This window comes from Aethalodelphis obliquidens, unplaced genomic scaffold (assembly GCF_003676395.1).
Source record: "Aethalodelphis obliquidens isolate GAN/ISIS:26980383/991018 unplaced genomic scaffold, ASM367639v1 scaffold52, whole genome shotgun sequence".
NCBI lineage: Eukaryota > Metazoa > Chordata > Mammalia > Artiodactyla > Delphinidae > Aethalodelphis > Aethalodelphis obliquidens.
The window spans coordinates 2,968,111-3,215,639 of record NW_020837996.1 but is presented as its reverse complement, the minus strand read 5'-3'; the positions used below and the strand labels follow the sequence as shown (position 1 = coordinate 3,215,639).

Here is a 247,529-nt window from a genome sequence, read left to right as displayed (position 1 = left end):
TATATATATATATATATATATATATATATATATATATATATATATATTTACCACTAAAACAAATGAACAAAAAAAGCAACATCAGCTCTCCTGTTAATGGTGTTAAGATAAATTCTGTTGGTTTTGTAGTTGTGTGTCTAACCTCGAAAAGTGTTCAATTTTATTTGTGTCCTCGCTACAAAAGGAACATGTTTATGCCTGGTTTGTGTTAGGTAACATTATACTTAAACTCATTTAAGTCTAAACACTGGGAGCCTATAAGAATTTTATTATCTTTAAAATGAGTGGGTACAAACTCAACTTTGAAAAGTCATTTTTAAACATAAGGAACTCTATCTCAAAAATGTGTTCCAGGGACTTCCCTGGTTGTCCAGTGGTAAAGAATCTGCCTTATAACGCAGGGGACACAGGTTCGATCCCTGGTTGGGGATAAGATCCCACATGCTATGAGGCAACTAATCCCACGCGCCACAACTACTGAGCCCGTGCGCTCTGGAGCTCACATGCCACAACTAGAGAGAAGCCCGCATGCCGCAACAAAAGATCCCACATGCCTCAACTAAGACCTGACGTAGCCAAATAATAAAAATAAAAATAAAAATGTTCCATGTTCACCCTCACCACTTTTATTCAACATAGTATTGGAAGTCCTAGCCAGAGCAATTTAAGCAAGAAAGAGAAATAAAAGGCATCCAAATCAGAAAGGAAGAAATAAAACTGTCACTACTTGCAGATGACATAATACTATATATAGGAAACCCTAAAGACTTCACCAAAACAAAAAAAAACAAAAAGCCCCCCAAAAACCCACCACCACCACCAACAAAAACTGTTAGAACTAATAACAAATGCAGTAAAGTTGCAGGATACAAAATCAATACACAAAAATATGTTGCATTTCTATACACTAATAACAAACTATCAGAAAGAGAAATTAAGAAAAATAATCCCATTTATAATTATAGCAAAGAGAATAAAATACCTTAGGAACAAGTTTAATCAAGGAGGTGAAAGACCTGTACACTGAAGACTATAAGATGTTGAGGAAAGAAATTGAAGAAGACACAGATAAATGGAAAGATACTCCATGCTCATGGATTGGAAGAATTAATATTGTTAAAATGTCCATACTACCCAAAGCAGTCTACAGATGCAATGCAATCCCTATAAAAGTTCCAATGGTATTTTTCACAAAAAGAGAGCAAACAATCCTAAAATTTGTATGGAACCACAGAAGATGTTGAATAGCTAAAACAATCTTGAGAAAGGAGAACAAAGCTAGAGGCGTCACATGCCTTGATTTCAAACTATATTACAAAGCTATAGTAATAAAGGTAGTATGGTATTGGTCCCGAGATAAACATAGGGAGAAAAATCAGCAAACCTGCAGCTCTTGCAAACTGAAGACCAAGTTGGCCTGTTTACTCTGAGAAGATAGTAACTAACACACAGCATCCAAGCCACATTTCTCAGGTGGATGCATCATGATGGAGCACAAACTCAATTTAATACAGTAATAATAAAATTCTGCATAGCCATCAAATTTTAGGATCTACAGCAGCATCTTCCAAAGTATGTTCTGTGGGATGTTCATAAATGTTACGTGAAAAAAAAAATTCTGTTGTGAAATACATTTTGGCACATAGGATTAAACAGGTTAAACAGCTTCTTTACTGCAGGATTCTCAGAGCCGTGCTAGTGTGTGACACGGATTCCAAGTGGGGAGGCTTGGAGAATACTCAGGCAAGTGGTTGCCAAATGGATCTGACCACACAATGCTTTTTCAGGATCATGTGAGGGACTGATGTTCCATAAACACACTTTGGGGAAACTTTCATTTAGAGAAAAGTAATAAAATAGGAGATGGATAGACACCTGACCAGGGTGTCAGCAAACTATAGCCCTTGGGCCTAATCCATCAAACTGCTTGTTTTTTCAGAGAACTGAGAATGGTTTTTACATGTTCAAATGGTTACATTTTAAATAGTTATGTAAGTTCTTGCATAATATTCTGGTTTTGCCTCTTGGCTCCCAGAGCCCCAAATATTTACTATCTGACTCTTTAAGAAAAAGTTTGCCAACTCCTGTACTAGGCCGTGAAAATTTGAAGACTGTTCATTCTTCTTGACTCTTCACAGAAGCAATAATAATTATGATGTCCTGTTAGAAGTGCCTACTGTGCACTAGGCATGTATTATTTCCATTAATCGTCACAACAGCTCTGTGAGAAAGGTGTTATGGTCCCCATTTTATTTTATGGATGAGAACACTGAGTATCAGAGAAGTAAGGTGTGTATCAGAGTCAGAACTCAAACCCAGGTCTAACCCCAAAGTCGGTCATGGTTCCTTTGTCAGTGGTTTACAAAGTAGGGTCCATGAATCCCGGGGGCGGGCAGATAAGACAAGCCATTGGAGCTCAGTGAAAAATTAGATCTTTTCATTACATGTATTTTTAGCTTATCCTTCACTTTAAATTTTGCATATGTATTTTATTATAATATATAATAATTATAATAATAATAAATCAGCTAAAATTAGCCTAAATCAGTAGCCAATAGACAGTTTTTTAGGAGCCTCATAAATTGCTCCCCTTTCACCTCACCTCAATTCCCAAGTAACTGAGAGAGACAGAGGGATCTGGGGACTGGAGAACGAAATGCCACCTTTATTCTTGAGAGAGCCGTGGGAGAATCTGTCTTAGGTGAGGTGTGCGGCAGTTATGGGCTTCCTAAGGCTGAATTCCAGAAATAGTCATGTTCTTTGATCCAGTCACAGATGCCCCTGAAAAGCACAGGATGCTTTTTGTGGGGTCCTCTTTACCACTAAGCCTCCCACTGTCAGGGACAGAGGGGAAGGTGTGCTTCCTGAGGACATCTGTTGCCATAGAAGAGAGAGGGAGGGGCTGAGCTATGCATGCCTGGCTCCTGCCTCCCTAAATATCAATCATCTAGATAATTCCCCCTTCTCCCCTGGGGAGAGGGAGGAAGGGCTGGAGCATTATGCTAATGGAGCTCTTCCTTTAGGTGGAAGGGAAACCCATGCATTGGGTGTGAGAATTTTCCACCTAACAATATTGTACATGATGTATCTATTTAGTAATATATGTATTTTATATAGTTATTACTGCATATATGCTAAGCATTTTTCTATCAATAAACCATCAGGTACACAATGAAAACCATCTGAAGACCACTATTCTATACTATGCTGTACAAGTATGTGGCCAAGTTCCCTGTAGTTGAAAAAGAATAGGAGAACACAGTTTATTGTAGGATCTGGGCCTCCTGGGTCTTAAGAGGAGATGAACCTTGGCTTTACTAACTTGCATCTAAATGTTCTGAACACCACCACTAACTTACAGGCCTCTAAAGGAAAACTTGTTTTTGAGCCAGAAAACAAATTCCATTCCCGGCAGCTATTTTCTGAACAGTTTCCTACTTGAGTGGCGATCTTACTATGGGGAAATCCACTGAGAGAGCTCCAAGTTAGACCAATGGCAAATAGGAAACCTTGAAGTTCACGTGTCCATTCAAAGAAGTATTTTGTACTCACCATGCTGTGAATGTTAGCATTGAAGCCTGGGCTGCAGTGAGGGTTGGAGTTACAGCTGGAATTAGGAGGAATCGGCTAAGGATTGTGGTTCAGAACTCAAGGTAGGGCTTCCCTGGTGGCGCAGTGGTTAAGAATCCACCTGCCAATGCAGGGCACACGGGTTCGAGCCCTGGTCCGGCAAGATCTCACATGCCGCGGAGCAACTAAGCCCGTATGCCACAACTACTGAGCCTGGGCTCTAGAGCCCGTAAGCCACAGCTACTCAGTCCGTGTGCCACATCTACTGAAGTCCCCGCGCTCTAGAGCCCGTGCTCCGCAACAAGAGAAGCCACGACAATGAGAAGCCCACGCACCCCAACAAAGAGTAGCACCCACTCGCCGCAACTAGAGAAAGCCTGCGCGCAGCAACAAAGACCCAACACAGCCAAAAATAATAAATAAATAAAAATAAATAAATTTTAAAAAGAGAACTCAAGGTAAAGTTGAAATGTAAAATTCGACATTTTCCAGAATTTATGACATGAAATACTGCCCTTGCTAGATGCTCTGTGAATGGCTTCACAGTCAAGTACAGCTGAAGAACCCGATATTGATAACGCCCCTCTCAGATAATCACACTGAATGCTCTTATGCAAGGAGCTTCAAGAAGTTCTGCAAAAAACCCCCCCAAAACAAAAAACTGTTTAACTTAATTTTACGAAGCATTGCTCAAACGAATGTGTCCACAGAACACTTTCTTTTTAAAAAAAAAAAAATTAATTAATTAATTTTTTTGCTGCACTGGGTCTTCGTTGCTACGTGCAGGCTTTCTCTAGTTGCGGCGAGTGGGTGTTGCTCTTCATTGCGGTGTGCAGGCCTCTCATTGCGGTGGCTTCTCTTGTTGCAGAGCACGGGCTCTAGGCATGCAAACTTTGGTAGTTGTGGCTCACAGGTTCTAGAGCGCAGGCTCAGTAGTTGTGGCGCACGGGCTTATTTGCTCCACGGCATGTGGGATCTTCCCGGACCAGGGCTCGAACCCGGGTCTTAACCACTTAACCATTGTGCCACCGGGGAAGTCCCCCACAGAACACTTATTTCAGACGTTATGTGTTGACATTTGTTCTGGAAAACACTAAAAAATGCTGAATGGAAAGATTATAGATTTGGGAACTGTGATGGTCTATTCAGGAGTTACAGGTCCAAGGTCATCTTCATACTAGCTGTGACAACGTGTAAACAATCTCTCAGACTATTAATTTCCTTATCCATAAAATGGGTATAACAACTCTTACCTAGAAGAATTGTAGTGAAGATTAAAGAGATAATATCTATAAGGTAACCAGCCCATAGCATGTACTCAAAAAAATTAGAATTTCCCCCCTTAATTACAGCGTTAGGTTTTGGAAAGAGAAAGTAGCTCTTGAATATGATGAATCCAGGAAAGAATTACATCAGGATGAGATATGTGCCTTGATTAGCATTTGGGAGGGGGCATAGTACGGGTTAAAAAAGCCAGTTTTAGGACCAGACACGCCACACACTGGCCATGCGAGACCTTGGGCCAGTGTCTTCACCTGAAACTTAGCAACTTCATAGGTAAAATGCAGATATCTACTTCAGGGAGCATTCTGAGGATGAAATAAAATTGTAGGTAAAGTGCCCCATAGGCCTGGAACACAGCAAATGCCCAGAAAAATAATGGTGCCATTGATCATAATAGCATGAGGCACCATTTTTGGACACATACTATGCCAGGTAAGGAAGGGGCGGAGTTTGGCCATCTCTTCAGAGTGGAGCATGCAGACCATTTCCTCACAATGTACTTTTTAAGGATGCAGATTCCTGCTGATTCTGACTTTTGGGGGACGCAGCCCAGGAATGTGCACTTTGGCGAGCTCCCTGACTGAACCTTCTGGTCACTGAAATTTGAGAACCAATGATTGGGAGGCATGGGTTGCCAGATGGTGAAGCGGCACACCTGGACCAGATAGACACGAACTAGAGAAGGAGTGGACATTAAACGCTCTGGACTGGGAGAAGAGTGGCCCCTCGATATGAGTTTTGGACCCCCAGATTCACCATGACCCCTTAGAGAAGAGCGTTTGCAGGTGTGTGAGCCGGTACGTGCTTGGTGTGTCATTCCTGGAACAGGAGAGCAGTGGTGAGTGCGCCAGTTCCAAGTCAGAACTGAAGGAAGATAGTGGGTAAGAGACCCCAGAGACACAAAGTCAGGTTGATTGCTGACCGCGGTCCAGTTCCCATCCCATCCCACGAGGCTCAGGGGCCCCTGCACGCCTGCCCCGGGAAGCCCATGCCATGGTCATTACCAGATGTATTCTTGAGACTAAGCACTCCTGGTTTAGGAGATTTGGGACAAAATGCTCCCGGGGTGTGTGGGGTATGGGTGGTGGTGTTAAACCACAGAATCACTTTCCTTTCTTATGGGAACAGAGCTTAACATATGAAGGAAGATTATTCCTAAGTAAGGTGCACCAGAAGATCATTGCTTTATACTGTTTCCTCTAAGGTGGGATGAATATTGTATCGAAATCCTTCCCTTTGAACTTCTGCGCTGGGATTCTGCTGGTTCTACTCTTCTCTTCCTAGGAAGGTGGGGTGGTGGTGTCCTTTTGGATTCAGCTGGGACCAAGGAGGCTCCGCACCGGTGGTTGGTTTTGCCTTGGCGCTGCCTTTGGGAAAGTAATAAAACATCAGGCAATGCTCTCCACGTCCTGGGAGCAGGCGGCTTGGGCAGTCCCTGTGGCCCAAACGTGGCTGCACCCTCCTACTTCCCTGCCCATCAGGCAATGCCAGCGAGAGGTTCAAACTCCCTGGACATGTAAAGTTTTCCACCTTTCGGCACAGAGCCGAGATGTGGGAGATACCCAGTGAATACAAGGAAGCTTTCTCTTGGTTTCTGGATATTGTAGTTAAAAGAATCAAAGTACACTAAGGTCCAGAGGAGTCATCCCTATTTCTGAGCAATGCCCAAACCTAGCTCACACAGGCTTCTGTTTTTTGATCCCCAAATCCAGGCCAAGATGCCAGGGCACAAAGCTACTCACCCTTTCTTCAGCCAAATAAAATCCATAGACACATCTTCACAATGAAGCTTGAAACCAGTCAAGCACTTTTTTTTATTAAAAAAAAAAAAAGAAAAGTCTAATGGTAAAGTATATAGTCTATACATGCTACAGCTAATTCATTGTTCATCACCCCTCCCCCCTCACATTATATATCCTCATGTGTTTTTCGTGTGTGTTAAAAGGAAACAAAGACACCACCAGAATGTGTCAGCTTGCCAAGGGTATGAGGAGTGCTGAGATGTCCAGAGATCTCCAGCATCATCCTGTGAGCAGACGCGAGGTGGTGGGGCAATGCTGTCAGAGCCCACTGCTCCTGGAGGGATGCAAGAAATGGCCTAGTTACTTGGTGGCTCCCTGAAGCAGGAAATGTGGGTTGTAGCCAAGGTGACCAGTTTGTTATCACCCCGTGAGTGGAAGGGGTGCTGCTACTAACAATTACATGGGCACAATGTCACAGACGGGCGTACACTGGGGTAAAATATGGACACCTTAGTTGTGTTAGGATTGCTTATTGCCATCATAAGCCTGGTGGGTGCACCTCCTCTTGTACGTTTATAGAAGACCTGAAAGTGAAGGCTACTGGCTGTGGCACTGGGCTTGGCCTCTTCAAGGACAACAGAAGTTGAGTCCCTTGTTCCTGACTGGAGCCAAGAAGGCCTATTTGGGAGCAGACGATAAAAACGGGAAAGGTGGAATGTTGAAACACAATGGGTGGCTTGAAAACTCCACAAGGTAGCACCAGAAAGCAGACGTTACCCCATGGGGCTGGACGGTCAAGTCTGTGAGAAGGGTCCTCAGCAGGTGGTCCACGAGCAGACAAAGACTCTGGAGTCTCCTGGTTTAAACTCTGCAACTCCACAACTCTGTCTGTGACCTTCACGGGCTAAGGTCCATCTAGACGTTACTTGGCCAAGTTAGGAGCAATTCCTCCAGGCTAACGGAGGGCCTGCCGCACCCTCAGGCCTCAACGCAAGCCAGTTTCCTACTCATTCAGGCCACACTGTTTGGCAATAGGGAATCTTTGTCTATGGTCTGGTATGGTTGTTTGCAGCAGAAGCCCTGAAGGACGGGCCTGACAACCAAGGAGGGGACAAGACTGCCACGTGACTCAGGCTGTTACATGTACATTATCACAGCCCAAAGTGAAGGGCAAGACCTGACCCGACACTTAAAAACTCAGAAACAATGAAAGGACGGGAGCCAAGCCGAGGCACGAATGTTCTCGTTCTTGATGATGTTGAGTTGCCAGCTACCTGAGGCCAGGAGCGATTTCTACTTCATCCCACTCAGTGCCATGCACTCGGTACAAACGAAATAAATACTAGACTGTCCATCCCTCAGCCTAAGAGTAGGGTCTTCCAACCTTGGGGAGATTTGGCATCTGTCCTTTAATGTGGCAAGTTTGTTTTCCTACATTCTACCTGGTAAGGAAATCCTCTGTGGGCCCAGAAATGTTTTAAGGCCAAGAACTTTGTCTAAGAAATCAATCACGTGGCGAGGCTTTGGGGAGGACATGTAACATGACTACTGGAAGCCTGGTGAGGCTCTAGCAATCTCCCGGCAGGGCAGGGCATTAAAAATGGTTTGAGCTGCAGCCCAGCTCCCCAAGTCTCATCCTGGGACAAGGACATAAACCCACCAAATGGCAAAGAAATTCTGAGTAAAAAACTTGAGTAAAGGCCTGTTTTATCAAGGGGTGGTCCTAAAACGCAGATTTTCCAAAGATTTGGCGTTATGACTACAAGCTGTAGTTTTGCCCTAGGGTGTAAGATAAAACAGCCATCCCGAGAAAGTATGCGGGGGTGAGGAAAGGAATAAAATCCATCCTTGCCTGCCTTTCTGGGCTGGCATTTGGCCTGTGACCTACTGACATGTGTGATGGTGGGGTCAGGAGAGGAAAAACCTAAATTGGGAGGGAGGGTCACCTGCTTCCCTGGAAGCACCATGAACATTTCATTGTTGATGGCAGAGGAAACGTCACGGGCACTGGGGAGAAAAAACGGGATTCAAGTCTCAGCTTGGTCAATATTTGGATGACGCTGACTTCAACCTCTGAACCTCAGTGCTCTCATGACAGATTGGGGCTGATCCTAGGCACCTCACAGGGTTGAAGTGAGGATGAGATTAAAGGACGGAGCACGCGTAGGCACCGGTAACCTGCCCGGAGGCTGGCACAAAAGTTATTCCTATGGCCCTGGACATTTGCCACGGTGGTGACTCCAGGGGATTTTGCATCTGCTCTATCAAATGCGCATAGAATGGTGGCTACAGTCCTGGATGGTATCAACCTAAGCCCCCAGGTGAGGACAGCTAGGGAGAGCCGTTGGCCATCAAGACCGTCCCTTGCAGCTGCCTGGGGAAGTACCCTCACCGTGGTAGGAGGAGCTGGAGAGAGGAGTCCTCAGGCCACACATGTGTCCTGAGGAAAGAACAGTGAACAGAGAGAAATGTGGCTTTAGTACCTTCAGTTCACGCCAGAATAATAACAATAAAAAGGCTGATTACTTTTTCATGTGCAGGGAAAATTTTCTATCCAGAAAAAGGCGGAATTAGTCCATTCCCACCCAGCTGACCCCTGGGAAGAGGAAATGAAGCCAAAGACAAACGCCTTCAGTGGAATCTGCACACAAAAATCAAAGCTCTTCACAGCCAGGCGCGGAGCCACTCGCAGCCTGGTCTACACCCAGCGCCTAGTACATAGCAGGCACTCGCAAAATACTAGAAAAGGTCAATGAAAGCTGAGAGATAATCAGAAAAAAAAAATTTAGAGTTTTGTCTTTTGAAATGTGGTCAAATCCTGCATAACAGCTTCACGAATGGTGTTTAAACCAAAATGGGTCAAAAACTCAGGAAAACGTGCTGTGGGGCCTCCTCCCGAGTGAGGGGACCTTGGAGGGTGGATGGCCCTCTCCCATTCTCCCTTCTGCCCCTGGCTGCCATCTTCCCCCCAAGGTTCTGGGAACAGGGCTGGGGGCAAGTGGGCGCGGCAGGGCACCTCAGGGCCCTGTCCCAAGACTCTCGGGGTGTGGGATTTACAGACCTACTGAAGGAAGGAATAAAGATGCGATTGTGGATCAGGGAAGGATCCAGAGCCCATGTGGCAGTGAGGAGGGGAGGGGAGGGGAGGGGAGAGTGGAAGAGAGCTGTCTGCACATAAATTTTGGCACTGCAGGTAGACGGCGAGCATCCCTGGGAAAGCTGCTCTGTGGTCCCAAAAGCATGGCAGCAGATGACTACTCTGCATCAGAGATCTCTGGGGGCAGGGCCAGAGGGCCGCTTCCTCTTGTCCTGCAGAGTAGGGTGGGATGAGGAGGGGTGCTGCATTCTCACCCCCCAAGGCAGCCTGGACCCCAGGCAAGAGCTCTGGGCTGGAAGCCAGAAACCCTGGGTCCTGATTCTCGTTCTGCAGTGTAGCTGTGTCTCTACGTGACTCAGTGAAGCACATCAGTCAAAACGGGTGCAAGGGCTGCCCCGGGTTCCTTCCAGTGAGACCACAGAGAGGGAGAGTGCATGGAAAAAAAAAAAAAGAAAACTACTCTTCGAGTGCCAGAGAGGAGCAGGAAGCAGCAGCAGAGAGGAGGTTCTGCCTGGCCCTCGGGTCCCCGTCTCCTTATGGGACTACTGCCTACTCTGCCCAGTTTGCTGGAGACTCCGCTGCTGGCCCTTGAGCCACCAGGGTCCCTCAAGGCTGGCATGTGAGACCACCTTGGCTCCCTTTGCTCCATAAGTTCTATCCCCTGGGGTGGGCACCAGCACAGGAGCAGGAAACAGGGCTCTGTGGCAGCACCGGGGCCGTGGGCAGCCTCTGTGTGGAGCAACCATATGGGGTCCAGGGCAGCCTTCAGTAGATGCTACAATGGGTTGGAGGGGTGTTGGGTGTGGGAGCAGCCACCCGGCCCCCACATGCACAGCCCAGGGCAGCCAGCTGGCGTCTCCCTCTCCCCGCCTGGTTTGCCTCTTACAGGGGCAGGGCACAGGCATGGAAGTCAGGCCAGCCTGGATGCAAATCCCCTTTGCTCCTCTTCCCAGCTAGTGTGCCCTTGGGCCCATTGAACCCGTTTCCTCATCTATAAAACAGGAGTAATAGTATCAGAGAGGGCTGCTGTGAGGGTTCAGCATGAAGGTAAAGTGCCAAGTACAGCGTTTGGCACCTACTAGCTACTCAGCAAAGAGGAGCTCCCAAGGGGCGTGGCTTGTGAACGGTCCCCTTATTCAAACAAACCTTGAGATTCTTGCTCTAGGTAGGCAGAAGTGAAAGGCCCCCCCAAAAGCGGGCTGGGGATTCTTGTTTAAAAGCCCTGGGTTGGACCCCAGCCTGCAGCAGGAAAAGGGGAGCATGCTCGGAGCTGGAAGCACTCCTTTAGAACTGATCAGGGTCCCAGCACAGAAGGGAGGCAGCGTGGCTGGGAGGACCTCCAGGCCCACTCCTGGGGCAGCTGCATCTGCTTGAACCTGAGAGGCCCGTGGACCTGAGGCCTCGGGGAAGACACCACCTCCCTGGAACTGGCAACGGAGCTGACTTCTACGGGATGAAGTTCTTTCTGGGACCAGGCATTTTGGAAACTGAGTGAATCAAGTTGCTTGACATGAATGAACTGGGTGGGGTGCTGGGTTGGCAGAGGGCTACCCACACTCTGCCTGATCCGATCAACAAGAGACTCTTGCTGTAGTTTCTCCAGATGATGGATTCCGGTCCTAGAGACCTCCGAGAGTCATGGTCCAGCTGTTGGGTGGGCAGGGAAGCTGGGTGGCAAATGCCACTGGCCTTAAGGCAGGGACGCTGAGTAGAGAGAAAGGGGTGTGGCCTCTGAGCCTCCAGGGGACGCTGTGATGGGAGGGATCCCTCTCCACCCAGAGAAGGGAAGAAACCACAGTATTCCAGTCTTCCTTCCTTTGAAGCTGCGTGGAGGTTGATAAATTAAGAGGCATATTAAATATGTAGGTAAAGCCGGCAGGGTCGTGCAGGACTTCCAGGCAGGAAGGGAGCAGGCTAGGGCTTCTTTCTGAGATAGTTGGAAGGAATCCACCCTTCCCAGGAGGGGGCCCCGCTTTGCACCTGGCAGAACCACCAGCCGCTGCTGTTCTTTTCCCGGACCTCGAACACCGTCCCCTCCTGGAAGCCGCTGGTACCTTCGTCTCCTTCAAAGTTGGCCACGGCCACGTACAAGTCCTTGGGGCCGTCTGCATTGGGGAAGGGGGCTGCAGCCACTTTCTCCTTGTTTTCTCCCATCTTGCCCATCATCCGTGGCCCCAGCCCACCTTTGCCTCGCATGTCATCCTGCCCCCCTGAGGAGTTGGAGAGAAAAGGTTTGGCTTTTGGGGGGACAAGCAGGGCCCGGCCTGGGACAGGAGCTGCCTTGCCTTCGGTGGGCTCCTGCTGCGGCCCTCTGACCTCTGGAAGGGGCCCTCTGACCTCTGGAAGGGGCCTGGACGACGAGGAGGTTTTCTTGGGGGGTGGTGGTCTTCGAGGAGGGACCACAGGTCTCTGCTGGGAAGCCTCTTGGAGGGGGACTGGCACATTCTTAGGCACAGGATCTGCGGCCTTGGCCGGCCTTGGAGGGGCTCTGCAGGACATCTCCTTTGGGCTGAGCCCATCCTGTTTGCTCGTCCTGTCCTGGGCACGGCCAGGCCCCTCCCCTGGGAGGAAGCCGCGGCTGATGGCCACGTCCTGGCCTCCCCCAGCCTGGGGGCTGCTCTCTCCGTCCAACGAGGGTTTCTCTTGGGACTTGGCAGGCCTGAGCTTGCTCCTGAGGTTACAGATGTCCACTTGGTCTTCGCCCTGAGGTGGCTCTGTCCTGGGGGAAGGAGCTGGTTTTGGCCTAACCTGAGGTTTGGACTTTAAGAAGGGATTCTGGGGAACAGCTTCCGGCCTCTCCTCCGGTGGGTCAGCTTTGGATTTGGAGACAGGTCGGAGGTTGGGCTTCTTCACTTCCTTGGCCAATACTTTATGGCCACACTCCAGCCCCATCTCATTTTTCAGCTGGAACAACTTGCTTTTGTCAGGTTTGGACTCTGGTCTCCTGCTGTCCCGGGCTGGAGGCGTGTGTTTGGTTGGGATCATTGGCAAGATCATGCCAGGAGGCTTGGGTGAAGAACCTCTGAGCTGCTCCATCCTCTGTCGCTCCTGCAGCTCCCCTTCCGACTTGATGATGGATTCTTTCCGGGGAGGGAGGCTGGGCTTCTCTTCCAGGTCGGGGTCTGAGATCTCCTCGTAGCCTGCACACGAGGACGTGTCTGAAGATGCCTTCCTTGGGACCTCCTTACCACCCTTCCAGTCTTTGGACCATGGCATGGCGGAGTCCACAGCCCCATGTGGTGCATCGGGTAGGGGCCGGGACGGGCCGACGGCTTCACTGCCCGTGCAGTTCTCCATTGCTGCTGCATCTCCCAACCGGAGCTGCGTCACCTCATTGGGCAAGGGAGCCAGAAAGTTGGGTCTTGAGGCATTGCTGGTTTTCTTATACTTATCGATGAAAGTCGCTGGGGCCCACCCTTCCTTATCTTCAATCTGAATGTACCACCAGCCGCTCAAGTTCTTCTCGATCACCTGGAAGGGAGGCCAGAGGAAAGCACTGAGTAGGTATGGTGTCAGGGCCAGTGGGCCAGCATGGTCTGGGAGAACCCACATGCAGCTGGGGTTCTGGAATCAGGGATTTTACATTCGTCAGATTCCCAGACAATATCTCTGGGGGACCATCTATGAGACTGCTGTGTATCAGAAACATCTTACATGGGGGTAGGTGCTCGTGTAATTTTGGATTTCCTCAAAATCAGTCCTTGAGATATGAACTGGGGTGTAGGTAGTTAATCTGAGAGATGATTCCAGGAAGCCCAAGTGAGGAACTGAGGAAAGGGAGAGCCAGTTAGGAGCAGGGCCAGTGGGGCTTAATTTAACAGGGACCCTCTGAGAGACTGTGCCGAGTCAGACATTGGGGGTGGGGACACTTATCTCCTGACCCCCTCCCCAAGACATTAACCCTCCCCCTTTCTGGGTGATGCCCTTAGGTGGGCATAGGAGGTAGGAAGCAGTTGCGGGGTTGGGATAGAGGGCAGGCCACCAGCGGTGTCTGCTAAAATTCTGAAGAAGTTCAAGGCGAACCCCCGATACAGCCCAAACTAGCCTTGATCGCTGCTCCTTTGGTTGAGCATCAGACAGAGCAGTTGGCTGGTGTTTATATGCCATGCCGTATGAAAAATGTGCATCCTGAAATGTGGGGAGCACACCTAGCTCATGTTTAGGAACAGGGGAACTGATGCTGATGGAGGTACAACAAACTCATCTCATCTCCCTCTCCCTCTGGGATACACACCCATTGACTGGAACGGTGGGTGGAATCACTCATGTTATTTAATACCTTATGTTTCCTGTCTCCTTTTTGTTTAGTACCACGTGGCTAAATTCACACGGGTGAAAGGTGCACACGCTGCATGTTACGGGCTGAACTGAGTCCCCCCCAGATTATATGTTGAAGCCCTAACCTCTGTACCTTAGATTGTGACTGTGTTCGAAGACAGAGCCTTTTAAGAGGTAATTAGGTTAAAATGGGGTCATTAGGGTGGGCCCTAGTCCACTATGACTGTTGTCCTTATAAGAGGAGATGAGGACACACAGAACATCCAGAATGAGGGCCGACCACGGGTGAACACAGAGAGAAGGTGGCCAGGTGTGAGGCAAGGAGAGAGGCCTCAGGAAAAGCCAAACCTGCTGACACCTTGATCTTGGACATCCAGCCTATAGAACATGAGAAAATCCATCTCTGTTGTTTAAACCACCCAGTCCTCTGTGATGGCAGCCTGAGCAAACTAATAAACAGCAATACCACAGCAGGCTCTGTGCACAGGAGAGCTGGTTAATGATTACAACCACCTGATGAGATGGGGATTGTCATCCCATTGTACAGATGCAGAACCAAGCCTCAGGAGAGCTGAGGAGCTCGCAGAGGGTCACGCAGAAAGTCAGTGGTGGAGGCGGGAGTCAAAGGCAGCCTGGTGGGCTCCAGAGCCTGAGGCTTTACTACCCAGCCCTGGCCTGGAAAGTGGACCTTGCTTGGCGGGGGAGCCGTGCCTGAGGTGAGAAAGCGCTAGGGGCTGAGGGCTGTGGGTATGGTTCTGCTGTTGCGCTCTGCCACCCAGATCAGAGAGAAAGGCAGCCACAGACCCAGTGCAGGAGCAGAGGCTGGCCTCTGGCTGCAGTCCTGGGTTCTGGTTCTGGCTGCCTCAACAGCCCTGGGTAAGCCACAGGCCTGAGATGCTACATCACAAAACAGAGAGGATGGTAAGAACAGTAATGCCTGCTTGTAGGGTTTCCATGATGACCACATAAGCTAATGCGTGCAATAGCACTTGGTAAAGGCTGAAAGGAAAATGTTACCTATTAGTATTAAATTACAGGGGAGAGCACTGAGAACGCAGCAGGCATGTGGCAGGCATATACTTAACACGTCCCACTGGAGTCTCTCCAGGAAAGGGTACTGATAAATGGAAGCCCTTTACGTGCTGGTGACCAGCATCTTATCAACACTTGGTAGCTCTGGTAATGACTAAAGGTGATTCTGGGCATACAAGTCATTGTCAGCACATCCGTGAATTCAACAACTGTAAGACTAAGTATGTACGTGAGCAAATGAAAATAGAACAATTAATCAAAATGAAATCTATCAATGAGGATTTGCTAAGCTTACACTCTACCATGTACTATGGCAGAAGCTCTCAACATTTGTGTCCTTAATTTCGATGTATGGGAGTTTTCATTTACTAGATAGAAGCTAAGAGCTATTACGAATACAGTCAGTCATACCTAATTAAAAAATTTTTTTTAATTAATTAATTTCTGGCTGCGTTGGGTCTTCGTTGCTGCACGAGGGCTTTTTCTAGTTGCAGTGAGCGGGGGCTACCCTTCGTCATGGTGCACAGGCTTCTCATTGTGGTGGCTTCTCTTGTGGAGCACGGGCTCTAGGCACGTGGGCTTCAGTAGTTGTGGTATGCAGGCTCAGTAGTTGTGGCGCATGGGCTCAGTTGATCCACGGCTCGTGGGATCTTCCCGGACCAGGGTTCGAACCTGTGTCCCCTGCATTGGCAGGTGGATTCTTAACCACTGCACCATGAGGGAAGTCCCCAGTCAAACCTCATTTTATTGCACTTCACTTTATTGCACTTTGCAGATACTGCATTGCTTTTTTTTTGCTGTTGTTACAAATTGCTCATTTTCACAATATTTCAAACTTTTTCATTGTTATTATATGTGTAATGGTGATCTGTGGTCAGTGATCTTCGATGTTAGTACTGCAAAAAGATTATGACTTGCTGAAGGCTCAGATGATGGTTTGCATTTTTTAGCAATTAAGTTTTTTCTTTTTTTGCGGTACGCGGGCCTCTCACTGTTGTGGCCTCTCCCGTTGAGGAGCACAGGCTCCGGATGCGCAGGCTCAGTGGCCATGGCTCACGGGCCTAGCCGCTCCACGGCACGTGGGATCTTCCCAGACCGGGGCATGAACCCATGTCCCCTGCATCGGCAGGCAGACTCTCAACCACTGCGCCACCAGGGAAGCCCCGCAATCAAGTATTTTTTAATTAAGGTCTGCACTTTTTTTTAAAAATAAATTTATTTATTTTATTTGTTTATCTTTGGCTATGTTGGGTCTTCGTTGCTGTGCGCGGGCTTTCTCTAGTTGCGGCTTTCTCTAGTTTCTCTCCTCTTCAGTGAGGTGCTCAGGCTTCTCACTGGGGTGGCTTCTCCCGTTGCGGAGCACAGGCTCCAGGTGCGCGAACTTCAGTAGTCGTGGCACACGGGCTGTGCCACAGGGAAGGCGGGTCTGCACATTTTTTTAGACATAATGCTATTGCACACTTAATAGATTATAATAGAATGTAAACACACTTTGATATGCACTGGAAAACCAAAACATTCATGTGACTTGCTTTATTGTGATACTGGCTTCATAGGGGTGGTTTGGAACCAAACCTACAATAGCTCCAAGGTTGGCCTGTAAAAGCAAATGCAAAGTCACAAGAATGGAGATGAAAAAATGTAGCCTGGGCTTTAAAACCAGAGAGATTTGGGATCAAATCCCAGCTGTGTAACCTTGGACATTTACCTAATCTGTAAAATGGGCTGGGGACTTCCCTGGTGCTGCAGTGGTTAAGGATCTGCCTGCCAAGGCAGGGGATATGGGTTTGAGCCCTGGTCCGGGAAGATCCCACATGCCGCGGAGCCACAGATCCACTAAGCCCGTGCGCCACAACTACTGAGTCCGCGTGCCTAGAGCCCGTGCTCCACAACAAGGGAAGCCACCGCAACGAGAAGCCTGCGCACCACAACGAAGAGGAGCCCCTGCTCGCCGCAACTAAAGGAAGCCCACGCGCAGCAACGAAGACCCGACGCAGCCAAAAATAAATAAATATTAAAAAATAAATAAATAAAGATAAAATGGGCTGAAGGTGTCGACCTCTTGGGACTTCTGTGAAGATCAGTTATGAAGGATGTAAGGTACTCGGCACGGATAAGTGTCTGTATCGACATTTAAAAAAAAATAAAATGGGCTCAATGTATCGACCTCTTGGGACTTCTGTGAAGATCAGTTATGAAGGACGTAAGGTACTCGGCACAGATAAGTGTCTGTATCATCATTATCATCGTATCATCCTTAGTAAAACATGTTTTGAAGATACATGGACCAAGCAAGGAACTAAGGTATTCCTTGTAGCTCCACTGCTAGAATACTGTGGTTCCATTCATGAATCCTGAACACTAAGATGATGTTGAATTGAACCAGGAAGCAAAACTGGAGGAGAAGAAAACAAAGGATACAGTGTTTATCATAAGAACTCTCGGTTAAACCAAAAACTGTAGGGTCAGCTATTTCTCACTCAAGTCCTTCAAGTCATCACTAGCAGAACCTATGCTGACATCACAGAACAATAGGAAAGCAGAGAAGTTTCAAGGATGGGTTACATTTGTGCTTCCTGGGAAAGAATGCTGGGTATGTGAGCTATTTATTGGCTCAGCTTTAGCAAAAACAGACAGAATAAAAGCCAGAAATGAGACAGGGAATGGTTCTGGTTGAAGTGCGGACGCAGCCTTGGAGGGAGACTCCCCAGCATCTCCAGAAGACCCCAGGGATCCATTTACTCCCTACTGCACACAGCGTCAGCCCTCAGCTTCACTGCATCGTCCGGAACACCTTGAGCTGCCCTAGGTGGATTTCCGAATGCTCTGAGCCAGGGAGTGCTGGTGCGTATTGGCAAATGCCCTGTTTGCCAGCACGCTCAAACAATGGTGTGTGTTTGTACAAAATGCTGGAAACTCATTGTCTTAAAGGAGAAGAAGGTTTTATCATGTTCTTCAATGCTCTTGGGAAAAAACAAACAAACAAAAAAACTTTTATAATATGCAAGCCAGACTTCTGGTTTCAAGATGGGAGACGGAATGAACAGCAGTTTCCCCTTAATGCAATAAAGCCAGGAAACAAATGAATATCAGTAGAAAGCCAAGTGCAGAAAGAGGAAGGGGAGAAGTTAGTGGACTAGGAATTGTGAGGAATCACGGATGGGCAGAAGCTGCAAAGGGGGGCTGTGGCCCAGGACTGCTGCAGGGGGTTTTGTTGCAAAAGGTAGTAGCAGTGTGAGGTCTGCCAGACTTTGAGGGGGTAGGATCTGAGACTAGGAAGGCCCAGGGGCAAGTGACAGGGGATTAACTGGGATACCACGGCAGAAGCAACAAGGCTGGTTGACCCCTCTATGCCCTTTGTTCCATTCCTGTAGGGGAGGTGGTATGAAGGAGGTGATTGCTCATGAGTGGAACAGCGAAAGAATGAGCTTGGGTCAGAGACAAGACACTGCTCAGTGGCTGGCTCAGAAGTCCCCGATCTGGCACTGAAGCCGGTGGAAGTCAACCAGCCCCTTGTGTACACTCCCCAACTGGGCTGTTTGACTGCTGCCTCTTCTTGTACTGCCCAAGACAAGTCCTAACACCATGAAAAGAACTGAAATAACTAATACCAACACCACTGCAAAGGATTTACAACCGAGGAGAGAGATCATGAACAATAACATATTTAATATCCTTATACAGATATAGAAGGGCATCGACATCGTGAAAGAACAGGCTATTATGAAATGAGAACACGTAACTAGGAAAAAGAATCAATAAGTGCTCTTGGAAATAAAAATGATAGTTGCTGAAATAAAATAAGAAACAGACTGAATTCTTAAAGAGCAAATTAATGGACTAAAAGATGAAGCAGAATGCTCTAGGAATGCAGTACAAAGGGATGAAGGTGGAAAATATGAAAGAAACGTTAAGAGACATGGAAAATAGGGGCAGAAGCTCCCATACTGTTTCATAACCATTCCAAAAGGAAAGAATAAAAAGAGTGAAGAGAGTCATTATTTAAAGAAGTAAAAGTGATGGACTTCCCTGGAGGTCCAGTGGTTAAGACTCTGTGCTTCCACTGCAGGGGGCAAGGGTTTGATCCCTTATCAGGGAACTAAGATCCTGCATGCCATGCGGTGGGGCTCCCCTACCACCCCCCCCCCCAAAAAAAAAAGAAGTAAAAGTGGGAAAATTTCTCGGAAGATCTCCTGAGTCCTTAGATTGAAAAGACCCACCACATGCTGAGCAGGATATAAAAATAAAGAAACATACCTAGACATGCTTTAGTGAAACGTTGGCATTTTAAAGACAGTGAGGAGCTCCTGAGAAAATCAGAGAAATGACAGCTAATGAAAAAGAGAACAAGGACCAGGTGGAGAGTAGCTGCTTCCTAGCAACACTAGATGCAGGAAAAGAATGGGACAATCTATTCAAAGTGCCAAGGGAAGATGACTGGAATTCAAAACTCAGTCACTGAAGAATGAGGGGAGAATATTTTTCATAATGTCAAGAAAGCATTATGTACACAAATGAGGGCCTGTCCTTAGTTAAGGATTGAGATGTATGGTCCCATAGAAGCTAACGGAAGGGTAGGAAGGGACCCCAGTGTGAACCTGGGAAGGCTTCCCAGAGGAGGCAGGGATTTGAAGAATGAGGTGGATTTTGATATGCCAAGTTCAGTTCTAAGAATGGCCTTGAGAGCCTTCTATAAGAAAACACGTAGTGGGCTAGGAGCTGGGTTAAAGGAAGGTTAAAGGCAGAGAGAGCAAGAGAGGTGGGGAAGGGCCAGCTGAACCAGTGGGGTTCAGAGGAAAGCAGTGAAAATAAGGCTGAATAGCAATGGGAGGAAGAACAGCCCTTGATGTGGAAAGATGTTAAGAGACAGGCATATGTTTCATGTCAGAATAACATACATGTTTTAAACAGCAAAATGGGGGAACTGGGCACAGAATTATCTTAAAGCACAAGCAAGATGCCTTGTGAGTTCTCTCTGTGGATTTGAAATTAGAAAGAACAGATTGGGAGGAAAAAAAAGGAGCAGATAAAAAGCCTTTTAGAGCCTTGGAGGTATTTCCACCGTCCCCTCAGTTTCTCTGGGAGGATTGGGATTTGCATTTTAAAAAATTAGTTTGACAGGCTTCAACCCAGGTTCTTTAAACACCCCTGCAGACAGCCCTCCTGCTGTCTGCATGGATTAAAGGACACTTGGCTTGAGGAGAACTTTCTAGAGAGGCTTGGGCAGAATCAGTGGTGGTGAGACCCAGGATGCACCTTTGGGAAGTCGCCTCCTCCCGGGCTCACTGGGCAGCTGCCCTGGGACTCGAGGGGGAGAGAGGGCGGGGGCAGGAGGTGTCAGAGCGGGAGGGAAAATGGTGGGTTCTTTGGAGGCCTAGAGAAGTGACTAAAGACCCTTAGGGCATGTGCCACACTTATGCACTGGCTCAGTAATCATTTGTTCACTCTTTATTTCCTCCGTTCATTCAAACATTCATTCATAAAGGAATGGCTCTCTGAGCACCTACTGTGGACCAGCCCCAAGGCCAGGGTTAGGGACGAGAATGAAGAAGAAAACACTCCCTGGTTTTCTGGGTGTTAGCAGGAGGCTAGTGGGGAGATGGATTTTCATTGATTCAACATTTATTGCAAATCTATCACGTGCCAGGCACTGTGCTAGCTGTGGGGATAGAGAAGTAAAAAACAGATACGGTCTCCATCCTCCTGAGATCCCCAAATACTGGGCAGATAAACAGCAGGCTGTCAATAGCCCTGGTTCTAATCTGGAGACAGACATGGGTTCAAATCCTGACTCTGCCACCTTTTGGCTGTGTGACCTTGGACAGCACCTTTTTTCTGAGCCACAGCTTCCTCCTCTGAAAAATGGGAATTGTAATAGTCCTGCCTCACATGAGTAACTGACGATATGATTAGGCAAGATACGGCATGTGAGGTGCTTAGTGCAGTGGCCGGCACCTAACTGCTATCCCATTACTTACGGGCTTTCCTGGAAACATGGGAAACACCTTCAAGCTCTAACCCCAGGAGAAAGAAAAGAGAAATGGGAGGGGAGAAAAGATTTATGATGGCCTTTACGCAGGGAACGGAGTAGACAAGCAAAGAAGTGGGAAGTAAAGGGGAGAGGAGGGGCAATCAAGGAGGCAGGAGGTGATGAAAAGAGGCAAATCTATAGACACAGGAAATAGATCAGTGGTTGCCTAGGGCTGGGGCAGGGGCACTGAGAGGGATTGAGGGGACGTGGGGAGGGACTGCTAATGTGTACAGGGTTTCTTACTTGGGTGATGAAATGTTCTAATGTTGATGGTGGTGATGGTTGCACAACTCTGTAATTAAACTAAAAACCACTGAATTTTATACCTTAAATCACTGAGTCATATGTTATGTGAATTATATCTCAGTAAAGCTGCTACTAAAAAAAAAAGAACACAGGAATAGGAGATGGTGCCTAGAATCAAAAATCACAAGTAGTACAAGCCTTTGTACAGCAAAGGAAACCACAAACAAAACGAAAAGACAACCCATGGACTGAAAAAAATTATTTGCAAATGATACGACCGACACGGGCTTAATCTCCAAAATATACAAACAGCTCATGTAACTCAACAACAAAAAACCAAACAACCCAATTGAAAAATGGGCAGAAGATGTAAACAGACATTTCTCCAAAGAAGACATACAGATGGCCAACAGGCACAAGAAAAGATGTTCAACATCGCTAATTATTAGAGAAATGCAAGTCAAAATTACAATGAGGTATCACCTCACGTGGGTCAGAATGGTCATCATTAAAAAATCTACAAATAAATGCTGGAGAGGGTGTGGAGAAAAGGGAACCCTCCTGCACTGTTGGTAGGAATGTGAGTTAGTGCAGCCACTATGGAGCACAGTGTGGAGGTTCCTCAAAAAACTAAAAATAGAGTTGACATATGACAATGGCATATATCTGGACAGAACTCTAATTCAAAAAGATACATGCACCCCAATGTCCACTGCAGCACTATTTACAATAGCCAAGACATGGAAACAACCTAAGTGTCCACTGACAGAGGAATGGATAAAAGTGTGGTGTGTACACACACACACACACACACACACACACACACACACACACACACACAATGGAATACTAGTCAGCCAGAAAAAAGAATGAAATAATGTCATTTGCAGCAACATGAATGGACCCAGAGATTATCATCCTAAGTGAAGTAAGTCGGAAAGAGAAAGATAAACATCATACGATATCACTTATATGTGGAATCTAAAATATGACACAAATGAACTTACCTATGAAACAGAAACAGACTCATAGATAGACAGAATAGACTTGTGGTTGTCAAGGGGGAGGTAGGTGGGGAGGGACAGACTGGGAATTTGGGATTAGCAGATGCAAACTATTATATATAGGATGGATAAACAACAACGTCCTACTGTATAGTACAGGCAATGATATTCAATATCCTGGGATAAACCATGATGGAAAAGAATATGAAAAAGAATGCATATATACGTATAACTGAATCACTCTGCTGTACAGCGGAAATTAACACAACACTGTAAATCACCTATACTTCAAAAAAAATAAATTAAAAAAAAAAAAAGGGAATCACAGGTAGACAAAGTGAGACCACGTCCACTCACCTCGACCTTCAGGCCCGCCTGGAAGCTGATGCCATCAGGGATGGTGGTCTGGAATTCAGCAATGGTGTAATATTCTTCCTCCACTTGGGGTGGGATGGGAGGCTTGGGCAGACCTCGAGGCTGGTACAATTAAACACAGTGTTAAAACCACTGTAAGTCCATTCCCATGGCGCTGAATGGGAGGCGCTAAGGGATTGGGGCACACAATCACCCTCAAGGGGGCGCTGGCGGACCCATTTGGATGCTAGGACACAACAAAGGGGACCACTCAGATCATCGTCTTCTAGATAGGTCACTGGCCTTTCAGCTTTAGGGCAATGAGAAAAAACATGGGACATTTGCCTATAATCATGAAAATTTGGGGCAAGACAATATTCTCTGAACTTAAGAGGCGACAAGTGTTGTGAAATGAACACAGGTTTGCAAGTTAGACCCATTGGTGTGACTTTGGGCAAATCCCTTCCCCTCCTGGAGGCCTGAGTTTTATCTCCTGTAAAATGTGGGTAATAACAGGATCTACCTGGTGGGGTCACGGAGCGCATTCAACGAGTTCACGTAGTGAAACACCGGCATACTGCCTGGCACCCAAAAGGTGCTCGATAAATGGCAGACATTAAAAGAAGAAAGCCCATTTTCAAAGTACTGCTTACAGAGTTAAAAATGGAGTATGAAAGTAAGAGATCAGAACGGCACCACAAGCGAAACGTGTGCCTTATCCCATTTTGGTTTCAAGTTACGTTATTCAAGGAGACTTATCTAAGATAAAGCGGAGTCGGCTCAGGAAGCAGAAAGTACATCCTGAGACCTAACTGTCACAAAGCCATGGGCGAACTGTTTGATCTCCCTGGACCTCAGTCTTTCCACCTGTCAGTGGGATTAGCTTCACAAGGCTGCTGTGTGGGCAGGAAAGAGTGCATCCTTGGAGAAGGCGAGGTGAGTGTCAGGGGGCTAATCTCAGGTCAGGGTCTGGCTCCCCAGTTGCAAGGGTCCACTTACTATGGTCATATCCCGGCGAGGAGGGGGTCTCTGTCTCATCTTGGGTGATCCTATAAAGAGACGACAGATAAAATTCCTGAGGTGGACACCACGAGAGATCTATTCTCTCCTGCAGGAGATGAGGCATCACATTCAGCACAGGCATCAGCGAGCGACTGCGACGCTTCCTATGGGAGAGCCCAACTAGAAAGGGGACACTCAGACTGGGTTCAGGACTCTCCGTCAACAAGGGGATGGTGCCCAGTCCTGGAGCAATGGAAAGCCTTCCAGCAAAGGCAACAAGTGCAGGCTTCAGAGTAACGCAGAGGTGGGAGGCTACAAGTTATGTGACTTTGAGCTGCATGGTCCTCTTCTGGAGAGGGGGTGATAATGCCTGCCTCCTGGAAGCAGTGGTGGAGATGAAAGTCAACAATACAGGTGAGGCTCTTGGCATGTGGCAAGCACGCATTAATGGTACTGCCCCTGGCTTCGTGCTCTGGAACACACCCAAATTAAACAATGCATAAACAGAGCCAAACAAACTTGGACTGAGGACTTCAGGGGTTTTTACTCTGGAGTTGGGCTGCCCCTGCTCTGGGTCTCAGGATCAAGAAGAGGACGACTCTGCAGTGGTCCAAGGCTCCTGGCTAAGGGCAGAACATTGAGGAAGGCACCCCATATGCTGTCAGAGCTGGTTTAGCATGGGTCTACACAGAGGTGTAGTTTGGTAGTTGGCGTGTAGAGGAGACTGCAAAACTCTTAAATACCCATTTTTCCTGTCTTCTATTAGAAAAAAAATCACAACAGAGTTTTAGCCAGACACTTGACTGCCTACATAAAGACTACATTTCCCAGACTCCCTTGCAGCTAGGTACTGCCATGTGACTAAGTTCTGGCTGATGGGATGTGAAAGAGTAACAAGTCTGTAGCTTCTGAGTCCAGCCTTCCACTTCTCCCTGCCTCATTTTCCTTGGCCGGACTGGCGGTGAGCCCTCCTGGACCAGGAGGATGAGGGCAACACAAGATAGATACAGCATAACAAGACTCGTGACTGGATAGAGTTGCCACAGCAGCTCTGGACATATACCTGACTGCTCGGTGAGAAAGAAATAAACATCTAAATTACTTGAGCCATTGTTATTGGGTGTATGTGTGTGATAGTATTGGGGAGTCTTTGCTTGAGCATCTGAACCTATATATCCTAACAGAGACACGGGCTTTCAGATTTTCACTCGCTCCTCTAGTGTTAATGGGAATCCTCCTATGCTCTTGGCCACGCATGATAGGATCCTGCCACGGCATGTCAGTGTTTTCTCAGAGTGGCTGAGAACAACTGAGAGACTCAAGAAGTTCACTGACCATAAGAGTCACTTTAAACAGCTGGAGAAGCCCAGCGAGGGGCAAGTGACTGCATCCTTGTGGCTAGTTTTTAGTCCTTTCCCAACAGACAGACTCCTTCTGCCCTGTACAGGGTCACATGCTTGAGGCTGGCATCCTGGGTATGCAGCAGACAACAATAATGAACCTACTCTCAGGTGTGCTGGGAACATTAAATGGTAAAATAGCTTTGAAAAGCAATATGAGTAAAGAACTATCTTCGGAATAAACCCAACACAGGGTCCGCTTTTTCTTCCCCTGGCTCAGAAATGAGGCCCTGCAGACAGACCACTGGCACTTGAGTCAGAGGGACCTGGGTTCAAGTCCTGGCTCCACTGTTCACTAGCTGGGTAGCCTTGGACAAATCCTTTCATCTCTGTTTCCTAACCTGTAAAATAAAAGGAGTAGGTCCTTCAAAGGTTGTTACAAGGAGTCAGTGAGACTGATTATAAGATTCCTGGCACCTAGTAGGGGCTTGAGAAACAGGAGCTCTGGTGATATGAGACGGTGGAAAAAACATGGCTTGAGTAGGAAAGCCACGTCTCTCCACTCAGGTTCTGCAACTTGCTGGCTGAATGAACTGGAACGAGTGACCTGGGGTTTGTGAGCCTGTTTTCTTATCTACAGGACGGTGGGCAGCAGGGCTGCCGTGAGGATGAGGGACAACGTGTGAGGACCTCTGGGCACAGAGCCTGGCACGTAGTAGGTGCCCAGCTGCCGGGAGCTCGGGTGGGCGGCACTTACTCTGCTTGACGTCACTGTCGGGTGCCGGGCGGCCTTCAAACCGGCCATCCCTCTGGTTGTTGAGCAGCTCCTTCTCCCGGCCCACCGAGTTCTGCTGCCGGGAGACGCCGTCCAGCTCGAGGACGCCCGCGTGGGCGGGTGAGCCGGGGCCCAACTTTGGGGGTACAGGCTCCCCGCTGCTCTTCTTTAGGTAGGAGGCTGGGGCCCAGCCCTCTTTGCCCTGGTACCTGGGAGGAGGGGGAAGGATGCCCGTCAGGCTGCCCTGCCAGGCCCATGGGAAGAAGTTGCACTCCTACTGTGAATCCCACTTTGGGTCCCAGATGGCAGGAACACTGGACCACGACCTGCCCAGGGCCAGGGGCTGGTACACCGCTTGCTGCCTCCTGATGAAGCCTAAGCCCTCAGCTGGGCCTCCCCAATCTGGCCTCTCCTTACCTCCCCAGCCTTGGCTCTCACGGCAACCCCCAGGTCCCGCCCACCCCACACAGCTTGCGCTCTCCCAAAAGTTCCACCATCTCTCACCCCCCTGCCCCTGCTCTTAGAGACCCTCTGCCTGGAAAGCCCATTCTCTCTCTCTCTTTTTTTTTTTTTGCGGTACGCGGGCCTCTCACTGCTGTGGCCTCTCCCGCTGCGGAGCACAGGCTCCGGACGCGCAGGCTCAGCGGCCATGGCTCACGGGCCCAGCCGCTCCACGGCATGTGGGATCTTCCCGGACCGGGGCACGAACCCGTGTCCCCTGCATCGGCAGGCGGACTCTCAACCACTGCGCCATCAGGGAAGCCCAAGCCCATTCTCTTTTGTGCTCCTCTTTCCCAGCTCTGCTTAATACCATGCCCCCTCTCAAGCCTTTCCCGAGCCTCCCTCCACGGTGCCCCCCACTGTCTCCTGCACACCCCACAATCCCAACACCTATAACACCCAGTGACACTTGGCTGTGACGGTCCTGTCTCCCCACTTAGAACTCGAGCTCCTGGGGGCGAGGATCATGGATGATTCGTCTGTGTGTGTGACGGCCCTCGCTCCCAGTGAGTTGAGTGAAGAAAAAAGGGGACACGTGGACAAACTGCCAGTGGACCTGGCAAGGGTGAGCAGCCACAAAGCTCCGCTACAGCCACTGTCCCCGTACAGTCGTCACTACTGGGACCATGATGATAACGGTAAATGACACTTGGTGAGCACCTACTCCATGTCCTTCCTGTTCCAAGCACTTGATAGCTATTGCTATAGTTCATCCATCCAACCTGAGGGTTGGCAGAAATGGATCCAGACCTAGAAAGCTGGCACCAGAGTCTGTGCTGCTTTGCTGCCTCTTCCCAGAAGCCCCAGCTCCCGGCACAAAGCCTGGCATAGGCAGGGTGGGCCTCCAGTCATATTGCTTAACAAGTAGATTAAACACGCGTTCAGATGAGAACAAAGCAGGTCGGGGGTTGGTTCCAGGGTTACCACAGGTCACTGAGCTTCAGAGTGACTGAGACCCTGACAGACCAGCTCACTGAATTCCAAAGGGGACTGAACGAGTGTAACAATCATTTAATTCTCTGCACTATGGAAGTCGGTTGAATAGCATGACCAGAGGGGTTGATTGGGACCAGAGGTGTGCTGGAGTCAGCTCACAGCACTTGTGAGAGCCAGCTGTTCATATCTCTTCCCAACTCGGCATTTAGTGCCATCACACTGGGAGCTTAAAATCTGCCACGGTGGCAGTATTTACACCACAGAAATTGGCAAACACGGCAACTCAAGAGCATTTTCCCCTGGAGAGCTGGCTGTTAAAATTGCCAGCATCCCACTGGTCTGAACCACAAAACAGGTGCCCACACCTTTGGGGACGACATCTAACAGACTGGAGATGATATATGGCAGGGTCACATCTCGTCAAGAATCACCTTAAGAACTAAATAGCACTGCGTTTCAATAAAAAAAAAAAAAGTCCTTTATAACAAGAAGCATACTTAAAAGGAGGCAGAAATCTTCAGTTTGGTGTCTATCAATCTTAAAATATCCCCTGAGAAGGACTAAATCTTGTGCTAATTGGAAAACGTCAGACTACACACAATCCGGGCATCACTATGAGATAGTTCATCACTTGGGACACAAAGCCATAAGCAGAGAGGCAACACATGCAATGCTGAGGGGGCTTTGGGGTCAGAAAGGTAGGGGTTCAAAACCTGGTTCGGTCACTTTCTAGCTTCAGTCGAAGCTGCTGATGACCGTGGCAACATCCACTGCAACCTCATGAGGGACCCTGAGCCCAGTCGAGCCACCAGAATTCCAGAGTCACTAAGTTTTGGGATAATTTGTTACACAGCAAGGTAACACCTATAATCCAGATATGTGAGTTACTGTTGTCATTACTCCGGCTTCAAACCTCAGTTCTGAGGAAGCCTTCCTGACTCCCGGGCTGAGGAGCCCTCTTCTGTGCTCCAAAGTCCCCTGTGCAGCCCTCCTACGCCCCACGCGCCTCCCTGCCCTGTACTTGTGTCTGAGTCTGCCTTCTACGCCTGTGGGTCTGAACTACTGTCTCTTTCTCACTGTTACTCACCAGCTTTCAGCAGACAGCTTGGCCCAAAATAGATTTTGGTGTAGGTTTGCTGAATGAATTAAGGGTTACACACTCAGCCCCATGTGAGTGGTCCCAGTGTCCTGCCTCATGTCCGGCTTACATCACGGCACAGACACCAGGTGGCAGGGACCTCAGGCTTCTTCTCTTGCCCTAATTTCCTGAGGCTGCACCCTGCCCGCCCGGGTAACCAAAGAGGGAGTTCCCCGGACTTTCATTACTAAAACTGGGAAAGTCCCAAGTAGAGCACGATGAGTTGGCCACCTTTACCTATGAGCTTTCAATTCCATCACATGAGTGAAAGAGCAAACTGTTTGGAAAGCCGGTCTCCACTGGACTCTGAGAGATGACGGCAAATGATCAGCTTTAGGACGGGCTACTGTCCATGTGGTGTTTAGCATCCTGTTGCTCTCAGAGCGGGGCTGGAGTGGGAAATCACTCACGCAGGGCAGCTTCAGCCTCCACTTACTCATTATGAGACACATCTGGAGGTGGAGACCAGTCTTGCTCAATTGGGTTACTGCTATCGGTGGTTCAGTGTGTTTAGAGACGGTTTTGCTTATTATGCATTTTTAGAGAAGGATATGGGTAGGGAAGGAAGCCAAACAGCACAGAGGAGAAGCGTCCTTTTATAGCTCAGGCTGAAACCTCACCTCCTCTGCAACTGCTTACAGATATCTGTGCAGCTGGAGCCTCTATGACCTGAAACCCACCCAGCTGCAGAGGGTACCTGATCTTCCACCAGCCTTCCAGGTTTTTCTGGATGACCTCCACCACAGCTCCTCTCTCCAGGTTCATTTCATCTTGGTCACGAGCTGTGTATGGGTAGATGACTGTGTACTTCTCCTCTGTGGGGACAAACAGATGTTGGGGTAAGTCAAAGACACTATATAAGCCCCGGGACGTTGATGGCCAAGGCTGTGATCTGAGAGATGCCCTCGTAAGGAGGGATTTCCTCCAAAGACTTCTGTGCACCATCTCTGTTCCCACCCCCCCACCCCCGCCCCTGGCCCCAATAAGCGACCCTCACTTAGTGCTGGATGACCCTGTGCAAGCAGCAACAGGACACAGGACAAATGGCAGGTCAGTTCCTCTGAAATCCCTCAGCATCACACATTTGCACTCACCTTCCTCAAATCTGTGCCTCAAGGTCACCTTCCTTGACCTTGCCTTAGGTAATACCCAGACCCATGGCACCCTCATCCCCCTTACCCGGGTTTATTTTCCCCCCTTACCAGGAATTACCTTCTAACATACCAGATAATTTACTTATATTATGTTCCATGTCTGTTTCCCCTGCTAGAGTAAGCGCTCCAGGAAGGCAGGGGTTTGAGTCTGTCTTGTTCATTCCTCTGTCTCTAGCACTGGGCACGGTACTGGGAATATTTAGGAACTATTTAGTAAAATAGTCAATGTTTAGTAAATGAACAAGTCCCGAAGGCCTGGTGGGAGGCACCCTGCTCATGCTGCAGCAGGGGCGGGGTGGACGTTAAACCCTCTGTGGCTCCTCTGCAGTTCTTAGTGGTGGAGGGTCAGGGACAAGCTAGATCTGGCAGCATATATATGGTTTGGGGTGGAATCACTACCAGGGAGGAGACAGCTAGCAGTGCTCATTACCTAGCTGGTAGCTGATCTCCATTTTTCATTGTTTTCAAGCCCCTGGATCCAACCACGCCTGAAGCTTCAATTTTATTTTTTTAAATTTATTTTTTTAATTGAGATATAATCGACTTCTGGGTGTACAACATAATGATTTGAGATATATATCATGAAATGATTGCCTGCTTCTGTTTTCATTAACACCACTGGGGTGCTTTCCATCCCACTCTCAGTGGTTTCCTGCTCCTACCCCCAAAGCCAAGAGAGCTGCCTCGGGCTGTGTCCCTCCCACAGCAGGACCTCACCCCCGACCCCCTGCAGGGCCCCGCTGGCAGGGTCGTTCATTGCCACACTCAGGCAGGGCCCTCCAGAGAGCAAGAGAATAGCTCCCATCCCCAACACTGTCAGCAGTGACTGCTGAGACAGATAACAGATGAGTGTCCCAGGGGAGCCAGTGAGGCTAGGAGCCGGCTTTCCTGTTTTGGTTACATTGCAGCCCGCAGGAAGGGACTGAGCCAGCTGTGGGCTGACGTTGATAGTTAGTGTGTCCGGGCTGCCTCTCTCTCTCTCTCTCTCTCTCTCGCTGGGAAAACACCACAGGCTGTCTGTGGCCTTCCCAGCTGGTGCAGAGGGAGGCGGAAAACACACAGGGCGTTTATTTATTTATTGATCTAGCCCCCTGACCTGCGCTGTGGGGGCTGAGCTGACTCAAGCTGCACACATTCTGTATACAGCGCAGTCAGCTGTTCTCCTCACTCACAGATGCAGGCTGGGGTGTGGGTGATGTGAAGGGTGCTGGGGGCAACTCAACCCCGCGGATGCACAGAAGTTTTGTCTGGCCAGGTGAGAAGGGGCACTGCCTGGGTCCCGGACTAAGTACTGTTGGTACTACAGGCCCTGGACTCCTGGGGATTCGCTAGCAACCAGAGACCCTCTCTGGGCTCCGTAGGATGCTCAGGGTTCCCTAACAAAGGGAAGTGGGAGAACTTGTAGACTGCGTGGTGGGTAACACTGCCTGCTTGCCATCCATCTGCCCTTCCTCTGGTGGCACTGCCAGCCTCCAGCCACATGTTTGGGTGAGGGTGACCTCGCCACCACCCAGAGGGATGGGGAGGGTGCATAACGCTGGCCTGGCCAAAGTGACTGGCCACTGTGATTAGTTCAGGGATGGCATATGACCCAACTGGGTCCGTTGGAACCAACTGATCGTGTTGAAGGAGAAGCATTTTCTTTGGTGGGTGCCCCTGAAGGGTGCCTGGAACTACTGTCACCATGAGACAATGGTTCCAGCAAGGTAGAGAATGGGAGCTGAAGGTGGCGAGAATAAGCCTCAGGTGCCAAGGACAGGTAGAAAGGGAACGTTGTCTGCCATGCCAGTAAACAAAGAATGTTGCCTGCCATCAAGCCACGAGCCACTGCAGTCACCCCCAACAGTGCACCCTGAGGGGCATTTGGGAGGGATAAAAACAGGAAGCATTCTGTGCTCTGGATACTGGCCTTAGATAGTTCAGATGCATATCTAAGGAATCATTTCAATGAGACCAGATTCTTGCATCTTTCCATTCATAGAAAAGCACTAAAATCATTAACTTAAGATATCTGGGGCTTCCCTGGTGGCGCAGTGGTTAAGAATCCGCCTGCCAATGCAGGGGACACGGGTTCAAGCCCTGGTCTGGGAAGATCCCACATGCCATGGAGCAACTAAGCCCGTGCACCACAACTACTGAGCCTGTGCTCTAGAGCCCACGAGCCACAACTACTGAAGCCTGCATGCCTAGAGCCTGTGCTCTGCAACAAAGAGAAGCCACTGCAATGAGAAGCCCACGCACCGCAACGAACAGTAGCCCCCGCTCACTGCAACTAGAGAAAGCCCGTGCGCAGCAACGAAGGCCCAATGTAGCCAAAAATAAAAACAAATAAAATAAATAAATTTATATTAAAAAAAAGATATCTGTTTTTTGTGATTAGCAGTAATCTTTTGATGTTAGACTACATGTTTTGTTTTGTTTTTCCAGCCAAAAACTCCTATGCATCCTGCTTCCTCCCTTACCTCATAGGAGCAGTTCCTCAGAGCTATCTGAGAGGCTGTCTCCCAGGCTAGAGTCCTCAGTAAGGTGCCTGTATAAAACTTAACTCACAACTTCTAGGTTGGGCATTTTTCTTCAGTTGGCAGACATTTTCAAGCTCCCGGATCCAGCCATGCTAGACGCTGACCCTACCCGAGGGTTTTCAATGACATGAGTCAATACACTTCCCTTTTGCTTAAGCTGGTTTGACGTGGGTTTCTTTTCCCTGGCCACTCAAATGCACCTGATGAAGGGAACAGGTCACTGGCTCAGCATTACAGGGGCCCCCAGGCATCATTTTTTACCCTGGGAAACTTTAGGGTCCCAGGCTGACAAACGCCCTAAGCTCCCTCCTCCCAAACCTACATGCCAACACACAGGGTACAGACCAGATCACCGTCTCTCACATGCAACAGGCACGGGCAGTCCCAGAGCATGCAGATGCAGGGACCCAGTTCCGAATACCGAGCGGGGAGGAAAACTCTGAGGTAGGCACCTTGACGCCAGCTGATGGCATACAGGTCCCCCAGAGTCCGGCGGCGGCCCATGGGCTGGGGCAGAGACCAGTATCTCCATGAGACTGGACGGGCAGCATGTGGAGGCGAAGGGCAGAAGGCAGAGGTAAGAAGAAAGCAGTCCCAGTGTCTTGAGGCAAAGGCGGCACCAAGCACGTGCTCCCTCTCAGGAGCAATTATTTCCGCGTCTATGCCACGCCCCAGGTGTCTCAGAAGGACCAAATTCCTGAGTACGAACCTTGAACTTGAGTGAAGAGCCACCCAATAGACACGATGCTATTCCTAGCATGATTATAGAGGCACTAAGAGAAGCCCTCACGGCAGGGGGAAGAAATGTACAAACCCTTAGGAAAATGTGGTCTCTCTCCCATCTTCTAGCTGTGTGACCCCGGGCAAGTGTCTCTACTTTCTGAGCTTCTTTTCTCATCTGTAAAATGGGGACAATAATCAGTCCCTTACAGAGACACGCCCCGTGGTAGGAATCATTAACTGTCTAAGGGAGCTATAGTTTCCACGCAGCACATGACCACCCCTTAATCTGAGTTGACTTTTGCACTTTCTCCTCATGAGCGCCGCCCCTAGAGCCTGGTGGGCCCCACAAACGCAGAGCAAAACAAAAGGCATTTTACTCTGCGGGTGCTGGCTGCAATAAAACTAAACGCAAACCACATATGCATTTTTTTTTTTTTTTGCTAACCTTTGAGCATAGAAATATCCCTTCTCCTTACCCTCTTTTCTGTTAAATACATACTCAAGTGGCTTTGTGTTTTCTAAACAGTCAACTAAAAGCCCCAAATATTCAACCCTAGGTAAGGCATAGCTCTATGATAATAACTGTTCCTAGTTATTCATTGTTTTAGGTTCTTTGCCAAGTGCTTTGCATGTGGGATCTCATTTAATTAAAAAAAAAAATCCCATGACATAGATACCATCATTTCCATTTTCAGAGGAAGCAGCTGAAGCATAGAAAGGTTAAGTTGCTGGCCCAAGACCACTCAGCCAGTAAGTGGTACCAATTCAAATTCGGTGGTGAGAGTCAAGTTCAGGTCTGATTCCAAAACCCTCCCGTTTATTAGCTAAAGTGAACTCATACTCTAGATTGAGGAATGCTCCTGGGGGGAAAGGGGGGTTGGCTGAGCCTTAAGATTTCTGACACAGCGGGAACCACTCTTTAGGAGGGTCAGCTCTGATCCTGACACCCAGTCAGGGCCGTTAAACCAACACAGAAAGCAGACAAAGCAGAGATCTTTACGGATGGCTTCAGATGTCTTGTAAATGAGCTTGGAGCAGCCCCAGCACCTTGGCCATCAGGATAATTCAAGGGAGGAAGAGTGAGGTGTTGACAGCGATCTGACTGGGGGCCGTTGAGGTCCCATGGAGGTATCAGGGCCCCAGCTCCAGCCAGGCTCACCTGGGTTGGCTCCCCAAGGCCCCTAAGAAAGGGCGGGCTTGCTCTGCCCCAAACCCAGGGCCTGGCTTCATGTCCACAGGCTCTAGTCTAGGAGGCTGGGAGGCAGAGGCTGAAGGGAAGGGATTGGGTGCCGCCGGCCCTCACGGCCTCCCCAGCGAGCCCGAGGCCCCGGCTGCTTCCTACCTTCTTCAGGCTGTAGGGAAAACTCATCCTGCACACCATCCTGTCCTTCGAGGCAGGTTGCGGGGACCCAGCCTTGCTCTTCAGCCGTGCTGACGAACCACCAACCTGGGAAAATGAGAGTGCAGACTGATATCAGTTGGGTCAGGTGTGAGGGCCGGGCGTCAGAATACAATATTAGATTCAGCCGCTGCAGGAACCAACGCTCAGCGTCAGGCTCAAAAGTCTCCATTTTATGAGTAGAACACAACTACCCATGTGAGCTGACTGCTAACTGCTAGAGACAGGCTAACAGGAAACCTGCTCTTGAGCCTGGGACGGGGCTGTGGAGGGGAGTCGGGGATGGGGGTGGGGAGAAAGGTTGTCCTAAAGGAGGAGAGCAAAGAACGTAGCTCCCTTCGCTAAGGTGTGCAAGGCACTCATCGTTTTACTTGCATTATCTTTTTTTTTTTTTTTTTTAATTTTATTTATTTTTTAATTCATTTTTGACTGTGTTGGGTCTTCGTTTCTGCGCGAGGGCTTTCTCTAGTTGCGGCAAGTGGGGGCCACTCCTCATCGCGGTGCGTGGGCCTCTCACTATCGCGGCCTCTCTTGTTGCGGAGCACAGGCTCCAGACGCACAGGCTCAGTAATTGTGGCTCATGGGGCCAGCTGCTCCGCGGCATGTGGGATATTCCCAGACCAGGGCTCGAACCCGTGTCCCCTGCATTGGCAGGTAGATTCTCGACCACTGCACCACCAGGGAAGCCCCTTGCATTATCTTATATCATCTTCACATTATCATCCCTACTGCACAGACGAGGAAACTGAGGCTCCAAGAGGCAAGGCTCGTGCAAGTTCACACGGCTTACGGCCGAGCTGTGACTTGCACCCAGCGCTCTCTGATACTGAAACCACTGCCCTCATAACTTATCTGAGACACGGATTTTGCATCTGTTCATGTCAAGGTAAATCTGGCCGCAGATATAACAGTTTGAGAGGCCGTTCACTGAGACTCAGGCCCTCCCATTTTAGAGAAAGGGCTCTCATGGAGCCTGTGGTAGGCAGAATAACAATGCACATGGCAAAGGGTTTGAATTAAGGTCGCAGATGGGGTTAAGGTTGCTAATCAGCTGAACTCCCAAATAGGAGGTTATCCTGGCTTATCTGGGTGGGCGCAGTTTAATCACAAGGCAGGCAGAAGGAGGGTCAGGGGGAGATGTGGCTGAGGAAGGAAGGTACAGAGAGGGGCAACACTGCTGGTTCTGAAGGTGGAGGAAGGGGTCACGAGCCATGGGGTGTGGCTGGCCTCTAGAGAATGGAAAAGGCAAAGCAGCAGATGCTCCCCAGGCCTGCAGAAGGGAACACAGCCCCAGCACTGCCTTTTTTTCTCGTCCACTGGGGCCCATTTTGGGCTTCTAACCTCTAGAACCATATGATGATAAATTGGTGTTGGTGTAAGTCACTGAATTTGTGGTAATTCGTCATAGCAGCCACAGGAAGTTAATACAGGGCCCAGCTGGCTCTGCACTGCATAAATGGAAAAATAGGATCTGCTCCCCAAGATCACAAACCTCCAGGCCCCGGAGACCCCAAAGGAGAAGAGAAGGAAGGGGCAGACTCTGGACTAGCTTCCTGGTCTTACAGGGAGGCCTTTGCTTTTGAGCTCCCTGAGGTAGAAGCCACTTTCTGCTTTACTTGACTGGGTGCACCTTTTAAAATACACGTTTTGGTGGCTGGGAAGTGTGTGTGTGTGTGTGCGCGTGCGTGTGCTCACGCGCGTGTGTGTGTGCGTGTGTCTGTGTGTGTGTGCGCGTGTGTCTGTGTGAATGAATGGGGTTGATAAACCTGTGAAAAACCAGAAATCAGAAATATGCCATATATGCCTTCCTAAGGACTCCTATTTGTAGGTATCCGCGCGGGGTTAAGGAACGTGTCACAACAGCAATGACAGTAAAGATACGCCAGACTGTCTCAGTGCTTCGCATCTACTACTGACTGGCTGAGTCCTCACAGCAGCCTGTGAGCTGCATTCTGTTACTGCCCCATTTTACAGATGGAGAAGCCAAGCTCAGAGACGGGCAGTGACTTGACCAAGGTCACAAAGAAATTGGCAGAGCCGGGATTCGACCCAGGCCATCTGGCTTCACAGCCTCAGCTCTTAACTACTGGCACAAATGCCTCACACATTGCTGGAAGGAGAGTAAATTGGTATGGCCGCAGTTTGGAAGCAGGTCATTTGGCTGTATCTTAACATTTAAAGTATGCGTATCTTATGGTCCAGCAGTCTTCTGCATATCTAACCTGAAGAAACACTCACCAATGTGCACACAGATATACTGTTCATACTTAAGGAAGATATGACTTATAGTATGCCATATTTTCACATAGTATGCAGATGTTAAAAGAATAAGAGCTAAATGTTGACTTAAGAAAAAGCATGTTGCAGGTCAAAATATATAGAATGATACACCACTGGGCTTAAAAAACCTACAAAATTATATATAGAGGCATGAAATACGATGTGTATGTATGTGTGTACATAGTTATATATATGTACGCATGTGCACATATATGTATACACACATGTGTACAAATGTGTACACTGTGTACATACATATACACCTGTATAGAGTTTTTTAAAAAATAAATTTATTTATTTCTTTATTTATTTATGGACGCGCTGGGTCTTCGTTGCTGCGCATGGGCTTTCTCTAGTTGCGACGAGCGGGGTCTACTCTTTGTTGCGGTGCGCGGGCTTCTCATTGCGGTGGCTTCTCTTGTTGCAGAGAACGGGCTCTAGGTGTGCAGGCTTCAGTAGTTGCAGCACGCGGGCTCAGTAGTTGTGGTGCAAGGGCTTAGTTGCTCCGTGGCCTGTGGGATCTTCCTGGACCAGGGCTCGAACCCGTGTACCCTGCATTGGCAGGCGGATTCTTAACCACTGCACCACCAGGGAAGTCCTATCCCTGTACACATATTTATACACATGCGTGTATACAGTTATCAAGAAGCATTCACCCCAAACTGATAGAAGGGCAGTCTGGGTTTGGAAAGGGGACTAGGCCTGAAGCTAGCGGAAAAAAATAGGTTTTAACTTTATCATTAATGTTTCAAGAAGAACATATCCATATATTACTTGGGTAAGTAAAAGGTAATTGAAAACAAATGTTGAGTTTGTTGGCCACTTGAAGATCTGGACATATGCCTTTTCCCTGCTGTCCTCTGGACACACCAGGCTTGGCCCCCACCCCATCCTGCCTCCTCCCCTTCTCCCAGCAACGTGTTCTTCCTGACGTCGCTCAAGCTGGCAAAGCAAAGCGGGGTGGGGGTGGGTGGGTGCTCCCTTCTTCCATCCCCACAGAGCATCCCAGTCATACCCACAGACTGCCTGTACTCATTTCTAGGAACTAGAACGTCACATGGCCTCGGGGCCAGCTGGAATTGGTTAGGAACTCCAGCTCGGCAACCTGTCACAAGATCTGGGGTGAGTGACTGAGTCACTTGGAGTCTTGGTGTCTTCAGCTGTGAAGCAGGGATAACAACTGCTGTACTGTGTAATCAAGAAGTTTTGGTTGGCTACTGCTCATCTCCTGACTAATGGGAACATGCTCCAGAGGCTGCCGGAAACAGTCTTTCCCTGTTTGTTGGACCTTAACTAGCCACTGGGGTATCACAGAGATTGGCCCACTAATATTGCTAGTCAATGGCACATTTTAGCTACAACAAAGCCAGTGGGGGTTTAATGCCACTTTTTCCTGGAGAGGATCCACTCATCCCCTGCTCCTTGCTCTCTGTCTTCAATGGTACCAATGCCCTACTGCGGCTAAAGAAGGCAAAAGGGAAGGAAACGCATTTTTGAGTACCTATGTGCCAAACACAGGCTTAGGCACTCTCTATGTACTGCCTCATTTAATCCTGGAAGCAGCCTCCTCAACGAAGTGACCTGGATGGCTGTGAAATGCGGAGTTCAGGTGGAAACCCAGGCTAAGTGTCTCAGTCACATCACATTCTGTCCCGGCCAGTGTACAGGCAGACCTCGTTTTACTGTGCTTTGCTTTATCGCACTTCACGGATAATGTGTTTTTTACAGATTGGAGGTTTGCGGCAACCCTGCATCAAGCAGGTCTATTGGTGTCATTTTTCCTATAGCATTTGCTCACTTCGTGTCTCTGTGTCACATTTCAGTAATTCTCCCGATTTCAAACTTCTTCATTCTTATTATATTTGTTACGTGATCTGTGGTCAGTGATCTTTGATGTTACTATTGCAAAAAGATTACGACTTGCTGGAGGTTCAGATGATGGTTAGCATTTTTTAGCAATAAAGTATTTTTAAGTTAAGGTATGTATATTGTTTTTTGGACATAAGACTACTGCACGCTGAATAGGCTACAGTATAGTATAAATGTAACTTTTTTTTGCACTGGGAAACCAAAAAATTCACGTGACTCACTTTATCGCAGCGGTCTGGAACCAAACCCACAATATCTCTGAGGTCTGCCTGTATGTGACCAGCGGTCCCTCTGAGGGCAGGTGGGCTGAGGCAGTGTGTCCATCCCACCAGAGCCCACAGCTGACAGAACCTTCATGAGGACTCCCATGGTAGCCAAAGGCAAATCAACAGAGCAAATCTCCAGTGGAATGCTGGACTCCGTGTCTCCGAGTACTCTGAAACCAGAAGGAAGGTTCCTAAAATGTGAACCTCAGGACAAGTCGATAACCCCTGACCCAATAGGATGCTGGTGAGCTGTGACCAAGTGGAGTACTCAAGCACTGTGATCAAACAAGGCCAGCTTTCTAGGAGGCCATCAACCAGATCCGTGGGAACGGAGCAGCCTGGATTGGCCATTGCAGCGTTTGCACTCCCAAGCGTTTCCTGTCCCAGAGGCTTGGTGAGAGTGTAGGGTGGAAGGAAGGTGGTCTAGGTCTCCTACCTGACTCGTTCTTCTCGATGATGTCTACCACTTGCCCCACGCTGAGGCTGATCTCCGAGCTCTCCTGCTTCTGGTAGTCTGCCACCACTACATACTGCTCCAGGACCATGGGGTCCACCGAGGTCAGGTCGCCCCCTGGGGATACAAAATGCCAACACACAACCCATGTGTGAAGGAACAGGAGCCAGGGGGTGGGGTGGGTCAGGAGGACATTCCAAATAGAGAACGAAGCTGTGACAGGACTTGTCTCAGGGTCACCTCATCCATTTATTCTTTCATTCATTTGCTCACTCAACCACCAAAATTTACCAAGTGCCTGTTCTTGTGCAGGCACTGTGCTGGGCACTAAGGATTCAGAGTTGATGCGGTACTTGCCCTGAAGAAGCTGACAGCGTAGTGGGAAAGTTCATTCATTCCTATCCATCCATCCATTCATCCATCTGCCATTATTCACCCATCATCGTCCACCCAACTAAACATCCATTCATCATTCATCCAACCAAACATCCATCTGTCTAGCTATCCACTGCCATCCATCCATCCCAAATCACTCATCTATTAATTCACGAAGTCACCAGTGATGTTCCAAACACTCCTTTAGATGCTGGGCATACTAAAGTGAATGAAACAGACATGACTCCTAGCCTCAAGGAGCTCAGTCTAGCTGGGGAGAGAGACACGTACACAAGTATATATGATCGCTAAGTATACAGGATAATACTAGTTTTTGACTGATGCATTGCTGGAAACAACCAGGTTGCCAGACAGAGAATGAGTGGGAAAAGGATGCTACATTAAATGGAGTGGTCAGCAAGACCCCTCCAGGGAGGTGACATAAAGCAAAGACCTCGGAGGCAAGGAGGCATGAGGAGAATGGGGACAGAGTGGTGCAGGCAGACTGTGGGATGGGAAAGGGCCTGGAGCCTTCTAGGAACTGGCTGAAGTCCAGGAGTGAGCAGAGGGCGGTCCTGTATGAGCTCACCCTGGCAGGCATGGGTCAGAGCAGGCAGGACATGCTGGGCCAAGGCAAGAAGTTCGGATTTTTTGAAACCCTCAAGTAGAAAGCCACTGAAGGGCTTTAAGAAGGGAATGACAAGATTTACATCTTTAAAAAGACAGTTCTGGCTGCCACATGGAGACTGGATTACAGCCTGGCAAGAAAAAAAGCAGGAGACCAGATGGAGGACATGGTGTTTGCAGACAAGAGATGATGGTACCTTTGGACCAGGGCAGGGGCAGCTGGGCAGAGGAGCCCCTGGGGAGGCCATTTCCACAGGATGTAGTGCTGTGTGGCCCTGGTTAAATACTAAGACATATCTGATAAGTAAATGAAAAGATATCACAGAATATGGATGATGTAAAGGGACATCTGAGTTCAGACACTCCAGAGAGAGGGGGCAGCACTTTTAGAGCAGCAGCTGAATGTGATGGGAAGGCAGACTGGCTTTTGTGGTCACTGGGCCCTGGTTTTCTGAAAGTCCTGATTCAAAGGATTCCCTTCTATTGTTTCCATAAACCACTGAAATATCCATTTATACATTTCTGTGTCCAAATACACCCATCATGAGCCAATTTTGTGCATCTGTTCCCAACTCTGTTGGGTAGTATCTTATTGAAATTGGCCATGGTGGGAGTATTTACACCATGGAAAATGGCAAATGCCACAAAGCAGGGCTTCCCATCAGAGAGCTGGTCGTGAAGTATTTACCAGCACGCCGTTGCACCCCAGCCTCTGGCATCTAGAAGCGGCACAAAAGCCCTCTGTTAGAACCACGCGTTCTCCATGTCTGATGCGGAAAATCAGAGCAGGGCGTTGCAGCCGGGTGAAGAAGGGTCACCGCTTCTTGGCTCTGTGACCATGTTCTAGCCATTCACCCTCCCAGGCTGAGGGTAACGGAGGGAAATGGGAGGGCCCCGAGGCAACACTGCCCCTTGCACCCTGAGTGGAGAAAGCATGAGAAGAGAGAAAGAGAGGAGAAAAAAGAGACGGCAGATGTGGGATGAAGGCTCAGAAGTAGATTGGGAGGGAAGTAGCCCCACATGAATGCCTATCACAGACTATACACTGTACATAAACCACCTCGACACAACTGCCCTGGAAGGTGGGTATTACCACCCCCATGTTATAGACAAGAAAACAGAGGCTCAGACATATCAGGTGACTTGCCTTAGATCTCACTACTACCTGGTGACAAGGCCAGATCTGAACCAGGTCCACCTGGTGGCAGTAGGTGAGGAAAGGAAAGATGATAGGAAGGAAGGCTAGTCTGAGATCTTGCTCTCCTACCCCACAGGTCCCCATGACCGCCCCCCAAGTCTTATGTCTTTGCAGCTCTCAGGGTTATCTTCACTACTGCCAGCCTTCTCCTCCTCTGTCACCTCCCACCCAGGTCAGGCCGCAGAGCTGATCTCCTTCCAGCCTCAAGCATGACAGACCGCCCAAGACAGCCCGGCTACTTCAGCGGTTCCATCTTTTAGTGGCCCCAGAGCAGGCTGGTCACTGCCCCCTTTCTGCTGTCCCTCTAGACAGTGACCTCCTGACTCTCTCCTCAACCCCGCGGCACTGTGCTTCTAAGAGGTGCTCTTGTGTGAATGAGCGCAGGCAGACGCGCTCCTGGTCACTTGTCCTGGTCATTGTGAGCTTGGGACACATTCCCCAGTGAATGCAATACGTAGAGACTGGGGTCCACAGTTTTTATCCCAGAATATAATCTGCCTCAGGGCTCAGAACCCCAGGAAGGCATCTGCCCTTCTGTTTTAACCTCACGCGGGCTGCATCCAGGTAGCCATGCTTCCCTGTGCCTCAACTGGAGACAAAGAACTGGAGAGTGGAGAGAAGCACCCACTTCACAGTCAGGCTGGAAGCTGAGCCTGCTGCCCGGGTTAGTGGCCAGAGACAGCCCAGGTCTCCCAGGCAGGCGGGCCACTAGTGGGCTGGAGGGGCCAGGACGTGTCTGTGTTCACGTGTGGGGAATCTCTGCTGCCCCTTGTGGCAGCCGTCAGGATTCCCTCCCGCAGAGCCATGGGTCTGATGTGGGAGGACCTTCTTGCTAGCACTCCATCACCTCGCTTCACCCACATCCTCACTACGCCACATCCTTTTCATCAGGGTCTGAGAAAGGCTTCTTGTGACCAGGGGTGTGCAGGTGGGACACCCCGTGATGGGTCTCCATCCTGCCCCTCCAGTCCGTCCTTCATACTGCAGCCAGAGAGCTTGCTCAGAAGTCACAAAAATGGTCCATTTTTGTGCAAGGGGAGCTAAGAATGTGTTTTTATACTTTTAAAGATTTGTAAAGAATAAGAAGGAGAATGAAAGGAAGAGGAAACAAAAAATTATTATTACTGACAGAGTCTGCATGGGGCTTGCAAAGCCTAAAATATTTACTATCTGGACCTTTAGAGAAAAAACATTTGCCAACCCCTGGGCTAGAGCTTGAATAGCATCTACAAAGGCTCAATAAATATTTGAATGAAAGAATGAATATTTTAAAACAGCTTTAAATGACTTCCAACCTCAGGGAGACATTCAAATGCCTTCTCTCACAGCACTTACAACATTTAATTTTGTTTACGTATCTGTCTTTTCTACCAGACTGTGAGGTTACTTCCCACATGGTATTCCCGTGGTGGAAACGCCTTTTGCATTTCCTGGGGACCTAGAACACTGTCAGGCACACAGTAGGTGCTTAATAAGCATTGAATGAATAACTGTGTCTTGTTCACTCAGCACAGAGACTCAGTGAACATTTGTGGCGTGAATGAACAACGGATGAATGGAGACACCTAGAAACCCTTCCCGCCCTACATTGCTCAGGCCTCCTCCTGAGAACACACAGTGCTGAGTTACTGGCAGGCACCTGTCTATCTTACAAGCGACCAAAGACTACTTGTTGCCTGTAAGAAGGGACAGAGACTTTGGATAAGTCAAGGTCCACTTAAGCCAGGTTACTCTGTCCAAAAAGTTCAATTGTTGCTACCCGGTTTTAACAACTGATGGTGGCCCAGTTGTACTACATACAATTCCCAGGATTCTGATCCATGGGTTGATCTATTCATTTCTGCACCAGCTCTCCTAACCAAGCTGCCAACTGACTTGGGTTAACTATGAGCAGGGAAAGGAACTGGGGGTCTCACTGCGAACAAGACATGAAGCCAGGAAACGAGGAGGGCAGGGAACAGGGTTGAGGACTCTAGGCTGGCACGAGCACATAGTGTGCTGGCACAGGGCTCAGGGCTGGTACTTCTTCCAAGACTTGCTCAGGGGCCAGGTCTGAGCCTTACATATCCTTCCTGTTCTTCTATGACAGTAGCTTTTATTTCTATTAATTTACTTTTTATAAGAATGCGTTAGCACTGGGTTTTTTTAAAAAAAATATTGATTTATTTTGTTGAGCCAGGTCTTAGTTGTGGCAGGTGGCCTCCTTAGTTGTGGCTCGTGGGCTCCTTAGTTGCAGCTTGCTGGCTCCGTAGTTGTGGCATGCAAACTCTTAGTTGCAGCATGCATGTGGGATCTAGTTCCCTGACCAGGGATGGAACCCAGGCCACCTGCATTGAGAGGGCGGAGTCTTAACCACTGAGCCACCAGGGAAGTCCAACAGTAGCTTTTAGACTAGTTTCCTGCCATTAAGTGGCTCAGAAAAGAGTGCATGGAGTTGCTTTTTCAGGACCAGTTCTTCCAGGGCAGGTTGCCTTCATTTTATCCAGAGCACTCAACTTATCAAAACACCATTCATTTGATCTACTAGGAGTCTCAAACTAGGCTACATAGACCATTTAGGTGTTAGGTGGAGACATCTACTGGTGGAGTGTGATACTGCAACCAGGCTCTATAATGCATAGTAATTGCAGTAGCTAAAAGTCGACGCAGATAGAACTAAGTTCTAGGAGCTACAAGTGTGAAATCAAAGTATTCCTAGATGAGAAATGTCACTCTTGTGGTCCAGCAGGGAATAAGAGGGAAGGAAAAGTCCAGGAGAAAGGAGGAGCTTTGACAGTGTAAGTGTGATTTTATCATTAAGGAAGTGCTATGAAATATTCGTGGGACTTCCCTGGTGGTCCAGTGGTTAAAACTCTGCACTTCCACTGCCGGGGTCTCAGGTTCGATCACTGGTCGGGGAAATAAGATCCCGCATTCCATGCAGCGTGGCCAAAAACAAAAAAAACCCAAACAAACATAAAATATTCGCCAAAGGTAAAGTGCCTCATCTACCACAGAATTTTTAAAATGATGAGTAATGGTAAGATAGGCCTTTCTTCCTAGAAATTCACTATACTGCCAGTCTTGCTGAAAGAGCCAGTAAACAAGAGAATATTCCAATAAGTAAACGGTAGAAAAATCAGGAAGAAAAGGTGCTCCTTAAATAATCACATGATCTGTGAAATTTTGGTGGGAAGATTTTTTTCCTGCAGAATGAGCAGGATTTGAGAGCACGTTAGCCAAAGCCTGCAGGAACCAGCCAGGCAGTCAGCCACAACAGGGAAATTCTGGAGCGAGATAAGCCTTCGTCAACTCAGAATTCTCACACAGAAATTTCAGGGCTTGGGCTGTCAACCTTAAATCCTTTTTCAATTTAATCAACGAGCCTTGTTCTAACATAAAGGAAGTGTTCAAAGGTCAGATAAAAAAATAAGGCAAGTCCCAGCATGGGTTCTCAGTCTGAATGAAGAAAGATGCTATTTTCCACCCAGTCGAACTATAAATAAATCCATCCCCCATCATTGCAGGTGAACGATGTAACAGTGGTCACCACAAATTAGAGCTTCTTCTCTCTTTTCCAGACCAGTCCCCTCATCAAGCCCGTCCTGACTGAATGCTTTTGTTTTCACAAACCAGAGCTGTCTGTTTCCTCTCTCCCTCCCACCCGTCCCCTCCGGGAAAGTCTCTGCACACTCAAAGCCAGAAACTCTGTGACCAGACGAAGACTGTCTGCTTCTCTTCTCCTCTCTGCTCTTTTCTAAGAAACACATCATTATCCCCAGGGCTCAAGGGCTATTTGTAGCTTTAGCAGGATGCCACGGCTCCGGCCAGTACCTATTAAGCTAGAAAGCAGAGCTGTAAACAGACTGGTTGGGAAAAGACCGGAGTTCACTCCAGATGCCATACCTTGAGGCGAAGAAATCCAATTCCTCTCCACTCTTCCTTGCAGGAATGGCCTTGGGGCCCATAAAGCTGACCACAGGCCTTGTACCCAGGGAGCAGTAAAGGGACCAGAGTTGTTGACTTTGGAATTGTTGCTGATGCTGGACAAGAACACCTGGGTGTTCTGAATTAATAGCAGTAGCATAAAAACAGCACAAACACGTGTCTCTTACAACATGCCAGGCACTGTTCTAAGTGCTTTATACATATTATTATGAATCCTATAATACTCCTGCAAGGTAGATTACTATCCTTATGCCCATTTTACAGATGATGAAACTGAGGCCCACGAGAGAAGGCATCCTTTTCCACTTTTGGAATCTCTGCTTGGCCTCCCCTCCACCCATCCTTATCAACCTCCTCAAACTTCCTGGAGTTCTAGATAAAGAATTTAGAATTCCAGAAAGCTCTGAAGACCACATTGGCTCCAGATGTGGTATGGGCTAGGGCCTTTGCAGATGTGCAGGATGTTCTTGGGTTGCAGGAGGACAAAGCTGGGCGATTGTGAATCTAAGCTTATCAACCCCAGGCCTGTGGGAACTCAAATCTTTCCTCTGTGCATATTCAAATTCTCACCTTCTCTTTTTTGACATAAGGGTCCTGCTGTCCAGAGAATGGAAAGGGTGTTAGGAAGGAAGAGAATTGACTGTGGGGAGAGTGAAGTGAGTATGGGAGCTGCCTGCAAGAGCAGTTGTCACCGCCCAGATCAGTGGCTGATGGAAGGAAGCACAGAGCCAGGCCTGGTGCCGAGGCTGGCAAATGGATCAGGCCCAGATGGACTGTATGCTTGCACCTCCCAGCCTGCAGGCCGTCCCCTCAGCCCCGAATGTCTTTCAGAATCCATCCATCCATCCATCCATCCATCCATCCATCCATCCATCCACATCACTGTATCCCCCATGTAGTGCCCAGGGCCTGGACATCGCTCAGTAAGGGTATGCTAAACATCAAATGAGTAGGAGAAAATGGAAAATATTCTTACCAGATTTCTTTTTCCCAACATGTTCCCTGTACAGGAAAGAAAAGGGGTGGGAAAGAGTAATGAGTCAATATCTTTTCTGTATTGCTATGAGTTATTCCGTTAGAAAACTGAGATTTTCCATCCCACAACATCTCCAGTGAATGAGTGTAAAAGCCAAGCCAGTCCCAGGGACCTAGACTCTTTAAAATAAAAAAAAAAGAATTCCTTTTAATTTTCTCCCTTTGCCTGATAAGTGCTCTGGTGCCCTGGGGACCAGCATCTCCACTCTATTTGTAGAGTAGGGGGCTCTGGGGAGGAGCTGATAGGCAGGGGGTAGAGGTGGGTATGCAGTCTGAAAACAGGAGTTAGGACCTCACACTGCACTGAGGCTGACGCCCACCTCATCAGGCACGGTGGAGGCCTTGCTGCACTTACGAGCCGTGCCCTGAGCTGTACAAGTGGAGCAGGAAGCGCTCGGTGGTGAGTGGAATACACTAAAACCGGGGAGACATCTGGCTAGCAGTGAACCCTGCACATCTCCCTCACGGTGACACAGAGGACACTATTATGGGCTAGAATCCATACAGAATGAGTAATCGCTCCCATACACTTGTCAACCACGTCAAGAGTTTATACACACAACTGCATTATGAACAAAATGTTACAAATCAGGTTTTACAACATACTTTTAAGTAAATTAGCCCGTTAGTAAAAAGCTTTCCGATGTTATAAAAAGTAAAGGGAGGTGATAGGGAGGTGATAGGATGGTTGGGTTGAGATAGATATTGTGGCAGCAGTAACATTAGCTAATACTACAAAATTCCTAATAAATGTTATTACCCTGTGCTAGGGCCCTGCTAGGCACTTTTAGTTCACTCATTTAATACTCACAATAACCACAGGAAATAAGTACTCTCTTCGTGCCCATTTTACAGATGAGGAAAATGAGGCACAGAGAAGTTAAGTAACGTGCCGGAGGTCACACAGCTTGCAAGAAGCACAGCCAAGGTCTGAACCCAGGCCTATCTCCATTTTAAAAAATTGAAATATAATTCACATACCATAAATTTCATCCTTTTAAAGTGTAGAATTAACTGTTTTTTAGTATATTCACAAAGTTGTGCAACCACTGCCATCAGCAAATTCCAGAAAATTTTCATCACTCTCAAAAGAGACCCTGTACCCCTTAGCAGTTCCTCTCCATTTCCATTCCTTCCAGCTCTGGACAACTATTAATATGCTTGCTATCTCTAAGGATTTGTCTATTCTGGACATTTAATATGAATGGAGCCATATAATAGGTGGCTTCTTGTGACTGGTTCCTTTCATGTGACATGTTTTCAAGGGTCGTCCACGTTGTAGCACATATCAGTGTTCATTCCATTTTATGGCTGAATAATATCCCACTGTGTGGATAAACCACGCTTTATCTGTTCATCAACCAACGGGCATTTGGGTTGTTTCCACTTTTCGGCTATTATGAATAATGCTTTTATGAACTTTGTACACAAGTTTTTGTATGGACATATATTTTTATTTCTCTTGATTACAGATGTAGGAATGGAATTGTTAGGTAATATGGTAACTCTAAGCTTAACTTTTTTTTTTAAGATTTTTTTTTTTTTGATGTGGACCATTTTAAAAGTCTTTATTGAATTTGCTACAATATTGCTTCTGCTTTAATGTTTTGGCTTCTTGGCCCCGAGGCACGTGGGATCTTAGCTCCCCGACCAAGGATCGAACCTGCATCCCCTGCCTTGGAAGGTCAAGTCCTAACCACTGGACTGCCAGGGGAGTCCCTAGGCTTAACTTCTTGAGGAATTGCCAGGCTGTCTTCCACAGTGGCTGCACCATTGTAGACTCCCACCAGCAACATAGGAAGGTTCCAGTTCCTGCACATCCTCAACACTTGTTGCTATCTGTCTTTTTGATTCTACCCGTGCTAGTGGGTGTGAAGTGGTATCTCACTGTGGTTGGAACTTGCATTTCCTGATGGCTAAGGATGCTACACTGAGCATCTTTTCATATGCTTCTTGGCCATTTTTGTATTTTCTTTGAAGCAATGTCTATTCAGTGTCTGATTTTAGAGTCTGGGTTTTTAACCACCATGTAATAATGCTTTCAATGTAACCTCGAAAGTGGGGGAGCAGGGAGCTAAGCCAAGCCCTGGAGCTTGGGGCTGCCCTCCTGTGTGTCTGGAAGGAGGGGCTGGGCTGGGCCAGTCAGTAGTGATGTCCTCTGGCCAGCCATTACCCAGTGACACTCAGTGTCACTCTCCTGTGCAGGGGAGGGGGAGGGTGACAGTGGAATATCCCAGCTCACACTTCCTGCCACTCATTGTGGACAGCGTCCCGGTCAGAATGCTACCTGGACTGGCCCGCAGAACCCTCACATCAACCCTTAAGGGTCACTCCCTTTCGTACGTGGAGACACTGAGGGCCAGAGAGGTGAGGCATCTCTCCCAGGATTGGAACCCGGGAAGCCTGGCTGGAGCCGGCTCTCCTGACCACACCCTGGACTGTCCTGTGGGGCAAGTTGCCTCTTAGCTGCTGGCTCCAGGACACACCAGCAAAGGTCTCTTAAGTCTACTTCCACGTAAAGCCCTCTTCCCTCGTTGCCATCCAGGCTGCGGCCTGAGCCATGGTCTGGGATACCTGAAATCCCAGCTCCCACACTACCGCATACCCCTGCTAGCTGTCTCGCTGTCCTAGCTGGAGCACGGGGGTGAGGGGCAGCAGGGGGCTCTCGGTTTCAAGCAGCAGCTTGTGTGAGCTCAAGCAGGCACGTTATTTTCTGTGCGACATGCTTAGGGTGACCTCAAGTTTACCCAGGAACGGTAGCGAAAATGGTGCTCCTCTAAGAGCACCATTCATTTCTTTCCTTAGAAACCGCTAGGAAAGACTCCCAGTCTCCATCACAAGCCCTAACTCAGGTCTGAGCATCAGAATCCTGACCAAGGGACCAACCTCACTGAGCACCTGCCCTCACCATTCATTACTGCCTAAACCACCGAGACCCAGCTGAAGCTGCCTGCTGTGGCCCCAAAGCCACCCTTGGGATTCTCAGCACCCTCCTTCTCTCCCTCCCTCCCTCCCTCCTTCCCTCCTTCCTCCCTCCCTCCCCTCCCCCCTTCCTCCCTCCCTTCCTTCCTCCCTCCCTCCCTTCCTTCCTCCCTCCCTCCCTCTTTCCCTCCCTCCCTCCCTCCCTCTCTTCCTCCCTCTCTCCTTCCTTCCCTCCTCCCTCCCTCCCCCCTTCCTTCCTTCCCTCCCTCCCTTTTCTTTCAAAGTCCGGCTTAAGGTCAGGAAGGCATCACTAGGTAAGCACCTGCCATGTGCCTGACACTATCACTACCCTTTATGAGCAGGATATTGCCTAACCAAGATGAGAGCAAGGTTAGCCATGCCCACTTTACTGATGAGGAAAGAGAAGCTCAGAGAAGTCAAGTCACTTGTCCAAGGTCACACAGAGGGGAACACACAAAGAGATTGAAAACTTCCCTTTCCTTCCAGGAAGCCTCTTGGAACTAAATACATCTATTTCAGCAGGATGCTGGTTAGCTTATCTCAGCTGTTACTTTGTGCTTTCTTGGGGTATACAGCCTAGGCTGTGTTTTGTATTTTTAGTGGATGTTCTATTTGTGCATGTGTTTGTGTGCGCACAGGCCACACGTATCCACATGCTCACATGGCCTTTCCCACCAGTATAGAAGCCCCTCTGAGGGCAGGTGCTGTTTTTCTCTTGTATTATTCCTGAAGGAAGAAAGGGAAGTGATCATTAAACACTACAGATTGTGGTCTTTTTTGTTTTTAAATAAATGGAGCAATAAGATTTCTTCTAGCCGGTCAAAAGGTTCTAACCAGAGGAAAAAACTTTAGATTCTCACCACATGCCAAATGTTGAAATGAATTCTAATCGATTTAATGAGTATATATTAAAAGAAAACACAAAGCATAAATCAACTAGAAAAAAATTAAGGGAACTATCTTGTGTCTGAATGTTGACTGTCCTTCTTAGACTGAAAGCAAATGAAAGAAATCACAACTAAAAAATTGGTTACTGGATTTGACTTCACAAAAATATAAAACTTATGTACATCATAAAATCCAGGAACAAGATATAAATGCACAATAAAAGGGACAAATATTTACCACAAATATGGAAAAGGCTAACTCCTTACTATATAAACAGCCTGTACATATCAATAATAAAAATAGCTCAGGGCTTCCCTGGTGGCGCAGTGGTTGAGAGTCCGCCTGCCGATGCAGGGGACGCGGGTTCATGCCCCGGTCCGGGAGGATCCCACATGCCGCAGAGCGGCTGGGCCCGTGAGCCATGGCCGCTGAGCCTGCGCGTCTGGAGCCTGTGCTCCGCAACAGGAGAGGCCACAAGAGTGAGGGGCCCACATACCAAAAAAAAAAAAAAAAAAAAAAAAAGCTCAAAATATGTCCACTGGCCCCTAAGGCCCCAAAGGCAGGAACTAGGCTTGTTTTTCTGGACTTTCAGTGTGGGTGGCAGTTGTGGGAAATGTTTGGGGAGTTAACACACTTGAATGGTTGACCCTGTCTTTGCTGGTTTTCGCCCAGAGATGTGGGGGAAGGGAGAGCCATCTGGAAGGCCTGAGATGAAAGATTCTGGTCCTCCCATATGAGAAGAAGCATCTCCACATGGTACCCACTTCTTCCAGTGATGTACAACAATCAAATGGACCAATTAGCTTCTCTCTTACCATCTCATAAAAGATCGCAGAACCCAAGCATCTTGGCCCTGGCAGCCAAGGAGATGTGAAAACTGTGTACCTACTATGTGCCAGGCACTGTGCTCAGCACTTCACACACATAGATGCAAGCCTCACAGTGATTGTGGGTCCCACATCCATGGATTCAACCAACCTCGGATTGAAAATGTTCAGGAAAAAAATTCCAGAAAGTTCCAAAAAACACAACTTAAATTTGCTGTGTGCCTGGCAACTATAGAGCATTTATACTGTATCAGGTATTATAAGTAATGTAGAGATGATTTTAAGTATATGGGATGATGTGCGTAGGTTATATGCAAACACTATGCCATTTTATATAAGGGACTTGAGCATCTGTGGATTTTGGTACCCATGGGGGGTCCTGGAACCATCCCCCCTGCTGGTAATGAGGGATGACTGTATTACTATTCCCATTGAAGAAGTGAGGAAACGGATTTACCTTAAAAGTGTAAGAACAAAACTCTAACTCCAGGAAACTGGGGAACAGGTCTATCTTTTGAATTATCAAGCATAATACCCAGGGGGGCTCACCACGATTTCAGCCCCCAAACTCCAGAAAACTAGCTGCTGAGCATGTCTTAATTTTCCCACCATTATTTCATTTCAGTCTCCCAATAACCCCATAATGTGGGTGGGGCAGGTGATGTGGTCTCATTTCACAGATGAGGTAAGCGAGGCAGAAGGGGAGGGGAAGGGATTGCTCTGCCCGGATGGAAGAGCTGGCTGTCTGGCCAGCAGACCGGAAGCTCCCTGTGGGCACAGACTGCATCTGCCATGTCATCTCTTTGTCCCCCCGTGCCCAGCCCGTGGGCTTAGCATTCAGCAGGTCCTCGATACCTATTTCCTGAATGGATAAACAACGCTGGTGCTCCGGACCGGGAACAGTGCCAGGTCTAGAATTCCCAGTCCTATGTTCCTTCTGCAAGCCCAAGCCAGCCAACAAGTGGGGAACGTGGGGCTGTGGGCACCAGAGAGCATGACGAAGCCCCCAAACAGCCTCCCTGACATGCCGGCTCCTCTAGAAGGCTGGCTCCCACCCTATGTTCCCCAGTGTCCTTCCTTCCTGCACGGAGGTGCCTGGACTCTTCTCAAGCACAGCGGGCTGCCCCTGGCCTGGCTCTCTCCCATCTCTGTCGAAAAGTTGGGCTGATGCCTGCTCGGAGCTGGGGACCCACTCACCTCCCTCGCCAGGCAGGAGGCCAAAGACATCTGAGCATTAACATTCAGAAGGGGCGCCTGGGCGGCGATTCTTAACCTCAAGTCCCTGAATGGGGTTTGGCACAATTGAGGACCTCCTGAAACAGGGGGCATTTTTCTCGGGAGAAGGAAGAAAGCTTTTATTGGATTCTCCAAATGGTCCATGATCCTCCCCAAAGTTAAGATCTCTGGGAGGCTGAGACAAGGTAGAAGAAAATCTAGATGTCACCACGAGACAGGAGACAGGCGCAGGGGTGGGGAACAGGCTGCCCAGAACCACTCGGCTTAACAGTGGCCAAGCAACCTTCCTTGTGAAGGTCCATCAACTGGACGTCTTGAACAACGCTGGGAGTAAAAACACCTACAGTTGGGTATCCAGAGAGGGAAAAATACCATGGGCCACCGCTTTTCGAGCACTTGGCAGGTTCCTGGAAGTTTTACGTGTGGCAGCCATTCCATCATCACTGTAATTGTAAGGCTCACTGCTATTCCCATTTCACAAGGGGTGAAATCCAGGCCTGAGGCTACACAGCCCATGAGTGGAAGAGGCGAGATTTGCACCTGGATGTATCCAAATGCAAACCCAGACTCACCCAGACTCTGTCTCTTAAGCCCAGCTGTCCCTTCTGTGGGAGGCACACACACACAGAGCTTACGTGAAGACTCAGGCAGACCTGGGGAAGATCCACCTCGCCTCTTCCAACCCTGGGCAAGTCTCTTTCCTTATTCTGAACCTCAACTTCCTCATCTGTAAAATGGGAACGACAGCTCCTACCTGGCAGTTTTGTGATAGAATGAAGTAGAAACTGAATATGTTAAGCTCCATATTCTTTGATTCACTTCACCTAGAAATTAAAATCAAAGCCAGGGGCTACCAGCCTGAGTTAGCAGTTTAACCCTGACTGCCTGGGAGCACTGTAGACAAAGGTCCCTTGAGAATATATCACCATGTCTTGTTATGTCCATAAAAGCTGGGGACTGTTTACCAGGCACAAATGCTAAAGACACCAAGAACAGAAATATTAGCCAGGATGGGCTGCAGGCCCATTAGCAGATTTACACTTATTCTGTATCTTTTCAAAAAAAATTCATGTGTTGGCAAGACGTTCCCTTGCAATGTTTTGATTCAAAAGATTTACTGTGGTCCCTTACGGAATGTCATTCCCATGCTTCTGTGTGCTGGCTCTGAGAAGCTGCATTCACTTACTCCGTGCTTGTCACAGGAAATGGTATTTATTGCAATATGTTGACTGTAGAAAGTTTCATCTGTGTGGTAGTTAAACCATTAGTCCTGAGCGATCAGCTCACCCTCTGTGATCTCCGAACTTGATTCTGCATGTAGCCACGTGTATATATATAAATGGCCTGATTTCATGTGTTAAAGCTCTTTGCTGCTTTCCTTACAGGTCTATTTAAAAAGTAAGCTTTGTGAGTTCACCAGATTCCCTTCTAGAAAGCAACATGAGTTTTTCTAGCTCAACCTACATAAAGTGCGTAGCACGTGAACGCTGAACCGACGTAAGCCTGGGTCATCACTGCTGTCCTGGGCAGTGAGTCACACTCAGAACTCAGAGGACCAGTTCCCACTTCTCCCGTCACAGCGCCTGGCTGGTACTTCTCGGCCCTTCCTGACGGGGCCCCAGTGGACCCCTAACCCTGCCAGCTCTTGCTCCTGTGACTCAGGACAGCCCAGCACCTGTGGTCTGTGTCCTCCTCCCCCACTGCGATTTCTCCATTAGACAGATCCTTTCTTTCTGCAGACGTCTATGATGCCTTTCCCCGAAAAGGGCTTTTAAAAAAGCATCATGCATCAGTCAGTGTTTCACGCTGGCACAGCTGTTGGTGCCGTCAGCTCTTGGCGTGTAAAGGCCAGCAGGCGGCTGGTATTGAGATTCTGTGCGATGTGCACTGGGGGGCTGGGGAGATGCACCGCCTGGCATCTGGGAGCGCAGCCTGTCCGCTGCGGGGAGAAGTGAGATCAAACCCTGGCCCCGTCATTCACTAGCGATGGGACCTGGAGCAGGTCTCAGTCAGTCACTCACTCACATCCCTGATGGTCCTGGGCACATCTACCTTTGAGGACAGGGCACACAGTCTCTGCCTCGAGGGCTCACCGTCTCCCCTGTTCAGGTATGGTGGGTAAACGCAGGGCATTAGGGAATTCAGTAGTGCACTCAGCCAGCTTCCTTCACCTGTAAAACTCAGCTATGGCTACCTGCAGTCACTACGAAGGCTACATGAAGTGAGGCCCGGCAGGGGCTTCACTGATGTAATCTAGGTTAATTTTTACTTAGCTTTCCTCCCATTCCTCCTGGGGCTGGCCGGCCCAGCAGGAAGGAGGGCTGTGAGAGTATGCTCTAAGGAGATCCACAAACCAACTTACTCTTTGGGGGGATTCAGGTCCTCGGGTCTTGTTTCAAAGAACTGCAGCACCTCATCACACTGAGAAATGTAGGGGGGCAGCTGGATCAGGGCCTGGAGAAGAGACACACAGGTGAGCCCAAAGGAAGGGAAGGGGTGTCAGGAATGCCATTAAGTCAGGAGTCCTCAGACTTGGGCAGGCATCAGGATCACCTGGGGGGCTGGGCCCTACTCCCAGAGTTTCAGATTCAGTAGGTCTGGCGTGGGGCCTGAGAATGTGCCTTTCTAGCAAGTTCCCTGGTGATGTTGCCACGCTGGTTTGGGGACCACACACACACACACACACACACACACAGTATATATACACACATATATATTACAGGCATATTTGGACAAATAATATGTACATATTTAGACAAAGCAATAAATTGTGAACAAGGTCCTACTGTAGGGCACAGGGAACTATATTCAATATCTTGTAATAAACCATAATGGAAAAGAATATGAAAAAGAATATATAGATGTATAACTGAATCACTTTGCTGTACACCAGAAACTAATATAACATTGTAAATCAACTACACTTCAATAAAAATAAAAATTGTGAACTTCATGCCATGTCATTATTCTTCTACACCACCATCTCTACTGGATACTGGTGTCTATTAGATAAATACCTCATGTTTTATTCAACTAGCTGCTTACCGGTGAACATTTAGGTTATTTCCAACATGTCTGTATGTCCCAACTCATGGATCTGACGTGTGAAAGTGAAGGGACTATTTTATGATTTGGGTAGAAGTTACAAGTTCCCAGATTAACAAAAGGTTGAAACACCCGGGACGTCCCAACGCCCAAGTCCATGTTAATCTGCCCCCTCGGCTCATCAGTTACAGAAGCCTCATCTGTCCTTGGCCAATGGGCTGGAGGAGGTGGTGAGGGGCGTGAAGTGGGCCCAGGCATTTATTATGCTGGTTTCTCTACTAACAGGTATTCATTCAGTGATTCAATAGACATTTTCTTTATGCCCAGCACTGCACTGATTTCTGTGGACACAGGACAGAATTATAGGGTACATCCCATTATGAAAGGATTTGAAACAAAGACATGGCTCAAAATGAATAAAGAGCTTAGTTTAACAAATGTTTACGTAAGCCCCCCTCTGGCACAGGTTCTGAGGATGCAAATCTGAGCGTAGTAGGGTTGTTTCGTGCACACACTCTATTATAAACTTCTGTGCAGGGAGAGGGCTAGTGCAGAGGCATGAATTTAAACAACACAGGCGTGCTGTGGAGGGAGGCGGGACCCTGCTCTCTCTGCAGATAGGGCTCAGTTCCCTGGTGCCTCACATATGCCTTCTTGCCATGCTGAGTGTTGAGTCTGGAGTGGAAGAGACATGTCTTGTATCTTCTGTAGAAGAAGCTTCTAAAAGCTATCCCCTCACAAAGTGATTTTCCAACCCTAGCATTGGGTTATGAGGGACTAATGGAAAGATAGATGGGGGTCTCCAATGTGGTACCTTCTACAACGCTTTCAGAGGTATTTTGACCTGGATGACCTATTTTTCCAAGTTTTAAAAAGTTTTAATTTTTAAATTAAATTTTACCACAAATTTTATTGTGGTAAAATACACATAGATCATTACTGTCTTCACCTTTTCAAAAAAATATTTATTTATTTATTATTGGCTGCGTTGGGTCTTCATTGCTGCGCACGGGCTTTCTCTAGTTGCGGTGAGTGGGGGCTACTCTTTGTTGCGGTGCACAGGCTTCTCGCTGTGGTGGCTTCTCTTGTTGTGAAGCATGGGCTCTAGGTACATGGGCTTCAGTAGTTGTGGTTCACGGGCTCTAGAGTGTAGGCTCAGTAGTTGTGGCGCACGGGCTTAGTTGCTCCGCGGCATGTGGGATCTTCCTGGACCAGGGCTCGAACCCATGTTCCCTGCATTGGCAGGCGGATTCTTAACCACTGCGCCACCAGGGAAGCTGCAGGTCTTCACCATTTTTAAGTGTACAATTCAGTGGCATTAAGTATGTTCACACTGTTGTGGAACCATCACCACTACCCATCCATCCAAGAACTCTTTTCACCTTGTAAGACTGAAACCCTGTACCCATCAAACAACAACTTTGCACTCCCCCTCCCCAGCCCCTGGCCACCACCATTCCACTTTCTGTGTGTATGAATTTGCCTACTCCAGGTACCTCATATAAGTGCAATCATACAGTATTTACCCTCTAAGTGACTGGTTGATTCACTTAGCATTATGTCCTCAAGGTTCATCCACATTGTATCATGTGTCAGAATGTCTTTCCTTTTCAAGGCTGAATAGCATTCCATCCCATGTCTACAACACATTTGGATTATTCATTCACCCCTTGGTAGTCACTTGGGTTGCTGACCTGACATGACCTTTGAGTCAGGCTCTGACTTTAAGCCACTTCCCCTCTCCTGATGTATGACCTGGCCCAATACTAAGGTGGGGAAATCCGTAAGGTAAGTGGACATGTTTTAGTAGGGTGCCTTCCCTGGTCACTGTCTACTTTCTATGCTGTATAAAGATAGGATGAAGGATGCTGACCTAAGGGCCTGGTATTTGTGGCTCACTGATTTTTTTTTTATTAGCCTTGAAGTATCTCCTGCTCTGTAGCAAACCCCCAGGGACCAGCCTTTTCCAGGCCAGAGGCAGAGAGCCCAAGAGGGAGAGAGTGGATACATCCCACTTCCCATTTCTGACCCCCTTCTCTTTCTGGTTTGGAGCAGTGAGTATTCATTTTCCTGCTGTCTTGGGGCTCCCTGTGGGTCGCTCTTTCCTCTGAAATCCTGCAGCTCTTGCAGTTGGAACCACATAATGAAGGGGCTGATTATATGCTGGACCGTGGTGTGTCCTGGCTGCTTCGTGGGCAGAAATCTTGCGGCTCCCCCCAGACTGCAAACACGACATTCCCTTATGTTGGCTCAGCACTTGATGGCTCCCAAAATGTGTTCGTCTGCATCATGTCATGTCACCCTGAAAGGGCTGGCCCACTTTACAGATGGTGAAACAGAGGTTCTGGGGAAGTGACTAGGACTTGAGCCCCCCAGCGACTCCAGCTCCTCTACCCCAAATCCAGAGGATTTCCTCCTGCACCTTCCCACATGCCTTGACAGTGCTGGGAGGACCCTGACGCCTGGTTGAAAGTATCTGCTGGATAAATGATGTGAGGAAGAGGCTTGGCCGTGGCCACGTGGCCCTGGGTAAGCCCTGAGGTGGCCATGGTTTCTGCCTACAGGGGGCCTCTCTGCTGAAATGGGCAGAGACCCCGAATGGACCAGTGCGGAAGGGACAACGAGGCCCATGGAAACCTCCCGACAGTGCCAAGTTCTCTTTAGGTTTTGAGCAAATCCTAGGAGGTAAAAGCCAAACCAAACCCCCAAAGCATAATACAAAGCCAAGCTACTCAAAAAAGGCAGCACCGAATGCTTTGATATTTGCCCCTTTCATTTTGGAACGACAGGCTAACAGCAAAAACATGACCTGGGGCACAGCAATAGTTCTGCTTCTGAAATACCCCAGAATTGTCTCGTGTTTGGTCAGTATGACAAAGAACCGCAGTTCCAAGAAAACTCTGGTTCTGTTCCGCATGGAATCCTGGCCCTTTGGACAGTTGTGCTGCTCGATGCAGAGGTAAGAGGAGAGGTGAGGAGGGCAAGTCCTGCTTGCCTGTGTAATAATGAAGGGTCAGACAGATCCAGCTCCTGGTTCTGGCTCTAGCCATGTCCTATCACCTCTGAGCCTCAGTCTGCTCATCTGTAAAATGGAAATAACTAACACCCATCCTGGAGGGTTGTGCTACAGAACAAGTGAGCAAGTGGCTGTAAGGTTTCCATCATATACTAGCTGCTTGATAAACATCCAGTTAACCCCCTGGCTCTCTGAACTGTACCAAGTACAATAGGGTGCTGTGGGACTTCCCTGGTGGCACAGTGGTTAAGAATCCGCCTGCCAATGCAGGGGACACAGGTTCGAGCCCTGGTCTGGGAAGATCCCAAATGCCACGGAGCAGCTAAACCCGTGTGCCACAACTACTGAGCCTGCGCTCTAGAGCCCGCGAGCCACAACTGCTGAGCCCGCACGCCTAGAGCCTGTGCTCTGCAACAAGAGAAGCCACCACAGTGAGAAGCCCAGCGCACTGCAACAAAGTAGCCCCCGCTCACCGCAACTAGAGAAAGCCCACGTGCAACAACGAAGACTCAGCACAGCCAAAAATAAATAAATAAATAAATAAATAAATAAATAAATAAATAAATAAATATATATATATATATATATATATATATTTAAAAAATAGTGTGCTGCTTCCAGGGACGACTTTAGAGTCAGCAAGGTGATTCAGTTCAATCACAACGCCTCGGCTAGAGAGAGAGAGTTTGTGTCTTCAACAGAATTTTAAGTGCATAGCACAGTACTGTTGGCCATTTTACAGCAGACCTCTAGAGCTGATTCCTTCTGCTTGACTGAAACTTCATGCCTGTTGATTAGTAACTCCTCATTTTCCCCTCCCCCCAGCCCCTGGCAACCACCATTTCACTCTCTGATTCTATGAATTTGACGATTTTAGATAACTCATGTCAGTGGAATCATACAGTATTTGATCTTTCTGTGACCGGCCTATTTCACTTAGCATAATGTCCTTAAGGTTTATCCATGTTGTTGCGTATTGCCGAATTTCTTCTTTTTAAAGGCTGAATAGTATGCTATTGTATGTACAGGCCACATTTAGGTTGATTCTACATCTTGGCTATTGTAAATAGTGCTGCAGTGAACGTGGGAGTGCTAATATCTCTTCCAAATCCTGATTGCAATTCCTTTGGACAAATATCCAGAAATAGGATTGCTTGACTATATGGTAGTTCTAGTTTTAATTTTTTGAGGAACCTGCATACTGTGTTTCATAGTGGCTGCATTTTGCATTCCCACAGTGTGCAAGACTTCCAGTTTCTCTATATCCTCACCAACACTTGTTGTCTTGTTTTGTTTTTTTTTTACATCTTTATTGGAGTATAATTGCTTTCCAACACTGTATTAGTTTCTGCTGTATAACAAAGTGAATCAGTTATATGTATACATATATCCCCATACCCCCTCCCTCCCACCTTCCCTCTGCCACCCCTCTAGGTGGTCACAAAGCACCGAGCTGATCTCCCTGTGCTATGCGGCTACTTCCCACTAGCTATCTATTTTACGTTTGGTAGTGTATATATGCCCATGCCACTCTCTCACTTCATCCCAGCTTAACCTTCCCCCTCCCCGTGTCCTCAAGTCCATTCTCTACGTCTGAGTCTTTATTCCTATCCTGCCCCTAGGTCCATCAGAACCACTTTTTTTTAGATTCCATATATATGTGTCAGCATACAGTATTTGTTTTTCTCTTTCTGACTTACTTCATGTTATTGTTTTTGATACTAGCCATGCTGACAGATGTGAGGTGATATCATATTGTGGGTTTGGTTTGCATTTCCCTATTGATTCGAGACACTGAGCAACTTTTCATATACCGGTTGGTCATTTGTGTATCTTCTCTGGAGAAAGGTCTATTCAAGCCTTTGGCCCATTTAAAAATTGGGGTATTAGCTCTTTTTGCTATTGAGATGCATAAGTTCCTTACATATTGATATTTTGGGGATTAACCCCTTATCAGATATGTGATTTGCAAATATTTGCTCCCATTTTGTAGTTTGCCTTTTCACTCTATAGATTATTTATTTTGCTGTGCAGAAGCTTTTTAGTTTGATGTATTCCCACTTATTTATTTTTGTTTTTGTTGCCTATGATTTTCGTGTCATATCCATGAGATCATTGCCAAGAGCCCTGAAATAAATCCATGCATATGGTTAATTGATCCTCAACAAAGGTGCCAAGAATACACGGCGGGGAGAGGACAGCTTCTTCAACAAATGGTGCTGGGAAAACTGGATATCCATATGCAAAAGAATGAAATTGGACCCTTATCTTATACCATACACAAAAATCAACTCAAAATGGATTAAAGCCTTAAACATAAGACCTGAAACTATAAAATTCCTAGAAGAAAGAACTTCCCCAACTTGCTTCCCGTGAGCGTGACCAGGCTCTGCAGAGCTTCCTCTGGGAGTAAGCAACAGAAGCTGGCTAGATTTAAAGACAGTTTTTGTTGCTGTTGCACCACTGTTTTTATTTTTACTTTTAGGGTATGTGATACCAGTTTCACATTATGGTTGTGATATAAAATTTTCTCTAAAATATATATTTTTAAAGAGGTTAAAAAAGTGAATTAATATAAAGAAAAATATTAATAATAATATAGGTAGTAGAATATGGTAAAAATCTTCAGGGGAGGTCTCAAGGGACTGGAGTCTGGTAAACACTACTGTTTACTGCCTACAGAGTTTACTTTAAAACATTAGCGTTGGCCAAAATGTTTGTTTGGGGTTTTCGTAAGATGTTATGGAAAAACTCAAATGAACTTTTTGGTCAACCCATTACTACAGCACAGTAGAGGGGGTGGGGGAGGGAAGTATTGGGAATTGGGGATTAGCAGATGCAAGCTATTATATATAGGATGGATAAACAACAAGGTCCTACTGTATAGCACAGGGAACTATATGCAATATCCTATGATAAACCATAATGGAAAAGAATATGAAAAAATATATATATATAACTGAGTCACTTTGCTGTACAGCAGAAATTAACACAACATTGTAAATCAACTATACTTCAATAAAATAAAAAATAAAAATAAAATACTACAGCATGGGCATACACACTCACACGTTCATAGGTGTGTGTGTGTGTGTGTGTGTGTGTGTGTGTGTGTGTGTTAGATTTAACCTACACTCTAATAATGGTGAGTTAATATCTGAAGTACCCTCATCGGGAATGATCACTTCAGCAAGTAGGAGACTCTAATCACAAGTTCTCATTTGAGAAAAGGCTACTTTGGGGCTTCAGCTATCTTCACCTCTGACCAACACTATAGCCTCTATTTACTAGCATAACAGGTGTCAGAAATAATTTTCTTCACTGGTGAAATGAGGGGTGGCCCTTGCATGAACAGAACACGGCGAGCCCAGCATTATACATCCTTCTTCATGGTACCCTGGTTCTAGGATTCTGAACCCTCTGTGTTCTACCTCTTCGTGAAGATTTTACTGTCAGACCATGGTTAGGATTAGCTGATCCTGCCACTAGGATACCATTGCATCTGTCTTAAGGAAACTTTCATGCAAAGCGGTGTCAGACAAGACAGCTGGTATTTCACTGAGTTTACAGAACAACTTGAGAGTCTGTTTAGGGAGCTGCTTGATAACAAATGCTTGTATGTGTGGCAGGATTTGGCTGAGTCTCATTTTCTTTTTTTTTTTTTTTGCGGTACGCGGGCCTCTCACTGTTGTGGTCTCTCCCATTGCGGAGCACAGGCTCCGGGCGCGCAGGCTCAGTGGCCGTGGCTCACGGGCCCAGCCGCTCCACGGCATGTGGGATCCTCCCGGACCGGGGCACGAACCCGCGTCCCCTGCATCGGCAGGCGGACTCTCAACCACTGCGCCACCAGGGAAGCCCGAGTCTCGTTTTCATTGTGTCTTTTGATGAACAGAAGTCCTTAAATTTACTGTAGTCAAATAAATGAATCTTTTTATGCTTGGTACTTTTTGTGTCTTTAGAAGTCCCTCTATACCTAGAGATTATGAAGATATTTCCTATTTTTATCTTCTAAAACCTTTTATAATTACCTCTTACATTTAGGTCTTCAATGTACTTGGAAATGATTCCATGTGTGTGCAAGGCAGGGGTTAGTTACCTTTTTTGTTTTTTCCAATACGGATACCCATTTACTGAGGAATCCTACCTTTCCTCAATGATCTACAAAGCTGCTTTTGTTAGTATCAAAGTGTCTAAATACACATAGGTCTGTTTCTGTGTTCTCTATTTTGTTCCAATAGTTGTCTATCGTTGTGCCAACACCATACTATGTTAAATACTGTAACTTTATGATAGGTCTGGTAGAGCAGAAAGTTTCTTCCTAGCTGGTAGCTAGGTTTGGGGACATCTACAGCCTTCCTCTATCTTTACCTATTGGAAACTACCAATTTCTACCAAGATAAGGCTGACAGTGATAGATCAGATCGGCTTAAGTCAGCTCACAACAATGTCAATAACAGAGACCGAATGTTACATAAAGGTCTATGCAGTCTCTAAAAGACTTCACAGGCCTTGTAACAAAAGGGATGGTTTCATCTCCTTCCAGGAGGGCAGTACCCTTGAAGCTAAGCCCAGGGAATCTGGCCAACTAAAACCCCCAAATAACTGCTCTGCTTCTTATGATGCATTAATAGCAGGGGTGGTAACTTGCATGCGGCTCATGTAACATAAGGTAACATAAGCAGTTTCTTCCCTGTGGTTAATCCAGGTCAATTCATGATCTCTGGACCATTCCAAGCATAGCCAGATACAGGCAGCTGCTGCTGTCCCTTATCCCTCCAAGATTTTATATTTCCTTTTCCAAATCAAATGTCCAGGGGTTCGGGAAGCCCTGCGTGAGAGGAGGGTGTGACTGGAGAGAAGTTGGGTGGGCTGGGGAAGAAGCAGGAGAGCACACTTGGGCTGAGGTTTCTGGGAAGGTACCAGGTGGAACTTGCCAGCTGGCTAAGGTGACCGCAAGGGTTCAAAGTTCTTGCCAGCAGGGCCTGGACAAAGGAATTTTAGGCTCTAGAGGTTTGGAAAAGGACAAAGAGCAAAGATCTGAACTTTCCTCTGAGATCTGGGAGGCAGCAGTGGTGTCTTTGTGCCTGAGTGACGAGCCCCGCCCCTCACCGCCATCCCTTTTTTTTTTTTTTTTTTTTTTTTGGTGGTACGCGGGCCTCTCACTGTTGTGGCCTCTCCCGCTGCGGAGCACAGGCTCCGGACGTGCAGGCCCAGCGGCCATGGCTCACGGGCCCAGCCGCTCCGTGGCATGTGGGATCTTCCCGGACCGGGGCACGAACCCGTGTCCCCAGCATCGGCAGGCGGACTCCCAACCACTGCGCCACCAGGGAAGCCCGCCATCCCTTTTTTAAGGGTATCCTTAGGAGAGAGAAGAGCCTGAGTCTAACTGCTTCTAGGAAACACATGCTTAACTATTTTGGCCTCTTGAATTTGTACTTTCATAGAGAGGCCGTAAGTGGTATGCGAGTGCCAAGTCCTAAAAGGGTTGGGTTCATCTCTCAAAGTCTCGAATACTATTATTGTGAGTAACCTTGTTGGACCTCCATTTCCTCATCAACACAAAGGGAAAAAGAACACGTCCTCCATGTTATCAGAGGGATGAAATGTGGTCATGTCTGGTAAAGAGAAGATGCTCAATCAGGAGTGATTTTCTGCCCTTCCATGACATTTCCTGCCAAGAGAGGGGCGTCTATCCCCACACTTTCCCCCTTCAAACTTTTTCTACAGACTTACTGAAGTATAATTTATGCACCATAAAATCCACCCATTAGAAGTACACAATTCAATGATTCAAATTCAAATTATAGAGTTGGGCAACCATCACCACATTCTAGTTTTAGAACTTTTCCATCACCTCAAAAATGTCCCCAACCTCATTTGCAGTCCATCTCCATTTCCACTGCCCCAAGGCCCAGGAAACCACTGACCTGCTTTCTCTAGATTTGCCTTTTCTGCACATTTCACGTAAATGGAATCATACAACATACAGTCTTTTGCATCTGGCATCATGTTTCTGAGATTCATTCATCTTGCGGCCTTAATCAGTATTTCACTGTTGAACAGTATTCTATCATATGCCTGTTCCACATTTTCTTTATCTATTCTCCAGATGCTAGACATATGGATTGCTTCCAATTTGGGGCTATTTCGAATTAATGCCGCCATGAACAATTGCATCCAATTCTTTGTGTGGACAGTTTTCACTTCTTGTGAGTATGTACCTGAGAGTAATCGTATGATACATTTCACTTTTGAAGAAACTGCCATACTGTCTTCCCAAAGTGGTTTCCATCATATGTCTCCAGCAGAATGAAGAGCTCCGCTTTCTCTCACATCCCCACCCCTTGTGTGTCTTGTTGATTACAGCCATTCTGGAGGCTGTGTAGGCATCTCAGCAATATCTTTCATTGCCCTGATGATTAATGATGTTGAACAACTTTTTGTGTGCTTATTAAGCATTGTGTGTCTTCATGGGTGAAGTTTCTATTCAATCTTTTGTCTATTTTTATTTTTTTAATTATTATTATTTTTTGCAGTACGCGGGTCTCTCACTGCTGTGGCCTCTCCCGTTGCGGAGCACAGGCTCCGGACGCGCAGGCTCAGCGGCCACGGCTCACGGGCCCAGCCGCTCCGCGGCATGTGGGATCTTCCCGGACCGGGGCATGAACCCGTGTCCCCTGCATCGGCAGGCGGACTCTCAACCACTGCGCCACCAGGGAAGCCCTCTTTTGTCTATTTTTAAACTGGGGTTGTCTTTCTATTTTTGAGTTGTAAGAGTTGTTTATATAGTCTCAACACAAGTCCTTTCTCAGATATATGACTTACAAATATTTTCTCCTAATCTGTGGCATGTCTTCATTTTCTTCATGACATCTTTTGAAGCACAGAAATGTGTAAGCTTATTGAAGTCGAACATACCAATTTTTCTCTTTTGGTGTTATATCTAAGACTCTTTGCCTAAACCAAGGTCATGAAGATTCTTTTATGTTTTCTTCTAGAAGTTTTATAGTTTTAGCTTTTATATTTAGGTCTATGATCTATTTTGAGTTGAGCTGATTTTTTATGCATGGTGTGAGGTCACAGTCCAATTTTAAAAATTTATTCTTTATTTTTTGGCATATGGATATCCCATGATCCCATCATTTGTTAAAAAGACTACCCTTTCCCATTGAATTTCTTGGCACCTTTGTTGAAAATCAGTTGAGTATAAATCTGAAGAGTTTACTTCTAGACTCTCAGTTCTCTTCAAGTGGTCCATCTGCCTATCCTTACACCAGTACCACAGTCTTTTCTTTCTCCCCCCAATAAATAAATAAATAATTTACTTATTTATTTTTGTCTGTGTCAGGTCTTCATTGCTGTGCACGGGCTTTCTCTAGTTGCAGTGAGGGGGGATACTCTTTGTTGCGGTGCACAGGCTTCTTATTGCGGTGGCTTCTCTTGCGCGGAGCATGGGCTCTAGGTGCGCAGGCTTCAGTAGTTGTGGCACGTGGGCTCAGCAGTTGTGGCTCGCAGGCTCAGTAGTTGTGGCACATGCGTTTAGTTGCTCTGCAGCATGTGGGATCTTCCCGACCAGGAATCTAACCCATGTCCCCTGCATTGGCAGGTGGATTCTTTTTTTTTTTTAAAGAAGATGTTGGGGGTAGGAGTTTATTAATTAATTTATTTATTTTTGCTGTGTTGGGTCTTCGTTTCTGTGCGAGGGCTTTCTCTAGTTGTGGCAAGCGGGGGCCACTCTTCATCGCGGTGCGCGGGCCTCTCACTATCGCGGCCTCTCTTGTTGCGGAGCACAGGCTCCAGACGCGCAGGCTCAGTAGTTGTGGCTCACGGGCCTAGTTGCTCCGCGGCATGTGGGATCCTCCCAGACCAGGGCTCGAACCCGTGTCCCCTGCATTAGCAGGCAGATTCTCAACCACTGCGCCACCAGGGAAGCCCCTGGCAGGTGGATTCTTAACCACTGCACCACCAGGGAAGTGCTACACCAGTACTACAGTCTTGATTACTGTAGCTTCAGAAGAAGTTTGGAAAATGGGTAGTACAATTTTGTTCTCTAATTTTGTTCTTTTTCCAAATTGTTTTGGCTATTCTGAGCCCATACACTTTAGGATCAGCTCGTTCATTTCTACGAAAAAGCCTACTAAGATTTTGGCAGAGATTGCATTGACTCTGTGTCAACTGGGGGTGAATTGCCAATTTAACACTATTGAGTCTCCTAATCCATGAGTATGGAATGTCTCTCCATTCATTTAGAGTTTCTTTAACGTCCCTCAACCACGTTTTGTAGTTTCAGTGTATAAACTTTGTACTTCTTTTATTAAATTTATTCCTAATTATTTTATTCTTTTTGATGCTATTGTGAGTGGAATTATTTTCTTAATTTCATTTTTGGGTTGTTCCCTACTAGTAGATAGAAATACAATTGATTTTTTAATATTTGTCTTGAATCCTGTAATCTCACGAAGCTCATTTATAAGTTCTAGCAGGTTTTTTTGTGGACTCCTCATGCTTTTCTACAGTAGAGTCAGGTCATCTGTGAATCAAGGCAGTCCCTTCTAATCTGTGTGCCTTTTATTCCTTTTTCTTGCCTGCTTACACCAGCTAGAATCTCCAGTAAAATGTAGATCAGAGGTGGAGAGAGCAAATATACTTTGCTTTTGCTCCTGATCTTAGGGGGAGAAAGCATTCACTGCTCCATTGTTAAGGCATTTTTTCTATTCCTACCCTTCTCCAATCAAACTGCTAGTGATTTTAAGTTAGAGGAATAAATACTAAAGAGTAGGGAAGCTAAACAAAAGAAAAATATGCTTCTTTCTTGATCTCAGCCTCAAATCAAACAAAACATAACCAAAAGGCAGGGAGGCCCCTTGTGGTTGAGAACATTTAAGGGATTGGAAGCCAGCTGCACTGTCCAACAGGGGTTGGCTGAATAACTTCTAGAACATTCATGCACAATGGAATACTATGCAACCATTAAAAGCAGGTTCAAGAAGTTTTTTTTAATAGCATGGGGAAATTCTTTTAATATGAGAGAAAAGAGAAAGAGCAACAAAAATAACACATATGGGATGATCTCAATACCATAAAGAAATGCATGCAGAGAGAAAGGAGAGAAAGGAAATATGCAAAAACCTTCACAGTTGTTGCCTCTGAGTTGAAGGATCACGGGTGATTGGTTTTTCTAATTTCTTTATATTTTTTTCACCCGTACAGATCTTTCACAATGGGCATCCTGTAGTCAGAAAAGGAAAACAAACAAACAAACAAACAAAAAAACCCCAAAACTACCCACGGGGAAGACACGAGACACAGGGAAGTGTTGGCATTTCTCAGACTTACCTTACAGTATTCATCGATTGGTATCAAGCGTTTGACAGCCACGTCCCGAATGTGGCTCCGTCGGAAGAGAATTTTGCCTGCAGGAGATGAGAGCGCATACAGCGTTGTAAGGGAGCATTGACAAGCTCTCAGCAACCTGGGAGAATGAGGATGTGGCCGCCTCTGGTAGGCCTGAGTGGTACCTAAATTCCTGGCTGCCGGACATCCACAGGGCCTGGATGACCCCATGCTTGGTCCTCCAAAGCCCTCCCTGTTCACAGCTCTAGTGCAAGGGCTTGAGGGAGTGGGGCTCAGTGGGTAAGTTTTGGTGAGATAAGGGAGGCTGAAATCAAACCAAGGAAGGAAGACCTGATGATCGGAGGCCCCCTGTCCAACCTTAAGATTATCAGATGCGGTGAGCAGTTCAGCGAACACTCAGATATGCCCTCACCCAACAGCTCAGTCCCCCTCCCTCCTATTTCTTTGTATACCTTCTGCTCTAGTCTGATGTTTTCCCAATACTCCATGCTCTCTCCTAATTCTGTGCCTTTCCCTCTGCCTGGAATACCTTCCCCACCCACTACCCCTGCTGGGAAACTCTTACACACTTCAAATGGGTTAAGAGTTCCTATCTCTTTCAGAACAGACTTGCGGTTGCCAAAGGGTGGGGGGGGGGCGGTAAATATTGGGAGTTTAGGATTAGCAGAGGCAAACTAGTATATATAGGATGGATAAACAATAGGGTCCTATTATATAGCACAGGGAACTACATTCGATATCCTGTGATAAACCATAACGGAAAAGAATATGAAAAAGAATATATATATGTATAACTGAGTCACTTTGCTGTACAGCAGAAATTAACACAACATTGTAAATCAACTATACTTCAATAAAATCAAAAAAAAAAAAAAAAAGAGTTCCTGTCTCTGATTGTACACATCACATTGTCGATTTACATGTCCTCTTCCTTCCTACTAGTCATGGGGCTCCGCCCAAATAGGGACTAACTCGGCTTTAGTCAACTTTTTGCCCCTGCCACATGGCACTCACGTCGGATCAATGCATGAAGGTGGATTCTACCTGCCAGGGCGACAAATCCCTTCAATTCCTTCGCCAATAAGTGTTTGTAACAGAGGGCTCCAAGCCCTCCTACCACACCGAATGCTAACAGCCCATTCACTACTTGCCGGGTGACATCTGAGCCCTGGGGTGTGGTACCAGAACCTCCAGTGTGACGTATGGGCAGAGGACATGGGTCACAGGCAAAGACAAGTATATAAATGATGCCACCGAGGGTCTCAGGAAATACCCAAGATGCTGAAACATTATGGGTGAGGTTTGTTTCAAGCAAATCAGCGGGTTCCCGAGAGTCTTAAAGGAGGTCCTCTCATGGGGAGATGGTGGCCAAGCTCGTGCACTGAGGATCCAGACAGCATGGCCACACCATTCTGGATCTGTCACAGAGGCAGGGGCTGGAAAATCAGAAATAAGACATCAAGGAGCGACAAAGAGGTGGGGGATGGAGACAAGCCCCCCTGCCATGCTCATGCGGGGCGACCAGGAGGTCTCTAGGGGTCAAAAAGGAATGCACAGGGAGACCACAGCTCTCCAGACTGCAGAGCATGGAGACCTACTAAGAACTTCACCTACTTCTGGTCCAAGGAGGTAGGTCCTGGAGAAGAATTTGGGTTACGAGGCTGGCAGGGTGAGGAGAGGTTAACCACTCATCTGAGATGGTGCTGGTGAGACTGCTGTCTCCATGGGTCAACCTTGGGTGAGCAGGGACAAGACGGTAGGAAAGGCCCATAAAGAGTTTTCATCATAGGACAGAATCGAAAGGGATGATGGGAAACAGCCTATTGACTTTTAAAGATTTGCAATGCAAGGTGGTCAGGGAGATTTGTACCCAAAAAGACCATATGGTTAAGATCACATTTAAAATAATCTGACAACGTGCTCTTGGGCAAAAAGGCACAATCAGGAAATGAAGTAGATATGGTCAACCTAAATAGAAATCCTTTTTTTGTTCATTTCCATTTAATTAAAAAAGAACCCACAATGAGATGAAATACATATTCCTTATATTCCTTAATAACAAGGATCTCCTTTCTTTATAATGGTGATGGGTTTAATTCTGATGAGTGAGTCAAATTTCTGATACACCGCACTTGTTAGAAGAGAAAAAAATCTAGAAGAAAATGCTTCACAGGGTTCATAGTGCTTGTCTCCGAGGGTAGAAGACAAAGCCTTTTTGTGTTCTTCTTTATACTTTCTGCAAAGTGCCTACTATAAATATTGATTGCTTTGGGAATCAGAAAATGTTCATGTCATTTAAAACGAAAAAAGCAAATTATGCAGCGAAGTGGGAAGGAGTTTACAACCTGGCCTCCCTAGAGCCGATGATATTCCCTCATTCACTCCCTAGGTGCAGGCTCTGTGTGAGCCCTCTGTGCACAGGCCCTGGGGGCCTGCCTTCCTGGCACTAGTGCTTTCCAACAGGGAGGGCCCCTGCTGACATTCTGGGTGGGGCAGTCCTTCCCTGGGTGGGAGTAATAATCACCACCCTCATGGGTGGGACCACTTGAAGATGAGAATTCCTAGGAGAATCCTGAACCTTCAGGAAAAATAAGAAGTGTGTGCCTGTGAAGAGAAATCCTACATAGCAAACGCTTCCTGCCCTCTAATCTATTTCTCAAAATGGGAGAAGGGGTGCCTACCAACAACATTTTGGTGCCTACCAAAAACATTTTGGTCCCACTTTGGTATAATTTTCCCTTCTATAAAATCAGAGGAAGGGTGCAGAGAGGGGTCTACAGGTCTCTTACTGAGAAGGCTGTGACCTGACGCGAAAAATTTACAAAGGGCATGGTGCTAGCACCGCCCTGGCACAGGGCCACCTCAGAGCCACCACGGCCCAAGAGAATTTGCCCGAGGCCCGGCCTGCAGGGGCTAGGAGAGGACCAAGAACTCAGGCATGGGAATAAAGACACAGACCTACTAGAGAATGGACTTGAGGATATGGGGAAGGGGAAGGGTAAGCTGGGACAAAGTGAGAGTGGCATGGACATATATACACTACCAAATGTAAAATAGATAGCTGGTGGGAAGCAGCCGCATAGCACAGGGAGATCAGCTCGGTGCTTTCTGACCACCTAGAGGGGTGGGATAGGGAGGGTGGGAGGGAGGGAGACGCAAGAGGCAAGAGATATGGGAGCATATGTATATGTATAACTGATTCACTTCGTTATAAAGCAGAAACTAACACACCATTGTAAAGCAATTATACTCCAATAAAGACGTTAAAAAAACAAAACAAAAAAAGAACTCAGGCGCCTTCAACGTCTCCTGGGGGTGTGGCACAATAATGTCACTCCTCTTCCTGTGTGGCCTCAGTGAGTCTCTGGGCACATGTCAGGTGCCCTGCCAGCAGTGGGGACAGGAAGTCCCCTCGGCAGGAGTAGCACGTGCCGGGGAGGCCACAGGCTCCACAGGGTCAGTGAGGCCCCAAGCCAATCCCAGGGGGTCTATTCCTTCCTGTGCTGCCTTGGGAAATGCATTTACCTGGCAGAGCCTCAGTCTCCTCATCTGTAAAATGGGAGAGCAGCCCCTATCTCTTAGTCGTCATCTCCGTGATACACCAGTACAGGGCTTGGCCCTCCCTAGGTGCTTAAAAAAGGGTAATTACTTTGTTTAAAAAATAGGTTACATGATACTGCCTTATATTCTACAAGGAAGAGCACCTCTCCTGTCCTCAACCCCTAACTTGGTTTCTTAAGACCTGCTTCTGACAGGCTAATTCATCATTTATCCACAGCACAGCGGAGTGGAGTTACCGCTCAGGCCCTGGGCTGTGGGGCAGAACAGAGCGGCCAGCGTCCCCCTGGTCGGTGCCTCCAGGTGAAATGCGGATCTGCTGCTTGCTGTGAAGCTTCTGTGTGAGTCACGGAGAAGGAGGGCTAGGGAGCCCGCACCCAGCCCTCCCCTCAGGCCAGCCTTCCTGGAATGGGAAGGGTGATCAGAGGAGAGAACAGCCTTTGGTGGGAACGAGCAGGCTTTTGTTTTCCACAGTGGAGGAAGGCCAAACTGTAATTCTTATTTTTCAAGCCGCATCCTTTGCCAAGTTGGCTTCCCCAGCTCTTGCTGGGATGGAAAATTGCACAGGGCTGCTCTCCCCGCACCCGCCCCCCTCTCGGCCTTTGTGCTAACATGAAACTCGCTTTTGTTCTGCTGACGTGGCAGTCTTGGCAGAAAACTGACCCCTAGGAGAGGGGACGTTTCTCCCACCCGTCCCTGCCCTTGGTCTCGGCCTCAAGGAAAAGCTAAGAGGTGGGCTGGGAAGGGATGCTCCAGGGGTCTTAGGGCCCAAGGGGGCCTCTCCAAGCTACAAGTGGGTGTCCTGAGCAGGGACAACGGAGCCAAGTCCCTGAGAACAGCATTTTCATGAATTCGTGGGTGGAAAAGGATTACGTAACCATGAAAGCTTTCAGGGGCTGGGGAGAGGGTCGGCTCAAGTTCTTCCCTGTCCTGGGAAGTTTTTCCACAGCTGGTTTTGCCTTTCACCAGCAAAGAGTTATAACTCACTGCTTTCCTTTTTTTCCTTGAAGAAAAATATACATTTAGAGCCCATTTCAACTTAAATCTCCAGATTGATCATTTAAGTAGGACTCCAAGACATGAAAGGCCCCAAAATTCCAAAGGAATGTCCCAGGACCCTGTTTCTGCCTTTACTGAGAACCTTCCATGTGCCAGGGAGAGAAGCTTGTGAAGCAGGGGGTCACTGTCCCATGTTACACATGAGAAACTGAGGCTCAAAGGTGGGGGGGAGATGTCGTATGCTGGAGGTCACAGGACTGGGCCTGTTGAACTCCAAAGCACATGCTTCAGGTGCTGAGATGTGGCTACTGCAGCTGGCATACCGGCTCTCCTCCAATAAGGAAAAAAATTCCAGTGTTCTCTCCCCGTGGAAGAACTAAAAACATGAGGTTTTTTTAGGCCAATGATCTCCCGGTAAATGGGGGCCTGGCAAATACATCTACCCTGTCTCTAAGCTCACTCAATGATGACACGAAGTGCTGATTGCAGAATCCTGCAGTGGGGGAGGGGAGAATGGGCCCCTGGGTGATCCATCTCAGTGCCTGCCCCCTTGTCTGCATTACGAAAAAGATTTAAAGGGCTGGCCAGCTCTAAATATTTGTAATTTAGGGTGATTGCCAATTTGCCGATTACCTGTACATAAAGATACTAGGAAGTGCTTAATTGCTGCTAGTTACATACCAGGCACTTACCTAATCCCCCTAACAACTCTATCATTTAAGAACAACTATGATCTCCAATGTGCAAATGTAGAAATGAAACTCCATGTGCTTAAGTAATTTACCCAAGGGAACAGAGTAGATGATTAGGGGCACTGGGATTTGAACCTGGGCTGTCTGACTTTGGGCATGAATTCTGAGCCTGCCATACCTGTGACTGAATCCCAGCTCTGCCATTTATGCAAGTGATGATAATTTCTTGGAGCCTCAATTTCCTCACCTGTGAAATGGGCATAGTAATGGCTGCCCTTCAGGATTGTTCTAAGGATTAAACAAGCTAATGAATGTAAAGCACTTAGCCCAGTGACTGGCCCACAACAGAGATCTAATAAATGGTAGCTATTATTAGTTGAAGCTATAACATTGGTTTGGGTAACCCAGTTTTTTGAGTTGAAGCCTTGACATTATTCCTTTGGTAAGAATTTTTTTTGGGGGGAAGGGGACACTGAATGTCTTGAGAGCAGGGACCAGCCATGGTTGCATTAACTCCTCCACAGTGCCTGACACTCAGAAGGTGCTTGGCCCACTCAGGCAGGTATGCAGGCAGGCAGAATTTCTTAAATGGCCCCCCAAAGATGTCCCACCTTAATCTCAGAGCCTGTGAATACAATGGAATCTCACTCCATGTTATATGATATGCCTCAGTTCATTTCAAGAGAGGGAGATTATCCTGGATTAGCCAAGTGGGTACAAGGTAATCACATGAGCCTTTAAAAGCAGACAGCTTTCTCCAGCTGGTGGCAGGAGGGGAGGTCAGAGATTCCAAGCACGGGAGAGAGATTCAGTGCCCTGTTGCCAGATTGAAGATGGATGAGGAATACAGGTAGCCTCTGGAAGCTGAGGGGGTTCCCAACAGACAGCCAGGAAGGAAAGAGGTATCTGGGTTCTAGAGCTGCAATGAGCTGAATTCTGTCCACAGCCTGAATGAGGTTGGAAGTAGACTCTTCCCCAGAACCTCCAGGTAAGTGCCCAGTCCATTCAAGATCTTGACTTTGGTCTTTTAAGACCCTAAACAAAGAACCCAGCTGAGCCTGCCTGGACTTCCGACCAACAGAGCTGTGAGATAATAAATGGGTATCCTTTTAAGCTGCTAACTGGGTGGTAATTTGTTAAACAAATACAGGAGGTGGGGGGTGGCTGGGATGAACTGGGAGATTGGGATTGACAAGTATGCACTAATATGTATAAAATAGATAACTAATAACCTGCTGTATAGCACAGGGAACTCCACTTTGTTGTATGGTAGAAACTAACACAACATTGTAAAACAACTATACCCCAATTAAAAAAAAAGAAAGAAAGAAAACAAATACAGTAGCCATTATAATAGATGCCACTCACTATACAAACTGTATGACCTTGAATTATTCTCATTTTAGAGATGGGAGAAACCGAGGATCCCAGAAGTGAAGTGTCTTGCCTAAGGTCAAGCAGCTGGTAAATAGCATAGCCTCTAACTCCAAAGCCCATATCCTTAGGCACTGATTTCAACAAATGACTAAGGTCTGGTCACTGGGACAATGCCTCAAGGAGGAGGAGGGGAGAGACCTGAGAGCTGTGTTGGGAGCCCAGAGGCCCCATCTGAGAGCATGTGTCTCACTTACCTGGAAGAAAGGGAATGATCCGCTGTTTGGGGTCCTTCTGTCCTCCTTCCATGGGAAATTTGTCCAACATCTGCATCTAAATGGGGAGAATAACAAAAAAAACCCTGATAAATGCATCTCTGACATTTTAAAGGAATTGTGTGAACTGTGTGATTCGATATATAAAAGTTCACTTTGTTCAGCTTTCCAAACTAATGGGGAAGGCAGTGTCAACTGGACCTAGGATATCCATGCAAACAATCCTCTAGGTCCACAGCTGCCAGACTAGTGAAGGCTCAGAGCTGGGAGAGACCATTCTCAGTTCCCCCGGGCGCTCCAGCCACAGGACCTGAAGCGTGAACAACAGCCCCAGAGCCCCCAGAATTCCACAGACGGCAGGTCATCCTGTTTCCTAAGAACTGCCAGGCTGTGTTCAGGAACAAACTATGGAGACTCAATTAATCATTACCTGCGAGATCATGACACGCCCCTGCCCCACTAAGAATTCCCCAGGCTGGCTCAGCTCCATGCCTGGTTCTGTGTCAGGCACATGGGGTGCAGCGATGAAAAGATTCAGTGTCTAGAGAGAGACTGAAAAGTAGAATGGTCATTGCAGGGTGGTGTAGGAAGCATCTAGAGAGGTAGGTGCAGGCTTGCTGTGAGGCTAGAGGAAGCACAGGGATGGGGCACCCAAAACGAAAACCTTTCATGTTTTCTGATAACGTTAAATGCCTCTCTGACATTTTAAGGAATAAATGTGAAGTATCTGACTGGATATACAAAGCCACCAGGATCTGCTACTTGCGGTCGGGGGAAGTGACATACCTCGGGCCTCATCCTTAGTTGGCCATAATGATACCAACTGCCAACATGGCTTTACAGATTAAAGCTGGGCTGTGTGGTCATAAATGCTGTCACCAGATTTCTGGTTCTTCTCCTGAGCGCTTGGTAGATTTGTACATCCCCACCCCCTTGAAGTGGGACGTGGCCAATTAACTGTGAGCAGGAGAGACGTGGCTCACTTTGGGGTGGAAGACTTAGGACTGGTGCTTGTTTCACCACTCTTCATTTCCATCTGCCACGTGATGGCCATGCTCCAGAGTGTTGCTTCTCTGCCAGCAAGGGTCCAGAGCCCCCAACAACCTCTGATGGACATGTAGCCCTAGTGAGAAATAAACCCTGTGTACAGTGAGGCTAGTTGTCATAGCAGCATATCGTAACCCATCCTGATTAGTATATGGGCCCAGGATTCAAGCAGAAGAAAAGGGAGTCCTGAGCCTCCTGAAGTGATGGCTGAATGTGAGAGGCCCGCCCATCATTTTACCTCAAGGAGAAAGTCATTCTGGCACTCAAGATGTGTCCCTCTGGATGTGGAGAAAACGGAACCCTTGTGCACTGTTGGTGGGAAAGTAAATTGATGCAGCCACTATGGAGAACAGTATGGAGGTTCCTCAAGAATCTAAAAATAGAACTACCATATGATCCAGCAATCCCACTCCTGGGTATATACTGAAGAAGATACGTGCACCCCAACGTTCATAGCAGCACTATTTACAATAGCGAAGACATGGAAGCAATCCAAATGCCCATCAATAGACAACTGGATTAAGAAGCAACAAAAACAAATTCACGAGAGGAAAAAAAACAAAGATGTGGGGTGTGTGTGTGTGTGTGTATACACATAGACATATACACACACACATACATACATACAATGGAATATTAGCCATAAAGAATGAAATTCTGCCATCTGCAGCAACACGGATGCACCTAGAGAATATTATGCTTAGTGAAATAAGTCATAGAAAGACAAATACTATACGGTATCACTTATATGTGGAATCTAAAAAATAATACAAATGAATGTTTATGCAAAACAGAAACAGACTCACAGACATAGAAAACAAACTTGTAGCTACCAAAGGCGAAAGGGAAGGCAGGAGGGACAAATTAGGGGTATAGGATTAACAGATAGTAACTACTATGTATAAAATAGATAAGTAATGAGGATATATTGTACAGCACAGGGAATTATAGCCATTACCTTGTAATAACCTATAGTGGAGTACAATCTACAAAAATACTGAATCACTATGTTATACACCTAAAACTAACATAACATTGTAAATCAGCTATACTTCAATTAAAAAAAAAAAGATGTATCCCTCTGATAGCATAAAAGCAGCTTCGAATAGCCTGGAGAAGTAAGCACAGCTATAGTGTAGGGGGAGGGAGGAGAGACCTGAAGTGGGAGAGAAGAGAAACAAGTTTACATGCCAAGCACAGGTTAGATTCTTTAGACATATCCTCTCACCAAATCTGCAGAATACCCCATTCAAGGTGGACATTACTATCCAGGGAACTGAAGTCCAGAGGAGTGAAGAAATCTGCCATGGGCCTGCAGCCAGCAAGGGGCAGGGCCAGAGACAGAAGCCCACAGCTTCTCTGCCATTGCCTCACCCGCCTCTGAGATGCTACTAAGGCAATTAAAAAGGATTGCTCCCCAGCGCTCAGGAAACAGGGCCATTTATCCAGGCTGGAGCTCCCTGCCTCCTTAGCACTGTTTTATGTGACACCCCTGCGTAGGAGGGTCAGACTCTGCTTGGCTGGCAACCCTAAAGGGCTGCCCATGAGGCTGTGGTTTTATTTGTGATTTCCAACTGGCCCCTATTCTGTGCTGTGCGGTGATGGGGAAATGCTTGGTTCAACATCATTCAGCAGCTGGTGAGGCCACAGTGGGCCTTGCTGGAAAGGGAGGCTTCCCTTTTTGAATCCAGGAGCTTTTCAATGCTGGCACATAGTAGGCACTCAATAAAAATTGGCTAGACCAATGAACGCATCTGAGTGAAACTTGGGAGTGGGGGCAGCTTCAGATGTTTGCTGAGTACCTCCGATTAATAATATTCACATTACTAATATTAAATAATAATTAGTAACCACTGCTAACTGGTTTGACTGTTTACAGTTAATCCTTTTCAGACGTATGATTTTATCTGTCCTTCATAATAATCCTGTGAAAGCAATGGACAACCCCCATGTCACAGATGGAGAAACTGGGGAGCAGGACACAATGAACTGTTTGAGGTCACACAGCTAAGTGGTGGTCCAGCCAGTTCAGGTATCTTAATCTAAATCCCATTCTTTTCCCCTAAGATCACTCTCTTAGGCAGCTTCGGAGTGTCACATGAACATGAAAAATCAGCCTGGGACCAGGTAAGTTTCATATTCCATGCACAGGCAAACAGCATGCTTCTTTTTTAAAGGCAGGGTGATTAATCAATCTTAGCTGCAGCATCTTTTTAGAGATTTATAGGTTTGACCTAACACTATCTTTTTTTTTCCTTCTCAATTTTATTTGTGAAGACAGTGTTGGAACACCATTCAGGGGAACTATTTTTTTTTAAAGGTAATCTGTCCACTGTACCCCACTTATATGCGCTCTCCCAGGTTCCTGCTGAGCCCCTATCTGAATGTGTACACACTGGCTAAAGAGGCCCTGCCCAGCACTGTATTTCCCCGTGGTCTTCACAGCTCTGTCTTAGAGAGTTACTCTCTCACCCTGTGTCCTCAGTTGCTTCTATCCAAATAAGTGGAGCTCAAAGAGCTGAAGTGTCTCCCCAAGTGTTATTAATTTGAGGCAGCGGACCTGGGTTTAATGTTGCAAACTCTAACCACAGACATTATCCCCGGGGACCAGACAGCCCTGGGGTTTAATCCTAATGATTCCTCAGGCCGGCTGTGTGTCCTTGGCGAGAGACCTCGCCTGATGAGTCTGATTCACCACCTGCAGAATGACAGACACAGTCTGCCGGGCAGGGGGGTTGTGTAAATGAATGTTGTATGTGAACTGTTAAGTGGGGATGCACTGGGGGCTCAACAAGAAATGCCCCCTCCTTGCACTCTGCCCACAATGAATGTTATTCTGAGAATTATTTGGGAAAAATGTTCATTATTTACTGACACTGTGTGTGTGTTTTTGTGTTGAGTACACATAACATAAAATCGATCATTTCAACTATTTTAAGTGTATAATTTAGCGGCATTAAGTACACTGTTGTGCAACCATCACCACCCTCCATCTCCAGAACCTCTACATCATCCCACACTGAAACTCTATATCCATTAAACACTAACTCCCCATTCCTCTCCTCCAGCCCTTGGCAACCACCATCCTACTTTCTATCTCTATAAATCTGACTATGCTTGGCACTGCATATAAGTATCTGTCCTTCGTGTATGGCTTCTTTCACTCAGAATAATGTCTTCAAGGTTCATCCGTTTCATAATATGTGCTGGAATTTCCTTCCTTTTTAAGGCTGAATAATATTCCACAATGAGGCTGTGTTTTGAGGTTGGTAAAATTCCTCCGACTACCCAGGTCTCCTCAGTGGCCAGAGCTGGGCTTTCCAATAGAACTTTCTACGATGATGGAGATGTTCTATATCTCTGCTGTCCCTTATGGCAGCCACCAGCCCTTGGAGGGCTAGCTACTGAGCACTTGAAATGTGGCTCCCGCGACTGAGAAGCTGACGTTTTAATTTTATTTAATTTTAATTAACTTAAATTTACATTAAAATAGCCTCACGTGACTAGTGGCACAGGGCTGGACTCATTCTCCTCTTTTAGCCGTATCTAGCTTTATTTCATTTTATCCTCCCGTCAACGGTAACTGCAATCTGTATGACTGCTATTCGCGAGGACAGGTGATCAGAGGCCTGCGAGCTGTTTTGTTTTTGGTCTTAGTGTGTCTGGGTTCACAGGCCACAGGCTGCTTCTATCCAGGGAACTGTCACACTTGGCACTCACAGGCTTTGAAACAGACATGGGTGGCATTCCAGACCCTCTGTAGGGACCCCCCAGACCTGGGATGTCTGCAGCGGCAGGACCAGAGGCATGCCGCGCAAAGTCCAACTGCAGACGGTATCCTTGGAAACTGGCAAGTCCACACCCCTCCCCCCAGATAATAAAAGGAAGTTGGGCTGAGGGTGCAGGGGACTGAAAATTGAGGAGGAAAGTGAGTCAGTCTTGGGGGGTAGGAAGGGAGGGGGAGCCACGTCAAGCTGCCACATCACAAGGGGAACGAGAGAACACTCCATCAGCAGTTTTTAAGACACAGCTTGTGGTGGAGGGAGAGGAGACAGGCTGTCCAAGGAAAATACCGTGGAGGCTGGCGTGGAGGTCCACACGTGGTTTGTGTTAGCGGCAGACTGGACTTGGGAGGGGTTTACTCCCTCACTATGACAAAGGCCTCGCGTCCCAGAAGAGCAAGAGCAGGCAGTGCAGAAGGGCCGCGGTGACCATCGTGGGCAGCTGCAGGCTGGCGGGGAGTCGTGTGGTTCTCAGAGCAGGACGCTACAACATAGCTGGACCTGCTCTACAGCACGTGGTTGGCTGTCTTTGGGGACTCTGTCCCCTCGATGAGCTGCTTTGTCTAAATGTCGGCATGCCCCTGGACATGCCCCTTGGAGCCTGCCGCCCCTCCTTGTCCGTCCACTTCTTTCCTCCTTGCTGTCCCTCCCAGTCAGGGCAGCATGTTCTCAGCCCGACCCCCTTACTAGGCTGCCCTGTGTCCTGCCCCGCCCCCCTCACTGGTACGTGGTAGGCACTTGGGATATATTTATGCAAAGAATGAATGAATCAATGGATGAACAAATGAATGAAAAAGTGGTTAACTGGTTTGGTCAGCCACTGTCTAGGAGAGGAGAAATTATGTTCCAGGTGGCGGCAACAGAACCTGCATTGGGCCTTAGACGCAATTGACCAACACACCTTGCCTCTTTCTGTTTTCCAAATTAAGAATTGCAGTTGGTCCCTCCATATCCTTGGGTTCCATATCTGCAGATTCAACCAATGGCAGATCGAAAATATTCGGGGGGGGGGAACTTCCAGAAAGTTCCAAAAAAGCAAAACTTGATTCTACCATGGCTGGCAACAATTTACATAGCATTTACCTTGTATTTACATAGCATTTACATCGTATTAGGTATTATAAGTAATCTAGAGATGATTTAAAGTATACGGGAGGATGATATAAGCAAATGCTAGGCCATTTAACATGAGGGACCTGAGCATCGTCAGATTTTGGTATCTGTTGGGCGAGGGGCATGAAGGGAGTGGTGCTGGAGCCAATTCCCCCAGGGATACCAAGGGATGACTGTGCTGTATGAAGAAAAGGCAGCTACCGTATTTTCTCAGCTCTATACCATCAATATGGCAACGGCTTTTCAGATGGAAGGGAACAAATATTCCATTAAGCATATAAAACATGTGGGAGGCACACCCCAATTTCAGAAGACAATGTCTGGGGAAAGAGTGTGTCTCAGGGTTCAGCAAAGGCAGTATCTGGGTATAGATGGTTGGTGGAATCCTAGGCCAGGTGTTGACTAGGAGCTCGCTGGGATGTCTTCCCAGCTGGGCAAGGCCCGCCTAGGGAGCGAGAACCTCAGCCCTGCCCCTCCTACATCTGCTCCCAGAAAAGACAGGAGAAAAACACTCCCTTCCCCTTGGCTTCTGCGGTGGAGCCTGGGGGCTTCTGGGCAGACAGTCCCCAAAGCTCATTAAGTGCATCTGGGGCTACAAAACTCTCAGAAGGGGGACAGGCCAGTTCTATCTCAACAGAAACTGGAAACAAACGATGTTTGCTGTGTGACCTGGGACAGCCTCTCCTGTCTCCGGTTCCCTTCTCTGGGGAAAAACAAAGGCACAGATCAAGATGCCGCCTCCGGCTTGCCTTCAGCTCTGTGATGTGCTGCATTTGGGAAACGGATCCCCCGGAAAGCCCCCGTGCCTGGAAGCAGTCCCCTAAGCATGGAGCGTTCCTGCTTCCAGGACACATGTCATTGGTGCTTCTCTCGAGAACTCCCTGCCGGGCAGGGTGAGCCAGCTGGCTCTGTGCATCCCCCTGGCGCCACCTCCGCTGTCAGAATTCTGCAAGATGCCCAGCTCACAGTCCTGCTCTCTCACACTTCTGCACCTTTGCACACATGGTTTCCTCTGTGTGGGATGCCCTCCCCCATCCTGTCAGTGGGGCAACTCCTTACTCATTATCAAGACCCTGCTCAGATGTCACCTCCTCCAGGAAGCAAGCCCTGCCTGAGTTCCCTGGCTGGCACAGAGGACACTGTTTGAACACTTGCAAACATTTCACTGTGCCCTCTGTGAGGGAAGACCTGGCTCCAGGGATGACCATGACCCTCGGCCTGGGGGATGCAATGAACTAGTGGGAAAACTCAGAGGGCAAAGGTCACATGGCACAGGGTAAAGTGTACCCGTCACACATCCGAGGCGTGTCTGTGCAGGGCTCGTGCTCTGCTCAGAGCAGTCCTCTGCAGGACAGACTATGCCTGCATCTCACAGGGAGGTACCGAACGGGCCTTCAGAGGGCTGCTGTCTTCAGAAGACAGAACTCTTAAGAGCAGACAGATTCGAAGGCAATCCTGGACCTTCGGGAGGCAGGAGCACAGGCTTCAGACTCAACCACACCTGGGCCTGAGTCCAGCCATGCTCCTCTTTAGGCACGTGACTCTGCCTCTCTGAGCTTCCCTTCCCCCATCTGTGACGTGGACACAACACTGACTTCAGGCCTCTAAGTGAGGACTACATGAGATGGCGTATATATGGACATCTAGTGCCTTGTAGTAAACAGTTGCCGATATTGTTATGACGTCACTCAACCAACCACATTTCCGCTAGGCGCTGCCCTCAGCTCTCCAGGCATTCCTGTCCCCACCCAGTGCCCTGTTCGGAGGCCAGCTCCCTCTGTTACACTCTGATAGACTCTCCAGAGTGTGCCCAGATGAGGGCAGAAAGAGAGATTCAGAGAGGCTGAGGGCCCTGCCCAAGGCCACACAGCCAGTCAGACAGAGGGCTGGGACCTGACACCAGGTCTTCCCACTCCAAGCCCAGGGCTCTACCGCCTGCGCCCTCACGTGAGTGAGACACGTTGCCAGAGCGCCCTCACATGAGTGAGACACGTTGCCAGATGTTAACCAGTAGTGGTAGGCATGACTATCAGAGTCCAGCTTTCCTAAGACAAGGGAGTTGGGAAATCATATCAGAAGGTGATCTGTCAGAAAGGGGACTTTCTTGCTGGTTGACTGTGAGTTTCTTTTCCCATGTAGGAGCCTGAGTCATGCTCCTTTCTTCTACCCCAGCGGCCTCTCTGCAGACTGTTTCCTCTGCCTGAGTGTCCTGCCCCCACCAGAGGGGACATTTACTTTTTTGTCATCTACAGGTTATTTTCCCTTCTTTGGCAGCAGGTCTCTGATCTCCTCTGGGGAATCTTCTACTCCTCTATTAGTCAGCATGGATTGATGCTGATTCTACTCCAGTTCCTGGGCTGGCCCTGACTGGCCTGGCCATTACCCAAGAGGAACCAATGAGACTTGTGCTGAAACCGTTGGGGTGTTCTCTTTTTCCCTGAAGTCACTGAGCTGACCGCTGGATACAGCTGGGAGCTGTGGCTGCCACCATACCAGACAACACCCTGCCTGGACACAGAGGAGACCAAGAAGTGGAGAAAGGCAGGTCCTGGTTCACCCTGTGGCACCTAGATCCAGCCATACCTGAAGCCAAGTACCCTTAGTCTTCTCAGTTCCATTTAGCTAATCAATGTAATTTTTGAATAATCCATATGGACTGGGTTTCTGTCATCTGCAACTAAAACACTTCTGACTAAAACAAGGTCTCATGGCCAGGAAGTGGCAGCATTTGGATAAAAGCCCAGGGTCTTAACCACTCTATTAAACTGGCATCACCGCCTACTCTAATCTTCATGCCAATTCCTAGCAGCAACCCACGCCTATCAATAATCCCAACAGCTGACACTAGCTCAGGGCTCGACAGCCCAGAAACTGCTCTCACACACATCATCACTTTTTTACAAAAAGAAATTGAGATATACTTCACATACCATAAAATGCACCCTTTTCAAGTGTTCAATGCAGTGGGTTTTAGAATATTCCCAAGGTTGTGCAACCATGACCACTATCTAATTCCAGAACATTTTCATCACCCTAAAAAGACACCCAGTTCCCATTAACAGTCTCTCCTCCTTTCTCCCTCCCCCCAGCTCCCGGCAACCACTAATCTGCTTTCTGTCTCTATGGATTTGCCTCTTCCGGACACACATCATCACTTTTAACTCCAAAGGAGCCTCGTGAAGTAGCCACTGGTAAGAGCAGAGTGACCAAGACTGTGGACCCCGGTATTGCCTGCCCAGCTTCAAAGCCGAGTTCTAATGCTCATTGGCTGTGTGACCTCGGGCAAATGACTTAACCTTTCTGAGCCTGGGTTTCTTCATCTGTATCATTTGATAGGCTTGACATGAGGATTAAATGAGTCACTACATCCTGATGCTGAGCAGGCAGTACCTCAGGAATGCCAGCTGTTTCCCTAGCATCAGCCCCATGCTACTGATGAAGAAATCACCATCAGGCACAGAGGGGTTAAGGGGTGTGCCCGTGGCCACACAGAACAGGTGGCTGGGCCCCAAGTCTCCTGACTGAGTCGCCTGCTGTTTCCATTACGCCACACTGGCCGAGCTGCTCCTCCACGAAAGCTTGACCCTCCCCATGCTCTCAGCCAAGTTACTGCTGCAAAAGCCCAGGCTACTCGCCAGACAGGGAGGGAGGAATCATGAAACCATCCAACTTCAGGGTGTCGCAGCCCCATGCAGGCCGGCCTCCTTGCCTGGTCCCTGGGATCAGTCCCTTCTTCCAGCTTCCCTCTCTCAGGTGCGGGGCTCGGGGGCAGGGCAGGCCATTTCCAGGACAGCAGGACCCTCTGGAATTCCAGGACTCTCCCACTCCAGTTGCCCATCTGGGACTCTTTAAAGCTGGCTTAAGCCCCGTCTTTAGAAGACTTTGTTACGGGAGGAGACTCTAAGGCAGCTATTTATGTTGCAGCAAACCTCCAATTCTTACTAATTATGCTGGGGTTGGAGGGGAGGAAACCTCACTTTTAAGTTCTGGTAGAAATAAGAAAGTTGAGTTAGAACAGGAGAGTGGAGGGAATGCAGGCTTCAGACCAGGTTGCCTTGGGATCCAACCCTGGCTCGAAAACGTTCCCAAACAATGTCACCTTGGGCAAATCCCATGTGAGCAGAGCGACAGCAGATGACAGATAACGCTTACCGAGCAAAGCACAACTGACTGAACTGTCACGGCAGATGTGAGCAAAGTGCTTTCATTCTTAATACAGTGTGTGGATGGGGAAACTGAGGCTCAGAAACATACGGCGGTGACACTGGGCTGAGACCTGAAAAGGCAAAGCTGAGATGTGAATGAACCCAGGTTTGCCTAACCCCAGAAGTCAAGGTCTGAAGCCCTGGGCGAGGCTGGAATAGGGAACTCGGTAACACAGTCAAGTTCCCCACACACTGCCTGGCCCATAGGCTGCCAAAGGGCAGCAGTGAGCATTTCTGTCCGCGCCACCAGGGCCTCTTCCCCACCCTCTTCTCATTGAATCTCCTCCTCTAGATGATGCTGTCCCACCCGCCCCACCCCTCTGGCCACAGCTAGCAGGCTCGGGGGGTGGGGGGTGGGGGTGGACTCTGACCCAGGAGGCTGACACTCAGATGCTCTCTCCCAGAGACTGGAGCCGAACCCACCAACTCCAGTGCCTTGACTCAGGGAAGGGCACTTCAACTTGGGGACTGAAGGTGCTGTTTGGTGGAAGAAGCTGGTCCAGAGGGGCTGGCGGGAAAGGGAGCAGGTTCGATGGGAGAGCTTGTGGCCACGGGACACACGGCCCGGGAGCTGCCAGGCTTCCAGTGGGTCATTCTGTTGCTGGTTCCGGGCCCCTGTGAGGCCGGCTGTACTCCCGGCTCTGGTTTCCGTGGGGGCACACTGGCCTCCTCTCATCAGTCCACCCCCACTTCTCTCTGCCTAAGCTAGCTGAGTGGGTGTCTGCTCTGTGGGTGCCAATAAGCCCTAGGCTAGCAATCACCCATGTCACTCATCTCTGCCCCCTCTGTTCCTTCTTGGAAGCATCAGGCAGGCGAGAGGCCTCTGAAAGCAAAAATATAGGTAGCACTGCTGCCCCTGTAACACGGACCCTCGGTGCATGAAAAATCAGTCTAGCGACTTGCAAAATATCTACCCGACACCCACACTCTAAAGACCTGCCGAAATGGATCACATCAATCACTCTTGCGTCTGAGCAAGGGGGTGTGGATCTGTCTTTCTCACGCAGGACCACTTTCGGAGGTGTGGGGCATTACTGCTATCGTCTTTCCTGCCTTTCCTCCAGGGTCAGCCCTTCCCCCGCCCATGCCCGTGTCTGCTCCTGCCAAGTCCCTTTTAGATGGTATCTTAACGTCTTTAACATAGAGCCTCTTTGGGTACTGACATTTGGTACATGTTTGCTGCGGACCAGAAGAAAAATATCATTTGTATATGATACTGTTTGGTTTGTTGCATAGTGAACACAAAACATCACTTATGAGTTCATTACATATTAAGTAATTAGGTAACTGGTGTCAACTTCTGTCCAGTATGCAATGACTCTTGGCAATTTATAACGTAGATTGTTTGGTGATACTGGGGAAACAGGTTAGGGGCACATTATTATCTCCCCTCCCCCTTTTAAAATATTGGAGCACAGGCTCTGAAAATTCTCTCTTTGACATTTTTAGGAACAGATTAGGTCTGTTCAACCACGGATGACGGTGGTTAATATCACCTCCAGAGAGAACATGGAAGGCAGAAAGACAGGCTGGTGTGTGGAGGACCCGGGCTGTCTCCTGACGTCCCCACAATGCCTTCTCTACATCGGATCACAGCTGTTCTCTCCAGGTCTCAGTCCCCACCTCCCTGACTGAGAGGCAGAGCAGGGACTGGATAAGCCCACTGGCCATCACATTCCTCAACCATACCGACTGGCTTCGAGATGAGCCTATGAAACACAACACTGTGTTTGCTGGGACTTCTGCAAAGTGACCTTTCACTCTTTCCTGCTAAGTGTGAGCCCAGAGCATTGTGCAACCATGTGGGATCTGAGGATAAAGCAACATCAGGAAACTGGGAATTCAGAACAAGAGGAAGAAGCTGGGTGAGAGGACACAGAGGAGAACCCTGTATCAAGCTTCACCTGAAGCCTGCCAGTTTCCTTCTCCCAGGACATTCTGTCACACCAGCCCCCTAAATCCCCCCATCTACTTAGGCCAGTTTGAGTTGGGTTTCTGTCCCTTGTAACCAAAGGATCCTAACTGGTACACAGAGGGAAAGAAGACAGTCATCTCGATGAGGCCTTACGTTGGCCTGTGAGCTATGTGAGCCCCTCACCAAGTGGCAGGGAACACTCATGGAGTCAGGAAGCCAGGCAAGTTCCCATCTCCTCCTGAGGTCTGTGTTTTCTAAAGAACTTTGTTCCATCATATCAGGCACTGTGACTTTTCATGACACACTTGCTTTGAGTTGCTGGCCTTTGGTGCTGACCCATGGATTAGAGATCGTCTACCCTCCTGGGGAGGGGCTTACACAGAGCTGTCCACATAGGCTTCCTGTGAGACTGGTGGCGCTCATGGGGGTTATAGTTCATTCCTTCGTTTGTTCATTCATTCATTCACCAAACATTCACTGGATACATACAGTGTCCTTGAATAAAACATGAAGGAAAGAGAGGATAATGAAGATGTGGTTCCTGCCCATGAGAGTCCTAGTTTAGAGGGGGACGGGCAGACAACTTCAATAGAGTCAGGAGAGAGGGATGCAGAACTGTGGGGTGCAGAGGAGGTGGCCTTTGCTGGCCAGGGAATGAAGTCAGACCAGGTTTCCCAGAGGATGAGACAACGAGGGGGCTGGAGGGGGCAGGAGGTGTTCCAGGTGAGGAAGAGCTAATGCAAAGGCCTCGGAGGAGAGGAGAAGGCGAGCACGGTGCCCTGAGAGCACGGCAGGCATTTTAGGAGCCGAGCAAGGAGGCTGATGGGGAGAGGAGGCCAAGGTGAGGCAACAGACGTGGGTCCGTCTTGAGAGCAGAAAAGGTCCACGAGGTCTGAACGCACTCAACATGACTACACCAGTTCAAGATCTGCACTTCAAGGCCAACAGAAACGGTCTCCAGGTCAGCCTCCGTCTGGAGCACTCAACAGGAGCCTTTATTTGGAAAATACTGAATATCAAAGCATAAGGCAATACAGCCCATTACTTATGTCCCCAGCGTGTCCCCAGACACGCTCCTCAAATTTGCGTGTCACCCCTGCACAGGGGCCAGGCTAATCTTCTCTACATCATTCCAATTTTAGTATATGTGCTGCTGAGGTGAGTGCATAGACATCATTTTAAACAAGAACACTGTGGCTGTGAAGTCAAAGTGGAAAGTAAGTCCAAATAAACTCTTCCCCACCTTGCAGCTCACCGGAGACCCCAAATCCTTACCTGGAGATCAAAGAATTTGCTGTAGCGCCGGTAAATGGCCTCCGTGGAGCCGCTGGACCACGTGACACGGATGATGTAGACCTGCAGAGAGGGATGGAGACAGGCGTGAACACCAAGGGCGTCTTTCCATCTCCAGGACTCAAGACCAAAGCAGTTCAGAGTCAGAAAGACCTGGGTTTGAATCTCAGCTCTGCCCCTGACCAGCGGTATGACTTGGACGGGTTACTTGCTCTCTCTGAGCCCCAGCTTCCTCTTCAATAAAATAGGTCTAAATACCCCCATCTCTGGGAGTTGTGCAAAGGATTCCATGAAATCAGGTATAGGAAAGCATAAGCACCCTGCTCATCTCAGGAGACGCTGTTACTCTCACGATCTCTTACTCCCCACTCAATTCAGAGAGCCCCAGGGCTGGCTCCTTTGTCAGTATCATTCTTAAAACTTGGACTTGTCAGAAGGCACAGCAACCTGCGGCTCTTAGCTCTCTTGTATTTCTCATAAGCTACGCCATCAAGCCATTTTCTCCAGTTAGGGCCTGGGCTGACTCATCTTTTCCCTCTGCATGACAGTTTCTCCATCTGTAAACTGGGTTAACAGCATCTGTTTCCGCTGCCTCCCGGGAGAGTGTGAGGACTCAATTAAGACGGAGGATGGAGACAGCCACTTTATAAACCACAGGGCCATGTTTTCAATCTCTGTCACAAGTCACAGCACACACAGAAAATAATGCATTGACGACAAATTCGGGCAAACCACGGTGGCAGCAGGAGGTCACAGCATCTGGCTGGGGGCTCTGGCGGCCCTGGACACCACCTGGATACTCAAGGGAGAAGGGATCAGCACATCCATTCCTGGCTTGCACAAATTATCTGTGGTTACAGGGTAATTTTGACACTTAAAACATACATATGTGAAAGCTATCTGGAAACAGAGAAATGCTGTATAAACACGAGGGGCTAGGTGTTGTTAAAGAGGCCAGGGGGGTACACAGGCAGGGCCCCTGCCTCTGTGAGTGGAGGGTAAGCTGCGGAGACAGCACGTGCATAAGCGAAGATAAGTAACATGTACGCAGGGGACGTCTGTTATTTTTTGCCCAGTACTGATTAACCTTTCCTTCAACCAGAGTGCCTTGACTTTCCTCCTGGGAGCCTCCTTCCCTACCTCAACACAGTCCCTTAGACACCAAGGTGGGTACCACTGTCCACAGTGATTGGTTGAGGAGTGAGCACATGACCCCACGCCGGGCCAATCACAGCCAGTAAGAATCAGCCCTGGGACTTCTGCTCTGACCCCTGAGAAAGATAAGCTCTCTTTCTTTGAGGTTGCTAGGCTGTTAGGATGCAACATGGAGATGCCAGGGGGCCATCTCATCATCGTTTGGGAGGAGCCTGCCTGAGAATGAGGCCAGTATCAGTGGAATCCTGATGACACAGTCTGACCCTTAGGTCCAGCTTTGCCTGTAGCTCTATCTACTCCTTGTCTGTTCAGTTTCCTGAGCCAGTAAATCCTGGGCAACACCCACACTCTGGGATTATTTCTGAAGCCAGTTTAAGCTGGGTTTCTGACACATGTAATTTAGTCCTGACGGATGCAGGAAGGGGGGCGGGAGAGATCTCTGAAGCTTGAAGTCATCATGGTGTACCTTGAAGGACATGTAGATCTAGATAGCGGGAGAGGAAAGAAGAGACCGTCGGTGGTAAGGGATGATGGTGGAGCAAAGACGAGCTCAGGGAGTATGGGGGACCATGCCTAGCAGTGGTTTCCAAAGCGGTTTTAGACAAAGTCTCTTCCCAAATGAGTTCTTGCTAGGATACCTTCATTCAAAACAGGAAAAGGAGGAGCTATGGGGGGCCAGAGCCAGAGCCCATTTTGAACACCAGGGACTTATGGGAGAAGATTTGCCAGGTGAGAAGAGATGAAAAATGTAAAGACAAATCAGGACAAGATGGGAGGTGCCCTTGAATGCCCAGCCAAGGGGTTCACCAGGAACAACCACTCTAAATCCAACATCTATTTCATTTCAGCGAAGCAAGGCAGGAAGGAAGGCATTTGGACTCTAGACTCACGCAATTTCCTAACCCCCAGGGCCTCAGTTTCCATCTGTAAAATGGGGTCATCGAGCCCATCTTACATAGAATTGTGATGATTATCAGAGGTAAAGCTCTGAGCTCCTTGCAGAGAGGAAAAGTTCAAGAAATCTTAGTACCCTTCACTCTGAGTCCCCAGTGTCTACCCGGCCCCAGTTCAGAAAGACAGACTATTTCAACACCAGGGATTCAGGTATCCCACCTCCCCCGGCCTTGTTTGTGTCCACTAGTCCTGGGTACCTCATAGAGCCAAAAGACAGGGCAGGGCATCCTTTGGGAGGCAGAGTCACCCTGGAAAAGTGATTTTACGACAAAAAGAGCTGTCTCCAAAGCCACCTGAATAGTCATTAGTCTTATTAAAAAGAAAACAGGGGAATCCCTGGTGGTGCAGTGGTTAAAAATCCGCCTGCCAATGCAGGGGACATGAGTTTGAGCCCTCGTCCAAGAAGATCCCACATGCCGTGGAGCAACTAAGCCCGTGCACCACAACTACTGAGCCCGCGTGCGACAACTACTGAAGCCCACGCGCCTAGAGCCCGTGCTCCGCAACAAGAGAAGCCACCGCAATGAGAAGCCCGCGCACCGCAACGAAGAGCAGCCTCCACTAGCCGCAACTAGAGAAAAGCCCATGCGCAGCAACGAAGAGAAAGAAAGAGAGAGAGAGAAAAAGAAAGAAAACATCAATGCTGCTTAAGCAAGCCTCCAGCGTGTCGATTTAGAGTGGCTCCCATTCATTCATTCACTCTACAACATTTATTAAACACCTCTTGTGTACCAGGCCCTCTGCCAGGTGCTGGGTTACAATGAGCAGCAGGACAGCCTCGGACCCTGCCCTTGGACAGTGGGAAGATGGGCAATAAACCATCAGATGAGGAAATATGTATATAATTTAAGTTACAGTAAGTGCTAGGAAGGACCCCAAAGCCTGCTGTGGTAGCGCAGGATGGGGATGGTGGTGGAGGGTGTTCTTGGAAGGGAACTGCTCTGAGGGAGCAGCCTTTGAACTGAGACCTGAAGGCTGAGGAACTGGCTTGGGGAAGAGCTGAGGAAAGTGTATTCCAGACAGAATGCAAAGTACAAATGAAGACACGCAGGCTGGAAAATGCTTGGAATGTTTGAGGAACCAGAAGACCATTATGGCAGGACAGAGCTGTCAGGGAAGGGGATGTGGCCAGGAGGGGCAGCAGCTGTATCACAAGGGTCTTATAGGGCTTATAGGCCACGGTGAGGGATTTTTATTCTATTGAAGTTCTGAGGGGTGCAGGGGGCTGGGGAGGAGGCGTTTGACATAATTTAATGTATGTTTTAAAAAAATATCCATCTATATGCCTCTGGCCGCTGTGCAGAAAATGGTTTTGAAAAAGGGCAGGGAAACTAGCAAGGGGGCTTTTCCATATCTGAAAGGGACCATGGAACTCAGCCAACCCAATGGCCCCACCTTCCAGATGGGTAAATGGAGTCCCAGAAAATACCCTACCAAAGGTCCCCATCCTGGGGGATGTATAAACAAAGTCTGTATGACTATCTGTGAAGGACAATGCCAATGTGGATTAAAAACAAGAAAAAAATAAAATAAAATATCATCAAAGATTTTAAAACCAACCCAAAACATACACCCATAAACAGAAAAAACAAATTCTGCTTACATAATTCATTCTTGATCTCTTGTTTAAAATTTTTTAAAAATTTATTTATTTAGTTATATTTATTTTTTTTTAGGTGTGTCACTCTATTTAGGTGTTTTTTCATTTCTGTCAGTAATATTTTCTAGTTTTCTTTTAATTTTTATAAAATTTTATTTATCCAGCATTTTAGAATTTTATTTATTTTTTTATACAGCAGGTTCTTATTAGTTATCCATTTTATACATATTAGTATATACATGTCAATCCCAATCTCCCAATATTTATTTATTTATTTTTGGCTGAGTTGGGTCTTTGTTGCTGTACGTGGGCTTTCTCTAGTTGCAGCAAGCGGGGGTTACTCTTTGTTGCGGTGTGTGGGCTTCTTGTTGCAGTGGCTTCTCTTGCTGTGGAGCACGGGCTCTAGGCGTGCTTCAGTAGTTGTGGCACACGTGCTCAGTAGCTGTGGCTCGCAGGCTCTAGAGCACAGGCTCAGTAGTTGTGGTGCATGGGCTTAGTTGCTCTGTGGCATGTGGGATCTTCCTGGACCAGGGCTCGACCCCATGTCCCCTGCATTGGCAGGCGGATTCTTAACCACTGTGCCACCAAGGAAGCCCTTGTTTACAATTGTTTTTTTTGCGGTACGCGGGCCTCTTACTGTTGTGGCCTCTCCCGTTGCGGAGCACAGGCTCCGGACACACAGGCTCAGCGGCCACGGCTCACGGGCCCAGCCGCTCCACGGCATGTGGGATCTTCCCAGACCGGGGCACGAACCCGCGTCCCCTGCATCGGCAGGCGGACTCTCAACCACTGCGCCACCAGGGAAGCCCTGTTTACAATTTTTAAAGTCTGTCCCTGTGGTACAAGAACTCTGTAGCAGATCTAACTGGTTTATTGGAATCAACCTCTGAGCACAATGTCTGCATTTTTAGGCACAGATCTAACTTTTTGATGAGAATTGTCCCAATGTAGGGCTTTGGCCTTGCCCACGGTCTGGGGGCTGGTGAAAGAGCCCATGCACTGGGTTCTAATGCCAGCCCTGCTGTTTGGTGAAACTCACAAGGTACCAATCTCTCTGGCCACAGTGTCCTTCTCTCTAAAATGAGGACAGCAATCTCCCCGGAGGACTCACTGCAATAACTAAGGTACATATAGGGCTTTGCCAATGCCCGGCACACATGAGCTGTGCAGTTCGCTTTTCCCTCATGGCAGGTATCCGGTATTCCTCCTTATCTGGTACCTCCTCTCTCCTTTTGGTAATAGCCCCTGATTTCCCTTGGAGGGTCACCTTTCTCCCGCCCCTAGTCTTTGTGATAGGGAGTATCATGTGTCCCAAGCCCGGCCAACCAGAATCTACCAGTTCCTGATCCCAACAATGGTTCAGGGGTGGGCACGTCACCCAAGCCAGGCTGATGAGACTCAATTCTGGGACTTCTGATGGCATGATCAGGAAAGAGACCCTTTTTGCCACTGCAGTGGCAAGCTGGGAGAACTCTACACCGTGATTTAAGATGTAGAAAGCACAGAAACAAGCAGAGCTCAGAGGGAGAGAAAAGTGGCATGTCCTGTGACACTGCTTGAACCCCCGGACCTGGCATCCCGGACATTCCACACACACAAGCCCAAACCTTTTTTCTTATTTAAAGTCAGTATGAGTTAGTTTTTGTTACTTGCAACCAAAGCATTCCTAACACATCTGACCTTGGCTTTTGGATTATATCCCAAACCCAGTTAATACTCAGTGGCCTGGTGTTAAGCAATTAAAAGCAGACTTTTTCGTAGCAGCATTAGTCACAATAGCCAAAAGGTAGAAACAACCCAAGCGTCCACTGAGAGACGAATGGATAAGCAAAATGTGTAATATTATATTCAGCCTTAAAAAAGGAAATTCTGACATATGCTATAACATGGATGAACCTTGAGGACATTATGCTAAATGAAAAAGACCAGTCACAAAAAGACACATACTGTGTGATTCCACTTATACTAGGTAGTTAGAGTTTTCAAATTCATAGAGACAGAAAGTAGAATGGTGGTTGCCAGAGGCTGGGGAAAGCGGAATGGGGAGTTAGTGCTTAATGGGTTTGGGAAGATGAAGAGTCGTGGAGATGGATGGTGGTGACGGCTGCACAACAATGTGAATGTACTTAACGCTACTGAACTGTGCACTTAAAAATGGTTGAAATGGTAACATTTATGTTATGTATATTTTATCACAATTTAAATAAATAAGTAAATAAATAAATAAGCAGATTTCCTTCAGAGATTTACATAGTGCATGTCATGCTGCCTGGAAGTGACACTTATAACTTTCTCCCTGGTGTAGCCCTCAAAACACGTGCTGCATACCTGAAGAAGAACTTATATCCAGAATATATTAAAAAAAAAAAAAAACACAACTCAACAGTAAGGAAACAACCAACCCAATTAATTACACGATAGACAAAAGATCGGAACAGACACTTCATCAAAGAGGATATATGGGGACCTCCCTGGTGGCGCAGTGGTTAAGAATCCGCCTGCCAATGCAGGGGACACGGGTTCAAGCCCTGGTCCGGGAGGATCCCACATGCCGCGCAGCAACTAAGCCTGTGTGCCACAACTACTGAGCCTGCGCTCTAGAGCCTGCGAGCCACAACTACTGAAGCCTGCAAACCTAGAGCCCGCACACTGCAACGAAGAGTAGCCCACACTCGCCACAACTAGAGAAACGCTGCGTGCAGCAATGAAGACCCAACGCAGTCAAAAATAAAATAAATAAATTTATTAAAAAAAAAAGAGAGAGAGGGTTTCCCTGGTGGCGCAGTGCTTGGGAGTCCGCCTGCCGAGGTGGGGGACGCGGGTTCGTGCCCCGATCCAGGAGGATCCCACATGCCGCGGAGCGGTTGGGCCCGTGAGCCATGGCCGCTGGGCCTGCACGTCCGGAGCCTGTGCTCCGCAACGGGAGAGGCCACAACAGTGAGAGGCCCGCGTACCGCAAAAAAAAAAAAAAAAAAAAAAAGAGGATATATGGATGGCAAGTAAGTGCATGAGAAGATATTCAACACCATTAGCCATTAGAGAAAGGCAAATTAAAACCATGATGAAGGATCACCACGCATCCATTAGAATGGCTAAGATAGAAAAAAATACTGACAAAAACAAGTGCTGACCAAAATGTGGGACCACCTGAACTCTCAGACATTGCTGGGGGGATAAAAAGACGGCACAGCCACTCTGGAAAGATCCTTGATGGAGGCTGAACCATGGGGTGAAAGGTTGTTGGAGAAAAGGAGAGTCATACGGGGTGAAGATATCACCCCAGGGATTAGTCTCGTAGCAAAGGGAAAAATGTCCCTTTTCAAGGGAGAGATCTGGCGACCACAACTGTAATAGGGGATCAAACCTAGCGTGACCAATAAGAGGGATAATTAGACTCTGAGGTGGTGCAATAGGAAGTATACAAAACCTTCTGTCAAGTATCGTCACCAAAATATTTAACCTGAATCTCAAGTCTCTTGACCTAAGTTTCACTTCATAGGAAGTACAGGAGGGAGAGGAGCAAGCTAAATGACACGTCAGGAAACAATCAGATAAATCCAGAATGTGGGATGGTCTACAAGTCTACTCCTAGGGCACAGCTCAAGTGCTACCTCCTCCAGAAAACCCTCCCTGACTGCTCCCGCCCCACCAATATCAGGTTGGGTCTCCCTGGTGCATGCCCCTTGGCACCTACTGTCCCATCACAAAGTCGACTACACTTTACAGCAACAGCTGACAGCAGGAACCATGCTTGTCTTGTACATACACCGAATGCTGTATGCCCAGCTCTGAGCACAATGGAAAGTCTGTACTTTGTGGAAAAAAAATGAAGAAGACACGAAGATGCCAAGAAGTCAAGCCCTCTCTGGCTCCTGTCCTGCTTCACCACAACCCCTCCCTCTGGGAATGAGCAAGCACAGAGACCACACTGGTGTCCGAGGGCCACGGAGGAGGCCTTAAACCGGAATTAGCCACCAGCAAAATCCCTTCTTACACAACCTCAGCATCAGGGCCTGCGTGATTTGCAAATTCTAGACTCCCCAGGTCCGGGTTTCTCACAGGGCCTCTGCGTCACCAGGGCCAGAAGTCCTGGGTTTCTAAACTTCCTCTAAGTCAGCCACGCCAGGGTGCTTGGGGTTGAGGTGGGTAGATGACTGGGTCTTGGTCTCCGCCAAATCCTCGTGAGCTTGCAGGCCAGGCTAATAGCTCCCATGTTGTCCTAGAGAGGGATAGAGGCGCAGAAGTGCAGTGACTTGCCTGAGGTCACAGGCTACACAGTGCAGAGCAAGGACTCTGACCCAGGTTACCTCTAACCCTGACGGCCTTGCTGCACCAGGGAATCACGCCCCCACCCAGTAGCTGGGCCACCGTTGGACCAACGAGATGGCTGCTCATTTTTCTACCTCTTCCTCAGAGCCTGCTGGGAGGCTTTTGAGTTCAGGGCTTAAGAGGGCCTGGATTCACCCTCTGCCTCCATCTCAACTAGCTGCATGGTATTGGGAAAGCAGCTTTACCTCTCTGCGACACAGCTTCCTGCTCCGTAAAAAACGGGGATCGTTACAGTGTGATGATTAAATGAGAAAATGCATGGAGAGTGCTGGGCTTGGGGCCTGGCACACGGTAAATGTTCCATGAAGAGAAGCTATCATCCTCCTCCTCACTTTGAGCTAAACACAGGGACATAAAGCTGAGGGGACCTCGCCCCTGCTCGTTGTCTCTACAGGTGAGCCCCTCCTGCAGCCCACCCTCCAGTCCCCATCTGTCCCCATCTCCCCCCCGGCGCTGCCTCTTCCACTGTCTTCTCCAGGCCCCAGGGGGGTGCAGAGGGACTGTCCCTCCAGGGCCTGGGAACACAGGTCCAGCTCACCTGAGTCTGGGGCACAGGTCTCCCAGCTGCTGGGTGAGTCAGGGCCCTGATCCCTCCCCGTTGGTGTCTGGGGGGGAGACCCTGCCACCTCCCACCCCAACCCTTGGGCCTCAGCCTGAGTGCAGGGGAGCAAATGTTGGGCCACCACACATGTGAGCCTGCTTGGTGCCGGGGCTCTAGCAGCCCTGGCCCTCCCTCCTCTACCTCGGGGTGAGGACCATCCCAGGGAATCCCAGGTCAGTCTGACTTGCCAGGAGCTGCCATAAAGAGGGTCAAAAATCCCACCTGTTCATAGATGGAATTAGGTGTCATGTAGCCTGGGCCACAGTGACCCCTGTCCTCTGAGGACCACCCTGTCCCAGGGCCTCCAGAGGCCACTTTTCTTCAACTTAGACTGCTTTTGGAAGACAGAAAAGAAAAAAGCCCCCTGGCAGATGCCAAAAGTTCATCTGTGGACCCCCACCTCCATGAGAAGCACCACTCGTTTCATCTCACAGCCACAGCTGACTGGTCCAGGCATGGTCAGTTTCTCGGGAACCTGAAATCAGACCTGAATATATCAGCTCCATCCGAGAGGATGCTCCTGCGGCCTGAGCCACCTCCAGTTTGTGACAGACATTTGGTCTGCAGAGAGGGACGAACGAAGGAGAGGCAGAGAAAGGAGAGGCAGGGAGAGCCCTGCTTGGCTCCCGTCCGCACTCTAGCTCCTGCCTCTAGGGCCCACCTGCCCACCCAGGGCCGCTATGACGCAGGGGACTGGCCTTCTAGTTAATTTCCCTCTTAGCATGAAGAAGGTTTGTGTGCCACTAAAAGAATTCTGTGATACAGGGGAAAGTTCAGGCATTATCTCAGGTAAAAGAAGAAGGTTTGTGTGCCACTAAAAGAATTCTGTGATACAGGGGAAAGTTCAGGCATTATCTCAGGTAAAAGAACAGTCTAAAACAACAATCTAATCTCAAAAAAATTATGTATACAGTATATAAGTGTATGTGTGTGCTTGTGTATATTTCATTTGTGTATTACGGTGAAGGCCGACTTAGTGAACACAGAACCAGGGGAAATGAGGGCTGGGGTCCTGTGAGCCTCTGATCACAACATTTTCATCCAAAGATCAATACACAGCCTTGCTGTACGTTTCTGTTTAATGACACCTTATTTAATGTATATTGTTGATTCATTAAGCTTGAACTCATGGCCAGTGGCACTGTAACACATGCCTGAACGAAGCTTACCTAACACCTCCAAAAGACACGTCACACTTAGGAACACTGGACAGCCCTTTAGCACTAGGTTTGAGGCCATGTTAAACAGCGAAATGACCAAAAAAAGCACGAGATGTATACAATGTGGCAAAAAGAGACCATGAAAAAGACACTTGTTCAGAGTATAAGAGCTGGAACAAGAAGGCAGCGGTTGCCTTGTTCAACCCCAGCTGGGAAAATGCACCTCAGGCCACACAGTTTTTGCTGCCACGCACATGCCCACATCTGCAAGCGACCGGGAAAACACTACAAGTACTGATGCTGGATTAGAAATAAATTTTAGCAAGTAGGCAAATTCCCAAATACGGAACCGGCAAATAATGTGGATGGACTATATTGTATATAAAGTGTGTGTGTATGTCTATAAACCACTGATATATACATACATATATATATATACATATATATATATATATAAAAACATGTATATATATGGTTTGCTCTGGGTTGGTAGGAATATGTTAAGACTTTAAAAATTCTCTTCTTGCTGCTTTCTTGTATTCTCCAGATTTTCTACTGTGTATTTTCTTTTATAATCAGAACGAAAATGTCACTTTCCTAGGAGAACAGGAAGAAATGTGTCTCTGACACACTCTCTCGTCTGGAACACCAAGGTTGAACCCCATCTTCCCTCACTATCTCGGCTCAGTCCTAGGGCCGTTCCTCTGGAACATCCTTCCAGATCACGGAGCACCTCCTGGGTGCAGGTACAGCCGATGACAGAGGTGGGAGTGTGTGATGGGAGGAAGCTGGGAGTTGGCAGAGGGTGTCTTAGTCCTGACCTCACTCTAAGTTCGGGAAAGTCTTTTGCCCCTTTGAGCCTTTGTGTTCTCTGAAAGATGGGGATAAGGACACTCATCCTTCCTACCTCACAGGCAAAGATCGAATGAGGTATTTTTTTACAGCTCCAGAAATGGAATCTGTGTTGGTTAGAATCTCCGCTTGTGGCTGGGATTTGAGGGAGAATGTTCCACAAATGCTTCCTAACTCCTCCACAGTCACCCCCTTTGGCAGGTCCAACCCAGCCCAATGGAGTGTGGGCTCCCAGTGCCTGGAGGGATCCCACTAGACACAAAGAAATTTATGTTCCATTTCTAAGGTCAGGTCACCCATGAATAAAGATTTAAAACAGAACAAAGCTTAGAGGCCCTTGGACAACAGCTGGAGCCAGGCCTGGGCATGGCTACGTAACAGAAACAGGCGAGCTCCAGGCAGCTCTGCTTAACTGACATGCCTTATCCCTGCAGACCCACTGGCCCACACCTCTGCCCATGGCCGCAACTCTTGGAAAGGCCCCAGAACTCCATCGATATGCCATCCCCAGGGCAGGATGATATGAAACAGCTGTTGCCCCACCTCCGGAGCACTGTGATCTCATATGCTTTCATCACGTGAACTAGAGAACATGAGAAGGTGTTTTTGCCCAGTGAATAAGATCCCCGAGGCACGGGGGAATGTCCTCCAATCTCACTTTGCTTTGCAAATCTCTATGGTGGGGTTTCTAGGGCTGGCAAAGAATCTGGTTGTAATTCCCCGCTGATATTAATTAGAAGGGGTGTGGCTTCTGCACTAGTCACATGACAAAGTGATTACATTTTGATCTGGGTTGCAGTGGCCAGAGGTTTAAATCTGGGGGAGGGTCTGGTCCAAGCGCTTTTCAAAGTGACGGTCCTTAGATCACTGTCTCAACGTATGCAGGAGCTCGGGCACACCGGCCGATTTTAGGTGATTCAGGGCTCGGCACTAAACTGCAGGGAATCCCATAGTGAGAAAGTTAGTCTCTGCCATTCCCTTCCGGCCCTGACTGGCTCAGAAAGTTGGCAATAGCGGCTTTTCAACACCCCTTCCAACACTTGCTGGTCTCATTTCCTGAAGAAGGGACAGAAGACCTCACGGCAGGCAACGCTTGCCAGGAAGAACTTTAACACACTGATTTTCTTCTTCCTTTCTATTTACTTTCCTTCTATTTCTAGCGAGGGCTGCTGGTTTTCCATTTATGGTGGACAGCTAAAGTTTCCCTTTAAAAATAATTGAAGTAAAAAAGTGAGTCACTTTGAAGAATACTGAATTAAGAATATGTAGTACAGGGGGTTTGCGGCTATGCCAAACGTTGTGATGGTGCCGGGAGGATGATCAACAATGAGGGCGGTGCTGTTTTAGTGAACTCCTTGCCATTCTCACTCTGTCTGGGGCTCTGTTGTTTACAGGCCAACAAGCCCACATTTCTCAAGTTGGAAGCCCTCTCCTGGCTCTACAGTGCTGGTGGGGAACCTGGAATGACCTGGGAGACCAAAGAAAACATCTAAAGAGAGGGCACCAGTGGGACAGAGAGTTGGGGCTGCTTTCCTGCAAGGGCTGTGAGAAAGGAACATCAGCAAGACAGAGATCCGTGCTCCATTAGCAATGTCTGCCCTGGGCACCTGGGACTGGGAGGATGTGTACGGCACACATCCCTGATTCTAGAGCAACCCTTCCATTTAACAAAGGGACCGAGGGGGGCTTCCCTGGTGGCGCAGTGGTTGAGAATCTGCCTGCTAATGCAGGGGACACGGGTTCGAGCCCTGGTCTGGGAGGATCCCACATGCCGCGGAGCAACTAGGCCCGTGAGCCACAACTACTGAGCCTGCGCGTCCGGAGCCTGTGCTCCGCAACAAGAGAGGCCGCGATAGTGAGAGGCCCGCGCACCGCGATGAAGAGTGGCCCCTGCTTGCTGCAACTAGAGAAAGCCCTCGCACAGAAACGAAGACCCAACACAGCAAAAATAAATAAATAAATAAACAAATAAACTCCTACCCCCAACATCTTAAAAAAAAAAAAAAGCATCTCCCCGTGAAGCCCTTCCTGACTCCTGACACTTACTACACCTTGTCTCGTCCTGTTTAAAAACTAACAAACAGGGCTTCCCTGGTGGCGCAGTGGTTGGGAGTCCGCCTGCCGATGCAGGGGACGCGGGTTCGTGCCCCGAGCCGGGAGGATCCCACATGCCGCCGAGCGGCTGGGCCCGTGAGCCATGGCCGCTGAGCCTGCGTGTCCGGAGCCTGTGCTCCGCAACGGGAGAGGCCACAACAGTGAGAGGCCCGCGTACCGCAAAAAAAACCAACCAAACAAACAAACAAAGGAACCGAGGGGTGTAGCGACTTACTAAGGGTTCCACTCTTAATTATGGACTCTTTCCACTTCCACAGCAGTATCCAAATTTCCTTGCAAGCTCCTCATGCCCCTCTGGGCCTCCTGCACGACGACTCCCCCAGAGGACTTTAAATCTGGAGAGTTCTTAGGTGATTAGGCCAGCGGTCAAATTGTCCTGCAAGAAGCCCCAGGCTCCTGGTGAGGTGGGTCGGGCTCTGGGTTCTCCATCCTGGTTTCCACGAGGCACTCCCACTTTTAGCTTTTCTATATATGGAAGAGGGTGTAACCTGGCAGCCTGCAGGCCCCATCGCCAGACCTTGTGGGTCCGCGCTGCCACAAGGCAACCATCAGTGGAGACTTTAGACAGGGCCTGGGCTCCTCCATTGCCCACAGTCCTCCTTTGCCTGCTTCAGGCCAACAGCAGGGGGTTCCAAGACTTTAAAATATACAAAAACCCTGCTCTAGACCGTCCCTCATTTTATAGTTGGGGTTACGAGGTCAGAGAGGGGAAGGGACTTGCCAAGGCCACACAGCGTGCAAGGAGGAGAGTTGGAACCAGACCTAGGGCTCCTCTTGGGAGGTGCTGAGGATGTCGGAGTTCCACTCCAGAATGCTGCTTCTCAGACCTGAGAAACAGCAGAGCCCTTTTTAGCCAGAGGGAGGAAAAACTCTGTCTCTCACGCAGCATACTGAGGGGCTATGGCTTCTGCCCACAGATCACACAGTTTCTGCAGCAAGTCCTCGGCCCAGGATAACTAAAGCTGTCCTGCACTGCAGCCAGAGCAACCTTCATTAAATACAAAAACACGTGCAGCCCTGAAATCAAGCAGCAGCGTTAGTTTCGAGATCTAGATGAACCCACTCCTTGCAGAGAGGGCTCCTGGGAATATGTCCGAGGGAGTCCGAGAGTCTATAAACCCTGGTTTAAGAAACCAGCTTTAAAAGGTAAGTGTGACCTCCCCGGCCACCCCAATAAAGCTCCCACACTGGCTGGGTTTCTGGGAGCAGCTTGGGAATGACTGGCTGGGCTCCAGATCCACCTCGTTGGTTATCTGCTGCCCGGGCTTAAGGTGGAGGACACAGTCTGGGGCGGGGGTGGGTGGGGGTGGGAGGGAGGGAGGGAGAGAAAGTGAGAAGGGTGGAGGAGAGTGGGAGAGAGCAAGGAGACGGGGGAGAGTGAGGAGAGGGCAGAGGCAGTTGGATGGGCTCCACCGGCTTAACTAATGGGAAACATGATTCTGCTGTCCCCGTGGAGACCACACGTTCCCTTTGGTTCCGATCTGTCAGCTCTCTCCAGCTGTCTGCCCAGCATCTGGCCTATGTAGGTCAGCACTCCCAACCTCTTTTTGGAATTGCAACACCCACAGTGTATTTGATTTCCGAACACCCAGAGCAGCATCGCCACCGGAAGTGCTGAGGAACGCATATTTATCTTTTTAAAGAAGGTACATTAAGTTTAATCCTGAGAACTGCCGCCTGAGTGCCATGTCAGAGTGAGGCAGGACCAGGATGAGTGGCGGGAGGGCCGAGATAAAATCAGCAACCATGCTGGGGAACCTGCTGCTATGCGCTGGCCCTGTGCAAGGTGCTTTACCAACATCCTGTCAATCATCATGAAACACCTGGCAGGAAGGGGGGGTCCGCCCTCAGGTTGGGGAGGTGGAAACCCAGGATGCCACCATGCCTGAGGTCACGCAGTTGGGAAGTAAGCGACTTCAGTTCCAAGCCCAGCTCCTTCAGCCTCTGAAGTCCCTTCTCCTCCTTCCAGACCCTCAAGGCCAGGCCTCGGCTCTCCTGGTCCCAGGCCAGAGCTTTCCTGTCCCAAGTCAGCATCAGGAATCACCAAGCTCAGGCGCCACAGCAAGTGACACTCTGGGGGTGGCCGGCTGCCAATTTTTCTCTTTTCAATTAAGTGATTGCTTGGAATGGGGCCCAAAGACAAGTGCTTGTGGTGTGAGTGGCAGAGAAGATGTTTTTTGTCCCCAGCGCACTCAGGTAGGTGGTGGAGCTGAGGTCACAGATTGTACCTGGGGGCAGAGGGGTGCCAGGCCAGGAGGTGGGAGACAGGGTCAGTCTCTCTAAAGCACAAATTGAATCGTGTCTCTCCTCTGCTTCAAACACCTCAGTTCGTTCATTCATTCATTCAGCAAATACAGACAAGGGCACCTACTGTGTACCAGGCTCCCTTCCGAGGGCTGGGGATATGGCCGTGAACGAGGAAGACAGAAGTCCTTGTCTACCTGGAGCTTTCAGCCTAGTGGAGGAAGACAACAAAGGCATGTCGGGGCACCTGGCCAGGTGCTCCCTTGCCTCTGGTCCTTGCACCTGCCACTGCCTCTGGAGGGAGGATCTTCTCTCCCTTCACCTTTGTAGCAACTCTTCACTTCCTAGGTGTCAGCTTAGAGGCTGCCTCCTCTTGGAAGCCTTACTGGAGACCCCCAGTCTGGGTCTGGCCTCCTTTCTCTGGGTTCCCACAGCCACTAGGGCTGCCGTCACTCAGCACACATTCCTCTGGGTGTGCTGTTCTGTTCACGTGACTGTCACCCCACTCCCCTGGGAGCCCTCAAGGGACAGGGGCCAGGTCTGTCTCATTCACCACAATCTTTCCAGTGCCTGGTGACACTGGGCTCTCAGGAACTGCCTGGTGGGAGACCAACAGGCGGACAGACAGACAAAAAGCCAAGACAGGGCCACACGGTCATAAATCAAGGTGACCTCACTCAAGGCTCTCTGAGTCTGGGGTAACAATGCTCTTGGAATGGCTGAGTGAACAGCTCAACTGCCAAGGGTGCTGGAAACAGAACCAGCTTTGTTACAGAGAAGAATGCAGGCACAGGGCCCAGCCCTGGGAGAGAAGTCCACGTCTCACCCCAAGACCTCTCTGGACAGGAGATGGAGAAAAAGAGAACAGCGCAGGAGCAATTCCAACTGCAGGTGGAGGCAGCATCCCATACCATTTGAGAGTCAGGGCAGCCCGAGGGAATTCTTAGGAGGTGATGGAATTATGCTGCATCCTGTTTCGGGCGGTGGTTACGAGAACCTACGCATGTATAAAAGCTCATGGAATGCTATACCAAAAAAGGGAATTTTCCTGCACACATGTAAGTCAAAAATTAAAAATAAAAATCACTCCTTAGTGTCATTAAAAAAAAAAAAAAAAGATAGACACTGGCTTTAGGGTACCCAGGTATGATTCTCGGCTCTACAGCTTAAAGCTGCTGTGGGACTTTACAAGTCATTTCATGGCCCCGAGCCTCTATTTTCTCATCTGTAAAATGGAGAGAATAGTCGTACCTACTTTATAGGGTTGGCTGAGGATTCAACAGGCTAATGCAGGACAGGAGCTTGGCACATGGCCTGACTTACAGGAAGCTTTGAGTGCAATCACTGATAACCCCATTACAGAGGTGAGGCGCTGGTGGCTCAGGCCGGCCAACTCAAATCTTTTGAGGTGAACTAAGTGAAAGGGAAAAGTCACGAATGTCACTCTGTGAAATCCAATCAACAGCCTCTCCCTGGAGCCCATCCTTCCATGACTGCCGGAGCCTCATCCAGATGGCAAGCAGCATGACCCACTTGCAGGGCCGGCCGGGTGCAGCACCTCCGTTCTTCTAGATGGAGACACGGAGCTGGTGGAAACACTTGCTGGACTGGGTGTGCAGCGCCAGCCCGGGCCTCTGGCTGCCAACTCACAGCCTTGCACACATCTGGCCCGAAGCGGCACGGGGAGCTTTCCAATGGCAAGCAGAGGTGCTGGCAGCTGGAGCCAGGCTCGGCCGAAACCAACCTGAAGGCTAGCTTTCTAGGAAAGCCTCCAAGGCAGGCACTGAGGCCTCGTGGAGATCTCCGAGGCTGCCAGGCCTCAGAGGAGCCCGGGGCAATGCAGGAAATGGAGCCGAGAGAGGGCCTCTCCTGTGTTAGCAGGGTTGCCCAGGGGGAGAACTGGGCGGCCAACGAGAGCACCCACTATGTGCAAGGCACACAGGCAGTAGGAGTAAAGCTGTCTGAGTAATGAAAAAGAATCAAAATGAGCCACGTTTACTGGGCCGATTGGGCACTATGCTAAGTCCTTCATTTATGTTACGTCACGGGATGTGGTGACACTGGCTCAGACGAGGTCACACAGCCAGCATGTGGCAGAGCTAAGATCTAAACCAGGGCCATGGGGGACTTCCCTGGTGGTCCAGTGGTTAAGACTCTGTGCTTCCACTGCAGGGGGAACGGTTCGATCCCTGGTCGGGGAACTAAGATACCGCATGCCACGTGGCGTGGCCAAAAAAATAAAATAAAATAAACCAGGGCTGTGGGACATGGTGAAAAAAGCCTGACATATGTGGTCAGATAGGTCTTGGTTCACACCTAAAGGGCCCAGCACAGTGCCTGGCACACAGTAGGTACTCAACAGAAAAGACAGTAGTAGAGTCTTCTCATAGGCCACAGGCCCCCTAAGAAGCGCTTTACAGCTGCTGTTGGAGCACAGAGGGGATGAAGGCTAATTCTGTTGGTGGCACCTAGAGAGGCTTTTCAGATGAAAAAACAACTGCTCTGGATCTTGAGGGACGCATAGGAGTTCTCCAGCTGAGGACCAACACTAATGAGCACTTGTGAAATCCCCAGCACTCTGCTCTCAGGAACCCTATGGAGTGAAGCTTACTATCCATCCCATTTCACACCATAGTAAACTGATGTTCAAAGGGGTCAGAGGGCTGGTCCAAAGCCACACAGCTGTTTATGGAGGATGCCAGAATTTGAACCCAGGTTTGTTTGACTCCAGAATGCCCCTTCCAGTCCCCCAACCAAAGCCAAAGACACAGCAGAAGAAAACTGCAGAAGCTGACTGTCTAAACCAGAACAAGAAATGTGGGGTCCCACAGGCAGCGTCTCGGGGAGTTTCAGGCTACAGCTGCCAGCTCCTGGGCGAGGAAGCCCAAGAGAATGCTGCGAACTCTCTAGCCACACCATGTGGAACAGGCAGCCCAGTCTCAAGACAGCAGCAATGCAAATAGCACAGACTTTCAGTTGGATTGACCTGGGTTCCAATCCTGGCTACACCACTTCCTTGAGCAAGCTACTTAGGAGCCTCAGTTTCCCCATTTGGTAAATGGGGATGCTAATGCAGTCAGCCCTTGGCACCCAAGGATTCAACCAAGCTCAGATTAAAAAAAAAAAAAATTCCAGAAAGTTCTAAAAAGCAAAACTTGAATTTGCTGTGACCCAGCAACTACTTACATAGCATTTACATTGTACTTACATCTATCTACATAGCATTTACATTGTATTAGGTATTATAAGTAACCTAGAGATGATTTAAAGTATTGGAGAGGATGCGCAAAGGTTATATGCAAATACGACACCATTATATACTAGGGACTTGAGCATCTGTGGATTTTGGTATCCATAAGAGGCCTTGGAACGAATCCCCCGTGGATACCAGGGGATGACTGGAATAGTATTACCTGTCTCTCAGGGCTGTTGTAAAGTGTAAATGGGATAATGTCTGTAAGATACCTGGTACAGTGGTGGCCCTTTACCCCCTTCTATGCAAAAGTGAGTTCCTCAGGCCCAAATCAAACCCAGATCATTAGGTTGAACTAAGTGAAGTTGCCACTTGTTAAGTCAAAAATTGACAATTTCATATGGCTCAACCTAGTAGCATCCCAAGGGGTTATAATATTATATCTGTGTCCACTGGACTAGACTGAGAATGTTACTTTTCTCTTGAGTGTTTACTATGCGTCGGGAACTGGGATGACTCCTCCATTTACAGATGAAGATACTGAGGTTCTGAGAGCTTAAGTGACGTACCCTAAATAGCACTGGTAGAAAGTGACGAAGCCAGGATTTACACCCAGGTCTGGCTGCCTCCAAAGCCTGTGCCTTAACTACTATGATACAGTGCTCAGTCTGGTGTCAGTGGGGGGGTCATCACAAGGAATCCAATTCTGAGTCAGCTGAAGGATATCATCAATGGTCATCATCCTAGAATCACGGGACCCAGGGATTGAGGGAGCCCAAGAAGTTATGGTTTCATTCAAGGAACACACTTGGCACCTGTCCTTAGACTATGAGGGATTCAGGGGCTGGTGGGAGAGGAGGAGACGAGTCAACAGAGTCATAGCCAATGGATGAGCACCACGATGGGCTTGGTCCACTAGGAACCTCAGCATCAAAGCTGAGCGCCCTGGTTGGGTGACAGGCAGAAAGGGGTCAATTAGGATTTCTAGGATACTCCCTAAACAGCTGCCCCCTCCATATAAATGCAGCTTCATCCTCCTGTCCCACTGGGCTTGGGGACATGAAGAAAGAGGAGAAAAGAACTAGATGAGAACGTAGAGGGACTGAGCTCTCAAACCCTGGGGACAGCCATCTATTGGTATCAGAAGGGGAGTAGGGATTCCTCCACCAGATAAAGTAGGGGCGCTGCAGAAGTGGGTTCCAAACTTTGTACAGCCAAGTAGCTAGCCCCTTCTCCCACATGAAATCGTATGTGGTCCTGATGGTCAGGTTCTGTGGGTTCCTTGGCCACCCCTGTACCCATGCCCTGCTGGGCTCCTCATCTGGCAGAGACTATTCCTCCCAGCCTTGATGTGAACCCCTATGTGGACTTCTCTGCCAGCTTCCTGCGCTTCATACACTAGTCTATGAGACAGGAAAAAAGGGAAAAGGGAAGCAGGGTCCCCTCTTTCTCCCTCTCTCCAGGAAGCTTTCCTGACTCTGCTGTCCTACACTGTCCTCTCCTCTCTAGAGAAACCTGGGATAACACATAAACATATAATACAATGTAAAACAACGTAACGGCTCACAACCACCAATGGTCTTGATGTGTTTCCTATGAAGCTACACTGTATTACTGTTTCCACCCAGCAGTGGTGGAAAGTAAGACCCAGCGTGTGAAGTAACCTGTTCCACAGAGTTGGTAATAAAGTCTGATGGCAGAGGCTGAGGTCTTAACAAGCATCCACATTTCTACCACCAGAGACGAAGCTCTGGTTATACTTCTTCCCAGACCCTTTTCCTATATGTTGAAGTAGTTTATGAAATTAAGAGCACATTGTATGTACATGATCTTTTTCACCTGTGTTATATGGTGAGCATTTCCCCATTTCATTAAAAATTCTCTCAGCAAAAATTTTAAAGGATCCTTAGTGGTCCATTTATTTAATCATGCCTCCAATGATAAACATTCTCCGTATTATTTTAATTACCACACTGCTAAATATCCAGATATACAAATCTTTGGGGAAGACTGCTTTTAAATCTTAGGGGGGTGCATCCTGGACTAGTCCATTTGGAGTATGTTTCTCCAGGTGTGGTCATTCCAGATGACCTGTGTCACATCATTCGAGGTTGCTTATTAAAAAAACGCATCAAGGGCTTCCCTGGTGGCGCAGTGGTTGAGAGTCCGCCTGCCGATGCAGGGGACGCGGGTTCGTGCCCCGGTCCGGGAGGATCCCACGTGCCGCGGAGCGGCTGGGCCCGTGAGCCATGGCCGCTGGGCCTGCGCGTCCGGAGCCTGTGCTCCGCAACGGGAGAGGCCACAGCAGGGAGAGGCCCGCGTACCGCAAAAAAAAAAAAAAGCGCATCACTGGTCAGGGAACGGTAAAGATGATGATGGTAAAGATAATATAACACTAACAGGTAACTATTCATTCAGTACTTTTATGTGTCAGGCACTGCTTTAAACCCTTTACATAAAATAACCCACAGTAGGTACTATTCTTACCCTCAATTTACAGATGAAGAAACTGAGGCACGGAGAAGTTAAGTCACTTACTAAGGTCACACACTCTGCTGGTCACCGGCAGAGGCAGGTCAAATCCATGCTTAACTTCCAAGTCCAAACTCTGAAACTTCTACCCAGAAGTTTTTCACCTTTTTTTGTGTGCCACGGAGCCCTCTGGCAATCTGATGAAATCTATGGTCCGCTTCTCAAAATGATTTAAAAATGACTAAATTAAAGCACATAGCATTCCAAATGAAATACTGAGTTGTAATAAAAATGTTTCAAAAAATAAAATTATGAACATATGTACACTTTTATTAATGCAATAAATAACAAAATCCAGCAGTGGGTCGAATAACATCACAGTTCTGAAGCAGTGATGAGGATAAATGCAACAACTGTAAAGTGACGTGAAAATATCTGTGAATTTCTACTGGTGACAAAGTCACAGGTATTACTAATATCACTGAGGGTCGCTGCCTTCATTCATAATGGAAGGCAATGCTAAATTGCTATTGGAGGTTAGTGAGAATAAAGATGTACTCTTCCCCCTTCCAAGTTCAAGGACCCTCCGAATTCCACCCATATTAAAAACTCTGCCAGTTGGCTTTCCCTGTTCCAGAGCACCCACCTCCTCTTGACCCCAGCTCAGAGCGCCACCTCTCTGGTCCAGCAGGGAATGGGGAATGGGCAGTCCAGGCCTCAGACCCCTGCCCTGTCCCCAGAGCCCTACTGCAGGCCCCACCACAGCCCTTATGCCGTGGTGACGTGTTCCAAACAGATGGTGACCTCTATAAGGACAAAGGCTGCCTGGTCATCTCAGCCTCTCTTCGGCTTGGGGCCAGGCCTAGCCCAGGGCAGACAACAAACCCACATCTGTGCAACTGACTGGCAGCCAATGGTGGCCCGAAGCCACAGGCTGCTGATTCACACCTTGGCTGGGGAGGAGGAAATGCTGACGCCACTGAGTGGGTTTCTGGCTTTCTTTGCCAGTGCAGTAGGCAGGGGGTCCATGCAATTCTGCTTAATTAAGCAGAGTAGAAAATCCTCTTGTTATGTGCTTTAAGGCAACGTTTCCCTTCAAATCTAGGGGGTGAGTTGACTATACCCTTCTTTATATTCAATGATAGGCAGCAGAGCCGAGTGTCATCCTGGGCAAAGTACTTTATCTTTCTAAGTCTCAGTTTCCACATTTGTGAAATGGGCTAATAACAGTACCTATGTAGCAGACATCTGTTGTTTCCACCTGTCCAGGCTCCATGCCCCCTTCTTCCAGCAACAGTGCTCTGAATCTCCTACAACTATTGGCAATTTCAGTGGGACTGTGGATCACAGTATCCTGCCCTTGCCTGACCAAAGGATGGTCAGGTGATTTGGCTGGGCCAATCAGATTCTCTCCTCCTAGAACTGGACTCTTGAGTGGCCAAAGGGACTGAGGGATGGAGCAGGTGCCTGCTTCTGGTGATGCTCTGATGCCCACAAGCAGTTTCAACTCCTTGTCCTTTCTGTGACTGGGGGCTGAGCCAAGTTCTGCCAGAGCCATCTTTCCAATACATTTCCTATGGCTTAAGTTCGTTAGGTTCGTTTCTGTCACTTGCAGCCCAAGAATCCTAATACTCCTTACCTCACAGAACTGCTGCTCAGATCCAGCGACACAAAGCATGAAAATCCTGGAGCGTACAGTAAGCACTCAAATAAACGATAGCTATTCAATAATAATAACAATAAATGATTGTTAAGTCTTGGGAACAAAATGAATTTGGAGTTATTTAATCCCTCCCAAATTTCAGAATTCCTACTGGCTATCATAGACCTCTTTAATATTTCCCATCCCTCCCTCCCTCTCTAACTTTATCTTCACTGTCTGCACAGTCCTCCTGTGGACAGGTGCTCTCTCTCTCCCAGGTCTGTCTGTGTCTGCCCCCTCCATTCTCCTGTGAAAGGTGCTCCCCCAGCCCATCAAGCCGGGGGAGTGCCCCTGAGTCCCAGCTCCTCCCAACCACTTCCATCTTGGATACCTCTGACCCTGAGCCCTGGCCACCCAGCCACGTGTGTGTGCATGCGTGTGTGTGGGGGAAGGCGTGGCCTTCTTGAGGGTAGAGTCTATGCTTTCTTATGTATGTATGTATGTATGTATTTATTTATGCCACACCACGTGGCTTGTGGGATTTTAGGTCCTCCACCAGGCTTGGCCCAGTCAGAAGCCCCCAGATCCTTGGGGCCCCCAGCCACCTGTCAAGCTCCATCTCTATTATTCAAATCTCTCCTGCTTTTTTCAAACACGCCACATGCCAGGGTTTCAGCTTCCTTTCCCTCCTGTTCTGTCTGCCTAAAATTCCTTTACCCTTCTCTACTTGACAGCATCCCTCCCATGCTTTGTGACCAGCCCTGGGTCACCTGCACTGCGTTGCCTTCTCCAAGTCCAACTTCCCCAAAGCCCTAAGGCACAGGCCCCTGCTCATTCCCAAGTTCCAGGCTAGCCCTGAAAGGCCGTCTACCTGTCTCTCAGGACACTGACCTCCTTGAGGTCTGAATCCCCGCTTTGCATATCTGTGTATCATCCCTGTGCTCAAAAGTGCCTGGCCCCTAAAGGGACTTACCTTTGTTCAGTGGATTCTCAAGAAACATTATCAGTACTACAAAGTACGAAGGTTTCTCGGTTGTTGTTTTATTGAAAGTGGTAGTCTCGGCAGCATTGCCGGATAAAGCACAGGATGCCCCAGGAAATTTGAATTTCAAATAAACAATGAATCATTTTTTAGTATAAGGAGGTCCCAAATATTACATGTTTATCTGAAATTCAGACTTCACTGGGCATCCTGTATTTTCATTTGGTAAATCTAACAGTCCTAAGTTTTGGGATGGCCGGGGAGACGCCTGCAAAAGCAGGCGGGAGAGCTCTGCGCATGGGCGTGCGCACGCGCGCACACACACACACATGCACGACAGATGCACCTCTGGTCCCTTCTCCCTTCACCGTTTAAAGAAGGCCCCGGGCTTGGGCTCATCGCCCGCCTGCAGGCCTGCACCTGGGCCAGCACGTATGAGGAGAGAATGCCCTGTAGTTTGGATAATGGGGCAGAAGAAGGATGGCTTGCGGCAAGGCTCGGGCTTGCGGGCTCCTGGCAGAGTCCCTGAGGAGTGAGCCACACCAGCCCCTGCCCACTGGCCCCCAGGCAGGAGACACCAGGCCTCCTAAGTCTATCACGTCAGCTTGTCCCCATGTCCTGGCAGGGGGCAGGGATGCCAGCTCTGCCACCCAGGATCTGGATGACCCCACTGGCAAGGGCTCTGTGAAAGGGACCACAGGGCCCGAGTTTCTGGGCAGTACCCCGGGCCAGGAAGCTGCAAGGACGGCTGCCCCAGCGGCATCCTCTCAGGCATTCCGCACAAAAGGTCATTTAATTTCCCCACCAAAGCTGTCCACTTCCCAGAGGAGAAGGCTCAGGGCCAACAGCGAGTGGATGACAGTAGGTCCCAAATATTACATGTTTCTCTGAAATTCAAACTTCAGACCAGAGCCCAGCTGCTGGGCGCAGAAGCCATGCTCACAACCTTCCGGCCACGCGGCCTACTGAAGAAGCCTCATCTTCTCTCCTTGGGCCAAGGGTGTTCATGCGTCATCACTTGCGCCCACCAGGCCGACAGGATGCTCATCTAGTGGCTCCCTTTCCTGCAGCTGCAGTGACCTGCAGCTGGCCTTGGCCTCCCAGGGGAAGGAGAAAACTGAGTCACACCAACCAAGACCGTTCACCCTATCAGAGCCCTTTCTCCAAGGAAGAAAGCACGCATGATTTGCAACAGGATATGAGTGTCCTAGATGAGAAGTAGTACCATGCATGGAGTGGTCCCCTAGGCCTTTTTTGGCAATGTGGTAACTCTGCCGCTTGCTGACGCCCGTGCACCTCCGGGTGGGTGACAAGCGGTTGGATGATCTGCCCAGGGGAGTGGGGCAACAACTCTAACCTGAATGACCTCAGGGTGCAAACTGCTGAACTCCAGCCTGCAAGTCTTTCCAACCTACTCAGATATAAGCACTACAGGAGGGAGGGCCAGGCCACCGAGCAAGGAGCATTTCAACCAGAAAAGCATCTGCTCAGGCCTTCCTCCCCTTGTGGTATTTTAAACTCATCTCTTGCCACTTCTTGGGCTGGAGGACTGGAAAGCCACATCCAGAGCCCTGGTTCCATGGCAGGAGTTGGGGGAGAGTCTCGGAGGCCAGCATCTGTCTGGGGAGGACAGGTTCTTGGAGGAGCTGGAGGATTCTGCTGCTTCAGGACAGGATGAAGTGGTGGGGATGTGGGAACCTGGCTGGAGCCGTCACGGTGTGGCACTGCTTCTCTTTTAAAATGAGCATTCACTGTGTTTTTAGTTTTACTAAGAACAGGAATATGTGTTCCCCACAGGACATTTGGAAAATAGAGAAATGCAATGCACAGATGAGCAAAAAAAAAAAAGTGACATATATTTTATCAGCTATGTTTCTGTGCTTTCACAGGCGCCTTCGCTTGTAACCAGGTGCGAGTCAGCCTGAGCACGTTGTTTTGCCAACAGCTTTTACTATTTCATATTCCCGTGACAGAAGATGGAATTTTTGCCAGCTCGATGGTATTCTAGCTCACGGATATAGTACGTTTCATTTATCTTGTTCTCTACAGATGGGTGTTTAAGTGGCCCCCAACTTCTACTATCATAAATGATACTATGTTTGTACACTCCTAATATAGCTCATAGTTATTGAGCCCTTACTCTATGCCAGGCCCATTTAATCCTCACATCAGCCTTAAGAGATTGGAACTATCATTATTCCCATTTTACAGGTGAGGTACAGAAAGGGTAAGTAGTTTGTCTGGGGTCACACTGTTGGTAGGTGGCAGGGCAGGGATCTGAACGCATGCTGTTTGGTGTACTTTCCTTGCTTACCAGAAGCAAGGAATGGCCCAGATTCCAAGTCTGAACTAAAGGGACATTTAAGTAACTCTTAAGATAGGACAGCCCCACCCGCTTTGACCTTGAGACAACTGCAAGAGCCTAGAGTGTAAGAGCCCAGGCTGAGGATGACCCGGCAGATGAGGTGAGAGGCCTGGCTTCTTGCAACCATGGACCAGAGGGAACAGGATGGCACAGCGTAGGTGACAAGGTCCATCGTTTTTCAGTCCGAAAAAAGCAAGAGCCATTAAAAAAAAACCGACCCGAGGGGGCTTAACACCTACTGAGGGTACTACCTCCGTGTGACGCAGACAGGGTGCAGGACAAGAACCACCTGTAGAGGAGGTAGGCGGGCTCTGCGTTGCTCACGGGCCTGTCCTGCCTGGGGGCCCGGCACCCCAGAAATGCCTCATGAATGAAAAAGCATGGAAAACAAAGAGCAGGCCCCTAGGGCAGGAGGCAGGAGAGAGGCAGAGATGAGGAGCATGGCTATTACTATCATTAATGCTAGTTTTCATGACTACCACTGATTGAGTGCCCTTTATACAGAAGGCATCAGCAGTGTGTGAGAGGTGCCCTATACCTGCAGGTAAGCGCTATTACTGGCCCCATTTTACAGACCCTTGGGGAGCTTGTCTGCAAGGTCACCCAGCCCAGGAGCTCATGAAGAGAACTCAAATCCAGGTCCTTTCTTCATGCAGTAATGGTGCGTCCATAAGGAATGTGCTAGGAGCTGGCATTTATCCCTCGGCAGGAGGGATGGAGAATAGGTTGAATGCATACATCATCTAAACAAGCACACAATCATCTTAGAAGGGTGACACTGTCCTCATTTTCCAGATACAGAAACTAAGGCTGGGGGTTGAGTCAGTCATCCAAGACCATGCAGAACTTGAATGTTTGTCTCTGATACCCAAGTTCTTTCCACTCAAGTTTGTTGGCCTGCCATGCCATGTTTCTGCAAAACAGGGTGCCAGGATGGCTGGGATGCTGGGGGCAGCAGGGGATGGGGCAGGCTGGAAAACAGAACGCAGCTAATTTGGGCAGCACATTCAGTTTGTTCCAGACCACTGAGCCTGCCAGCCAGAGGTCTCCCACAGACTGAAACAAGAATGTTGATAATAATGCCTAATAAGGGCGTGACCCATCCTGCAAAAGTCAGCTGCTCAGAGGAGAGACCCGTTGCTCTTAGAGTCTGGCAGGTGGAGAGGGAGGTTTCAAGGCCAGCAGCACAGGGCCTGCCAACCCATCACTCCAGGGGCATCATCAACCCAGAGCTTCCCTGGGGTGAGAATGACTAAGGGTTGGTGGCAGCTTGTGCTTCATCAGTCCAGGCTGAGTGAATGAACAGTGAGATGAGGGAAGGGCCAGGATGGAGAAACTGGGGCCTGGAGGCTTAAATGATCCACCCAAGGTCACCTGGCTCAGGGGTGGGATCCCAGGGCTGCCGCATACACGTACGCCAATCCCCACGCTGCCACTCTTTGCTGTGTGACCTCAGGCATGTGCCTGTACTTCTCTGAGCCTCCAGTCTCAAGGGGAAAACGAGAACACTAGCGTAACTATCTGAAGTACCAGGATCCTGAGTGTATAAATAAATCCTATAAATGAACAGAAAACCAATAACTCAATATACCAAAAAAAGGGGCAAAAGATAAAACGGGCAATTAATTCACAGAAGAGGAAACTCCAAAGGCTGACGAAGGTGTGAAAAGATACGTAACTTTACTAGCAAGCAGGGAAATGCAAACAAGCACTGCCATGAGATACTATTCCGTACCCACTAAAAAGTCTGACAATTCGGCGTGTTAGCGAGGAGCCAGAGCAAAGAGACCCCCAGACACTGCTCCCAGGGACGTTAAATGCACAAACCCCAAGAGCCAGCAATCCCGCCTCAGCTGTACGTGCAAGGAAGCAGCTACAAGAAAGTATCCTAAAAATCTCCTACAGGAGCTCGAACAGACAGGGGTATATTCATAAATGGAATATGAATCAGCAGTTAAAATGAACTGAAGCTACATGTACCAACATAGATCTCAAAAGTGGAATGTTCTGTAGCTTTAAAACTTTCCATACAAGATCTTGGGGACTGCTGAAAAGGTACAAACATTACAAGGTACACGAGGCCTAGCTGGGAAGGGGCCTGATTGCCACAGGGCACAAGGGATCTTTTTGGGGGTGATGGAAATGTTATAAAACTGGATCGTGGGCTTCCCTGGTGGCGCAGTGGTTGGGAGTCCGCCTGCCGATGCAGGGGACACGGGTTCGTGCCCCGGTCTGGGAGGATCCCACATGCCGCGGAGCGGCTGGGCCCGTGAGCCATGGCCGCTGAGCCTGTGCGTCCGGAGCCTGTGCTCCACAACGGGAGAGGCCACAACAGTGAGAGGCCCGTGTACCGCAAAAAAAAAAAAAAAAACAAAAAAACTGGATCGTGATGATGGCTGCACAGCTCCACACATTTATCTAAAGAAATCAGCCAATTGTACACTTACAATGGGTGAATTTATGGTATGTAAATCATACCTCAGTAAAGCTACTGAATAAAAAAATCATATCTATTGGTCTATTTTTAAAATGTGCATGGGAATGACAAGCACCAAATGTAGGATATTGTTTTTATTTCGGGGGGGGGTGACTGTTGGAGTGGGTGCACAGGGGGCTTTGCACGTGCAATATTTCATTTCTTACAAAATAAAAATGATTTGAAATGAATAGGGCAAAACGTAAAGATCTGACAGCTGGATGTAGACAGACAGATATTTAACTTCTCCTAGGTATCTGTATACTTGAAATCGTGTATTAGTGTATCGGAAAAGTGCCTATTTTAAAGGGCTGTTGTGATGACTAGATACATATAGAGAGCTTAATCCAGTGCCTAGCCCACAACAATGGATTAAATTTCAGCTGCTAAGATCGCTGCCTCTATAACTACTTCTAGCATCTTGCTCTTCTTAACACCTAAAGATCTTAAGACAGAGCAAGCCAGTATTTCCTGGCCCCTGCTAAGTGAGACTTTTGTCTAACCCCAAGGCTTCTGTACCTCCCTCTCCAGTGCTGGAAATGGGGCGATCCAAAAAAACCCTGCAAAACCTACAGGGAGCACTTCCTCCTCCCCTCAAGCTGGAAGATAACCTAGCTGGGGAGGGTGTCCCAGGGTGTCACACTTGAAAGCCCCCTTTCCATTCATTTAGAAAGCCCTAGGCTCCACGGCAGGAAGATGCAGGCAGAGAAACGCCAAGAGACAGAGTGCAGTGGCTCCAGGGAAGCTTTCTCCAGATGATAATACTGTTGATACTACTGTCAACAATGATCCCTACCCACCCATGGGGATCTCGGAGGCCCTGGGAGCTTCTGCCCCTGCATTCTCCAGATGTGGCCTATGGCTCTGCCCTTGGGCCCACTGATGATGTCTCTGCCCACAAGTGAAGGAGGCTGGGGCCAGGCGTGATGAAGATGCCGCCCTGATCATGGAGAAGATGCCATTTAAGGTGGAACAAGTGGCCCAGCCTTGATGGGCAGCCCTGAGCTCCTGGTGAAGCTCTCCAACGAGATCTACAGCACCTGTGACCTGTTCGCTCCCAGGCAACTGAGTGATGAGACAGGTGGAGGCTGAAGTAGCTGTAAATAGGGAGCAGGTGGTGGGAAGCCTCAGTAACTAACTTGTATGTTCTCATGCAGTGTTTGGGGCAGGGCGGTTAGAAGCCAGGGTGTGTGTGATTTCGCCCTCCTGGGGGACGTGTGTGGAGACATTTTTGGTTGTCACAATTAGGGAGGGGGATGCTTACTGGCACCTAGGGGGTAGAAACCAGAGATGCTGCTGAACATTCTACCATGCACAGGACAGCCCCTCACAAGGAAGAACGATCTGGCCCAAAATATCAACACTGCTGAGGCTGAGAAATTCTGCCCTAGAGGGACGCAGCACTATTTACAATTTGCAGATTATAGAAGCAGTTTAGAGAGGTAAATTGACCAGCTCAAGGTCACACAGCAGGAAGTGGCTGAGCCCAGGGCTGTCCAACTCCTCTGCTCATGCCATCTCTCCAGAGTGGCTGGGCCAACTTCAGAGAGGAGGATATACCAAATGGGAAAAAAGTCCAGACCCATGCCAATAGCTACCTCCATGCCCATTCCTTCTAGAGTGGCAGGGGCAGGTATGGTTTGGGAACAGGGGCAGGGGTCACTAGCAGTTGTTGATGGGTTTCCTGCCATCACAGCACTTAACTTTCTCTGTTGCTGTGGATGACTCAGGCTGCAGTTCAACCCATTGCCCCTATTCATCCGATGAAACCAGAAGGCTGGCTAGAAGGGAGGGGGCTCCCTTGCATCACAGGAGTGCCTAAACCCACATGCAGAAAAATAAATTCTTGGTGAAATCCCTCCTCATGTGACTTTGGCATGTTCCCAGTCAGAGTAACATGGATACCACAGGGCAGGGAGGCAGGCATCTGACGGTTATGGAATGTCAACCCTGTCAGTCACAAGATCCCTTCTCCTAGGAAGTGGGCACCATTACCCCCATTTTACAGATGAGGAAACTGAGGATCAGAGAGGCTACACAGCAAGCTGGGTGCCAAGATTTAAACGCAAATCCATGTTAATATTTAGAGACCTGTCTGAAGGAGCCCCTAAAAAGTGGTTGAAGGCTTACAGAGATGCCCCTCAAAGCTGCCGCACCTCCAGAAAACTGGCAGGGAGGGATCTAAACAGAATGAAAAGCCTCAGAGTGATCACAAATGATGGCAAAATTCTCAGTTTTTAAGAGGACTTTGCGTAGGGAAACTACGGGGTATGAAATCTGCAAAGTGGTGTGACCTGGTGGAATAACACTTTTTGGGGTCGAACATACTTGGATTTGCATTCCTGTTCTGGCCCTGACTGTGACCTCATCTTTCTGAGCCTTAGTTTCCTCATCTGTCAAATGGGCTTAAGAACCTGTGCCTGATAGTCGTGTGATGAGAGAGGACAGGAGAGAGTGGATGATGATGCCCATTTCTTGGAGGCTGTATATATTCTGGTGCTCCCAGCTCACAGATCTGGTGGGAGGCAGCACGGGGAATTTCAGACTTCCTCCTGTCTGCCATGTTGGTAAAAACTGTCTTCATAGCAAAGAGGCAACTCAGTTATACACTCAACAGGCTCAAACAAGGAACCAAGATTTGGTAGCATTTGAAACAGTTAAAAAGAAAGGGGGTGCGGGGGAGACAATTTAGCCCAGCTCTGGAATCAAGGGAAACTTCACTCTATTTAAAGATGCCACAGGTCCAGGAAATAGCTTCCCACCGCCTGGCTAAGGCTTGAATAACTGGCTGCCCAGCCAATAACAATACAGGCTCACACAGCACACCCTTTCTCGTAGGGAGTGCAGAGTGGCTTCCCCGCTATCTCCTTTCAGAATTGTATAGACTATTCGTGTAAGGCATGTAGATCTGCTTTATAAGAACGAGCCTCTAAAGAAAAGAGATCCCAAGACGACTTGCAGGGAGGTCAAGGAGCTGAGTTTAGCCAGCCAACGCCCCTCGCTCTTTATTGTTCTATACTTCTTTGTTAGGATTTTTTTTCCCTCCCTCTTGCTCTTTTTTCCTTCCTGGTTAACTTCTCTGCAGCTAGGCGCTGCCACTGCTCCCTTCTCACCACCAGAGACACCATAGCCCCCTTCCCTCCTGCAGAGAGGCCTCCCCAAGGCCTCACCTGGGCCCAACACCCCACAGCCCCATTACCCCTCTACCCAGAATCTCTGAGGTAGTCCAAGGGCCCCTTGAACCCACAGATTCAGCTCCTAGGCTGGTGTGGAACCCACTTCCCATCTGGCGGGTCACCATCTACCCCAGGTACACCTTCCAGAGGCAGGGAAAACCGAATGCAGCTCCTCCTTCTTCCAGAACCTGAAGCCTCGCTGCGCCTCAGCCCATCTGAGGGTCCCGTCTGCAAAATGAGGCTACTGGCCCATTTTTTCAAGTCCCCGCCAGCTCTAAACAAGATTCCCATTTTGCCAGGGAGATAACCAAGAGAAAACTTTCATACATTTTTAAACAGAAGTTATTGGAGAGAAGGGGCAGGGATCTTTTTCTTTTTTAAAAAAACTTTTTAATGGTGCAGGCACTCAAAGGATCCATTCTCAGAGATCTCTATCGCTCCGGCTGGCTCCTCCAAAAGGACGGAGCCAACTTGGCGATCCCTGCTGGGGCTACCTGTGGCTGGGCACTGCGGGTCTGAGCGCCTCCAGACAAGGAGGGACAGGACGGGCGGCCTGAGAACAGGCGCCTCTCTCTGTCTCTCTGTTCCCTACACCGGCCAGACTTTTCCACGGATGGGCAGGACGGGAGTTGGGGGGACAAGGAGCAGACGGAGAGGGGGAGAGGGGCGGCAAAGAGACGAGGGGGGGACGAGGCGGGAGGACACGGTGGAGGAGCGGAACAGGGCAAAAGAGAGGAGGGGGAGGGGGAGAGAGGGAGGAGCCGGGAGAGACCCGGGCCGCGCAGCAGCAGTGCCGAGAGGGGAGAGGAGGGGAGGTGGGGGAGAAAGAGCAGGAGGCAGAAGTTTTCAGAGCCGTGGGGGCTCTAGGTCGCCCCCGATGGGGCACGGGCTCAAGGGGGCGTGGGGGTCGCGCGGCACTCACATAATGCTTGTTGGGCACCCGCCGCTTCTGCACGTCCAGCACCTTCACCTCCACGATGCTGCGCCGCGGCGGCATGGCCTCTCCTCCGCGGGGCCGAGTGCGGGTGCGGGGAACGCAGGGTGTTGGGGCGCGCCACAGCGGGCCGGGAACAGCCGGCCGAGCGGGATCCGGGGGCCGAGCGGGATCCGGGGGCCGAGCGGGATCCAGAGCCCGGTCCGAGCACGAGACGCCGCCGCCGCCCTTCGCTCCGCGCGCCCTCCGGCCCCGCCGCCGCCCGCCCCCCGCCCCCCGCCCCCGACCCGCCCCCGACCCGCCCCTCGACCCGCCCTCCGCGTCGTTGGCCCGCCCCCCCTTAAAGGGCCCGGCCCCCACGCCCGCCCCCGGAGCGCGGACCCGGCTGGCCCACGTCCGGCCTCGTCAGGGCCTTTGTCCCCGCGGCGAGCCCCCGCGGCTGGGGGAGGGGACGGGCGCGCATCTGCCTTGCGATCACTGATTGACCGGTGGATTCATTCCCGCACTCACTCCTTCTGATACCCACGGTCTGGCGCCGGATGTGAGGGCCAGACTCCAGGGTTCAAACTCCGGCTCTGCTGCTAATCGACTCTGTGACCTTGGGCAAGTGGCTTAACCTCTCTGGGCTCTCTGGGTTTCTTCATCTGTAAAATGGCCCTAGTGCTACAGCCTACCAACCGGGGCTGTCCTCAAGATTAAGTGCATGTGACGTCGGTGGCACTATAAATGTTGGCAGTCGTAAACAGCCCCAAGCCATGGGGATTCAGGGAGGAGCAAGAAAAGCCGCCCCCTCTCCACCCCCCCAACAAATGCAAGTATGATATAATGACAAGAGTAGCAGCAAAACAGGGTAAGAGGGTGGTGAATGCGTGAGGGGCAGTGGATGCCTGTTAACAAGGCCACTGATTCCCAGATGTGGAGCCCTCACTCTATGCCAGCTGCAGTGCCTCCTGCTTTTCTTTGAAAATTTCTCTTTGAATTCTCAGAGCAACTGCGGGGGCAGGGGGTCGGGGGAAGGTGGTTGACCCGTATTACAGAGGAGGTGACTGAGAGCAGCCTCTGGAGTCACAGAGCTGGTGGAGGGACCCCATCACTGGCTGGCTTGAGCCATATTTCACAAGTTAAAGTTAAGGGTGGCCGGAGCTGCTCCACATTTCTTTATCCAGTGCCTCCTAGAGCCCTGGCTGGGCACTGAGTCATTTTCAGGTGGTACTGGCTGAGCAAACATCTGAATGAGTGTACACATAATGCATGGTTAGGAGGTTTAGGCCCCTGGCCAGTGTTCTCACACTAGTAAGCAGTAAGCAGGGCTCTTTCCAACAAACCGCACAGCTCCCCTCCAGGCCTGAAAGAGCCCAGTGCCCCTTACCACCCTGGGTCCAAGGTCAGTCTTTGAAAGAGGGTGGGAGTCATCCAGAAAGGACGCTTTTCAGCAGCCCTGGCCAGGCCACTGGAGAGTTTGGTGCTGATTCACTTTGGATCTGCCCCACCACTTGCCCCTCTGACTTTTGTGCCAGGTTTTACCTTGCTCTGGTTCTGGAGGCCGGCCGGTATGGATTTCACTGATGGGTTTCCTGTCCTCTGGCTTCCTGCTGGGCTTGGTTAGTGGGGGTCCTTGGCAGGAGACTGAGGGCACGAGAAGAGAGAGGTCTGGGTATTCACTTCCCGAGCTTCCTTCCTGCTGGGTTGTCCCTGCCAAAGGTACCTTCCCCATACCGGCTCTCTCAGGGCTCCCTCTAAGGGTGGTAACTGTCCTGCCAATACTGCACCCTCCTTCTTTGGTTCCCCAGGCCCTGCCCACACCTTTATAAATGAACTCTTTAATAAACTTTCCTTTGTGACCCAGTTTGTGGGTGGCATTTCTTTCATGCTGGAACCCTCATTGATATAACTCCTGTAAGGCACCTTCTTCTGAATCATAATTGCAAGTCAAAGAGTGTGGAAAGGTCCAGTATGTTGAAGGCCTGGCTTTTCTGTGCCTATTGCCTCAATCCTCTGCATGAGCCAAGCCCTCCTAACAAGGCAGAACCACAGAGGGCAGATGCTAGAGGAAGTCTGTGAATCCGCCGGCTTCCTTGGTTTTCCCAGAAAGCCAATGAGACCTGTCCCCAGTCGCACCCTGAGCAGCAGAGCCAGTCCCCAGCCCTCCCGAGTGTGTTCACCTCTTGCGCTGTGGCAGACCTGGCCAGGGGAGACAAACCTTTCCTCCACCTGCCGGTAGCAGAGATACAATACCTGCATCTTTCCACACCCTTCCTTTTTCTTTTCTTTTTTTCTATTGTAGTGAAATATACATGACATGAAATTTACCACTTTAACCATTTGTAAGTGTACAGTTCCGCGGCATTAAGTGCATTCACACCGTTGTGCAACCATTACCACCATCCATCTCCAGGACTTTTTGGATCTTCCCAGACTAAAATTCTGTACCCCTTAAACACTAACTCTCCATTCGCCCTCCCTAAGCCCCTGGCAACCACCACTTACCAAGTGTGAGACCTTGGACAAGTCGACCTGCCTGTACCTCCATCTCCGCATCTGTAAGATGGGATAAGAATAGCCACTGACCACATAGGCTTGTTCTGAGCTCTAAATGAGATAACACAGGTAAAGCACGTGTATTTTTGTTACTTTGCTACCAGCCAATCCGTTACCCCTAAATATCTCCTTTTAACCTGCATCCAAATCCCAAAGCTAATTTTAATTCTGACTCTGCCTTGACCTACATTCACTCTTCCCAGTCCGGACCCTCTTTATAGCCCCTGATTGCGCGTCCCACCTCACCTGCCACCAGTTGTCTCCATTTTCTCCCAACAATAGAAATGACTTGTCATCTCCAGAAAAAAACATATTCTGTTTTTTCCTACCCACATGCCTTGGCATAAGCTATTTATTTCCCCACCTTCTCTGCTGGTGACCTCTTATTCAGCCTTCAAAGCCCGGCCTGAATGTCACTTCTTCCAGGAACCTCTGCCTCCCAGATATCACTTCCTTCCCTCACTAACACTGTGTCTTGTTGCAGCCATCACACTGGGCTGTGTAACTGATGACTTTGCCAGACTCTGAGCTCCCAAGGAGCTGGAATGGGTCTTATTTGTCTCAAATCCCCCCAGCATCGGCACAGACTAGCACAGAGAGGCCCTGAGGAAATGCTTGTAGGATGAATGAACCCATCTCCATCTCCTTAACTCGAAACTCAGTCCTCACCCGCCTGGTTAATCAGAACTCCAGGCTGGGCTTGTTTTGTCCCTACCCATGCCCCAGAGACGTCTTCACGCCAAGCTCCATTCTATCCACACTGCTTCTGGGAACACTGGCATTCTCCCTGATTGTAGTGTGGAGCAGACAGGGTAGAGAAGATGGTAAATCCGCTGCTTTAGCTGACTTTATGCTTCTAAATTCCTGTTTCAGAAGCGCACTTTGCAAGTCTGAGAGCTACAGACCATAGAAAATCAATGCTAGAGCCAGTGGACCACAGAATTCCACATGGCAGGTTTATTTGGGAGGAGGGCTGCACATTCGAGGAGCATTGAGTCCATCAGCGTAAATTAAGTTCTGGTCTTTTTGTGATTTTTAGTGTCTGCCGGGCTGGCAGGCTGCACCTTTCCAAATCCCAACTTTCCAGGATGGGCAGCCAGGCCCAGGAAGCTGAGGCCTGCTCCTTTTCTGCTTCTCTCTGTCAACCGCCTCTGAGAAGGCACCAGGATTCTTTGCAGGACAAAGCAGGAGCCTTGGAAAGAGACTCCTCCCCACCCCACCCCCAACTGCTGTCTGATTGGCTGGCACGGCAAGAGGCTCGTAATTAACACGGCCAGGCCTGCGAATACCGAGTGGCCAGGCACATGTGGTCCTGTGGAATAGGTCATAGGTTGTAAGCAAACAGGCCTTAAAGCAAAATTCCAGGTGCCCAGGCGGCAGGGCAGAGCCTCCAGGAGAGAGGAAGAGGTTGAGTGAAGTTTCCTCAGCGGCAAGAAGGCAATCATGAGTTCCTTCCTCCCATCTCCCATCTTCTTCCTCTTTCTTGGAAGCCAGAATGATCTTGCTCTGAAAAGGAAGCTCTGTTCATGATGCTCCCCTGCTCAGAACCCCCCACTGCTCACAGATGTTCCTGTGCTTTAGGTTGGCATTCAAGGCCACCATTACCTGATCCTTTCAGTACTGCTTTCATCTAACCCTATCCCGTTGCGGGGCACAGGCTCCGGACGCGCAGGCTCAGCGGCCATAGCTCACGGGCCCAGCCGCTCCGCCGCATGTGGGATCTTCCCGGACCGGGGCACGAACCCGTGTCCCCCGCATCGGCATGCGGACTCTCAACCACTGCGCCACCAGGGAAGCCCTTTTTCCCTACTTTTTAAAGAGTTGTGTGTGTGGTAATGTAACTTTTATCCAGCATGTACCAAGTGCTATGTACAGCCCCAAGCATTCCATATCCATTTCCCTAATTTGCCCCCAAAATCTGCAGTGTGAGAATTATTTTCCCCATTTTCATGTGAGAAAACCAAGCTTAGAGAAGGTGCCAAGAGTCATAGCATGGAAAGGTGGTGAAGCTGGGATGTGAACTCAGAATTACTGGGCTGCTTGACCTGTGTTCTTTCCATTGAAGCCAGAGCCCCCTTGAGGAAGGGCTGGTGTCTTCTAAATGTTTGTATCCGCTCCCCTCCATTAACAGGTGTCTCTCTGCTATATACTGAATGTTTGTGTCCTCTCAAAATTCATGTTGAAATCAAATCCCTAATTTGATGGTATTTGGAGGTGGGAGGTCTCTTGGAGGTGATTAGGTCATGAGAGTAGAGACCTCATGAATGGGATTAGTGCCCTTTAAAAGAGACCCTGGGGGCTTCCCTGGTGGCGCAGTGGTTGAGAGTCCGCCTGCCGATGCAGGGGACACGGGTTCATGCCCCGGTCCGGGAAGATCCCACATGCCGCGGAGCGGCTGGGCCCGTGAGCCGTGGCCGCTGAGCCTGCGCGTCTGGAGCCTGTGCTCCGCAATGGGAGAGGCCACAACAGCGAGAGGCCCGCGTACCGCAAAAAAAAAAAAAAAAAAAAGAGACCCTGGAATTAACATACACACACCTAGATATAAAACAGGTAAACAACAAAGACCTACTGTATAGCACAGGGAACTATACTCAATATCTTGTAATAACCTATAATGGAAAAGGAGCTGAAAAAGAATATATATATGTATAACTGAATCATTTTGCTGTACACTTGAAGCTAACACAACATTATAAATTAACTACACTTCAATTATAAAAACAAAATTGTGTAAAATCAAAAAGTCATGAGATATATGCAAAAGGAAGCTTATGAATGAACATTTTAAGAAATGTAAATGTAAAGAAAACATCAGCTTGCATTTATTCATGAGCTCATTATTTACAGTAAATAGCAAAAACTTCAGAGACTGAAAATGAGGCCCAGTGAAAACAAAAATTCCAAGGCTGCAAAAATTAACAGTGAAACATTATGTTACTACATTGTATCTAAATGTATATGAGCTATAAAGGGCTCCTAAGTCTTTTATTATTAAATGTAATATTTCATAAATAAATAAACAAACAAGACTCCAGAGAGCTCCCTTGTCCCTTCTGCTATGTGAGGACACAGTGAAAAGACAGGCATTTATGAACAGGAAGTAGGCCCTGACCAGACTCTAAATTAGCACCTTGATCTTGGAATTCCCAGCCTCCTGAACTGTGAGAAGTAAATTTCTGTTTTATTTTTAAAAAATAAGCCAGCCAGTGTATAACATTCTGCTACAGCAGCCCAAAAGGACAAAGACACCCTGTAAAGCCATCCTCTAGATGGGTCTTTAGAAAAGACCAGTTAGATAATATCTATAAAAGCCAAGTCCTCACCCCAGACCTCAAGGACCAGCAGGATCTGGCCTCTGCTGACCTCTTGCCCTCATCTCATGCCCCTCCCCTGGCACACTCCCTCCACCCACTCTGGCCTTCTCTCCATTCCTAGAACACTCACCACTTTGCACATGCTGTTCCCTCCTCCTGGAATGCTTTTCCTTCAACTGGCCCATTCCTGTCTTTCAGGCTTTAGTTTAAATGTCATCTCTTTGGTGGCTCTTCCTTAAGTAGCCCCCCTCATATCTCTCCCACGTGTATTTCCTTCACAGCACTTATCACCATTGTCATCTGTATTAAGAAAAACTGCAGTTCTTCCCTCCTACAACTGTTTCTCTCCTGTGTGTCTCCTTTACTACTCACACAGAACACTTTACTTCTGGTCACCAAATATCTGGAGGTTTCCCCCCACATCAAGCAATTCTCTGTGACACCAGCTGGGTGTCTATAATTTAATTCAGTTCTGACACTATCTACCTGGAGATAGTATCAGATCCCACAGGTTAAGGGCTCAGTCCCACAAGGTTGCTCCCATCCCACTTCAGACACCAATTTTAAGTAGTAGGTCCCCAGGCTACCCATGACCCGCTCCTCAGGTTCAATTAATTTCCTAGAGTGGCTCACAGAACTCACAGAAATGCTTATTTATGTCTACCGGTGTATTAAAGGATATGATAAAGAATACAGAGGAAGGGAGAGGAGAGAAATAGGTGAGGGAGATTAAGAAGCACAAATTCCAGTTGCAAAATAAATGAGTCATGGGGGTGAAATGTGGGGGGAATATAGTTAATAATTATATAACACCCTTGTATGGTGACAGATCATAAGTAGACTTATCACGATGATCACTTTGAAATGTATAGAAATATCGAATCACTATGTTGTGTAACAGGAACTAACACAGTGTTGTAATTTTTGTGCTTCAAAAACAAACAAACTCATAGAAAAAGAGATCAGATTTGTGGTTATCAGGGTTGGGGGTGGGTAAAGAGAATTGGATGAAGGTACACAAGGTTGTAACCTTCCAGTTATGAGATAAGTAAATACTAAGGATGTAATGTACAACGTGATAAATACAATGAACAATGCTGTATGTTATGTATGAAAACTAAGAGAGTAAATCCTGAGTTCTCATCACAAGGAAAAATATTTTTTTCTATTTCTTAAATTCTGTATCTATATGAAATGATGGAGGCTCACTAAACTTACTGTTGTAGTCATTTCATGATGTATGTAAGTCAAATCATCATGCTGTACGCCTTAAACTTAGACGGTGCTGTATGTCAATTTTATCTCAATAAGACCAGGAAAAAAAAATAATACAGATGAACAGCCAGATGAAGAGATACATAGGACAAAGTCTGGGAGGGTCCTGTGCAGAGGAGCTTCTGTCCCCATGGAGCTGGGCTGGATTGCCCCCCTGCTGTGGATGTGTTCACCAACTTGGACGCTCAAAGAACCCCCTACAATTGTAATTTTATGGAGGCTTCCTCACGTAGGCATGATAAGTTATTAACTCCATTTCCAGCCCCTCTCTCCTCTCTGGAAGATCGGAGTGGGGCTGAAAATTCTAAGCTTCTAATCATGATGGCTTGGTCTTTCTGGTGACCAGCCCCCAACCAGGAGCCATTCAGGAGACCATCCAGAGTAGCCTCATTAGAACAAAAGATGCTCGTAGTGTTTTTATCACTTTGGAATTTACAAGGGTTTTAGGAGCTCTGTGCCAGAAACTGTGGACAAAGACCAATATATATATATATATTTATGATCTCACATCACCCTTTTATTTATCATCAACTAGAAGGTTGGCTCTATGAGGGCAGTTCAGTCTGTCTCATCAGTTATTATCCACCAACGCCAACACAGTGCCAGCAGGCTCTGAGTAAATAGTTGCTGACTAATGAATGGCTGTCTTCTCCACAGGAAGGGCAGGACCTCTTCTTTCCCACAGTGTCCGATCCCTCCTAACTGTTCAGCAAATATTTGTTGAATAAATGAATGAATGATGAATGGGTGGATGACTGGATGGATGAACGCATGAGTGTGTGAAAGATCATGTTGTTCACAAAAAAGATTTGGGCTTAACGTTTCAGATCAGTGAGCACATACTCAAGAGGCCTCTGAGGGGACCAGGCCTGGTGACTCTCATCTTGTTCACAGAGCCTGCAGAAATTTGCAAAGACTAAGTGTGTTAAAAAAGTAGAGGTCACCTGCAATTGAGCTGTTTCCCAAAGTCAGATTGGGTGCATTTCCTCATTTAGCCACAAGGTGGCAGCCTGTCATGGCCGCCAAGGCACTACTGCAGTCACCGCCCTCCAACCCCGCCCTCCCCCCCACCAAGCCCCCACCAACCCATAGGAGCAACAATGACTGTTTAATCATTCCCAGTGCTTCCCATACCCAACATTCCAAGGTGAATCTACGTGCTTAGTTACCCTATAAGTTTGTTCCAATGGATATGAAGGTTATGATTCAGCCTTGACTACTCAGATAAAGTGTAGCAGACCATGACCCCGAAGGGCAGGTAGCTCAGGGAGCCCAGTTATGTATTCATTAGTATTTATCTATCACTTGTATGCAAGTATTTACCACTTATACAAACAGATGTTTACTGAGTCCCTAATACGTGCTAGGCACGGTACGAGGTGCTTAGAAGATCCTTTTTCCTGTGGCGTTCATGTTCTAGCAAGGAAGGCAAACAAAAAGCAATAAACGGGGCTTCCCTGGTGGCGCAGTGGTTAAGAATCCACCTGCCAATGCAGGGGACACGGGTTCGAGCCCTGGTCCGGGAAGATCCCACATGCCGTGGAGCAACCCAGCCTGTGCACCACAACTACTGAGCCTGCGCTCTAGAGCCCGTGCTCCTCAACAAGAGAAGCCACTGCAATGAGAAGCCTGCGCACTGCAGCGAAGAGTAGCCCCCGCTGGCCACAGCTAGAGAAAGCCCGCGCTCAGCAACCAAGACCCAATGCAACCAAAAATAAATAGATAAATAATTTAAAAAATTTAAAAAGCAATAAGAAATAAGGCAATTGTACAGCACGTCAGAAGGTAAAGTGTGTTATGAACAACGCATCCAAGCGGCAGGGCTCAGGAGGCAATGGCCTCCACTTCCAGAACCTGGCAGGACACACACTGGGAAGGGAACTGAGCTAGAGCTACCTGAAAGCCCCCTGCCCCAGGCCAAGGGACCTCTGAGGCCTCTGTGCCTGGTTACTCCCACCAGAAAGAGACTGAGGGGTGGGCCTTCAGAGCAGGGGTTCTGAAGGAGAGTCACAAAGAGACCAATGCCAGGGACTGGGCAGAAAAGGGTCTCAGTAGTGGTGGGAGCCTCGAAAGACCCTACAAAGCTTACCCTGAGAGACAGAGCTATAGGTGTTCCCGAGATACAGCCAGGACGATAGGGAGGGAGGCTGCAGTGGCTTTGAAGACAGCTGGGGGGATACGATCAGGTCGCTTCCTGCTTGTCTCCTAGGGTCCCTGAATCCCCGTCTCCAGCAAAGTGCTTGCCTTGGCCTCGGGCTCTGTTTCCCAGGATCCCAGACTGGGAGAGAGGGGTCTGTTTGCAAGCTGTGAAGTGGCACCTCTCGCCACAGGGACTGAATTGTGGATCATGTGAAATGGCAGAGAGAAAAGAATCAGACAGACCTGTGGAGAGAAGCAGAAATGCGAGTTGAACACAGAGTCTGGGCTTCCTTTCAGGCCAGGGTCAGACCCTTCCAGAAGCCCCACTGCATCTCTGTCCTGTAGTTACTTAATACACACCAGTGTCCCTTTAATCCCTCTTTTTATTTGTAGTAGGTGTGAAACTCAGGTCACAGATATAGGTGTCCGAGAACGACATCATTTCTTAATTTTCTTAAATCAGCTTAATTTTTGATCCTGCCTCCAAACTGCTCAGCCGCTCTTGGGGTAACCCCTCCCAAGGTTCTAACAGGATTTCACACTAAGTGGAGCCCCAGTAGCTTTGTTTCCATTCATCATGTCCAGCCATTCATGCCGAGTCACCCTTGGCTCTGGCCCATATGGTCCCTTCATGTCCCCTGCATGGCAGGTCCACACCCTGCTACGGGCACGGGATCCCTGGGGAAGCTTGGGGTCCAGCGTCCCTGGTAACTCCAGCGTCCTCGTCAAGGTTCAGTCTGGGAGCAGGCACAGCTCCCTTCTGCTCTCAGATCTACAGACCCTCCTGCACCTCCCAAGCCTGAGGACGGCTCCTTTTGTCCTGGGGGAAATTCCTTATTGATGCCCACCAGCCAAGCACCCCAGAACACACCTGTAGGAAGACACACCTGTGGGTGTGTTACCTGCCTCTTTAAGAGGGACACACACCATGGGGAGCTGGGGCATCTGTGGGAGAGAGCACGAGGAGGGGCTTGTCAGGGGGTTGGGGTCTGGTGTTGGAGGGTGTAAAGGAGGGCTCGAAGAACCAGGGTTTGTTCTAGGTTGCGTGCTGTCAGGAAGCAGGGGTAATTGGATGATCAGGCAGTACTTTTCACCTAGGAGGCAGGAGAAATGGAGCAGCAGTCACTTGGGTCAGGCAGGAGGGGGATGTTTGCTCATTTGGAGGTGGCCTGAGGGTGGCTGTTTTCACCTCTGCTTGGGTGTGATGAAGGAGTGTTCACTTTTTGTTCTGCTCCATCACCGTCACAAGGCGTCCTCATCTGACACTGACGTTCTGGGAAATTGTGTATGTTCAGGACAGACTGGCACAGCCTGGCCGGGAGCAAGAGGCCAGCTGTTAGCTGTCGTCCAGCAGGTCTGCTTCTCCCTTTTTCACCCTCTTCTTCAAACCCTGTTCTCCTCAGGGGGCTCAGGTTTGGAAGGGAAAAAGCCCTGCTTTAAATCTCCCAGGAGGCAAGGAAGTCCGGAGCCTGCTACCTGCTTACGTCAGGGAAGAAGGGATGTCCACAGGGAGGAAACAGGAAGTCATTTGTAGACACGTGTTTCTGGCCTTATGGGCTTGAGGGGGGGGTCTCTGCTGAGTCTAACCAGGGTCCCCATGGCAGGTATGGGGGTCCCCACTTTATAGAACCAAAGCTCAGAGAAGGGAAATGTATGCTCTAAGGTCACATAGCTGGCAAGCAGTAAACTTGGATTCCAGAGCTCGTTATTTAGTTGTAGAGAGACATTTTATGTTGAGAAAGAGGTACAATTTTTTTTTTTTAATTTATTTATTTATTTTTGGCTGTGTTGGGTCTTCGTTTCTGTGCGAGGGCTTTCTCTAGTTGTGGCAAGCGGAGACCACTCTTCATCGCAGTGCACGGGCCTGCATTATCGTGGCCTCTCTTGTTGCGGAGCACAGGCTCCAGATGTGCAGGCTCAGTAGTTGTGGCTCACGGGCCTAGTTGCTCCGTGGCATGTGGGATCTTCCCAGACCAGGGCTCGAACCCGTGTCCCCCGCATTGGCAGGCGGACTCTCAACCGCTGCGCCACCAGGGAAGCCCAAGAGGTACAATTTGAATTAGTGATATGAATCGTCAGCCTGGATGTGCTGAAAAACATTGCAGCAAAAAATAGATAAAGCAGAATAGAAAGAAAAAAAGAAACCCAAGAGGAGATGGGCAGGTTTAAACACCCATCTCTTTCTTTGGTAGGTCAAATAGGTAAAAACCACATATAGACAGAGAGAATTGGTTCTTGACTTTTTGGAGAATTTAATGAGCTCGATGAACTCTTGCTCCAGAAAAATGCACATCTGGAGGTAGGTTAGTATTTTACATGTATCTGAGGGGCTCATTCCACCAGCCAGGGGCTCCTTGAATCCCTGATACTGAAGACTTTAATCATAATTGAACCCAAATGTAGGAATCAGACTTAGATTTGAACCCCAGCTCCACGTCTCTGGTGATGTGACTTTACACAAGGTATCGAACCTCTCTAAGCCTTCGTTTCCTCATCGGTGAAATGAGGATCACAGAGACATTTCTTAGACAAATATTTTATCATTTATATGTGGAATCTAAAAGATCGTACAAATGAACTTATTCAAAAAACAGAAACAGATATAGAAAACAAACTTATGGTCACCAAAGGGGAAGGGGGAGAGGGATAAATTGGGAGTTTGGGATTAACAGATACAGACTACTATGTGTAAAATAGATAAAAAATACAAGGACCTACTGTATAGCACAGGGAATTATATTCAATATCTTGCAATAAACTATAATGGAAAAGAATTTTTAAAAAGAATATATACATATATATATGTATAACCGAATCACTTTGCTGTACACTTGAAACTAACACAACATTGTAGATCGACTATACTTCAATAAAAAAATTAAAAAGCAAAATAAATTATTTTTTAAAAAAAGACCCCAAAACAAACAAAATAATAACAACAACAAGAAAAGAGACATTTCTTGCAGGATCCTGGGGGGATTAAATGAGAAAATTCTTGGAAAGGGCTCAACACAGAGCCTGGCACACAGCAAGCTCTGAGGGGATGGCGGCTCATACTACTGTTACCATTAGAATGATAGTGGAGTTCGTGGACACACCAAATCTTGTCCTTTGCAAAAAATATACATTTTTTTTGATCCTATCTGAAGCCAGTACGAACAGTTATTTTAAACACAAAAGGCAGAAAGTGTATTGTCCATGCCCTTTGCTCACAAAGCAATACAATGAGATGTGAATAACACGTTTAAACTAAAGGAAAAAACCCAAACTACTTAGAAATGGAAAAAACAAAACAAAAAACCATTCTCCTGAATAGATCTTGGACCCGGGGGGAAATCAATAAATGTGCTTTTACTGGGATGAAGAATCAGTTGGCATTTCTGCCTGTGTCCCAGGGGTTAGGGGTGCCCCGGTTTTCCTGTGTCTGATCACCTCCAGGGCCATTTTCTTTTTTCAGCAGAGTTAAGGACAGACAGTGGAGTTTTCTGTAGGCACGGAGAGGTGTGGGGGGACCTGGGGACAAAGGCCAGGGTAGAAGAGCCTCCTGGGAGTGGAGCCAGGACCACAGTGGCTTTGACTGTGGCCCTTATTGTGAACTTAATTAGTAAAAGGGAAATGGATTCCGGAAGATAGAGGCTTTCCAAATGGATGCATTCAGTGGCACTGGGGACAATCAGGAAGTACTAAATAGAAATGGAGATCAATATTGATTGCTTTGAATCTGAACAGGCTGGGAAACCAGAGAATAGAGTTGGGCCTAGAACATCACGATTCTGAACGGAAAGCAAGTAGAGATAATATGGAAAGTGGGGGAAAAGAATGACTATGTACGGAGTAAGAAAGGCAAAAGGAACAATTCAATTAGAGAAAGATTAATAATTGAGTTGTATTTAAAAGCCAGCTACTGCAGGAAGGCGCTGGCGTAAACAGAAGGGAGAGTTGAAAGATGGATGGCTGTGAGTTGAAAGATCGTAAGTAATGAGGGAGGCAGGGCTTCCCTGGGCACTCCTTGGGTTTTTGCTCTGACAGAAGACAGACAATGGAAGGACATTTTTGTAAATGTCCTTCATGAATTAGTATCTTGAATGCAAATGGGAAGCAAGGTCATGAAGGCAATGATGACGGACAATTGAGATGCATTAGTGACTCAGGTCCGGGGAGGGGTCCTGGAGCGGGGGGGGGGGGGGGGGGGGGGGGGGGGCTTGCTGCAGGAAAACTAAGAGATGATCATGGACAAAGATGAATGGAGTTTTTCAAGAATGCTGAGATGGTTGGAGGGAAGACCTTTTTACCCTTTAGAAAGGAACTGTAAGATCACATTTGAAACAAATCTTTGCAGGGCGAGAGAAGCGCTGAACACATTACATATGCCAGAGAACTGTGGAAAACCCCCGTTTGATAATGAGGATTGTAAGAGGTGCTGAATTAAATATCGAGCATGCGGTAGCTATTGTATTCATTTATTAGCCAACATTAACCGTGTGTTCCCATGTGCCTGGCACTATGGTCACATGACAGTTAATATTTACCTAACACTTGCTGAGCTCTGGCATAAGTTCTGTGCATATACTAGCTTATTTAATCCTCACAGCAACACTGAGAGGGAAGTGCTGTTGTTATTCCCATTTTCCAGATGAAGAAACTAAGGCACAAAGGAATTAAATCTTTTCACAAGGCAGAGCTGGGACTAGGGTGAGCTGAGTGAGGCACTTGCCTGAGATGCATAGTTTAAAGGGGTGGGGGGCAAAAGACCCTCAGTAATCAAGATAAGTAATAAGTACTATGTAAATGCAATATCTAAAGAAACCAAAATTAATGCGGAAAAAAATCTATGATGAATAAAATACCAGAATTTTAAATAAAAACGGAATCAGCTAGGTCACACAGCTTGTAAGCGGCTGAGGCAGGATCCAAACTCAGGCAGCTGGCTGCAGAATCCATGCTATTACCCACTACCTCATACTGCACTCGAAATTGACCCACGGGCTGCATCTGCCCTTTTTTCCTCTCTCTGCCCAGTGCCCATTCCAGGGCCTGGCACATAGTAGGTCCACAGTTCATGTTTGTTGTAAGAATATTGAACGAACACATGGGCCTTGTTCTCAGGAGCTCTCATACCACCTACTATGTGCCTACAATTGTGCTATGGGCTTGCTGTGTGTCACAGATTGTACGTGTTTTATAGTTATCAAGATAAAGTCAAGCTAAGCCATGGGCAGTGGGAGTCCAGGGGTAGGAAGGACGCCTTCAGTCTTGCCATGCTGTGGCAGGCTTTTAGAGGGGGTGACATTTGAGCTGGGCCTTCAAGGGCTGATGAATTTCTTTGGGTAGGAAAGGGGAACGCTCCCTAGTGACATGGCTGAATCCCCATGCATTGCTGAGTCAAGAAAACTTGTCTGCAGAGTGATGTTTGTTATGTGGTACCATCTACATAAAGAAACCTTCTCCAAGTATGCATATGGCTGCACACATGTGTGGGGAAAGATCTGGGAGGATGAACACCAAACTCTGGGGAGGGCTGCATGGGGGTGTGGGCACCGGAGGGGTCTTGAGAGAGCCTTCAGCTTTACATCCAAGGTCCAGCCTTTAAAAAACCAGAAGACAGCCATTATTGCTTGTGTAATTAAACACTACTTTTTCAAATAGATCGAGGAGGATCTCTAGGAACTGATATGGAGTAGTTTCCAAGATACATTTTTTAATTGAGATATAATTGACATATAACACCATACTGGTTTCAGGCGTACAACAAAATGATTTGATATTTGTATGTATTGCAAAATGATCACCACAATACGTCTAGTTAACATCCATCACCACACATAGTTACAATTTTTTTCTGGTGGTGAGAACTTTTAAGATCTACTCTCTCAGCAACTTTCAAGTACACAATACAGTATTATTAACTACAGCCACCATGCTCTGCATTATATCCCCATGATTTATTTATCTTATAACTTGAAATTATAAGATAATTTTGACCCCCTTCACCCATTTTTGCTCCCCCGCCAGAAGCCTGCCTCTGGAAACCACCAATCTCTTCTCTGTATTTATGTTTTGTTCTTTGTTGTTTTTTGATTCCACATGTAAGTGCGATCATACAGCATTTGTCTTTCTCTGACTTATTTCACCCTCAAGGTCCATTCACGTTATGGCAAACAGCAAGATTTCTTTGTTTTAATGGCTGAATAATATTCCAGTGTATATCTATATACATGCATACACATACGTATACTACATTTTCTTTATCCATTTAACCATCAATGGATCCTTATGTTATTTTGTGTCTTGGCTATTGTAAATAATGATGCGATGAACATGCTGGTGCATTTATCTTTTTTAGTTAGTGTTTTCATTTCCTTCCAATAAATACCCAGAAGTAGAATTGCTGGATCGTATGGTAGTTCTATTTTTAATTTTTCTTTTAACTTTTTGGCTGGACCACATGGCATGCGGAATCCTAGTTCCCCCGACCAGGGATTGAACCCTCACCCCGTGCCGTGGAAGCACAGAGTGCCAACCACTGGTTTGCTAGGGAAGTCCCCATTTTTAATTTTTTGAGGAAACTTCATTTTGTTTTCCAGGGGGGCTGCACCAAATTACATTCCTACCAACAGTGCACAAGGGTTCCCCTTTTTCCACATCCTCACTAGCACTTGGTATTGCTTGTCCTTTTTTTTTTTGCGTTACGTGGGCCTCTCACTGTTGTGGCCTCTCCCGTTGCAGAGCACAGGCTCCGGACGCACAGGCTCAGTGGCCATGGCTCACGGGCCTAGCCGCTCCGCGGCATGTGGGATCTTCCCAGACCAGGGCACAAACCTGTGTCCCCTGCATCAGCAGGCGGACTCTCAACCACTGTGCCACCAGGGAAGCCCGGTATTTCTTGTCTTTTTGATAACAGCCATTCTGACAGGTGTGAGGTGAGATCTCATTGTGGTTTTGATTTGCGTTGCCCTGATGATTAGTGATGTTGAGCACCTTTTCATGTACCTGTTAGCCACCTGTATGTCTTCTTTGGAAAGATGTCTGTTCAGAACTTCTCATTTTTTAACTGGGTTGTTTGTTTTTTTGATGTTGAGTTGTATGAGCTGTTTATAAATGTTGGATATTAATCCCTTGTGGTATACTGTTTTTATTACCATAGCTTTGTCATATAGTTGAAATCCAGAAATGTGATGCCTCCAGCTTTGCTCTTCTTTATCAAGATTGCTTTGTCTATTTGGGCAAGATTCATTTTTATGTGCAAAAAAGCAAAGGGCAAAAAAGTACTTATAGCATGTGATCTTTTTTGTGAGAAAGAGACATAAGACTCTATGTATATATGTACATGTATCTATCTTTTTGTTTTGTAAAAATGGAACATGGGAAGAATAATGAAATCATGAGAATGATTACCAATAGGAGTAGGTATGAATGGAGCAGAAAAGGTAGGAATGGAAGAAAGAGTCACTATCCTTTTATAGTTTTTAACTTTTGAGCCATGTAAATAGTTTACCTAATCAAAAAATAAGATGAAATAGAAATGATGGGAAAAGCAACCCTAAATTTAAATATAAATAGAAACAAACGAAGCCGTCTGTCAAATTGATACCAACCACCCAGACAGTGGAAGTAGTTCCATGACTGTGACTACGTACTCTTCTTCAGATTTATATATATTTTTTAATTAATTTATTTACTTATTTTTGGCTGCATTGGGTCTTCATTGCTGTGTGCGGGCCTTCTCTAGTTGCAGCAAGTGGGGGCTTCTCTTTGTTGTGGTGTGCAGGCTTCTCATTGCGGTGGCTTCTCTTGTTGCAGAGCACAGGCTCTAGGTGTGCGGGCTTCAGTAGTTGTGGCACGTGGGCGCAGTAGTTGTAGCTCATGGGCTCTAGAGCACAGGCTCAGTAGTTGTGGTGCACGGGCTTAGTTGCTCCACGGCATGTGGGATCTTCTGGAGCAGGGCTCGAACACGTGTCCCCTGCATTCGCAGGCAGATTCTTAACCACTTCGTCACCAGGGAAGCCCCATTGGATACATTTTAAGGATGAAAAGAACTTCAAATAAATCATGGACTTTACTTAGCAGAGTTTTTGTTATTGCTAGTGATATTGGTGTAGTAGTTTGTGTGTACTGTGAAACAGAGTTATATATTGATGTTATTGTGAGCGAGTTCGCACTCTGGAAGAAGGAAGATGCAAATAAGAATGGGGGAAAGGGCCAAAGAAACCTGTGGTGTTGGACTTGAATAGGGACAATCATCTTAAACTAATAACTAAAACTAAAGTAAAGCAGCAGTGAGCACATCTATCCCCTAGGTGTTGGTTTCTAAATACCATTTCTCACCAAAAGGAACTCTTTGACCAAATGGCAGATTCCTGGGTTGGGGCAAGGAGAGTACAAGGTAAGTCTGGAGCATAAAGACCGATGAGGACAAGATGAAAGGACAAAAAGGACACAGGAGTCTGCTTGAAGGGGTTTCCACTGGTCAATTCGGGCATGATTTAAATATCAAAAAGAAAAGCAATGGGAATAGATTATAATATATTGAATTTTTAAAATCCATGAATTTATAATGACATTGAAGAAGAGGAAAGAGAGTTCTCTTTTAGAGTATCAACTAATACATTTAGAAGGGATAAAAGAAGTATAAAATCACCATTTTGCAACCAATAATTGATTTCAGGCAAAGATCATGAGTGAAAGTTAAAACCCATGCATGAAATGTTGCTGAACAGAGCTGTCACCTGATCTTGCAGAGCTGTCCTACGCTTATCAGTTACAAGAGGACTAGGGTACAGTGAAGCAATCTGGCCGATAGTATCCTCACCAAGGGTGACAGCCATCGAGTTTTCCCTGCTCAGACGGATGCGGTGAGCGCTCATCCGGAAGGCTGCACAGTGGAGCTGTTATATACACGGGCTGTGCCTCCAGACTGCCTGGGTTCAGAGCCCAGCTTAAGCTCTGTGCAACCCTGGGTATGTATCCTCTCCGGGGCCTCATTTATAAACTGGAAATACGAATAGAACTTACTTCCCAGGGTTATTGTGAAGGTGACATGACCTGGCTTGGGGAATGCCCCTAGAAAAGAACACACTGGACACACAGTAAGCACTTAGTTTAAGTGTTGGTGGCTCTTATCACCAGGGAGCCACACTGCCTGGGACACAGATGACGCTCAATAAATGTTATTTTCGGGGCTTCCCTGGTGGCACAGTGGTTGAGAATCTGCCTGCCGATGCAGGGGACACGGGTTCGTGCCCCGGTCCGGGAGGATCCCACATGCCGCGGAGCAGCTGGGCCCGTGACCCATGGCCGCTGAGCCTGCGCGTCCGGAGCCTGTGCTCCGCAACGGGAGAGGCCACAACAGTGAGAGGCCCGCGTACCGCCAAAAAAAAAAAAAAAAAAGTTATTTTCATCCTTTTCCTCTCTCCTCCCCATCTGGCAAATAGCACCTGGGCTTCGGGGCTCTTTGGCCTGGGTTTGACCCTGGTTCTCCTACTGAGTGACTGAGTGACCCTGGCCGGAGCAGCAAACCTCTTTAAGAGCCTCAGTGTTCTGAATGGGCCCTTGAAGGATTATGGTGAGGATTAAATGAGAAGGCTCATGAAAAGAGCCCAGCACAGAGCAGGTGCTCATTAAAAGGTAGCTTTTACTGGCTGTCATGTCAGCTGGGGGCTGTTGGGGTTTTGGGCTCTTTAATCAAGAGTCCTGTCTTCCTGACTCCTGCCACATGGGGGCAGCCACTGCCTTCTTATTTCCTAAGTGCTCTGGAAGGACTTCTTCCAGCAGGTGGCTCACTGGCCACCAGAGGGCTTTGTCACCTCTCGTAAAAGCATCCTTGAGTGGACAGACAGAGTCCTGGGTGACAGACAAACCCATCAGATTCTAATTTGTTTCTCAGTCGATTGCTTCTTCATCTGAAATGGGTGGTCAGACAGCCCATCACTCCAAGCTCTCTCTGGCTGGGACTGCCACGACCATTCCAGGCACCCCGCTGGGGACCCAATCTTCTAGAGAGACCATGCCCAGGTACACAGGTGAGCCCCCACCTGTGAAAGGGGAGTCGTCTGGTGGCAGTGCCGTGCTTGGAGATGCTAGAATTGCGTAGTCAAAGATGCGTACTCAGCCCATTCACCTGCCTTCTGCTCAGTGAGCCCTCACGGATGCGGAAGGTGCAGGGCATGATTCAACTCCAGGCTTAGTAAGTCGGTTTTCACTCATTCACAGTTTATGATGGTTTCACTCAGGGGGCTGGATTAATGCTTAATGTTCCTGGGCAAGGCTTGCTTGGGGATGGAGAGGAAACACTTCTCCAGTGAGTCCTACCTGCCCAACAATGTGCTAAGGGCCCTGTCAGGGTCAGAGGGAGAGAGTGACTTGCCCAAGGTTACACAGCTAGGAGGGGGCAAGCTGAATCTGAACCCCAGCTGTTGGACATTAAGGAACCACGATGTGTCCCCCCATTCTCCATCCAGTACCAAACTGGCAGCCTTTGTGGAGGGTCAGCGCTGTGCCCAGGCCTGTCTGGGGGTCTCTGGGAGACTCGGGGAGAAGGGTCAGCTTTGTTGGCAAGATAGGACCCATTTATTGCTATTATTGTTTATTACTACCCTCTGAAACCCTGGAGGAAGAGAAAGAGAACGAGGCTCGAGGAAAAGGAGCAGGGTTTCTCCCCCTCCACCAGACTGATGATTGAAAGGAATGTCTTCCTTCTACTTATATTTCATCTTGGGCTTCTTAAAACTGTTCTTTTTCAGTTGTTTGACTAAACATATATTTCTGTGAACATCTGCCCAGATTTTTTATTGTCTTGTCATTGTTTTCCTAGTGACTGGTGTTGTAGACAGAGTCTGGGTTCTGGAGTCACGCTGACCTGGTTTTGAATACTAGTTCTGTTGCCAAATGAGCTGTGTGACTTTGGACAAGTAAGTGAACTTCTCTGTGTTTCATCTTCATCTGTGAAATGGACATTAGAATATCTTTCTCATGAGGTTCTTTAGAGAGCTTTAAAACATACTTTCTATCAGGAAACATTTCAAACACAAATAAAAACCATGGAAAATACAGTTTAAAGTCCCATGTGCTCACGTGCTCACCTTATAGCTACAATAGTCTTCAAGTTCTAGACAGTCTTGTTTCATTAGTTCTTTCACCCATGTCATCCCCTTCCCACTGGATTATTTTGAAGCAAATCCCTATCACTATGGCATTTTATTTGTAAATATTGCAATATGTGTCTCTAAAAGATAAACACTCTCTTTTAAAACATAACTTTGGAGAGGCTTCACGGAGCTTATTCTTTGCGGCCAGGATTTTTGTTTTGTTTTGTTTTGTTTTGTTTTTGCCGTACACGGGCCTCTCACCGCCGTGTCCTCTCCCGCCGCGGAGCACAGGCTCCGGACGCGCAGGCCCAGCGGCCATGGCCCACGGGCCCAGCCGCTCCGCGGCATGTGGGATCCCCCCGGACCGGGGCACGAACCCGCGTCCCCTGCACCGGCAGGCGGACCCTCAACCACGGCGCCACCAGGGAAGCTCGTGGCCAGGATTTTTAATAAAATTTACTGGATCTGATGAGAGCTCCCATTAGAACTTTTCAGGAATAGTTATAATAGGGCTTCCCTGGTGGCGCCGTGGTTGAGGGTCCGCCTGCCGGTGCAGGGGACGCGGGTTCGTGCCCCGGTCCGGGGGGATCCCACATGCCGCGGAGCGGCTGGGCCCGTGGGCCATGGCCGCTGGGCCTGCGCGTCCGGAGCCTGTGCTCCGCGGCGGGAGAGGACACGGCGGTGAGAGGCCCGTGTACGGCAAAAAAAAAAAAAAAAAAAGAATAGTTATAATAAACATCCCAAATGCTCTTATTGGTTGTTGGAACATCTGAATGCAAACACAAGCAGTAGTTGACCATAAGACTACTGTGTTGTAATCTGGTTACAGTTATATTCCTGATGATCATTTGTTGGGGGAGTGCTACCTACTGAACTATGTTTTTACAACCCTTTGAGGTGAGAATGACTATCTTCATCTGTAGGCAAGGAAAAAGAGACATGGAGAGGTTAAGGCTTTTCCCGGGTCAACAGCAGTAAGTGGTGGGGGTGGAATTTGAAACTAAGGCCTATTAGACTCCAGAGCCCATGCCCTTTCCTCTGTTTTGTGCTGTAATCTTTAGAATTTCGATTGGCTTCTCTGTTGAGATTGTAAATTCTTCAAGGTAAGGGCTCTACCTTAGATGACTATTTCCACAGTTCCCAGAAGTTTGATGATTGGCTAACAGAAAGTCCAGAGTAATCTCTGCAAATTGGTACTTAAAAGCAAAGCTTGTCATCATCATCACCATCAGTTTGAACGAACAAGTGCTTGTTAAATATCTCTACATGGGACTGTACTCAGACCCTGTGGGGAGTAAAAGACACAGTCTCCATCCTCAAAGTTATTTATAGAATCTGCCAGATATTGATTCAGACATAACAGCAACAAGATGGGAAAATGGGTTGGGTATCTTACTGCCTATGAGGGTGATTTCTTATCTGCCTCAATGGCCTCATGTTCCACATGAAGGCAAAGATGTGAGTATGAGCTGAAAAATATTTATCTGGGCCCACTTTGTGCCGCAAACAGTACTGGGATCTACCACTACTAGGGAGAGATAGTAGGAAACAGGATAATGGGGCAGACAGACAATAATACAGGTGGACAATATACAGCAAAGGAAAAAACACACAAGATATTTCAAGTAGGGATAAGTGCTAGAGGGAGACAAGCAGGGTGATGTAATAGAGGGTAACAGGGAACGAGAAGACCTACTTTGGATGGGGTGGTCAGGAGGACACCTCTGAGAAGGTGACATCTGAGCCATGACCTGAAGGTTGAGCCACAGGCAGCCAAGTGAGAAGCCACAGAAGACTCATTCCAGGCAGGGAACTGCACATGCAAAGGCCCTGAGGTGGGAACAGGGTTGGCATGTTTGTGGGACAGTAGAGGGCCAGCGTAACTAGAGCATGCTGGGCAAGGAGGAGAGTGTGGTAAGGTGAGATCAGAGATATCGGTTGGCCAGGGCCAGAGCCCATGGGGACTGTGAGGCCAGGGGAGGAATTTGGAGTTTACTCTCCATGTGATGAGAAAGCACAGGGTGATTTTGGAGCAGGGAGTGGTGTGATGTGATCTGACCTTGTCACTTTCTAGATCTAAGTCCCTCCTCCGAGCTCCGGGTGGTGGGGGCTCCTGCATCCAGCCAGCGGCCTTGGTGCAGCCCTGGCGCTCACCTCTCTGCAGGGAGCCACGCTTCTGGTCTGGACAGGTCCAAACACGAGGTAGAGCCAGCTCACCTGCTTTCCTCCTGCCTCACCACCTCTAGAGGGGTCTTTCTGAAAAGCGAAATCACACCCCTCCCTGTGGCTCCCATCACCCTCTGGATAGAGTTCAGCCACTTTAGCTTAACTGGAAGGTGACCCCCTGACCCCATGACCTCGGGGCGTTTGTCATGCTCTTCCCACTGTCTAGAATGCTTTCTCCCACTGGTTCATCTGGTGACTTCCTAACCATTCATCGAGGCACTTCCTCTCAGAAGCCTGCCTGAGTTCCCAATGTTCGGCAAGGTGCCTGTTTCTATTGGTGTACTTTTTCGGTGGAACAAAACAGAGTACTCAAAGAAAAGATGCTGAAGCAATGAGAAACATCATTTCATTTAACGAACAGTCTAGAGATAAGACGGTTCCAGAGTTGGTTAATTTAGGCACAACTAGGTTTTCCCTCTCTACCCTCTCATTGATGGTGATGACTCTCCTCAGGGTTGCAAAATGGCTGCCACATCTCCAGACACATCTGCATATGACATCTGGAGAAGCTGTGATCATTTCTTTCTTGTAGCAGGGGGCAAAAGCTTTCTCAAGAGTCCCTCAGGTTCCCTTGGCCTGGATTGGATCAACTGCACGTTCTGAAGCACTTCCAGATGAGGAATATGGAATTACCCGATAAACTCAAATCAATCAGATTCTCTCTTTGAAGCTAAGGAAGGATCGTCTGATTGAAACTGGGGTTTTATTAGCAAGAGAGGAAGAAAGGTTATTACCTAGTGTGGCAGTCAGCCTCCAAGGTGGCCCCAATGATCTCACCTGCTGGCATTCATATCTTGTGTGGTCTCCTCTTCCATTGTGCTGGTTGGTCCGTGTGACCTATAGCACAGGGCAGAAGAGATGGCATGACACTCCTGAGATTAGGTTATAGAAAACTGTGGCTTCTCTCTCGGCTGCTCTGCGGATCACTCGTGCACACTCTTCTTCTCTTGGATCACCTGCGCTGGAAGAAGCTCTGTCATGAGCAGCCTTGAGGAGAGGCTCACACGACCAAGAGCTGAAGCCTCCAGCCAACAGCCACGTGCGTATGCTTGGAGCAGACACTCCAGTCCCTCCAGAGACTGTGGCCCTGCTGACAGCTTGACTGCAACCCCATGAGAGACCTAGAGCCAGGACCACCCAGCTCAGCTGCTCCTGGGTTCCTGACCCTAGAAACTGTGGGAGATAATCAGTGTTTGTTGTTTTAGGCTGCTTAGTTTTGGGGTAATTTATTATGTGGCAGTAGATAACTAATACAGCTGGGACACAACAGCGGCTACCATGGTGCCCCCCACCCAAGGGGTTGTCCTCCTATGGCCTGTGAATCACAATCAGAGCATCACTTCATAATCTGTGTATGTCTCTTCCCCTGCCCCCCACAAGCTTGGAATGCCTTGATTTTTCATTTGCTTGTGCTCAAGGTACTAGAGTGTGTATGTGCGTGTGTGTGTGTGTGTGTGTGTGTGCGCGCGCGCGCGGTCAAGTCACCAATCTTCCCCTTCAAGGCTCCTTCCTAATGGGCTCTCTATGGACTCAGGAATGTCTTATTTCCTCTGTGTGCCCCGGGTCTGGCCCAGGCCTTGGCACAGAGTAGCCTCAGAGAATACAGAGAGAATCAATGAAGTTAACAGGATGCTGGGGCAGGTGAGAACCCACTTGGCTGCCATGGCAACCACAACATGGAGAACTCAGAGCAGCCTGGGCGCTGCTAAGGAGCTGGGAGGTTTGGCAGTAATTTTTCCATGAAATGGCTCAGGGAGGTGGCAGTTAGTCTCTATTCTCACCACCTTGGAAAGAGGGCACCCGGAAGCATGGGGGTGGGGTGGGGGAGGCAGCCAAGTGCCTTTGCCTGCTTGGTACACTCCCGGCTACAAAACCCTCTCACTTCCGTGTCCTTAGTGGTGCCTCAGCATAACTCCTTCAGGCCTGCCTTTTGTTTACTGAAGACCTACTATGTGCCAGTCTCTCGGCTGAACACTTTATGCCCAAGGATCAGCCATGGGAAGAGTTAGGTAAAAGGAGGATAAGCAGGAGGGTGGGTAGGATGGAAAGAATATTCCAGACACAGGAAATAGCATGTGAAAAGGTCCTAGGGTGAGAAAGAGAATACAGTTGGAACTCATGTCTCCTTGGCTCCATAAATGAGTTTTCCGTTATACACCCTGAGGCAAATCCTCTTATTACCAGCACCCTCAATATGAAAAGTTCTTCCCATCCCCTCCAAAGGGGTGGGATCATAGAGTTGTAGTGTCATGGTTTGGAAAACAGGCTGCCTGGGCCTGGCTCTGCCACTGAGTAGCTGTGCTTACCTGGGGTACTGACCTCAGTCTCCTCATGTGCCAGATGGGGATGACAGCAGAACCTACCTCATAGGGTCTTTGCAACACTAAATGAGCTTATGGATGAAAGGCACTTACAACACACAGGTGTTATCTTGTGGGGAACAGAGCTGTGCAGAGGCAGACCCCAACTGGGTCCCTCAGGAGGGCAGCCCTCTTCGGGGGCAGCCAGGACAAGGGGAGGGTTGGCCATCGCCCTGCTGAAGTGGGGCATGCCGTTAAGTCCATTCTAGCCTCCCGCTTCTGCCTGAGCCCCCCACTCCTCTGCACTGATCAGAAAGGACCTTGGTGTAAAGGATGGGTCCTTTGTCTGAAGCCTCCAGCTTCTGAGAGCTGGAGACAGTGTACCAGGGCCCATTTTCTCCATTTCCAGACAGTTCCAGACAAGACCAAGCGTGACTGCTTCGGAGGAGCATGGGGGTGAGACAAACCTACTATTTTAAGGCAGCTACAGGAGCTCCATGTGCGTTCTCTTGTCACAGGCTTGTCAGAGGAGCTGGAGCAAACCTGAGAGGTCGGTCAGGGGGGCCAGTGCAAGCCAGGGGCTGGGCGAGGGGAGGGCTGACTCACATACAGACCCCGGGAAAGCTATGGTTGAAGAGGAGACCAGGTGCCGCAGGCGGACCCCCCAGTGAGGGCGTCCACAGGGGACAGAGAAAATGTTTCAAATCACAAATGCCCACAGGGATCACGTAGGCTGATGCCTCCATCTTATAGATGAGGAAACTCAAGTTCAGAGTTACGTATGGCGGTGGGAGACGCACAGTTTTCTTTACTTTATAAATCGACACACATTTTTTGTTTTGTTTTAAATAATCACTGTGTTAAATAGCTAAATAATGTATGCCCCCTCAACGCACAGGTTCTTTGTGGTATTTTAAAAGAAAAAAGATGTGTGTGAACTGACTTAGATCTCTAACACTTGTTAAGAAAAAAAAAAGCTGCAGAAGAATATGTATAGCATGTTACTAATTATTAAAAAACAAAGCCAAGCCAGGATGACACATTTCAATAGGTCCACGTGTGTGTGTGTGTGTGTATATATATATATATATATATATATATATATATATGAAGGCCTCAAGAAAGTTCTGGAAGGGCGCTCATCAAGTCGTGTAGGATGGTCACTTTCCAGAGGGGACTGGATGGGGAGTGTAGGGCTGAGGGAACCTCAACTTCATCAGGACGGTTTTAAGTTTTAAGAGAATCTTCTCATATATTACTTGTGTCATTCAAACATGGAATACAAAATATTTTTTTAAATTATTGTCAAAGTGTTTGACCCCAGGGTTAGATTTGTCCAGAAAACATTTCTCTTCTGGGTATCAGACCTAGTAAAACCCTGACCTCTCCTCTCTGAAGCCTCACCCCTGCCACCCCCATCATGTGTTGGATTTTGTAAAATACAGAAAAATGATGAAAATGCTAATTAAAAGACACTCACCCAACTCCACTTGCCCAAAGGCCGTGAGAAGATGTGTTTTCTCAGGATGTCTCAGGCTTCCGGGAAATTCCCGAGCCCTGGGGGCCAGGCTGATGGGGGTGCTCGATTCCAGGCGTGATTAGAGGTGGGGAGAGGTGGGGCCTCTGGGCTTCCTCCTTCAGTTGAGTCTGTCCCCTCCCCCTTGTGTGTTTCTTCTACTCTTTGTCTTGAGACAAGTGGTCAGCACCCTGGATGCTTTTACCAGAAAAAAGCAGTTATCATGAGTTAACTATGTTCCCAGATTTGATCTTTTTTTCTAAATTAATTTTTAGGAGCACAGATCAAACAAGAATACATTCTCCTCCGGGGATGAACACTAGAGAGGAGGCTCAAGTCCTTGTGGATAACGCTCAACTCCAGCAACCACTGTTAGCAGTTTGATGTGGATCCTTACAGAGCTTCTCCCCTGCATTGCTACCTAGTTATCTGTACTCATAAAACTGTCTATTTCACTGTTGTGTACTGTGTGTGTACACGTGTGTGTGTATATGTGTGTGTGCATATCTGTGTGTGTACTGTGTATACATATATGTGTACTGTGTGTACATTTGTGTATGTCTGTACTTGTGTGTACATGTGTGTGCAGGGTTATTAAGCATGCCTGGAGCCGGCTGTGCACATTGGGTAACTGTTGTTTGATGTCACTAGACTTTGCCCCATGAGGCAGACCTGCCTTTGTCCTGTTCCTGTTTTCCCGCTGCCTGGTGGACAGTAGGTGTTTGCGAGGGCCCCCGCACTTCAATCTCAGGCACTGCCTCCGCCTGGGCACTTGGGCACCACATCAGATATCCTGAACTCTGCCTCTGTTCTTAATGGTGCCTCTGAAGGGAGGCTAGTCGGTGTCTGAGGGGGCGTGGCCTGTCAGAGCCGCTCTGGTGGGAGGGATGGCCCAGGAGATCTGAGCTTGTCCAGAGACCTCCCGGACAGAAGAGGCCAGTCTGGAGGCAGCTTCCGGGAGGGAAAAAGAGAGCACTGAGATATAAAGTAAGCCTCTTGACCACAAGAAATAGGACTACCCTCTTACCCTACTTCTGTGGAATTAATAATCAGATCAACTCGGACCCAAGGCTCTCGCTGCCCAGCTCTGCATTTGGAGACAAGTCTCCTCTTAGGCCTTCACTTTCTTACCTGACTGACCATGCTCTGTCCCCGGCATATAGTGGGTTCTCAATCAGCCTCAGGTTATATTTTCTTAAACCAAGGGTCCTACTGTGCATCAGATCATGGTGCTGAACTCTGAAACAAACTTCAATTCGATAAACGTTTATTGGTCCTCTGCTATGTGTCAGTATCCATTAGGATGCTTTTGGTTGCATGTGACAGAAAAAAAAAAGCTCATGTAATTGAACAGCCAAGGGCAGATCAATCCAGGACTTTTGGGTTTCTCCGTATCTACTTCGTGGGTTGGCTGCTTCCATAAGGCATCTGCGTCAAGCAGACCTTCCATCTGTGGTCTAAAGATGGCTGCCAGCAGCGCCCAGAGTTAAATCTTTCTTCATTCACATCATGCAGAGAAGGACAAGCAGCTAGTCTAGCGTTTCCAGCAAAACCTTGAGATTCATTCTTGACAGGTCATCTTGGGTCCCAGACCCTCCCCCGAGCCAGTCAGGCCAGCTGATCCATGGGCAGTTAAGTGGCCAGGCCACTCACAGGTCAACCCTGGCGTGGGGTCAGCCAACTTCCCTGACTGCCACATAGACCAAGGGTTGGGGAGGATGCTGGGCAGCAAACCCCTGTGCCCTGAAGGCTATAGCAACACTCACCGTGCACTCACACCTGCAAGGTTGGAAGACAGAGTGAGTTTCAGTAGAACATAGGTGAGGACTGCGGTGCCTGTGTCCATACACGGGAGCTGGGCTATGTGTCCTGGAAGAAGAGGTGTAACTACCGCAGTGCTTTAAAAATCACCTATGAGCATCCTAGCTTCTAGAACCTGGATTTCCCAACAAAGAACAAGATCCATTATTTCATGAACGAGGAAACAAGAAAGTCACGACTTGCCTGGATCACACAGAAGCTGTGGCCCAGCTGATGGCAGAATTTAAGAGTTTTAATTCCCAGGGGAGTGCTCAGCTTAGTGCTGTGATTGCTGCACCAAAGGTCACACCCATGCGGGGGGCGGGGGGGGCGGGATGGTGAGTCAATGCTCCTAAGTGGAGATGAGTGGGGTGTGTGCCATGGGGGATCACCCCCGGGACGTCTTTTCATTACGCTGGTGGGCTTGGCCCTTCCTAGTCCCATGTGGCTCCACACTCTTGTCTGATAGGCCTCTGGTTGCTCCCTGGTGGGCAAATCCCAGCAGCTCACCTGAATTCTTGGTGTTGTCTCTCTGGAGTCATAGGAAGAAGGGGATGCAGAGGCAGAGAGACCTACCATTTGCTGGCTGTGTGACCCTACGCGAGTTCACCTCTCTGTTGCCTCCTGAGCTGTATAATGAGACCCCCCACCCCTACCTCTCCAGAGGTTCAAGAGGAAGAAACAAGATAAGATATGGGAAGTGTCCAGCGTGATGCCTGCCTATGGCCAGTGCCCAAGAAGTGTGCATGGTTCCCAGTGGGGCCACAGATGGTCCATTCCCTGGGCACATGCTTGTCCTCAGAGTAGCTACAGGCTTCCTCCTGGGAAGGAATGGGGATTCTGCCTGGTGTCTGACGGTTGGGCTAGAATTGCTTCTAGAATGATCCAGGCCAGCCTGGGAGCACCACTCCTGGGCCTGATCTGCCCACTGGCCACCCACACTCTTAGGAGGCTCTTTTCCCCAGCCCTGCCTCTGGGGCTCCAAGGTGAGGCTTCTGGGCCACCGGCCCAGATGAGCTGCAGGATTAATACAGGGTGACTCATGTGCAGAGAGGGAGGCCAAGACAGGGGATCCAGACAAGACAGAGAAAGACTCCTTTTTTCCCCAGGGATTATGAGAGGCTCTGAAAGGGACCCACACATCATCTATTATTCATGGGGCCTGAAGGAGCCCGTGCAAAAAGCCCAGCTGGAGAGCAGGGTGGGGTGATGGGGTAAGAAGCGGGAGGCGCCTCACCCAGTGGCAGCCCCTCCAGGCCGGTTCCCTCCCCAGTCAGGGGGAGCTAAGCTAAAGCCTTCTGAAGTGACCCGTGTCACCTATTCCTAGGGGATCTGCATGGGGAGGGGCACGCGGTAGCTGGTCTCCTCGGCACCAGGCCTTTCTGCAACCTTAGTGTTGTGGCCGTCCAGCTGTGCCATGTATAATGGCTAGTTAACCCCATTGTATGGATGAGAAAACCGAGGGGCAGAGAGGAGAAGGGACTTGCCTAAGGTCACACTGCTATGAAGTGGCCAAACTGGGAATGAAGGAAAGGGAGTCACTTATATGAAAGGGGATCAGTATTTGTTCAGCATCTACCATGCGCCAGGCACAGCCTGGGGATACAGCAGTGAACAAAGCCAAGTCTCTGCCCCCGAGGGGCTCATATCTTATTTGTGAGGTGAGATGCAGTAAGCAAGCAAGAAAGAAATGTACGAAATAATTTTAAGTAAGGATAAGTGCTAGAAAGAAAAACAAATGGGGTGAGGGAATAGAGACAAGGAAGGACAGGATGGCAGCAGGGGCAGGCTGCCATTATAGATGGAGTGACCAGGGCAGGCCTTTCTAAGGAGGTGACATTTGAGCTGAGGCCTGTATAAAGCAGGGGACTGAACCCTGTAAAGATTCAGAAAAGCATTCCAGGTGGGGAGAACAGCAAGTGCAAAGGCCCTGAGGCTGGAGGGTTCTTGAGTGTTCAAAGCACTACAGGAAGGCTGGGGTGGTGCAGGGTGGGCAGAGTGGTAGGAGGGGCCGGAATGTGGGGGACCTTGCAGGCCGTGGTAAGGACAGATGCTTGTGTAGAAACACAAGGTGCTGTGGCTCCTGAGTGGGAAGATTTGTACTGTGTACCTCATGATCGCCTCTCTGGGTTAGTCCAGGTTTCCTGGTCTCCTTCCCTTCTGAAGGAACCAGGGACACTCAGCCTACAGAAGAAAAGAAATGGGAGTTCACAAGTCTGTCTTCACACATCAGCAGAGCTGCTGCCACCAACCTCCACCTCATCCCTACCATTTCTTTAGCTTGGCTGCAAGGTGCCAGGCCTGGGAGATGTGCACATCATTTTGATTAATGTATGTTTCATGGCAACCCTGGGAGGAGGCATCCCTACATTACAGGTGAGAAAACAGGGGCTCATGAGGATGGACTTACTCAGTCCCACAGCTGGCTGTGGAGCTGATTTGAGCCCAGACATCAGTGACGATGCTCTTAGCCCAGGGCAGGTTTTGAAGACGCTGACATGTCTGCTGCTGGGACCCCCTCCAGACCCACAACCCCTCCCTGTTGAGGCAGAGGTGCACTTACTCACTGGATGCTCACATCTCCAACCTCCCTCCCTCGGGCTTCCTGCAGGGACCTTGGATACCCCATCGGTCATGAGCATTATCAGCCCCTGATAGGGAACCACAAGCCCAGCTGACTAGGGAGCTTCTGGTGAGAAATTCCATCCCAGTGCTTTTTTGACCTATTACGAGATGAGCAGCTGTGAAAATGGAAAATGGAGATTCTGTTGGAATCTTTTAGATTCTTTTAGAATCTCTTCTAGAGTGAGAATGAGGCTGGAGACATTTAGAAGGAGATGTCAAAGTCTTAAAGGGTTCCCTTATCCTTTGGGCCACCCAGAAATGCTGCTTCTTAGAACATATCCAGGGGAAATCACAGGGTGTGTGCAAAGGTAAATGTATACACAGTGGGGATACACGGTGCTGCCAAACCAGCCACTTGTGACTACTGTGCACTCCAACTCGCTGGTGCCCGAGCCCAGACCATCCCAGTTGTTAAATATTTTGAAAGTCGCTCCTGCATCTAAGGATGTTCACTGCCTCCCTAATGTTAATAGGAAGAAACTGGAAACAACCTAGGTGTCCAAGAAGATGGGATTGGTTAAATAAATGGTGGTACATTCATAGACTACTGCAGAATGTTGAAAATTGGGCTCCTGAAGAATATATAAGGTTATGGGAAAATCATGATAATCTGTTGTTAGATGAAAGAGGGTTACAAGACAGCACACTCCCAGCCTAGGAGACATGATAAAGATTTTTCTGATTCTGGCAACATGGCAAACTGAGCTGACACTTCTCCATCCGCACCACAATGAACAGAAACATCTAGAAGTGCTGGATAATATAAAACAAAGGTATTAAAAACACTTAGCTGAGCTTAAAATAAATAATGGGAAATCCCCACTGGGACAGGAGACATGGGCTTGACATGCATGTGGTGGCAGGTAGAAATGAGATGAAGCAGGAAACTCTGCAAGGCGTTTCCTTTATAGTGGTTGCTTATATTGCTCATCAAATATTTCTAGAGCATTTAAATGCCTGTGCAGTTGTCCAGCCTGGGGATGGCTTTTCCATCAGCCTGGGTCCCTGAATGAGGTCACACTGAAAAGGATTCCCAGCTGATCCCTGATGGATATGGCGGATAAGTTATAAATAAACCTGTGTTGTTATGTTAAGCCACAAAGAGTTTGGGCTTGTTTATTAGCAGGCATCACCCTGCCTTTCCTGACTGCCACAGCCCTCCATGGGAGGGAGCTGGAGAAACCTCAACCAAAACGTGGTCTCCACTTCAGGCTCTGGGTGGAAATGCATAAGTATCCCTGGAGAATTTGAAATCTCAAGCTTGTACCATGTGAGTGAGTGGAGATTAAATTTATACTATCCAATTAGTAAAGGAAGGCCAAGCCAAGAAAACACTGTAGAAATTGGTCTTGACTATCGGAAGGTCAGGAGCAAAAAAGAGCAAATGTAAAACTTGTTTTCAAAGACATTTCTTCAACCTAGGGCACATAGTACTCCCACAGAAATCACAGTGTACAAATTACACAAGAAAAACAATCGACTATAGGGCAGTGTCATCAAATAGAACAAATTAAGAGGATGTGTATTTTAGTACTATGAGATACTAGGACAATTAGAAAGAGAGTAATGTACATACATTAAAAAAATGTACCTTTAAATTATTTTGTGTAATGGAATTAAGAGCATGAAGTTAAAGATGTGGTGAACTTCTCTGGTCAACTTTTGGCCTAAAAATATCAATCCACCCCCTGATGATTCATACATTACCCAGGGATCTATAACTTCCTGACATTTCTATTTAAGGTTTCATATTTGTTCTACTCACAGTATTATTTTCTTATCCATTTAAACATATGTCTTTTTGGTGAGAACCTGAGTAGATGTGTATGCAAATACCTAGCAAACATCTAGGTATATGAACACAGAACTATATATGCACATATACAGTTTAAAAGTATTTAAAAGTACGTGGGTGTATATGTAAGTGTGTATGATTGTGCATACACTGATAAATCATACTTGTACAATAATGTGACATTTTTATAATCATAAGTATGTAGCCCATACATACTTTTTAAACGATTTAAGCAGATGGTGGCTTTAAGAATAAAATACCATGAAAGAGAAAGACAGACACCCTGAAAGCACAGATACCTGCACAGAAAAATGACTGGAAGGAAATACATTCACATTCAAATTCTAATATTATTTCTGAGTGGTGGGAAAACAGGTGATTTTAATTTTCTTCTTCATGTTTTTTACTGTTTAAAATTTGTTATGACTAAAAATGATGTTTTTTTGATTTGCATTAAAAACCTTAACAATGCAGGTAATACATATATACAATTAAAAGAAGGTAATACAATGAGAAAGAAGTTGAAGTAAATATGTATATATATGAAAACAAATTGTATTACTTCTGTACTTAGGAAAAATATCTTTTAAAAATCCAAGGTGGGAATATTACCTTTCCATTTTTATTGCAATTGTAAGTTAGGGAGGGGAGTGAGGCAGATTCTCCTCAGCTGAAGCTGACGTCAGGTTCCTAACCAGGGATTTTCCTTCATTTCTGGAGCTCTCTGGAGAGTGTGCAGTCAGTGATCCAAAGTGGGAGAACTGCCTGTGAAATCCCACACCTCCCGAAAGTTCCCATGGAGGCAGAAGATTGGGAAATCAATGGTCACTTCATGATACTTTTTGGGGGCTCCATAACTTATTTCTTTAGAAGAAAATCAAGCAACACAAGTTTATTGTAGAAAATGTGGAAATTGACACAAAATGTAAAGACGACACTAAGAATGGCCAAGGACTGCACCACCCAGGGGCCCCACTGCTGCTCAGGTTCTCCAGCATGTACCAAGTGCCTTGCTCTTGGCCAGGCACAAGGAGAATATAAAAGGCGTGTGAGACAAGGAGACAAGGCTCGAGTCCCATGGCTCTTATCACCAGCCTGGCAGAAGCAGTCAGTTCTTCTGGTTGCAAGCAACAGAAACAGTGTCCAACTTCAGCTCAAAGGAATGTACTGGAGGAATATGGTGTGGCTCCCAGATTCCATAGAGAAGCTGGAGGCTTCAGAAAGGGCAGGGGCTCTGGGGATCCAGGCAGCGGGAATAAATAGGCACTCTCCCAGGAACCACTCAGCAAAGGTCATCTGTGTGGAGTCCCTGTGCTAGTCTAGGTCACGGGAGGGTGAGGCACTTTGATCGACAGCCCCGCTGGACTGTATGCATGATGTGGGGGGGATGGTAACCCCTATAGGAAATCAGGCTGCTGGCACCAGGACAAGGGTAGTAGAGATGGGAAGATCACCGCATGGCTTCCTTGACCTGGGTCTGAATCCAGGCTCCGCTTCTCAGCAACTGTGTGGTACAGGGTGGGTTGCTAGCCAGTGGATCCTTCTCTTCTCCTACCTCCAAAATGGGAATGATAACACCAGTTTGTGTGTTGGAGGGGGGGGGTTGTAATGAAGAAGAAATGAAGTACAGTTAAGCGTCTGTGCAATGAGTTGAGCAGCAAGACGAGCCGTGTGTTGGAGTCCTAGAGATCGTGGGGAGGAGGAAGGATAGAAGAACCCCTGTAACTCCCAGCTGAGTTTCAAACTAGGGTCTGAAGACCACAGTTGCCTCCAGTTCTGCCCATTTCTCAGCTGCGGGAGCTCAGGCAAGTCGATGTCCCTCCTCGGGCCTTGTTTTCTGTATCTAAAATGTGGTGACAACCTACCCTGCTGCCTCCCGAGGTGGCTGAGAGGATCCAAAAAGAGGAAAAGCATAACTGGTGCCAGACGGGGGTTTGGGATCTTATGGGGGAGGAAAGAGGGGGACATGCATTGTAGGGGCACCGGCAGGAGCAAGGGGTGGAGGGGAGAACACACCAGCTCCTCCCCACAAGCAGCAGATGCTAATATTCTAATAATGGCATCCATTTTTGGGGCTCCTGTCCTGGGCCAGGCTCTATATGAAGTGCTGGGCCACAGGGACAACAGAAGGGACACAGCTCCTGGCCACATGGAGTCTAGGGATGGGCCTGGAACTCAAATAATTAGAGAAGTGCTCTGAGGGGGGCACTTGTTTCTGCCAGAGCAGTAACAGGGATCTGAGCCTGTCTGAAGTCAGGGAAGGCTTCCTGGAGAAGGTGACCCTGAACTGACAGCTGAGCATGAAGGAGGTCACCGGGCCCATAGGTGGAGGAAGAGCACTCTGAGCAGTGGGAACAGTGCTGCAAAAGCCCTTTGGCAGAAGGGAGGGGTGCGTGCTGGGGAAACTAGTGCAGACTGCAAAAGTGTATGCTAAGACAGACAGAGGGAGTGCACCTGCCCTGAAGGGCCCATTAGAAAGCAGGGACAGTGCTGCCTATGGACATTCTACTGTTAGGGCCCCAAGACAAGCTAATGAAATGGATATTCTTCCCCTCCCGGGTCTCCGGACCTCAGGGACTTTGAGTGCCTTGACCAAGGGCATTCAGCCTCTAGGACAGCTGAGGAAAGATTCAGATGCAGGGGACTGTGTTAGAGAATGCACCGTGATTGAGAATGGTGAGGGTGCTGTTGGTAGACATGCTGAGGTAGACATGCTCCTCTGGGTACTAGGGAGCCATGGAGGTCTTAGAGCACTGCAGGTTCTTGGTACTCAGAGCAACGATTTAGCTCCCGTGTCAGAAGCCTCAGGGTGGTGGCTAGGGACAACATGTCATGGCCTGCCACGCCTTGTGCCACGTTGAGTCATGGTCAGAAGTAAACCTCAGCCCTCTTTTAAGGCAGTAAGTGATGGTGGTGAAGGAATATGAGTGTAATTGGAGGTTGCTGCTGTGGCCACATTGTCCTTTGGGGGAGGAAGGCTGGTTTTTCCTGTGAGATGTCTGTTCTGGGGGAGTGAGGCCGGAGAGAGGAGCTCAGGTTTCTGGGCACCTACGGTGTACCAAGCCAGGACACGGCCCAGTATGCTTGAAGGGAGCTGACAAGATGCCCTGAGGGTCTCCTGACCTGGCCTTCCATAACCCAGCCTAGAGACAGGAAGGAGTAGGAAGTGCACCTGAGACAGGCCGCCTGTGAAAGTGGGTCCTTTAACACTTCTAACACTTTAACACTTGTTTGCCAGCATTCACTGTATAAATACCTTCTATTTGTGGCAAATGTGCCCAGTTTCCATTTTAAGGTAGCGATAGGAAGTTAGTTTCAATAGGGTGCCAATAAATATATTTGAGGAATAAATTGTGATCCATTTAAAGAAAAAAACATTAGTGGATAATTCAGGGGAGACGCGGGTGTGCTAAAAACTGGCCCTGCGACACAGGAGCGGCAGAGGTCTGGGAAGCGTTACCGCCTGTGATCCTCACGATAGCTCTGGAGTGGGGACTGTCATCCCCATTTTACAGCTGGGAACGCTGAGTCCCGAGAAATTAACTTTCCTTCTGCCCCACAACTGGCAAGGGCTGAGCCAGTTCTGGAACCTGGGTGTCCTCTGACACCTGATCTCACTCCACCCAACCCCCAGGTTCAGCATGTCTGGGCTGCAAAAAGCCTTCCCCACCTCTCCGGCTTGCTCCTTGGCAATTCAGAGCTCTCCTGATGACAGGGGTTCTAATCCAGGCCCTGGCTTCACCATTTGCTAGCTTGTGGCCTTGGGCAAATGTCTAACTTTCTCTGTGCCTTGTTAACTCGCTTGTAACATGGGGACATTGTTTGTACCTCAGAGGACTGTTAAAAGGTTTTAGTGAGACGATGTCTGTTTTAAGTTATTCCTAACTTAAAAGTGAGACAATAGAATCCCAGAGCCATGAAGCTACCTGTCCAAGTTCACAAAGGTGGAAAGCGGAGGAGCTAGACATGAATTTGGGTCCATCAGACTCCCAAACTGCTGGTTTGCATGACCCAGTGGTGATGCCTCCCTTCTGTCGAAAGCCACCTGTGCCTGTGCTGGAAGAAACCAAGAGGGTCTATAGTGGATAAGAAAGATACCCAAATGACATGTGCATGGGGAGAGGGCTCTCGGCTTCCTTCAGGCAGGCGCCCACGGACTCTGCCAAGATCCCCAGAAGCACGCAGGGTCAGGAGGGAGGGAGGGCGCTTTCCTGTGGGAAAATGCAGGGCGCTTCCACTTGCAGCCTGATAACTGGGCCCCCAAGGTCCAGAGCACAGATGATGTCATTTATCCTCTGTGGCCTTTGGTGCTTAGGAAGCCTCTGGGGAAAGCGGGGTGGGGGAGGAAGGGCTCGAGAGCAGAGAATCTGGAAAGAATGACAGATGAAAACAGGAATCAGAGTTTTGGGCGTGTGGACTGTGGCGAGGGAGCTGTAGAGTTGTTGTAGCAGGAGGTGGGGAATGCGCATGGGAATCAGAGGCAGAGGCTGGGGGCAGGGTGGCAGGGTGAGCCAGTGGCGCCTGAGTGGATACGTGGCTTTAGTGCCATGCCGAGGAGTGGAGACAGATTCCTGGGAGGCAGCTGAGTCCGGGACCCATGTGCTCTGTGAGGGTGGACAGAACCAAGTTCAAATCCCAGTTGTCATTTATCAGCTGCGTGACTTTGGGGAAGTATCTTGACCCCTCTGAACCTCCATGAGGCAGACACTGTCCATTTCCAACTAGATAGCCATTTCTCAAGTCATCCTGCCTAACGAAATCCTGATCCTCCTCAGGGTGGCAACGCGCTCAGCCCAGAGGCCTCTGCATTCCCAGCCTCCCGCACAGCAAGGCGTGGCTTAGCTGCTGGCCTCAGTCTCCTCAGCCCCGAAGGAAGATGATTTTAGCCTCTCTGCAGGGCTTGCGGGAGGATTTCAAGGGATGCAAAAGCAGTTGCCCTGGCACACGCTCCATGAACATGGAGAGCGAGGCAGACTTCTGCCCCCGATGGTGGGTCTAAATTCCTGTTTCCAGCATTTGTGTCTCTCACTTCCTGGGACCTCCACTCGGCTGTCCCCATCGCCCCCAGTGCAACAAACCCAACCTGCCCCCTCCCCACCGCCACCTCAGCAGCTCTTCCCAGCCTCCTTGCGGTTATGTCGCCCCTCGTGGGTCCTGGAACAGCTGTCTGTCTGGACTGGAATCTCAGCCCATCTCTTCCAGCTGCGCAGCTTTGCACATTACCTAACCTGGGACGGTAACAGTAGCTACCTCCTATGATAGCTGTGGGGATACAGATCAGTAATTCGTGCCTCCTGGTGCTTAGCACGTAGAGAGCACTCGCCTACGTCGTCCTGTCCTTACGCAGGGGAGGAAGGCTGACCCCTGGGCTTGGCCCACCCCACGCCTGGGATGGGTCTCGCCTCCCTCTCCAGCCCCAGGGCTGGGGGCCCCACCTCATGCTGCTTCTCGCCTCTCACACCTCTGTGCCTTTGTGCTGGCTGGGCCTCTGCCTGGAATATTCCGCTGCCCTTCTGCCCGCCCTTCTTTCTTCACTTGGCTAATTCGGCCTTAACCTTTAAAACAAATTCTTATGTCACCTTCTCCAAGCAGCTGTCTCTTGTCTCTTGCTCCCTCCTGGGCTTCCACAGCCTTCTGTGTCCTGTCTGGCAGAGGCACTTCTGCGGTCTTGTCGTTGTCTGTGTTTCTGCCTCCACAGTTGCTGGTATGAGAGCCCCTGAGGGGGCACTGTGGCTGCACCCTCTGTGGCCTCAGGGCCTGGCTCAGGGGGTCCTGAGCCAACTGCTCTCATGCATTGTTTAATACGGGAATACCTGCAGCGGCCCAGCTCAGAGTACCAACAGCTACATCTTGTTTACCATTTACTACGTCAAGCTTCACATGTGGCGCCCAGCCTCCTCACGCTCTCTCACACGGACTATGGGCTGGCGTCCACGGACAACGTAGTGGTCACCATTCATTCACTAAAGCGTCACACGGAAATTCTCACTTCCTGCTGGTGAAAAGGCAAAATGGTACAGTCACTCTGGAAGATAGCTTGGCAGTTTCTTGCAAAACTAGACATACTCTTACTCTACGATTCGGCAATTGTGATCCTTGGTATGTACCCAAATGAATTAAAAACTGATGTCCACACAGAAATGTGAACATGGATGTTTATAGCAGCTTTATTCACAACTGCCCAACTTGGAAGCAACCAAGATGGCCTTCATCAGTAGGTGAACGGGTAAATCAACTGTGGTACGTCCAGACAATATCAGTCAGCACTAAGAAGAAATGAGATCTCAAGCCGTCAAAAGGCATGGAGGAATCTTAAATGCATATTGCTGAGAGAAAGAAGCCAATCTGAGAAGTCTACATACTGTAAGATTCCAACTCTAAGACAGCTGGAAAAGGCAACTATGGAGACAATAGAAAGGTCAGTGGTTGCCAGGGATGAGGCGTGGGGAGGGGGCGGTGAATAGGCAGAGCACGGAGCGTATTTCAGGGCAGTGAAAATACTCTGCAGGATGTTATAAGGACAGATATATGCTGTTATACATTTGTCCAAATCCATGGAATGTACACAAGACTGAATAGTAACGTAAACCATGGATTCTAGGTGATACTGATGTGTCAATGTGGGTCATCAATTGTAACAAATGTGGGGATGTTAGTAGTGAGGTAGCCTATGCACGCATTGGGGTAGGGGTGTATGGGAACTCTGTATTCCCTCTCAATTTTGCTGTAAACCTAAAACTGCTCTAAAAAATTGTCTTAAAAAAAGATTCAAAAGGAAAGAAAGGTCACTGGTGGGTAAGAGGAGGGGCTTTATGGGATGGGGAAAGACACTCATTGAGCTGTACCACGTTCTTACATACACCCTTCCTGTAATCCTCATATCAACCCTGGGAGGAATGGTGCTTCCATTTTACAAAAGAGGAAACTGAAGCTCAGAGAGTTGAATTAATCTGGCCAAGAACACACAGCTAGCAATTGGCAGAGTCAGGCTCTGACCTCACGTCTCTCCAAGTGCAAAGCCCCTTGTCTTTCCCTACACTTTGATGCCTGGCCATGGCCTAGAAGGATTCACTGGGTTGACTAAATGAAGCTGGGGGTAAGTGGTGGGACAGGTGTGGGTCAGGGAGAGTGGTAGTAGCAGCGTGAGAGTGACCCTTTTCAAAGGCCCTTTTCAAATACCCTTTTAAACTTGACAACAACCCTGCTAGACAGGCAGAGGTCATAGTGTTATATACCCCCATCCTCTCACTTATTCATTTCTCCATTTAGCCAATCAATAAAATATCAGTGAAAACTAGTTCTTGCCAGGCATTGTGTTGGGAACTAGGGACATCAAAATGAATGCTCACCCAAGGAGCTCACAGTCCGGCAGGAGAGAAAGACCCACAAATGAATGTAGGCATTTGAATGGTGAGTTTGAGGATGAACATAAAGTAGTAAGAGCCTAGGGACTCCCCTGGTGGTGCAGTGGTTAAGAATCTGCCTGCCAATGCAGGGGACATGGGTTCGAGCCCTGGTCTAGGAAGACTCCATGTGACACAGAGCAACTAAGCCCGTGCACCACAACTACTGAGCCTGCACTCTAGAGCTTGCGAGCCACAACTACTGAGCCCACGTGCCACAACTACTGAAGCCCGTGCGCCTAGAGCCTGTGCTCTGCAACGAGAGAAGCCACCCAATGAGAAGCCTGCGCATTGCAATGAAGAGTAGCCCCCGCTCGCAACTAGAGAAAGCCCGAGCGCAGCAACAAAGACCCTATGCAGCCAAAAATAAATAAATTTATTTAAAAAAAAAAAAAGCAGTAAGAGCCCAGAGAAGGTGACATGGCAGGGGCAGAGGTCTTGCAACAGGTGTAGGAGTCTGTTGTATGGGATGGGGCTCCAAAGGACAGCATGCGTGAGGACCAAGGTGGAAGAAAGCACGATGAGTTTGGAGAACAGCTTGTGGCTCAGAGCGATTGAGGTGTGTGTGTATGTTGGGGTGGGTGCAGAGCAGGTAGGGAAGGAGGGAAGAGATGGTGTGGGAAAAGGTCAGACTGTGATGCATTGCTGCAGAGACTGGACACTATCCTATAGGCCACAGCAGAGTAGACAGGCAGATCTGGACTTTGGAACAACCACTCTGGGGGCCTGGGAGGGAGGCAGAGAGTGGAAACAGGGACCCTGGGTCCAGCCTGGGGCAACTTCTAGTGCCTTAGGGCACTCCAGAGTCTCTCCTTTGCCACTCCCCCTTTTTTAGTGAAAATTTTATTGAGATCATTGTAGATTCACATGCAGTTGTAAGAAATAATTTGACAGATCTCTTGTACATGGTGCCCTTCATTTTCCTTCAATGGTAACATTTTGCAAAGTGATTCTTTCGCCACTTTTGATATGGAGGGTGGATATTGGGATGGGGGCATCAGTGTGTTGAAGGACAGATGCCCAGGACTGGGCATCTGGGTGCCTCCTTTCCCATCACCTCCCCTTCCTCTATGAGCCAAGACCATCTCATAGGTATGTCATGGAGCAAGTTTGGGAAGCCTTGTAATAGCAACTTACAAGTTCATCCTTACAAACCCCTTACAAATCCCTTTTCTATCTCTTTATGGGAGACCAGGCTACCCCCTTGGGCATCATCTTTAACATGGACTGACAGAGTGGGTATAGCCGAGACGATCAGCTGACCAACCAAGTTTCAAGTTCCCCTTATATTATAAAGTGGTGGTGCTGGGATGTACCCGTCCAGCCAGGAACTACATTTCCCAGTATCCTTTGCCCAGTTCTCACCAATGCGAAGCGAGCAGAGAGTTGCAGGGTGCTTTTAAGATGAGGTGCTAAGTAGTGGGTATATCATTTTTTTCTTTCTTCTCCCTGTATGTTGTTTAGATGATTCCAGGATAACCTTGAGGCCAAAAGATGGCAGAGGAGACACAAGATGGAAGGGGCCTGTGTCCTGGAGCATCCATTAGAGCGAAGCCACCCAGGAAAGCCACAGGCCAGGAACATGAGCACTGGGCTTTGTGTGAGTGAGAAATAAATATCCATAAACGTTTTGAATACACAAAAGTAGAGAGTACAGTATAATAACCCACCTTAGCCATCCATCATTCGGCTTCACAAATTATCAACATTTTCCCAGGCTTCTTTCATTCACCACTTCCACTCAACTTTTCAAATTGTTTGCTGGTGTACTTGAAAGTAATTCCCAGACATCATGCAAAAAGACGAGACAAAAAACAAAACAAAAGTCTAAACACCCTTTATTGTGCTACGCCACTGAGATGGGGGGCCACTTGTCACAGCAATTAGCCAGCCCTGACTAATGCAATGGAACCTTGGTACCTGGCTGTTGAACTGAACATAACTGACCTGTTTTCCTAGGCTGCGCAATGCACAGAGGAATGTGTCTGGGCCTAAAGTAGGAAGAATGCTAAACCTTCTAGCTCTCTGAGAAGTAGTTCTCTTTGTTCTTCTGGCCCAGCTGCACCCAGCCGCACCCACCCACCCTACTAGCCCTTACCTCCTACTTCTTCCTCCTTCCAGGCCCTGGGCTGCCCAAGACGGGATCAGGAATAGAGAGTTTTCCAAGCCATGTCTCGGCTTGGGCTGGGCTGGGCTGGGTGTGGTGGGTGAGGCTCTGTTGGAACAGAGAGCAGGCAGAAGGGATAGATGTTGGAAACCCAGAGCTTAGCAGCCAGCGGGGGCTGAGGCCAGGGGAGCAAAACCTTTCATGCCTTTCAGCTTGGCCCTTGTTCATGACCCTGAAGCACAGAGACAGATGGAAGCTTTACGGTCAGACCCTTGGGTGGGCTTGAGTCCATTCAGAAAGTGGTCATGGAGCTCCGGGGGGCAGCCCTGTGCCTGGTGCTTGGGATGCACTGGTGAGCAGGATCCCGGCTTAGCTGCTCTCTGGCTCGGTGACCTTGGGCAGATTCCCTTACCCGTTTGAGCCTCAGGCTCCCCATGTTGAAAATGTGGATGGGTATACCAACTTCACTGGGGGCCCTGGGGAAATCAGCCATGACGTACAGAGAGAACCCGGCACTCGGTAGGCTCTCGGGGACTCATAGCGACTGCTATTGACTTCTGTTAACCACAGCGGTAAGGGAGTGCAAGTGGGCACCCATCCAGGAGGTGGATCAGGGCTGGAGGATGCCGAGCCCTGCTCTCTCGGGAGCTGTTCTCAGAGAAGGAGAAATGCAGAACGGCGGGAGCTGGTGCGGAGCTTTCGCTGGGTGTGGCCAGGTATAATTTTGTATGTCAGAGGAGTGAGGGTGGGCGGAATCCTGCAATTCAGGGGTTGTTTCCTGGAAGGGGCTGGATCGGCAACAGAACGCTCCCTCCCTTGGAGACACCCTCACAGCTGTCAGGAAAAACAGCTGCGCGGCTTCCCATCAAAGAAGGGAAACTTCAGTCCTGGGGGGAGGGGGGATAGGGCAAGATGTTATAGAAAACAGGAACTCCCTGGCAGGTTCTCTTGTGGGGGAAGGAGGGATGATGGACTGGGTTCAAAAGCCAGCTCTCTTGCTTCCTGGCTGTGTGACCTTGGGTAAGTCATTTCACCTCTCTGAGCCTCAGTTGCGTCATGCTTTAAATGGAGATACCGACGTTCATCTCACAAGACTACTGTGAGAAGAAGAAAAAAAAAATTGTCTAAAGTGCCTTGCAGAGTGCCTGGTACACAGGAAGCACTCAATGAAAGGTCATTGTAAATCACTGACCCTAGAGCTAAAATGAAACTCCCTTTGTTTGCTCAAGCAACTTCTAAATATCAGAGGTACCCATCACCTCTTCTCATTCCCTACATTGACTCCCTGCATGGGCTCAGCCACTTCCTCAGCATTAAACCCCATTTCCATGACATCGACTCGATAGGTGTCGTTTGAAGCTGTGGTGCCTTTGCTATTGTTGGTCACAGATTCTTGATATTCCCCCCAATCAGCAACTGTCACCCCCAGCCTTTCCCATCCTGGGAAAGGGCCTCCATTCAGTTGAAAGATCTTGATTATTCTCTCTCCCTCAGCCCCCAAATCCAAGCCATCAGCAAATCCTGCTGCCTCCACCTTCAGAATACATCTCAAATCTCCCCCTTGCCACCACTGTAGTCCACACCACCTTCCACTCTGTCTCCTGCTCTGCTCACAGCCCCCTCCCCACGCCTCCTGCTCCCATCCTTGCCTCTTCTACAGCCAGCTCACTGCACGGCAGCCTCTCCTTTTCCTTTTAACTGTTTATTTTGCCATAACTTCTAGACTCCCAGAAAAATATTAAGAACAGCACGAAAACTCTCCATACACGCTTCACTCAATCCCCTACATGTACCTTAGCATCTGTTATCTCAATATATACACATATTTTTTTCTAAAACATTTGAGAGGAAGTGCAGACATGATGCTCCTTTGTCCCTAAACATTCCAGTGGATATTTCCTATAAAAAGGGGCACTCTCTTACATAACTGCGGTACCATGATTAAAAACATGCGCTATTTTAACGCATATATGTGGAATCCTGAAAAATGGTCAGATGAACCAGTTTTCAAGGCAGAAATAGAGACACAGATGTAGAGAACAAACGTATGGCCACCAAGGGGAGAAAGTGGCCGGGGGCTGGGGGTGGGTGTTGGTGGTGGTGGGATGAATTGGGAGATTGGGACTGACATATATATACTAACATGTATAAAATAGATAACAAATAAGAACCTGCTGTATAAAAAATTAATTAATTAAATTAAGAAACAAAACAAAACAAAAAATGCACTATTGAGCTAGTATTATTAGCTAATCTCCAGACCTTATTCATATTCTGCCTATTGCCCCAAAGAAAAGTCCTGAGCGTAAACTGCATTCTGCTGTCACGTCCCTTCAATCTACTTTAAATTGGAACAGTCCCTTCGTCTGTCTTTGCCTGTCACGCCCTTGGCATTTTTGAGAAGTACAGTGCAGTTATTTTGTAGCACGTCCCTCAGTTTGGGCTTGTCTGATATTTCCTCTCACAGCGAGCTTTTAAAAAATAAAGGCGATCTCCTCACTCCTCGGCTTCCACCCCGCCATGGTTGTCCATCACACCCACAGAGAACATGCAAACTCCACACCAGGTCCAAGACGACGTGGCGCAGTCGCTGCCTGACTCCCCCACCACTGCCCCTCTGCTCTCTCCACTCAGCACTCTGACCTCCACCTTCAGACGCATCTTCCCATTCTAGCGTCACCTCCCCACCCACCTTATCCTGCTATACTGTTCTTCACTCGCCATTAGGTTATACATCAAGTCTCCTCGACTAGAATGTAAGCCCCAGAATTTGGCCTCTGTACACCCAGCACCACAGCGGCGCCCTGGCCCCAGCACTCCTTTCTGGGAGTTCCCTGTCTTCTCACTGACCCTTGGTCCCTTTCTCCAATAAACCATCTTCCTTAACCCATCCCATGCGATATTGCAGGAGTCATCCCAAGCCCTGGTGCGTGACGGGGGACACCTAGGAGGGATCCTCTTGTATGACATGGACAGACCTGGGGTCCAATACCCCTGTGCCATTTCCTAGCTGTGTGGCTTTGGGCAAGCCACTTAACATCTCTGAGCCTCTACTTCCTCATCTGGAAAGAGGAAATAAGAATCCTTAGCTTGGTGAGATGCTGGATGAAGAGTCAAGATAATGAATATAGAGACAACGTAGATAATGTTATGTACCTGACACATAACAGCTTCTTCTCTCTTACCTCTCTCTAGCTGGTGAAGTAATAAGACCCATCACATCTTCTGGAGAAACTGGAAGGGGGTTGTAGTGGGTTGAATGGTGGCCCCCCAGAAGGTATGTCCATGTCCTAATCCCCAGAACCTGTGAATGTGAACTTATTTGGAAAAAGCATCTTTGCTGATGTCATTAAGTATCTTGAGATGACATCACCCTGGTTATGTGGTGGGCCCTAAATCCAATGATAGGTATCATGTTTACAATAGACACACAGAGGAGGTGATGGGAAGATGGAGGCAGAGATTGGAGTGATGTGGCTACAAGCCAAGAAATGCCAAGGACTGTTGGCAGCCACCGGGAGCTAGGAGAAGGGCATGGGATAGAAGGGAGTCCAGCCCTGCCGACATCTTGATTTTGGCTTCTGGCCTCCAGAACTGTGCGAGAATGAATTTCTGTTGTTTTAAGCCACCCAGTTTGTTGTCGTTTGTTGCAACAGCCACAGGAAACTAATACAAGAGTAAACTTTGGCAAAACAATAGACGGAAGTTGCTGGCCCATAAGGAACCCTTTCTGGATGGCACTTTCTACACCAGGGCTTCATTCCCTCCTCACCATAGGTTGGAAGAGACAGCAAACATGATTCTCCCGATAGGGTGGATGTGGCCAGGAGGGCTGAAGCCTCCTGAACCAGAGGCCTCCCCATGTCCCCTCCGTTAGTAGAGTGGAGGGACCTCCCCTGGGTCTCCCTTTGGAAGGACAAATGCCAGAGAGTGGCTCAGGCAGTGGGAATCACAGACCACTTAAAACCAGGCAGAGTGGAGTCGGGGTGCTGGCTGATTACAGGTGTTGTCTGCCTGTCAGCACCCAGGGACCTTGGAGCCTCTGGAGGCAAGTGGGATGTTGCAGTTGCCCTCTGGGTGGTGGGGAGAGAGAGCTGCTGGCCTGTGGGAGCAGGCTGCCCCCCGATAGCTCATTGCTTGGACAACACAGCGCAAGATTCTGGAACCCTCTTCAGACAGCTCTGCCCACTGCACCCGTCTGTCCCCAGATCCACACCATTTCTACTGCGTTGCAGGCTTCCCTGGAGAACTTCGTGTCCATAGCCTGAACCTAACATCTGGGGACATAACTCCTGCCTCAGCTCAGGAAGTTTTGTGACAACTCCAGGAAGCAGGTGCAGGCAGCATGGAACCTACCAAGGCAGGTCCTCATGTGACTGGATGCCAGGTTTAGGCGTACTCTCATCCAGAGACGTCCTCAGAGTTTCCACAGTCCCCAAAGAAGGACAAAGCTCCCTGCAAGTAGATCCTAGCTAAGGGGGAGCTTGAGCTAACGCTTGCAAGGTGCGCTGCCTGAACTTTCTTCTGGGAAAAGCCACCTCCCAGTTGCTATGGGTCAGCTGGGCCAGAAGGTGGATTGCAGCACCCATGCCAGCAGCAGGTTCTGCCCACAGCACCCGCACTGCTATCAGGGCCAGCTCGGGAGCCGCTAATGAATTCTCCAGTGTGCCTCACACCCTGGGCAGGAAGAGGAAAGCTGCTCTGGGAACAGAGGACCCCAGCAAGCGAGGACCCTGGGGAGGCAGGTGGGGGAGGCAGCGGAGGTGGCTCTTCTACACCCTGTCACAATGGAGATAGCAGTTTCCTTTTTGGGGACTGGAAATGTGACCTACTTCCTTGTAACGAGGAAGCTACTTCAGCATTTGGATGGAAAACGCAGGTGTAGGACGCATTCCTCCCCGGGTGGAGCAAGAAAGAGAAAGGTCCTTGCCTTGATATGTTCCAAACATTGTCGACCTGCCTAAAACCCCCTAATCCGCTCTTCCATCTGGAAAACCCCTCTCTGTGCTTCGTAAACTGGCTGGAGAGAGCTCCCCTGGGCAGCCTTCCACCGCTTCTCCAGGCTGAGCTGCCCACACTGCGGGTAAAGTAATAGCCTTTCGAGCTGGCTACTGGGCTGGTCTAGGCTGCCTGAGAAAGGGGGCCGGTCTGCACTGTATATGTACGTCCCCAGCCCCTAGCACAGAGGCTGGCACACAGGAGGAGATCAGGAATGTTTGCTTATCATCTGTGGGATGCAGACACGTGGAATCTACTCTCTGAGCCCTGATGTCCTCATCTGACAGCAGGGCTAGTGTACAAGAGCTGCCTTTATTAAGTGCTTCCTATCAACAAACTCAGGAGGTAGGTGCTAGCATTAGCCTCATTGCACCAAGATGTAAAATAACTTGCCCAAGATCTCTGTATCTCCCTAGACCTCTTTTAAGGGTCAAATTATATATATGTATATGTGTGTGTTATATGGATAATATGCTACATATAAAAACATATGAGATAATGTATGTTATATTATCATGTGCTGTATGTATCATATGTGATATATGTGTATGTGTATATATATATACACCAAATAAATAATGACCTCTAAAGATATCTAAGTCCTAATTCCTAGAATCTGTGAATGTTCATACTGCTACGGATGTGTGTGTGTGTGTGTGTGTGTGTGTGTGTGTGCGCGCGCGCGTGTGTATTTCAGGGCAGTCAGTGCCTGACACATGGGAATTGCCCGGTAAACAGGAGTTGTTTTATTTATTCTCACTGCCATCTCTCCTCTGCTCTTAGCACTTCCCAGGCATTGATCCACCATATGATACAGTTCTTGTTCAATTCTTCTCCCTTGGACAGGAGATCTCTAAGAGCAGGCCTGCTCATAGTAGGTGCTAATTAAATGCTAAAGAATGAATACAGTGAATAAGGAGGTGACTCTAAATGTGATTTCAGCTCCTAACCAACAGCTGCAGCTCCCAGGGAGACTCAAAGCCACTTCTATGAAAGGTCATTGTCACCAGTGAGTAACATTTTACTGTAATCATTTCTGCAGTGGGAAGAGAATTTTCCACATTGGAAAACCCTTTCGTAACTGTTATCTCAGTTGGTCCACCCAGATGAGTGGTGCAGAAGTTCATGGTACCTGTTTTATAGATACAGCTGGCACCTGCTTTTTTTTGTTTTTACATCTTTATTGGAGTATAACTGCTTTACAATGGTGTGTTAGTTTCTGCTTTATAACAAAGTGAATCAGCTACACATATATATATGTTCCCATATCTCTTCCCTCTTGCGTCTCCCTCCCTCCCACCCTCCCTATCCCACCCCTCCAGGCGGTCACAAAGCACCGAGCTGATCTCCCTGTGCTATGCGGCTGCTTCCCACTAGCTATCTACCTTACGTTTGGTAGTGTATATATGTCCATGCCACTCTCTCGCTTTGTCCCAGCTTACCCTTCCCCCTCCCCATATCCTCAAGTCCATTCTCTAGTAGGTCTGTGTCTTTATTCCTGTCTTACCCCTAGGTTCTTCATGACATTTTTTCCCCCTTAAATTCCATATATATGTGTTAGCATACGGTATGTGTCTTTCTCTTTCTGACTGACTTCACTCTGTATGACAGACTCTAGGTCACCTGCTTTGTGAAGGATGTGGTTCAAAGAAGTTTTAGCTTCTTGATGTCCAATCCATGCTCTGCCACATCCTCTGTGTGATCTGGAACAAATCACTTCTCTACTCTGAGTCTTACTTTCTACATCAAAAATGTAAATATTCCCGTTACTACAAAAACGTAAATAACCCTACGCATAACCCTACGCATCTGACTGGTGTGAAGCTTGCATGAGGCACTGAACAGGGAGACAGTTAACTAGGACCAAATCTTCCACAGAGGACAACTGAAAAAGATATATGGAATATAAAAACCGCTTTAAAGCACCAAAGAGCCAGTAAGAGAGTAAAGAATTTTCTGACACAATATACTAAAAAATAAGAACCCAGAGAAGTAAGCCTGTTACCCAAAGCTGCATTTTCCCTAAGGACATTTGCTAATCCAGAAGAAATAGCTGTGGTTTTGGTGGCCTCAGGAAAAAATTTAAGTCTCAGAATCTACCAAAAGTGGGGACTTTTAAATGTTCCTCCTTCCTCATTTTAAGCTGGGATCCTAAACAGCTATACTGAAAGTTATGATGAGTCATAAGTAAACCAACTATCTCATGGACTTTCCAGTTCTAATCATCTGGGTAATCCAGGGAACCTCAAGCCTTGAACTTCTATTAAAACGGTTCCAGGCTGGCAGAGTACCCAGACTCCTGGCAGAAGCAAACAAGAAAATCCTCTCTGGAGAAAACAGCACTATCTTAGGTGACAAATTATTCTTTAAAAAAAAATTATTTATTTTATTTTATTTATTTTTGGCTGCATTGGGTCTTTGTTGCTGTGCACGGGCTTTCTCTAGCTGTGGTGAGCGGGGGCTACTCTTTGTTGCGGTGCGTGGGCTTCTCATTGCGGTGGCTTGTCTTGTTGCGGAGTATGGGCTCTAGGCGCATGGGCTTTAGTAGTTGTGGCTCGTGGGCTCTAGAGCACAGGCTCAGTAGTTGTGGCACACGGGCTTAGTTGCTCTGCGGCATGTGGGATCTTCCTGGACCAGGGCTTGTACCTGTGTCCCCTGCATTGGCAGGCAGATTCTTAACCACTGCATCACCAGGGAAGCCCCCTAGGTGACAAATTATTCTTACAAGTAATTTTTCAAATAAAATGTCCAGCACAAAGTGAAGAAAAATCAGGGACTCAAGGAAATAATAAACTTGAGTGAGAACCACAGACAGCAGAAATATACATAAAAACTTCAGCTATTAGAATTACCAGAAACAGACTATAACAATGTTTACTGTTTTTAAAGAAATACAAAGGGAAAAAACTATAAAAAGCAACATTGCATCTTTGAAAAAAAAATAAACTTTGAGAACTGAAAAATTAAAAACTCAGAGTCAGTTTAATGGCAGATTAGATATAGCTGAAGAGAAAATTAATGAACTGGAAGACAGAATAAAAGAAAGTATCCAGAATGCAGCAGGAGAAACGAAAAGACTAAAAATATTGAAGAAAGGATGAGAGAATACAGTGAGAACATCTAACTCATGTGTAACTGGGGTGGAGTTCTACAAGGAAAAAGAAATATAAAGAGATAATGGCTGAAAATTTTCCAGTTCTGTTCAATATTTGTGAATTGAAAAAGCCAAAGTGGGATACAAAACAAAAATCCATATCTAGATCGTAATAGTGATTCTTAAGAAAACCACAATAAAGAAAAAAATGAAAAGAAATGAGAGAAAAGGGATAGTATCTTCAAAGGAGTGACAGAAGGACAGCTGACTTCTCAAGCGCAACGATGGAAACAAGAAGACAGTGAAATGATATATTTAATGTACTGAAAGAAAATAACTCTAACATAGTATTCTATACCCAGAGACATATCCTTTAAGAATGGATGTGAAATAAATATAATTTTTGACAAACAAAATGTCACCAGTAGTCATTCACTAAGGGTATTCTTCAGAAGCAAATTATCTCAAACGTAAGGTTAGAAATGAAAGAAGACAAGCAACAAAAGAAAAACATTAATGAATGAACTTCATAAAAATTAAAAACTTTTCTACTTCAAAGAACACCATCAAAAAAGTTAAAAAACAACCCATAGAATGGGGGAAAATATTTGCAAATAATGTATTTTATAAGGAATTTGTATATAGAATATACTTTTTAAAACTCTTACAACTCAATAATAAACAATGTAAAAATGGACAAAAGATCAGAATAAGATTTCTCTAAGGAAGATACACAAATGGCCAATAACACACGAAAAGATGCTCAACATCATTAGTCATCAGGGAAATACAAATCAAAACCACTTAGCTACAACTTAATACCCACTAGAATGGCTAGAATACAGTTAGATAATAACAAGTGTTGGTAAGGATGTGGGAAAATTGGAACCATCATACACTGTTGGTGGGAATGTAAACTGGTACGGGCAGTTTGGAATAAATTCTGGCAGTTCCCCAAATGATTAAACATATGACCCAACAATTCCACTCCTAGATACATATCCAAGAAATGAAAACGTATGTCCACACACACAAAAAACCTTGTATGTGAATGTTTATAGTAGCATTATTCATAATAGCAAAAAGATGGAAGCAACCCAAATATCTAGGAACTGATGAATGGATAAACAATATGTGGCATATCCGTGAAATGGAATGGCATCTGGCTATAAAAAGGAGTGGAGGGGACTTCAGTTTTCAGGTCCATTACGTAAGGAGCTCCACTCTAACAACAAGTTAAAAGTTGAACTTTTGAAAAATCAACTCTTTCAGATCTGTCATAGAAGTGATGTCGCAGAGCAAACCACTGCCCCCCAAGCTGGAGAGACAGGCAAATACTGAGAATTACAGAAACCTCTGTGAATACCCAACTCCATCCCTCTGTAGCCATCCTGTCTCACCTCAGAAGACGTAGAAGGCAAAAGACACGAGGCAAAAACTGATAGAATTTCAAGGAGAAATAGATAAACCCACTATTATAATTGGAGACTTTAACACACCTGTATCTGATGAACAGATTCAGTAGGCAGAAGATCAGTAAGGACATATTTGAACTCAACAGCACCATCAATCAACTGGATATAACTGACATTTATAGACTCCCTCATTTAACAACAGCAGATTACACATACTTTTCAAGCTCACATGGAACATTCACCAAATAGACCACATTCCAGACCATAACACACAAGTTAACAGATTTAAAAGATGATAAATCATACAATGTCTGCTCTCAGACCACAATGGAATTAAACTAGAAATCAGTAACAGAAACATAGTTGAAAAAAATCTCCAAATACTTGGAGATTAAACAGCATATTTATAAATAACACATGGATCAAAGAAGAAATTTCAAGAGAAATTTTTAAAAATGTGAACTAAATGAAAATTAAAATATAACTTAAAATTTGTGGGATGCAGTGAAAGCAATGTTTATAGGGAAATTTATAGCATTGAATGTATATGTCACAAAAGAAAAATAATTTTAAATCAATAAGTTAAGCTTCCACATTAGGAAGCAAGAAAAAGAAGAGCAAATTAAATCCAAAGTAAGCGGAAGAAAAGAAATCATAAAATAATAGAGTAGAAATCAATGAAATTGAAAATAGGAAATCAATAGAGAAAATCAACAAAACCAAAAGTTGGTTCTTTAAAAAAATCAATAAAATTGATAATCCTCTAGCTGGGCTAACTAAGAAAAAAAAGAAAGAAGATATGAATTACTAATATTAGAAATGAAAAAAAGGACACTGATCCCATGGATATTTAAAAAAAGACAATAAAGGGATATTTTGAACAACTCTAGGCCCATAAATGTGATAGCCTAGATGCGATGGACCAATTATTTGAAAGTACAGTCTGTTAAAACTCACACAAGAAGAAACAGACAATCTGAATAGACATATATCTATTAAAGAAATTGAATTAAGAATTAATCACCTTGGGCTTCCCTGGTGGCGCAGGTGCCTGCCAGTACAGGGGACACAGGTTCGAGCCCACATGACGAAGGAGGATCCCACATGCCGCGGAGCGGCTGAGCCCACGAGCCACAACTACTGAGCCTGTGCGTCTAGAGCCTGTGCTCCGCAGCAAGAGAGGCCACGGCAATGAGAAGTCCACGCACCGCGATGAAGAGTAGCCCCCGCTCGTCGTAACTAGAGAAGGCCTGCGCAGAGAAACGAAGACCCAACACAGCCAAAAATAAATAAATAAATAAATTTATATAAAAAAAAAGAATCACCTTGCAAAACAGAAAGCACCACGCTCAGTGAGTTCACTGGCTAATTCTACCGAACATTTAAGGAAGAGAGTATATCAATTCTCTATAATCTTTTCCAGAAGATAGAAGTAGAACAAATACTTCCTAACTTATTCTATGTCACTCCTATTACTCTAATACCAAAACCAGACATGGACATTACAAGAAAAGAAAACTACAGAACAGTCTCTCTCACGAACATAGATGTAAAAGTCCTCAACAAAACATTAGCGAATTGAATCCAACAATGCATAGAAAGAATTCTAAGCTATAACCAAGTGGAGTTTATCCCAGTTATGCAAGGCTGGTTCAACATTCAGGAATCAATTAATGTAATCCATCAACTCAGCGAGCTAAAGAAGAAAATTTACATGATCACACCAATAGGTGCAGAGAAAGCATCTGACAAAATCCAACATCGATTCATGATAAAATACTCTCAGTAAACTAAAATAGACGGGAACTTCCTCAACCTGATAAGAACACTACAAAAAGCCTATTACTAACATCATACTTAATGGTGAGAAACTAGAAGCTTTCCTTCTAAGATCAAGTACAAGACAAGGATGTCCCCCTCATCATGCCTTTTCAACATCATACTGGAAGTCCAAGCTAATGCAGTAAGACAAGAAAAGGAAATAAAAAGTAAATGGATTGGGAAAGAAGTAGTAAAACTCTTTGTTCACAGATGACATGATTGTCCACGTAGAAAATCTGTAAGAATTAACAAAAGAATTGGAACTGATAAGCAAGTATAGCCATATTGCAGGATACAAGGTTAATATAAAAGGTAACTAACTGCTTTCCTATGTGTTAGCAATGAACAAGTGGAATTTGAAATTAAAAATACAATACCATTTACATCAGCTCTCAAAAAAGAGAAATACTTAGGTATAAATCTTACAAAATATGTGTAAGATCTATATGAGGAAAACTACAAAACTCAGATGAAAGATATCAAAGAACTAAATAAATGCAAAGATAGTCGGTGTTTATGGTTAAGTAGACTCAATATTGTCAAGATATAATTACTTCCCAATTTGATCTATAGATTCAATGCAATCCCATACAAAATCCCATTTAGTTATTTGGTGGATATTGACAAACTGATTGTAAAATTTAAATGAAGAGGCGAAGACCCAGAATAGCCAACTCAATATTGAAGGAGAAGAACAAAGGTGGAGGACTGATACTACCTGATTTCAAAACTTACTAAAAAGCTGCAGTAATCGACACAGTGTTGGCAAAAGAATAATCACATAGATCAATGGGACAGAAGAGAGAGCCCAGAAACAGACCCCTCAAAATACAGTTAACAGATCTTTGGCAAAGGAGCAAAGGCAAAACAATGGAGCAAAGATAGTGTTCTCAACAAATGGTGCTGGAACAACTAGGCATCCACATGCAAAAAAAGAATTTAGACACATATGGAATGATGTTCAACATCATATGTTATTAGGGAATTGTAAACTGAAACAACGAAATACCATTACACGTCTATTAGAATGGCCCAAATCCAAAACACTGCCACACCAAATGCCAAGGATGTGGAGCAACAGGAACTCTCTTTCATTGCTGGCGGGAAGGTAAAATGGCACAGCCACTCTGGAAGACAGTGTGGCAGTTTCTTACAAAGCTAAACATACTCTTGCCATACCATCCAGCAATCGTGATCCCTGGTATTTACCCAAATGAACTGAAAACTTATGTTCACACAGAAACCTGCACACAGATGCAGTCTTATTTATAATCACCCAAACTTGGAAGCAGCCAAGATGTCCTTCAGTAGGTAAATGGATAAATAAGCTGTGGTACTTCCAGACAATTAAATATTATTTAGAACTAAAAAGAAACTGGCTACCAAGGCTTGAAAAAACATGGAGTAAACATAAATGCATATTGTTAAGTGAAAGAATCCAATCAGAAAAAGCTACATACTGTAAGATTCCAACTATATGACATTCTGGAAAAGGCAAAACTATAGAGACTTATAAAAAGATTAGTGGTTGCAGGGGTGGGGGGTAGTGGAGACAGAGGGATGAATATGCAGAGCACGGGGGATTTTTAGGGCAGTGAAACTACTCTGGATGATATTACAGTGTCATTATACATTCGTCCAAACCCATAGAATGTACAACACCAAGAGTGAGCCTGAATGTAAACTATAGACTTTGGGTGATAATAATGTGTTAATGTAGGTTCACTGATAGTAACACATATACCCACTCTGGTGTGGAATGTTGATAGTAGAAGAGGTTGTGTATGTATGGGGACAGGATGTGTATGGGAGTCGTTTGTACTTTCTGCTCGATTTTGCTGTGAATCTAAAACTGCTCTAAAAAATAAAAAGTTTATCAATTAAAAAAAGAAAGAAGTGCTGATACGTGTTACAACATAGAAAAACCTTGAACTCATATGCTAAGTGAAAGAAGTCAGTCACAACAGTCCACGTATTACAGGATTCCATTAATATGACAGTCCAGAGTAGGGAAATCTATAGAGACAGCAAGTATATTAGTGGTTGCTTAGGGCTGAGGAGGCGGTGGTGATGAGCATATGGAAGGGTAATAGCTGAAGTGTTTGGGGTTCCCTTCTAAGATGATAAAAGTATTCTAAAATTGGCTGTGGTCATAGTTGCACCCTGAAATCCAAAGAATCATGCATTTTAAGTGAGTGAACTGTATGATATGTAAATTATAACCCAATTAACTTGTGTTTAAAAAAACCCCTCAGCACTGACAAAATAAAAAAGAAATGAAGGAAGAAAAGAACAGCAAAGGAAGTGATACATGAGTGTAAATCTAAATAAAACAATACCAATAATGTCTCCTGGAGCCTTAAAAATATATGTAGAATTAAAATGCGCAGAAACTATGATGTAAAAGTCAGGATGGGGATAAATGGAGTTAAAGTGTTCTAAAGTCTTTTCTCTTTATGAGTTAGATAAAGGTACTAATCAATTACACCTCAATTAAGTCAAGGATGCATGTTAGGCGCTAGAAAGGTATGTGACTTCCAAACTGGAAGAGGTAAAAAATGATTCAAAGGAAGTTAATACATAAGAGAAAAACAGCATAGGTAAATAAGTAATTCTAAGTAATTACATTAAATGCAAATGGACTAAATAATTCTATTAAAAGATTAAAACTGTCAGACTGAGGACAAAATACAAAATCGAAATATATGCTATTTATAAGGGTCACATCTTAAACATAAGAATACAGAATGGTAGAAAATAAAAATATGGAAAAAGAAATACTCTTCTTTTGACCAAGAAAATTAACACAGCAATATTAAATTCCTATAAAATACACTTTAAGGATGCAGAAGTGTTCACAGCATCATTTGTAACACCCTAAACTGAAACTACCCAAATATCCATGGAGAGTAGAGTGGATAAATTATGGTATATTCGTGCATGCAAATGAATGAGCTATAAATACCCACAACACTTGGATGGCTCTTAAAAACATAATGTTGAGCAAAGGCAGTAAGACACAAAAGAATTCATGCAGTATGATTCCACTTACAAAAGTATTCAAAAACAGGCAAAACTAAATAATTTTATGTAGGGAGGTACCTAAGTGTGTACACTGTAAAAAGCCAAGGAAGTGACTATGCTTCCATTGGGAGGCCCCATTCAGCCTGTCTACATTGAGAGGGATCTTCCCCCAGAAATACGAGGAGGTGTTTGGCAGGTTCTATATCTGGAAGGGTCAAGGCTCTGCCCACGGTACTGAGGGACCAGGGCAAGAAGGGGAAGTTATGAAGCCAGGGCGCGCATGCACAACCACCCACAATTTGAGGCTTCCCTGACCACTCCTTAACAAGCGCAAGTAAGGTCCCAAGGGACAGGGTGACGAGGGCAGAGCAAGGCGGGAGAGATCAGATCCCTCCTCATCTCCTGGCCTGTCCTGTCTGGCCCCAGTGTGCCAGTGCTGGGGACCTTCTTGGGCTGCCCTTTGGGCTGGCTGGCCATATTCAGTATCACGTGACCCTTACTCCCAGTTGGCTGACCCACTGCAAGCTTGGGGTCATGGAATCCACAGGCCATGGAACTGAAGGTGTTCAGGGTAGTTTTCCCTCAAGTGCATTGAACAAAGGGGCCCCCACTAACACCTGTATTGCAGGAGTAATTAAGATGAAATGATCTCAGGCAAGTCCTATAATGAGGTCAGCTTGGAGAGGGGTTTTGGTAGAAACTGGATTTTCCAACAGTGGCTTCTGCTCAGGTCCCCATAGCTGGCCTTATCCACCCCTCGCCTGCAACTGTTTTGGCCACATTTGCAGTTGGTTAGGGAATTTGTACAAGTGAGTGCTTCCGCTCGGACCATCTGCAGGCCACTCCCTGACCACTTCAAGCGGTAAGAGTGGAAACTGGCTGGGGATGTTTAACTTGACCTAGTGATTCTTGTGGGGTGAAGGTGATGCATGGCTTCCCTCCCTCCCTCTCTTCTTTGTCTATTCTTGGTCCACACTACGATTCTCAGGTTCAAACAACAGGAATAAATCTTGGCCTACTTACAGAAAAGGGGTATGTTGTAAGGATACTGGGTAGACAGCTCGCAGAATGGATTGAAGGGGATGCGGATGGGTCAAGAGGACAGATAGGTCATCGCGAGGGCGCAGTCTGATTAGAATGTAGCTGCTGCCCTGGCTGCCACTGGCCGCTGGACCCCTGGACTCTCAACTCCATCCACAGCCACCCAGCACTCAAGATCCCAGATGACACCACCCTGGTGATGAAATGGAATCAGAAGGACTTCTTCTTCTCTCTGTCCCTCATCCAGATTTGTGTCCTGGACGGAGTCATCTGACAGGCAGGCAGAACTGCTGGGATTGGGAGAACACGTGTCTGGGTCTTTGGCTTCTGTAGAGAGAGGTGCGGCTCATCAGGACTCACACAGTGGCCATTTCTCCAAACCCAGGAAGGGGGCTCAGATGCTGGGCAGCCCCCAAAGTGATGAGCAATACTGACTGTGGCCTCCAGGGCTGGACACCAAGGGCGAGAGGAGAATCCAGCCCATCCCCTGCCATTGGGTGTGACACAGATGCACAAACAACTGCAACATAGGGACCCAAGGGGCACAGTGTTAGCCCCATGCTGGGGGGGGGGGGACGACAATGAATCCAGCCTCAGTTTCCCCATCTGTAAAACGAGAGTAGTAATGATAGTGCTTGTCTCATATGGCTGTTAGAGATATAAAAATAGCATGTGTGAAGCACCCTCTACTGTACTGGCACATGTGGGGGCCCTGGACTGGTGGCAGGTGTTCTCATTAAAGAGGCAGTTCAGCAGAGTGGCCAGGAATGTAGTCACTCCTGCTTTGGGGTTCCAGTAGCCCCACCCATACCTTTCCAGAGGCAGAATGGTGGGGTGGGGTCAGCCCACAGGCTCTGGAGCCAGACTGACTAAGCCTAAAACCCATCTCTGACATGCAGTAGTTAGGGGACCTTGCGTGACTTACTTTACTGTTCTGTGCCTCTCTTTCCTTATCTGTAGCTTGGGAATCGTTACTATCCCTACCTCACAGGGATGATGCAAGGATTGAGTAGATAACATGTAAAGGTCCCTGAGCAGTTCCTGGCACTTACTTGTGATCTCAATAAGTGTTAATAATTTTTATTAGTCAGAGTCCATCCTGGGCGCAAAGCCCTGACAAACTCCAGACTGCAAATGGAGATACCATTTGCATGTGACAACTAAGGAACTGTGCCGCACAGCGTTAGTAAAGGCCTGAGGGAGCTAGCTGTTCAGCCCCCAACCTCACAGGCTCAGAACCTCACATTCACAGCCGGTGTGAGTCTGGAGCTCTCTCGATGTTGTCAGCTCCTAGCCGAGTTCTTGCTGACCCCCAAGTCCCTGTTTCTGCACTCAGCCTGCCATCTTTGTTTGGCTTCATCACAATTTTTTGCAATACATCCAGTCTCACTCAGGATTTTGAACTCCTCAGAAGACTTGAGGGGGAGTAGGTTGGAGTCTGGGCAGTGTCTTCCGATCTCCCATTCCAAATCTTATCTAGGGAGCAGCCCTGTCATCCAGCCTGTCTTCCCCTTTCTCTAGGACAGTGGTTCTCAGCCAGTGGACATTTAGCAATGTCTGGAGACATTTCTGGTTGTCAAAACTTGGGGGGATGGAGGAGTGTTACTGGCATCTAGTGGGTAGAAGTCAGGGATGCTGCTAAATATCCTACGATGCACAAGACAGTCCTGTGCAACCAAGAACTCTCCAGCCAGGCTTCCCTGGTGGCGCAGTGGTTAAGCATCCGCCTGCCAATGCAGGGGACACGGGTTTGAGCCCTGGTCCGGGAAGATCCCACATGCCGCAGGGCAACTAAGCCCAGGCACCACAACTACTGAGCCTGCGCTCTAGAGCCCGCGCTCTGCAATGAGAAGCCGGCACACCGCGACGAAGAGCAGCCCCCGCTTTCCGCAACTAGAGAAAGCCCGCGCACAGCAACGAAGACCCGATGCAGCCAAAAATAAATAAATTAAAAAAAAAAAAGAATCCTCCAGCCCAATTAAAAATTTTCCAGTGCTGAGGTTCAGAAATCCCATTCTAGGAATTTTGCTGAATTAAAAGGTCTATTTCTTGCTATAATACAATTCTTGCATAAGGAAGAAAGCAAAAATCCCCCCAAATCTCCCTAATCAGAAATGACCACTGTCTACATTTTGGTGATCTTGGCTCCAATTTCTCTCTGCGTGTGTACATGTAAATTTATAGATGTGTATAATGTGACAGAAATATGTTCATGCTATACGTGCTGTTCTGCAACCCATTTTTTTTTCACTCAGCAATATACCACGGGCATCTTTCCACTGTAAACAAATGGAGATTTGCAACATCCTTTTTAGAAGTCTGCATGGCATTCCATAGTAGGGATGTAACACTTTATTTAGACAATCCCTTACTGATGGATATTTAGATAATTTCCAGTATTTTGCTGTTATAAACACTACTGTGATGAATATCATTGTATATACATCTTAGTGTGCTTGTCTGAGTAAATCCTGAAGATAAATGCTAAGAGTAGAATTGCTGGCCGAAGAATAACATGCCATTTTAGGACTTTCAATACTCAGTGATGAATTGCACTTGAAAAGTACATTAATTTACACAATTTCCAACAGGGCACAGGGGTGCCAATCTCTCTGCCCCTTTGCCCACACTGGATGTTATCAATGGTATTAATCTGCAAAAGGGATTTTTTAAAGCACTAGCAGAGAATAACCAGAAATGCTCAAAGCTAAGTGTGTAAGTTCCTCCTTGGCAGCTGAACCCTGGGATTTGATGTAACCCTTCTGGATCCTGATTTTCTGTCCCCTCCCCTGGATCCTCCCTCTCTTTGTGGAGTCCGCAGCCAGGCCAGGGCGGGTGAGGGAAACTTGGTGAACAAACTGCTGCTCCCCATTTGGGGCTGCGGCTCCCCCACCAGCGGTTCTCTGTTTGGCTGGGAGTGCTCCTTGGCCTCCCTTTCTCTATGGCCACACTGCTCCCTGATTTTTAAGGACTCAGGAGTGTGTGTCTATCAGGGAAGTCTCTATGGCCTTGACCTGAAGCTATCTGCTCTTTATGCTCTAATTGGGGCTGGTCTTTACTCCCAGTGAGGACTAACGTAATAGTTCATATGGACAGAGTGGTTTCGAGTTAGAGTGTGTGGGTTTTCTTTTGTTTGGGGTTTATATTATTCCTTCCAACGACCCCATGAAGCAGTTATTATTATCCTCAGCCTGATTTTTCTCAGCCCAGCAAAAGAGGCTCAGAGAGAGAAAATGATTGGCTTAGGTTCCAATGCAGGTGAGTGGCAAGGCTGGGATTTGAACCCAGGTCTTCTGTTTTAAAATGATTTTTACAATCAGGTATGGTAAGACATTCTGACACAGAAATGACTGTCATAGAGGAAGAAGTTTTTATACTCACAGATCCCTAGAAACAGGAGCCACTGCATGTATACAGGGCTACATGGGGAACCACCAGGGTTGGTCAGGAGGCAGGAGTGAGGGGAGAGCATGGGCAAATGCTTTTATTGCCAGAGGTGCCTCATCAGCCAATCCCCAGAATGAAAGGCTTTAGCATGTATCTACTGTATACTAGAATGGTGTGGGATTTTATGTTTCTGAAATCAGGAGGCATCTTGCAATTGAAGTGTATATTTCATGTGTTACTAGGCAGTAGGGTGTGTTGGTTAAAAGTGAGAAATCTATCATTGGATGACGTTAGTTCATTCACATCCTAGCTGTACGATCAAATTACTTAACCATACTGCACCTCTATTTCCTGTGTGCAACATGGTGCTCGTCACAACAGCTCTTTTGTCTAGTTGTGAGGAGTAAATAAGAAGACGGATATGATTGAGCACGTTATCAGACACACAGAAATATCCCCAGAACAGTTAGCTATTGTTTTTACATGTCTGTAAATCCCCGAAGATGACATCAAATGAATGGTTGTAGAGTCAGGGGTCTTGACTGGAAGTTACAGAAATTGACTTTTAAAGAGAAAGGGGACTTTTAGGGGGAATATTAGGGCTCACAGAAATGACAGGAGACTGGATACTCAGGTTCGATAAACGGGTAGAACACAAGATAGATCTGGGGGACCAAGAATCGGGAAGCACTGTAACCAAAGGAAAAAGAAACCACTCTAGTTATTTCAAGCAGTAGGTATTTGATACAGGGAATTGGTTACAAAAATGTTGGAAGAGCTGAAGAGCGGAAGAGAGAAGGAACAAAAGGGGAAATAAGGCTATTATCTGCAGGATAGGAAGCTGCTCCCACTCCGTGGGCCCGAATCTAGGATCCACATGACCCACTAAGCTGCTGGAGGTGCTGCTGGTCCTGCTGTTAGAACCTTAGAGCAGGAATCCCAGGGCCATACTCCTGCAGGTGCTGCTGAAACCACCACCAATGCTGCCGGAAGTCATGCACAGTTGCCTGCTGCTGCTGTCACTGCTGCTAAAAAGCATTGCCGGAAGCCTGAAAGAGATGGCTTCTCCCATGTTCCACCTTCCAATCTCCTGTGAGTGCTTCCCATTGGCAGACCCTAAAAGGAAGCCATCTCAAGGGAGACTGGGAGATGTAGTTTCAAGATTTCCAATCCTGAATTTACAGAGCAGATAAGACTCTGCTGGGTGAGTGCAGAGGTAACAGGCGAGGAACACTATCTGCTTTTGTCCACGTGAGAAACAGTGCAGCCCAGACATGCCTGCCTGACCATGGCTGTCCTTTGGTACTACTTGGCACTTGAGATGCCAAGCCCCATGTGGGAGCATCTGATGTACCCTGGTCAACAGGGAGTGGTGAGAGGGAGATTAGAGCCCCTTTTAGCTTCTGGGAGCAATGGGGGCCCCCAATCTTCCAGGAGTACATGTGGTGGGAGGTTTCCTAAATTGAGGTGGTGGTCAGGTGCCAGGAAGCCTCAAAAAAGACAAATGTTCAACTCAATGAAGCATTTTGAAATTGACAGAGACTTAAAGAAAATACTTAGGATGGTGCTGCAAGGTAGAAGGTAGAAGACACTGAGTGAATGTCAAGGGACAGGAACTGCCTAGTGGTGAGGAGAACTGCCAATTCCCGAGTCCTTCAGATCTACCTCTGGCTTCACTGCATGTGCAGGCTGCTGAGGGAGCTCCAACTTGCTGATGCATGCTAGGCACGCAGGCTGTGGGCTGGGTCCTCTCAGCAGCAGGAGTCCGTGCTGAGCCCTTTGCTGGCACCATGGCCTGTCGGGTCCCTCGTGACAACATTTCAAGCACACCCTATTATTATCGTCCTTGTTTTACAGATGAGGAAACTGAGGCTCAGAGTGGATAAAATCAAGTGGTCTAAAATTACGGCTAGTAAGAGGAGAAGCCAGAAATCAACTGCAGATGTAGGATTCCAGAGCCTGTTTATTCGTTTGAAAGATGGGTCAGCTGAGGCCTGGGAATGTTAAGTGACTCTCTCAGGGTTCTTGAACCTCCGGGCAGTGGGACATGGACATCTTTGGGGAGGGGAATATTCAGCCAACTGTACCCTCAGAAATGAAGTTTGAGCCATTTACTAGTTCAAGTTATAGGCAATTAAACTGGAAATTTCAGAGAAATCTCCATTACACAATAAATTTCAGAATTCAAAGTACACAATGAGATGGATCACTCTGGGCACATGTAAAATGGTTTACTCAACTTCTGGTTACCTGACTTTTAAGCCCTTCACTGTCACTGAGGATTCAAAAGGGTAGGGAATGAAGTCTAGGAGAGGAGTTAGTGCTGGGAGCCCCACCATACCTCTAAGGAGAGCTTCTCCTTACTTCAAGTCAAGAGAGAGGAAATTCAATAGACCACTCAGAGGACTTGATCTCTGTCGCTTGGAAAACCCACAAGGTAAGAATATCTCGCTGACTGCTCCAACAGCAGATGTGGAAAAGAGGTGGATGCTGTACTGGGATTGACCAACTCCCCAGGTTTCTCCGGGAAGACATTTATACATGTTTCCCATGGACGTTTGGAGCCACTTAGGGGAGAGGGCTGAAATGAGTCCATCCTAGTTCTGTTCAAAAGGACCATCTGGTGGGCTTCCGTGGTGGCACAGTGGTTGAGAGTCCGCCTGCCGATGCAGGGGACACGGGTTCGTGCCCCGGTCCGGGAGGATCCCACGTGCCGCGGAGCAGCTGGGCCCGTGAGCCATGGCCGCTGAGCCTGCGCGCCGGAGCCTGTGTTCCACAATGGGAGAGGCCACAACAGTGAGAGGCCCGCGTACCGCAAAAAAAAAAAAAAAAAGGACCACCTGGAAGGTGATGGGCCTTCAACAGCTGGCAGCTGGAGGGGAAGCTGATTCCAAAAGGCTGTGGATGGAGGAAGCAATGAGCCTCAAGAGAGGATGTCACTCACATTGAGGGACTAGTACTGGGGAGTCTCTGAAGAACTCACAAAAAGTACCCCATAAGTGTCATCTTTAGACATGTGACTAGATGGTGGCTTAAGGCAGTACCCACCAAGTGAGATCTTTCCTGCTCCCTCTTACTCTCCTCTATTCTCCCTGACATGCCTATTCAATCCCAGGAGAGTCAGTAAGAGCAGCTGGCAAGTGAGAAAGGGGGTAAGCTTTCCTGCAGCAAGTACTGGCTTTTAGCCAAGCATCCCATGAACATTTCTAGGGCAGCGAGTTGAAACCAGGCTCTGGTTGGGTATTTGGGGTAGGGTTATGAGAAAGTGAAATGAAGGCGAGTCCAGGAGACCTCTTGCCATCTAGAAGCTCACACTCTAGTGTAAGAGGCTGGCATATGAAAGATAATTGCAAAATGGTGGGATGCATATAATAATAAAGACTAATATTCATTGAGCACCTATGTGCTGAGGGCTTTGCCTGAATGACCTCACTTAATTTCCATAAAACCCTGTGATATGGGTATTGTTAGGCCCATTTTACAAATGAAGAAATTGGAACTCAGAGAAGTAAGGTGGCTTTGAACTTGGTCCTTTCTGACTCCAAGCCCATGTTCTTCACCACTCTGCTACTTAATGGTACAAGGAGAAGGCAGTCACTGGGGATGGGATGTGGAAAATGGGGTTTGAGAGGATGCGCTGATAGAAGAAAGAAGGATATTCCAGAAAAATGAATCAGTGTTGTCAAAGGCTGTATATTTTTGTGGGTGCAAGACATTGTTTATACGACTACTAATTACCATCTATTGAGAACCTACCATGTTCCAGGCACTTTACATGTATTTAATCCTTACAGATTTCTATAGATTCTTATCTGCAGTTTTATAAAGGGGGGCCTGAGGCTCAAGGAGGGGTGGGCCAGAGACCCACAGACAGTAAAGGAGAGAAGGTAGACCTAGAACCCACGTCTGTCTCATCCTCAAAGTGTGTTCTTTCCACTACACCAGTCCTATAGCTGGAAATTAACAGCAATGAGATCTGATCCCTGCTCCCGACCTGTCTGTCAATATACTGACGCTCCCCAGCTACAGCGATTGGCTCAGAGGTGGGCACGTGGCCCAAGCTAGTTCAATCAGAGTGAGTTCTGGTGCTTGAAGACTAGTTTCTGGAAAGAGGCTTCATTCTTGCCTACCTTGAAGGCAGGCGCAGGCTGGAGTGTGGGAGCAGAAGCTTCCGTTGAGAAGATGAGGATTGCGCTGCGGCAGTGGTCTTGAAATGCAGGGGCAAGGGCTGCAGATGTGGTGGGTAGGAGAACCAGTGTGCCCAACACACGAGAAGGTTGTGAGAAATAAAATACTGCCTGCCATATCAGTAAACCAAGGATGTCACAGACATTAGCAATTGCAGCCACCCCCAAAGGCGAGCCCTGAGGGAACGCAGGATGGAAACAAGGAATTCCTACAATCTAGCAGTTGTCAGACTGCAGCTACCTGCAAAGGTGCAGCTTGAGGAAACTCAGGGTGAGAAAACTCAGGATACTGGCCCAGATAGCTGAGGCGCATATCAAAGGAAGGATTTCAGCGACCCCAGGCTCTTGCATCTTCCCATACACAGAAAAGCGCTAAATTCCTTAACTAGAGATATCTGATTTTCTTTAATTAACAATATTCTTTTGACTTTCTGACTGCCTGCCCTTTGTTGCAAGAACGTCTATATATCCTGGCTCCCCCGCCTTGCCTCTTCAGAGCTGTTTTCTCAGAAACGAGATGCTATTTCCCAGGCTCGAAGGCCAAAGAATGCCTGCCGAATAAAACATAACTTTCAACTTTTAGGTTGTGCATTGTTTTCAGTCCACAGTTGGGAGGGGGGCGGAATCCCCGGCCCTAACTTGGCTTCTGGCAGCCAGCAGTGCCCCTGATTGAACCCAGCAGGCAGAGCTCATTTGTGGAGGAGCAGGGCTATAAATGAAACTGGAGAGAATCAGGCACTACTTGTACTTGCACTAATAACCGCCCACAAGACTTGTGGAAACAGTGTGTCCAAGGTGGGCCATCAGGCAACTGTATTTCATCTCACAGTAATAAATAGGAGACTGAGATGCAGTTAAAAAAAAAAAAAGAAACACCAGTTCGGACCTCTCTGGGGGACGGCACAGTGCCTGTCACTCTGAATAATGATATGTTCTTTCAGTACCTCCAGCATGCTGGGCTCGCTCCAGCGTCTGGCTCTGGCACACGCAATTCCCTTTGCCTGACACGCTCTGCCTCCATCTCTTCCACCTGGGAGCAGCATTAAGTGCCAGGTAGCAGCATAAGTGCCACTTTTCTCAGAGGACTGCCTGTGAAACAGGAGGGAAAGGGGCAGGGCACAATCTTTTAAAGAATGGCGTAGCCGTTGAGGATATGAGGTAAACTGGTTAGAACCAACTTGGCCCAAGATGACGGAAGATTCGACTTGCAGTGGACCTTGAGCCTCATTATACACTCATTGTAATACATTAGCATATGCAAAACGACACACCCACAGGCCCCATGACAGTTCTGAGGCTGACCATCAAAGGCCAAAAGGTGCGTGGTGGCCCAGTTCCTGGAAAATGACGTCCCTTCTCCAAAACAGTTGGAATAATCCTTCCACTCCTTAGCCTATGAAATTACCCAGCCCATAAAAACTAACCACCCCATACTTTTGGGTCTCTGGCCTTCTGAGTTGGCCCACACTCTGTGGAGTGTGTTTCTCCCAAAGCCAGTCTCGTCTTTTGAGACAGACGGCATTCTGTCCATGGAATGTGTATCTCTCTAAATAAATCCACTTCTTACCTACCACTTTGTCTCTCACTGAATTCTTTTTGTGATGAGACATAAAGAACCTGAGCTTCATTAAGCCCTGAGACCACGTGGGTGATCTCAATTAAAAGACCATGGGTTCGGGACTTCCCTGGTGGTCCAGTGGTAAAGAATCCTCCTTCCAACTCAGGGGACGTGGGTTCCATCTCTGGTCAGGGAAATAAGATCCCACGTGCCACGTACCACAAACTACAGAGCCCATGTGCCCTGGAGCCTGCACGCCACAACCAGACAGAGAAAATCCGGACGCCACTAGAGAGAAGCCCTCGCACCACAACCAAGAGCCGGTGCACCGCAATGGAAGATCCTGCATGCCTCAACGAAGATCCTGCGTGCCGCAACTGAGACCCGACGCAGCCAAACATAAATAAATAAAATAAATAAATAATAAATCTTTAAAAAAAACCAGCATGAGTTCAAGTCCCAATCGGAGTTATGCGGTTTCCCCCGGACCTCCCCCCTCCTTCCCCTGAGGCAGGCGGCGTGCTCAGGTCAGTCTACCTTGTATCCAGAAGAAAGCACAGACAGACCGCTGGGAAAGCCGCTTGGCTGCAAAAACCAGGCTGCCTAACCTGGCCGAACAAATCTGGAGCCTGGTCGAGTTTCACTTGCTCACAGGGTGCCTCGTGCAGAGGCCTCGCACGGCCCTTCAGCCCGGAGTCCCTAGTGTGAAACGGCTGCACCGACACCTCCGCTCGGCGGGCCGCGGGCCGTGTGCAGAAGCGCTGCACACGACACTGCAGTTCAAGATGGCGGCAGTGGGCGGGGAAACAGCGATCCTGCGCCCGGCGCTGTGGTCTGGCGCTGTGGTCTGGAGCTGTGAGCCGCACAGCTGCCCCAACCCAGGAGAGCTCCGTTGCCCTCCCCACTGACAAGAACCATATAAGGCAGCCCTATAAAGCAGCCCTGCTGGTTTTTGGGGAGAGCACGTACTCTAAAGCACAAACTCGTGCCTCTCCACGCTTTGATCAAAGAATAAACCTTTCCTTTCCTTCTGAAAAAGATAAAGAAACCCAGAAAAACCATCTTCCCTCGAGGTCTCGCCTCTCTCCCTGATGCTTACCATAGAGCCTGACCCATGCTCCTCCTCCGAGTGCCCCTGGAGGGCTGGGATTGTGTCTGATTCATCCCTGGACCAGCTCCAGCCAGGGCCAGCTTCATGAACTTGTGACCGTAACAATCACACAGGGCACCCTGCACAGAAGGTCTCTGCACACGGGGTTTAAAGCTCCATGGTCACCATCTTGAAATTTTTAATGATTGTATCATTGAATTTGTGTTTTATAAGTGAATTGTGGTGGGACGACAGAGCATGCACTAGGGACTTGGAGCCTCAGCTCATGTGCAGTCCCACCTTCCATCACTTCCCCAGGATTGTGCCTCAGACACTGACTCCTTCTCTCCTGGTGCCCAGGACACTCCAGGATACTGCCTGGCCTCCCCCTCCCACCGCTACCCTAGCAGAGGCCCGAGCCAGGCACTTGGATGGTTGGGGCCAGGCATGCACACTAGGTGGCATCTTGTAGCAGGCATGGTTCCCACCTTGGGTTAAACACAACAGCAGTCTGGTGGGTGGCTAGCCAGAGGCCGTGTGGCAAGGAGGTCAAGCCTGATCCAGGTTCCCAGTATGTGTTAGCATGGAGGTTTAAATATTCTGGAGGATCTCCAGTCTGTGGTGGGTTGGGCCTGATGCCTGGATCCACTGCTCCAGACCCTGCCCTAGCCAGGGCCATGGTGTAGGGCCTGTGACTAGCAGTAGGGGAAACCTAGCATTCATCAGACCCAAATAAGAACGCCCATGCCATGTTGCAGGGGTGATCCCTCGGCACCTGTGAGCTTCTGTGCTCTCCCCACTAGTATCGCTGAATCCTGGAGTGCTCCTGCAGCTGGCTGTGTGCCTGGGGGGAGGGGAGAGAGGGGATGTCTCAGAATCCTCTTCCTCCTTTCAACCTTCCTGTGTCTGGTGTGTTTATCTCTGTGGCTAGCTTCAAGCATCCTCTTGGGATGAACAACGTAATACAAACGGTGTAATTTCAGTGATTTTGTTTACGAATTAAATGCCCTGGTGTTTACGTTTAAAACTGGAATCACACAATATAAAGACAGACAGTAAATTCATGTTAATAATTTAAAATTTGTATTTTTCTTTACTTAGAACGACACCAGATAACAAATGAAAAGCACCGTAAGTCAAGAGAGAGACCATGGAAGGAAGAAGAAAGTTTCTATGTACCTTTTTTTTTTTTTGCGGTACGCGGGCCTCTCCCTGTTGTGGCCTCTCCCGTTGCGGAGCACAGGCTCCAGATGCACAGGCTCACCGGCCATGGCTCACGGGCCCAGCCGCCATGGCTCACGGACCCAGCTGCTCCGCGGCATGTGGGATCTTCCCGGACCAGGGCACGAACCTGCGTCCCCTGCATCCGCAGGTGGACTCTCAAACACTGCGCCACCAGGGAAGCCGTATGCACCTTTCTTTAACAGCACTTTTTCCTACTCTTTGACCAAGGACCTCTGAATTTTCATTTTGCACTGGCCCTGCCCCAGCTCATGTGTGTTGAATGAAAGACTAACCAAATAAATATTTTTTATTAAAAAGTGGAACACATTCATTCTTTTCCATTTCCTGACAATGCTGTATGTACTCAGGATTGCTGGCATGAAATACAAGAATACCTGAACCATACACTGACTCTTGAATCATATATGACTATTGTGGATTTATTTGAAATCTGTCTTCAAAGCCATCACATTTTGTCAGCATTGATGTTCTAGTCTCACTTCAGATCCAGTGCTGGTTCTGCTGGAGTAGCTTATATCAGACTAATCCTTCCACAGGCAGCAATTATAAACTCTGGACAACATTTTAAAACAACCATTTAAAGATGCCAGAGAGCAGATAAAAGCAGACAGAAACAAGAAAGACTTCAACATACGGACACACACAAAACACACCTGCACACACACACATACACATTACAGAGGGACAGAATCTGTGTGAGGGAGACCCTTGTCCATCTTGTTGATGGTGCATAGTAGATGATCAATACATTTTTGTTGTCAAATGAATGTTTTGTTGGTGTACATTTTTTTCTTTAAGTCAGGTTTATTGAGACATAATTTACCTAAAGTAAAATTCACACTTCTAACTGTACCATTTGATGAATTTATGTATATAGCTGTATTTCCTCCACTACAATCAAGATACAGAGAATTTCTATCACTACCCAAAGTTCCTTCTTGTTCCTTTGCAGTCAATACCCCAGCCCCAACCCCCCACAATGATTGACCTGATTTCTGCCATTATAGCTTTGTTTTTCAGAGTGTCGTATCAATGGAATCATACTGAATGTAGCCTTTGTGTTCAGCTTCTTTCATTTGCATTAATGTTTTTGAGATTCTTCCATGTTGTTGCACATATGTGTTTGTATGTCTGAGTAGTATTCCACTGTGTCTCAATATGTGGACGTTTGGGTTGTTTTCAGTTTGGGGCTGTTATGAAGAAAGCTGCTACCAGTATTTGCATGTGGGTCTTTGTGTGGCTGTGTTTAATTTCTCCTGAGTAAATAGCTAGGAGTGGGATAGTTGAGTCACATGGGTAAGTATATGTTTAATTTTCTAAGGAACTGCCAAACTGTTTTCCTAAGTGGCTCTATCAGCAATGTAATGAGGATTCCAGTTCCTCCACATCCTCGTCAGCACTTGGTATTGTCAGCATTTAAAGAAATATTTAGCCATTCTAATAGATGTGTAGTGTTATCTCTTTGGTTTTAATGTGCATTTACCTAATGACTAATGAAGTCAAGTATTTTTCACATCCTTATTTGCTATCCACTTCTCTTTTTTGGTTAAGTATGCATTCAAATCTTTTTCCCATTTAAAAAATTGGATTGTTTATTTTCTTATTATTGAGCTGTGGGAGCACTTTATATATTTAGGATACAAGTCTTTTATCAAATATGTGCTTTGAAAATATGTTCTCCAATCTGTAACTTGTCTTTTCATTCTCTTAATAATGTCTCTTGCAGAGCAGAATTTAAAACTATGGCAAAGTCCAATTTATCTATTTTTTTTCCTTTTATAGTTTGTGCTCTTTGGGTCCTAAGAAATCATTGCCTAAACCAAAGTCAAAAACAAGGTGTTTTCTTCTAGGAGTTTTATAGTTTTCAGTTTTGGGCATGTAGGTTTATGAACAATTTCAAGTGATTTTTTTTTTTTTGTATATGTTGTGAGTTAGGGGTTGAGGTTCATTGTTTTATATGTCCAATTGTTCCAATATCATTTATTGAAAAGGCTATCCATTCTCCACTGAATTACCTCTGCATCTTTGTTGAAAATAAATTGGCCATATACCTGTGGATTTACTTCTGCTAAACCACTGAACTCTGGACTTCTGCACTATCTCTTCTTTCCATTTATCTATGGGTCTATTCTTTCACCAGGACTACACTGTCTCGATTACTGTAGCTTTAAAATAAGTCTTGAAATCAGGTAACACAAATCCTCCAACTTTTTCTCCTTTTTCAAAATTGTTTTGGTTATTATAATTCATTTGCCTTTCCATATAAATCTTATAATCAGCCTCTCCATTTTTACAAAAAAACTCTTATTTGGATTTTATTTGATACTGTGTTGAATTTGTAGATCAAAGAGATCTGGCATCTTAACTATATTGAATATTGAGTTTTCTAATCTATGAACATAGTTTATCTCTTTATTTGGGCCTTCTTTGATGTCTTTTAATGCTTTATAGTTTGATAGTTTTCAGTATATAGACCTTTCACATATTTTGTCAGATTTATCTGTATTTCATGGTTTTTGATGCTATTGTAAATTTTACTCTTTAAAAAATTTCAAATTTGTTGTTCATTGCCAAACTAACTTTTGTGTGTTGACTTTGGATCCTGCAACCTTGCTAAATTCACCTATTAGTTCAAGTTGCTTTTTCATAGATTCTTTGGGATTTTCCACATAGAGATTACATCTCTGCAAATAGGGACAGTCGAACCTTTATGATAGTCCTGTAGACTCATCCTTCTGAGAACGTGAAGTGTAGCTGATGAGAGTCTGGCTTTACCATCAGACCAACGTTTGGATTGGATTCAGGTCCCTTTACTTCCCAGCTGTGTGACTATGAGCAAGTTATTTAACCTCTCTGAGCTTCCATTGCATCATTGTAAAATGGGAGAAAACAACTCTCCTCCAAGATTATCATTAGATAATCATTAGTTCTCAGGCATAGGATTGTAGGTTAAAAGACAGTTACAGCTTTAAGGCTTTTGGTATATATTGCCAAAATGTTTTCCAGAACTGGTATGCTGCTGTTTACCAACTCCAGCAACATTGCCCGTTTACAATTTTGTGTGCTTTAAGAGACTTGGAAAAAGCCAATAGCAATTTGACCTCTCTCACAATAGTTATTTTTACCCTCTTTGTTCAAAACTGTCGTCCAATTGAACTTTTATATTTCCTGTCCGTTGTTTCAGGCTCATGGACTGCCTTCACTATTAGTTTGTATATATTATTCTTTTGATTTAGGAAGTGTTTTTCTTTTCAAACTAGAAACTGGGTAACAACAGCAGCAACAAGAATTGACCTTTATGGAACATTTCCTATGTGATAGCCACTGTGCTTCACAGGTATTAACTAATCCCCATGACAAGTCCAGAAGATCTGTCTTATCCCTATTGCGTAGGTGAGAAGTTAAGTGACTTGCCCAAGGACCCAGCTAGACAGCAGCAGAGCTTGGAGATTTTGCCCTGGGCAGATGGCTCTGGAGTGCACACTGCCTCTCATTCAGTAAACCTAAGGTCTGGGTAAACTCGCCAGGGATCTAGACCAATTCCTGCCCTTGTGAGCTGGGAACCCTTGAGCTAATCTCTTAGCCTCTCTGATCGAGTCAGCCACCTGCCCACAAAACTTTTGTTGAGTCTTCTGTGTCAGTCTCTCTGTTAGGTTTTTTTTTTTTTAATTTTAATTTTTTGGCCACACCACACGGCATGTGGGATCTTATTTCCCCATCCAGGGATCGAACCCACGTACCCTGCATTGGAAGGGCGGAGACTTACCCAATGGACCACTAGGAAGTTCCTCTCTGTTAGGTTCTGAGCTTCAGTTTTCTCATCTATAAAATGGGCCAAATGATTATATCTATGGCACCTGCCTGTTGTGAGGACTGGATAAGATTCTGGGAACACAGAAGCTGATAAGGACTTCAATGAGGGCTGTATTCCCAGCAGTTCCTGCCCGAGAGTGGAGGTCTTCAAGGTACCGTCAGGCTCCCTGACCTCGGTCTATGACCGGCTTGTGTCTCCACCTTGCTCCTAGAAAGTCTCAAAATACCAATTCTGTCCCTCCAATTTCCAACACGGTAGGCGAGACAAGAAAAGAGGTGTACATTTCTTTTCCTTTTCCTGGAGCTGAGGGGGAAGGAAGGCTGCCATCAAGCAAGAGGGTGGAGAGCCAGGAGAATCGAGTTCTTATCCCTGTCCCACCTTTCAACTCTTAGTCATGGCTTTCACCGAGACTGCCTTTCTCTGAACCTCAGTTTCCTCTGCTGAGGAAACTGTGCTTTAAGAGACTTGGAGAAAGCCGATAGCAAGCTGGGGAGCATTATCCTCACACCTGCACCAAGACTGAGTGAGTGAAATGAGACAACAGGTGGCAATGCTCACTGTAAATGATAAAGTTCAATCTGGTTTTATGGGTGGGTCTGCTGTGTGTTGCAGGGGCTGGTGTGATTGAAAGCCAATGGGCTCCATGTTGGATTGGCCCTGGGCTCTGTTCCTGACAACCTGGGACCTTGGGTGTCCTCTTCTGTAGAACGGGGATAATGTTGGGGTTGTATGGCTCTCTGCCTTCTGTGCACATAGTAGGACTATGCTCGTTGGCCTTCCTGTAGTTGGGTGGGGCCACATGACTAGTTGTGGTCAGTGAACTGTGAGCAGAAGTGACATGTCACTTTTGGGCTAAAACATTTAATTAGTAGAATTCAATCTTCCCTTTTGGTGTCTTGGCAAATCTGCACATAGGTGGGACCTCCCTCAATCTGGGTCACTGAGTGAAGATAGCAGAGAACAGAACCCCCTGCTAATATATGTCTTGTAAGCAAAAACAAATCCTTTTTTATTTCAGCCATTAAAATTGCAGGGGGCTATTTGTTACCACAGCATAATCTTGCCTCTTCTGACTGATACAAATCTCTCCTTCCTGAGATGATTGTGAAAATCCAGTGTGAAGTTGTGTGCAACTCTTGGTACTGGAACTGACAGGTAGTAAGTGCTCATTGAATGGTAGCTATAATGATTATTATGGTAAGAGTATAACAAGAAACAGTTGGATTCAAATCACAGCTTTGCCCTTAGCCCTCTGGGTGACCTTGGACAAGCCATATCACTCTAAAATGGGGGTAATAACACCTTGTATTGGGGGGGGGGGTTCCTATGAGGATTCCAAGAGGTGAAGAGAGGAAGCATTGCATTGTGGTTTTAGAGCAGTCGGGTGCCTACGTTCACATCCTACTGGTACCATTATTAGCTGCTGTGTGACCTTGAGCAAGTCACTTAACCTCTTTACACCTCAGTTTCCTTATCTATAAAATAGGCATAATAGATGTATATACTTTAAAGTGTTATCAGGAGGATTAAATAGGTTAATATATGCAGATGCGGAGAAGATTGCAGTAAGCATTCCATAAACTTGAGCTTTTTTTGTTTTTATCCATTAGGCAGTATAAAACAGTGGTGGGAGCCCTGGTGTGGATTTCAGCCCTGTGTCTCATTAGCTATGTGACCTCGGGGCTGTCAAATGACATCTCTGAGTCTCCATTTCCTTGTTCACTAATCAAAGTTAATACTATCTGTCCTTAGATGTCTTGTGAGGATTAATTGAGATAACATGGCAAGTGCTGGTTGCGGGGCCTGGCCCTCTGCGAGTACGCAGTCAAGGCCAGCTATGATGATTAAGATATGAATAAACACCCAACACATAGTAAGTGCTCCCTCAGTATTTGTCCCTCCGCTGGCCCTCATCTTGCGTCGTCCCCCCCCTTGCTTCCACATTTGTACCGTATTCAGATGTGGGGCGCTCTCACCAGGGCCAGGACTAGGGTGAGGCAAATGATGTACAGAGTCTGCTGTCCCCACTTTACAGAGAAGAAAAGCAAGGCCCAGCCAGGCAAAGGGATAGCCCCCTGATCCGGGTGTGGTTGGCAACCACGCTGAGGCTGGACTTCATTCTCTGTACCCCCAACTGCCCCCACCCCAGTTGGAGAGCCCACAGTCCTGCTGGCGCCCAGGTGCCTGTGCTTTGTGGCGGGGCGGCGAGTGTGGCAGCTGGGCTCCGCGGGCCAGGTGGCTGAGGGGCAGGCCTCTCCCCTGGGCATTGGCAGCCACTCTGGTTACCCTCTTGGATTTCCTCACTCGAGGGACCCGCAAGGGGTGGGCATTTGGGGGCTGGTGAAGCGCTCAGAGACTTCACTGCACTCTGCTGCTCCCAGGCCAAGGGGTGCCGCCTGAGCTGGAGAGCCCTGACCAGCCACCATGGAGAGAGCAGGTCCCCAGAGAACCTGTCTTCAGCGGCCGCACGGGGGTTGCGAGACCCTGCCTGTGAGGAGCGAGCTGACGGTCAGCAGCTGCCAGTGGCCACAAGGTAGGGAAGGCCTCCTGGCCCAGAGAGCCCTCCCCAGCACACACACAACTGCGGGATTGGGGGGGGGACTCCGGGGGCCACGAGAGGGAACACCTGTTTCCGTACATGTACCCAGCAATGCACGAGGATGGAGCCCTGACTCAGGCCTGAAGCCTCAGAGCAGCCCAGCTCAGAGCAGCCCAGCTCAGAGCAGAGTGGCAGACCCAGGGCCCGTGGGGCTGAGCAGGAAGATGAGTGTTGCCGAGGGGGAGGAGGAGGCCAGTGGGTACTGGGACATTCAAATCCTCTTTTTAAAAACAGATGCAGCAAACCAGATTTGTATTCCACAACCAAAATGGACTGAGCTCAGTATTAGTCTTCACAGGCCGCCATAACAATATAATACAGGCTGGGTGGCTTAAACAACAGAAAATGATTTTCTCCCAGTCCTGGAGGCTGGAAGTTCCAGAGCAAGGTCCAGTAGTGTGGATTTCTGGTGAGAGCTCTCCTCCTGGCTCATAGATGGCCACCTTCTCACTGTGCCCTCACGTGGAGAGAGAGTGTGCACTCTCCTATCTCTTTTTATAAGGACAACAATCCTATTGGATCAGGGCTCCACTCTTATGACCTCATTTAACCTTAATTACTTCCATAAAGGCCCCATCTCCAAATATAGTCATATTGGGGGTTAGGGCTTCAACACAACAACTTGAAGGAACATAAACATTCAGTCTATAACAAGCACCTACTACGTGCCAGCAACGTGGTTTACAAAGTTCTTGCTACCACAGAGCTTGTGTTCCTGTGGGGGTGTGTGTGCACATGTGTGTACAAATATAGATCATTATTGGGGATAAACAAGCACAGGGTCCATGAGCTAACTGTGTCACTGTGACATGGGTCACAGGTTTGTAGTGCCTACCTAGAGTGTTAACAGTGCAATCTTTGGAGCAGAAGGACCCGGGCTCACGTCCTGAGTTTCCCACTTACAAACTATGTGTCCCCAGGCAAGTGAATTTACCTCCTTTTACCTTGGGTTCCTTACCTGTGAAATAGAAATAATAATACCTAATGCAGACGGCTGTTAAAATGACTGAGAATGCCGATATGAAGTGCTCAGTACAGGCTTCGGAGTGTGGATATGAGAAATATGAGATGGTTGTTATTATTACTGCTTGTGAACAAGGAGATCTCCTCTCGTGAGGTGGAGGTTTTGAGCTGGAGATCATCTAATCTGTGAGGTCAGATGCTGGAAGATCTTAGCCATGGAGAGGTTTCTGTCAGGGAGAATAGGTAGTATCTGGTTTTGACAAATGCTGCCCTTCTGTGGTGCACATCTTGCATCCATCCATCCATTCATTCATTGTATTTTCACTGACTTCATGCCCTACCCTCCCAAAGTCACCAAAACCACCCTAGACCTTGTTTGCTTTGCAGACTCCACCTTGGCACGCTGACCCAGATTGTTCGGGGACGGGTCAGGGGCAGGCAGGGGCTGAGAGGTCCTATTGGTGCAGGTGGCTGCCCACTAGACGCAGGCAGATGGAGCCAACTCCAGCCCATAGCACTGGTCTCGGTATTCTGGAGGCCCAGACTGCCTCCTCCTGATGGGAAGACTGAACCATGCATGTGCCAAGGCCAGCACGCTGGTACCCTGGGTGGGACATGACTTAGCATTGCCCCCAAACACACACTCCTTAAGTACTCATTCACTGCATGAGCTGAGTGTGCTCCCTGCACAGGGAAAGGCAGGGCCCCTCCGGTGGTGGCCACAGCTGCTCTCGTACTGTGGTTGGCAGTTGTGCTCCAGCCTCCAAACAAGCCCCACTGTTCACCCACTGTCCCCCCACCCAGTGGAATGCCCCTCTGTGTGTACAGAGGCTCTCGCCTTGAGGGGTGAGACTGGGGTGGGGTCGAACCTCCACCCAGAGGAGCTTGTAGAAGAACCCCTCCCAACCCTTCCGGTCCCTTCCTGAGATAAGGGGTATACCCCAGGGTCCCCATCTCATCACACTCCCAGGCTTGCCTCAATGCCCCTTAGAAATCAGTGCCTCAGGCCCCCACTCTCTCCCCAGCCTCCTACCCTCACCCACCCCCTCAGGGCCCCTAAACCAATGACAGGAGCATTCACGGAACAACCTGGGGTTGGGATCCATGGGCCCTCAGATTTCCTTCCTCTTGGCCTTTTTGAAGTTCTAAACACCCACCCTCTGCCCATTCCCAGGCTCCTCAGGAAGATTCAGGGATGAACCAGGCTTAGGCCCCAGCCCTGGGGAAAACAAAGCATGGTGTACAGACCATCAGCATGCACTTCTCTATGCCTCAGTTTCTTTATCTGTAAAATGGGGATGACTGTGATAGCACCTACTTCAGAGAGCTATGCTGAGGACTAAATGAGTTAATACCTGTACAGGGTGTAGGCATGTAGGACCTGCAACCACTGTTAGCTCTGCACATTGTCTGGTGAGAAAGCCCAGGAGCCAGTAGTGGAGCGGGAGGGCTGGGGCCACATTCTAAATCCTATTATTTTCTGTATTTTCATGTTTGAATTGGCATATCCCCAGCTAAAGTACTGAGGGAATTTGGGCATTGACACATTATATAATGGTTAGAGTTCAACCATTTCAGAAAGAGCTGAGGGTCTGGGTGAGATGGATCCATCCTTCTAACAAGTATGTATTGAGCACCTACTATGTCCCAGGCACTGATCTCAGCACTGGGGATACAGCAATGAACAGAACGCTTGCTCCGAATGAACTTACATCCTGGTAGAGAAGCAGATTATAAACGAATAAACCAATAAGTATATCACAGGTGGTGATGCGGGTCAAGAACAAAAATAAAACAGAGTAAGGGGCCAGAGAGGGATGGGGAATGGATGTGTGGGGAGCTTTGTTTATACAGGGAGGTACAGGAAGGCCTCTCATTAGTGACTTGATCAGAGGCCTATGTTGATGGGAGGGGGTGAACCATGAGAGTACCTGGGAGAACATTCTGGGTAGAAGGAACAGCCAGTGCAAAGGCCTTGAGGTGGGGCTGGGTTTGGCACTTACAGTGCACAGCAAGGAGGCCAGTGTGGCTTGAGCAGAGTGAGTGAGCGGAAGGGTGTGAGAATTTGAGATCAGAGAAGTGTGGGATCCAGATCACAGAGGGCCTTGTGGGCTGTTGTAAGGATGTGGCTTTTACACTGAGAAGGGGAGCGCCTGGGAATAGAGGAGTGAGCAGAGTTACATTTAACATGACCCAAGTTACATTTAAAAGTGATCCTGTGATCCACTGAAAAATGGGCCCCCCCAAGATGTCCACATCCTAATCCTCAGACCTGTGAATACGTTGCCTTACACGGCAAAAGGGACTTTGCAGATGTGATTAAGATTAAAGTCCTTGATGGGGAGAGGAACCTGGATTAACCAGGTGGGCCCACTGATGTCATCACAAGTGTCCTTATAAGAGAGGCAGAAAGAGTTACTGCTCCATAAGAGGAGAAAGAACTGTGACAAAGAAGCAAGAGATTGGGGTGATGGGAGCCAATGCAGAATCCAGAAGCTAGAAGAGACAAGGAACAGATTCTCCCCGTAGACTCCTGAAAACCTAGCCTGCTGACATCTTGACTTTAGCTCAATGAAACCGATTTTGGCCCTCTGGAATTGTAAGAGAACAGATCTGTGTTGTTTTAAGCCATCAAGCTTGTGGTCATTTGTTATAGCGGCAGCAGGAAGCTGATACAGACAACTTGTGCTCCTCTGCAGAGAATAAGCTAAAGGAGGTGTCGGGAGGAAGCAGAAAGACTGGTCAGGAGGCTTTTTCAATCATCTCCCAGAAAGACAGTGGGGGCCTGGGCCAGGGTGGGGGATGCGAAGAGGAGGTGAAAAACGGCTGGATTCTGGGTACCTTTTAGAGGAAGAGCTGAAGTGAATTATGGGATGGAAGAGAAACATCAAGGATGGTCTCAAGATTTTTGGCCCTAGTGACTGAGAGGCCATGTACTGAAACGGGGAAGGGTATGGGAGGAGCAGGTCTGGTGAGGGTAGGGGTGAAATCAAGAGTTCAGCCTGGTATATGTCAAGTGTGAGTTGCTTATTAAACAACCAAGTGGGAAGGGCCAGGAGACCATTGGATATGTGAGTCCATTTCAGGGGAGAGATCCAGGCTAGAGATATAGACGTGGGGGTCCCCCATCCAAGTCCTTCCTGTCTGCTTGGGACAAGGGTGCTCTTCCCCACCAGGGAGAGCTTTGGGTAGTCATCCTAAAGAGCTGTGTCCATCAAGTGACTGGCCAGCTCCAGGGCTGTGCTGGCCTCTTCATCCCCCACGCCTCTGAGGTCCCATCAACACGACCTCCATTCTGCATATGGGGACAAGGTCATCAGGGAGGAAGAGGCAGAGCTGGGATTTGAAGCAGGTCTGCAGGGGCACCAGGAAACTTTCAAGGGTTAAACTGGAGACTAGCCAGTCAAATTCATCCCCCTGCAGCCTAGGAAGGTCGGAGCCATCATTTCCAAACCATTCTGGCAACATGACCCCCCTTCCAAATGGTGTCAGGCTCGAAGCGTTTGCTGGGAACCACCAGGCGGGGGATAGAAATCACACAGCCAGGAAACCTTGAACTTGCTCAAGGCCTGATATTTCTGACCTTTTCACCTTAGCATCCCAAAGCCTGATCACTCCGGGGAAGCTGAGGTAGCACATCCCCTTGCTTTTTGAAAGCTGGGCCTCGGTCTGCTCCCTCTCTGACTGTCTTCTCACGCTTACTGCGCGGCCCCTTACTCACAGCAGGTGAGGGGCTCGAGGCTATGGTGTTGACTGCAAATTGGGAAGGGGAGCCGGTGCCCCAGCCTTTCTCTTCTTTGTCCTCTGGTACCTTCACTCTCTGAGCCTTGCTGACTGCAAGGCTGCTGTACCGCCTGGTCCTGGGAAGCCCTCACGCCTGCGCAAAGTAAGGCAACAAAGTGTGCTCGTGACCGCAGAGAGGGCGTGGGAGGTGGGAGGATGTATGACGAGACCTCCTGTGTCCGGATCCTGTGTCTCGAGCAGAGGCCTGAGCTGCAGCTGTCCCCCAAGGATACCTGCCTTCTCCCCAGAGAGGTAAGCGGCCGCCCAGCCTCTGGCAGCGAGAAAGCCTATTGTTTCCCTTGCACGGGAAGAAGCCCTTTTATTGTCTGCTTGTTTGGCTAATAGGCTCTGCCTGATTGTGGGCCATTAATAAATGCATCTGTTTGGATTTCGTCAGTATATTTGAACCCCCAAGTCTTCCTCGGCATACCAGGAGCAAACACAGCCATCCCTTTCAGAACCAACACCCCAGCAGGACGGATGCGGCATTAAACTGGAAACTGCTAGAATGTTAGTGTGCAGAGCAGGCACCTGGCATGTAGTGAGGGCCTACTGTGAATTGGGAGAGGTGGGCACAGCCCTGCTGTGGAGTCAGGCCGAGTGGGGTTCCAAACCTCTACCTGCTGCTGACCCGCTGGGTGACGGTGATTTGAGCCTCGGTTTCTACAAGGGCACTGAGAATGTGAGTCCCTAATTGCCTGGATTGTGTGGTATGATGCGTGTAGAGTGGCTGCGTCGATGCCTCATTTATTCCTCACTCTGTAAGGTAGGTATTAGCCATCCCCACTTTGCAGATGAGAACACTGAGGCTGAAAGGTGAAGTTAATCGACTAAAGTCACACAGCTGGGAGGTTAGCTTTGCTGGGTTCCAAAGTCACTGCTAACTGCTAATCTCTGCCTCAGGCACGGGCAGGCTAGCTCTTTGGCCTTCATAAACCTCTTCAGGGATTGGAGCCAGGGGAGTGATGTGACCTCACCCGGCCTTCTTATTGGCCTGGCTGGTGGCTGCTGGTGGGCTGGGTAAGGGGGTGTGGGCCTTCGGGTGGACCCCAGGGCTCTCCCAAAGTGTGGGTTTGGGCCTAGTGGCCGCTCCGCCAACCGTTTCAATAGCTCCTGGCTGCTCTCAGCCTCAGGTTGTAGTTTGGATCACACGGTTCCTCCTGACACTTAGGGCCCCCCTGGGGGCTCCTCGCCTGCCTCCAATCCCGGTAGATGTGGATTTCCTTGTATGGACTTGACACGACTCATCCCCGGTTTGACTTTCTACACGCATGTCTTCTTTTTCCCTGTCTCCTCTGGCTTCCTGGAAGATGTCCCATTTGATTTTTATAAGCGCTGTCGTTGTAATTAACCTTCATTGAGCTCTGCCTGGGGCCTGACTAAGGCTTCACCCGGGGGAAGAATAGGCAAGCAATTTCTCGTTTCTGCCACTCACTTGCTGAGGGACCAACTTCCCTGATGAGATTTCACTCCCCTGTACCTCAGTTTCCTCATCTGTAAAATGGGCATGATAATGTTTGACGGCATCAGTGAGATAGTATTTAACTTAATCCTGGGAAGGATTTAAAGAGATAACACACATGGGTCTAACTCAGTGTGGAGCACACCTGTGAGTGAGTGTGACACCCCCCCTCCCCCCCACTCACGAGGGCAGGGCCTGGGTCTGTCTTCTCTACCGTGTTCCCAGTGCGTAGATCATGTCCTAACAGGGCTCAGTGAGTATGTGTTGAATGAATTGTTACAGCTATTGCCTGTCTCTGGGGACTTCCACTTAGAGCTTCATAAGCCCCGGAGAGATTTGTAAGAGAAAAGACAGATGGAACAGTGGAACAGTTCACACAGACGGAGATGTCTGCAAGGAGAAATGCATTTAATTAAATCAGTAGCCAAGTGTTTAAGGAGCACCATTGTTCCAAATGCAGGGCGTTGCTGCCAGGGTATGGGGTGCTCAGCGGGGGGGAAGGAGCAGCAAAAACTTGATGCCTCCTGTCTGCTGGGCACTGTGGGAGGTCTTTTATGTGCCTTAATTTATTGAACAACTCTCAAACGTTTTTCAGAGTTAGGGTATCACCTCCATTTTCCACATGAGGAAACTGAGGATCAAGAGGAGACATGACTTGTCAAAGGTCACACAGCAAAGCCGAGGGAGAGCTGGGAAGCTGGATAAAGGCCCCAGAGAGTGTGCCTTTCTGTTTCTGCCCACCCAGCCTCTGCTCCCTTCGTCTGCCAATAAGGCTTTCATTTTCCTTTGGAGAGATACCCTTCCGCAAATGTGACCCAGGCTTGGATGCTCAGAGTACCCACCCCTGGTGGCTGGTTCAGGAGTGGGTAATGGAGACAAGAAGGGCCAGAAGGGGTCGGGGGAAGAGGTGCTCTATCTGCTGGGGCAGCTGAGCTGGCAGGATGGGGCCCAGGGAGCTGCTGGCCATCTTGCCTCTGTTGGGTGGGCCTCCCGCGATTGGAGTGAACGCAGAGAGCGGAGCCCCAAACGCAGAGAGGTCAGTTCCAGATGGCACGGTTAAGCCCCTGAGGCCAGCTCTACCCTTGGGTTTTCAGTCTTGTGAGCAAATACATACATGCGTGTTTTGGCTGAGGCCAGCTTGAGTTGGGTTTCTGTCACTTGCAACCCAAACCATCTTGGCTTGTATCATCTAGCATGGGAGACCAGACAAGCCTTGTGAAATGACAAACCAGGAGGAGGATGTGACTGGCATGGCTGAATTGGAGAAAGGGCTTCCTGAACGAGAGAGAATTTGAACTGTGCCTTGAAGGATTGGGAGAGTTCAACCAGACAAAATGGTGTTGGTTTGGTCTTGTCTCTGACTTTCTTTCTCCCTTTCTATCTCCATCTCCATCTGCATCTCCCTCTCCATCTCCTTTTCTCATTGAGGTAGAACCTGACTGCCACAGACAGTTGGGCCAAGGTCTTTTCCTTTGCCTGACTGATTTGCCCAGCAAGATAACACCCTATGAGTTGACTCAGAGCTTTGGGAGAAAAAATTACATCTTCCCTCTTGGGCAGAGCTTTCTGTCTCAAGGAAGGGATCTGAAGGAATCTGAATGAGAGAACCAGGAGAGGAGTGTAATGTAGTATCAGCAAGGCTTAGGAATCAGACAGATCAGGGGTCTTGCTCCAGGATGACCATTTCTTATAGCTGGGAGAACTTGGACAATCTCTAACTCAACTTCCCTGAGCCTCTGTTTCCATGTCTGTGAAATGGGCATATAATAATGTTCATAGGGTTGTTGTGGGGATAGAGCAAGACTGGTCATTTATCTAACAAAAAGGAGATGTGGCAAAAAACGATGCATGGTGTCCAGCCTTGAGACCCTCCTTGAGAGGGGAGGAAAGTGCCTGGCATAGGGCAGGGCCTGACACATAGTAAGTCTCCTTTTCTCTCCTTCTTCCAGAATTGGCAGAGGAGTTAACTTGGGTTGAAAGAATTTGAACTAAGCCAAGGGACGAGCAGCTGCCTTCCTGAGCCGGAACACTAAAGGGAAGTTTATGAATGGTTGAGTGTGGGCTCGGCAGTCAGGCTTGAATCTTTGCTACCTCACTTTCTAGTCCTAACACCTTGGGTAACTTATTTCACCTCTCTGAGCCTCAGTTTCCATAAAATGGGGCTTATACTTGCCTCTTGGTTATCGTAAGGTTGACATGAAATTGAATCCCCCTTGATAAACATAGGATAAAAGCTGACTTATTTTCAATATTTAATCCTGACCACCATCCTTTGAGGTAGATGTTATCACACCCATTTTATTGATGAGGAAACTGAGTCTCAGAGAAGGTTCACGGCCCACAGGAATGATCTCGTTCACCAGATGTTCCCCTGAAGGATGTGAGCTGAGCCTGGCTTCCCATTCCAGGACCCCTGCTAGGATACGGGGTGGTGGGCTTTAGCCAGGAGCATCTCCAGCAAGCTAGGACCTCATCAACCTGCTGGCTCTCACTGACCTCTGCCTGCCTGGGACGGCTAGCTCTCTGAGAAGGGGCTAGGCTGAGCCTGCCTCCTTGTGACCGGGCTCTAGGAGCCCCACCTGGGAGATATGAGGTATCTGAGGAGACCCCCATTCCCAGACATTCCTTCGCAGTGTCTCCGGCCAGGGACAGGGAGAGTGAGTAACAGCTCAGAACGTATTGGCCCGTTCTAGGGCTCACACTCGCGGGGGAGAGCTCTTTCCCCGGAGCCCAGGAAATGCCAGGGCAGCATTCTTGGCCAGTAATTTCCTCCTCCACCCCTCCAGTCCTCCCTCATTCTTCAGCCACTCCCTCCCCATTACTTGGAGTCCAGAGCAGCAGTTCTGAGTGTGGTCCCTGCACCCACAGCAACCACATCCCCTGGGTGCCTGTCAGCCATTCAAAACTCACACCTGCACTCCAGACCTCCTGTATCAGTCTGCTTGGGCTGCTGTCACACAATACCACTGAGCGGGTTCAAGAACAGAGATGTACTTTCTAATGTTCTGAAGGCTGGAAGTCCAAGATCAAGGTGGCCACAGGGCTGGTTTTTCCTGAAGCCTCTCTTCTCAGCTTGAGGATGGCCACCTTCTCGCCACATCCTCAGTGCAATCTTTCCTCTGTGTGCATACATGTCCCTCACTGTCTTTATCCTAATTTTCTCTTCGTAAGAGGATACCAGTCAGATTAGATTAAAGCCCTCACCACCCTCACTTTAACTTAATTACCTCTTTAAGGTCCTATCTCCACATACAATCACATTCTGAGCAACTGGGTGTTACGGCTTCAACATATGAATTTTGAAGGGACGTAAATCAGCCCATGACACCTAATGGGTCAGAAACTCTGGGACAGAGCAGTCTGTGTTTTAAAGAACGGTTGGGTGGATCTGGTGGGTGCTCAAGTGTGGAAACCACCCAAACGGAGCACACAGCACCCACGAGGTGCCCTGTGCTAGTCACTTAATCAGTCAACAAATGATCTTAGCTACGGAGTGATGGGCGCTGGGGTCACACGGAAACCAGACCCTGTCCTCATGGAGAGCATACGCGGTCTGGACGGGGAGACAGACACAACAACTGGTTTAAATTAGTCCATTAAATGATCAGGAGTAACCCCCATGCTGTAAAGGAGAGATGCGGGGTGCCCTGGTACAGCAAAGGCTCCTCGGAAGAAGCTGGATCTGAAGAAAGAGTGGTAGTTACCAGGCAAGGAAGCAGGTGGCTCAAGATGAGGGTACCAAGCCAAGGGATGCTATAGATCTGGAGCCTAGGAATGATCTTCAGGCGCCCCAAGGAGTGTCCAAGGCAGTTCCTTGGGGGTACTGGAAGAAAACAATAAAATTCCTATTTAGTTTTTATTGTCGTTTCATTCATTTAAATTATATTTGTGTATATTTTAAATATGTTAGCACAGATGTACATGGGAATAATTATTAAAATTAAAAAATGTGCAGACATTGGGAGTGGGTTTGAAAAATTTTTTTGGGTGGGGTTCATGCCAACAAAATTTGGAGGCCCCTGGTATTTATATGCAAAGGTAGGGAGGCTGGAAAGAGCAAGGGAGGCTGGTGTGGCTGGAGCTCAGAAAGGGGTGGGGCAGTGCATGGACATAAGGCTGGAGGGGTATCTTGAAGGGCAATGGGGAGCCACTGAAGGTGTTTGAGCAGTAGAGGGGCTCATTGAGATTTGTGCCTTAAAAATGAGTCTGGATTCTCTTGGGAGAATGATGTGAACGAGGCAAGAGCAGCTCCAACTTACTAAGCTGAGACCTCTGTGCTCTTGGGGTGGCAGCCTGATGGAGCTGTGAAAGGACATGTTCTGGAGGCCCACAGCCTTGTTTCAAATTCCATCTCCACTTCCTATAGCTGTGTGATCCTGGTGACAGTGCTCAACCTCTCTGTGCCTTGTTTCCTCATCTATAAAACGTGTCTTAATAACCCACCACAGGGCTGTGGTGAGGATGAAACTAGATCATGCAAGTAAAGAACTGAAAGCAGGGACCTGCACAGGGAAGCACCCAGTGCTTGAATTACTTCTACTGTTGTTGTTACTGTTGCCTCTGCCATTTGTCTGGGTGCTCCTCTAGGATGCGACACTTGTCTGCTCCACGACGTGTCGCCAGCAGCCCCAACCCAATTTTGGGTGCCCCTGGACAAGTCCCTTTCCAATCCAGAGTCTCAGCTTCTCTTTGTGCAAAATGAGGACCATAGCTGACATCAGAGGTTTTCACACTGGGTTCCTTGGAAACCTGGGGTTCTATGGAGATGCCCCCAGGGAGGCGTGGACTAAGTATCTTTATCTTCATTTGTCTTATATACTGGGATTATGTATAAGATTTCATTTGAACAAAGGAATCTATTGCTTTAAAACAAAAAAATCTTTTTAAAAGCTTACAAACAAATGGATGAGACATTCTCTAAGGGCCTTCCAGACTCAGAGCTGATGAATCTTGTTGCAAAATCGTAATGGGGTAGCAGTTTAAGCTGTCCATTATAAATGTCTCCCTGGGACAGAGTTCGAGTTTCCCATGTATGATTCCTGCACCCATTAGGCCCTGCACACCAGGATATACGATGCCTCTCGGATGGGGCTGCCAGCCGTCCCCCAGGATTCACGTGTGGCTCCTGCTTTCCCTCACACAAACACTGCCCCCTCGGTTCCTTCCATCTTTCCTAATAAGTCATCTTCCTCACCCTTGGTAATCTCTCTGACTTTTCCCTGAATCGCCTTCAGCTGGCCTCTGTTTATGCAGCAGGCAGGTGACCATTGGGAGAGTCCAAGGACTTCGTGTGAGAGGGACCTCAGCTCAGATGAGATGTTTGAGCTGACCTTAGAGCTAGGGCTCTCCAAGTTTTGGGGAATGTCAGAATCTCCTGGCGGCTGTATTAAAAATGCAGTTTCCCGGGCCTCAGGTCTTCTGATGCAGGGTCTGCCCAGCGGTCCAGGAATCTGCACATCTCAAGAACCCCATGTGGGCTTCTGAAGGAGCAGAGATATTGGCCTGGGCTTAGATCAAGTTATACAGCTGGAGACCACTTCCCCTTTCACCCAAGTCATTCATTCATTTATTCAGCCAGCCAGCCAGCCAGCCAGCCAACTAGCAGGTCCTTACTGAGCACCACCTCTGCCAGGCATGTGCTGAGAGTAAAAAGATAAGCCTGACCATGACTCTCCCCTTGCCAAGTACACAGGGCAATTTGGGAGCATCCGACTTTATGTCTAACAGAATGAGATATTAGAGGAAGCAGGTTAAAGAGATGACTTCCCAGGTTATGGAATAAGGTAGACATGCTGTTCAATAACTTGGTGACCTTAGGTAAATTACATAACCTCTCCGAGCTGTGCTTTCCTCCACTGTCAAATAGCATAATAACAGTATGTTCTGCTCGGGGTTACTGTGAAGCTTAAACAGGGTTATGCGTGTGAAGCTCTTAGCTGATGCTTGGTGCACGTTTGGTTCTCAGTAGATGGTAATGATTTCATTTTAGGTGAAATTAGCTTTCGATATTTAGTTTCCTCTTTAATCATCCGAGTCATTTTGGGGCAAGAAAAACATATTCCCGTACTTTGCTTTTTTGTATTTCTTTTCAGATCAAGGTCCTTTTCCCCCAGTACGCCCTGGGCTGGGGCATGACTAGTCCTCTACACAAGTCCATGGCCCATGTCCACTCTTGGATAGAGGCTGAGAGCTCAGGCTCTGGTAGCTGGTGAGTTTGAATCCTGATTCCAGCTGTGTGACCACAGACAAGTCACTTCACCTCTCTGAGCCTAAAGACTGTATCTATATCATGTTACTGAGGTGTTAAATAAGATTAGATACACAATTTATCTAGGCATATATCAGGCAGTCATGACATATTAGCTATCATTAGTTATTCACTGAATTGATATTTATTGAGTGCCTACAAAGTGCCTAGTTCAACATGTGAGCTAAGGATCTAACAGTTAATCCCAAACAGGTCCAACAATAAGTGAACAAATAAATACATAGGTACGTCAGGTGGCATTTAGCACTATGGAGAAAATAAAGCAGGGGAAGGGATTGACTGTGATCGGGGTGTTGTTTGTGTGTGGGGGAGTGCTAGTCTAACTAAGATGCTCCAGGGAGACCTCATTGAAAGTATGATATTTGAACAAAGGTCTAAAGGAGAGAAAAAAGTGAATGTATCTGTCTGGAAGAGCATCCTTAGCAGAGGGAACAGCAAATGCAAAGGCCTCGAGGTGCAAGTGTGTTTGGAGTGTTAGAGGTAAACCAAGGAGGCCAGTGGGACTGGAGCACAGTGGGCGAGGGGGAAAAATAGGTCAGAGAGGTAAAGGAGAGGGAATAGTGGGGGGGCTATGGTGAAACCTTGCCATAATGCTGTGTGTGGGAGCCAAGATATTCAGGAATATAAAACACTAGAATTTGCGACTGAAAGACAATGAAATGTGAAAAGAAGTTGAGCTGGGGAAGGAGACCAATCACCAATGAAGTTACCGTGGGGCAGGTTATGGTGGCATTTTACTGCACTTTGGACTTTATTCTGGGCAAGATGGGGTGGAAGCAGGGAGACCACTTGGAAGGTTATATTCAGGGGAGCTATGACGGAGGCAGAAGTGGTGAGAAGGAGTTGGACTGTGGCTCTGTTTTGACAGGACGTCTTCTTCTGTTATGGGTTCTTTTTCTCAGACCCTCAGCCTCCTTCTTATAGGCTGTGATTCCCTATGGCAACCCAGGGAGGCCGAGAATATCCTCGGCCACCCCTGCTGCCCTGGGCCAGGGCTGTTTCCCCAGGGAGGAGTCCAGCCCTCCCCATGACATGTGGGTTCTATTCACATAGGGGCTCACAACTAAGAGACACCCAGGAGTTAACAAAGGCACTGAGCTCCTATCTCCACTCAAGTCACGCATTTAGCTTAATCTCTGGCTTCTCTCTCTTGATCTCTCCTCCAACCAAGTAGATAAATGGCCTCGCTCTGTTTGGCGCTCGCTCGGCTCAGGTCACCATAAATCATCCGGCTGCGTACCCAGGCACGCTCGCTCTCCCTGAGCCAGGACAGACCTTCCTGTGATAAACCACCAGTATTTATCTCAGCCTGTCCCCTGTGTGTCCCGGAAATAGGAGCGGTTTGGGGTTGGGCTGTGTTTTCAGCATCATGGTCTGCTCTTCTTATCCCCCAGAGTTTGACAGGCCCAAGCCAAGCCAGGGTTAAGTGGACACACAAAACTGACACGGGCTAAATCATGAACCCTCCAAGGACTACTGAGTGTTATTATCCCCATCCCAAAGGCAAGTTCCCCTTCCTCCAAGTAAAGATTCCAAGTAAGGATGGCTTCGGTATGCCAGCAACAGGAATATAGATGAGAATAAAGCCTCCTCCCACCCTAGAAGAGCTCGCAGGCCAGTAGAGAGGGCTAATGACTATAACCCAGGATGGAGCTGTTCTAAGTGCCTGTTAGCATTAATACATTTAAACTCTTTTTTTTTTTTTTTTTTTTTTTTTTTTTTTGCGGTACACGGGCCTCTCACTGTTGTGGCCTCTCCCATTGCGGAGCACAGGCTCCGGACGCGTAGGCTCAGCAGCCATGGCTCACAGGCCCAGCCGCTCCACGGCATGTGGGATCTTCCCAGACCGGGGCACGAACCCGTGTCCCCTGCGTCGGCAGGCGGACTCTCAACCACTGCGCCACCAGGGAAGCCCCAGCATTAATACATTTAAACCTCAGAGCAGCTCTACATGGACTCCAAACAGTCCTAGGAGTCCCCTGGGGACAGAGTGGCGTAGGATCCTCTGGCCTGGAGTTAAATGTTCTTTGGCTTCCCAGAAAGAAAACACTTGATCGAGCCTTGCTGGGGTGAAGAGGCACTTGACAGGTAGAAAGTTACTGCAGGCAGAAGCATCAGCGTGGTCAAGAAAGGTACATGTGATCCTATCGAATACTCTCAACCACTCTAGGTCCTGTTATTGTGCCCGTATCCAGAGATCAGGGGCGTGGAGTGAGTTGCCCAAGGGCACATAGGAGACAATGTGACAGATTCCTACAACTGGTCACTAAGGACTAGGTCTTTTGCCTCCAGATAATTAATACGCGTCACAGCTACACTGCACAAAGAGCCTCCTCAAGGGCTAGTTCTTGTCTCAGATGTTGGAAAATTTGGCCCAGAATGTGTGGGACCTTGAGGGCTCTGCTATGTAGCTTGGACTTGAGACTGAGTGGACATGTTGTTAAGCAAGGCATGCAGAGGCAGACTCTAGAAGGCTCGTTCTAGAGGCTCCAGGCCCAGTAGCATCCACCCCTTTGCCAGGAGCCAGACTCTCCCAGACCACAGCCCCACGCCCGGCCAAACTCATGTCCAGACTCCACACCCAGGGCCTCTGAGAGGGGCAGGATATGACACCAAGTCCCCCAGAAACCCTCCTCCTCCCAATGCCGTCCTCCCAGTGACCAGAAATCCCCTGTATCCTTTCCTTCTTCGTCAAGGGCCTCCCTCAGGAGGGATCTTTGCGTGAGAGAGGAACAATGATGCTTTAGAAGGATGTGGCAGGCCAGCCTGGGAGAGCTCGGGGACCGGCCCAGCCTGGTCGACTTTCCGCACCAGGAAAGGTGGAGGCGGGTGTCAGAGGAGAGGGTGTGTTGAGGGGAAGGGGCTTGGAGACCATTGGGATGAGGTGGGCTGGGGTCGGGGGCCTTTCTCTCACGAAGGACCCTAAGCCCCAGGGGCTGGGGCAGGTGCAAGGGAGTCAGGCAGGTCAAGATTCCTGCCCTTTTGGCCAGTCATCCCTCAGAGCCTCGGTTTCCTCACCTGTAACTTGGGCTTGGCGGGAGGAGAAGATGAAGCAGCCTATGGAAGGGCCTAGAACTGTGACTGGCCCAGAGGCTCTGTGCGAGCCTCCGTGGGACTGGTAACCTCCCAGCGATTCCTTCTGCGGCAGGAGACTCAGAATGGCTTGCACAGGGTGGAGGAGGGAGCCCTGGTTGTGCTCTGCCCCGCGGGGCTGTTTTCCTTCTGAGGCTGGCTGTGGCTGCTTTGGGGGTAGGGGTGGCTGAGCTTAGCTCTTAGCCAGAGATGTCTTGGCATTTGATGTGATACTGCTGTTGTTTTTGGCTCTCCATCTAAGACTCCTGCACGGCTAATTACTCATTGTCTTGGAGGACTGGCCCAGGAGCCTGAGAAAGGAGGCTGGTTGCTGTCTTTCTCCTGGTTAAGGAGGCAGCAGCGCTGGGCAGATGAGTTAAGTCTTTTGCATGCTCTCAGCTTTATTGACAAATAATCTATATACAATAAAATGCACATGATTTAGGACACAGTTCAATTAGTTTGCATAAAACTCCCATAAAGCAATAAAACCAATAAACACATAAAACTACCAACCCAATCAAGATATGGAACATTTCCTTCTCTGGATGAAACTTGCCTCTTGCCCTCTGTCAATACTCCACCGCTACCCCAAATAACCGCTAATCCCCTTCCTGTCATTATACGTTATTTTTATCTTTTCTAAAATGTCATATAAGTGGAGTCCTCCAGCATGGATTCTTTTTCATCAGGCTGCTTTCACGAAGCATTTCTGAGACTCATCTACCTGGTGGTGTGTCAGTGCTCCGTTCCATTTTGTTGCTGAGTTGTATTCCGTTATGTGTATATAACACAATTTCTTTATCATGGATACATTCATTTCCTGTGAAACATGTTGGTTGCTTTTAGTTTGGGGCTTTTATGAATATAGCTGCTATGAATGTTCTCATACAAGTCTTTAGGTGAACACATGTTTTCATTTCTTTCAAGCAGATTCCAGGAAATGGAGATTCTGGGTCATATGATAAGGGTACATGTAGATTCATGAGGAATTTCCAGACCTTTTCTCAAAGTAGTCATACCATCTTATATTCCCGTTAGCTATGTCTAAAAGTTTCAGTTGCCCTGTTTCCTCACCAACACTTGATATTGGCAATCTTTTAGATAGTAGCCGTTCAGGGGGTAGGTAGTGGTATCTTATCACGGTTTCAAATTTGCATTTCTCTGGTGATAAACAATGTGAAGCATCGTTTCCTAGGTTTACATCTTTCATGGGATTTTGAAAATGAAACGTGAGTCCTGAACCAGGCCCTTGACCTTCTCATGAGGAGAATTTGGAGATTTGGGAGGGAATTAGAGGACCATGTGCCATAATCTTATCTCAACTAACTTAATTTTTAAACTTGAATTTTTCATTATGTAATATATGTAAATAAATTCATATGACAAGAATAGTAAAACATTTTGTGTGAGACTTGAGATCCCTTTGACCAAGAGCTTCCCTCCTAATCCACTTGCATCTCCTCAGAGGTCCTTCTTTATATTTGCAGACATGTTCCCATAGAAAAATACCAAGTATTTATTTGTGTGTGTGTGTGTGTGTGTGTGTGTGTGTTCTTATAGAAATAATATAATTCTATACAAATAATTCTTCAGCTTGCTTGTTCCAGTAATCAAACTATCGTAAAGACCTTGCCATGTCACTACCTATAGATCTGCCCTGTTCTTTTTAGTTGCTAAGAATTCCATTGTAAGGTGAATCAGGGTTTATTCATAAATTTCCCTACTGCTGGATATTTAAGTTAGCTTGCAGTATTTTGCTGTTACAAACAATGACGCAGGGAACATCCTTGTCCTTTGTTGCCATGTGTGTTTCTCAAAGCAGATTCTAAGGAGTAGAACTTGATGTAGTTGTTGTATCAGTTATCTCTTGCCACAATAATGCTGTGTAACAAACAACCCAAGACTTAATGGCTTAGAAAAACAATCATTTATTCTTTCTAACCAGTTAACAAGGTGGTTGGGCAGCTCTGCAGATCTGATTGTGGCTGTGCTTACTTATGTGTCTGAGGTTCACTGACGAGTCAGCTGGGGGATGGCTGGTCTTGAATGGCCTTAGCTGGGACAACACATCTCTGCTCTATATGGCCTCTCTTCCCCAATTAGATTAGCCTGGGCTTGTTCTCACGGTGGAGGCAGGGGTCTAAGAGAGCACGGGCAAGTGTGCAGGGCCTCTTGAAGTCTGGGCTCAGAACTGGCTCACCATCATATTTGCTCCATTCTATTGGCCAAAACAGGTCACAAGGCCACCCAGATTCAAGGGATGGGAACTAAAATCCACCTCTTGATAGGAAGAGTGACAAGTCACATTGCAAAGTATGTGGATGGAGGTGGGGGTGGGGATAGAATTGGGGCCATTTTTTGCAATCAATCCACCACAGTTTTTGAGTGGGCACACATTCCATTTAATTGGATGCTGCCAAATTGTCCCCCCAAGTGGTTGGTCCAGTCTGCACCGCGTGGGCAATGGGCAGGAAGGACTATTTCCCTACAGCATCACCCACACAGAGTCTGTGCACTTGGCCAGCACTTGGGCTAGATCTGTCATTCTCCACACAGTGCAAGCATTCACAAGATACAGGAGAAATGAAATGCATCCTCTTAGAGCATCAGTGTTACTCATCTTTTTAAGGGTCAAAAACCCATTTTCAAAAATCAAAACACAGATACAATGCATCAAAATGCAAAATTTACATGAAGTCTTAAGAAAAAAAAGCAAGATTTCAAAGAGATATCTTGCTGTCAAGGCCAGCTACTTCAGACTTGACACCATACTCTCAGAATTTTTGCATTTGTTCACTTGTGGTTCAACTAATACTGGGAGAACACCTCCCACATACCGGGTATGGTTCCAGTGCCAGAGATATAGGGGGAGACGTGAGAGTCAAGGTCTCTGCCCTCTTGGAGCTAAACATTTAGGGGGAGGAAAGAGACTAAAAACATTAATATTGTGATTTCAGAAAATGATAGATGCTATGAAGAAAATAAAACAGGGTGATACGGTAGAGCGCCTCTGGGGCTGGGGGACTTCCTTGATTCCTTGATGGTTTCAGCAAATATTTATTGAGTTCCTTTTGAGTATCAAGGCACCATTCTAGGTGCTTCTACAGAATGAAGATCCTTGCCCATCTGGAGCTGATATTCCAGGGGAAGCAGGATGGCTGAGACAGACAACAAACAGTAAAGATAATAAATAAGTCACCTGGTGTGTTAGGTGATAAGGGTTATGCCCCCCACCCTATCCCCCAGCAGAAAAAGAAGAGCAGGATAGAGAGGGGGATCAGGCCTGCGAGATGTTGGGGGCAGTGATGAAATCGGGAGGCGGGGGCCTCCTGCCAGACTTGAAGAGGGGAGGGAGGAGCCATGCCCTCCTCTGGGATGACAGCAGCGATCTTGAGCAGGTAATGATCATCCTGACCCTCAGCTTCCCATCTACAAAATGGGAAGAAGAGGCCGCCTCAGAGTTCACGCGAGGATAACATGGTGTGACCCCATCGGCAAGGAGTGTAACCCGGTGCTTGTCACAAGGGCGCTCTCAGGAGACGCGGGCCCTCTCCTGGTGGCTGAACAGGCTTGGGTGAGAGCAGCTTCCGTCTGCAGGCGGGCAGTCTGCCCACATGGCATCGGGAAGCCAAAGCGTTTCCATGGCAGACCTGGTCGGTGTTTCTATTTTCAGATGACACCTAGTGACATCTTAACAATGCTGGAACGAGATAGGACCTGGCGAAACAACCATTTCCTCCCAAGGATCCGAGCCTTGATGGGCAGGGAGGGAGGTGTCCCTGACCCGGTGCAGCCCTGAGCTGGGTTTTAGCTGAGCAATAGGGATGGGGCCTCAGGGGGGCGCTGTGGTCCCTGTAGCCACGCCTGCTTGGCCTCCACTCTTCCCTCGCTGCCCTGGATTCACCCTCCATCCTCTGCTCCGTGACCTGGGCCTCAGGAAGCCGACCTGCTTGGACTCATTCAGCTGCTCCCTTGCACAATGGCTTCTTGCTGGTTCTGGTCGACAGGAGTCTGGCAGGGGTCAGGGCACTGTTTCCCCAACTGCCTCCCCACGGGGCTTCCACCAGGGCAGCCCTCCTGCTTGGTATCACCACACAGGTAACCTGTCCCCTTACCCTTTCATTACGTAAAACTGGCCTCCCCGGTAACCAGGTCTCCCTACACCCGGCCCAGACCTTTGAAAACATCCTCAAATGACCCAGCTTGAGTGTACCATAGGCTCCTTCTGGATCCTACCTTCAGTCGCTCTTTCCTCCGTCCTCCCTCCTTTCTTCTGTCCTTCTTTCTTTTCTCCCTTCCTGTCCCCTCACCTGCCCTCTCCTCCAGGCCAGGTGAAACCCTATGAATCCTCCCATACCTGGCTCAAATGTCAGCCCCCTGAGAGGTGAGGACTCTCTCCTCTCAGCCTCCTCAGCATCAGGGCTCCCCACCCTTGAATCCTGGATCCCTTTGCATTGTTACAATCTGCGGATGCCCGTCTCCCCAGCAGGACAGGAAGGGAGCTCCTTCCAGTCCAGCCTACGGACAAGTCACCTTTGTGCCCCCTGAGCCCAACACAGGGCGTGGCCCAGGGTAGATAGATGTGTGATAAACATTTACTGAGTTAAATGAGTGTACAGATGGCAAGTGTCCGGGGAGTTCAAAGGGAAGAATGGTCATAAGGAGCCCAAATCAGGGAAGGCTTCCTAGAGAAGGTGGAACTTGACCTTGGCCTCGAAGCAGGGGATGGAAGGACGAGAGAGGGGATTCCTGGCAGAGGGAATGGCATGTGCAAAGGCCCAGAGGTAGGACTGCCAGGATGTATCAGGATCTGCTGAAGTTAAGGAGACGCCAGAGAGATGGAGTTGGAAAGAGAAGGTAAAACCTTTATGAGCCTCTGTCTCCCCATCTGGAAACTGGGATCTCCATCCTGCCCTCACTAAATGAGATCACGTGGTGTGGCATAGACCTGGCCTGGAAGGTTGTGGGTAAATGAGAACTGGTGTCAGCCCAGCACGCACAGAGCCCAGGTCCTGAGCCCATCTCCATGCGTGCCCCAATCAGACGCTTGGTTCTCTGGGACTCAAATGCTTGGCTTCCTGGATCTGACTGGGTGGGAAATCAGCAGGCTCTGCCTCGCCTGCCTAATCCATCCCCATCCACAGTCCCAGAGACTGCCAGCCTCCACAGTCCCAGAGACTGCCAGCCTAATCCATCCCCATCCACAGTCCCAGAGACTGCCCCCATTCTGCTGTGGGCATCGTTGATGCCAGTAGGATTTCCCTGAAAATACCCAGAAGGACAGTGGTTTTCTCAGGTGTGTTAAGCTTGATTCAATAGCTGATGTGACATTTCACAATTAGTGTTAGAAATATCACAGGGCCCGGGACTGACATCCACCAGGCACCCTGGGTACAGTGCCTAAGCCTATTAGACCTTTAGGGACCCATGAAAATGTTCTCATGTCTCATAAACTCATAAAAAAATGAATATGACCTAATTTGGATACATATATCTCTATACCGATGCAGTTATGAAATATAATTTTCAATAAATTTTTGTGGAGTAAGGGCTATGAAGAGAAAAGTAGCCAGGATGCACATAAGTCACAATGTGGCCCTGACAATTGGGCGGTGGGACAAACTGTCGGAGAGGAAATGGAAACTGAAGCTCAGGCCTGGGCGGCCCGAAAGGATGTGGAGCTGGGATTGGGATACAGGGCCACCCGGCTCCTACAACACTTGTTTGTTGGTTGACAGGTATTCTTCGGGTGACCTATCAAACCTCCGTGTCCAGTGTTCATTAAGGCCTCAGACTTCCTGGTTTCAATGGCCAGGAAATTGGTAGACATTCCCCCATCTCTACCCCCTCCTCTTCCTGCCATGGCTGTTCTAATGGGCAGAGCTGGGAGGGACCTTCCCAAGTGCCTGGTCTGGTGGCTCACTTACAGATGGGCCCTGAGGCTCAGCTTGGGGAGTTAAATCTCATGGCCCCAAGGGGTAGGGGATGAGGTTGGGACTAGCCCTCCCCCAGCTCCCGATTCACCATCCAGTGCTCCCCACTCCCACCCCACCTTGTTTACATTGAACTTGAATTAGACAGGAATCTGACGTTGTCCACACGGAAAGTCCCCAGTTTTTGGCTGAAAAGCTTCTTGCTCAGGAAGCTCTTGGAGGCGAGCGTACTACAGCTCAGCCCTGCTGGAACAGGGTTCAGAGATCTGCTTTCTCTCCTGCCCTCACCCCAGTCCCGTCCCACCTGTCCCTGTTAGGCAGGCTAGCTGTGTCCATTCAAGGGTGAGCTCTCATCACCTGCAGGGATGGGGCCACTCCTCAGTGGTACACTGACCTGAAGACATCTCCCTCTTGAGAGCTTAAAACCCCACGATTTGCGCTTGATTCAGAGCAGAAACGTTGTTTACTGGGCATTTCCTTTAAAGGCAAAGAAGGGAATGACTCTGTCAGATCATCTTTCACTGTGGCCAAGTGCCTGGGCAGCCTGGGGATGTTGAGGTTCTCTCTAAGAGTTTGCACAGGGGGAGGGGGGAGGGGGGATGTAATCACCGCCTTAGCCCTATATGGCCCCTTAGAGTCAACACCCTTGACCAGGGCCGGGGGCCGTGAATTCTGCCTGGGTTGAGAGCCAGGCACGTGTGTGTTAGGGCAGGGGCTTGTTGGGAGTCATGGATAGCTAAGGTGAGAAAGGTAAGATGTGAGCTGTGTTGGCGGACAGACAAAGACGGGAGGGAGGGCACTCCAGGCAGCAGGAATGGCGTGAGCAAAGGCATGGCAACCAGAGAGCCCGTGGTGTGTCTGGGGAAGAGCTGTGGCTGGAGCACAGGCTGCCGGGGCGTGGGTAGGGGGTCAGGGTGTGCGAGTGGCAGCGGGTCAGAGGGGAGGCTGGAGAGACTGGTTTCTGACCCAGGAAGTCTGGGGTCAAGAGGCCAGGAATCTGTTTTCAGTCAGCGCCCAGGTGTTTCCCATGCGAGTTGTCCGTGGTTTACACTTTGGGAATCACAGGCTATATCTAGGCGACCAGCGCTGAGGCCACTGCTCCAGGGTTAGGAAGAAAAGACAGTGTAGTTCCCTAAGGAAGCAGAAAGACCTGGGTGCCAGTCCAGCTCTGGCATTGTTGGCTGTGTGTCCTTGGGAAAGTTACTTTGCCTCTCTGTGCCCTGAGCTCCTTGCAGGTAATATTACGGCTTAATTTCCAAAGTTGTTATGAGGATTAGCTCTGAAATAGATCACCCAGCATGGTGCCTGATCCACAGCAGGCACAAGAGACATGGTTTCTTTCTTTCTCCCTTCACTCACAGGGTGCTTTTTTCCTGCTATGTTAGCAAAACCACAGTGACCATCTGAGTTAGTCAGGTTGGTTTAATTGTCATCAGAGACAGGAGCCAACTCAAACTGGCTTAAGGGAAAACTGAAGAGGCTAATGCCAAAGGGCCCAGCACTGAAGGAGGCAGTGTGGGTGCTGGTCAGTCAACATTCTGTCTCTTCCTCTCTCTGCCTGTCAGCCTTGTCTTTTCCTCCTACTGCTGCACCATCTTCAAGAGGCCAAGACTGAGGCTCTCAGAATCCTCTGCTCGGCAAACAGGGGAGGGAGAGCTGCTTTCTCCTGTGACTATAGCTCAGTCCCAGGGAAGGGATCTGACTGGCTCTGCTTGGGTCAAGTGCCCATTTCTTGGACCAATCACTCTGATCAGGGATGGAGTATTTTAAGTGGTCTTAAAGGCCTATGGCCAGGTGGCAACATCTAATACCAGAGGAATAAGGAGCCCTCATTGGACAGAAAAAAGGAAATTTTTATGAGAGAGAAGGCCAAGCTACACAGCTGGAAACCTATTAAGGCCTTTCTTGCTCTATTCAGCTCTCCACCTCCGATTTTCCCTTCCAGAACAAGTTTAGGCGCCTCTCCCGCCCTGAGCACCCCTTGCCCCATACGCACCTTCCACACTGGGTCTGCCCCGCCTGGGCGTTCCTCAAGGTGGGACTGGACTCTGCACCTCTGTGGCCCTGATGTCCGTCCTGGGGCTGTGCACAGAGCAGGGTTTGAAACCACATCTTTACAACCAGCATCCTGCATCCTCCCCACTGCCTGCATCTGAACCCACCTCTGCTCTCTGCCATCCGAGCCCTGCCTTCTCCTGGGGGACATGTGACTGCCAGTTCTTCTAGGTGGGGGGCAGGTGCCCAGCCCTTGCTTCCTTCTGAGTCCCCAAGGATCTGGCTGGAATCTCCGAGGGGCTGGTACCCAGGTCACACACAGTTATTTAGCCTGCCTGAGGCTTTCTCTTTTTTCCTCGCTTGTTAGTGTGACCCGGTCACAGAGTGACCAGGCTGCATTACGCACCCGGCCCCAACTCTGGCCATGAGGCTGAAGAGGGGAAGGGCTGCAGCTGTTCCTGCCAGGTTAGGATGACCCAGCTCACAACCCTGTCGTCTTCCCCAAATCCACCCCACACGGGAGACAGGGAGCTGCTGACTTTCCCCGAGACAGTCCCTGCAAGCGCCACTGGGCAGTCATTTTATTCCCCCCAGTGGTTCATACCTCCCGGCAAAGAGACATTCATTTTTTTCTTTCTTTCCTTTTTTCCCGCCCCCCTCTTTGGTACTTTTGAAAAGAGAGTAATGTAAGTCTCAGATCCCCTCACATCATGTTAATGTTAAGGTAGGACTAAAAATAAATCTTGGGTTGCCATGGGAACCCTGTCTGTTGCTAGGTTTAGTCTGTGGGGGATTGGAAGCCCTGCTTTTTCTGGCCCTGCTGGAAGGCGGCCTTTGTGGCTGTGCAGAGCACCTGGGAGGGGCCCCCAGAGCATCACCCCACCCCCCCCAAACTCCCACTGAAGGTGACTGGGAGTCGACTCTCCATGGGGCGTCCTACAGGGCATTGGGATCCACCTTGTAAGGAGGACGAGGGGTCTACAAAGCCACTGAAGAGAAGTTTCCAAGAAAGGGGTGGAGAAGGAGAAAATAAAGACAGGAAGAGAGAGAGGTAAAGAGAAGGAAAGAAGGGAGGGAGGGAGGGAGGAAAAAGAGAAGGAAAGAAAGGAGAGGGTACGGGTTTGCTGGGCGCCCCCTCTGTGCCACGTTCTTCTGGACAGAGCGCTGCCTCTCTGTAACCACCCTGCTGTGCAGACTTTGGAGCAGAGGTGAAGTAACATCCCCGTGTCACACAGCCGGCCCACCTGGGCCCAGAGCACAGGCTTTCTGGCCCAGTCCTGGTCTTGGGACACAGGACCTCTCCTTCCCTCCCCACTCCTCTCAGCCCTCTCTGCGGCCAGCCCTGCAGGCATCCAGTGGGCCTTAAGCCACTGTGGCCCTGTCCACCCTCGCTCCTGATCTGGGCATGCCAAAGACACTGTATGCCACCCCAGCATACAGCTTCCCGTGACCTGTGGGAAGTCCCTATGTCCCTTCTCGGTTAGCCCTGTTTGCTGCAAAGCCTGTGCTCAGAAGGGCAGACTTGACAGTCAGGCCGACAGGAGTTCAAATCCAGCCTCAACACTGACTGCTGTGTGAGTTCAAGCAGTCTCCCCACCTCTGTGTGCTTCAGTCTCCCCCTCCTCATGATGGAGGCATGGGTACCTCCCAGGGGATCACTGTGGGTATGCGTGAGAAGCACCGTGTGGGCCGTGGGCCCCGGGCTGGGCACGTTGCCGCTGTTCCGATGACGATCTTGGAGAACTGCCCTGCTGGGACAGCCCGTGGCACCGGCTTCTGCCCACAGGCGCTGTGGCCCTGGCCATGTTACCCACGTAGGCACAGGGGTGCTTGAGTGTCGCGCACGAAGGCCCAAGGGTGGGGATTCTCACTGGCCTCGCAAATGATACTTCTCCCAACCGGAGCACAAGCCCCAGGCCATGGACCACCATATGCATTTCTGGAACTGGCCAGATAATGCTGCCTGAGGGAGCCCCTTGCAAAGAAATATCAGTGGGCAGTGAAAGAAGGCTGCTATCGTGCAAACGCCACCATTCCAGACTCTGCTCCGTCCCCTCCACAAACATTTCCTGACTGGATCCCAAGTGCTGCACGCAGGGCCAGGCTTGAGAAAGTGAGATGACCGCTCTGCTTTTAGTCCATGACATGCACAATAAACAGAAGAAAGATTGTTAGAAGGGGATCTGAGAGCCCCCCAAGCTCGGAGAACTCCCCTCCAGTGACATCGCTGGGCAGAGGGGAGCAGAAGCTCTCACAGCCACCAGGGCAGGGACAGTGTCTATTTTCTGTATCATATGCTGGAGCTCATGGGTTCACAGTCCCAGTGGGTTCACAGGACCTTGATGTTTCTGCAGTCAGGTGGCGCTTAGAGAGAACCACAGAGAGATGGCTTTCGTTCAAACAAGAAGAGTTTTTAAGGGGAAGTTTGAGCAAATGCTGTGCTAGGTGCTTTGCAAGTAACATCTCATTTTATCCACATAAACACACAATAAATGGTATTGTTCTTCCCATTTTACAGATGGGGAATCTGAGGCTCAGAGAGATTGAATGACCTGCCCAAGGTCACACAAGGAAGTCCCTAAGCCCATGCTCTTTCGATTACACTAATACAGTATCTGTACTGCATAAGCAAGAACTTGGTAAGGGGGTCAAGGAAAGCGAGGTAACATTCACTAAGCACCTACCACGTGTCAAGTACTTTCTTTATTTAACGGGGTATTATACCCACTTTACAGATGGGGAAATGGAAGGCTCAGAGAGGGAAAGGCCCTTGGGCAAAGAGGAAGAGCTGTGTCTTGTTAAATTTCATATTGCCAGCCCCTAGCTCATAGGCGGTGCATAATTGCTGACTGATGCATGTTTGCTGAGGTAAGCTGCAGGGCTGGGGCAAGTCGGATTCTCAGATCTAGAGAGGGCCATGGCTGCCTCACTAGGTAGTGAGTTGCCCATTTTGAGAAGCATTCAAGTGGAGGTGATTGGCTCCTGCATGGAGCATCGTGGAGAGGAGAGGACCAACCATGAGCAATTTTTCCTGACTGTCAGTCTCTTAAGTTCAACATCGACCATATCAGCCCCACTACTTATACTGAGGCTTCACATTCATCATTTATCATCTCCCAATTTTTATTTAATTAAATGTATCCTCATTCTAAACTGTATCATTAAATCATATATGTTATGGCCTAGTTATGTAATTTTTCTAATTAAAGTTAATGCACACATATTAAATTTTTAAAGAAAAGGCTTGTCTTTGTCCCCCCAAATCCTCTCATGTACCCCAGTGGCCCCCACCTGGGGAGTGCTGTCCTAGGGGGCCACCAAGGTTTCCTCAGTCCCTCGAGTCTGGGAGAGGTGTAAATGCAGCTGGGAGGTGGGATGCCCTAAACTGGCATCTGAAGGTAGACAGGGCCATCTGGTTTGGCTCTGTTGGTTACAGGATGACAGGGGTTTGATGTAAGATACACAGAAGCTAATGAGGAACTCCGGCCTGGCGGCATGGGGTTATCTTTGAGGGGGCCTTTGGGGGTGATAGATTCGCTCTCTTCTGCTCCACCCATGATGTGACCTGCCTGCACTCTGCCTGCTGGGACTCTGGGTCACTGTCATTTTCATCCTCCCACCAATGGGCTCCTTCCCACTCTCCTCTCTATCCTTTTTTCTCATGGCTCCAGCGTTCTCATGGCTGGTTGTGGCCCTCTGGCCTCTCAACCTCCAGAGCTAGACACCTCTGCCCCTGCTGCTTCCAGCTCAGGTCTCTCATTCCAATTCCCGGTCTGCGGAGCTGGGACGTGCTCGGAGCAGCCTTGCGTCAGTCCACACTGTGACCTGGGAGAGAGGATGGAGAGACATCTGTGCCAGAGCATGACTCTGTGTCAGACGTTCCCAGGACACCCCCCTCCCAAATGAACCGGCACGGGACAAGCACAGATAACCACAGCCAGAATCCCATCCCAGTCCTGTGAGCTGAAAGCCCCATTTGGGTCAAAAACCTCACAGCCTCACTGTCCTCTGAGCCAAGGACCACGCACCCCAGAGGATTCTAAATACCATGGGAACTGGTCCCCCACAAGCAGAAGACCAACGGGCACCTGACTCCTGGCTGCCCCATTCTACACCCTTCACCCGACGTGCTGCTGGCTGGAGGTGGGGGTGGGGGGCAGGTATCAAAGAGCCTATCTCTTTTTTTCTTTTTTAATTTAATTTAATTTAATTTAACATCTTTGTTGGAGTATAATTGCTTTACAATGGTGTGTTATTTTCTGCTGTATAACAAAGTGAATCAGCTATACATATACATATATCTCTTCCCTCTTGTGTCTCCCTCCCACCCTCCCTATCCCACCCCTCTAGGTGGTCACAAAGCACAGAGCTGATCTCCCTGTGCTATGCGGCTGCTTCCCACTAGCTATCTATTTTACGTTTGGTAGTGTATATATGTCCATGCCAATCTCTCACTTTGTCCCAGCTTACCCTTCCCCCTCCCCATATCCTCGAGTCCATTCTCTAGTAGGTTTGTGTCCTTATTCCCGCCTTACCCCTAGGTTCTTCATGACCTTTTTTTTTTTTTTCTTAGATTCCATATATATGTGTTAGCATACGGTATTTGTTTTTCTCTTTCTGACTTACTTCACTCTGTATGACAGACTCTAGGTCCATCCACCTCACTACAAATAACTCAATTTCGTTTCTTTTTATGGCTGAGTAATTTTCCATTGTATATATGTGCCACATCTTCTTTATCTATTCATCCGATGATGGACACTTAGGTTGCTTCCATGTCCTGGCTATTGTAAATAGAGCTGCAATGAACATTTTGGTACATGACTGTTTTTGAACTATGGTTTTCTCAGGGTATATGCCCAGTAGTGGGATTGCTGGGTCGTATGGTAGTTCTATTTTTAGTTTTTTAAGGAACCTCTATACTGTTCTCCATAGTGGCTGTATCAATTTACATTCCCACCAACAGTGCAAGAGTGTTCCCTTTTCTCCACACCCTCTCCAACATTTACTGTTTCTAGATTTTGAGTGTCACAGTGATACCATCGCTCTTGGCCCAACCTGGCTGGCTTCCACATGGCCCCTGGAAATGGCACTCCACCTGGAGAGTAGGAGACAAGCCCACCGAGGCCTCGTCACTGCCGCTTATCTCCACCTACTCCCCACCCTCTTCTCCCCTGGTGTGTGGCAGCAGCCTTCCAGCTGGTCCTCCTGCTTTCAGGATCTCTCCTCTGTCGCACTTTTGCACAGCCCCCAAATGATCCTCCAATACACAGCTGCCTGACCCTTGTGGTAGCGCACAGGTTAATCCACACCACAGGTTAGCATCCAAGCTCATGGGCATGATATTCAAGGTTCCCCTGGACCCAGCCCCACCTGGCTCTCTAGCCTCCCAACTGCATGCGTGGCTCCCACATAATGCCCTGGTGACACCGGCCAGCTCAGCTTCCCTGTGTCCCATGCTGGTTCTAGCCTTATATTTGCTGTGCTCCTCTACCTAGAATGGCCTTTTAACTCCCCCATTCCTCTGCTACCAACTCTTCCTTAGGGGTTAAGACTTGACAGAGACATTTGCTCCTACCCCAGGAAGCCACAGGCCCCTCTGAGATGCTCCTAGAGTCAGACCACAGCCCCAGCAGGGCTTCTGTCTCAAGATTTCCATGATGTCACAGTTGCCTGGGGGGACCCACGTTTTCCACTGCTCCTGGGGAGCAGGCACCGTGTCTGAGCCGTCAGATTCCCCAGTGCCCAGGGTAGGGTGCCAGGCACAGTCAGTTCTGGAACTATTTTAACCCTGGTTCTCATCAAACACATCATGCCTCTACGTGCAGGGTTGGAGGTGGCTCTTTTCCGTGTGATAAATTTCCTTTGCCGAGCCTTCCATGGGTTGCCTCGAAGCCTGGGGTTTTGTCTAAGGCCTGCTTTCGGGGGCGGGGAGATCAAGCTTAGTTTTGGGGGTTTCCATTTTGGTAGTGGTAGGATAAATAGATGCAGGGGTTTAGAGATTCAGCCACTACAGAGAGACCGCAAAATAAGCTAACTTGGGAATTTGCGGGCTGGGCCCAGGCCCGCTGCTGAGGCCAGAAGCCCCGTGCAGCCCAGACAGGATGCTCAGAGTAGCTGAGCATCTTGGCCTGTGTCTCTCAAACACCAGAAAAGGAATTCCTAGTGTGTAACAACTTTTCTCAAAATCCTCTTTTTTGCTTCCACCTGTCTCCTCTATGCCCCCACAGATCTGCCAGAAGCTCCTCTCCCTCCTCTTTTCTCCCAAATCGGCATCATACACAGCCCCCAGGAATTGTCAGCAGCAGTATATCTTTCCTGGGAGGGGTGGGGCGGGGAGGGAAGCCAAGTGGCCCTACCAGTGCAGGTCCCAGGAGACAGATGGTACAAGGGGAAGTGAGTCTCCCAAAGAGGGGTTGTAGAGTTTCTGTTGCAGAGGGGCAGGCAAATGCTAGAAACCACAAGGTACCCACCCTCAGGCTGAAGGGAAGAGGGGAGGAAGCCACTCAGCAGAACCCCGAGGTTCTATCCATGACTTCACTCTCCTGCCTCCCTCCATTTTCCTGCCAGTGCTACCCATTGGGCCACCCAACTGGAAGTCAAAGGACATGAAGGGCCTTTGATGAGGTCCACACAGGTCAGGTCAGTGCAGCACCAAGCCAGGTAGGAAGAGGAGAGGGGCCTGGAGAGACAAAGACCAGACATCCACGCCAGGATGCTCTTTGGTAGTGGGGGAGGGGAAAGGCAGACACTGAGACCTGCATCATTTTTGCTTGGAGTGAATGGTTAAGAACAATCAAACTCCCAAAACAAGTTTTTGATAATAATAGATTTAATTCTTTATACCAATGTATAAAGGAAAAAACAAAGGATAGCCAACTCCAAGAACATGCCTTGGAAACTTCCAGAAGATGATACACGCATCAGGCAGCTGAGAGGAACGCAGAAAGTTCCTTGAGAATGTAAATCTCCGGAGCATGGAGCCACCTACCTGGCACAAAAGAGACCCATTAACTGACAAGACGCTGTCTCATTTTCGTTCATTTGCATATCCTGATGTAAGATCTCAACCTCCAGATTCACAAGGTGAAAAGAAAATAATTACTGTAATCTTCTGCAATTGTTTTTGAGCTTAATATGCTGCCTAGAACCTGTGTCGAGAAATGTAATTGCATTCTAAACTGCAATGTGAAAGAAAGGGGTTGAGGCCAGGCAACCCAAGTGCAGGAAGAGAAGCTGCATCTCCAAGACCGACCAGAGGCCAAGGAGGCCTGGAGGCACAAGGAGTTCCCAGGAGAGATTTCCAACAAGCAAGGTTAATGAAGGTGGGCAGAGAGCGTGGTGGACGAGCTGCTCCACAAGCCCTTCTAAGCTCAGAAGAGCTGGGGGAACTAGAGACTATCCCTGTGCACACAGTGGGGACTTAAGTGCTGTTCAAATGAAATCAGTGCAACAACACTGATTGAAATTTCACTCCACAGAGTGTATTGTTCATCCTACTGGCCTCTCGAGACGCCTTTGGAACAGAGAGTTTGATGGTCAAAGAACTATGGGAAGAAATGCGTATAAGTCACAGGGCTTGTTAGGCTGGTGAAGGAAGACTCTGAAAGAAAGGCAGGCCTGGTCTTATTTAACCCAGACTGGCCGTTTCACCACGTTGAGCACAGAGCCTGTTGCCTTTTACAGCTACTCACATCCTACGGCATTGCCTTGAGCAGAACTCCTGGGTGGGTGCTCCTGTAGTAAACCGGTGACAAGGAGGCCCCTGCAGAGGAAGGTTATCTGTTTTCGAAGGGTGAGGTTACGTCTAACTCTGTCTCTTCCAAGGTGCTGGGGTTCATTCATTCAGCAAACTGTCTCTTAGCTCGCACAGTATGCCAGGCACTGTTCTAGGCACTGGATACATCAGGGCACAACATAGACAAAAATTCCGGCCCTGGAGGAACTTCTGTCCTGGGGCAGAGCCTTGTCCCCTCCTCTCTCCATAGCTCTGGAGTGCTAGGGGACACCCCAGCCTTGTGGCCATTGCTGATGGGGCCAGGAAGGGACACCTGATCCAGGACAATCATTCAGAAGCTGAGTGGGGCTAATCAATTTCAGGACTGAGACACTGGAGCCGGGCTGACAGGGTTCAAACCCCGACCTCCCCACTCACGAGCTGAGTGATCCTAGGCGAGTTACTCAATCACTCTGAGCTCCTATTCCCTTCTAGGGTGAGGATACTGATAAAACCTGCCTTGTAGGGTTATTTTGAGAATTAAATGAGAAAGCCCACTGGCTTAGACCAGTGCCCAGCACACAACTGGGGTGCAAGTGTTTGTGACCGTGTGTTTGCAGTCAGGTGAGTTGGTAATTCTTGCTCCCAGGTATGAAGAAACTGGATTTGTCGGCTGGGCCTGGGGACCCTGTAAGGGCTGAGAACAAGGCTGACATCTGGGGACTCTGAGAAGTAAACAAAGGGAACTGATCTCCAAAGAATCAGAAAAAGGGTGCAGATGGGCTGAGAGAGGTGGACCCAGATAGAGGGAGAATGTGGCCACCTTGGTGCCTGACGGTTTTCCTCTGTAGGCTGGTCCTCGTGTCCCATGTTGTTCCAGGTTATCTTGACGGGGTTTTCTGTTCCTGAGAAACAAGCAATCCCTGACCAAGCTGAGGTCTCCTCAAAACCCTGCTGAAGAAAAGAACTGTTTACAGCGAACCCAACCTGGAGACAAGCCGGGCTTCCTCTGCCTGGGCTGCCGCTCTACCTGCAGGCTTGTCATCATGTGTTTCCCTCCTGGAGAAGGAAGAGGAAGGGGGCAGGCCAAGGTGACAGGTCAAGGGGGACCAGGCCTTAGGGAAGCCGGCCAAAGCTAATTAGCAAGGCCCAGAGCCACTTCCTACCATTCTTCAAGGCCCACAGGGTCACTCGGGGGAACAGAAGACAGACATCTGCTGTTTCTTCCCCTGCTGGAGATAGAGTCCCCATCCAGCTAAAAGTCTCCCGGCCTCAGTTCTCTCTTCCTGGAAGGAGAGCTGAGCCAGGCCGTGCCCTCCACGGCTCCGCTGAGAGGCCTGAGCAGAGGGTTGATGCTTAGAGAAGGCGGGGAGGGCACGTGTCCCACAGGGACCCCGGTGAGATCGATGGTGGTGGAGATGCTGACACACAGCTCTTTCAGTCCCGCACCCAACCGCCCTGTGCCGGCCTGCATGGGGCAGGGCCTCGAGGGAGAGCTCCTGGCTGACAAGGGAGGCCTAGGGAGCCCTGGGCTGGAGCAGGAGATGGGTGGGGGGACAGCACAGGGAGGACAACTTTATAGGAAAGAGATATATTTATTCATTCAACAAACACTCCCTGCACCTCTGGGCTGAGCCCTGAGCTGACACACTTCAAGCTTCTGCTTCTGCTTTCCTCTCCCTCCCTCTCCCTCCCTCTCCTCCTCCTGTCTCTTTTTTTAAACTCTCAGCCCTTTCTAGTACACAAGTATGACAAGTCCAAGAGCTGCCGTAACAAATTGCCGTAACTGGGTGGCTTAAAACAACAAGAGTTCATTCCCTCCTCGTTCTAGAAGCTACAAGTCTGAAATCAAGGTGTCGGCAGGGCCGTGCTCTCTCTGGAGGCTCTAGGAGAGAATCTTCCTTGTCCTTCCCTTAGCTGCTGGCGCTGCTGGCAATCCTCAGTGCTCCTTGGCCTGTCCATGTATCGCTCCGATCTCCCTCTGCGGTCACATGGCATTCTCCCTGTGTGTGTCTCTGTGTCTTTTCTCTTCTTATTAGGGAAGCCAGTCATATTGGATTAGGGTGCACGTGAATCCATGATGACCTCCTCTTAACCCGATTCCATCTGGACAGATGACTATTTCCAAATATGATCACATTCATAGGTACCAGGGGTTAGGATGTCAACATATCTTGTAGGGGGACGCCATTCGACCCACAGCCCTCAAAGGAAAAAATATAGAAAGTAAAGATGAGTAATAAATAAATGAATAAAATCATTTAAAATTTGCTTCATGCAGCGATAACCACTCCAACGTCTTGGGATGCTCTCCCCTCTATCAAAAATATGTTATTGTTTTTGCAAAGATTCAGTTCTCCTGTGCACACCACTGGGATCTGTTTATTTCACCTGATGTTATGTAGTGCCTTTTCTAATTGCTGTTTTTCACGCCCTGGATTAGATCTTCCCCATTACATCTGGGAATCCACTACCTACGTCTCCTTCTGGATGCAGAAAATAATAACGATATGGTCATAGCTGTAGGTTTGGGGGCCATTACAATGGCAGGATCAAGTCCATACATATCTCACGTTAATGTAAATCTCATGACCACCCCATAAGGGCAATATTTTTGGTCCCGTTCTACACGTAAGGAAATAGATACAGAGAGGTTAAGTACCTTGCCCCAGGTCACACAGCCAATAATCAGTACACTGGCATTTGCACCCAGGCCCATCTAGTATTAGCAGACTAATACTTGAAGCTGCCTTCTTTAATGGAGATGCCTCTGAGATATTATTACGTCAGGATGCTATTAAGATTCACCTCACAGGTCTTGATGGCTGTGCATGAGGGAGAATTTGCCAGGTGAAAAAGCAGGTGGAGGATGCGGTAGTTGCAAGGGGACAAAAACACTGACCAGCTCACCCTGGGAGGGAGACCTTGCTCTCTGCTTATAGTGTGTGGTGAGGGGTGGGGAGTGGCTGGGCAAGGTCAGCTAAGGCTGTGTCCTGTGAGAGGTCTGGGCGTTATCCAGAGAGCAGTAGGGAGCCCCTGAAAATGTGTCAGCAGGGAGAGAGCGGATTCTGGAGAGTACACTCTGGCTGCAGCACGGAGGATGGATGGGAAAAGCAGGCTGGGGCAGAGAGACAAGGGAGAAATGGGGCAGGCTGACCAGTTGTACAAGGAGAAATAGGGGTGGGGAAAGCAGTCAGGCCTGGAGGATCAACAGCTGCTCCCTCAGTCTTTGAGGAACGCTGAAGTGTGAGCCATGCCTTGAGTGAGCCCCAGCTGACAGCTGCCCAGGGGGCATCTACTGCCATCTTTTCTTTTTCTTGGCAGGATGCCTCCCAGGTAGCATCAGGCAAAGCCTCAGCCTCGCTGGTGGGAAGCCTGGCTCCTCGCCAAGGAAGGCACCGAGATAAGTGGAGTAATGGATGTACTGAACACACAGGATTACACACTTAGGAGCTGACGTAAAGCCACCCTTCTGAGGCCAGGAGATGGGGATCAGGCCCCGCCTCCTGCTTGGGAAGTTTGGGCAGCTGGGAATGGAGGAAACAGTTCCTCCTCGGGGTGGTGAAGGCAGGCCCACCCTAGTCTTTTATAGAGGCTGCTGCCCAGGATCTGCCCCTCTTCTCTTTGCATTCCCTTCATCTGCCCCCCGCCACGTAGTGGATTTAGCCTGTACTTCCAAGTTCTAAGCAGCGTCCTACCCTGCCTCAAACAGCCGTCCTCGTCCACCCCTCAGGTCTAGGGATGCACCCACATGCCAGTGATACAGTCCACCCTCAGGAGGATGGGCTCAGGCCCTGGAAATGTGGGCAGAGAATTCTGGGGTCCTGGGTGTCTGGAGTGAGGTCATAAGGGGAGACACGGGCTCTGGGTTTTGGGCTTGTGCCGCTGAGTGGACAGTGCCACTCTTGGGTATGGGAACCCGGGAGAAAAGAAGTGGCAGAGATGGTGAGGGTGAGCTTGGTTTAGACAGGTTGCCTTGAGGGGGCTTGTGGACAGAGGAGACTCTGGGGCAGAGTCAGAGGCAGGGGCTTCCCCAGACCAGGCTTAGCTACGGACCCTGAGGTGGACCCCCAGCTGCTGTCAGCCACCGCCCTGAGAGACAAAGGGTTCGTTCCAAACTCCTGGGCTGGGTGGGGTCCTCCCCTCTCAGGCTGCCAGCTGTAGTCACAGGGCTTGAAGGAGGGTCAGCTGTGCCTCCTCTGGTCCTTCCCCCCGCCTGACCGCCTTGTGGAAGGTCTCTGAAGGGGCGGGGCCTTCCAGGAAGAGGGAAAAACAGGATGTCTTAGTCAGCTTCAAGGTCAGGGCAGTTTTCTAAGGAGCACGTGGATGTGGAAGAGGAGGCAAAGGCGTCCAAAGATTAAGCCCGGACAGGCCAGAGCATGAACTTTGCAACAGGGCCTTGAAGGGAGCCACTGTTGATTGACTGATTGATTGTAGTAAAATACACATAACATAAAAATTGCCATTGAGGACGTGGGTTCGTGCCCCGGTCCGGGAAGATACCACATGCCGTGGAGGGGCTGGGCCCGTGAGCCATGGCCGCTGAGTCTGCGCGTCCAGATCCTGTGCTCTGCAACGGTGAGAGGCCCACGTACTGCAAAAAAAAAAAAAAAAAAAAAAATTGCCATTGAGCCATTTTAAAGTGTACAATTCAGTGGCAGTAAGAATATGCACGATGTTGTGCAACCATCACCACTATCCAGAACTTTCCATCACCTCAAACAGAAACCCTGTAAGCTACCACTGATGGAGGACGTACAATGTGGTTACACTCATTAGCTCAGCTAACCCTCCCCATAGCTTTGAGACGAACCCACTTTACAGATGAGGAGAGTGAGGCTCAGGAAAGGACAGCAACTTGCCCAAAGCTACACAGGCTGTAAGTGCCCAAGGCAGGATCGGAGTCTAGGCTTGTGTAGCTCCAGAGCCCACCATGTCTGAGGGGGCCATTGGAGGCTGTCAAGACTGGAGGGGACAGGTGGGTCAGCTAGCCCAGCTGCCAACGCTCTTCCCTGGGGGGTGCAGCTGCATCAGTTCATATACAAGCCCCAGAAGATGGTGAGGAGGAACTCTGGTCTGCTGGGGAACTGTCCAGATAAACCAAGGCATCCAGACTGGGGGCAGGGCTCAGCTGGGGGGCAGAGGCAGCATGGCCTATACCAGGGCTTTTGATCTATTGAGGGTAACCCCAGTTAGGGACTGGTAATAGGGACAGATCCTGTCCCCAGGGGAGGGTGCTGGCCACAGCTGAGCAGAGGGCCAGAGTCCCAACTGAGCGGGAACCACTGACCAAGGTTGTACGGTGGAGAGCAGGTTGAAGCCTCGGGGATACAGGTGGGGAGCAGGCCAGTGTCAGAGAGGTCCTGCATACCAGGCAAGGGGCTGTGGACAGCTGCTGGGAGTACGAGGAAGGAGCAAGGCTTGACTCTAGATCCCAAACCATCCTAGGCAAGGGTCTGAGTCCAGGGCAGCAAGCGCTGTGGCCCTCAAGTCTGTGTCTCCAGTAGACCCTGAAATTCAGGTTCAAGACTTTGTTGTGGTGCAAAGGCCTGGAACATGCTTGCTCAGCAGAAAAGCATTAAAGTACTCACCGTCCCTCTCTCAGTTTCTCTTTTCTCTACGTGTGTAAAAATGGGATTTTAGTTTACATCCAGTGTTCGCCACCCATCTCTTTTTTCTACTTAAAAATGTCATGGAAATCTTTCCAAGTCATTTTATAAACCATCCTTCTGCAAGGCCACACAGCATTCCATTGTGCGGCTGCCTCTTAGTTTATCTAATCCAGCGATTCTCATTCAACAGTGTCTGGGGACATTTTAGGTTGTCGCAACTTGGAGGGAGCGGGGTGCTCCTGGCAACTACTGGATAGAGGTCCAGGACGTTGCTAAGCATCCTACAAGACACAGGACGGCGTCCCCACTCCCAATAACAAAGAATTATCTGGCCCCAAATGTCAATGGTGCCAAGGTCTGAGAAACCTCGGCCTAATCCATCCCTACGAATTGGCATTTAGGCCATATCCAGTGGTTGTGTTATCACAATGTTGCCATCAACAGCTTTTTGGCACGCAGTTGATGCTCATTATTCAAAGATTCCATACGTTTGAATTTGCCTACTTACTAAAATTTATTTGCAGTCTCAAAAATCAATACTTGCGGCACTTTCGTGGTCATTGGCAGACACGTGCAGAGCAGCAAAAAATGTGAGTCACCCCACACGGACATCCCCAGCTGAGGGCAAACAAGGGGAGGTGCTCCTTTCTTGTTTCAGCTCTTTCTGCGATCTATTTAGTGCCACGTTTTCCACATTTTTGTGCTTTTTGGTGGTGATTCTGCCTTTTGACATGGCCCCCCAAGCTAGCGCTGAAGTGCTGTCCAGTGATGCTAAGCTCAAGACGGCTGGGATGTGTCTTATGGAGAAAATACATGTGTTAGATAAGCTTCCTTCAGGCATGAGTCATAGTGCCACTGGCCGTGGGTTCAGTGTTAATTCATTAACAGTATATATTAAACAAGGTGTCTTTAAACAGAAACACACATAAAACAGGGTAATGTACTGATCGGTTGATCGAACGTAGTGACCAGATGCTCGCAGGCCCCTCACCCTGTATTTCCCCTAGAAGTAATGTTTTCAGTATTTGCTAATTCAGCGTTCGGGTGACTTCTTAGAACAGGACTACCGCAAATCATGAGAATCTACTGTATACCATGACTGCTCTGTATACATATATCCTTGAAGTGTGATGGCTTGTTCAGAGGGTGTGGTCCTTGGAGTCCTTTTTTTCCCCCCATCTCTATTGAGACATAATTGACAAATAAAAATTGTATATATTTAAGGTGTACAACTCAATGTCTTGATATACATACATTGTGAAAAAAATCACCACAATGAAGCTAATTAACATATCCATCACCTTGTGTAGTTAACTTTTGTGTGGTGAGAATACTTGAGGTCTAGTCTCTTGGCAAATTTCAAGTATACCGTATTGTTTACTAGAGTCACCATGCTGTACATAAGATCTCCAGAACTTACCCATCTTGCATACTTGAAACTTTGTACCCCTTGACCAAACTTCTCTCCACTTCCCCCTTGCCCTCCCCACCCCAGCCCTGGCAACCATCATTCCACTCGCAGCTTCTATGCGTTGGACTATTTTAGATTCCACATATGAGTGAGATCAGACAGTATTCGCCCTTCTGTGCCAGGCTTATTTCATTTAGCGTTACATCCTTTAGGTCCATTCATGTTGCTGCAAATGGCAAGGTTTCCTCTTTTTAAAGGCTGAATAAGATTCCATTGTGTAAATATATACCACATTTTCTTTATTCATTCATCCATCGATGGACATTTAGGCTGTTTCCATATGTTGGCTATCATGAATAAAGCTGCAATGAATATGGAAGTATAGATATCTCTTTGAGATACTGATTTTATATCCTTCAGATATATACCCAGAAGTAGAATTGCAGAATCATAAGGTTTTTCCACTTCTAATTTTTTTAAGGAGCTTCCATACTTTTATTCATAATGACTGTACCAATTTACATTTCCACCAACAGTATGTGAGGATTATCCTTTCTCCACATCCTCTCCAACAATTGTTATCTTCTGTCCTTTTGATAATAGCCATTCTAACAGGATACAATAATCAAAACAGTATAGTAATGGCATAAAAACAGATACATTAGTCTTAATAGAACAGAATAGAAATCCTAGAAATAAATCTATGCATCTATGGTCAACTGACTTTTGACAAGGGTACCAAAAACATACAAGGGGGAAAGCTTAGTCTCTTCAATAAAGGGCGTTGGAAAAACTGGATATCCACATGTAGAAGAATGAAAATGGACCCTTAACTCACACCATATACAAAAATCAACTCAAACTGGATTAAAGACTTAAACATAAGAAACCATAGAAATACTAGAAAACTGAGGGAAAAGCTTGACATTGGTCTGGGCAATGATTTTTTTAGATATCACACCAAAAGCATGGGCACTAGAGACCATCAACAGACTGAAAAGGCAACCTACAGAATGAGATAAAATATTTGCAAATCATGTATCTGATAGGGGGTTAATATCTAAAATACATAAGGAACTTATACAACTCAATAAGAAAAAAACCAAAGAGCCTGATTAAAAAATGGGCAAAGGACCTGGATAGACATTTTTCTAAAGACATACAAATGGGCCAACAGGCGTATGAAAGGGTGTTCAACATCACTAATCATCAGGGAAATACAAATCAAAATCACAATGAGATGTTGCCTTATACCTCTTAGGATGGCCATTATCAAAAAGACAAGAGGTAACAGGTTTGGTGAGGATGTGGTGAAAAGGGAACCCTTATACGCTGTTGGTGGGAACGTTAATTGCTGCGGCCACTATGGAAAATAGTATGGAGTTTCTTCAAAAGATAAAAAATAGAACTACCATATGATCCAGCCATCCCATATCTGGGTATACATCCAAAGGAAACTAAATGAGGATCTCAAAGAGATATCTGCACTCTCATGTTCATTGCAGCATCGTTGACAACAGCCAAGGTGAGGTTAGGAAACGTAGACTGAAGGCAGAATCTCAGAATAATATCATTTTAGGTCCACCTCCTACCCTTTGTTATGAGCATTATTTTACAGCGTATGGAGGGGCTCTGGAGTCAAACGGATCTCAAATTTATTCCTAGCTCAGCTTCCTCCTAGTTGTGTGATGTTGGGTGAGTCACTTTACCTCTCTGAGCTTTTCCTCCCCCCACGCTGCCTCAGGGTCTTTGCAAGGCCAGAAGGCTTGGTGGAGCAGGAGGTCCTTGTAGCCACAGTCTCAAAAAAGAAAGAAAAAAAATATATCTTGTACTGGGAGAAATAAGTTAGAGGATGTCATCCGGACTCTGATATTTACTATCTCTGGGTCTCAGTTTCCCCATCTGTAAATGAGGATCTTAGATGCATGTGGATCAAAAATGTGAATTCAAAACTGCTTTATATGGCTTTATCTTAAATTTCCAGTTAGACGGACCCCTTTGATTGGATTCGTTCAGTTCAGTTCAGTTTATTTCATCTTGATACAGATCAGTAGCCATGACCTGAGCCCCTTTAATATGTCAGGCGCAGGTGGGGTCAGTGGCTTCAGGAAGAGGCAGAAAATGTGTGGTTCCTGCCCCCACAGTACCCACAGCTAGACCAAGAAAAATGAGCAGGCTCTTCATGTCTGGGGCCCAGGAGGCATTTATTAAGCCTTGGGTCCAGGAAGTCTTCCTGGAGCAGGAGAGTTCTGGACCCCAGGGTAAGTAGGAGTCAGATACCCCAGGAAGGGTAAAGCCTTGGCCGTGAGATGAAACACGGCATAGTGCCAGGAGTGAACTGAGGCTGGTGGCAGCTTGGGGTGGGGGACAGCCACAGAGGTCTGCAGGGCCTGATCATGGAGGGCTTTGCAAAGATGCTAAAGAACCTGGGCTTCCTTCTGAGCAGGGAGAACGGTTTTGATCTGAGGAATGACAAAGTCAGGTTTGCATCTTACCAAGAGCGCTCTGGTTGTAGAGAAGATGCCAAGGATGGACTGGAGGGAGGGAGACCAGTGAGGAGGGGGATGGAGAGAGGAGGTGACCCTCTTTGGACCAGGCCTGTGCTGGGCCCAGCCCAAGGATGAAATAGACCAAGATCCCCACCCTCAGCCTCTGCACTAGTGTGGGACAAAGGCAACGATGAATGGAGAAGGTCTTCAAGGTCCATCAGGTGTGGAAGGTGCTGTGGAGGAAAGAGAGTAGAGGCAGGGCTGGGGGTGGGAGAAGGGCTGACTATCTAGGGGAGGGGTGGCAATTCTACATGGAGTGACCAGGGAAGATCTCACTGGCAAGGAAGCTTGGGAAAAACCTGTCCCTTCATCCTTGATTCTCTCATCCACTCATCCATGTGTGCAGCGGTATCCAGGAAGGGGCAGCCAAGGGGGCCACTGCAGAGCTTACCTGGGACCCACTGAGGGTGTCTGTCCTCTCATGGTGAGTCTAGGGAGAAGCAGGGGACCAGGTCGCAGGTAGAGTAGGGAACCTCCAAAGCTGGCAGCACCCCTCACCAGCTGGCTTTTGGGAATAACAGAAACTATGGGAAAAAGAAAAAAAAAAAAAAAAAAAGCAGGACAGCTGTCATTTTACCTTGGTTTTTTTTTTTTTCTATTTATAAATCAGGTCTTCTTTTCAACTTTATTTCAAAGGCCCATGGTGCATCATTCCCCAGTGCCCCCAGCACCGGCTCGCCATCCTGTCCCCTCCCCATGCATGGCCTGGCTGGCCTCTTGCTTTCACCATTTTTAGAATAGCTGAGTGCAAGCCTGTCTCCTGCAGTGAGCAGGCTGGAACACAAGAGCATGAGCACAGTTGCCAAGAAAATGTCCTTGGCCTAGATTCAAACCTCTGTTCCACCTCTGTCCCACTGTGTGTCCATGGGGAGGCCACTTCACTCTCTAGGCCTCTGTTTTCCTCTCTGTAAAATGGGTACAAGAGTCCATATACCTTCTGGGAGTCCGTGGGATGGTCACTTACACTCTCTGAACCTTTCTGAACCTCCAGTTAGACCATAAGCCCAGCAGGGTCTCTGTCTCAAGAGTTCTGGGAGAGGCAAATGAAGCCATGAAACTATAGCAGAGGGCCTGTGATAGAGATGGCAAGGAAAAATGTTTTCAATGCATCTGCCAAGGGGATAAGGGTGATCGTCAGAATAAGGAGGCTATGGGATAGGAAAGCAAGATGCCGGGGAACTTAGTTCAAGCCTTGCTTTTTACAGATAAGGAAAAGGAGGCCCAGAGAAGTTGTGTGACTTGCCCTAAGGTCACATAGCATTTCAGGGGCAGATCCTGGGCTAGAACTGGGCAGGGAGCCCTCTCTCTGTGCCACTGAGCCGATTCTAGCCAGAGGCTAGGAGTTCTCCTCCAAACACCCTTCCAGGGGCCTGGGAAGAACCTGCTCAGGACCCCTCCCCTGCCCTGGAGGTGTTCTTTGCAGGAAATAATCCAAGTCCCCATCAATAGGGGAGTGATTAAATAGGATACATCTTATAGAGGAATACTGTGCGAGTATTGAAAAGGTTGAAACGGGTCCATGACACCACCAAGATATATTAAGTTAAAGAAAGAAGCCAGGTTGCTAATCAAAACCACAGTGAGCTCCCACTTCATACCCACCAGGATGGTTAGAATCAGAGAGACAGATAATAACAAGTGTTGGTGTTGAAGTGGAGAAATTGGAACCCTCATATGTTGCTGGTGGGAGTGTACAATGATATAGCTGGGGTGGAAAACAGTCTGGCAGTTCCTCAAATGGTTAAACAAAGAGATACCACATGACCCAGCAATTCCACTCCTAGGTATATACCCAGGAGAAATATATCCAGACAAAAACTTGTACATGAACGTTCACAGCAGCATTATTCATCATAGCCAAAAGGTAGGAAAAAACCCAAATGTCCACCAGTGGAGGAATGGATGCATAAAATGTGGTCTATCCATGCAATGGAATATTAGTCAGCCATAAAAAGAGGTACTGAGACGTGTTACAACGTGGATGAACCTAAGAAACATTATGCTAAGTGAAAGAAACCAGTCACAAAAGACCACATACTATATGATTGCATTTATATGAAATGTCCACAATAGGCAGGTCTGTATAGACAGAAAGTAGATTAGTGTTTACCTAGGGATGGGAGTATAGAGGGATTGGAGGGTGATGGCTAAGGATTGGGGATTTCTTTCTGGGGTACCCAAAATATTCTAAAACTGGTTATGGTGAAGCTTACACAACTGTGAATTTAGTAAAAGCCATTGAGTTGTACACTTTAAATGGGTGAATTCTATGGTATGTGAATTCTATTTCAATAAAGCTCTTTGAAAAATCAGGTTGTAGAAAAGCAGTTATAGTATGATTCTACATGTGAGAGAAAAAAAGACATACGTGAGTATGCTTGTCTGGGTATTACATCCTCTGGAAAGGTATCGCCAACACACTGTCTGCTAGGGATGCTCTGGGGAGAGGCGCTGGGGCTGCACACAGAGGGAGCTCTATGTCTCAATATAAAGTACAGGGTGTAAAGTTTTCACCACCTGTGTTGCTTTCATGATGAAAACAAAGACCCGCCCTGCATTTGGTCACCTTGGGCTGGCCCAGCCTTCCTTGGGAAGCAGGCCCTGGGGCTGTGAGGGCCGGTGTAGAGGCCCCAGAGGTTCCAAGAGGACAGGTCAAGAAGTCCTTCTCCCTGGGCCTGGAATCAAGTTCCCATTAAAAACCTAGCAAAGCAACTCTTTTTGGCCACCTGGCCTACCAGAGACAGGCCTGAGAGCCAGCTGGGGTGCTGTACCCAGGTTCCTGGATGGTCCCCCGGGCCCGAATCAGAGTACCTCCAACCCCTGCTCCAAGAAGCTGCTTTCCCCGAGGCCCACGGGATAGGATTTTAGGAGGCTCCTCTTACAAGCCCAGAAGCAAGATTGGTCAGTAGCCCAAGGGCAAGGTCCCAGAGCATGCAATCCTGGAGCCAAGGACTACATTAGAGGTGCCAATCATGCTAGTCTCTCCCAACAGCCCAGTCCATCAGGGCTTGCCATCATCATCTTACAGGTGAGAAAACTGAGGCTCAGAGAGGGAAGTGACCCACCAGAGATCCCACACCTGGAGCTAGGTCTGAACTTCAGGTCTGCGGCCTGACCCTACTACACCACATGTATCATTCAAGATACAAGTGGAAAAACCCCAACTCAAGCTGATGCGGATAAGAGAAGAGATTTATCGATTCACGTAGCTGGGAATTAAGAGTGTGTGAGCTTTGGGTGAGGCTTGATCAGGGCTCCGACTCCATTTTTCAGTTGTTCTCTCAGTTCTACCTTCTGTTGTGTGTCTGTAAGCTTCATCCTTAAGCTGATTTCCCTCCTGGTAGCCAGATGGCTTCTAACATCTGCCAGAAAAGGAATCTTCATGCATCCTCAAACAAATCCAGAAAGTCAGAAAGAGCATTCTGTCCCAGCATTTCCAAACAAGACTCTGGAGACTCACTGTGATTAGGTATTATTTGGCTCTGTCTTCCCCCTCACCGATTACTGTTGCCAGGGGCCCTAAGGCAATAGGGTCCAACCCAAGTCTGGGATGAGTGTCTGCTTTCCACGGAGGGTAGACGATCTGGGGAGCTGGGCAGGTTGTTGAGTGAAAACTAGGATAGAGAGAGGGTAGAGGATGGTGTGTAGGAAATCATTAAGACCCCCACCCCACTCTTCTTGATGAACTACTCTAAGACCATTCTGAGCACACAGTACTGAATAAAATTGTATCTCAGTTTCTCCATCTGTCAAATGGGTGAGCAGCTAGACTATGTGTTCTCTATGGCTTTGTATGTAGGTTTATTATTTATTTTTAATCAGTCACACCTTGGCTTGGGACAGCACGTTGGTAACTGGATTTATTGATATTTGAACGTTTGCCCTTGTCACCCATGTCCTGGTCTGATCACCCACCCCACCTTACCCCTTCACTCCGATCCTCTCCAGGCTCTGCTTAGGATCCTCCTGAAAGACATCTTTGCCCTCATATGACCCTGTCCAAGCCCCTTGATCAGGCATCATGATCCTTGCCACCCTGCCTCCTGCCCACTGCTACAGCCACTGTTGCCAGAAGGAAGAATGGTTACCCCTGTCTAGGCTGGCTCACAGGCTCCTCCCAGACTCCGAGTGGAGTCAGCGTCCCCAAATCACTCAGATCCCTAAATGGAAACAGGAGTTGCTGGGAGAGGGAACCAGGGACTGGTCGCTGAGAGGCCAGTGGTCAGATACGCACTCCCCCTGGCTGTGTGTCCTTGTGCAGGCCCCTTCCCTCTCTGAGCTTCCATTTCTCTGTCTGTGAAATGGGGGGACTGATGACTCTCACCACATGACTAGCAATGATGACTAAACGTACAGTCTGTACTCACAGAACTTTCCCTCCCAGAGCCCCTGGGCTGCTCCCCAACTTTCCTTACCTCCTCCCCATCTCTCTAGGCATCCCTCATCCTGGCGTCCCTCCTCCGCAGGCCAGGCTGCCCCCCCACCCAGCCCCAGCCCCACTCACTGCAAACCAGCCCAGTCTACGCAAAGGGCCTTCTCCCAGCCTCGGCGACTCGAACCCACGAACTTTGAAGGAAACCCAGTCCTGTCTCCTGCCAGCATCTCGGAGAAGACACGGAAACAGAGGGGACTGGGGAGGCAGGCAGCAGCCTCGGGGCCCTGGCCCGTCTGGGTTTCCATGAACAGCTCACTGGCTGTTCCTGAAAATAAATGCAATGTGTATCTTGTCAGCCTCGTGCTGCAGATGTTTAAGATAAACCCTCGTAAATCTCTGTCCAGGGCCCGTTAGAAAAATGCTGAAAATCAGAGGAACGTGGCGATGGCCACGAGCTCAAAATCCTCCTCCCATCTCTCTCTCTCTCTCTCATCTGTTTCTTACTCTGACTCTGATTCTCTCTTTCTCCATCTCTCTTTGAGTCTCTGTCACTCTCTGTGTTCTCTCTCTACTTCTGATTGTCCCCTTCTCTGTCTGCCCCTCCCATTTCCTCCTTCCTCAGTTCACCCCCCTTATTAAGCTGTGAGAGAGGCCCCAGCACAGAGCACATATTTTAATGCGGCTTCACAGTCTTCCAGAGAAACAGACCCACCATCTACGACATTCTTCCTGCTCCCTGGAACAGCAATTAAACAGAGGACTGGGTGAGGGGGGAAAGAGAGGAGAAAAGAAAGACTCCTCGGTAGGGGGAGGGGGCGGCTCTTCTCAGCAAAGGCAGCTGAGGGTGCAGGGGCCCTTGTGTGACTGTCCAGTGCTGTGACATCTTTCTTCCCTGGACATCAGCCTGGGGAGGGCGGCCAGGCTGACAGTGGTTCAGTGGTCAAAGCCTGACATTGGAGAGACAGTCAGGGGGACAGCAGGTGGGCCAGGGTCTCCCAGCCGAGTGATGCTGTAGGAGAGCACAGGATTCTGAGTCCCATGTTCAACTCTGGGTTCTGCTCCTTGGGCCCACGTACACTTGGGCAGCTTTAATCTATTCAGTCATGCTTTGGTTCATTCCCTAACTCATTCATTCATTCAACAAGCATGTTTTGAGCCCCGAGCGGGTGCGAGGTCTATGGATCTGTGGCAGGACTATGGGTTAATAATTACAGAACAACACGAGGGCATGTGGACAGGGTTGCCTGGGGATCCTGGCAGCGCTTCCAGAAATGAGACGTCTCAAGTCTGAAGGACAGGAAACATTTGGCGGAATGGGGTGGGGTGAGGATGGCTGTCTGAAGGGACTGGAGTTGCCGCGGAGAAGACTACAACTCACAAATGGGAAAACAGAGGGTGTCTGAGAGGACGAGGGCCTGCCAGGGTCGGCCAGGGTGGTAAAAGTCTCCAAGGAGACAGGAAAACTGCCCAGGTCTCACCGTAACCAGGGCCACCGTAATCAGATGCCCGCTGGGGCAGGCAGAGGTAGTGGGCAGGTGAGGCAGGCCAGGCAGTGGGGACCAGCACAACACTCAAAGATCTGTGCCCATCAGAAGAGGCACCAATGCTTGCCACATAGGACTAGGGGCCCGGAGTTGCCCAATGGTCCAATTTTTCATGAGAAGATACGAAATATATGATCTGGGTCCTCCGAATCCAGAAAGAAGAGGGTGACACAGATGTCGGTGAGGGAGCCATTAGCCACTGGAATCTCTACCCTTCCCAGGAATCAATATGGAACTTGATTCCTCATGTTGGCCAACCAATGAGGCAGCTCCTGGACCACCAAAGTCTCCCCCTAGTTGGCATCTCCTTCTTCCAGACATCCTCACTGCTCTCTGTGGTCTTAAAGCACAGGAAACGTGCCCATTGGTCACCGACCTTTCTCACATGGAGTTGTTTTCAGTTTGAGGGACACTTGAGAGAGCAGAGATCTCCTGGGTCAGCTATATCCTCTCTTGGGGCTAAGGCAGGGGGCTTCTTTGAGTTCCTCGCCTTTCTAACATTTTATCAGCTCATCCACTCAGCTTAGAATGCACTATCATTTCACTAAGGAGAAAAAAGTAGCCACATGCAAGCAGAAACTTCTCATACAAGATACCAGAGCTCTTACTGGAAAGACTAAAGGCAGTCTCCAAGGACACATAAATTAGAGCAAGCTACACACATAAATAGTAGAGCAAGTGAAGAAACAAATGACTAAGCTGGGACATAAACGAAACCACAACTAAAGCTCACTTACAAAAAGCACACATGAGGTTCTAGAAATTTGCTATGGTTGGGGAACTAGAGTGATGCTGAGCTTCCTAGCAGCCAGTGTGAAAAGGGAAATTTGGTCAGTGACATAAATCACAATGATCATGCCATTTGAACAAACCAGTTACCCAGGAGAATTATAATAATAGCTAGCCTCTATTAGGTGTTTACTACTTCTCACAAGGGAGGCACTATTTTTATCCTCACTAACAGGAAAAGAAAGATCCACAACTTGTCCCCAGTCATACGGTTGGTGGAACAAACGTTGGAATACAGACCATCTAAATTCAGAGCCTCAGCTCTAATCCATCTCGTGGTTCTAAGACAGGAATCTCTCCCAAGAATTCTCACAAGTGTGGATGGTGTGTAATGACCAACATTCTCGAAGTAGGCACAGGAGAAATTTCATGTTTTATCCCATCCATCTACGCAGTTACACTTTCCCAGCAACACACATTTCATGTCTGCAGCCCCAGTTCCCATGGAGAGTCGCCATTCCCAAATGGCTGCCATCTGGCTGCCTCCAGGAAAGATTGGAGAATATCTGGAAAGGAAGGTGGACAATCTGTCTTGAAAGCAATTCTTGCTCAATACTGTTTCTCTCACTGAGCTTTGGCTAAATATTGCCTCACTCATTCAACACATTTATCTTGAGGCTGTATGCTGCCAGGCATAGTCCTAAGCTCCAGTCCCACCACTATGAGCACAGCAAGCAGGATCCCCATCCTCATAAACCTACACTCTTCCAGAAGAGACAAACTTTAAATGAGTGAAAACACAGAGAAAACACAACTTCACATATTATGATAAGTCTGTGAACGAAGCATCATGAAGGGGGCATGATTTCTGCTGGGGTGGGGCAATGCAAGTGGTCTTGGAGGAAATACCATTTAATCTGGAAACTAAATGATGAAAAGAAACTGGCGAGGCCAAGAGGAGAGACAAAAGCCCTCCAGGCCAAGGAACAGCATGGGCAAAGGCCCTGAGTAGGGAAATAGCTGAGTGTGTTCCAGGGACTATCAGTTGACTGTGTTGCTGGAATGTGGTGGATGAGGGGGAGGGTGGTAGCAGATGAAATTGGAGAGATGGCGAGGGTCATATCATGATGGTCAGGGTAAAACTGGGTGTGGTTGTTTTTTTAAATTTGCTTGAAAGTAGAACCCCTGGCAAACGCCTGGATTTCTGTGATACTGTGTTGTAGCTGAGAACAGACATAAGCAATCAATTTGTTGGATGGATGAATGGATGGATGGATGGATGGATGGATTAAAGGCTGTGTCCTGAAAGACTCATGAAGACATCTGGGCAGGACAAATTGGCTGGGGGAGACAGGAGGTAAGAGCTCCATTAAGACACTTTTGTCCCCACCCAAGCAAAGGCAGAAAGGACCTATTGGAGGAAGGTCCTTGAAGAAGCCTTTAGCTCTGCTCTGAGAAAAGTCATGTTTGGTCAAATGAAGGCACTGTGTTCAAAGAATTCAAAGGGGGTCCAGTCCATTCCAGAGAAGATTGGCTTTGGAACTGGACATGTGAGGTCTATGGTGACCTCTCTGATCAGAGCAGAGGGGCTAGAAGAAACATGGAGGATGGTAATGGTACTACTTCACATTTGTATATACCCCTGTGGTTTACAAGGCACTCTGATAGTGTGATAAAATGATGATGATGATGATGATGATTGTTATTTGTTGCATATCTACCAGATGCCAGACCCTGTGCTAAGCACTTAAAATGCATGTGCTCATTTAATTCTCAATGCAATCTTGCATAGGCTGTGCTATTGCCACCTCACCCCCTACGCCCATTTTGCAGATAAGAGCACTGAGGCTCAGAGAGGTGACATAACTTGTCCAAGGCCACACAGCTGCCTCTCCAGAACATCTCCTTTATTTGTAAAGCGCCTCAGATACTTCATACTGCCCACCTCCACCTTCCCCGAGCACAGCTCTTAGTTGGCACCTGTATCCACAGCACGCTGAGTGGACGCTCTGGTATTTCCAGATGTATTTGCCTGAGACAAAGGTAGGAGCAGGGAGGGTGTAGGGGGCAGAGTGACTGGGACAAAATGAGATTGAGTAACATGGCAAGTAAGGTGCCTTCTGGGCAAAGCATTGAAGCTGTTTGGTGAGTGAATGGATCTCCTGTTAGATCTCATCCATAAACAAAGCCACGCAAGAAAAGCCATGTTCTCAAATTGCTTCTCGGACACTGATAATCCCCAGAGACTTTGTGAAATGTTCTGAAAGTTGCCCAAATAAAATTTCACTTGACTATAAGCTTGAAAAAAAGAGTTATTCACCCAAAACAATGCAAATGAAACTAGCAATGAGCTACGATTATTTCGTCTATCAGACAGGAGAGATGAAAAGGCAGGATAACAGGCATGGTTGGAGGGGCAGGGTGAGATGAACAAGGATCTCTCGCACTAGGCTGAGGGAGCATACGCTGATAACATCTTTCTGGAGGGCACTTTGGTATTGCTCATCCACAGCTTTGGGATCGAGCATATGCTTTGACAATCCTTCAGTTTGGGGAATTTATTCCTAGGAAAGAATTAGGAATATGCACCAAGGTGGTCCCAAAGGTCATCGGTGGGGCTCTGGTGTGCTGGAAGCTGCTTACACAGGGTTCCACGGACTGTGCTCCTTTCGGGTCTTCAGTAGCCTAAAATCAGCCACGGTGGAATGGGAATATTTACACCGTAGAAATGGGCAAGCACCGTAAATCAGGGCTTTTTTCTCCCCCAGACAGCCTAACATTTACCCATTTAACACACTGGGTGGTCAAGATGATTTATAATTGGTAACAACTGAAATGCCCAACAATTGGAAATTGGTTCCATAAATAAGGGCAACCAACAAATAGAATAGTGTGTGGGAAGGAGCGTTGATTGACGGACATGGGAACACATTCCCAAAGGAGGCTGAGTGAAGTATTTACAGTACAGTAGGTACATTCTGATATCAAACACACATATGTGTGCTCACACATGCACACACACACCCCCTTCCATAACGACAGACTGTATGGAAGTCTCTACAAGATGGAGCATGAGTTATTTCTAGGGAAAGCAAAGAGGGGGGCTGGGCCGGGTTGGAAGATGAACTTACTTTCTCACTATGAACTCTTTTCACCATAGAGATTTTGTTAGGAGCATGCTTTCCTTAAACTTTTTAAAAAATACATTCATCAAAATGTAACTCAGCACCTTTCTAACTCCAGCACAGAAAAAAAGGCTGGACATATATAGGCTAAAGTGTTAGCAGGACTGTGGAGCAGACTATGGAGGACCATCTGTTAGTTAGCAGACTATGGAGGACTTCTTTCAAGTTTTATTTATTTTTTTGGGTTTCCTTCGCTTCATGCTTTTCTGCATTTTCTGCATACGAGTACAATATTCTATTTCAGAGAAATGGCAACCTGATTCACGTGTGAGGTCTTTTCTTGAGAGAAATAAGAGCGTGTTGCAAGAATCAGGATCATCAGTTCTAATGGGTCAAGAGCCTCCATTTGGAACAAAACAAGATTTTGTGGTGATCACAGGAAAAATGGCTTCCCAGCTCCAGGGTCCCGAGGGGAAGCTGGCAAAACCGCTGAGTTCGAGTACCGGCTGCCATCCCTTGACTCCTGCTGTGGGGTTTTCAGGGCAGATCTGAGGTCAGGGAATTTAGTGACCAGCCTCCGTCGCATGGGTTTTGGGAGGTGAGGGTGGGAGGGTAGATATTGTGGGAGGGTCAGGCTTAGGAAAGCGTAGGCCTCTCTTGGGGAGGAAATGAGATTTGCAAGCCTGGGGAGGTGAGTAGGCAGGGTGGCTTTGTGATCAAATATGCATTCATTCATTCATTCATTCATTCATTCCTACAGTGAATTCTTTCACTCCTAGCTCCTAGGTACCTCCTCTGGGGCAGATCCAGGTTAGATACCTGTTGTGTCTAAGCCTTGAATCATGATGAGAATATTTAACAGTTGAGGAAACTGATGCTCAGGGAGACGAGGATGCTTGCCCAGGTATTTCTTTAGATGCAAGTTCTCTGATGCCGGAGGACATGGTTTCCTTCTAGACTTGAGGGATTCTTGCAGGATGGCCATGGCTAAGACATAATCATCAGTCTTTGGAAATTCATTCTACCTTCCCTTCTCCATCCTCTCATCAGCAGCAAACCCACTGACCCTTCCATACACAGATGAATGAGGAGGCCCTTGCTCATCAGCCCACCCCACAGCCGTGCAGGGCACAGAAGGGGTCCTGCCCCATAGGTGAGGGCAAGGGTAGCCGTCACACAGGCCCTCCTGCTGCCCTCGCCTCTGCCTGCTACCTGTACTGGGAACCCCACCCCAGCTGCAGAGGCCTGGCAAGCCCCACTCCTGACTCCCACACCACCAAGGTCCAGGGGATGGAGGGAACAGGCAGGACAGCTAACCTGGGCTCCAGAACCCGCGAAGGCCTTGTCCTGCCTCAGCTTGGCCTTCAGTCCCAGCCTACCCTGCAGCCGGTGATTGTGAATCCCAAAGCTTGAAGCACGAGGCCGGCCCCCTGCCCCCCTGCTACTCAGCCACCCCCGGTTCAGGCCAGCTCTCTGCCCAGAGGCAATAGTTGGAGTAGAGGGAAGGGACTTCAAACCAGCCAAGCCTAGTGCGAATCCTGGCTCTAGCACTTACTCGCTGTGCAACCTGGGCAAGTCAATTAACCTCTCTGTGTCTCCCCTTGCCAAAGATCCTGGGCCCC

General features: G+C 48.2%; 1 protein-coding gene and 1 pseudogene across 4 annotated transcripts; both read right to left on the bottom strand.

Annotated features, from left to right (window-relative positions):
* Positions 1 to 6,631: 6,631 nt before the first annotated feature.
* SH3PXD2B (SH3 and PX domains 2B) lies at positions 6,632 to 120,187 on the bottom strand. Of its 4 annotated transcripts, XR_003428267.1 has the most exons (15): positions 119,960 to 120,187; positions 87,704 to 87,784; positions 74,349 to 74,424; positions 67,451 to 67,527; positions 54,416 to 54,507; positions 46,101 to 46,126; positions 38,980 to 39,114; positions 34,072 to 34,176; positions 29,028 to 29,145; positions 25,738 to 25,964; positions 23,638 to 23,687; positions 22,642 to 22,761; positions 11,674 to 13,164; positions 8,543 to 8,603; positions 6,822 to 6,930 (listed from the first exon to the last, which is right to left on the bottom strand). XR_003428267.1 is itself a non-coding variant. In XM_027084295.1 (14 exons), exons 1-14 carry the CDS (start codon positions 120,032 to 120,034, stop codon positions 6,793 to 6,795), a joined length of 2,811 nt encoding a protein of 936 aa, XP_026940096.1. In that variant the 5' UTR covers positions 120,035 to 120,187; the 3' UTR covers positions 6,632 to 6,792. The 4 variants fall into 4 exon arrangements, 3 of the variants coding, with proteins under 3 accessions (XP_026940096.1, XP_026940099.1, XP_026940097.1); XM_027084295.1 differs by lacking the exon at positions 8,543 to 8,603 and having other exon boundaries at positions 6,632 to 6,930; XM_027084296.1 differs by having other exon boundaries at positions 6,813 to 8,603.
* LOC113608317 (uncharacterized) lies at positions 87,495 to 87,594 on the bottom strand (annotated as a pseudogene).
* Positions 120,188 to 247,529: the final 127,342 nt, after the last annotated feature.

Coding starts and splice junctions, on each gene's coding strand:
- SH3PXD2B (XM_027084295.1), bottom strand. CDS start 120,034: ATGCCGCCGCGGCGCAGCATCGTGGAGGTGAAGGTGCTGGACGTGCAG. Junction 74,425..87,703: donor GCAAATTCTTTGATCTCCAG/GTAAGGATTTGG, acceptor CTCCCCATTTAG/ATGCAGATGTTGGACAAATT. Junction 54,508..67,450: donor CAATCGATGAATACTGTAAG/GTAAGTCTGAGA, acceptor TCTCTTCTCCAG/GCCCTGATCCAGCTGCCCCC.